Source organism: Buteo buteo, chromosome 1 (assembly GCF_964188355.1).
Source record: "Buteo buteo chromosome 1, bButBut1.hap1.1, whole genome shotgun sequence".
Classification (NCBI taxonomy): domain Eukaryota; kingdom Metazoa; phylum Chordata; class Aves; order Accipitriformes; family Accipitridae; genus Buteo; species Buteo buteo.
The window spans coordinates 29,743,334-30,031,691 of NC_134171.1; the positions used below are offsets into that span (position 1 = coordinate 29,743,334).

Here is a 288,358-nt window from a genome sequence, read left to right on the forward strand (position 1 = left end):
GAACCAGTAGGAACAAGAAAGCAGGAGAGGAGAAAAATAATGATACACTGGTAGCCGAGAATATTTTAGGTTACCTCTTTCCTGCAGATTTAAGAATTTTGTGAACGGAGTATTTTTTTATTGTATTTTAACAATTGTGCCACAGTCTAAATGTTGGGTAATAGAACACCTAACTAGAAAAACAGGATTCATTGCTGCTGCTATTGTGCATAATTTCAGGCAACTGGCTGAAGCAATGTCACAAGTTGCTTCTGATTTTGAAGGTATCCCAAGCTAGGAGCTCAGCCTGATCTTCCCAATAAATACATATACACCCCCCCCGTAATTGAAATGAGAGCAGCTGAACCTCACTGCCAATGAAAATCAGACCATTGGTATTTAACCCTGAGCACCTGAACTTACAGGATGCACAAGCATATCACTTTCAGAACCCAGATTCTCCTGTTACCTGCCTGCTTTACAAAATAGCCCTAAGGATTAGTTAACACGTAAAGTACTTTTCAAAGTACATTACAGTACCAGTTATTATTAATAGTAATTATTATCAATGTGGGTAAAATTGAGGCTTTGAGTATCAGCTCCACAGACACCCACTTTTGGTTCTTGCTGATGTGCCATAATGCTTCAGGCAAATAACTGATTCTTTGTTTGCCACCAGTTGTAGTGGTTACAACAATGCTCTTTTTTGGTATGAAGAGCTGTTATTTCCTCATTAGGGAGAGAGTGATTTTTCTAAATACAGTCCTGTTAACTCTTGGCAGCCACTGAAGAATCAGCAGCTCTCAGCTGTTGTGTTTTACTCTATTGTCTAGAGCACCAAGCAAAAAAGGAACAGCAACAAAAAAATAAAACAAAACAAAACAATCACCATTCCAGCTACATACTTGAGCACATGAACTTCCAGTACTTGTTTTGGCGACTTTCCTTACCGGATCAGCATATACTCCAACTCTTTCACACGTCTACTTGTTTCAGTTATGTCTTGTGCAGTATCATAAAAAGAAATTTGTTAAGCCACCTCTTTGTTTTGTAGTGAATCTGTATAAAGCCTGTCACTAACTGTTGAACAAGGAAATGGAAAAGAATTTATCAGAAAGATAAGCTTTTAAACCACTTGATAGTCTACATATAATTCACCCTATTAATTCTTGAGCTCCAGTTTCAAGAGTTCTGAATATTCACCAGTGACTTTGTTTTGCAAAGTACTGCAATTAGAAATGATCTGACTTTCACACCTTCCAACTTATTCTTACATAAGTAATCAGTTCATTTTAAAAGAATCTTATTGTTTGAAAGTTTTCCTTTTTCCTTCTTTGAGGCATCTCCTTCAAAAGAAATTTCAAATTTCCAAAGGTTAACCATCAAGTTTCAGTATTACAGTATTTTGAATCTCAGATATATTCATTACTCTGGGATGACACCAAGTCATAAAAGATAAAAAGTTTAGAGTCATAGATAAGTGAGTTGTAATACATCTAAAAAGAGCTTTTTGACTCCTGAGGCAGTGCAAAAACACATAACTTTACACTACTCCTCTTTACAAATAATCCATCAGTTTTGTAGATTGTTTAAAACCACACAAAACAGCAATTACAAAACAGTTGCTGAAACATCAAACCGTCATTGTGCATGTCATTAAAACAAACAGCTCAAAACTTCCCAAGAAATAATGTTAACCTTGTCATCTGTGAAGGACTACTCTAGTGCAGAGATTTTTTAAAACAAAAGTACCATATTGGATAGCAGCACCTGCCACAGGAGAAGGGAATAGTATTCAAGAGATTAGATTTATAGAAAGAGGTTAAAAAGCTAGCCTTAAGCCTTGCACAAGGACAAGATTTTATGTAATGCCCCAGGACTTGGCAATACCATCACCGATTTTAAACTGAAGTTCTCAGTAGTTGAATGAAAGATGGAATGAGGATAAAAGAAGTGGTAGAAGTAGACCAGATGTCAAAAAGGACATCCTTGTTAAGACTTCTTTCTATGGGTGAACGTCAAAAAGAGGCTTGAGAACAGAGAACGCAGTGCCAAGGACGTGGATATGCTCTACCATCTATGCTGAATATGGCCCTACAACTGCAGTTCTAAGCTAACAAATGGATGTGTGTAACCAGGTGAAACTTGTAAGTACCTTTAACTATCTCACAAGCACAGCGTACTAGGTAAGATTTTTTAAGAGATGGTAAACTCACCGTTTTGCTGCGTGATTTTAATACTTCCCCCCCGCCCTTGGAAGTCTAAGGGACTTGAGGTTAGTGAACTGAGAAAACTGAATGGATAACTATTAATTTTACAAGGGAGAGGCAAAACAACAGCTGAGAGTCATTGTTTTCTTCAATGAAGGAGACTGATAGCCATTTCCTCCCCATTGAAGCTCCATGTTTAGAGAAGGTGCAGTCCATAAACATGCCCTACCCTACAAAAAGGCAGGCTTTAAAAACCCAGTTGTACTCTTTGCCTAGAATGTACTGAAAGCTAAGTGGGAAGAAGCATGAAGTAAGTTGCCTTAATAAATGTGCTACAGTCCCATAAATAAAACTGTCGTGAGCTGATGAAGCCAAAATCTTTCGCCTCTCAAATAATAATGTGCATAACATGTTCATGTATTGGAGACTGCTTCATTAGGGTGGGCCCAGGTGACAGTCAGAAATGAAGATTGCCTGATAACACAGATTACTTCCAATCTCACACAAATTACAAATGTAGTTATTGTATGATGAGAGCTATGAATTAAGAACTCCATGATACATAGTTTCTGTTTCTATCCTCCCAGCTTATTTCAAGAATCCAATACTCAGAAACCCATCTGCTCTACAGCTTTCTTGGTGAGGCCAGCCACTCCAGGCAGCCAAACCTATTACTTCACACACATTCCTTAGTCCATTTGTCCTAGGTCCTTCACATACTCACAGTGTTCATCTTATAGTTGCGTTCTCTACTAATTTCAGACATTTCACATCCACATTCCCTACTAATTTCAGTCACCTCCAATCTCTAAAACCTTCCCTCTCCTATCTTCAGGCACGGGCTTTTTTTGTACAGCCATCAGGCAGTAGCAATTTAAGCCTCTTCACTTGAATTCCAGGGTGAAGAGACAATGGCTCGCTCCAGGAAAGGCTTAAAGGGAGTGGTGCATTCCAGGCAAGTAGAGGCAGATCAGGATATGGTGAATTCAAGCCGCAGTACTGAACGTTTACGAGAAAACGCCATAGCATTCATTGCACTATCAGAAACACCTTTTTTATATCTTCCTCAACTTCTCCTGATTTCTGATAAACTGCAAGCATCCACTAGTGCTGCCATTTCAACAGCATTAGCTAGAGGCAAGCACGCAGACTCCTCATCTCCCACTTCAATACAATCCTAACCACCAAACCTCTACCACTTTCCAGTTCAGACAGTTGCCCACCAGGTCCTTGCTTGGTCCTGATTCAAATAAACTCTTTTTTAGGTAACAGACATCCTTTCCCTTTAGCCAATTCTGGCCGTGCATCTCCAGCAACGAGTTAACATACCTATTGGTAACATACCTATCACTCAAGGTAGGCGTAGATGGATAAAAGCTTTTTCCCACCATTTATCAAAAACTGCAAGTCAGTTACAAAAGTACCGTTGCACGTACTAACGCCGTGCAAAACAAAACCGACCACGTCAGGATTACCTTTAAAGGGATTCACCACTTCTGAAGCAGTGCCCGCTCGCAAACTTATTAGCGGGTGGCATTCTTTAAGCAAGCAGGAAACAAGATAAAGCACAGGAAGGAAACATTTTCGATTGAAAGGAACGCTCTGAGCCTCAGCTGCTACCTCTAGGCCCTTCCACCGCCCTCACTCGGCTTTCCCAGCGAGGACGCACCGCTGCAGAAGGCGAACACACACGCGGCCCGCGGCCGCAGCCCCCCTTCACCGGCAGCGCCGCCGCCCTCACGGCCAACCGCGGGGCCCCTCCGCCGGGCCTCCACACCGGGGAAGGCGGCAGAGCCCCCACCGCCCCGGCAAGCCCCGAGCGGCAGCCCCGGGGCCTAATGACAGCCCACGGGAACGGACCCCCTCCCCAACCCGCCACCGCCTCCACGCATGCGCGCGGAGCCAGCGCGGCGAACACCGTCGCGTCGACTTCCGGGTCAGCGGTGGCTCGTACTGCCCTCCCCGCCCCGCCATGGAGGCCGGGCAGGGTCCCGGCGGCGGGGAGGTCGGCGACCCGGCCGAGGTACTGTCGCTCGCTCGGCGGCGCTGCCGGGGGGGGGGGGGGGGGGGGACACGGCGAGAGCTGTGCGGGAGCCCGGTGGGGCTAGGGGTTGTTTCTGCCGAGGGCGAGGCGGCAGGCGCGGGGCCTGCGCTCGCCCTGCGCGGGCCGGGGAGGGGGGATTCCTGTCAGCCTTTCGCCCGCCCCTGCCGTGAGCTCCCTGGCGGCCTGCGGAGGCGCGGGGTCGGTGCCCTTGAGGCCTTTCCGGCGGCCTTTCGCGTGGGGCGGGTCCCGGCTGGAGGTGTTCTTCCCGCTACCGGCGGCTTTCTCACGTCTGCCCTTCTCCCGGTCGGCGATCTGGCAGGGTGCCTGGTCGCACGCCTCTCAGGGCAGGAGGGGGTCACGCACCTCCGGTAGAAACTTCTCACCTGATGGCAAAACAGCTGGCCAGCTTTCCCTAAATACATGCATGCAAACGGCCAACACGCGTTGTGTGATTAAAACCCTGGCAAATATTTTAAAAGGGATTTACTGAGCTGTCAGATTCCATCTCTCTGGAAGGTTGGTTGCAAAGGACCAAAGCAGGCTTCTCTGAAGAAAAAGGAGTGGAGCGAGTTGGGAGCTGACTATGCACAAACTGTTTTCTGCTCTCTCATGTGATTTGCAGAAGCACTGGACTTTTTTAATGCTATATTTCATGTGACATTTATAGACAGAAGGCACCAGTTCCTTGAGTATAGCTGTCTGAAAGTACAGGCGTTACAAGGTGTGAAAGTTAGACAAAGTTTTTAATTGAAAAATCCCCCCAAACCTTTCTTTTGCTCTTTCTTTTCTAATTTATTTCCCTAATGAAAGAGGGAAATACCTAAGGCTTATGTGCCAACAGAGGAGGAAAGGAGACTCCTCAAGGAATGTGCTGAAGAGAGTGCCCGGTATAGAGGTAAGTTCAGTTTGCTGGTATATTTGGCTTGCTTTTCTTCCACCCTTAGTTTTTGTTGTTATCTGAGGCATTAAGGAAGGCAGGCCCAGGTCAATATATCACAACAGTTCACTAGCAAGCTTCACATAGTTTAAAATTGCATCCCAGTAAATGTTCGTACATGTAAGATTTGCATTTGTTAAGAGTTTGCAAGACAAGGAATTTTGTGAAAGGTGCACCATAATTTGTAAGGTTTATTCTTTATAACAAGATCCCTTCATATTTTAAATTAATATGCTTATTAAAAGTCTGAAAATAGATACAATTTATGGAGTCTCATTATGTTTCTGAATATTTTTTGTTGTTATTTCTACATTTTTACTTTCAGTTTTTGTTGTTATCCCTAGAATGCAAGAATAAAACAGTTTAACTTAGAACCATTGCTTTCTGTCTTTATGGAGACTTGTGAAAAGAACAGTGTATAAGTAGTCGCTTAGCTCAACTTTTGGAGAAAATTCCAGCGTCTTTGCATGGCCAGATGTTTGGGCATATTTCCCCTGTAAATAAAAGGCAAGATTCTCAAGCATGATTCTGCAGTCAGTAATGATTTCTGTACTACAGCTAGTACACAGGAATAATAAACTTGTATTGTTTTCACAGAATACTTTATGTCTCATCTTCATTTATTTGAAATACCAATGTTATGGGTTTTTTTCAGAAAACTGAGAATTGATTGCCTTACTTCTTAACATTGTTTCTGTAATCCAAAGGTTCAAGGCATACCTGGTTTTTATGCACCTGGTCAAGAGGTTTGAACAAGCCTCCTAATGTGATTTTTACCCACTGTTTTATTGCACGTTGGTAGATTACTTCTGATGCTGATAGGTGGCTTAGCAGAAACCAGGACGGATGAAAAATTTAGCAGCTGATTTGCTAAATTTAGCACACTGGGCCTCTGATTTCTCCTGGAAGCCAGTACTTTCAGGGGCAACTTCAAAGGCATTGTGATTTTCAGTTAATGATCCCAAGTTCTGCTTTATCTTTCTCCATTGCTTTGGCATTCTCCTCTTCCACTTTTATTCAAATACTTGGAAACCTTCAGCTTGTTTGCTAAAATCTAGCCATTTTCCTTATATTTTTGTAAGTGAAAAGAGTCAGGTTCATTAGTAGTAAGATGATGATTGGTTATGGCTTATTGATAATCTCTCACCTGAAAGACAAGATGGCAGGGCATTGTTTGTTCTTCTTGAGGTGTTCTGCTGTGAGTTCTTGATTGTCAACGTAACTTACTGCCCTGTGCATCTTTATACAGAGACTGAAGAAACAACATGAAGGTATTTTTGAGAAGCCCCAAATTAGTTTATTGAGTAATTTCACTGTAGGGTGCTACAAAAGTAATTGAGAGATTTTTTTCCAGTTGTGCACTGTGCTGTTATCTCACTGGGAGAGCCTAAAGCCCATCACTGTTTTCTAGGTCTCCTGTCTTTGTTTCATTGTTCTGCGTCACATGTACCTAGATTGTTGAATTTGCTGTATTAAATACATATTATTTGAATGTCCCTTTGCAAGAGGTATGGGCTGCCTGTGTGACTGCCCTGACATCCTCACTTCTTATTGTATCAGTTCTTGTTATTCACAGATATTACTATAAATTTGTGTATCTTCAGTTTGTTTATTCAAATTTCAAGCTGTAGCCAATTTTTACCCGTTCTTACAAACTCCCTCTGTTTTCCTGTAGTTTCTGTTGCCAGCTTCTATTTCAGAAATGCTTGCTAGTTATTTCATAATTCAGTTTAATGTATGCTTTACTGGTATTACTAGTTTTTAATCACATTATCATATAATATAAATTCTGATACTGTTAAAAATTCTCACTACAATCCAGAATTTTATCCTTTGCACTTCTAATCTCACTAACAAAATTAAACCAGATCAATATGACTTTTTCCTCATAAAACCATTTTGACTAGGGTACATTACATTCCCATCCTTAATTATGTGCTGTTGATGTATCAGGCGTCCATTATTTTTCCTGGAATTTATTTTGTTCTTGAAGCAGAAAAAGTACCTTTTGCCCTTAGCAGTGAAAAGCATTGATATTTTATGATTTATTAAGCTGCTTTTGTTTTTCCTACACTTGAATAATTATTCGTATTAGTTTTTATGTATGAACCCAATTTTCATTTACCTATTATTCTTCTAATTTCTAGTTACCATTTCAGGTCATTTATATGCTCACATACTAGCAGCTGTTTCCATTAAATTGCGTAACCTGTCTTTGATGTCCGGAATATTTGTGTTGGGCCTGTAAATCATTTCAAACCTCTAAGGGTCAGACCAAAGTTCTCTGTAATAAGTTCTTGCAGATTTTTTAATATTTTTTTTTAACACACACCCTCCCCCTTGTTTTTTTTCTCTTACAGTTTAGCTTCAAATCTGCACTGCCATTCTATATCTCAGAAAATCTAGAACTCTAAATTTTGGAAAATCCAGGTCCAGTATCTCTAAAAGCATCAGGGGTTTAATCTTTAATAGATTGGAAGAACTTATTCTCTATTTTGAAGTGTTACTGTAGTCTTGCTTTGAACCAAGGAGACAATACTTTTTCTTAAAAGTGACATTGAGTCGTATTTACCCTAAAATGCTGGTTGGACTCTTAACCTAGTTTAGACCTGTCAGAATTTGTGAAGGAATAAACTGTTAGTTTGCAAAGTATACTTTAATACTGTGCTGTCCAAATGCTAAAAAATATTGTTTATCTTCAAATATGAACCTAATTAGCAGATTGTGTGCATCAAAACACTATAAACATCTAGCGCTGTTGCAAAAATATCCCTCCTAGGTATGGTTAAAGTCATTGAGCCTTTTTGTAACATCCATATTTTCAGACTTGCATAAGATGTAATTTCATTATGACATATCTAAATCTTTAATGTAATTAACTTTAGTCTTTTGTCATGTTTGTTATTTCAGTGTCACTGTATCTTTTGTAGGGGTGGTGGTCTTTACGAATAGTTTCAAAGTTAATCTTCCCAATTCATGATTATCATTGCTTGAAATAAGTATTCCTTTTGTTTCTTGCCATCTTCAAATGCTTCCTGCCACCTGAAGTCTTTCATTATGATAAAAATCAACGTGAACTGTTAAGCTGATTGCGATAGGCAGTAATGCTTTTCCATGTTTGTCATCTTCTCTGCATTCCTGACCCTACCCCTGAGTTGTATAGTTTGATCCATAAGCTACAGAAAAAGTTGCCCTGTTCTTTAATTTGCTGATCAGTAAAACATGTTACCTAATTTTAATCAATTTGAGTTATATCTCTGTAAGAGTTAGACTTTTTCCAAAGTTCTTATGTTAAAATCAAGACTTTTGGTTATCAAAAATTTTTAGAGGCACTGGCCTCTGTGTAACTGCCTTCCATCCTGAAGAACTGTGTATGCTTCTCTGGTTTAAAGTTCTGCACCTTGCTGCTGTAGCAGTTGCAGCTAGACCTGGAGTCTTGTCCTTAGAGCTTTATCCCATCTACCATTGGCTTTTGTATTTTAGAAAGCATGAAGTCTAATGAAGACAGGATGACTTATTAACCAGTACTGCATAACTTGTAGTAGGTCTTAAAAAGTGGAATGGTGAATGTTTAATAAATTATATACAGTTTCTTAAATATATATATGTTTATATTCTTAGACAAGTGAGCTTAGTAAGGCCTAGCAACTCTCACTTTATTGCGTATTTTATTAAGTCTGGTTGAAAATACTAAAAACATAATTAAAGCAACTTTTCTTCTTCTTCTTCACAGCTTTTCCTTTGGCTGCAGCGAGCATGCTTGCTACTAGTTTCTTAATTAGGAGAGGTAAAGTGTAAACATACTTTGGGTTAATTTGGATTTGTTGAGATGAAATATATTTCTGCTGTTAATAAAGTTACTATAATAATACAATGTCTAATCTACTTGTAATTAAAAGAAGTTCAGCCTCTTCAGCTAGCTACGTGACTTGCAGTTCCTAAAACTAAAGAAGGAGGAAAACTTTAAATTAAAAGCAAATTCTTGCTCATTTTATGTTGTTTGACAAATGCAATATCTTGATGATTATGAAACAATATATTCTATAGTGTGTAGTAATACTGTGTGTGATATGATTAAAGAGTAATTCTTAGATTTTTATAATTTTATGGGAAATTCAGATCTTAGGTTTTCTTGAATTTTCTTCAACATTAAGTGTAAAAGAGTAACATGCTGCCTACAAACGTAACTACAGACTAGCCTACAAACATACCTACAGTTGATGTTTTTCAGCTTAATTCTTAATAACTTATTACTAATTACTTTGATCCTCATTTTCAGGTATTCTAAGAGATAGCTCAAGATTTGGCTCTTTTACAAAAGTTGCATGTAAGTAAAAGCTACATATAAATTCAGCTTGTATTCATGCCTTAGGTTCTGGAGTCTGTTATGCAGATGTAATTCCCATGAGACTTGCTGGCTGATTCACTGTGACTCCACTCTATAGAATCACAGAATATCTCAAGTTGGAAAGGATCCATAAGAATTGTTGAGTCCCACTCCATGCTCCTTGCAGGACTACATAAAACTAAACCATATAACTAAAAGCGTCATCCAGACGCTCCTTGAACTCTGACAGGCTTGGTGCCATGACCACTTTCCTGGGGAGTCTGTTCTAGTGACCGACCACCCTCTCAGTGAAGAACCTTTTCCTAATGTCCAGTCTGAACTTCCCCTGATGCAGCCTGCAGCTTCATTCCATCTCCTCGCGTCCTGTCGCTGGTCACCAGAGAGAGATCAGCACCTCCTCCTCCACTGCCCCCTTTGAGGAAGCTGTACATTGTGATGAGTTCACCCCTCAGAGCCTTCTCTTCTCCAAGCTGAACAAACCAAGTGACCTCAGCCACTCCTTGTAGGTGTGTCCTGGAGACCTTTCACCATCTCGGTCACCCTCCTCTGGACACACTCTAATAGTTTGATGTCCTTCTTATATTGAGGTGCCCAAAACTGCACACAGTACTCAAGGTGGGGCCACACCAGTGCAGTGTAGAGTGGGACAATCGCCTCCCTTGACCAGCTAGTGATGCTATGCTTGATGTACCCCAGGACACAGTTGACCCTTTTGGCTACTGGGGCACACTGACTCCTATTCAACTTGCCATCAACCCAAACCCCCAGTTCTTTTTCTGCAGGGCTGTTCTCCAGCCTCTCATCCCCGAGTTTGTATGTCTAACGAGCATTATCCTGGCCCAGGTGGAGAATCTGGCACTTATAGAATCAATGCTTACATTGGTACAACTGTGCCTGAAGATAGTAGTAAATGATCTGATATATCAAACGAATAAGTTTCACCTTCCTCCAGTTAATTCTATCAGTCAGCAACTTTTTAGCTATGTTTCTTAACTACAACATCTTATACTGCAAGAACCTATTCAATGTCAAGAGGTAGAACATTTCATTTATTCACCGTCTTTGAATTTGTGCAGCACGTTTTGGACAAGTTTTGTTTATAGGCTTTCCATAAAATTGCTTGACAAGTGTAATGTGATAATTAAGATAAATCCATTGTAAATAGATACTGTACAAGCTTACTTTAAATTACTTTGCCAGAGTACACGCACCCCTCCCTTCCTAATTTGAAGGTCTTTATTCATGCGTCTCACTTGTCCCATTCAAGCTATTTTAGTGCCTTTTTTTCCTGGACATTATGTATGTACAATTGTAGGAAAACAGCAATTTCATGTGAATGATTTTGATTTAAGTATAATCAAAACTAAATTATAAATTAACCTTTTCAATGGAATACATGACAGTAAAACAGGAAGTTGCCATCTTGCCAATCTGCCCAGATACAGCCAGTTACTCTTACAGTTTACTTCAGTGGGAAGAGGGTAAAACCCATGATTTGTGGTGAAGGAAGTGTTGTTTAAGCAGATAAATGAATGTGAGAGACTAGGGCTGCCATTTGTTTATGCTAAATTCTACTCGCTTTCTTTGAATGCCAAACAATGGTATAACACAAACGTTTCTAATAAATAATAGAATTACTATTTTCCTGATAGCTTCTACACATTTCTAGTTAAGGGCCACATTCCTCCTGTTTAATAGAACTAAGTTTGGAATCAAGGGAAAAAATAAGGAGCAGCTGGACTGGACCAACTATTCTTGATCTTAAGGTTAGAAGTCAAAATACTTCTGGCTTCTCCTTTTTTATGTACAGTGGAGGCATATGGACTTTCATTTCATACTAAAAGAATTTTCCATAAATTGTGTGGTTTGGTTGTTTTTCAGTAAGTAACTTGGTGTGATTTATGTGCACTTTAAATATGGGGATTTTTCTGGGACACAGTTGGAGTGTCAAAGGCCTGAGTTAAGCGATTTTCATTTCATCCTCATATTGCTTAGGTCAGATGTGCCTGCTGCCTGCAGGATCTTCCTGAAAATTATTGCCAGGGACATAGTTTACAGGTCCAAATTATGTCTCCTAATTTAACTGCACATTCCTCTTGCAGTGAAATCTGATTAAAGGAAGCAGTGCAGTTGTGTGTTGGTTTGGCTTTTTTCCCTCCACGAATTCTGAAAGAAGAGCATATGCAATTCCAGGCACTGCTGCTAGCTCATAGCTAGCTGATATTAAACAAGACAGTTCTTGCTTTTCTGGTGTCACTGATCTGAGCATATTGCTGCTGCATCTTGATTACAGTAGTCTGTCTTTGATAATGGTGTGTGTGTCACTTGTGGTTGTTAGATTCTTATTCTGAAGAGTATCTATGCCTCATTACAGTAATTGGTCTTTTATATCTAACACATACAGTTGAGTCTGGTTTTCTTTAGTCTCTGTCTTGCATCTTTCCCTGCTTTGTCCCTCTTGGTTTTATCTGGAAGTTGAGAGGTGTTTCATTTTCTAGATAGGAATTTTCAGATTCCAGGATGTTCTTCTGGCTATAGGAATTACTCATAACTTTTCTCAGTAGCCTTCTAGGCACTCTGACAATTTAATGGAGCTTCTGGTTAGTCATGACTGATACACTACATTGACAGCATCCCCTTCAACACAGCACAGAGATATTGGTCCTCTACCCCTCTTTGGCAAAGAAGGGTAAGATCTGTATATCCTACTTCATGTTAGCCTGCAGTGGGACCTGGCCTCTTTTATTGATCTCTGATCAGCTTCTCTAAGGGCTTGTCACAGTGAATACAGAAGAAGCAGAGAGCAGCAATATGTAATTTACTGTGCTAGCTTCAAAAATGTGGATTGTCTGTCTGTTAGTTCTGTAATAAGAGAAGCCAAATATTTTAGCCAATAATTACTTTGGGTGAAACATCTTCCAGAGAGATGCTTCCACTTTTCTTGACTGGAAGGCCTCAAGAAAAGCAGACGTCCTCTTTGTAGTTTATGCCAAAGAGTAATCATCTTTACTGCTTAGCTTTAATTTGCTAAACATTTATTTTGAATTCTTGTTGGGCCATTTTTCCTTTTAGGGGCTTGTAATTTTTGCCTTTGTGCATATTTACAGCATTTGAGGTGTCTTCCAATTTTTTTGACCTGCTAAACAGCTAAACGCTCACATTTCTCATTTGTAAACTTCACTCATAGTTGTGGCTGTTCACCCCTTTTCCCTTGGAAAAGGATTTTTAACCTCCTTTTGAAAATACAGACTTCAGAACAGTATCATGATTTAACCCCAGCTGGCAACCAAACACCACACAGCTGCTCACTTACCTCCCTCACAGTGGGATGGGGGAGAGAATCAGAAGGGTAAAAGTGAGAAAATTCATGGGCTGTGATAAAGACAGTTTAATAGGTAAAGCAAAAGCCATGCACGCAAGCAAAGCAAAGCAAGGAATTCATTTACTACTTCCCATCAGCAGACAGGTGTTCAGCCATCTCCAGGAAAGCAGGGCTCCATCACATGTAACGGTTACTTGGGAAGACAAAACGCCATTGCTCCGAATGTCCCCCCCTTCCTTCTTCTTCCTCCAGCTTTATATGCTGAGCATGATGTCCTATGGTCTGGAATATCCCTTTGGTCAGTTGGGGTCAGCTGTCCTAGCTGAGTCCCCCCCAGCTTCCCGTGCACCCCCAGCCCACCCACTGGCGGGGCAGTGTGAGAAGCAGAAAAGGCCCTGATGCTGTGTAAGCACTGTGCAGCAACAACGAAAACATCCCTGCATCATTGACACTGTTTCCAGCACAAATCCAAAACATAGCCCTGTACCAGCCACTCTGAAGAAAACCAACTCTATCCCAGCCAAAACCAGCACTAACAGGAATCACAATTCCAGTGTCAGTACAGCAGGGCAGGGTAAAATCCCCTTTTATATTGATTGCCAGGCAATGTAATCTACAGTGTGAGAACCTCAGAGGATTAATGTTACTGGTAATTACCTCTTTTCAAAGATGGTTGGGAATCTTTAGCCTTTGTATTTAGAAAATACTTGTGCATATGAAAGAAGGGTCTAGTCCTTTTCTCTTGCAAAGTCAACAACAAAACTTCTATTGATTGCCATTTAATCCTTCATACTCCGTTTGACCCACTCATAAAACTTGAAGGAGCCAGTTGATGGAAATCATCAGTTTTAAGCCCGGAAAGAGCTATCGTGATCATTCATTCCTGTGTCCTGTCTAGCAGATGAAGATAGCTCATGCACTAAATTGAAAGCATTTGCCTAGTGATTGCAAAGGTTCAGCTAATTCAGTTGTTTGCCCTCCAGCAACCGTATCATAGAATCCTCTTCAGAAGATACTGAGCCTAATGCTAAGTTTATTTAGACTTCTCTTCTTACTAGTGAAAGCCTTTTCAAAATCTGACTGTTCTGATGGATTAAATTAGCGGAATTTACTGCCTTTGATGATTCCTGACTGTTTTATCATCTTTGATAGTTAATTGTTATTTCTGGATCTTGGGGAAAAACTGATGGCAATTATTTTCCTTTTTTTGTCACCTTTCATTCATCAAGTACTAGCTGAAATCATCTGATGCTCATGCCGTGTCTAAATCATTGCTCTATTCTCTGTTCAGCTGTTGCATTTGGGTTTAGTACCCTTTGTCTGCAGAGGAAGTGGAGAGAGATGATTACTGCATGTTTTTGGTTTAGATCTAAACTGGTTTTTTTTCTTTTACTCAAGATAATGTATAATTTATTTGAAATTATTATTTTTAAACTATGTTGACTATTATGTTACAGCATATAAAACCATATTTTTTTCTTTTAAAAAAGTTGCTGGAATGTGTGGATACCTGGCTGGAAAGATATCCTACTTGCCAATCTGTAGCGAGAAATTTAAGAAACTGAAGGATTCCCCAATAGGAGATGTTCTACGACAAGCTCAGAGACATAGTTCACATAAGTAAGAATTTAATTCTCTTTTAAGTTTAAAACTTATTCTTGAATAGGACATTTTAAACACCAACAGATCAAGGCTACATTTGCAGCTTTCAAAGACCTTCAGAGCTGCACCTTCCCTCTTTCCCCTATTACCCCAACTCTACCACTTTCAGGAAGCTGTATCTGTTACCAGTTGGCCAGCTATTAAATATGCATTTTGAGCTCTTTACATACAACTGATCACTTTGAGGAGTAGAAAAACATTTTACTTAGCAAAATGTATTCCTTATAAATTAAGATGATGTTTTCCTGTGGAATTTACTTAAAGTAGTGTGACAGCAGAGGTTCCCTCCTTAGTTTAGAAGTAAACTAAGTTAACTGAAATAGTGTTACGTTCTGGAAGTTTTTCCCATAGTTTAGTTTGATTGAAGTAGGAAGAGGGTGGAAATGATTTCAGTGTTTATCAAAGGAAAGAGCTCAGTAAACAATATCAGTGCAGGAAGAAGCATGGTGGTCAAACTTACTGCTGTTTGTTTAAATCCTTTACATCTGTAACAGCATTATGCTGTACATACGAGAAACTCATCAGGTTCTTAAAACTATTTCCTGTTTTGTTCCAGAATGTTTTCTGCATCAAGTGGTTTTTAATTGCAAACTACTTTCGGAATAACTCACTTAAAGCCTTGATTCAAAACTGGGAGAATAGTGTTTGGATAGTGAGTAGTAGTCCTGCTATGTATGTGCTAAGATTTGTTAAATGTTTATAAAGGATTTGGTTAAATTCTTAATTACTTTATACGTTTAGATTTATGACAGTTTGGTCTGTAAGATTTATCTTTATTTTGAAATGTGTACATTTTTATGGCATCAAACATAATTTTAGGAATTACCACTTTATACATTTACTGTATAAACTCAGCTGAATTGGAGCTGGACTTGTCCCTTCACTCCCCACCAGTTTCTAATAAGAAATTGTCATGATCGTTAACTGTGTTTACTCTAGGTGAGAACTGTTTAAATACCATCATCTGCTGCACCAATAAGTCCCTTCAACCTTTAATGGCCCATTCTTTTGTATCTGTAAAATTTTATGACCTAAGTGATAAATGCCTTTTTTCCTTGGTTGAATGGTTAAATTCATTCAAATTGCATTATTGTCCACACATGCTACTTTTTTAAGCCAGCAACAGAAATCACTACATTTTCGTGGTCATTTTACATCTTCTAATTAATGTATTTTAGTAATTCTGATTTGCAGTTAAAAATAGGTAGGGAGCTAAAAGATTATATAGTTCTTTAAAGCTGTGTTTGCGTATACTTTAAAAATATAATTGAGGCAATAAAATGGCTTAGCTCTCTATGTTTATTGTGAGAATATACAAAGACTAACAGCAGATGTTTTTCATATGGAACAAAAAGTACAGTTAAGCAGAAATTTAAAGTTAAAAATTAATAAATACTCTAGAGACATTCTAGTGGCACCAAGTGGTGGCATTCTTGATAGAGAGACATGTTGTGTAGTGGATTGCAGGGCCATTCCGAGTATGTAGTGAATATTTTAGAATATCAGGCATCAGTTTCCAGAATATTCTTTATATGATCTTACCTTTCTCTCTTAAGAGAAAATTTGTTAATGTTCCTGCTGAATTCAGCAACTCAATAAACCTTCATAATTTAATTTCCCCAAGACAGCTCTTCATTCTCCTTTTCTTCTGCTATTTGGTACTGATCAATTACAGCAGCTTCTAATGATGAAGGGTTTTAAATTGCAAATTCTTCCTAAAAGGCCTTTAATAATAATTATAGTTTATGCTACCACTAGTTACATGGGCACACCCTGTATGCTACTTGTGTCTGATGCATTTTCTGTCTGAAGACTCCCTGGGGGAAGGTATTGTCATTTTTGTCTTGTAAAGTGCAAAATACTTTCTCTTTCGTCTTCTGTTCTGGAGATTTTCAGGCATGAGTTAAGTTTCTGGGAGGAAGGGAAGTGATGGGGAAGGGACTATATAAATCTTTGCAATGTAGAGGGGAAAAAAAAAAAACCCAAAACTTTTTTTTTAAGACAATAATTCATGTTGGAAACTAAACCATTTAGAGTAAAAGAATATTTTCTTAAACTGCACATATTGTTACTCTTATAGTTCCATTTTTAACATTAGTATTTCTGTATTTAATTGTATTATTTTCCAGTCGTTCCAGTCGGAAATCTGAATTTTCAGACATGCCTTCTCAGTCATTTACTGAATCTTCTTCTCCAAGATCTGGATTTCCACTTTCTTCTAGCTATTCAGATGATTATAGTTCAACAGATAGAGCCCTCTCAAGTTATGAACCCGTTCCATTCAGTGCTTCCCTGAATGAATCTTCACCTACAGGAATCACTGATTACACTGTTCAAGGTGTGTTTTGTCTTAATATTTAGCAGTTTGTAGTACAATGACTTGCCTTTCTTTTAGATACTTGCTCTTACTAAACTAGGTATTTTAATCCCATGCAAACATACATGGTACTATATAGTGGTTCTGAATGAAACGTCTTGAAGTTCCCAGAATTTTTACACAGAAGATAGATATATGTATTATTTTGTGTTCTAACTGTAAAGTAAATTCAGGGTTTTTTCATGCTTTGTAGCTCTAATTGCAAGTAAAGATTGTAAATGAACTTACGTGGTTTAATCTGTTGTGAAACTAAACCTGCAAAAAACTCAGCCTGACTTGAAGTTCTTTTTGACTGAAATTAAGGTGAACATGCCATCCTTTCACTGCACTAAATAAGCTATAGTTTCTACCATTTGTCTGCTATCCTTTCTGAGGTTATTTAATTTTCACTAGCAGTGGTGCTGTAACTGTATACTACTATAATTCAGTGACATTAAACTGTTTTTTATAAGGTGGCAAACATTTAAATCTTCTCAGAACTGAATGCATATTGTGTTCTGTCCGGCAACAGCTGATTTTCTCACAGAGAACTAAAATGGTTTTCAAGTACTGTTCTGTGCAGCTGTTCTCCTCCTTCCAGTATGAACTCTGTCCTCAGCTATTGCAGGGGAGACACACGATTCTGAATTCAGGTCTCTGGTACACAAAGGAGGAATTTACTGTCAAGTGCAGAGTTTTGTACTTTGAATTAGTTTGGATTTTTTAACTCCTTTATGGAAAAGGTTTTATTTCACAAAAAAGCCCTTTCATGAAACTCGGTTTTAGTTACTTAAAAGTATCAGATGTAAATGTGTCAAGGAAATGGTAATCACACTTCCTCACAAATATCAATAGTTGGTAGAACCTTAATTATAGAACCAAGATCCTGCATTATAAATGTAGATAAAAGGATAAAATGTTTATCAGGTGATGTATGATGGATATAGTCCTAATTCTTTGAAAGCAGAATTTAAAGCCTGAGTGCAAACCCTTGAACTTCACTTAGATTTCTCTTCAGAAATCCTAAATATATCAACTGTATGATTATCATAAATTTTACATAAAGTGACCACAACTATTCTATCCATCAGCTACCACATGGTTGTTAGGATTTCTGTTGCGTAAAATGAAGAAAAGGAGTTAACTGCCAGTCTTCCAAAGCAGTTTGACAAAATGAAAAGGCTAAAAGAAATGGATTAATTAAAGAACACATATATTGTCAGTTGCATTTAGAATTGCAGCTGTCATGCTCCTTTTCACTTGGGATTGAGCTGTAATTAACTGGCATTCTAGAACAGGTTGTAGCCAAGTTTTGGTGTGTGATGCCATTTCTAGTATTTTGATGTTTGTTATGTTTTCAGATCCTGCTCCAATTCCAGAAGAAAGTCGTAAAAAAAAAGGCATCACATATGAGGAATTAAGGAATAAACACAGAGAGACATATGAGGTAATGCTACCACCAAAGGCAGAAACTCCAAACAAGTTTTCACAGGAAAAACCAGCTAAGGAAGGTAATACACTGATTTACAGAAACACATAGTACGTTCAAATATTGGCAATAATGTTAAAAATGGTTACAAACCCAAGGCTTAATTCTGCTTATGCTTTAAGCAATTTATTTTTACTGTATCTGCAGGTATCTCATATGTGATGTGGTCTGTAGTTTTAGATTTCAGATTAATTCTTTTTTCAAAAATATTGATCTTCCAATAGCAAATTATAATTTCTTCTCTCTAGCCATATTGCTTGGTGCCAGACTGAGAATCTCATAACTTTTGATTTATTGAATATATCGAACAACCTCTTTCAACAAAGAATTCTCTGAGGTCAGAGCTATACTGAAGAGTTTTAGCTATGGAAGAGGGTGTATGTTTTAGATAGCATTGTTCTCTCAAAATAGAGCACATGGTTGATGGTTTTGGAGGGGGGTATTTATTTTTATGAATTGTTTCATGTGGAATTAGTGGATTTCTATAGAGGCATTGTTTGTAGAGGTTCATTTTCTACATTAAAACTCAAAGGAAGGAAACAGTATTTGGCAGGAATATTGAGATTTGTTTTCACAGTGAAAAACAAAACTTTACACAGCAAAATAAGAATGCAATGTCCTGAAGAATAAGATGCCATTCAGTCAACTCTCTGACTCAATTTTTTGAAAAGGAGACACAGAAGCAATTCATAATTGCTTGCTCTAGAACTTTTTAAATTTAGTGTGGCATCTGTGAAAATGATGTTAGTAAGAGGAATGTTTTACCATTTAACACACTGCTGGACTAGTCAGCTTGAATTGTTTGGGTTTGTATGCAGTTTGGGTTTGTATGCAGTGTCCAGTCTTGTCAATCATGTTGCAACAAGATTTGTAGGAATAGCTAGTGTCTCCTATTAGGCATAACAGGTGGTAATAAGTATAGAAAAGTATGTTAAAGCAAAAAGTTCTGAAGCAGTGATAGTAAGCTTTGGAACAGTGTTACTTAAGAGTGTCAGTCTATTTAATGCTGGTGAATTACTTTCTCCAGATCATCTGTCTTTGGACAGACCTACACAGTCTTGAAGTAAGAATTATAAACAGTTATTGGGTAATGCTTTAAATCTGTTATTTTAAGGATGAAAGCCTTTTTCTCTTATCATGTGACTATGCCAAATGAGACATGAAAAAATTATTGAAGCTGTAGTTTCAGATTGCTTCTAAATTCCATCAGCTGACGCTTCATTGATTTACACGATGTTTCTTTTCCAAGCTATTTCTCCACAAATAGAAAGCCTGGAAAAGTCACTTGAAAACCATACACGCAAATCTTAAGCAGTGTTCTGCAAACCTTGCCATATCCCACAGTAAATCTTGTGGCTGTGAAATGACAATATGCATTCATTATTTTATTTTTAGTTATTCGAGGTCTATAAAAGACCTCTATAAAATGTTGATCAAATACTGCATTCTGTCTATTATGTTTCTGTGTTCCCTTTGATGGTTATACTCAGGCTTTGAGAACAGAACTACACTGAGCAGTGCATGAGATTTGTAAATAAACTTTTAAGAGTATCTCTGTATTTTTAGGGAAAAAGAGTAAGGAGGAAATACAAAAATTCAGAAACGTTTCACAAGTGGAAGCACGTTTAAATCTACAGTTCAGGGATTCTGCTGACATTGCGGGCTAAGATCTGATTTAGATTCTTGTGTCACACTGGGCACGTTACTTGTTGTATGCCTATTCATTCATCCTGAGTCATTACACCTTTGTTCATCCTCTTACCTCTGTGTCGTAGGAACCAGACTAGCAAATAGGAGAGTGTTTCTGCCCCCTGTTGCAAGGACATAAGGGAAAACCACGTTTAAACCAGTTTTAAGCAGTTACTAACTTCCATCTGCTGGCGCCTTCTCCGTTCATTGTAGCTGTACAAATATGTGCATCTGCATAGTGATCTGAACTGGACCGTTTTCCAGGGAATGAGCGCAGCCTGCTCAGCTACCATGGTTAATAGAAAAGGAAATCAAATTGTACTTTGAGAGAGCTTCTCATTGTGCCTCAGTGCAGTATCAATCAGCTTAAAAGAGATTTGTCAGTGCATTATGCTAAGTTTACTGACATCTCCCTGAAACAAGAACCATGCATTCTGCTCTGTTCCACTCGTTCTACTGCAGATAGGTATTAATAGCCAGTGGGCTTAGTCATTAACCTGCAAGTAGATTTATAAAGGGGTGCCTGAGTAGTGTCAGTATTCCTACTGGATCGTATAGATCCATCCTTTACCCTGTCAGTGATGGCAGTCAGTTGCAGACTACTTTGCAGCTCACTTTCAAGAGACCATCTTTTCACTTTCTGGTCATTGTTCAGTTACATACGACATACTTCTGAATAAATCCGTTAAGACTAGTACCCTGGTTTTTTTAGTCTCTGACTAACTCCTATACTAAAGGAAGCTGCCAAATAATAATGGCTGAGTAGTTTCCTAGTAGGGATTACTGATTTCTGTTTGTTTGTCTTTGAACATGTTTTTAACTATCCTGAATCCATCCAATTGTGCACGTAACTAGATTATGTAGCCACATTATTTATCATAACATTCCTTGCCTGTTTCCTCCAATTGTCTTTGTTTCATCCACATGTTACATTTGTTTCAAAGTAATTACAAATTCTGTAGAGCAGGAATTAGCACAGTAGGCCTCTTGACTGAATATTAATTCATTAAAGAATAATGATTAACAAACTCTTCTCCCCATTTATTCAGAAGTATCTTTAATTAGGTGTTTGTTGTGCTGTGACTGACACTCTCCCCACTCACCACTTTAAATCAGAATGCATTTCATCATGCTTTTCAGCACTGTGTAAGATAAACTTTTAAAGTTAAATTCAATCATATGTGACTACTTTTTCTGCTTTTCTTTAGTTAAAGTAAATAAATATGGAGATACCTGGGATGAGTAAGAGCCGAATGAAGAACTGAAGAAAATTATCTCCTGTCAGCTACCTTGAACTTCATCTAGATTAGTCACGAGTATCAGCACCTTTGGTGTGTTCTGCCAGGCACAGCTATTAATAAATGAGAAGAAAATCCTGACTTGCTGGAAGATTAAAAAAAAATATTTAGGCTTAGTTTTTTTTAATTTTGCATAAATGGCAAGCAAGGCTATTGTGAGGTTCATGACTATAAACCATTTGTGCTATTGTTTAAGAATGAAAAGGGTAACTGGCAATAACTAATATAAATGTTTAGCAAAAGGTAAAAATATATGTAAATAAATGCAATCACATGTGTTGGGAAGGGAAAAATATCAGAATCTTGTCAAATTTTCAAGACTTGCATTAAAAGTTACCTGTAGAACTCATCTCTCACTTTGTTTTGTCTGAAAGGGATATGCTGGAAACCTCAAATTGTTGTCTTGCTTCGTTATTAATGTCTGGAATAATACTGAACTGTTCAGGGAAAAAGGGCTGAGGAACTGAGCCAAACACATAAGTAAGCATACTTCACTGTTTTTTGAAAACAGTTTCAGAGTGCCAGCTATATTTTTAGACCAATATTCTGACTTGCCCACACTGGGTCTCTTCAGACAGTCATTTTGGAAGAAAATGATTGAATGAAACTGCAGATATTTAAAATAGCTACATTTAAGTGCAGAAGGTTAAACCTGACAAACCTTGGTAAAAGTTTGAATGGTATCTTGACTGTTAATATTGGGTTTTGTGAATTTAGCCTTATTTCTGAATTTGTGCATGTCATGACAAAAAACCCATGTTTATGGAGAAAAGATCCTGATCAATGGAATATTGCAGCATTATTACCTGTAAGAAAAGAGCTACATTGTCAAAATTACTGAAGGTTATTTCCTAATGTTTGCATTGCCTGCTCTGTCTCAATCAAAATGTTGTCTTCCATTAGGGATTCTCATAGTCTCAGCTGTGCTGTTTCATCTTGCAGCATTGTGTTTATTTTGGGGTCTTGGCTGTAGGGGAGCAAAAGCTATGATGAAGTTGATAGCATAAAGGCATTCCTGACATCCTTGTTGGAGATGAAAAATAACTTACCTACCAAGATGAAAATTTTCAAAGACTTATTGATTTAGTGGACTAGCAGCAGAGCAGCGTGAATGAGATTATTTTGGGGGGGTACAGAGCAATCAGCTGAAATGAGGGGGAAGTTGAGGATGCTTAAAGAGCCAAATACTACTTAAAATAATCAAAACAGGAAGATTGCTTTCAGAAAAGCTGATCTAAAAAAAAGGAATGTGCTAATCAGATAATCTTGAAGCTGTATCAAAAATTTAACTTCTAGAGAATGCTTCTCGTGGCCGTGATGAGAGAACTCTGAAAATACACGAAGTCTGCCAGAATTACATTGCCATGTTTTTTAGTGCGCTGTTCCAAAGCTGGTTAGATTTACCATGAAAATACTCACAAAGTTTCTTAGTTGTGAGTTATGCAAGTGACAGGAGGCAGATTTAGATTATAAAAACTGGAGCAGATTCCTATAGTGGTGGGTTTCCATCTGTAAAAAGAAGAAATGTTTTTTCTTTTGAACAAATGAAAATTTTGGATGAATGAGAACTCTCCAAGTGAGAAAGCGCAGGAGCAGGCTTACAACATTGAGCAAATAACACCTAGAAGACACAAACTATTGAACAATAAGCTTGCCAATAAACTTTTTTTTTTTATTTGGGGGGTTTGGAGATGATACTGGATTTTCTCAAGTAAAAGAATATAAGGATATAGTAACTTTTGTTTCTCTCGGGAATCTTAATGCATGCTTATACTGCAAGTTGTTTATTTGTGTAAGGGAATGATCATCTCAGGAGTTGACTGTGTGAGTTAATGTAAATATCTCTGCAGTGTGGACACTCCACTGAAAAGTGAGACTCCCTCTGTTTCTCGACATTCACTCCGAAAGTTACTGTTATGCCAGTAAACTTACTTACGTGTAATCAAGTACTTCATAATTCACTGGAACCCTGGGTTGGGTTGAAGGCCTTATGCTCCTGTTTCTAGTCGTTCTCCGGTTCTCAATCTCAGGGCATTTGCTGCGCAGCACACTTTAATCCGTCCTGCCAGTACTGATTGTTGTGTATGTACTGCTGTACGTATTTTGTCTTACTCGGTACTTCTAGTTATTTCTGTGTTCATCTTCCTGGTGGAATACTGGCTGTGGACCAGCTAGTAGAGAACAGGCACAGAGGGCAGAGTATTTAACCCTGTGCCATTTAAATGCTGAATAGGTAATGCCTATTTCAGACCTAGCTCTCACAAACTATAGTGTTTGGAGAATGCTCATTTTGTATGCTGGTAACTGATAATTAGCAATTGATAAAATTATCAGAAGCCCGTGATCTGAAAATGAGACTTCCTTCAAAGCGTCTTGCCTCAAATTAATATTTTCAGTGGGCAAACACAGTGTTTTATATAAACTGTATTACAATTTTTTTTCCTTTCTTAAAGGAGAAAATAAAAGGCATATATAATTACTGTTGTTTTAAAGGTTTAATGTCTCTGCTTAAGGTAGCATTGTGTATACATAAGATTCCTAAATTGAATATAATGTTTTCATTCTGTTGCATCTAGTTAATATCTCTCAGAGGACATACTTTTTTTTGTACTTGGGAACAAGTTGGGTTTACCATCAAACAATTTAAAATTCTTTGGCTTTACATCACATCCTTAATAAGTATTAAATACAGGAGAGTTTGCAATCATAGCTGCTTAATTTAAAGGGTATTGGAAACTGATATTTTGTCAAAGTTGGGTCACGTTCAGTTTGCTGTGGCAACGTGTGTTGAACCCCTGATTTACTAAATAGCTGTGGGAATTCAATTTTCTTCCTTCCCTTTTCCTGCACATTTTCCATTAGTACCACCTTGGTTCAGAGTAGGTTTTTTTGAGTCTCCTGATTTCATAGCACCTACCCAGTTACTCATGAGCAGCTTGCTCATACTGCACTTACTTACATGATTTGGGGGGATTTTTTTAACTGAATTCAAGTGTCTTAGAGCTCACGGCAGGGATATTGTCTGTGAAACCAATGTGCCTAGATACAAAGAACTAGTAAGAATGGTGAATGTGTGAAGAAAGCGTGACAGACCCTCCTGTTTTATGCTTGCACGTGTTTCCAGCTAATACATACCACATTTTTCTTAATTCATTAACCAGGCCAACTGTTTTCCTGGAATATAGGTCCCTCACTACTCTTCAAAAATCACACTAAGAATTTCACTTTGCATTACCATTTGTATTTCCAATTGTGTGTGTTTACAATCTGACCTAACCACAAAAACGGTGGCATTAAAAAAGACTCGAAGTTGTCTTATGGGCCATCATACCTACATGTTCATTAATAAATGTGAATTAACTCAATATTTATTGTAAAGCTAAGTAAATTTTTTTTCATTCCTCAAAATAAATTTTAACTACATAAAAAAAATTAACTCTTACACCTTAAATCAAACACCAGGAAATGTGTCCAAGTGCTTCACTGTGAACATTTCTAGAAAAACCTTTAAAGTAACTGCTTTCACAGTTTCTTAAAAGTCTTAAAAATAAGCAGTTGCATGGCCAATTTAAAGGAGCTAGTAGCATTATCCTCAAGTCAGTTGTTACTGACATGCATGAACACAGAGAGAGGGTTGTGAAAAGCTCTTTAACAGCTGGTAAAGCTCCCCCAAAAATCCTGGTCTTGAATGGTTTTGTCTTTTCCCAGATTAGCAGGGATGTTCAGAGTCCCAAGCAAGTACAGAATCTGACCTTTCTGGGGGTTTGTTCCTACTGAAGTTGTTTGGAACAGATCTACTTGAAAGAGAAAAGTATAAATGAAAATTAATTTTATTAGCTTAATGAAAGTTAAGCAGATTTGCGGAAGCCTGGGGAAATCATATGTACTACTTCCAAATGAACCCACAAATTTCTTGCCTCCTTGAGATTCAAGAAGCAATCCTGACTTGTCTGCTGTTTGTTGGAAGCTAGAAGACTTGTTTGCTTTCCCCATGCTGGACTCTTCGTTTGGTGGCCCTTAGCGAGGACCTCGTTCAACCCATGCACACTGGAGGATGCACACCCAGCTCAGCTCCTCGGCTGTCATACACACATCAAACCTTTCATAGTAGGGCTCTGCTTGCAACCCAATCTGTCTGACTTGCAACCAGGATAAGTTGTCTCTCTAATACCTTAAGTGAGACAATAGCACTGTCAATATCCCTTTACTTTTTTACTGTTTGGTCACCTATTAAGTTGTTCGTAGAAATCAACAAATCATGTTTGGATATTAATCTCAAGGCAATAAATGGGACAATTTGCATTTCGTTACTATTTCAGGCTCTTGCCTTGGGTCTGTTCATATGGGTTTGCCCTAGTTCAGCTAAACCAATGCAGGTTTGGACACAGATATACCTTGAGTTTATACTTTAAGTATTTTCTTTGCTAATGTAAGAACTGGGCATAAACCACCATCACCAGACAGAAGTTTTAAGGTATCTCTGAGTAGCTGCATTAGAACCTGATCCGAGGAATACCAGGGGGTCTTATACATGAACAACCTTAGCCAGGGCACAGATTTCCAGTCCATAAGACCATCAAGTGAATTATTCTTTCCAAATAATGAGGAAAATAAAACAACTAGCATTTTTATTTAACTGAAGTAAAGCCATATAGCAAAACCAGAAATGCCTAACTGCTCATGTTACAAGATGTGACGAAAAGTAAATGAATTCTTGGATCTAACGGTTACTGAGAGAGCTGCTGGAGAGTAGATGATAAGCCCTTGGGGATAATTTGTGTGTATTTACCTCAGATAAATAAAAACATTATAATCCTTAAAAGAATCAAAACATTAACAGCCATGATTTAACGCATTTGTTTCTGTTTGTTCTCTTTAATGCTAATGAATACCAGTTACTATGCTACTTACATGTTACTGTTTTAATATTTACCATTGTTTACTGTTATTTTTTGATTGATTCAAAATTTCCTGAGATTTTAAGATACACGACAAGATGCGTAGTTTCAACATGCAGTTATAATGTCCTCTGTTTAGCAGAAGCATAGCTTTGCAAAACTAAAGCTCAAGAGTCTTCTATGAGTTACTTTCATAATGCGATACTGCAGTAAACAAAAAAGGATGTATGATAAAGACATTGCACAATCATCTGATAAGGATATTCAATCACATACAACTTTCACTTATCCTTGAAATGAGAAAAAATCTTAAGATGAAAGAGAAACTGAGAGTTTGATAGATTTCCTTTTCCAAAACTCAATTATTCAGGATTAAAAATCCATAGGATATAACCTTTGTGGCTTTTTTCCACTTGCTCAGTGATGATGTAGAACTCTATTTTCAGGATATGCAATCTTGGCATGAACTGCTTCTAAACCCCCAAATTTTCAGTTCGTTCCTTACATGGGATGCTATACGTTCTTTTCTACTCTGCCTAATCCGCAGTAGAAGCACATTTCTAGTGCATTAGATTTTATTTTTTCTTATTAAGCTAAAATTAGGTTCTGGATAAATCTAATGCCAAAATAAATAATTTTGTTTGGCTTAATTCCGTAGTTTAAATATAACTGCTAATCCTGACTACCTCCGGATAACTAGCATTTTAAAACAGTGTGATACAGGAAAGGCTGAATTTGGTTGCAGTAGCTGACGCCTAAACATCGGTGATGGATTATTAACACGTCTAAATTGTCTTCTAAATAAGCCCTGCTAAGTAGAAAACATTGCTGCTGGTACAGCGCCACGCAGTCAGCGTACACGCGCTTGCGTCGAAGAGCCACGGGTGTTTTTTAGGGTCCCCCCTACTTGCTAGTTAACGCGCGGCCGTCGGCCGACTTGGAAGGCTGCATTGCCGACCCCAGTCATGCACCACGCTGCGGGAGCAACGAGCCAACGCCAAGGAGCCCCTTCGGCCCGGTGGGGGCAGAACAGGGGAGAAGGGCGGGCGGGCAGGGCTGGCAACGGCCGGAGGCAGCTCCCACGACTGTTACGATCCGCTGGATCTGTGGAGCTCTTCAGGAGAATGGGCGTGATTAGATGGCAAGCATTTGCTGCTGGGTAAGGTTTCGGACCTGCGTTTTGAAGTATTATACGTGGGACGATGCGGCGGGACGTAAGCTTGGGCACGGCCAGTTCAGCCACCGCAGACCTCAGCCTACAGCTGGCATGAGCGAAGGCTGCATTTAAAATACTCCTCCGGGAGGAAGTATTAAAGCTCTTTCTTGCTCCAAAACACCCGAGCTTGCCGATGTGCCTAACCGACACAGCGTTGCTGCTGAACGCTCAAAATGTGTGTATGTGGGACAAAAGTTCAGGTAAGTGGGTTTTTTATGCAAGATTCTAGCATCAGCTTTGGAAGTTCCATTGCTCCTGAACAATCTGTATGTCAAAGACAACAGGAAGAACATCCATTCCCACTCCAGTATTTTTTTACCCTTCATCAGCAGAGAAAAATACTATATTGTAATTAAACTGACTTAAAGGTGTGATTTCTCAGGAATCTTGAATCTTGTGCTCTCTGCACATGAAGATATTTCAGTCTCCACTTCTAGGTATTAGCTACTTGGGTTTTAGTTCACTTGGCGAGGCTCTTAACTTGTTTTTTCAACAGCTGTAGGAATATAACAATCACTATAATGGTCACCCTGTCTCCCACGATGGCTAGTGATCCTTCTAGAAGGTGATTCTCCACCGGAATGCCCTCCTGTCCTTCTCTGATCAGAGGTGAGAAGCTTCCTGACACAAAGGTTGCATTTGGATCATGCAAATCCAAGTGTTTCACAGCAACAAAGCCTCTGTATAGACCGTGCCTTTTGGAGCCATTTTGTTTCTTTCCACCATATCCTGTGGCAAGAATTCCATGATGGAATTGTGCTGTGTAAAGAAGTGCTTCTTTTCTGTTCGCTTTAAATCTGATTTCACTGAGTGCCGACCAATTGTCATTTTACAAAAAACAGCAATTACTTGTTCCCTACTCATCTTTCACGCTGTTACAGATATCATGTTACTCAAGTTGTTTTCAACCTGGAAAGTGAGTTGCTTAATCTTTTGTGAAGAAACCATTTTGTACCTCTGCTCATTCTTTTTTTTTTTTCTTTTTCCTCCTTTTTCTGTCTCTCAGGTCTGTTGTACACTTTCTGAGGTGCATTGGAAGCACCACAATATTCAACATAAGGGCATGCCATGGAATTGCTCTGTAGTATAAGTCTATTTTTTCCCCAGTTTTTTCCTAGGAATTGTTAATGTTCTACTTGCCTTTTGGCTGCCATAGACCACTGATCTTCTGTCTTGCAACTATGCAAAACTATGCAAAATCACTCCCAGAACTCTGTACTGAGAATGTCAGAGTAATTTAAAACCAACTGTGTGATGCAGTTAGTATTTTTCCCCATGACAATGAAGCTTATTACTCAGACTCTCAGTATTGAGATTTTTTTCCTAGCTCTATCATTTTGTCATCAAGAAACTTAGTCATGTTTTCCTTTGTCAGATTGTCTGTTAATATGTTGACCAGATGCCCCCTGGCATGTCCCCAGAAGCCCTCTCAAGCCTTCTAGATTTTACACTGGCCTTGAGAAGAGTCTCATTTGTTTCTTGAGAGCCTCATTTTCTTGAGAGACTTATCAGAAAAAAAAAGGGCAAAAAAACCTCCAAACCCATACCAAAGCAAGTGCACAGTATGGAGTAGATCCCTTTGTTCCCATGTCCACTCTTTCAAAAAAAATTAATAGATTTGTAAGGCATAACATCCTGCTGTGAAAGCTGTAATGATTCTTCATAATAATGTCACAGGTATACTTACGGCACTATAGGACTAGGACGTTACAAATCTGTAGGGTTCGGCGTTCAGAAGATCTCGCGATGTCACGGAAAGTTAGAGGGTTAGTCGCAGCCTTGTGATGTACCTGTAACCCCACCTCCCCTTGTTAGTATAAAAGGAATTAACTGCGCAATAAAAGGCGGAAGTTGGCGCTCACACTGTGTGTGTTATCTGTCTCTTTCCCTGGTCCGGGCTGACCAGTGATCTAAGCGTGGCACCTTGATATGTAGCGAACGCTACACAAATCCACCTATTTCAGACATGATTCCTCAAATGAAGTACACACTTGGGAAAACAGTACACTTTATAAAAGCTAAGTCTGTAAGTACAAGTGGCTTGGTATTTCCAAGATGTGGAACTACTGCAATACTGATGTCAGAAGTTGGATCCCTTTCTTTGGCTCTCCCAAATAGAGTTCCTGTGTGTGATGCCAAAAATGAGTTGGGTGAGTAGGACAACTTACCAGCAGCTCTTTCACTGGTAGAAATAGTCATGAGGAAGAAGCTGCTGCTCCCAAATTAGCATCGCTGTCAGAGGTACCAGAGTGGTGTCTGAGCTAGCTGCCTTTTCATACTTCCCACTTGGCCTGGTCCAACATGTTCCTGTGGTAACTCCTGCCCCAGAGCTTGCTCTCTTCTTACCAGCCCGCCCCAGAGCCCTCCCCTCCCATTAACTGTCCTTGCACAGCATGCTCTATTCTCTCATTCTCCTCTCAAAATACGATTAAGCAAGCCCCAAATCTTATTTTTGATAGGTATTTATAAAAACTTGGATTGTGAGCTTTCATCTCCCCTTCATTCCCAGTTTTAAAAGAGAATTATAGACCAGCTGGCTTGCCTAAAGTCCAACTACTAAGTCAGGATTTAAACAGGAATGTGCTTTGTTTTCAACCCACAATTGCTTCCTCTTCTAAAACGCAACTCTTTTTTTTTTTTTTTTTAATTTGGATTGAATACAGCATCTGTAAAATGATTTCAAACAGCTAATACAAAAGTCCCCAAAGACAAGCAATCTATTGCAGTTGTTTGAGGTTAATGTTATTACAGCTTTCCTCTTTTACTCTGACCCTTTTTCTATTCATAATTTCATAAAGTGGATTGAGGCTTACATAAAGCTACTCACTTTGCATGCATTACAGCTGAAGGTTGCATTTTGTTTCTTGATTTTAGCAAGTACGTGGACTTCAACTAAGCTGTGATATGCCTAAGCACAGTTAAACTGCCTCGTCTCTGGGTGAAGAAAGTAAGCTCTACTTTCCAGATACAAATGATTAATAGGAAGCTATGTATGTTCATTGGATTTTTTTAGCCTTTTTGTAACATCTTCCTGCCAAAAGGGAATGTATATCCTATTATTAGTACAAGAAAATACTAAAAGAAGTTTTAACACTACATAAACAATGCTTGATCCTTTGTAAGGTCAACTATTTTTCCTCCTGGAGATCTCTTCCCCTCGTATTCCAGACTGAACTAAAGATAACAGAAACAACTGATTACCTCAAATCTTTCCCTGTTTTTTTTAATAGGTCACCCCTAAATTCAATGTATTCAACTTCTGCTTCAATTAAAACCAAATTCTTTAACCGACTTGTATGGAATGGATGATAGTAACAGTCAACATAGGTTAGCTCATTAAATTGTGCATAATTAGTACAAAATGGCTGTACTAACTTACAGTTCTTAGAGCACTCTTTGTTAATCATTAGGAGCTTGTCTTCCCAAGTAGAAGAATCCTGAGGCTCTGGCCATGAGAGCACATGAGGTTTTGTCCAGCTCTTCCTGTCTCCCTTTTGCATGAAGTAGTAACATAAAATAATCAGTATGCATTTAAGTGTTCCTTTCTATATCATACACAAACACCCCAACACCTGCTTTCTTACAGAAATTCTCCTGTGAACTACAAGGCACTTTTTCATATTTATTTGTCAAATCTTAAGAAGCTTAAAAGTTTAACTAGGTCCTGTAAGCCATCCAATGCTAACAAATCCAGCATCTGTCTGATTCCATCCCTACAACACACATACAGCTACCAGGAAAATTCCAACACACCTGTAAGTCACAGCACAATGAAAGCCAGGTGGCTCCAATTTTGTCAAATTAAATAACATGGTACAGAATGAGTTATGAATCTTCCCTATCCTTTTGTAGCTGGTGCTTTTGGGAGAGTCAGTTAACTTAAATTTTACATTATTTTAAAATTTTAAAGTTGTATTTAAGAAATATTGCAACATCATTACTACCTCATTATAAAGGCTGTAGCTCAGCTGCACACGTGACTAGATTGTTGGTTGAGAAACTGTATTTTAACAAAATTAAATAACAACCTTGCCAAAACATACCCCCTGTTATTTCTCAGATCAAGGAGTATCATATGGAGCCTGACACCTGACAGGCTTAAAAAATTGTTTGGACATAAATCCTCTGAAGTACAGAAAAATGCTTTAAAGACCTTCTAAAGAACAGTTGACCCATAAGCTGTGCTCATTTTTCCTTTGATATGCACAAATTTAGTGCTAAGACATCTTAGATTCACAAAAAGCCTTTTTTTCTTAACAGTGTCACAGTAACTCAAGAACTTACATCCACACAATTAGCTAATCAGAGTATTGCTTCTTGCAAAGTATGGAAATAAATTTAGAAAAGAAGGAGACAATAGTTTTTATATAACAGTACATTTATTACAGCGAAGTAATAGGAAGCCTGAACAAAATTACATTTAAAGCAAAGCTAAGCAGCTGAGTTGTAACGCCAGCAGGTAACAGTGACCACAAGAACAACCTCTGCGAGTCTGACATGAAAGGTCAGCCTGTCACATGCATCAGCCTCCTCAGCATCACAGGCACCTAACGGCTTGCCCCAGATAACCCAGGCGTCACTGACCTTGGTGCAGTTTGTTGCTGTTATCTTGACAGCAGATGTCAGATGAAGGGAAAGCAACTAAGACATGTCACCATACAAGTTTTGCTGGCTATCACACTACACTTGTGATAATGACATTATTTTCACAAAGGAGGGTGCCTTCTCTGTGGTTGTGTAACCCTCTCTCCCTGTAGCCCCAGTTGAAGGCTCCCCACGGCTTACCTGCCTGCACAGCAAGCATCAGCTCTGATACAGCACAGCTACCTACCCTTGACTCAGACTGCTGAGAAAGAGCTGTGGAAAAAGTCTGTAGAAAGATAGAAAGTGTAAAATTAAAGCCCCTGTTCAGACAGGGGTTCTTAGCAGTTCATGAACTCAAGAGGGCAAATACCGATTTGGAAAAGTATAAAATCTTAAAGGAAAAAAAAACACCAGGGAGGCTAGTTAGTGTAACCTTTCTCCTCCCAGCTGCTGGCTGCCTGGCTAGGAAAGACTCTCCAAGTGCCCTATCAGGGTGGTGAGCATTTAGCCTAACAGGTTGTGAAATCCAGAATCTCTCTTGTGTGTAGTAGCCAATTAATAGTTACTTTATACTTCTACATTCTATATAACCCTGCTTGCAGAATCCCTCTGTGCCCAGGTAAGATGCCCAAAGAAGCTGGTTCAAAAGAGGGTTACTAACCATAGGCATAGTATAAAACCAAACAAAAAAACCCACAGAAGATGGGCTTCACCAGCTAACAGCAAAGCACAAACTTTTCAGTAGCTGTACATTTGGTTTCTATGTGAACACCATCACTGTGTTTAGGGGAAATGTCTGCTCTTGACTTCCTGAGATACTTCATTAAAGTTTGTATGTCATGCTGTTTGTATACAGTGCATGCCATCTCACTTTTTCTCAACATCTACCAACCTTGGATTGTGCCCAGACCATAAACTGTTCCAAACTACTGTATCTTCTTGCTCATTATGAATGTGACACATGCTTTTGATATCCCCGGCAAAGTGGATTTTTATGTAAATCTGGCCTATTAAAAGTTGGTTCAGCACAGTAATTGCAGTGTGACCATACCGTAATGAACTTCTAGCTTAGTACTTTTAAAACGCTCCATAAACAAGGAGTCAGTTCAAAGACTGGACAGCTGCTTAACTGCAAAATCATTTAAACATCCTTGCACTCTTTCCTTTTGACGTAGAAGACAAACATTCCAGCATATGGCATTTTGCTTGCTACACAAAGTATTACCAGCATCTGAGTACAACAGACAAATTTATTTTTTCAGCACTAAGAACTAAATTGCACTCGAGGGAGGAAAAAAACCCAAACATGCTGAGAAGAGTAAGGAGAAGAAAAACTAAAAAGTGCATTACAAGAAATTGGTATTTACTATGAACAGAACTATCTAATATTATGCAAGCACTTCCAATAACCCTATTTACACCAAACCAAAGACATTATTTCTTCTCTACAGAATAAGGCCTTGAAAGAAGAAGCTGAGCCACAGGATTTTTATCATCTTCACCACATCTGTAAATGGGATGAAAGGAAACATTATTTAGCTGAGTGGCACCTTGGTTTTGATGTAAAATGTGCAGCTTCTTCGTAATTTCTCCAAGAACTCTGCAAAGTCCCTGAGGATAAAAGAAATTACCCTTAGATTCATCAGCATGAGTATAGTTTTATCCAGGCGGTCCTCCTAGGCAATGCCAGAGCTTGCGATGTACGCTTAGCATGGATAGTGGTGAGATGCGCTCAGTAGGGTCTCTGTACATTTTTAGAGCAAAGCGTGCTAAATATGAAGAATTTTGATTAAAACATAAAAGAGGTTATGAGGTTATTATTTTCACTGTTCAACAATACAGAAAACAACACAATGCTTAGAGTATTTATTTTCCTAAGTTTCTAAAACTTGTCCATGAAAACTGATTTCTGGCAAATTCAAAATACCACACTGGCACAAATACAATGGCTCGTTCCTCCCAGCAATTAAAATTTGAAAGAAATACACTTGTCTTGCATTTGTTTTCAGACTATGTTTCTGACTGAGCTTTCTAGCCCTTTTAAATAACAGACAAGACTTAAGTGGCTAGTAAAAAGCAATCAAGGTCTTTGATGAACATCTGAGCTGGAACAGGGAACAGGTCCCACAGCAGAAATTCCAGGACCCGTTTCAGGAGGAAAACAGAGGGGTCTGTAGCATCCTGCATTCTTCCCTTCATACAGCTACAAGACTCTTTTGTATTTGAGACAATTTGGAATTTATTTAAAAGCTAATTGGTACTTGTACACCAGAAAAAATACTGTCAGCTCATGGAGGAAGGCTGAAAAATGGAAAAAGCTGAAAAAGAAAATGTGTTTGGATTTAGGGTTCTGCAAGCTCCAGCTCTGACAAACAGTGGAGGTAAATCCCACCATCAACATTTGATTCCACTACACAGGTAATTGCTAGTAAGTGACCATCCTCAATTAAGTGTGCTTTGGGGTCCTTATTTGAAATAGGTAAGGACACTGGCCTACATAAGCGAACATTTATTTAAGAGAAAATTTTCAAAAGCACTTAATCAGCACAGTAGTGTAAGGGCTTAATTAAGCTCACAACTGCTAATGGATTTAGGGCGTCATTCATTCACAGTTATCTAAGCCTAGCTTGCTCCCTCCTTCATGCTGGCACTAGCAAGTTACCCCTCAGTTAGGTTTTCTGGCTTTGATTTTTTCCCCCTTTTCTTATGGACTTGCTACCCAGCTAGAGCAGCGAGCTGATCTGGAGGACCACATTGTTTCACGATCTCTACAGCTGGTACAAGAGAAGCGCTGCCCATTTTGGCAGCGACCCTATTAGGTGAGCCTAAGCCAAAGTGCATTTTCTGCTAGCAGCTGAGCGCTTGCAGCTCTTGATATAGTATCATCAAGCAGCAGCAAAGTTGATGAAAACCAGGAATTTATTCTAACAGCTTTCTTAAGGACAATCCTTACTGCTGTAACATACTGTTGCATAGTAAAAATCCAACAAAATCTCTCTTCTGGTAAGTAAACAGGTCCTGCTAGGATACTCCTCCTTATAGATTGCAGCCATGCACTTTAGAGCAAGAAAGGCACCATTGTCAATATCCTTGTCTAAATTCCTACATAATATATGCCGAAGAGACTCAGTCCAAAATTTCTCCATCAGACTTCTGTTCCAAGCTACAGTTAGAGCCATAACAAACTCACGTGGCAGGATTTCAAACAGGCCCTCTGCTCTCCTCTCTTGCAGGCAGCCAAGCTATTTGCAAACACTTTCACACATTCTCCTCCCTGTGAGAAATGTAGGCCAGCTTACCACAAGCAGAATGTGTGAAAAATGCTTTTTAAAAGCCCAGCTGCTGGCCTGTTTTTCATAGACAAAGAGTGAAAGTGCTTTTTAAACACTCCCTTGCCTTCCACCCTGTAAAGCCTCCTTCTTCACAAAGGGAACTTTCCCCTTTCCGGGGAAAAAACATTACATGGGCTGTCTCCCTTGCCCCACCATGTATATGTTCCAGCACCACTCTTATACTACCCTCTCCAAGGCTCTGGCCAAACCATAGTACTGGACGGAACCCACACACACCCCAAAAAAACAAACCAACCCACCCTTAACTGTGCCTGCTTTTAGATTCTCAATTTTTCAATGTATTTTTAAATATCAACATTACCCATAATTATTTGATTCTTAAGTAAAAAAGTTGGAAATTGAAGGGAGTTATATTTGTTTTCATACAAGTAGTCAATCCAAATTAATGCCAATTAGGTGAATCATCAATACTCTGCTACAGCTAAAGCAGAAATTCCTCAGAAATGGGGGATTTAAAATTAGCATGAAAGGTATGTAAGGTAAAAATGAAGAAACAAATTTAATTAGAAGCTATAGATAGAGCATATTTCCCTGAATAATGCTCAGATTTTAATCTGTGATTAAAATCCATGATTTTCACTATATTGTCCAAAGGTTTCAAACAAGAATACCATTCAACATGGAAAATAAAATATGAATTTATTTTAAATTTCAGGGTTGCCTACCTGGGACTAAGGTGCTGAAGGAATTGAACGTTCTTTCTCATTCAATCTCAATTTTGCTTCACATTCCTTACAAGTAAGATGACAATGCCTACAATATTGAAAGCAGATAAAATATTCAAGAATTTTGCTGGATTTCTTCTAATACAACCATATAGGATGCTGGCAAATGTTCTTGAAGAAGTAATCTCTTGCCTATATTCTCCAATTTTTGTAACTGCTTTATGGGACATAAACTGCAAAAGATGACATCTAAAAGTCTCAGCCAATAAAACCCCGTTAATTATTATTAACTACTGTTTCCAGCAATTGCCAAAATATAACAGGATTCTCTAAGCAGGAAAAGACAGTCCTTGCCATTGTACCTATCAATAATGAGCAAACAGAGTTAGGAGCAAGACATATAATACAAAAGGGTGACGAATAGCCACTTTGTGTAACACCAACTGAGCAAAGTAATAGCTTTGTGATGTGGGGGAAGAATGGAAGTAGAGAGATATATGAACAATGAAGAAGCTTCCCATTATCAGTCAGGCATTTTCATAGGCATAAAAGCTCACGTTGGTAGAGGGGAAAGATGTGGAAAGATAGAGGAGAATGATTTTGTGGTAGGATTTCTGGAAATGTATTTTGCGTGTGAAAGGTGCATATAAGAAGCCATATTGAGAATGAAAAGTAGTACTGGCAGTTGAAGGAGGAGCTTGGAAGGAAGTCACAGTGTGGTTTGACAGGAAAGAGTACTTTATGTGAAGTTTAGAAAACAATGACTAAAACATGGAGGTGACAGGTGACAGAAGGCAACCATTGAGATCTATCATATGGGTAGAGTTGCAAGGTGGAAAAAATCCCCTTGCAGTTTGTGCTCTTTATGGTTTGGCATGACAGTATGAGGTTGGACAAAGCCACAGAGGAGGAGGTTGGAATGTGGGCTGACATTGAAATTGTTAAAATATGAGACTAGTGTAAAAAAATCTGGAGTATATTTGGCCCGATGTATGGTACAAAGGAAGACTCAATGGGCCGAGTGATATCGCAGATGATCATAAGACACAGAGGCACAATACTACATGAAAAGAGAACTAGTAACTGCTGTTCCATCACACTTAGAAGTATGATAATTTCATTTAATCATGGATTTCCTAATAACATGTATTACACTGAGTTTAATTTGCGTTTTCTGAAGAATATTTAGTAGTTTCTAATATTGTCATATATAGCCTAAGAATATGAGTAGTATCTCATGACCCGATTGCAGAATTTAAATTCACAGCTTTGCTGCATATAATTTTTACTATGTTTTAGACTATTTTGATCTAGAATTAATAATTTAAATAAGCACAAACCCTTTTTGCTGTGGACCAAATGGTACAATACCAATTTTCTGGAACTTTTTTTAGCATTCTCCTATGCATGACATCTTTCCAATGGCAAAACTTAAGACTTCAGCAACTATAAAGACAGATGAGAAAACATTGTTAATACAGGAGCTTAAATCAAGAGTCTGCAATTGGCTCCATTTTAATCATATGACAAATTGCATGTATCATGTCTTCTCAAAACATGTCACAAACACATGTGAAGTTACACAGGGATTACAGGGATGATTTCAATAACTATTGAAAACCAGCTACCTATCATGAGACATAGCAACTGGTCCAATACAGTGCATACAGGAAAAGGACACCATATTCAGATGGAATTACAAGATTTCAGATTGAGAGGAATGGATTATAGGGAAAGCCCACAATGAAATTAATTCACAACGTCAGCACTAATTTCTCTCACCCCTGTATGCACACCATGGTATATTTCCAATGACCGCAATTTTAACACTATCTTCTCTGGGCTTCTAAAAAGCTAGAATGTCAGCCTGCCATACTCTGGCACTGGGGCTTTCACTCATTACAGAGTCAGAATAAAAATAAAAATATTCAACATCCTCAATTTTCTGTTGACCTTCTGCTGAAGAGGGAATCAACTTCATTTCTTGCCATTTAAAGGCAGTACTTTACTGTACTGTACAGTTTCTGTGCTTTTATTTTTCTTCACCAACATGGTCATGAATTAGTTAAGATGAGCCAAATGAACATATGAAAAGGAACATACTATTTTATATATTATACTAAGATGGCTCCTTGATACCATAAACTGTGTGATCTGCTAAGCATGGCTGATCAATGAGGCTGACATTATTTATAAAACAAAGGTGAGACTGGAGTTTTTACCAATTTGAGAGTATTAAGTAAATATGAGCTGCTACTGAAAATGTTTACATTAAAAGAACCTTATTCCATACCTTTCTTTTTAAACACAGCAGAATTCTGATTTCCTAAAGCACTGCGGTAACATCTCATAAATTCAAAAAAAGGAAGAGTTTGAAAAGAGATTCAGAGAGATGCATCCAAGGTCTGCATATCGCCTGTAAACAATCTTTCCTTTCCTTTTAGAATTGGGTACAAATTACTTGCCATCTTAGGTAATGCACCAAATCTTGGGCTTGCTGAGAAAATGCCTAAAATAAAAGGGAATAGTCAGAAAGCTTATTCACTTGAGGAATTCACCAGCATTCAAAACCAAGATGGTATTTTTCCTACAAGCTTTTGCATTTCTGAAGGTGAATGCTGTACAGAAATTTAAAAGTCCATTAACTCAAATGTAGGACATCCGGGCTCTTTCTATTCCACTAGTTCTTAGTGCATCTGTTTTGGGGCATTCCTAAGTCATAGGAGGAAAAAAATCTGGACTTTGCAGTATTCAGTTCAGGCAGGGGTTCGGAGTGTAAATCAACATGAAAGCAGCACGGCTGCCACTGGTGACACCTGCAGCACTGTCGGAGGAGGAGATGGTGGTTTATCTTTCAGCACAAACCAACCTTGCAAATATAATAGCGAACTGAAATCTCTTACTCAGGGTCCAGGTCCCTGTGCTGCGACAAGCAGGCACAAACTGTTCTTCAATAGTTTTCCGTGGCTATTGATTAAACTTGTGTTAAACTGTACCATGGGTATCTAGCCTCCTCCTCTGGAGAGGAGAGATCATACATTTTGGCCTTGTAACAGGAGAATACAGTGTGCTGAATAAGAAAACCGAAAGATTATCTTTAGCTTTTCCCACCAAAATCTACCTTCCCCCAGTAAACACCAGGAGGTGGAACCAGTATGCCTCTGAGCGCACGTGGGCCTGCCAGAGGAGTGCCATGCTGTGGAGGAGGGCTCCCCGCAGCAAGATTACCATGGCAAAGGGAAGGGGAGTGAACACTGTTTGCACTGTTACGTGCAGTCAGACAGTGTTAATGAGGCTCAGAGGCTCCAGCTTCTTCTAGAGCCACTGTACTGTGTGCAGCCATCGGAGAGGCGTGCGGGGACAGAGGAGCATTCAGTCTGTGCTAAGTGCAAGGGCCTTCCCCCACTGGCATCTATGCAATTTTAAATTGGGTCTCTCAGGGGAGGGAGGAACAAAACTGTTGTTTGTTTCTAAACAGGCCCTCCCCCAGCTGTTGACACACAGTAATGATTATTTAATATGGGCATTTGTTATTTCACAGCTGATCAGAAACATCCAAGCACAACGGAGAGAAACCGAGTACCCCGTACCAGAGGCTGACATGTTAGCTACTGAGACAGCCCCAGTGTCCTTCCTGCCACTACTCACCCTTTTTCAAATGCATAATCCTTCGCTTTCCTGCACACACTCTCCCTTGCTCCTTCCCTCCCTGTCTGCCTACAAAGCTCATAGGTCAAGGAAGCAGTAGGGAACCCACATCAGCCTCTTGTGGTACAGCACCGCTTTTAGGTTTTCTACTCTAGTCCTCCTGATCATCTTAGTAAAAAAGAAAATGAATGTGATGAGGAGGAAACATGGTAATAGTGGCTGGAACAAAACAAGGGACTTGCAGTCACACACAGTGACAAAAGGCTGAGCCATTTCCACCTCCTCCATTTGCTGTCTCCCACCAACCATGTCTTAGAGCCCCTGGATTCTTTTCTGACCAGTTACTGATGCAGGCTGAAGGATTGTCTTATTTGCTCCTGTGGGATACACCCAGCTTAGTGGTCTTCAGGGTAGATGCCCTTCACTCTTTACCCAAAATGGTAACCTCAACCTTATTATTAGTCAAGACCCCCAGAGGGAAACTCAAGGTGCAATGTGTAGAACCAGGCTCATCCACAACAGAAATGGAATACAATTCCCTTTTGTTTTAGCATGCAGATTGCAAGCAATCTCTATAACAAAACCCTCTGTCTCCTCACTTTGGCAGTATTCCTTGTCCCTTTGCACCACAGCTGTATTCATATTGATATATGGTCACTGTAAAAACATTGCCAGCATTTTTCAAATAAACCAACACTTACAGCTACAGTACCTAATTCTAATGCCCCTGCTCAGGTTGTACTATGCTCTGCCCTACAAGCAACCCCAGTGAAGACTCTATACATGTGATCATGGTGACAGAATCTAGCCACCGGTCTTTGAACTAGCGAATTCTCTTTTCAGTTCACAGTCTTACAAAAGAATGACTGTGGCAATGCATACATAATGATTGAATCACTATAACAATGATGGTGATGAGTGAGAGGAATATTCATCTTGAAAAACAGCAGGGTTTAGGGAAACTTGCATTTCAGTAGTAATTCCAGAGTCTCAACTTCATAACTGAGGACCATCACATATTTTTTATGTTTACCTTTTGAGGCTAGCCCCTGGGTTACAAGCATGCTCCCAAGAGACAAAGGAAGAGCTGTAAAAATAAAGAGGAGGAAAGAATCTGGTATGAGCCAAAATTTGTTACCTATTTGTTAAATACATTACTCTTTTATATGTTAAATGTTTTATACATTAAATGTTTTATATGTTTATAATGTTAAACACATTACTCATCTTCTAAACATTAACTTTGCATACTGTCTTAATCACCTATTACATCTGCTCATTCAGATTACTATCTCTTCAAAGCAAGGATGTGTTCACACAGTGCCAGACATCAAGCATGCTGTAGCACCTGGAGCTAATTCATAATATATATTTATTAAATAATAGCTTCCATAATCTAAGTATCTCCTCTCAGTACTGCAACACTAGTAATGACAGCAGCACTGATTAAATGCTGAAACCCTTTTCAATCTTCTACTTTCAGAAAATGTGTAATTTAGATACAAACTGACATGGTGGACTTAAAAGGCAGTAAAGCACTGAGTAACTGATGTTTTAGATGTCCTAACACCTAAAGAATTTCACAAACCCAAGACATATAGCCATGCCTGCCTTTCATTCAAAGGCAAGAATAACTATGTAATAAAGTAAAACATTCCTAAGGTTGTTTTAATAATGGACTTCAAGAATAGAACCAGCTCTATGGTTGCTAAAGTAAGTTCATATTAAACAAGAGCTTACTTCAACCACCTTTACCTGCAATGATTACACAAATAAATCAATTAACCCTATAATAACACATCACTCAAGACGACAAGAGTTAACCCACAATAATACTCCAACAAAACCCAATGTATTACAATAAATGGCATGGCATTTTGCAGCCAGTTTTGTGTAAGTACATCAAGAAGTCGTTCTCACCGTGATAAGAACAAGTTTGGATTACTCACATCTGTACCAGAAACTTTCCTTTTTGCATTCTTCATGGATCTTTGCAATTTCTTCAGCACTGTGAATGTGACAGATGGGACAATAGAACATTGGCTGAAAAGATAAACTTGGGTTAGCTTATTGAATTTAATCTCACAGGAAGAAAAAAATAAATCAATTAAAGAAGACAAATTATTTTAAAAACAAATAAAATACAATGCAAAAACCAATCAAACAAGCAAAATTCCTTGTTCTGTTGTTAGCAGTGTGATGAAATACTTGATATGCCAATACAGAAACAGAAAGAACTACATAGGTTTTAAGTTAAAACCACTCATCCTGTTGGTCTGTACTTTCCTAAAATAGCTCAGCTGTTGCTTACCCCAGAAATATATTGCTTTATTTCTGTTAGCCATTTCATTCTCATGAACTACATCATCGTTCTGGGAAAGAAATGACAGGAAATAAAGGCAGAGTGGTAGTTTCTAAAAGTGAAGTTCTGCCCTGTACAGAAGTCAATTTAAGTTCAGTAAGAGCAGATTTTGCAAGTATTCAGAAGAGGGTCAACATAAACTCTGTCAGATTCCCCTAACTAGCCTAACTTATTCTCTGAGCAGCTTAAGTACATTCATGGCATTAACTGAACTCAACCATACTGGCTTCACCCTCATAATAATCAGCTTGCCAACAGGCTTCTTTTAGGCTAATGGTAGCTCTTTTTTTTTTCCATTTTGATTGTGAGAAAAAAGTGACAGTATCTCTCTTGCATTCTACTATCCAGGGTATTGACATATAGATGTAAGTAGATTATTTTTCTTTCATTAAGATATGACTTGATTATCAGTGTTAGCACTTGTAGTATCATTATTGGACATGTGAAATATGTGGGTATACTGGTTTTGGCTGGGAAAGAGTTCATTTTCTCCATAGTAGCTGGTATGGTGCTACGTTTCCAATTTGTGACCAAACCAGTGTTGATAATTCAGGGATATTTTAGTTATTACTGAGCAGTGCTTACACAGAGCCAAGGCCTTTTCTGTTTCTCACCCCACCAACACGTAGGCTGGGGGGGCACAAGAAGCTGGGAGGGGACACAGCCAGGACAGCTGACCCCAACTGACCAAAGGGATGTTCCAGACCGTATGGCGTCATGCTCAGCATATAAAAGCTGGGGGAAAGAAGGAGTCATCATTAAGTTAAAATTAATTGAAATTTTAACATTTTTCTGTAAAAACACAACATCTACAAACATACTTATTCTTGCAAGCAAAACCAGACTTCACAGAACAAGCAGTGCCTTGGGAAAAAGAGCACATTAGTCTGTTACAGGATTCTACCTCATTTTATGCCCGACTGATCCATGATTTTGTAACCATAATAATGAAATGCATTTATTGGCCGCAGCCACACATTTCACATTTTAGCTAATTAATATCTCAGTCCTTCTTCAAGCACTGCTCCCACTACAGTTAATGGTGGTGGTGCTGCTTGGGTAAACAGTACAGAACTGACTCCACTTCAGACCCTAGAGGACCAGTCCAAACTGGTTTCACAGCAAGGTCACAGCAAATACAATAAAATCCAAACAGGCTGAGTAAAAGATAAGGAAATGAGTGTCAGGGCCCTAAGTGCGCCAACAGGCTTTGCAACCTTTCTGCCCCTGTACACACCCTGCCAGGGGTTTAATTGCTTGGGCGCAAAGTCAGCTCTCATAGGGCACAGTTGTGTAACACCGAATTAGACTGCTGTGAAAACACCGAATCTGGGAGAAAGAGCTGCAAGAAGCTTTGCCCAGGGCCTCTGCCTCTCGGCTCAGGAGCTGCCTTTAAGCTCAGGCCCTCACCTTAACTCTGTTGCAGGTACGCCTGTACCTGGCCTTTTACCATGGAGATCCCTACCTTGCCTTGCTAACTTGACCTCCTGGCTTGCCTTGTTCCTATGGACTTGCCTGGCAATCACTGACTGGCTGTTAGCTGACCCTGGTTAACGTCACCGGATCTGCTCTGCTCCTCTTTTTTCGGTACTGTGGGACTGTGCTCCTTGTCCCTGAGGTCACAACCCCTGCCCAGCTTGCTGTCACTCGTGGCTCCCAGGTCACCTTTACTTGCAGATCAGCCCACTTTGGCTGCTCTCTGGCAGTGACTGGTTAGCAACAAGGTCATACCCCATTTAAATTCCTTGATTTCCCCAGCAGAGGGGAACGCTCATCTTCTGTACAGCTGGAGGGCAGGTTTTTGTGCGGTACTGTTCCCTTCTCCCCTTCTGAATACATACACGCATGCACAACTTGATGGGGACAGGTTATACTGGACTAGTACTCAGACACTAGTTCATAACTAGTTTAACTAGCGTAGCATAAATCAGAGCCCACTATCTTAACACTCAAAAGCTACTAGCCCTCTGAGTCTAGTGAATCAGGAAGAATAACACATAGCCCTTTCTTCTCTTCATTTATACGCTTAAGCTAACAGACATCTGTTTCTCTCTTCAGTGAGCAACCAATGCAAAATCCCAGTTATTCACTAGCAATAGCATCAAAATAAAAGGGAGGAAGCCCAATTTACCCATCAGTGTGCTTTAGTGGAGATGTCCAACTTGCCTGTTGGGTTGTTTCGGAAGAACTTGTCTCTTTCCTTGTACCCTGCTGCTGATCTTGGTCAGCGGTAATTATGTGTTTTACACTTGGCTACCTCTCTTTCTGCTAGGTACAAAGGTAAAAACCCAAACTGTCATATTGTTACTGTAAGTTCAGTGTTCACCTAGAAATAGTAATGACCAAGTTGAAAGGAGTATGCTTTTTTACAGCAGAGAGCACCCACTGACCTGTTTATATACAGCTTACAGCACAGTGTATCACTTACTAGCAATAGAGTTGTGTGTAGCCTAATTCAAAGAGCGAAGTTGGTAAGTACAATCACATGCTGGATCATGACCCAGCACAGCACTCTCAATCGTAAAGAAATGCGAACAACCATGAGCAGCTCATCCAAAACCTTTCTAATTTTTATTGTATTGCAGGTCAAAAATTCAGCTTCTTTAGTGCGCTGTCCAGAATCACTGTACTGTCTCTATCCTCACTGGCGTCATCTGAAGTTTTGATTCCACAGGACCCACAATACAAGCCTATCACAAACCACATCTGGTTTCCAACAAACCAGATGTTTGTTTCCAACAAACACAATTCAGTTACAAACATGCTTTCAAAAAAAAAAAGTGGAAGAATAAATAGATACCAAAGAGTTTTAGAATTGCAGTCTTCCATGCCTAAGAACTGTGCTGCTAGGGAAAAGCAAGAAGGAATCCTGTTTATTTCTGGAGTAATTCAAACATCTAAACTGTGATTTTTACCTAGCTCTTTGCTGCATGGTCTGGCACTTTATTTATCAACATACAGGGCACCAGGACACCGCTGCTTTTCAAAAAGTACCTTCCAAGAATGATGGCACTGAGCAAGGCTAAGGTGACTGCGAAGGACAGAGTTAAACAGGAAACATATGCAAGAATTTAATAACCTGAATGTTTTTTGGCATTCATAATATCACTCTATAAACCACTTCCTGCACTTATTTTGGGGTCAGTTACACGGCTATAAAGTTCAAGCAACGTCTGCTTCACGCACACTGGATATTCAGACAGCAATGCTTTTATAAGTAATGGAGCAGAAGCAACACGACCTTCTCTCCCCTTGGTAAAAAGACTCAATTAAGCATTGCATTCACACCAATCTGCACTTTATTCTCAGCCACTCTCAAAAATGACAATGACCACTGTGTCTTTGAAAAAATTTAAGTTTGAAAATCCACATAATGTTGGCAAAGCCCACAGCTCTTCACTGTCTGCCTCACCCTGACTAAGAGCAATTTAATTTTCCCTCAGTCTCTCGTCACTTAATGCAAAAAAGGAGATAAAAATGAGAAAAATGCATAAAACTTTAAAGAGGTTTACGTCAATCGAAGACACAAAATTTTCTTATACTTATCTGCTTTCTTATTCTTATCTGCTCATGAAGCCTATCTGTGCAGATGGTTGCATGAAAAGCATCACTGGAAAGTACTACTGACTGATATGGTTTCTAACTGCTGCAACAGATTTTAAGTGCTCATCTTTTTCAGGAGGATAAAAAAGCTGAGTCACTAGAGAAAATAAATGAAATGAAAAAAATTTAAGGAGTACAAATTAGGTTATAAAAATTTGCAGCCTGCCATTAACATCCTGTATTGTCTTCAGCATACATTTCTCCAGAATTGTAAGTTACTCAGCTATACTTCTGTTTCAACATAACAAAGAATCCCTAAAATATGTAGCCCTTTAAGCAGCTTCCTGGTACCTCTCCCCCCTGGGATGAAAACTAAAAGCTATACTGGCAAGAACGAAGCAAAGGGAGTCAAGGTCATCAAAATATTATTTAATTGAATTATTAATATTAGTACTTAGCACACATGCTGCCTCCTATCTGAGGAATGTAAAAGTGTTCCCAGTATTCTGCGGCATTGTGCCTTGGAAAGACAACTGTCATCCCCCCAAAATAACTTTATTTGCATTGACCTATTGAAGAAATGTAACTTTCCTGCATATTTTTATTGTAACACTTATTGCTGTTTTCTCAACCTAATTATGTAATTGTTAAACTGTATATTATCTTAGCTGCCTTGGGACGAATTCCCCGATGATGTTTTTCTTCTGTTTAACTCAAATACATGATTAAATCAATGTGGTTTGCAAGGATCAAATATTCAAAAAACTTCTTCCTATTCTACAAGAAGTGTTGTGGATCATTTGCTTATTGACAGAAGAAAAGACTAATGTAAGACTCATGAAAGATCTCACGGTTTTGATTCTTCTAACTGGCTGATAAAGAAGCAGTATGCAAGAAGATAGCGAAGTTTTTTGGATGTGAGACTTGCCAACTTCATATGCTCTGTTTTCAATAAGAAGCCTCCTTCCAAATAGGAATGGCGATCAGGTAATTTCTAAGATTACTTGGGGGAGAAAGCAGGAGCCAAAATTGCCTGTGTTAACTGGTATATGCAGTTGACTGTGATCTATAGCGGAGATACTGCACACTTGCCCAGGGCAGGTGCCGCTGACATACAACGACGGGACTTCAGAGAAGCCCTTCGAGGACTGAGTGTCCATTGTGAGGAAGAGGGGAAGACTATGTTTCACGTGTACCTTCTGAACCGGCTCTTTATTTTAAATCCAGGCTCTTAATTCGAAGGAGAGTCAACAGCTGCACCAGGCCTTCGACGAAAAGCTCCCTACCAACAACTGGGCGGACACCCCGAAGCGGGTGAATGCCTCTCGCTTGCCCAGCCGTGCCCCCGCAGCACCTGCTCGGACGCCTGCTGACCGTCACTCACCCAGGGCACAGCGTGCCCAGCGAGAACAGGGTATCACTTTGTACTTGCTGCTTGGGCCGAGGATGTGGCCGGGGACGTGCGGAATGCCGGGAGGTCTGGGTTTACGTGCAGAATGCCGGGAGGTCTGGGTTTCGTGGAAGGGGAGAGTGGTTGCCACCAGGCCCTGGGCAGGCGTCCGCTCCAGCCGAGCGTGGCCTTCCCCTCCGACCAGGCCACCGGGCCTGTTACGCCCAGCCCAGCCCAGCCCGCCTCCGCGCCACGGCCCCGTGGCCGGGCGAAGGCCTGTGGGGACGGGGAGAGGGCCAGGTGTCGGCCGCTGCCGGGAGACTCCCCTTAGGAGCCGCCGCCTGCCCCCTGCCCCGGGCCGGCCGCCGAGAGCCAGGCCGGCCCCGGCCTTCCTCCCGCCGTGACGCCGGAGAAATCCGGAACGGCGGAGCTCACCCCCTCCGGGACGGAAAGCAGGGGACTGACGCTCGCCCGGGCCGCGGCGCGGAAGGTGGCTGGCGGCGGGCCGCGACCCCGGGCAGCGCTCAGCCCCCACCCCGGCGGAGGAAGCGGAGGGGGGCGGCCCGGCCCAGCGGCGGCGGGGCCCGCACCGCCTGGCCCCGGACGCCCGTGAGGAGCGGGGGCCCGGCGGCGGCAGAGCGGCCACGGCCGGGCGGGCACCGGCTCCGTCCCACGCCCGTCTCGGCCTTCGGGGGCTGAGCCGCCGCTGGGGCAGGGTGCCGGCCCGCCGACCGCTGCCGCCGGGCTCCACCGCCATCTCCTGGCCGCCGGCGGCAGGGACGGGCGGGGCGGCCAGCCCGGGTCCCCCGCGGCGCCCCGGCGAGCTCCCCTCAGCCCCCGGCTGCTGCCTCCCACCGGTATCTGTTACTCCACTAGCAGCGCAGGCCTCCCCAGGGGCTGCGCCGGGGGAACAGCAGTGAGCGGCAGGCTAGTAAGATTCCTTCCGAGTTCTCCTATTTCCCCACAGAAATTCGGAACGCTCTTCTAGCGACGGTGTTTGTTAACGAAGTTAACAGTCGCCTGCCAGTGTACGGCATAGGGTGCTGGGGGGGTGGGGTGGTGTCCTACGAACCGCAGATGCTTTGTGGAAACTTAATGAAAACTTGTTCTTTAAAAACGAAGCGACAAACTCCATTTTGACCATTTTGCAATGAAAAGCGCCGCTTATCTACTTTGATTTTAATACCATGATGCTTATGTAAGTAAATCAATGCATTTCAGTATCAATATTAACAAGAAGTAAATTAAACAAATACTTTCATCAATCAAAAATAACCGTTCAAGAAAAAGTTATGCTGAAAATGGCAGTTCGGGGCGGGGTGATGTTGTTCCCCTAGGAATATTGAAAAAAATTGTCCACTTTATCTGAAATGAGAAATGCAATGACTTTCTTTAACAATAAGCTTTCTAAAACAAAACACGTAAACCTGAGTTCTAGTTTGCATTTTATCTTTAATGAAAACTCTCAGTTTTCGTTTTGTTTTGGTTTTTTTTTACAGTGAGATGTAGTAGTTTTTAGAAGGGTATCCCAAATGGTGATGTGGCACTTCAGTGCTTATCATGTAACAAGTAACTTGTGAGATCACCATTATACTTCCTCCTCTTGCATGACCTTGGTGTCTATATTTCATAATAAACATAAGCCATAGTTAATTTTCTTAAGTCCAGAAAGGCTTTCAACTTCCAGAAGTCTTGGCTGCTTGAAGCCCCTTTGTGTTAAAGAATTTTCAGATGTGGGTTTCTCTAGGTTTGCTTTATTAACAACTCAGAGTTGGGCCACCACCGCAGCGAATGGCACACTTCCAAAAGTTTCCAAACCTTATATACCCTTTTGCCACCCATTGTCCCAATCCAAAGTCTCTGTCATTTTCCAGCTGATTTTCTGTTCTCATATCGTTATCATTCATCATCTTATCTCATCCATTCTCCATTCTCATGTCTTGGTTCTTCTGAGATTGGTGGTCATAGGCAGAAGGTGTCTGGTCACCATCATCACTTATCTTCTTACACTTCAAAGGTACCTATGAATTTCTAAAAAACCTACTCAGGTTAATACATTAATTTATCTTGTTCTAAAGTTAATCACTTACTCCCATGTCTTAGGTCTAAGATGTATGATCCTTCCTCTGTTGATTCAGCTTTACTGGATTTTAAGCCAGCCATGAAGAGGGAGTCTCATAGCACAATTAAGCAGCTCATAGATATTGTTTTATAAGCACCTGCATTCTACTAATCATATCTAAACCAATTCATTAGTTATATGTCTAATATGAATAGCCTTAAAACAATAAGGCTTAAGGCCTAGTTCCTTTTACAATTCCCTCCTTTTGTTTTTCATCGCACTCCTGCAATCCTATCGGTAACTCCACATTTTCTTTTCTATCTTCTGTATTATCTTAGAGCTACAACTTATACAGCATTGAAACAACACAATCACACATACTACTATGATTATAACAACGAGTACTATTAAATTAACTTTTTCACCCAAGTGGCCAAATTTGGAAACCAAGATGTTAACCAAGAAAAGGTGTCAGAAAATCCCCAGGATGTATCATCTCTTTGAATTTGTTGCATCGTGGCACTAACCTCCCAAATTTTTTGGACATCTGTCATTAATTCTCCTGATCGATCAGTATACATACAGCAGCTGGTATTTAAGACAGTACAAACTCCACCTTGTGAAGCCAGAATCATGTTTAAGGCCATTCGCTTTTGGATAGTCATTTTTGAAAGTTCAGTTACCTCTTTCTGGAGAGCAGAAAGTCCATGTGCAGTTGAATTTGCTATTTTTTTCAATTTCCCCAGAGACATTTAAGACTGCTTTCTCTAATTCACTCACTCCCAGAGCTGGAATCAGCCATCTAACAAATGAATTAAACCCTGTTGACCTTTCAATCAAGGGATTTAGTGTTCTTCAAATTCGAGTTAAAAAGGTTCTATGCCATGTTGCACTTGAGACAGTTTTCGGATGAATTTCTAAATCTGTAGACATAACTCCTAGGGTACAAATTCCTCCCCAAATTGGAGTCAGAGCTTTGTAAGTTTTGTTTCCACATAACCAAAAAATACCCGAGTCCTCAGGTGCTCACCAACTTAAATGTAACCCTGAGGTAATAGAAGTCACGTTTTGGTATTGGGTCCAATTTCCCACAAATGAGTGATTTTTGCATAAGCTTTGGTTATCAACACTTGGGGCATAACATCTCTGTACACAGTGGACTTGTGAACAGTCTCCTGAATTTGATACTTTAATTTCCCAAATTTGTTCTTCATAAGATTCAGGGAAAGTAGTGTTAAACCAGTACTTTTTCCAATCTGCACTTCTAGGAATCGGAATTCCTACTAATTGAAATCCTTGATTCACTGTTTTTGGTAGAGCAACACAAATCCAACATTTACTTATATTTAGATTATCAGTAAAAGATTTCATCAGTGACACATGTGTATTATTGGTCCAGGCATTTTCTACTTGGTGAACATCCCTAGGTTTCTGCACAAACTTTTTTGACACATTCAGAGATGACATGTTATGATATGAATGGGGATAACCCATATGATGGTACCAGAAATTCCCCCTAAAATCAAGTCTCCATTTGATTATTACAATCCTGAATTTAAAAGTAAATTGATTGCTTGATAAATAGAATCGATGACAGCACCAGTCTCTATTATCATAAATTTTCCACATTTGATGGTCAAAGCACCATGTCCCAATTCCCAATGTTGGTTCCTGAAGGTGAATATGATATACAGGATAAGTTCTTGGAATGCCATATCCCCACCACCTTTTAAGAAAGCCATAGTTGCTGGGTCAAGTATCCCACGAATTGCCAAATTTACTTCTAACATTGGCACAGAATTCAGGAGAATTGAACAGCGGATAAATAGGGCCTCTCTGTGCGGTCTTCGGATAACTACCTGAAAAAATGACCTGTCCAGGCTTTCCCTGTAAGCCTGTAATTTGGCCCAAAAGTTGAGAAGAACAATCACTATATATAATAAACAGTTCTATTGGTACGGGCATCTCGATAGCGCAATGCAAATTTTGTCCACAAGGTGTCACTCCAAGGTAAAATACAAACAAGTACAAAAAGGAGTAATACTTTACAATTGTTCATTACACTTCAGATTCTTTGCGGGCATGTGAGTGATGAATCCAATTTTCTTTCCCCGATACCTTAATGGCATAAAAAGAAGTTCATAAGACAGTATAAGGTCCTTCCCATTTTGGTTCAAATCTGTTCTTTCTTTTGAAATTCTTTATATAAACTTTGTCCCCTGGTTGTATATCATGAACTTGAATTTCAGGGCTTATTCCCTGATACCAATAAGCATGGTTACGCATTTGAAAGAAAGAATTTTGTAAATACAAAAGGTATTGTGTAACCTGTTCATCTCCATCCAGAAGGCTAGTTTTTGCTGGCACATATGTACCTGGAACAGCAAGTATTCTCCCAAAAAGGATCCCAGCTGGACAAACTCCAATTGGTTGCCTCGGAGTATTTCTAATATCCCACAAAACCAAATTTAGAGCCTCAGGCCATTTCAAACCAGTTTGTTTACATACTTTCACTAACTTTTCCTTTAATGTTCTATTCATTCGTTCTACCTGTCCAGATGATTCAGGGTGATGTGGAATATGATGTTTATTAAAAATTCCTAAAGAATTATAAATCTTTATCAGAATAGCAGCTGTAAAATGACTCCCTCGATCTGAATCAATTACTTCAGGAACCCCATACCTTGGAATGATCTCTTTCAATAAGACTTTTACTACTGACTTTGAGTCATTTTTCCTGGTTGGGAAAGCCTCCACCCATCCTGATAACTGGTCAACAATCACTAACATGTAAGAGTACCCCATTGTTTTTGGCATATCTGCATAATCAATTTGGAGTTTTTGAAAAGGAAAGGTGGCTGGTGGTCTTTTCACACCAGGAGGTTTAACTCGCACTGAAACATATTGTCTGCAAAGCTTACATCCTTCACAAATTCTTTTCGCTGCTGTGTAAATTCCCAGGGCTGCCCAAAGTCTCTGAATTTGGAGCACTAGGCTCTCTGGTCCCCCATGGGTCCTTTCATGATGCCACCGCGTTATCGGCAATAAATACCTTTTTGGAAGGAGAGGTTTGTTGTTCAGAATCCACTGCTCTTCTCATCGCTGGGCTCCCAACCGAGTCCATTGCTGTTCTTCTTCCTCTGGGAGGTCTTCATACAGCTTATTCATGTCTGGGAGCTCCAATGTTATTTCATGTTGTGACAGAGACATAACGGACACGACCTGTCGTGCTGCTGCTCTAGTGGCTTGGTCGGCTAGAAAATTCCCTTTTGCGATCATGTCTTGTCTCTGTGTGTCTGCCTTTATATAAATCACAAATATCTCAGAGGGCAATTGGATTGCTTCTAAAAGGTCTTTGATCTGTTGTCCATAAGCAACAGTCTTTCCCGCCGAAGTCAGAAAACCCCTTTCCTTCCATAAAGTCCCCGTAGCATGGCATACACCAAAGGCATATTTAGAGTCTGTATAAATGTTAACTCTGACTCCAATTGCATACTTTGCAGCTTCAGTAAGAGCAACTATTTCTGCCCCTTGTGTACCCAAAAGTGCAGGCAAAGATCCTGCCAGCAGTACCTGTGTTTCTGTGGTGACAGCGAAACCAGTACATCTTCGGCCTTCTTCATAGTAAGATGAGCCATCCGTGAAGAGGTTCAAATCGGGGTTATCTAAAGGTTGATCTCTCAGGTCATCTCGCAGCTTGCTGGTTTCTTTTACGAGATTAGCACAATTATGGTTTTCTTTTTCTTCATCAGAAGGTAAAGGCATTAAAGTTGCAGGGTTTAGAGTGTTGCACCTCTCCAATTTCAAATTATCAGCCAATAAAAGAATTATTTCATATCTATGTGCTTGTTGCGGAGACAAAGCTTTCTCCGCATATTGCTTGAACAAAATTTCTACCTCGTGAGGTACACAAACAGTTAGTGGATGACCTAAAACAATTGTTCTGGTTTTCTCAACCATTTCAGCTGCAGCTGCTATTGCTCTAATACAAAAGGGAGTTCCTTTAGTCACTGGATCTAATGTAGAAGAAAAATAAGCAACAGGTCTCTCATGTGGTCCTAAAGCTTGTACTAACACTCCCTTTGCAACCCCTTTTGCTTCATCACAATATAATCTAAAAGGTTTTGAATAATCAGGAAGCCCTAACACCGGGGCAGATAAGAGTGCAGCCTTTAAAGTACAAAAGGCTTTCTCCCTTTCAATGCCCCAAGCAATTGGTTCTATTTCCTTATTTCAAGTTGCTTCATGCAAAGGTTTAGCTATTTCACTGAATCCTGGGATCCAAGGACGGCAAAATCCTACCTGTCCCAAGAATCCTCTCAACTGTTTTTTTGTCACTGGTCTCGGTATTTCTTGAATTGCTTGGACTCTTTCAGGGTCCGCTTCTCGTACTCCGGGCTTTAATATAAATCCTAAATATTTTACTTGTTGTTTGCAAAACTGCAATTTAGATGGAGATGCATGGTGTCCTTTTTTAACAAGTTGAATACACAGATATTCAGTATCTCGAATACAATCATTCTCAGTTTTACTTGCCAATAACAAATCATCAACATATTGCACCAGGACAGATTTTCTTGGAAAAGCTAAGTCTTGTAAATCATTTTTCAGAATCTGGGAAAAAATTGTTGGTGAACTAGTAAAGCCTTGTGGTAACCTAGTCCAAGTAAGTTGCTTCCCTTGCCAAATGAAAGCAAAAATTGGTTGGCTTTCTTCAGCAATTGGAATACTAAAGAAAGCTCCAGTAAGATTAGGCACTGTAAAATACTGTGCCCATACTGGAATCTGGGTTAAAAGCAAACTAGGGTCTGGTGCCACAGAGTGTGGGGCAATTACATGCTCATTTACTACTCGTAAATCTTGAACAAATCTATATTCAGGATCTCCATCCTTACCTATCTTATGTTTACTTACTGGCAAAATTGGGGTATTATAGGGACTACGACACTCTCTCAAAATCCCCTTTTCCAAAAAATGCACAATTTGTTTTTCAATGCTGGGAATGGCTTCATTTATAATCGGATATTGCCAAATTGAAGGAGGAGTCCCTCCTTTTGTTTTTATCACAACTGGTTCAGCAGATTTCAATAATCCTACTTCATCTCCTGATGTACTCCAAAGTTCTCTGGGAACTCCAGCTAATTCAGGTGGTATTTTTGAATCACTATGTTTTTGTTCTTTAAATTCAATGACTTCAGAACCCATTATAATTAATTGGATTCCTGTAGGTGCCAAAGAGATAAATGTACCAAATTCCTGCAAAAGGTCTTGTCCCAGCAGGGAAACGGGAGAGTTTGGAGAAATTACAAATCTTCCCCAAACTAATTTTCCATTCAAAACTACTGGCAGAGGAGTAGACAAATATTTTATCTCTTCCCCTACCACCCCCTGTACCATCACAGTTTCATTTGACATCTGGGGGACTTCAAAATTTAACAAAGACAATGTCGCTCCCATATGTACTAGGAAAGTAACAAGATACCGTTTACCTTTGCAGAAATCTGACCGTGCTCATCTACCTTGATTCTGACAGCTCCCATTGTTCCTTTTTTAGTTCCCAGAGAAGAGGAATACCATTCTTTACTGCAAATGAGGTTGTGGTGGTCTGTCAGGTAGGAATCCTCCTCGGGTTGCCACAGGTCTCAGTGGGCACTCTCTTTGTATATGTCCTAAATTTCCACAATAAAAACACTCTAAAGAGTTAGCGTATTGAGAAACAGGAAGGGTTCTACCTTGTGCCCCTCTTCCCCTAAATCTTCCCCGAGTGAATCCCCGACCTCTCATTCGTGGGTTAAAATTCTGAGTAATTGCTGCAGCTAACAATCCAATTTCTCTCTCTTTCTCTTTCCATTCTCATTTTAATCTCTCCTCTTCCTGTTTTTGTTTCTCTTCAGCTCTTCCAAAGAGCTTTGATTGCCAGGCTACTAAATCACCTTGCTTCCAAGGTTCATGCCTCATTATTGCAGTTACTGGAGAAACTTCAGCAGGTGCACCCGGTCCTGCTCTCGGGTTTGGGATGTAATCCAAACGCATTGGATACATGCCAGCACCTTTTGAGAAAAGCTCAGTTTCCTCAGCCTCAGGGGCCGAGGGAAGTAAACTTTTCCTCATTTTCAACAAGGGAGTTTTTCTCCTTTGTTGTGCCCAATTATACCAAATATACCAATAATCAATATCTTGACTTCCAGAGTCTTCCAAATTCATTCTCCAAAATTTTGCTTATGGGATTTAAATGTTCCCTTAGGAGGCCACTCATCCATTGGCCCTCCCCCTCTATTTCTCATCAGGAATGGCCATTCCTCTTGGCACAGTATTATCAATTTTTTTTTTTGCAATGTCTGTGCCAAGGGTATCTTTTTCCAATTTTCCAAAACCTCAGCAAGGGGCATCCCCTTTCAACGCTGGGTGCTAACCCCATTTTTCTTAACTAATTTTTGCAAGTTTAAACACAAGAGTTTCCCAGGATAACTTTTGTCTGGAACTACCCGTGCCCAAGTCTCTTAGGTGAACTCACCTGATTAGCTGGCAATTGAGTATTGGTAATGGGTTTGTCCAGAGAAATATCCAGTTGCTCTCTTTCTCTCTTCTGTCCTAGAGTCCCATCTGGGTCGCCAATTCTGTTAAAGAATTTTCAGATGTGGGTTTCTCTAGGTTTGCTTTATTAACAACTCAGAGTTGGGCCACCACCGCAGCGAATGGCACACTTCCAAAAGTTTCCAAACCTTATATACCCTTTTGCCACCCATTGTCCCAATCCAAAGTCTCTGTCATTTTCCAGCTGATTTTCTGTTCTCATATCGTTATCATTCATCATCTTATCTCATCCATTCTCCATTCTCATGTCTTGGTTCTTCTGAGATTGGTGGTCATAGGCAGAAGGTCTCCGGTCACCATCATCACTTATCTTCTTACACTTCAAAGGTACCTATGAATTTCTAAAAAACCTACTCAGGTTAATACATTAATTTATCTTGTTCTAAAGTTAATCACTTACTCCCATGTCTTAGGTCTAAGATGTATGATCCTTCCTCTGTTGATTCGCTTGACTGGATTTTAAGCCAGCCATGAAGAGGGAGTCTCATAGCACAATTAAGCAGCTCATAGATATTGTTTTATAAGCACCTGCATTCTACTAATCATATCTAAACCAATTTCTATTCATTAGTTATATGTCTAATATGAATAGCCTTAAAACAATAAGGCTTAAGGCCTAGTTCCTTTTACACTTTGCCCAGAGTATTCTCTCACTCTTGCCAGCCAAACCAGACCATTGGGCTTTGCTGCTGCAAAATGTGCTCTTCACATGGAGGTTTGGCAAGAGTGATGTCCTAAAACAGCTCTTAAAAGTGTAACTAGTATCTCCTGTGATCTAAGGAGTAGTCTTGAAATCACACATAAAAACTATTTAACAGACACTGGCTACACACCATTCTGAAAAATAGAATACACAAGAAAATCCCATGTGGGGCAAGTCCCTAATAACCACTAATTTCCTAGCTGGTTCCCCTTAAACTGGTCATAAAATGAAAGAGCACTGGAATGACAATTTCCTCATAGGGCATATGTGTGCCCAAGGATAGTGGTTGCTTGGATTCTTGCACCTTCCTGTGCCAAAGTGCCTCTTAAAAATCAGGTTAGACTTCTTTTTAATTTTAGCTTTAAAGGTAAAGTTGGTTATCACAGCTGAGTACATTCCTCAAACACTCTTTAAGATTCACCTGAAAGTACTTCAGAGCTATAAAAGTGGAGAGAAGTTGATAGACAGAAACCAATAAATGTTAGCACTTCAGAATAATAAACACAAAGCAAAAGAAAGATCCTTACCCCTCCCAGAATGAAATCAACCTTACACATCAAAGAAAGAAACAAGAGATACCAAAAAGAAAACAACCAATATGGAGTCAAATGCTTGGCTGAGGAATTTTCTGTTGTCAGAGTAGAAGGAGGTCAAGGACCAGAGACTTCACAAACTCGGGGAAGGTTTACAGGCTCTGGCTGCTTGTCTGAAGAACCTTTTAGAAAACGCTGCAGGGTTGCCAGGATTCTGAGGTTCACCACGTTCACCAAAGGCAAAGCCTTCCCAGTGTGTGTATTTAACAGAAACACTCCATGTATGCATACAGCACATGAGAGAAGGAGGAACTATTACCAAGTATGATAAATATGGTTTGTTTGTCCATTGTAAAATCACAAAGACTGTTAAATGCTTAAAAATTCCCTGAGAAACAAAGACCTGGAGTAATGGAAGCATAGTGCGGTTACAAAAATGTATCAGTAATAAAAACATTTAGAGCATGGAAAACCACATAGAATTACACTGTAGGGCATTGTTGTCATGCTAGTGGGAGTAGGAGTTAAGGGTGAATGAAAACACATCAAAAATCACAGCAGGAAGTAGTCAACATACTTCTGAGTAAAACATTAAACTGTCCTCACTATGTACAACAAATCATATAATAGTTTTCTATGTCCTGGCTGATTCTTGAATGTACTTATTTCTATTTTACACTTGGTCTGGCCTATCTTTTAGTAGAAATGAATGGCTGACAATTATCAGATGTTCAAGGTTTAGGATTTCCACTTTCAGCGTGAAGAAGCCAGTAAAATGGCCACAGAGTCTTCTCTTCTCTTAGGCTGCACAGCTATACGCGTAATTTCTTTTCTATAGTAAAGACCTGCAACACTAGCTGACTTCACCAGGGTTATAGGTGCTTAGATCCTGTAATCAGACTTGATTCTACCTGCCATTTCTAATACATATTGAAATGAATCAAGACCTATTATACAGAGTACATTACTGGAATTACTCTGGGGCAACGTTCATGCCATGTCCCACAGAACATTTTATTGAAAAAGGTCTTTAGCGAGTCTCAATATTTATTAGTCCTGTCTTTTAGGGCTAATTTACAAGAAATGAGGTTACACTTCAGCCCAAGTGTAACAAAATGAACAGTATTTTGTAGCCAACATACTGTAACCTTGAGAAAATTGCAACCAAATTAATGTTGTGTATGAATATGCATGTAGAGTTTTGCATAACAGGTATAAAGGTAATGATTAAGAAGCTTTACACTGTTGTGCAAAGAGAATAGGCATCTAATGACCTGCAAGTCTTTGTATTTCCACTGCGACTGTGGGAGATGCCAAACTGTAAACTCACCCATCCCAGCTTTTTTCCAGAGTTGCTTTCTTAATCCTAATTTGTGTTTGTACTTTTACATTTTTTTTCCTCTACTTCTCTGGCACTTCCTTCTGCTTCTTAATCATGCCCATTCAGGCACATGTCTACTGGGCAATATGCAAGGACAACTTCTCCCAGATGTCTGACAGTTCTTTTAAATTCCATGAGTTTATTCTGGGTTTCAAAACATGCTTGTTTTATAGTTTGAACCCAAATAAAGCATTGTTTTTTACAATCACTAGCTTTAGAGAGGTTTACCCCTGTCAATACCAAACTAATTGTGGGGCTGCAATTTATTTTCTGTTAAATTCAGATAATTTTTTATGTCTGCCTTAGGTTAAGGGTATATTAAATACTATTCTAAAATGAAGACGCTCCTTCTTCTGTGAGTGGAAACTCCTATTGTAGTATGCTATCTTGGTTTTGCTGGTTTTCCATAATTGTATTCTTGTATAGATCAAATGCTATTGCTTTATTTTTTAACAGCTACACCTGTGGCACCCCCAAGAATAAAAAAATACAGTGAAAGGCATTCCTACACATATATGTGTAATGAAGCACCTTGTAAGCATTGACTTTTGTATTTAAGACATGTCTGTTTTCATTTCAAAACACATTACACCTGAAAACTCCCTCCTCTTTTGCTCTGATGCTTATCTGTGTGTCAACTCTATGGAGAGAACTGGGATGTAACTGTTATATTTGAAGCCAAACTTAGCAGTTACTAAGAATCTCAGAGAGAGTACCCAGAATACAATGGCTAAATTCATCAGGAATTGCATTATTTTCATTGCATTATGAGTTTAATGGAAGCCACACAAGCACATCAGATTCGTGATTCCAGTCTAGTTTTACTGGAACTCCACCTCTGAACTGTGAAGCTAGATACTGTAATTACAAAAAGTGTTGCAAAAATGTTTCAAATATTTATTGGCTGAATACATCCTGTGAGCCTCACGCTCCTGCTACGCAGCTACAAAAGCAGCCACGTTCTGGGTTTACCCTGGCCAAGGATCTCATCTTACAAGTTCCATTTGCGTCACGCCACAGCAAGATGAAGTGGTGTCATCACTTGCATAATCCTAAACCAGTGATAAGTGAACTTGGTGACTATTCTGGTATGACTTCTCTTAAATGAAGAAAAAGAAAGATGCCTTTAGTGACATGGAACTTGGAGAAGAGAAAAGAGAAAGAAGGTCATCAAACCTATGAGTCTCATTCTTCCTCCCCTAGAGAGGTCGACTTTTCCATCCATGTGCTTCAATTCTTTTGTGGACATTTGAAACATATGTAAGTTTTCAAATAACAGCCAAAATTCAACAAAGTTTTTGTAGCTAGCCAAACCTCATTATACTGCAGGGTAAATTAATTACTTGATTGTGAGACTACTGGGACAAACTTTAGTTTAGTAGTGTGCCCTCAAAAATGTTTTGACAGGAATTTATTGCTAGTAATAGGTCATATAGGTGTCAAGTGTTTACAGTTTACTCCTGTGGATTTGGAGTTTCACAGGCAAGGGAAAGAAAATGCACATCATAAGATTTATTTAGAATGGGACCGTAGCTTTAACAGAAATGAGAAGATAGAGCTGGCAGTTTCACAGGGTACCGTATGAAGGTTAATAAAACTTAAGATGACGTATTCCAACAGCAAAAGGACTTTTTAGTTCTTAGTTACAAATTTACCTTTCATGCCAAAAATGAAATTCTAAAACTCAGATTTTGCTTACATAATCCTTTTGCCAGAACGTGGTAGCTGTGATCGTGGCTGGGTTGCTTTAACTCAGGGTTTCTTCTAAAATTAACAAACATAGTGGCTTAAGCCTCAAGCCGTGAACCTCAGCAAACCAAACACTTCTTTTGGTGCTTTTTGCAGACAGGTTTGCTTATCAGAAGTCCTTACTCTGCTATAAAACAACACACGTTTCATTAAGATGAGCGCAGCACTAACCTGGACGCGTGCCTCCGAGTCCCATGTAATAACAGTTTATCAACCATTTATTTATATACAACCAGAAAGCGGGTCAGCTCCTCTTTTCCCCATCAGCTTGTGGGAGGACAACCTTTTGTGTCTCTTTTCCTTACTTGCTGGTGTGACTATCCAGTGGACAAACGCTCCTTTGGTAAGGCAGCAGTGAGGGGGCGAGACCCACTCACCATTCCTTGGTGCAGGGCCGTGAAGAATAAACCCTGGCCATACAGGCTGACCTCCGCGAAGAAACTCCTGCCTGGTTGAACCGAACATCTCTTCAGAGTCACCTCCCACGGCGCCATCCTCTCTCAGCCGCAGTGCCATCATGGTGTGGGCTGTGCCACCGCCAGCACCTCCGCCACCGCACAGCCACCGGGTCCGCGGGGCTTCGCTAGGGCTCAGCCTGCTCCGCAGCCACCCGGGCAGGGGGTCGCTCCCCTCCCTCGCCGCCCAAAGCGCGAAAACGAACGGGAAGCTCGGCCCGCGGCAGTCAGAAGCCTCAGGGAGCCGCCATTTCTGTCAGCGACGGCGCGCGGGCCAAGGCCGGTGGGTCGAACGGCGGCGGCCCGGAGCTGTCCCCCGCATGACCCCTCTCTGGCAGGTTTCCTCTCTGCCCCTCCTCGCGGCTGCGCGGCCCCAGGGCCCCGGGCCGCCCCGCCGCTGTCCCGGGGACGCGGCTCCCCGCTGCCGCCCCCTCACGGCCCGGCCCGGCCCGGGCGCTCGGCGCGGAGCCCAGCGCGCTCCGCCAGGCGGCGCTCTAGCGCCGGCCCGCCCGCGGCCGCGTGCCGGGCGGGCTCCGCGAAGCGGGAGGGGCGGCGGCGCCGCGCCCTGCCGGGCACTCGGGACTCGGCTCCGGGCGAGAGGGGAGAAGCCCCCGCCGAGCGAGGCGATGGTCCCTCTGTGGAGGGCCGTTCTCTCGGAGAGCCTCCTGGGTAGGTGGCGGCGGTGCCGGCCGGCGGGGCTGGGGGCGGGAGGCTGTGAGGGGCCGCGGGGCTGTGGGGGGCCGCGGGGCTGTGAGGGGCCGCGGGGCTGTGAGGGCCGGCGGCGGTCCGGTCCGGTCCGGTCCGGGAGGCGGTTCACGGCACCGGCCGGCCTTGTCTCTTGGCTCCGGCTAGGACTTACTGCGTGCTGTCAGCGGAGCCCTGGTGCAGGTGTGCGGAGCGGGCGCGGAGCTGTGCCGCGCTGCCCCGGGCACGGCGCGGCGCCGAGGGCGGTCACCACAGCCCGGTACCCGCGGGGCTGCGGGCCCGGGTGCCCGGTGCCTGTCCTGCAACGCACACGCGTGGAAAATCGTAGCGCAGTGCTAGTGTGCCTCGGTAAGGTGTCTTCGGGGGAGAGCGGCGCGCTGATGTCCTAGAATATTTCGTTTAGCCACCGGTCCGTCCTCGGGGAGCCCTGAGGCTGTGGGTGGACTACTTATTTTAGCCAGCGTTGTTACCCTCTGAACGCTGACCCTTTCCTAGACTGAGCGCTCCGTCACTGAAGATCAAAGTAGGAGCTGCTGTCTGAGTGGGGGAAGAGCTGTTTTCTTCTCATTGTTCTGTTTCCTGGGAAAATGTGTTTATTTAACTTGAAATAGCGAGTATTTCTTCACAGAAAGTGGCTATTGTTACTTGAGCTACTTTCAAATACATTTGATATTCTGCGTTTGGAAGTATAAAATGGTATATTTTTAAGTAATCTCCAGGAAACCGTGCTGTTGAAAATATGCAATGGGTTTTTTTTTTCTTTTTTTTAGGCTACATTTCTTGGTCTCTTTATCATGCACTGCCACCAATGATCTATTACTTCCCCCTTCAGACGCTGGCACTCACGGGTCTAGAAGTTTTTGCTGTTGCCTTCTTTTCTCCAATATTCTTGATAATTGGCCCTTTTTGGAGGTTGGCGAACAATAAGTATATCCTAGCCCTTCTGAGACTGACTATGGTTGGTAAGTATGCACTGTAGTGAGTTATGGATTTCATCTTGGTATCAAGGCATAAGAATAAACATTCTAAATTGCCTCAAAATTCAGATGATTCTGAAAAGAGACAGGAATAAGAAGTTCTTGTTCTCCCAAGCACATGCTTTTCTGTCCCTCAAGCATGTAGACTTTGTCAGAGGAATATTGTTTACATCCATTGTGTTGGTTTTTAGACCAGCACTGCATAATTAAAGACAAATCTCATTTCACTTTTATTTCTAGAAGCTTTTAAGTTAGTGCAAGTCATGCCCAGTAGGAAGAATGTTTTGAGTATTGCACAGAGATTGGCAGAGCAGGTGTTTTTTGTATGGCAGTTCTGTGTCTGTGACAATGGGTAGGGACGAGACATTACAGAACAGCTTGGGACTATTATAAAAGCAATCTGCTGTGAGAGAAATGTAGGCGTTTTTTTCTTTTAAGAATATTTTTTTTTTCATTAAATCTGTCTAGATGCCTGTAGCATATTGATGGGGTTATAGTCTCATCCTAAATGTGAGATGGCTCTCATTGTCAGTTGCAGAGGAAGAAAGTTTGATTTTAAATTCAAGATAAAGTTGCCTCACTACCCACCCCATATGCTCCTTCCTAAACCAAGATTTGCTGGGATTCCCTCTTTGGTCTTCAGCTAACTGGTGCAAGTCTTACCTCTTGTTGATTTTCTGAAAGTTTGTTGGGAGAAGGTTTGGCAGCTACAGCCACATTCAGAAGCAAGCTACTGCTAATGAGTTTGCAACACCTGGGTGAACTTGGAAGAGACCAGGGTCTCCATCCTGTGTAGAGGGAAAATGCTGCTGCTAAGTGATGTGTTTCAGAAGCAGCAGTTCTGGCTCCTCATTTATCAATACAAGATGATAATCAGAGAATCACTTTCCATACAGTTTTCCTCTTACTGTTAGAAGACAGAACAGGATCATCTTATTTACTTTGCCTGCACAATTTTTTTAAAAAAAGAATTCTTTATCTCTAGAAAGATGCTAGAACTGAACAGTTTGTTGGCATTGTCAGTTTAGATGAAGAATAGTTTTACCGTGTTCTTTTCTTTTTCTACTCTTTCCATCATATCCATCCTAATACTTTTTTGTTGTTTTTTTTTTAATAAGCTTTTCAGTGAACAGAATCTTCTGCTTCAGCTTCCTGCAGCGGTGCTCAGTGTATTGCTTTCTACAAGATCTGCTAATTTAGAAACTAATACTGAGTGTAAGCATTTCAGATTGCACCCTGCCTTCCTTCAGATATCACAGTAACACAAAATTTGCCATGTTTATTTTAGTCCTTTAGATCATCTTGCTGTGTTTACTAGTTCACTTTACCAAAAGAGATGGAAATCACTTAAATGTGTGTAATTTTTGTTCTGCTAAGTAAAGAGCAGTGACAGGCCTGTAATGGTGTGTGAAGTCCCTTAGTTTATGCCTGTTTGCTTCACCTGCATTGCAAGCTCCTGAAGATATTAACTACAAACAAAAAGCTAGCACCTTTAGTAGAAATCTGGGGAAAGGGTGTGTTAATGGAGGTGGTCATAGAAGGACTCAGAGCATGGGGAGGCTGAAGCTGTATGCAGCCTCAGCCTGGGCTAACCTGAGCATTGCTATATGCATATATTATCTCACCTTCGTTCCTGCCTGAACAGGAACAGTTCCCTCAGTGACCATATCCCCCTGCTGTTTCCCTCTCCCAAACACTCTTAATATAGTCCACCCCTTGGCAAGTCTACACCGTATTCTCTCCCAGCTCTACTGTACTTACTGTGTATTCTCCTTACCTGTTGCCCTACAGTAAGCATTAGCATTTGGGGATGATGTAAGAGCATGTTCCTCACCCTCTTTGTCTCTAGCACGGAATTTAGCAGCCAAAGGTACCTCTACTTGCCTCCCTACTGCATATTCTCAAGTTATCCAGATGACATTGCACAGGCAGCACTGGGTTTTAGGACTTTCCATATATATCTTTTCACTTGGTTCTCATCACTTCATTCTGTCTTTTAAATTATTTCTGCCCTGTCATACTGTGCTGCTGTTTCTCCTGTTCCTCAGTTTTTCCTGCTTTCTTTCCTTCTTTATACCTAGACGCTTCTTCCTTCTTTCTCTTTTTCATCTTTTTCTCTTCTCAGAAAGGCCATGGCCTTTCTCTGGGGCTTGTTGAACAAAATCAGGCAGGACAATCTATCCCATGCATGCTCCACCCCATTCCACTGGAAATACTCAGTCTTCAGTTTCACAATCAAAAAATCTGGAAATTCTTCATGCTTAGCTAAAACCAGAATATTTAGGAAGTTGGGTTTTTTTTGCTGTTGATGGAAAAGGCTCTTCCATTATTCATCATCATCTTTCTTTTTGCTTTTTCAGGAAGCTTTATTTTCTCCAAAACTTCTGTTTTAATTTCTGTATCCTTTCATACTACTTGATTTTGTGTTCTATTTAAAACAAAACAACAACAAACCAACAATGAAATACCCATGTGGTAGTGCTTATCTGAATCTACGTCTTCAGACAACACACAGTAAATTTGCCTGTTTGTTTAGATATATTTACGTTTTGGGTGTACTTGCTCAGCAACAAAAGGTGTGTCTACTGTAAGTAGGCAAACCCACGCTAGCTTTAATCTGCCTAGCACAAGTGATGAAAGATTTGAAGAGGCAAAATTGTGGATTTCAGCACAATTTAGTGACAGAAATCTGTGTGCTTTGTACATGCAACCTCTGCTAAAGTCCATACAAGTACATCTTCACTACACATTGATTTCATTTTACCGTCTTTGCTCTAAGCTTTACATCTTTTACTCTGAGCAGAATGAGCAAATAGACAGTTGGGGGACTCCTAGCATGCGTTGCCAGAATCAGCAGCTCCATTTCTGGCCTTCCTTGCTTAACATCTCTTCAAGTTTGACTCCTACTCACTTAGCAAATGGCTGGTAGCAAAATGATGTTGATTTTCCTACTGTTTGTCACTGGTCCTGAGCCAGAATTTGCCACGCTGACTTAAGTTATGAGGATGTGTGTGTGTGACCTGTAGTCACTTGAATTGCAAACCTGCTAGCAGAGTTCAAAACTGCTGATAAATGTGAGGTCACTGTGCCATGGGAAATGGCAGAGATGCACGTGCACCGTCTCTTTTGGTGACTGGGAGAGTGACAGTTTCCAGTAACAAGATGACACAGGCTGCTAATGACCACTCTGAGACCATACACTTGGCCAGAGAAAGCCTTGTTCACACCCGCTAAGGCAATTGCCTACTAATTCTTGTGCAAGATATGATGACTGCTCCTGTCCAAAAAGGGTATGGCTTTTGCCACAGTGCACTTACATAACACAAAAGCCATGAAAGTAAGTGCACTGTGGCAAAAGCCATATCCTTATTAGAAAGAAGCAATCACCATACATGAAGTTTTATGGCTTTTGATTTAAGTGCACTGTTCAGGAATATCTGTATGCTTAGATATTTTATCTGTATGTCCTATTTATGGAATCAATGGCTATAAATACTTAAATTAAGGCAATTGCTGCAGTCTTGGATAATTGGTTTATGTTATTTTTTTTCCTGAAAATGGCAACTGCTATAATATCATATATACCCAGTTTCTATCCATACCTACATTTCTATATGTTTTTAAACAAACCAAAATGTCGCGTGTTTTCAGATGAATGGTGTAGCCATCCAAATTACAGACAAGATTGAACTAATGCACAGGAAATCCTTGTTACCTGATCTCTACTGCCCATTAAAGCAATCTATGTATCTGTGTGTTTGTTTGTAGGAAGCTTAGCATCATACCAGGCACCAAATGCTTCAGTTAGACTATTCATCTTGGCTGCAGGTGTTTCCTCCTCATTGCTGGTTCAAACGGTAACATGGTGGTCAGGAAACAGTTTACAAAGGTATTTTCTTATACTAATGGGATTGTAGCTGACATTTCTTAATATTAAAAGGTGTTTTCTTCCCCCCCAGCCCCGAGAAGTTAAGATTTTTCTTTTTTTTTCTCAAATGCATCACAATTTCGAAAAATGATTCTTACAGGTTCATCAGGATATGGGGCTTCATGCTAGGCAAGATAATGCTCCTTGTTCTTCGCATCTGGTATACATCACTAAACCCAGTCTGGAGCTCGCAAGCTGCCAATACTGTCATACTGATAATTGGTTTTATAGCAGCAGCAGAGCGAATTTATTCAGGTAAGCATATTACAGCAAAAATGGCAGTTATGAAAGCATTCTAAAGTATACCTATCTGTGTGTCACTAGGTTTTGATTCTTTGTTTTTTTCCCCCAGTACAGTCTGTTTTTAGACCTGATGTGTGAGCATCGCAGACTTTAGAAACCATGGGGTACTTCCATCTGCCCATAACACAGTAGAATCAATGTCACAATTCATACAAGCTGTAGTAAGTCGGTGTTGGAGCTAACAACTAATTGCAGTATCAATAATGTGACAGTAACATAAACAAAGGCATAACCTAGACCAATAAAACCAGAATGGGTTGTCCTTATTCCAACATGAAACACATGTGGTATTCTGTTATTTTCTTAATTCAGTGTGCTCTTTGAGTTTCTCTGCCAGTGCATATCATTTGACAGAGAAGGGAAGACAGGACAAAGCTGGAGAACAGCTGATGTGGCAAAATAAACAGAAAGAATTGGAAGAGTGGACAAGTTGTCCTGATCAAAATTTGCCTGAGTTCTCAGAGCGTCTGGACAGAGTACACACAGCAGTGGGGGCTGGCATAGGCTAAGCAGACTTGAAAGCTGTGAAGGTAATGCCAAGGACGACAGTGAGGTTGAGTTGGTTAGTTAGGTTGGTTAGTTAAGGCAGCTCATGTTAAATCCTCAGAAGATCCTTCCTTCTCAGTATAACCTGAATGAATTAATTGAAAGATAAGACCTTATCTGTGTGTAAGTGGGTATAAATTGGCATTGTGTATTATATGTAGACTTGTGTTACATGACATAAATTAAGCCTGAGCTTTCATCATAATTTAGAAAGGGAATCTACTGCAGGAGATTAGGCTGGGAATCTGTCTTCTTCCGAGGTGACAAAGCAATATGTCCGTGCAATTAAAGGTGCTGCTTTCTCCTTAGATGAGAGAGGATCTAAAGTGCATGGAAAAAGGAGAAGAGAAAGAAGGGAGTTTATTTCTGGTGTCTTTGGAAGTGTCAGGTTTTGTTCTTATCAGAGTTTAGAGTTTCAGAGAACAGAATCCTCTGAAAACATTCTAATAAATTTTCTGCTGATTTTCAAAGCCAATTTAATTATTTAAATTCCAGTAGTATGAAGAATAATCATATGGGCAGGTTGCCATTTTTGTGCACTTAAGGTGAGTAGCTTTTCCTGACAGGCCTAGGGAATGTTATTAGGGATTTTTTTGTCTTATCAATTTCCATGAATGATAAGATAAGTTAGCTTTTGTGTCTGAGCAAGTAATTTATTCTGGTAATTTTGTGATCTTGGCTATTTCTTCTTCTCACTAACCCTTTCTAATAGGATTTGACAGTTTGCTCAACTATATTTCTATTCTTATTCTAGGTGGAGACAAGAGGAAACAAGAAGCAAACAAAACTGGTAATGCAATTAGAGAGACTGTTTCCCACCCTCACTGGCTTTTGTCAGGGATTGCTTTTGGCAGCCTCATGTTCCTCACCCTGTGGATATTTGGGGAGGTCTCATTAATTTCTAGATGGGCAGTAAGTGGACATCCACATACAGGTCCAGATCCTAATCCATATGGGTAAGTGTTTTTTATTATTATTATTTAAACAAAACAGTAACCAAATGCCAGTGCTGTAGTGGGTGACAAATTAAAACTCAACCAGACAATGGTATAAGAACTTACATAGAATAAAGTGGGTACAAGGTACGTCACAGAGAGGACTTGTGGATTCATTCTTGCTTTCAGATACCTCTGAGCATTGTGTCTGTACCAATAAATCTTAAATTTTTCTAATACAGAATGATTTTTATTTCACCAGTAGAAAACTTGATTTGCCACATTGCAAATCAATTTTTAAATTAGGGCTGAGGTTCAAGGACTTATGAATGAAGTGCATCTATAATATGCAGTAAATGAATCTAGCAGTTGACTTCGGAGAGGAGATGGTAGGAAATAGTGTACATCAGAGATGCATGCAGATAAAAAAAAAGTAAACTGTGTGCAATAGTAAAAGATATACTTCTGTAGGATTTTTGGTTAGTAAGAATTTAGTCTTAATGCTGTGTGTTGCTCAGCTGGGTTCCAAAATCTAGAAAGACACCAGATTAGTTATTCTGAGTCAACTATGTGTAGTGGCAGGTGAGGCAGTTAATAATTTGGAATTAGTATACACAAGAGCTACCCAAGACTGATAGCAACATTAGATGCTGTAGGATCCCCCATTTGATGTGAAGAAAATACTTCTGTTTGTGGTGGATTCCTCCCTCTCATTTTCTCTGAGTTCCTTTTGTCTTTTATACCCAGTATTTCAGTGGAGTTCTGCTGCTGCTGAACATAGCTCACTTATACATTATGATAAACTGCCATTATTTTCAGCTGGATGTTTTTTATGTCCAGGAAAGGGGAGAAAATGTAGCAGGGTGTGAGATAAAGATGTTTTGTGTTCCAATTGAGCTCTCTTTAAAATAAAAGGATTATAAAACATTACCAAGCATCCTTGTCTGTATGTCTAGGAGTTTCTTTTTCAGTGCCAGGTGTTTATAAAATTATATTAATGTATGATTTCTTTTTCCTTATTGTTGTATTAGAGGTACAGTTCTGTTGGGCCTGGCTCATGGACTGATGCTTTCATTTTGGAGCTGGTCTTCTGTCACCAGTTTTGCCTGGTTTCTTGTAGGTAGGTGCAAATCCTGAGCAGAATTTTTGTTTCTATTACCTTATTCCCTTTACTCAAGCCCTCTGACCCTATACCACATCTCAGAAAAGTCAACTGCTAATCAAAGCGTCTTTTTCTTTATCACTGGCTGTAGTATACACATCTGACTAGTTGACTAAGGATTACAGGCCAAATCTCCAGGCCATTGCAGAGCAGCATTGTTCTCTTCAGAAGCCTCTGTTGAGGTTCTGTACCCATGAGTAGTGTCTCGGTTCTCACCATCTGCGTTGTGTAAGGCTACATCTAGGATTATGGGGCTGAGAGGACACAGACCTCTTGATTCCACAGGAGACACAATAACTTGTAATTTAATGAGCAGTTCACCTAGAGGCAGGCTTGCCTCCTGTCTCCCTAGTTGCTAAGATCTCCAGGCGGTAAAATAGTATGAACAGCAAAGCATTTCTGCCAGACCAATATATTTGTAAAATCAGTCTGCATACAGTGGGTTTTGGGTGGTGGGAAGAGGAATTCAGGTGCTGGATCTGGACATCCATTTTCAAGAGGATGGTATAGCTATGCTGTGGAGCGAGCTATGCATGGTGCAAGTAGGAAGAGATGGAAATAATTCTGCTCTTGAACTGTGGAGAGATGTGTTTTCCATACCTTCTCAGCATGGATGGATGGATACAGCTTGGTTTAATTTGTAGGCCCATCTGAGTGAAATTTAGTGGTATAAATGCTGTTTAAAAAAAAAAGCAAATCTGCTTCTTTTTCGGCCTCAGCTAATTGTTTGTAAATGTTTGTATCAAGAAGACAAAGCAGTACTTCCTACAAATGTTTAATAATAAATTGGGACATATCAAAATACAGAGACCAAAGGAAATGATGAGTTATGTTTTGCATTTTTTCTTATTCACCTTCTCTTTTGGAGCACTTAAGAGCCAGCACTTTCAAGTCTTTTTCCACAACCTTGAAGACAAGAAATTTAATGCAAACAGTTTCTCCTAGTCAGGATCCAAAATAAAATACCAAATATCAGGAAAGTCACAATAAAGACATAAGAGTTAGCAATGCTTAAACCATCAATTGCTGTCGTAGTTTAACCCCAGACGGCAACCAAACACCATGCAGCTGCCTACTTACCTCCTTCACAGTGGCATAGGGGAGAGAATCAGAAGGGTAAAAGTGAGAAAACTTGTGGGCTGAGATAAGGACAGTTTAATCGGTAAAGCAAAAGCCGCGCACACAAGCAAAGCAAAACAAGGAATTCATTCATACTTCCCATGGGCAGGCAGGTGTTCAGCCATCTCCAGGAAAGCAGGGCTCCATAACGTGTAATGGTTACTTGGGAAGACAAAACGCCATCACTCCAAACATCCTCCCCTTCCTCCTTCTTCCCCCAGCTTTATATACTGAGCATGACATCACATGGTCTGGGATATCCCTTTGGTCAGTTGGGGTCAGCTGTCCTGGCTGTGTCCTCTCCCAACTTCTTGTGCCCCCCAGCCTCCTCGCTAGTGGGGTGGGGTGAGAAGCAGAAAAGGCCTCGGCTCTGTGTAAGCACTGCTCAGCTGTAGCGAAAGCATCCCCATGTTATCAACACTGTTTCCAGCACAAATCCAAAACATAGCCCCATACTAGCTACTATGAAGAGAATTAACTCTATCCCAGCCAAAACTAGCACAGTTGCCCAAATTTACCTTTTGGTGCAGGTGTTAGTTTTAAGAAATGTGTGTGCAAATTGTAATGTGAGTATAAGCGTTTGATTTTTGATGTACACACATCGCTAATTTAAAAAAATACAGAATGGTTCTTTAGCTGATTCAAGCATTGTATTCTAAAATGCTCAAAACTTTTATCTGTAAGAGTAAAATATTAAAAACATTATATACATTTGCTGTCATGATGTGGAAGTTAGTAAACATTTTCTTGCCTACAACAAAGTGTTAAAATGAAGTTGTCCTGTTATAGGGAGTTTCTGTGGTTGTTAATGTTCTGTTTGGGCTCAAATCCCATTACAGTCAAGGACAGTGTGGTAAATCAAGGATCTTGCAGTTAGTAAAAGATTAATAGTTGTTTTCTTGCCCATCATGTGGTTATCTAAAGGGAGAGAAGATCAGGAAAAGATATGTTTTCTCTTCACATAAACCTATTTGATTCTTTCTATATTATGTTAAAGGAGGTTCATAACAGGCAGATGTGTTAATCTCTCAAAAACTGCATCATCCCTCTGTTGTGCTGGGAGAACTCTGTGTAAGAAAAACTGTTCAGTTTTGGCTCTTGATGATGTTTCTCTGCTGTCTTTTTGCTGCACTGTTTTCTGCTGAATAGGCAATCTTGAGGAGAATGAGGTATTAGGAAAAGTAAGATGCTGTCTTTGGCTATTGGGAATAACTGTCCTTCTAGTGATGCAGTTTTCATGGCTGCAAAGCACAGTTAAATTTCCCAGACTCTCTTTTTTTTTCCTAGACAGAATGTGAAAAAGAAGGTGGCGGGTAATATACCTGACTGTGACTTACTCTATTCTTTTCTGTCCCTTCACAGGTTTAGCATCTTCAACTGGTCTCCTTTATTTACACACCTGGAGTGCTGCAGTTGCAGGCAACATTCTTGCTGTCTTTACTATGTGTGTGTGGCCTCAACTGGCTGGACGCTTTGTTAGCTGTCTGCATCCTGGGAAAGCCATGAGTACAGCCATGTTTGCCTATGTTCTTGAATTATTCTTCTGTGTGTGGTGTACAGCTTATAAATTTGTACCTGGAGGAATTTACACAAGAGAAAGCTCTCATCTTCTTTTAGGTACATTTATGACTATCAACAAATACAACTATGTTTGCTTTAGCCTGGCCCAGATGTTTAAAATGTATCTAGTGTATAAACAGTCTTTCCAAATGCTCAGCTGCTGTTTGATTTACTATGGTAAGAGTTTCTATGCGAAAATTAGTGAGACATGCAAAAAATAATCTACTTGTTTCTTTACTGTTAGAAATAGTTTAAAATGTGGACAGAAAATGGAATTCAGTTGAGGGAAAAATGACAAAGTGAAAAAAAAGTCTGATAGTACACAACTGAGGAAGAGATCTGTTAATCAGCCACCCTAAAAAAAATGGCTGCAATCCAGGATGTGAATGCACCTGTATGCTAGCTGCCTTAGATAGCAGTATGGTACCACAGGTAACAATGTTGTTTCTGGAAACTCAGGGGTTTATGAAGGCTGTGTTACTGGGACTGTAACATAATTCAGTGCATTATTTAGCCCCGCTCTGAGGAACAAAGTGCAGCATCTTGCTGATCTAGCTAGTCTGCATTTGAGACCTGAGCTTCATTTCCATGGGGCTCTACCTTATGCTTTGTGGACACTCCAAGCATGTTTGGAGGAATGTTGATAAGCCTGCAGTTTCAGAAACATGCAAACAGCAGAGGATGAAAAGAAATTGTCGGGTGTTTGCCAATGAGGAAGAATTGAGGTTTTAGCAAAATGATCCATTGATGAAGATGGGCAGGTGGAAATGAAAGAACCCTTTCTGGTTTTGTCTCCAGAATTATTTTCTTAATAGGTACTAATGTGTTTCAATAGCATATTTCACTAATTATATTTAAACAATGCTAAACATTGTCTTGGGCTAAGTGTGTGGCACATTTTAAAATGTGGCGCATTATCCTATATTTTGTTTGAAAAGGATTAATGAATGCTGTGCTTGACTTGTTGCTTGGATGGTTTTAGGTTTTGTACATGTCTTTGCAACCACTTTCTGTCACTCCAGTTTCTAACTCTCCGTATATGTTTCATATACTACAGCAATCACATGCAGGGTTTCAGTTTCTTATGTTTTGAGGAGAGTTCCATTACATTTATTGCAGTTTTCTTTGTTCTGAAAGCACTCTGGGGGGTCCGTAGAAAGAGTTATCTCAGTTAATTTAATTTTATTTTTTGAAGTTATGTGAAGAAAGCATGTGGTAGAGGAATGTCGAATATTTTCTTGAGTAAAGCTTTGACAAAAGAAAAGCTGTTATATAAAATTCCACTCTGTCACTTCCTTTGAAATACACACTAGTGATTAATTCACCTGGCGTGATCACTGGATAGTAATGCAGAGATGGCCCTAGCTTTCTCTTTGGTAAAATGAAAACTGTGAACTGAACCCATCTCAGCTGATGGCACTACATGAGTTTATATTCCATCTGAGAATCCAGTTTCTGTCTTGATGCCATCCCATTGCTTATCAAAGATTTTCAAATTATACCATGAGATTGTGTATTTGTTGCTGCACTTTTACCCTTACAGCTTGGCTTTCTGGAAAACTGCTTGTTTTCTTCTGGTTTCTTTCAGGTGCAAGTGCTATTTCTTGCTTTCTCCTCCTGTCCAATATCCTGCCTTTCTCTTGCTGCAGTTTGGGTAGGGAACTGCACCGGGAAAAGTGACAATGAAAGTAAGATCATTATATTAAAAAATTCTGTGCTGCTTCACTGTGATGTAACATAATACTGAGGGGTTGGATCCCTGGTCTTCCATCAACTTTAATGGCTTTGAATAAGTTTCCCTTTGAGAAAGGTTTTGTGTGTGCCGCCGCCTTCATTGCACTAGACCCAGCTTCCTGGTTTGCAAACTTTACTACAACCAATGTAACAAGTAAGGGTAATAAGAAAACACTGAGTAATTGTTATTTCATCTTCAGCTATAACTCTGAAATAAAACATGACTTCTATAGTTAATTAACTATGCCACAAAGATATTAAGGACATATACCTTCTCCAGCAGAGCTCTTATGCAGTTCATTATGCTCCCACATTTTCTTTTCAGTAATTGGATCCTTTAGCTCATAAGGGATGAGAAAAGAGCTTGTACTATTAGTCTGAACTACCTATTGAAAAGAAAAGATACCATCACAGTGCGTTGCAACAGTTAGTGCATTAGTGCACTGAAAATGCGTACTAGCTTTTAAAATGTATCTATAGGTGTGCTTAGTTGTCTATTCTTAAAATGCACAGCTGCTTCTGTTGGCTCTGGAGGACAAGAATACATGATGCTGCCATGTTAAACTGTCCTCCCAACGTGCTGCAGTCTGCTTACACTGTTTTGGAATGAACTGTTGAGCAATTGCTTTTGTAGTTCCTGTATAAATACGTGTTACTTGTATTTTGGTGACAGAGCAGTTTATTTGCAAAGATAATAGAGATCTACAATCAACAATGTATTTTTTAATCAAGCTGTTATTTTAAGGTTCTGTAATATATAGGTGTAACTTAATTGCTTTTGTCCAGGTTGATTCCAGTAAACTTTGAAAGCACTGGGCTGAGCTGAGAGTTGTACTAGTCAATAGGGTACTGAAGCATTTTAGCATAATTTATCTACCATGTGCTAGCATTTTTGATGTAATACCCTGAAACTGTACTGCAAATCAGTCTTTGCTTGAGAGTGCTGGCTAAGTGTGCTTGAGGTTCTTGAAGTTGGTGTTAGGGTACACAAAGGTGGGGAGATCTGCTGAAAGATTCGCTACTTTGCCCAAGATCAAAGGATTAAAATATTTTTTGTTTTATTGTTCTCCCAATTGGTACATGGATGGTGGAAGGGAAAACATGGCTTTAAACAAGTATTTAACTAACAGAAGAAACCTGATAAAATGTGCAGTACTGGGACCCAGTAGTACTAGCAGAGTTAAAATATCTCTATGTTTCCATAATGAGTAATGAGACAGGTTCAGAGGATTGCTTGGTTAGCACCCAATGCAGCCTGATGCTGGGGACCACAAAGTTATCTGGTAATATCATGATCCTTAGGCTGCTGGATTAGAAGGGAAGAGCAAGAACAGCTGTAAGTTGCGTTAGTGTCAGTAGCTGGCCTTGTGCTCAGCCTGAAAGACCCAAAGGTGGACTGTATTTTAGAGCTCACCAGAGTCCAGAGTAGAGTTCATAATGTGAAGGGGCCTTTGGCTAGATACTTTTACTGTTAGGTCCGCTCTTCACACAAAGCAGGCTTAATAAGGCTGCTTCAGGTGTACTAAATCTTAGCAGCAGCTTATAATTTTGATCTTCATTCTTTTTGTTTGAACCAGGTGTTCAGTGGCATTTAAAATAATCTTTTAGCTTTGAATTCTTACTGCAATACTACTGTTTTGAAATATTTTTTCTGAAATATTTATCATTGGTGGCATGTTTAATGTCACTAGCTCATTTTGTTGGAAGCAATGCTTATGTCAACAAGTACAACAATGTAAATTAAAAATTTTTGAAGTGCTGCAGGCATAGTTGAGGTGAATACTGTGACAATTATAAGTAGGATCTTCTCTATCAATAAATCTCATATTGCCTGCATTACTACATTTGGTATAGCATTTATCTGTGTTTGTGCTTTGAATTGTCTTTGTTGTTGGAGCCGTAAGGTTGAATGTAACACAACAGCTGGGTTTTTATAAATTGTGCATTTATGAGCAATGTGTAATATGTTAAAGCTCTACAGAAAAAACTAATGACTTATATTTTTACAGGGTTTATAATGTTATGTATTGGGGTAGACTTTCTAACAGAACCCAAAAAAGACCTTAGCTCTATCTTTGAAGTGAAAAGCAACCAAAAGCCACTATTCAAAAGAAGTAAAAACTACATTAAACTATGTAAGTATAATTTTACTTCCTTTCTTCCATGACTCTAGGAATACTGTCTGAGGGAAAAAGAGTAATGCAGTGGAGTGTTTTGCTTAGGTGTTTTAGAACTGTTTTTTTGGTGCTAGTTTTAGAGCTAGACTTGTAGTTGGTATTGCTCTAGTTCCAGTTTTAATGATGACATACTATCGGAGCAGCTGATTCACTATGATTACGGTTGAGAGAGAGGCTCTTCCTCATGGAATGTGTTAAATGGAGACCAAAAAAAATGAACTGGGGAAAAAAGAAAATGTGAAAATGGATTTGGCATCATTTGAGATTTCATTTTGGTCGTTGATGAGGAGGCCTCTCTGGATCTTGGAATTTATTACATGTGTATACAAAAGAGAGGAATGATTTCTCAGCCCATTCGGTGTGTTGATTTTGAAGCAGTTCAGTGTGCTGCCCTTTAAAGGGCTGTGTGAGCTGGCTAGCAGTGGGATGGGACACTGCTGTATAATGTGACAGCCCTCCTGTGTGAGGAGCAGTCCTGCAAAGCCTGTTGTGGCTGACATCACAACACAATTCTGATGCCTTGCTGCACGTTCAGACCAGGCCTATCCTCAGAAAACCTTTATCATCTCCTGCCTGTGAACTATGCCTAGGGATCCCAGCTTTCCAGATGATATGTATGAGGTCTGCTTTTTTCCTTAGGTTTCAAAGAGAAAATGAAATGTTTGAGGTTTTACCTCTTGGCTTTTAAACCTCTGGAATCCATCCAAATGATGTTTTCAAGTATTTCTCTACAATCATTTGAGCTTCAAATTTGTTTTCATCACTAGCTTACTTTTTATAAAGAAGAAGTCTGTCAATGTTGTGAAGTTTGTTAGAGGAAAAAATTGCTAGGCATTAGGGCATGCTAAGCCTACAGAGATCAGGATGCTGAAGTTTCAAATTCCTGCATCTTTTTTTCCTCTGTGACTTTGGATCAAATCACTTATCATTTGCGTACCTCATTTTGCCTCATTTGGAAAGCGGAGACAATAGTGCTTCACCACTTTTCAGGACTGTTTCTGAAAACTTTATGAAGGTCTTTACCCTATATACTCTAACCTATATACTCAGGGGCCAGAAGAATGTGGCCCCTGAGAGTTTGTGTGTTAGAGGCAACATGAGCACCAATGAATTTAAATATTACTACTCAAAAACATTTCACAAAAGTGAGTAAATACTTCAAAATACTGTCTGTAACAAAGCACAGCCCTTGCTCAGCTAATTTTGTGACATTACAACAGTAACTCTTGTATTTCCTCATCATGCCCAGACTTGCATTGTTTCTCAGCTTCCCCTTTAAGCACCTTTGCATCTTGCAGAGTGTGAAATTGCTTGACATTTGCTAATGTAAACAGCATGTCCTTTCTTCTGGCATCGTCCATGATAACATTTATTTAAAATTTACACAAAATTGTTCCAGAAAACGTGCATAAAAATAATTACATATCAGTTTAAAGATTTGATGAAAGAATAAACTGGAGTTACTGAAATCATTGTAAGTAGCGTATGCCACTATGTAAATGAAATAACTGCAGAGGGTTTTGATCATCAAGTTACCATATGCCAAACCCTGACACCTCTTAAGTGTCCACTGTGGTTATTTGGAAGGCTACAGGAGCAATGGGAAAGCTCAGAATTTGCATTCTGAGAAGCCACAGTGCCTTTCCAAGAATGTGTCAGACAAAGGACTGCTCTGGAGGTCTGGCAGAGATCACATCTTTCTGACATGTAAAGGCTTGTGAAGTAAACTAAATTTTCTTTGACACATTATATTAATACAAAATAAAAATTTTATACTACAAATGTATACCTGCAACACAGAGAGAAAAATACTGAAAAGTTTACATGATGCTCTTACTCATCCCCTATAATGAATTCTTCAGTAGGTATCACTTTTACATAAATATTCCAAGGAGTTTTGGTACATTGTATCTTCTCAGCCTCTTGTCTTTTGGAGAATGTAAGTGTATCTGCACACATATAGATGTTCTGCATGCATATAGATACTCTTAAGTATGGCCCTTTGGAATGGTGTTATCACTGGCATATGTGGAAATTTAAATGCATATATTTCCCATTCTATGTATAGCACAGCTTAGAATGACAGTGTACCCAGTTCTGTTTAACTGCAGTGATAACGTTATTTTCTCTTGCTTTAAAAACAACTTTTCTGTGTTTCTGTGTTTCAAGTATTGTGGCTGTTTGTTGGTGTTGGTTTGCTAGGATTGGGTCTACGTTATAAAACTTATCAGAAGAAGTTGGGCCAAGGGGTGAGTAGTGTGTTTGTGAACAATGGTAACTTTCAAATATACAGTAAAATGTGTGTGTGTTATCTTAGGTTTATTGGTTGGTGCTGAAGAAGTCTTTGTACCAGAATCCAAGTATTCAACAAAACTAATGCAGAAATGAAGATGCAAAAAGTCTAATTTGTAAATTCATGTTGAACATAGGAAATGTCTGGGTCTTAGGAGATTTATAGTGCTGCTATGAAGGAAAAAAATATTCTTAAAACCAGAGAAATGCTTGCCTCATATATTCAATTTGAATGTTACCTTTATAAATGAGTTTTTTGAATTGTATTCAAAACTTGACTGGACAATGCTGTTAGCAGCCTGATCTTCTATCAGTGAAGTTTGAACACATAACTTCCTGAGGTTCCTTCCAGCTGAAGTAATTCTATGCTTCTATATTTATATGGATAACTCTGAATTGAACCTCTGTGAAAAGTTGGTTGACTTAGATTAGATTTAGACTAGTTATGGAAATTGGATAAAAATCAGAAGATTCCAGTTTTCTATCTGGCAAAAAAATTAGGTATTGCAATGATAGTAACACTTAAGATGCTTAATGCTCTGGAATTTTAGCATTTAGATTACTTAGAAGTTGTCCAAGTGTGCTACTTGCCTATTTAATAATTTTAATTCAAAATTAGAGCTGTTCTGATCAGATATAAATTAACATGTTTCCATTCTATGATTTAGTTAATTAGTAATATAAAATTGAATTTTTGATGCAGTTAGTTACAATTGTGAATTAGACTTTTTTTCTTTTGGTGGCAGTTCAGAAATAGTTCTTTGAAACTTGCTCTTGACGTGTATTCCTGTTGGTAATTTTTCTGTTAGAGAAATCACTGATGACAAATGTAGAAAAAGATGCAGAAAATGTGATGAGAGCTAAGTAGAAATTGTGTGTGTGCACGTATGTATGCGCCCACACGCACGTGCGTATTCAAACATGCGCACAGACATATACAGTTGGCTTTCTTTTTAGAACTCATCCAGGTTTGTAGTACCTTATAATGTGGAAAAAAGCAGGTAGTTCATCTTAGAAAGATGAAAAAAATTGTAGTCTTTTTCATGTTCATTTGTTTGCTGTTACTTGTACAAATTCATTTTGACTATGATTTTTCTCCTCTTGTTAATAGCAGATTTTTCTAAAAAATACCTGAAGTCTTTGTAATCCTGACAGGTTTATTAGGAAAATATGTTGGTTAAAACATCTTTTCTTGCTTGTCTTTTACGGCACCATGTATCTGATGTTGTTGACTGCAAAGTTATAATATATAAAAGTCAAATTGTACTTTTGTTCCATTTATTATTTTGAGGTTCCAAAAAGAGACTTCTCTGCTATGATCTGGCCTTTTAGATTTGCATATGACAATGAAGGATGGTCTAATTTGGAAGGATCAGCTAATTTGCTTGATCAGACAGGTAACTTTTTTTTTCCCACTTCATTTATGTTTGAGAGGGTTCATCTGAAGAGACAGAAGCAAGAACACCTGCTGGGTGACCGAATCCATTCTTACATTAACACAAGAACCTGTGTCTAGTGGCTTTCTCCTGAATTTTTGAGCTGTTCCAGTACAATCACTTCTGTTAAAAATCCATTTGCAGAGGTGATAATTTTTTTTAATGTCTTTTAAAGAGGTTTCTGGTTGGAGGAAACACTTTGTTTATTATTTGGATTTCTTTCTCATATTGCTGATGAGTTATTTGTCTATAGTGAAATTTTTTGCATAAATGAAATAATAAGTATCCTTCTAGATCAAATTTAATGTTTTATAACCTCTCTATTTTTTTTTAGATGTGAAGCATTATATAATTCCTAAAGGGTCTGAAATTAAAATGCCCTAAACAAGGTGTACAAAGGAGAAACAGACAAGTCTGTTTCCATCACTGAGCCAGAGCAATGTATAAAAGAAAAATAGTAATTGTAGCTTGGTTGAGTTGTCATGATTTTACTGTAAAGAAGGCTGCGTAACCTGTTGCTCATGGACAGGATTTTGGTTGGAAAATTAGCTATAGGAAATGTAGAATTTGGACCAAAGATTAGTGCTGCTGCAGGGTGGATTGAAAGGAATTTACCAGTGGTGCTTATAGGTGTTACTTGTTTTCTGCAATACCCATAAGATAGGGAAGACTGGAAGCTGCTGCTTTAAGATTTAAAGCAGCTCGGGAGATTAGGAAGCATCCATGCTGCCATTCCAGCATTTGTTGTTCTTTCCTCCTATGGTGTGAATGTGCCACAGGGTTTTCCTGAGCAGCTCAGGCTTGACAAACCCAAGCAGTGGGAGGGCACTGACACAGGTGCTGCAGTGCAAGCTTTGATTTTGTGGCAGAGATGCCCAGGAGTTAGTGAAGAGGGAACAGGCTGATCGTGCATCATTCACTCCGTTGTCCCATGATCAAAGGTTCAGAGGGCTGAGCTATGTAAGCTGTCTAGTGATATGAGAAGACAGCTGGGACGTTTGATGAATTGAAATTTGGAGCTTTCTTGTATATGTGTGATTCCATAGCTCATGTCTGGGTATTTATTTAATCTTTGGATATTTATTTATGAACTGTAATGAATGCATTTATTTCTGGTACCTATAGTTTAAATTTATGAATATTAGAAAAAGTGATTACTTGGTTATGTCCACTGAGCATTTCTTTGTGGTAATGAAGTATCACTTCTAGAAGAAGCAATTGGTAAAGCAAAAAGGCAGCAAATTCCAAAATATAAATGAATAAAACTTAATCCCTGGTTGCTGGAAACAGTATTCTGGAGTTTTATGTTACATGTATATTGTTATATAAAATACCACATTAACATTTCCAGGAAATGCATTCATGCATTCAGAGTTAAGCTGCAGATTCTTAAAAGATTTATTTGCTAAAGAAGAGTAGCTGATTTTGGGAGCCACAGAGAAAAAAGTGGCTAACTTCTTCAGCGTAGAGGTTATCTTTAAAGGTGTGGTGGTGTGCATTCCTTGGGCTCATCTTCTCCCTGTTGGAATAGTGAAGATGCAACATGTAATGGCTTTTGTGACTGGAACTCTTGTCTACCATGAAGGGAACCAACATCAACCCCTCTCAATGGTTTCAGTCATTGTTTCTATGTCCAGCATGTATGCTAATGATGTAGAAGCAAAAATCTGGGAATCCACTTAAAAGTACTCTGAGCTACCATTTTCCCTGCTAACGTTGTTTTCATAGTGCTAAATAAGACATTTCAAAAGCAAAAAATCTTATGTGGCAAGAATGGTGCTGGATGGAGGGGTCTTAATTCCTTATAGAAGGGCTGCAGAAGAAGTGGTGACTCCGTCTGCCTTCTAGAGTAGGAGAGCACTCCAAGGCAGGCATAATCACAGCAAGAAGGGAGTGCTTGTTGCTGCTGCAGCCATACCAACCTGTTGCTCAGGCTGAGCCTGGATGGTTCAGCCAGGCTGTGGCCAGCTTGCAGACTCCCACTTTCCTTCAGGTATGGGCAGGCTGTTCTTAGCTGCCAGTTCCTTGAGGGACCACATAGCTCTTCCTGTATCCTGCAGCTAAAATGTTGGGGAGCCTGTCACGTTCCCCTGACAAAACCACACCTCGGCAAGTAAACAGTGAGGGACCACAGTGCCCTGAGAAAGTGAGGTGGCTGCAGATGGTCAACAATTCACTAGAGCTGGGAACCCTTCTGCTACCATACCTGGGGGCTGATGCTAGGTTGCTATGGGCTGATAAATTGTTTCAGCAACAGCAGCCTGCTCCCTCTTGCATAGGACCCTTTGGAGCAGAATAGGATTTGGTAGATGAAGGTAAGTGCAGATGTGCTGTGTAGCTCTCGTTCATCAAGTTGAAAGCAGTAGACCCTACTGTGTTATTAATCTGTGTATGCACATTGTGTCTAATCCTTTTGAAAGGGTCTGCACTAGGTATGTGTAGGCCAGGTGTACTGTGCAGTCTCATATGCGTCTGGTTATGCACCAGGGAGGAACTATGGCAACCAAATACTACATATCTCTTCATCAGAGGCTGTGTAGCCTACAGTGACCAAAAGTTTGGGCATGACTTTGCCAGTGTTAGGGTTTGCCCTGATTGACTCCTGAAGGGCTTGTGTCCATCCCTCTGTAATCAAAAGGGAAATGATGACATTGTGTAGTAATTTATAAATCACATTTATAGATCACAAATTTGGAAAGATTTTCTTTCTTCTTCCCATTTTAGATGCAGATTTTATCACTATTATAGAGAGTGATGCCTCTAAACCATTCATTGGGAACAACGATCCAACAATGTGGCTAGGAGAAAGACTAGGATTTTATACAGATTTTGGTCCAAGCACAAGAGATCACACTTGGGGGTGAGTCATCTTTACATGCACAGTGACAGTAAATAAATGTAAATGCATTACCCAATGCTAACTCCACTAGAACATGGGTAAAGAATAATTGGAATAACAATCACCGTAATCACTTGTTGGAGCTTGTCTTTAAGAACATGCTTTCATTCCTTAGCATTACAATGCAATGCAGATGAAGTTTTCTCATTAAAAAATGACCAGGTTTTTGTGCCTGCCCCTGTAAGGTACTTTGGCTTTGGTGATGCAGAGGATAGCATCCTGCCACTTAATGTACAGATTTGGAAGTTTGGCATTCTAAGTACTATATCTGATTCCCTTTTCTCATTATTTTGTTTTGGGCTATGAGAACTTTAGATTTCAGACTTCAAAATGTGATAGCAGTTGGAAAATGTAACTGTACCTGGAGTTACTAGCAATTTTGAATTCATTAAATCTGGTTTGGGCTGTATAGTGAGAAACAGGCATAGAAAGACACATGTCTATTTGACCAGATTTTTTTGTGTCTGATTTTACTCTAATGCTTGACCAGCTACCAGTTGCATATCTTTGAATATCTTTGGCCTCTGGAAAATAGTGGCTTATGATGTGGCTTTTTTTCAGGGGGATATGCAGATCTTTGTGGCAGACGCAGCTTCCTAGTGATGTTGCAATGGCTATCTAATTTTTGCCATATGTGAAGGGATTTTAGTAACTTTCCTCTTCCAGAGCCTGTGTGTTTAAGTGACGCAGAACGGGGCAGAAAACTCATTCTCTGAAATTTTCTTCATGAAATATTTTGAAAAACCTGATGCAAAATGGTTTTAAGGTTGATTCCAAACAGAAGCTGAAAGAGTGAGAAATCTCCTGCTTTAGAGATATATATCTACCTGCTTCTACTTCTAATAAAATACATTTTAATTACTGGTAGTATAAAATTCTGTTTTGTCTGAGGATGCAGATTTTGAAAGGCTCAGTGTGAGAATTCATATATATGGAATGGTATTTCTTAGTGTAGGAATGAATTTGATAATACATTTTTAGACATGTACTTAAGTAACATTTTAGAGGAAAACCTTCTAAATTCAGAAAAATCCGCTACATGGTTTGTGTTCTGGTCTGATGGTTTGAGTTCAGTGACCATTAGTCTTCTGCTCACATTTATCTGCTTAGTTCACGCTTGTGATGCTTGTGAGCTACAAAATGTAACTGTTTCCCTCTTCTCATGTAGGATTATGGCACTATCAAGGTATCCAATTGTAAAATCCACCCATCACCTCCTTCCATCTCCAGAGGGAGAGATTGCACCAGCCATCTCCATGACAGTCAACTTCACAGGGAAACTGGTTGATTTTGTTGTTGCCCACTTTGGAAATGAAGAGTGTGTATTTTATTTATTGTTACATATGTCGTGCAAAGTCATGTAAACTAACTGTAATTTGTGAACTGGGATTTCTTTTGTACCCTTTAAAACCTGCTGCTGGTTCTAACAGAACACTGTGAAGAAATACTGTGACATAGCTACTGGTTTAAAATTTTGAAGCATTTTTTAAAAAAGATAAATGTGTTACGCAAAACTCAGCTGAGCCTAATATCTGAGTTACTAATAAACTAATAAATACCTAATATCTGAGTTACTATAAAAATATAGTTCTGCAAAACTACAACAAGTAATAGGGCTACCGATACATGTCAGTGCAGGATAGCATCCTTCTGACTTCCTGTGTGTGGAATAGATCTATTATATTCCACAATGAGTGCAAATAGTTACAGATAGATAGCATTAATGGACAACTGATGTTTATTAAAATAAAAAGTAACAATTCTGAAACCTCCAAGAAAGGACAGTGTTGAAACAGCAACAAAAATATCCATTCAGTGTCCTTTTGACTATATGAAACTGGAAATATGAAACCTGATCTCTGGATTCTGAAAGGAAGAATTATACCAGTAACTCAAATATGTGATGGAAAAGATTAAGGTATATATTTCAGTTCTTTACTTTAAAACAATATCTTGATTACTTGTGTGTAATGAGTATTAATAAGGGATAGTTTTGTGATGCTCCATGTAGCTGTATTTTTCTGTTTTATTTGCTGCAATATCTAGTATGTTTGTGGTTATGTAGTAAGATTTGGAATTTTTTCTATATATTTGTTGTAATTCATGGAGAGGCAAATTTATGGATTGGGTGCAAAATACAATATACAAAGAACCTGCTCAGAAGGCAGCAGGAATTCTCATTATCCCACACTGAGCTTCCCCATTTCCTTCCCCTGTGTAGAAGCTGTGCTCCAAGCATGCAAATTGTTTATAAATTTCCCTTTTACTAAACACATATAGTTGTCAGAAACCACTCTCAATTTGAACTCTAGAAAGGAATTTCATTCCGTGCCTCGCACAGATGATTAGACTTGCCTCTCTGAGAAACTGTCAAAGTAGAAGAAAATAGCACTGTGTTCCCCCTCACAGAGAGATGAGATAAAGATGAAGGAGAAATAGGAAGACACACATGGGAAATGAGGGCAAATGAGATTGTGTTTTGAGGTGAATGAATTTGTAATTAAATCACACACCACTGCTTGTTTTTCATCTTTTTTCATCTGCTGCTTAGGATGACATAGACTGTAGAATATTGGATAACTAGGGATTTTTTTTAAAGACTGTTTTTAAAATACAGGAATGTCTGTGTCATTTAAAAAAATCCATCTTCTGGAGAGGTGTAATTCTGGAAAGAGCAGCTAGCTGAGCAGGCAACTTCACATATTCCTAGGTCAGGTTTCTGTTTAAAGGGTTGGGTTTTTTGTCTCCAGTCTGTGCTCTTTTTCTCTAATGCATTCGCTTCAGTCAGAAGCACTGCTATTTAGAAAGCATAGCAGCATTTAAATTCTTGTCTGCTTTTGGGATTACAGATTCTAAAATCAACTCCCTGTCTCAATGGTATTTTGCCCTGTCTACCAAAATATGGAAGAGAATGTGCTTTACGCAACTGTTTAAAGTTACTAACATGAAGAATCATAGAAAGAGACCTGCCTTTACATTATGTTATGACAAATCCAAGGACAGGGAATGGGATCCAATGCAGTATTTTACCAGGCTCTGCTTATGCTATCACTTTTGGTCATGTTGGAACTGTTGTGTAAATCTTGTTAAAGAAATGCAGAATACCTGCCAAATGTCATTAAGTAGTGTTAATGGGATGATGTAGCTCTTAAGTTATATTTCATAAATTTTGACCCAGACTTTAAGACTATATTTACCATGATCTATCCATCATAAAAGTTTTGTTAGTATGTGAGCTCTTTGTTACGCACCATGCTGTGCTAGCACAATTAAATTTCAAGTGCAGGCAGAGACAAAGCCTCAGATAACCAAAGCATGCACATTCACATTTCCTAGTGATGAGATCACTATTAAAAACAAAACAGTAATAGAAAAAGTTGTTCCTATAATGGTTAGAAGGAGAACCCTAATTACATCTACCATGACCATGTGGCTTTTATCGAACATAGTGATCATTTTGAATCAGTGAGCTTTCTGTAAACTTTCATACTCTGTAATACTGAGCAATAAAAAAGGTACCAGATTCATTTGTGGTTTACTATGTTATAGCACAAAGATTCTGAGCTAAAATGTATATATGGTAAAGTCTTTTCCATTTCTTTCAGAGAGGACTTGGACAGAAAACTCCAGGCTATAGCTGTTTCAAATCTATTGAAGACTAGCTCTAAGCAAGTTATATTTCTAGGGTACATCACTTCAGCTCCTGGATCCAGAGATTATACTGAATTAATAGAAAATGGAAATGTCAAGGTAACTTAAAAGTACTGCTTCTTTTAGCAGTTAGAGATAATATATATTTGAAACATTCAGCTTAATATTTCAAATCGGTAACTTAGAAACTCAAATACGATCTTCAGCTACCTCATGACATGTTATAGAGAAGGTGGAGTTACACAGTGAAAGAACAAGAGACAATGGACAGCAGTTGCCACAAGGGAAATGCCAGTTAGATAGTGGAAGAAAAAAAAAAAAAAATCACAGTTAGGGTTGTCAAGCATTAGAACAGGGGCCCAGAGAAGTTGTGAAATCCCCATCCTTGGAGATATTCAGAAGTTGGCTGCATAAGGCCCTGAGCAACCTGCTCAAAGTTACTTTGAGCATAGGGTTGGGAGTGGGTGACCTCCATCCTCTAATTCTGTGATTCTTTTGTTTTAAAACTGTGTTCCGCAGTTTGGTTTTCTGTCAGATGTCAAAAAGTTGTCTGATTTGTCCATGTCTAACAGTGTTTTTTTTTTCTTTCTACCTTATTACAGTGATTTAGGCAAAACGTTCTTCTGCAGCAGGTTTACACATTGGTTCTGTTACTGATTTAAAGCCTATGTGTAAGGAAAGCTTGCCTTATTTGTTTGACTTTTTTTTTCCCCTTTCACTCAGGATATTGACAGTACAGATCATGACAGATGGTGTAGCTATATTATGTATCGCGGAGTAATAAGGTATGTTAAAGTGGATCATTTATTCATTGGTTTTAAATATCTTTATGACAATCAGTTTTATGCCCTTCTGTAGGTAACTGTAGAAGAGTCTTATCTCCCCAAACAATTGTGTATGGACAGTTAGATATACCATGAAGTAATGTGAAACATTGATCTCGGGATGAATTGGTGTATTTCTGAATATAATTTACAAAGAGAGTATTACAGGTTTCATCCTTCTGTGTCAGAAGTCTTCAGATCTAATCTGCTTTGGTAACATAAAACTACTTTTTTCCAAAGCTCTGCAGCTTCATTCTAAAATGTGAGGGCTAAGCCTTAATTTGTATGTGACACAGAAGATACAAATTTTGAACTATGATTGTAGGCTTTGTTGAAGCAAAATGCTGATCTAATCTAGCTAGGCTTTATGCTGGATTCAGTGGAAATTTTAACTATGTAAGACCATACTGAAGTACTTTCCTCTGCTGGGACCTATGCAGTCCATATCTTTTAATACCAAGTTGCTTGTAAACCATTCTCTTGGTGATGTATGTACCAGAATGGAATTCAGCTTATATATAATATATATAATTTTATATATATATATAAAAAATAAAATGCAAATTCTGCAGTGTTCACAGGAGTAAAACCAGTAAACTAGGTAGCTGTTTTAAATAACAGTATTGAGTAAAAAAAAAAAGGGGGGGCAACAAAAAAACCTAACAAACCCCCCATTTGCAATCTAATTTTTCTCATTACTCATTCCATTGATGCTTGAGTTCCTTTCTTGAATTTCAAAATCTCTTCCATGAAAAAAGTTGGTGAGCTTATACCAGTGTGCATATTTTAAAACTGTAATTTTAAAAATAAGTTTCTAAATCTAGAACTTATTGTTGTTGTTAAACCTCTTATGCTCTCTCAGTTTTTCCGCTTGTGACATTGTTATGATGCTCATGTTTATAGAGCACTCAAGTTTTTTTGAAGGTGAGATTCACAGAAATGGAAAGTTATGTTGATAAGTTAATTAGGAACTCTTAGAAAAAAGAGACATGAATTAAGAATGTGGTGAAATTGCCTTGAGTTATTTCTTTAAACTAACTCTTCTTGTATCTGATAGATTGGGCTATGCCCGCATATCTCATGCTGGTTTAAGTGATTCAGAAGTCCAGATGGCCAAATTCAGGATCCCAGATCACTTGGATAGCTATGCTGACAATGACAGAATTGTCACTGATCCCAGCCAAGTTCCCGAGGACATCCATTTCAATCCCAGGTCAGTGTATCACATGAGAAATTAAGGCAATGGTGTATGTGACATCTTGTAAAAGAGAAGTCTAGGAACAAAATTGTTCTTAAAGTGGGAAGCACTGGTCAGTACCAAACTGAGCAGAAGATTAGGAGGCAAGAACTTCTGATTTGTAATTCCATTTTTTTCTAATGACTTGGCATGTGCTTTGGGAAAACCAGTCTGTGGTGTCGTAGCATATATTGAAGGTAATGCTTATTTCACCCAGGTGCTTACTTTCTGAGATTGTTTGATAGGGTTGTTTGCCAAGTGGTGTGGTGACTCATTTTATAGATGATGAGGGATCTCCCGTGTTTCTCAGCACTTTTGAGGATCAAGGTCTTAATATACTGTTACTTAGAACACAAAATACAATATATACATTAAATACATACTATATAACTGGAGCAAAAATTAAGGAAAATGCCTGAGGCAGTATGTTACATACGTCAAGAAGAAAAAAGGGCTAGGTTTTTACATTAAAAGCTATTTATTTCTAGAATGCTGTCATTTTTCCACTGGCATTGCATAAGGAAGAGAAATACTGAGAAAGGTATTTATTCTACACTGAGTATCAGTGGAAGACTCATGAAATTTGAGATAGATGTTGCCACAGAGAGGCAATTTCCAGCAATGCCATATTTACTATTTCCAACATACATAATACAGAATATATTAATTTCTTATATACACCTAACAGTTGAGCTTACTCACTTTTTATTTACCACTCAGTGACTGGCTTCCTGTCTAAGCAGGAGTTTGTTCGATCTTTTCTGAAACTTGCCTAAAGTTAGTATTCACGTTCAGATTTGTCTCAGTTGATTTCAGCACAGAATATTTTTCTTGTCCTGATTTCTTTCATGTCTGCCCGTAAGCAGAAAATTTATACCCTTTAGGAATAAGTTTAACTTTTCCCAATAAACTATAGTTCTTTTGAAATACAATGGCACTGCTCTTAAATGTTATTTAGCACTGATATTTTGAATAAGTACTACATTTTACTTTTGCAAATCTATCTGTCATAATAGTCAGCAGTCAGAACTTTCAGATTTAAATATGGCATGAAACATTACAATTTTCACCATAATTTTTAAAAGTAAGATGTGCAATATTAACAATAGGGTTGACTATTTGGATACTGTGGGGGGTTAAATTATATCTCCGCTGAAGCCAGTAGAAAAAACTCAGAGCACAGGATTTAGCTAGCTAAATGCACCTCTCACCTTTGTCAGCTGGAGTTCCGTTTATAAAGTGCCTATGGTATTAATCCAATCAGTGTAATTAAATGTCTCCATTATACTCAAAGACCTCTAGTTAGCGTACACAGGTTATGATTTATATATAAGTAGGATTGTGGCCTGTTTCTGAAATAAATAATCTAGAACATTCAGAAGAAGTGTTAATTATACTGTTGTAAGTGTGTGATTTAATTGCATGGGTTAAATCATGTTATAATGGTTTTGCTTTGTTGAATATTTTTCTTAGGTTTGGATCTTACAAAGATGGACATAATTATGAGCAGATTCATCAGTTTCATATGAGCACTCCTAAATATTTTAAACAGAAAAATTAGAATGAGAAAATAACCTATCATTGGGACCAACAGGAAAGGTTTGTTGCTTGAAACTGAATTGGCAGCCAAAAAGACTATGTTGTTTAAGGATGAGCAACTCCCATGCTGCATAACTCTGTGAATGTTTGTGTAATAGTTGGTGACTCTTTTCTTTAATGAGTTGTCATCACTGTGAGAGAGGGAAGATGTGTGCATTGTGGTAAACTGGTATCTACCTGGGCCAGATACCTGCTTTGTACACAGCAGAGCAAGGGTGAGAACTTGCTTTGGCCATAACTTCTTCAACTTTTTTGAAGGTATCCTATATTGTGCTGTTTCAGTTGAATGTATCTATCCACCTTTTCTTTAGCGTTCAGATATGATCCCTTTCCTCTCCTGGGAGCTCATTGGAACAAACATGAGCAAGGAATTTCAGCTGACTTCCACACTTTTTTGGTGACTGAGGCAAAGCAAAATAACGTGGTAGTGTAGGTAACCTGTTGATATATGCTGCACTTTGTAGTCCTGCTGCTATTGCAATAAAAAGCTTGGCCTTAGGTTTTTCAAAATAGGAATGGGACTAGTGTGTTTTTTTAATTGGGAGATATGCAGTTACTATGTGTTTGAAGTGTGTTCGTTTTTGACTTACTGAAACAGTATTTACATCTGCCGCTATTCCACATTTTATTCTTAAATGAGTTTTATTAGAACAATTTGCAGATGATTGATATTAATAATATTGGAGAAAAGGCTGTGACTTTTACAGACTTCCTTTTTTTAACAGGACATTAGACACTGCAATGCTTTTACAAAGGGAAGAGTAAAGTACTTCTGGATAGTTATTGTTATGAGGAGCTTACGTGAACACACTGCAGAAGAATTAAAAACAATCATGCTCAACATGACAAGGTTTCTGAGAGGGGAGAAATGTTGATTGTAATTTTTATTTAAAATGAACTGTAATATAAAAAAAAAAAGCATTGTTCCTTTACTAGCACTAGACTTTAGTAGGACTACGTGGAATTGTGGCTTTTTTTTTTTTACATAGGCTTTGAATTACCTACTATGTAACACACACGTAACCCAATGCAAAATGTGTTTTCTTGGGGTCTCTCTCCTGATCCTTCAGTATATGTGCAGAGCTTCCCTTAAACAATGAGGAGATCTTCAGTGTTGTCCAAAGAAGTTTTGTGTTTGTGAGAAACATGTTATATGGTTTATTTAAATGACCCTCTCAACTTGGAAACCACATTTGTGATGTTGATATTTAGTGCTGTGTGTCTTTCCAGTAATACCTAAACATGCTGTAACTGAAAGGAATAGGACATGTTGCAGGAAAGAGAGTGTTCTTTTTTTCTCCCTCTAATTCTGCACCATGTGCTTCTGAGAACAGCTTGAGCTTACTCAATTTTACTGTTTCCCTATGTAAGAAAATACAGGATGTGTTTTTACCCAGGGTTTCTTGTTCTATGGAGTCAGGTAACTGCTGCCATCACCAAGCTTGTCACTTTATCCTGGTCACCCATCATTTTGCTCCCTTGTTTTTAGGACTGTGTTTCTGAGAGTGAAACCCTTCACTGATCTTTGTGGACAGAGGATATTTGAAAGGCACTTGAGGAACACATAGCCACCACAACTTCATCTCAGATGGTATTAGAAAGCCTGACTTTGTTAGTGACTATTAACCAGCCATTGTTGAACTGATTTACTTCTCACCTAGAGCTGTTATGATTGTCTTTACAAGTCCAAGAAAGTGTAATTAAACATTCCAGTTTAGATATCCTTTAGGTAGGATTTGAAATCCTCTTGAACTTGTTCTCTGTGTGACTCTCTGGCAGGACAGGATAAACTAGGTTTCAGAGTGATGGGAGTGACTTTCTTGAACTTTCAGCAGTTTTCTTCTGCAAACACCAGTAGCCCCTGTCTCTCCCTTCTCCCAGCCTGCAACAGCAGCTGGCACTGGCACTGACATTGCACAGCGGCTCCGAGTATCCTCATTTCTTTGCAGTGTGCTCTCATGCTAGCTCTGACGCACATCCAGCCACAGGTTTGTCTTTCCATAGCCTGTACAAAACATAACATTATCTTGCCACATTACTTAACATTCTCCACAGGCTGACTCTGCAAATACCTTGTAATGTGAGCAGTTTATTCATGTAAGATGCAGGAAATGATACTCATAAACATAAAAAACTTGAAAACCCCTTATTTTTTTTAACAAAAAATAGAATCAGGATATTTTTCAAGAAGTCAGACACCAAAGCATGACTTGCATAGCAGATCAGACTATATGTCATCTCTGTGTGTAATCTTCAAAGTCCGTGAGCATATGTGGATGGATTTTCACAGGATTTAGAAATGTTCACCCCATTAGAAATGTTCATGTAGACATTGGCAAAATCTGAACTTTGAATATTCTCTTCTTCTGAGTAGCTTGTGTAATTTAATGTTGGTAGATCCATACCTCATAATGCCTAATATCGGAGAACACTGTATGCAAATGTAATGAGTAGCAAGTATTTGTTGACACTTGCATTATTTTATCAGAATTACTAAGAAAAACTATGACCACAGACTGTTTGTGTACTGCTTCTACTACTGTGGTTAGAATTGGGAAGCTAAAACTACACTTTATTTGTCCTTGAATCTGCACCCTGGTCTAATACCCTGTATCTGACTGGTTTAGAAAAATGCACAGTACATCTCTCAGTCGCAATCACTGTGTCTCAAACTATGAAAGAAATGTGCTAGAACAGGTCCTGCTGCAGGGGTGTGTGACTAATCTTGCTGTTTTCTAATCATACTCTCTTCATCTCAGCTTTCATAAGATAGTATGTTATGAAAGAAAAAGGTTGTGGATACCTTTAACTATGCATTCAGAGGTAGCAGGAAAAGATAACATATATAAGATAAAATGTATAAAATAAGGATTATTTTCTTAAAGGTTTGAACTTTTACTGGTGGTAAAAGGTCTAGAGTATATATATCTGATTTCTAAATATGTATTCTGTTTACTCCTAATTCCATCCTCTCTAATATTCTGTGCAGGTCACTTAAAGTTTCTAGGAATATACAGGAAGAGACAGCAGTACATCAGGAGCCTACTGGTGTGTATCTCAGAATAAGAAAGGAGGATTCTAGGTAACATGTAAGAGAGCAACTTTTGAGAGTAATTGTACTGGATTCTTCAGCGGGGTGGAGACTGAAGTCTCCCCTTACATATATTCCTGCTCTGGGGCCTTGACTTGGGCATTTCGATGTGTATTGTAAGCTTAGCTTCAGGAATAGTGGCTCCGGTGTCATCACAGAGCACTCTGAAACCTGCGAGCTGCAGTTCAAACCTCTTGGGCTACAAAGGACCTGAAATTGTTATTTCCCAGTTTCAAAAAGGGCATTGCAGCTACAAGCTTATTAAACAAAAGTTGGGCACACCCTTTGGTTTTGAACTGGAGTTGATGTTACTGAAACAAATTGGGTGCAGCTTAAGCGTGTAGATGACCAGCTCCCATGTATCTCTCTGAAACAGAACACAAAAAATGTTCAGGGTCCTCTACTGATAGTGAAGGAGCTTCATGGCCCCAGACAAAGGTGTTGGTTGTTTTGATGGACCTCCAGGGTTCACGCAGAAATTCTGAGGTGCTTTCTTAAACTTGGCTACTTAGAGCTTCCTAATTATGAATTAAGCAGATTTTTTTTTTTTTCATTTCAAACTGAAGCTGAAAAAACCCTATAAATCCAATTTAAGGATTTAAATGCGAGCTACCAACAGCCCCAAAACATGTGTTTTCTCATGTATGTAAAGTTACATTTGTTTGCAGGGTGTTACAAAAGGGCCCTTGGGATCAAAGTTGTATGTCTGTGGAGCAAGTGTAACAGAACAAACCTTTTTACTTCAACGAGGAGCATAGTATGTGTCCGTGGGACAGGCCAATTAAAATGAGCTGAATTGTTGAAGGAGGAGTGGTTTGAAAGCAGTTATATAATCTGCAGCTGCTACTTTCTGCCACCTGAGGTCCTCTCTTATCCCTGATCAGTACTTTTCTGCTGATACCACACAAGAATAACACACAGTTGAGGTGTTTCATCCTAACTCTGAGGGTGAAAAATCTTTTCAGAAGCGTTGGATAAAGCTGTTTGTATTGACTTGGTTATCAGTTACTTCTTCATATCTGCAAATGATTGCTGGGCTTCTGGTAGACAATTTGTTTCTTTTCTTACAATGCCCTGTACTGTGCTTTGTTGCTGCTTTATCTCCTTGGTTAATGTTCGGGAAATTCTGCTCTGCTAATGTTTTTATTTTCAATACTATTCTCTTCCCTCTCTGACTTGTAAAACTCATAATGGCTTGTGATTCTGGTGCCTAAAGTTAACTTACAAGCTTGTTTCTAAACAAAGCAAGATGAATGAAGGTATTTGAGAGATGCAGTGGCTTTAGCAATTTGGAGTCTGATACCCTTTGGAAACAGAGGGGATCCTCTTCCTCAAAGACTCTTCTACACTATTTTTCTGATGGTGAAGAAGATAAAACTAAGTAAATAGCTCCTCTTTCTCATGTTAGCCAGTATTTTTCACAGTCTATGGTGGTTTTTTATGTGGTTGCCATTTTAGCTATCAATTAAAAAAAGAAACAGAAACATAAAAAGTCAAACAATGACAGTCTTTCTTCTTAAAAAAAAAAAGTCTACAGTTTTAAGTTTGATCTAGCAGTGTGTAAACTGGCTGATGCATTTCCTGCCCCTCTCCAGTTCTTAGTTTATTATTCCTCTCCTGTGTGTCAATAGGAGCATTTGCACGTATGTGTAGTGAGCCAGATCAGGATATTTATCTGGCTGGGAAAAGAAAACAAACAAATGAACAAAACCAAAAGAAGTGTTGAGGGTTTTATTGTTTTGTTTTAGGGTTTTTTGCTTTTTGGGGGTAGTCTTGCTCTTTGATCTACCTTGCTATCTAGCTGTGCAAAATAAAGGCACAAAATAAAGGATGCCAGGAGGGGTAGGATTAAGAGGCTAATGCTGGAACTGCTTAACCTGTCAATGTCCTTGAGACAATGCTTGATCAACCATGACCTGATTGATTTGCTCTATGTAAAATGAAGTATTTCTGCATTTTGTAAACTCAGGCTTTGGAAGGAAAATACAGGCGTGATTTCGTAACATCTGCCAGACCAGTGACTTGCATAGTGGTTTACAACTAGTGGTAACAAAGGGGATATTTATACCTTCTTGAGGTTGGAATGAAGGTGCATGTTGTAATGGGCCTTGTTCTCGTGGGGCAGGCCTTTTCTGGCTGAAGCATACATTCCCTTGTTTAGCAGGCAGAGGCAGAAAACAAAGTCTCTTTTGTGTTTCCCTATGGATTTCTTTGCAGATCTAGTTTTTAAGGGTCAGGGATTATACTTGTGCATTCAACTATTAAAAAATTTTTTGAACTTTTGTTTGTCAAACCTACAGTATTATTTGCTTTACACTTATGGATAGCAGTAGTTACTGAAGCTATAGTCTAAGGAAAGATTTGTAAAGCCAAGTAGTATCTTTAATTTTAGACTAATATAAATGGGGGGAAAAAAGTACAAATCTTTCTGACTTCAGTTACAACCAGACAGGGTTTTTCTGTGTCACCTTTCTTTAGATCTCTTATCAGTTTACGGAAGAAGATTTCTTTTTGAATATGTTTTTATTCTGAACTAGCGGTCTATGTGCTTTTTATGGTCATTGTGAACAAACAGGCACCCCTAAAGGAATTGTTCCTCTCAATCCAGAATTAGAACAGATCAGATGAATTGCAACTCAGTGGTGCCCCTATTGGGTATAAGATCTTGGGATGACACACACAGATGTGAATGTCTGGCATGTGAGATGTTAGAAGTACCCAAGAAGTGCACCCTAGCTTGCACTGCTTTACTCTAGGATAGAATTATTTTTTTTTAAAGGTGGTAGTGTAAATATACAATTGCTAAGGTAAACAAAAGATGGTGCAAATAGGAAAATGTCAGAGATAGAGGCAGGAAGTTCTACAGAAATAATTTCAAGGAGTTAGTGAACAAGTAAGAATTTCAAATAATGGGGTCTTTCATTGCTCTGACATGGTCTTAGTACATGACTTTTGAAGAGAATTAATTTTCTTATGGACTCCATCTTCTTCTCTGTAAAAGAGGCAGTTGAAAACATAAGATGTTGCTCTGAAAAATAAATTGGCTGTGCTTGCACATTCTGATTGGTTCACTGAATAAGGCAAGGGTCACAAAAAAAACCCCAAACAAGTGTGTGATCAGTTAATTCAGGACTCTATGCTAATGCGTTGCTCCAAAGGGACAATTACCTTAAATCGGGCACTTCTTCAATTCTGAGTCCTTGATTTTCTTTTAACTTAACCTCTTAGAGGAAGTTTTTATTTTTCCATGGGTAATTTCTGTCTTAATAATCCTCCTTTGTGCACAGGCGGTGTTGTAGCAGTCTCTTCTCATCCGTGTTTCAACACCGAGTAGGGCAAGGGAAGGCTTTTACCCCTGAAAGGACGCAAGATGCTGAGCTGGGCTGCTAAGCAGCAATGACCTGCAAGGTGTCTTACTCCTCCGGCTCAGGAACGGGGAGCTCTTTCCCTCTGTACTGCAAGGGGGGAAAGGAGGCGAGGGGGTGGTGGTGGTGTCCATGCGCTAGGTTTCGAGGAGCAGGAACAGTAACGGGAGGAAGGAACCAGTCTCATCTACCTGCCAGGAGCAGCTGTTGCCCCCCGTGTCTCTGCTGCTGTAGCATTGACCTGACCCTTCGGTGCGTTCAGCTGGTGGGGGCAGGCTGCCATTTTTCCCCTCAGGAAAAGGGAGATGGCAGAAACAAAGAAACCTTCCCGAACTAGCTGGCCATTTGGCCACACCGAAGCTGGGTTCACAGAGCAAAGGGAGGATGGTGCGGTCCAGAAATCTTCCTCCCCGAGCGCCAGCTACCTGCTCCGGCCCTGACGACACGGCACCAGCGGCCCCGGGGCCCGCGTTACGTACGTGTGCAAGCGCTCCTTCATCCGAGGGGGGCAGGTACGCGGCGCGCCAGCCTTCGGGCGTACGGAGGCCGCGGCTCGTCCCGGCAGCGGGGGGCCAAGCAGGCGGCCCTGTGGCGCCGGGGCCGAGGCTGCCTACCGTCCCCTCGGGCTGCCGCCGGAGCGCCCTCGGGGCTGAGATGGGGGGAGCGCCCTGCCGCCGGTGCCCGCGCCGCGTAACGGTCGGGGGGAGGCGGGGAGCCGGGGCGGCCGCCGCCGAGGGACCCGCCCGGGGCAGCCCCCGGCGGCCCTCTGAGGGGCGGGTCGGCGCCGGCGGCCCCGCCCCCGGCCCCGCTCACCCAATCGTATCGGGGCGTGGGCGCGGCCCGTGGCCTCCGTAGCCAATCGGAGCCACGGGTGACACAAAGTGCTGTTCTTTGCACGCGCTTTTAAGGCCAGGAAAAACTGGCACGGGCAAAGCCCAGTCAGAATGAAGGGGGGCGGTGTCGGCTCAGCCTTGAGCCCAATAGGAGGTAGGGAGCGGGCGGGGAAGGCGGTGCGGGGCAGGCGGAGGGAGAATGGCAGGAGCCTCGCGCAGTAGGAGAGCAGGACGTGTGGTCTCTCGGGGCAGCCCGAGCCAATGGGTGCCGCCGGTGGGCGGGGCGAGAGGCGTCCGTGCTTGGGCTCTGTGATTGGGAGAGGGGCAGAGGGAGCCGGGCCGGGCAGGGCGGTGTGTGCGCTGCACGAAAATGCACTCGGATGCCGCCGCTGTCAGTGAGTAGCGGCGGGGCCGGGCCGGGCGCTCCCGCTCGCCCGCCCGCCCACCCACCCACTCACCGGTGGCACCGGCCTGGTCCTTCCGCCGGCGGGCGCTGCCGCCCGGCTGGGGGCGGCTTCTGCTGCCCCTCACCGAGGAGGCTCGGCCGAACGCGCCGCCGGGGCTCCCGATGACGGGGAGGGGCGTCAGGCCGGCGGGTGCGGAACCGGCGGGGAGAGAGGCGGCGGGCGTACCGGGGGGCGGGGGCCCGGTGGGGACGGCGGGCGGCCCTCGGCGGGCTCCCCCGGGGGGTGGGACGGGCCGGGGCTGGGCGGGGACGGCCCGGGCGGGGGCGGGCGGGGGGGGGCAGCAGCGGAGGGGGCTGGGGGCGCTCGGAGGGTGTGACGCAGTTTCCCCGACCCGGTTGGCGAGCGGGTGAGGCCGCGGCCGGCCCTCGTGGCTGGCTGCGAGGCAGCCGGGGCTGCCGAGGGGAGGGCGGGCGCGGGCCGCGGGGCCGCTCGGCGGCCTCGCTGCGTGGGAGCGGTGCGTGTGGGGCGGGAGGTGGGTGGCGGTGAACGTAGCGGATTCCGCCGGGCCGGTGCAGGAGAAGCGGGCTGTGAAGGGGAATGGGGAGCGCGGCGCATTGTGGGAGGTGGAGTCTCTCCTGCGGCCGCCCCGCGCGGCGGGCCTCTGGGCGCGGAGCGGGGCGGGGGACTACAGCTCCCAGCAGGCACCGCGGCGGCGCGACGTGCTGCCCCCGCCCCCGCGCGGGGGTGGGAGTTGCAGCCCGGTAGCCGGCGGGGGTACCCGCTGCGCCCTGCCCTCCCCGCGGGGCTGCAGGCCGCCTGGGGGCAAGGCCGGTGGCTTCGGGGCGGGGGGAGAGGGGGGTCCGGCCGCCTGTTCCGGGGGAGGGTAGGGAGGGCTTTGTCTGTGCCGACTAGTTCTGGCTGCGCTTTCGGAGCGGGCGGGACCGTATGCTGTAGGCAGGTTGCCTGGCGTGGGGGGATTGATTGCACACCTGCGTGGCTGTGGGATAGCTGTGGGGTTCAGGAATAGGCTCCGACCCCGTCCGCCGGAGAGATGAGGCTGTCATCCCGAGCACAGCAGAGCTGTCTCGGCAGAGCGATGTTCCCGATTCCTCTGAAATCTCCCAGGAACGTGTTGTCGATGTGCAAGGAGTTGCAGCTCTGAGGCGCTTTATTACTGCAGAACTTGTTTATGGGAAAGATAATGAAAATAGAAGCTTTGATCGTACGTTAATGAACGACGGTCTGACTTTTGGACAAAGTCCTGAAACCAATTATGGGAAGAAGTGCTGCATAAGGCCTGGATTTTCTTGAATCCTCCTGCGTTTCTCAAAATGAGAGACTGGACAGGGGCAGCCTGGTAGAGGCTCTAAATCATAAGGTTATATAATTTCTTTAGTGGTTCTGGTTTATTTTACCTTTATATTTAGGGATCATTATATGTTGACGGTTAAGGCAGCTGCCATTAAAGCACTAATAACTGCTTCGTGTTGGAAACGGAAGGATAATTATTCTAGAAAATGCCTTCTGTTCGGTGTCTTTTGTCATGTGCCCTGTCCAAAAAAGGGTGCAGGCCTTCATTGTATACATGTAAGCTACAGTTATAAATATGCCAGTGCTCCCTCATGTAGGGTGTTAAGACTATGTAGTGATTTTTATTTTTTTTTTTTTTTAAATTTCTCTGCAGAAAACAAGCACTGTTTATCAGCCTTCAGCTGTTACTGGCTTCTCTTTAAAAATGTCCTTTGGAATGATTGAATCATCCACCTCAATACTTTTTTTGGGGGGTGGGGGTGCAGTTCATGGCCTTGTATATGTGTTATTTTGAATGGGAGTGTTTTCCTAAACTAACTACATTATCTGTAGCTTCATAGTAGTTGGTTTTTTTCCTCATTGATTTAAATGCTTGAAATGAGAAGTGTTCATAGCATATCTTTACACATAAGTTGGCTTATGATTGTTTCTTGACTAAACATTTCTTTTGAGCCTTCTTCTTGACCCTGCTTACATTCTTATCTGTTCTTATGATATAAACTCCATTAATGCATTTTTGCTGTTTCAGTTTTACTTTCTGAGACTGAATGTACACGTTTCACATTATATGAGAACCATCAACTTTCCTTTTTTCTGTTGCAAATGTTTGCTTAAAAGTTTCTTGCAACTCCAGTAACTATAATTGGAAATGTCTTCTCTGTGCAAGGCCATGCAATAAGTTGAGTTAGGCAGGTTAAACAGTTCTTCTCACTGCTTCTCTTCATTCTATTGTATCAGGATGAGATTTCATTTGTCTAATTGCAGCACTTTATTTAAATTTATTTTTGTCTGTGTAGTTTTTGTGCTAACTTTAAGTGAATTACTAATCCTGTATTTTCTTTACTCCCCCCCCCCCCCCCCCTTTACTTTGGAGATACTGAAAATAAGGACTTCGGGCTTTTTCAAAGCATTATTTCCTAGTTTTGTTTGTGCCTTCAAGCAGAAGAGGGAAACTTGCTTAATTTGTCTGTCCTGTGCTTGCCAAAAAGCATTGCACCAGGAAGTATGGTACATCCCGTGAAAATGTACAACTCTTGTATCCAATTTAAATATTAGAACATTTAATAGTGTGGTTATTTCTTCTACAATAAGTAAGACTACTAACAAGGGCTTCAAGCAGAACCCTTATTTTAAATGTGCCAGCATTTTTCTTATACTGTCTAATTAAGTTTTTCTATTTAAAATCACAGGTCTGAGGTTAAACAGAATTTCTGCTTTTGGCTCATAAAGAGATAGAAATAACTACCAGTTTGTTCAGTGTTCTCTCTCTATATATATAGCTGTGTATGTATATATTGTTGTTAGAGCTACAAGGCTTTAGCTTGCCATTGGGAACCAGCTGGTATGACACATGCTTCTGTGTCTCTTGATGCAGATGTGTGGCTGCACAGACCGTGGGACTCCATCTAAGGCAGCCGCTCATTACTGCCCATTAGCTGTAGATTACTGCTTCCCTTGCTCTACTGGTAAAGTGGTTTGTAGGAGTACTGTCTGATCCACTCAGTCAAATGTATCTGGGTTAGCTCTTACCACTTAAATATCTAAACTGACATGGCTGATTTTTGCCTGAAGTGGATTAGGGAATGCGCCCATGACCTGTGCTGCTGGCAGAACTGTGGAGTCTGTAACTTTTGGCAGAGAGGAAGAAGCAAACAGCTGGGGGAGTAATGCTTTTGACTGGCATAGCTGTTCCTAGGCTGTTGCAGATCCATCATGTTGTATACCAGATCTGCATGGTGCTGGATACCCTAGTAGTGCACACTTGACAGGGTTGCATTTCTGCTGAATTAGCTAGAGCACGAGATACAAAGTTTTTATTAGCTTTATGCCCTTTGTAGGATGACAGATGACACCTAATCTGGCATGAAGTTAAGAGTAGTGCTGGCAAACAACTCTCAGGCCATAGCAGCCAATGATGGAAAACTAACTCACACTTTTTTTAATTAATTTGATGGTAGAGTAAGAGTTAGACTGGATGAACACTTTGCATCAAATGGGTGTAAAATTGGTTCATTGTATTAAATGCTTTGTAGCTCAATTTCCTGTATTTCTGAATTGTAAACTGAAAGAATGTCTGTTCACAGTCTTAGTAACATGGAATCACTGAAATGCTGTTTGATTTGGTAATACATGCTTTAGAAGCAGATTTAAATTAGCTGTAATTATCCACTGCTTTTACTCATTCTTTTCCAACTGCGGCTGGTCACTCCAGCTTTATTATATGCTGGCAATAATCTCCATTAGGAATGGTTATCAAATACATTTAGTAGGTACACAAGTGGTATTTGCAGCAACAGAAACAGATGTTTGCACTAGAAATACACTTAGTGTTAGGTCTTTCTATAAAAACCAAAATACCCAACCAGCCCCCCCCCCCCCCCCCAAACCCCCGTGAGCCAGCGTGCAGGGTTTTTTATCCTATGCGTTAGTATAGCATATGTTAGCATAGCTCTTACTAGTTCAGAATCAGTTTAAGGTAGATGGAAATGCATTCAAACTAAAGTAACAGTTACACAACTTCTGCAGTGCTTAAATTGCTCTAAAATTTTTAGTGAACTTTAAACTGCAGTAGGTCTCTCTGTAAACAAGCTTTCAGATCAGCGTACTTTTTAAATATCTAGGTAGAATAAGGATTTGTTCCCATGGGGGGAAAAAAAAAAGATTAATGCTTTTCCCTATCTATGTACCATGCAGTAATTTTAAAATATTTTGTTGCAGATAAAATGAGTGACTGATTACATGTGGTAATACCAAATGTTAGAGTTGAATGTGAATGTTTACATTAAAATGATAAGTGGTTTTTAGTGTCTTGTCGTTTCAGCCACATTTTGTTGTTTGGGGTTTTTGTAGTGTTTTCTTTTTAGTAGCTTAAGTCACTCTGTGTTTTGTTTCAGAACATTTTAGGCTGTTGTGCTTGGAAAATGTACACAAATTTGCAACTGTGGGTTTGGATACCGCTGCTGTCAGCAGTAGCTCTGAGCTTGATGTGTCTCTGTATGCATATATGCAGGAGAAACATCCTACAGCACCGTGTCTTTAGCTCTAATGGCTAGGTCCTGTTGCTCCTCAAGCTAGGATGGATCATCCCACTTCTCTTTCCATTTAGTTGCATGTCCTTACTGTCCAGGCTGGAATTCACTTGATTTTTTTGACTTTCTGAATCATGCCCTATGTTCAACCCCACGAAATCAAGGGAGACCCTACTTTTCAAGCCTGTTCTTCTCTGCCTCCCCTGCATGCTTGCTCTTGCATTACAGACTGGGAGAGAGGTCTCTTCTGGAGGCTGCCCCTGCTAAAGGGTGTCACTGCCTGTGCAGATTCAGCTACAGGCACAGTGGAAATGAATTCTTAATCCTATCTTCAACAGGAATGCAGACTCAGCTCCTAGCTGCTCTGTACTGCAGTTTGGGAATATCAGTTTTTAGGTGTGTTGTGATGTTTTTGTGTAAATGAAAATAAAACTGATTGCATGTTTTTCTCTTGTTTTCTGCATTTAGTAATGAATATAGAATTTCTGCTTCCTGAATAGAAGTACTGAAGGCTTTCGCCAAATGTAGGTTTCAGATCTGAACTTCTAAGTTCATTAATCAATGTAAATAGTCTTACTGTTAGGATAATTCTGTAAGTAGACTACAGAGCATGGTTCATAGAAGATTAAATGATTCTTTTTTGGATAAGTAAAGTTTATTTAAAACTAATTAAGAAGACACTACTTTGAACTATTATTTCCAGTACTACTACAAGTTTTCTCCAGTTGTAGTATTTGAAACCAAGGAAACCAATTAATAAAAATAAAAGCATAAACTTTCTATTTTAATTTTCAGGAATGAGTCTGCCTAGTATGTGTTTTCTATCTAATTTTTTTCTGAGAACATTACAGAAGATTACCCACAATATTTGTACTGAGTCAGATACATCTTATCAGTAATAAAAATTATTGCTATGACTACTTCCATACTTAATTTTTAATACAGAGTTGTATGTATAGTATTTATATGGCATCTCTATCTAGGATAAAGATTTTTAGACCTACTGTGACTGTGAGGTTTCGTATAGACTTTCTCTTTGCTTAGAAAAATAATATAGTACCTTTTAAAGGAAACTTGGAGTCAGCTGCTGATCTGGTTTAGTACTATTGTTAATTTTTTACTAGGTTTTTAGTAGATTGTAGCGTACCCTGTAGCTGTGTTTTGTCCAAGCTTTAAAGTGATAATTTTGACAGCAGGAACTAAGTTAAAGTTTTCATTCAGGCGGGTACATGTCTATGTGTGAGTCAGTGCATGGGCAGAAATACTCTTCTCTTTTTTCTTTTTTTAGGTGTTCACTTGTGGTTTCATTTGAATAGTTTGGCAACACATCATTCCCTCCAATAAATAATTGGACTTGACCTTTAAAGTTTTTTCATTTCAGATAGGAAAGTAGAGTATTGAAGTTCAGTTAACCTGTATCACTTGCTTATAATTGAGGCTTTTGTTTCTTCATTGTGTTTCATATGTTTGTCTTAATGAAGAGGTATAGAATGATTTTTGTCTAGTTTCTTATGGAAGCCCAGCTAGCTCTTGTTTCTTTTGCCTCTCCGTAACTGTCAGGTCCAAAGGGTAAACCTTAATCTATAATATTTTAAAAGTTATTTTTAAACTATTTGCTTTTTACTTTTATATTGTATATGATCATGACTAATTGACTAACCCAGACTTTAACAATTAAGTGTTAATGATAAACTGCAGACAAAGTTTAAATTCCATGGTATTAGGTTGGCTCTGGCATTTTTCTTTTCTTTCCAGATTCTGGATTTGCAATTATTTTACTCAGATTTTTTTTTTCTTTAGCCGTTACATTCTGAATTATAGCACAGTGTTTAATACCATTTGGAATTTCTGTTGCTTCAATCATTGCTACAGATAAGCTAACATCTGCATGAAAAATAATGTCATCAACAAAATAGATACACTTGTTTGACATGTACCTCTTAAAGTCTTAGCAAACATTCCAGCACATCTCTTTTCAATATTCACAAAGGCAAGCAGGTTCTCGTCTTCTGATCCCAGGGCAATAAACTGTGTGATACTTTGCTGTAAAATATTTTTTTCTGCAAGAAAAAAACAAAATATTTTCAGGCCAGTTCATGTGCTTTGAAACTTGTATTCATGTGAAAAATAACTTCACACTTGATGGCTTTTTTCATGTAAAGCTCTCGCAACCAGCTGTTGAGTGTGTAGCTTCATGTGATATATCACTCTTCTCATAGTGGGGCTTGGATGGACGGTTTATGTGACTTAACACCGCTGCTGCCACAAGAGACTATTTTGCTCCCACTTGGGAGGACCTTTCCTGTTTCTTGCTCTAACTCTGCTGATCTGGTGTTAAACCTCCTTGGTGATCTGATTCAGACCACTGAGCTGGCAGGGTTGGTTTGTTTATGTTTTTTGCGGATAAGATTCCTGGGGTAGTGGGCTGACCAAGGCGGGGGGTGGGCACAGTGGCTGCATAAGCAAGTGTGGAAGTTCGGGAGGTGGAGGGGAGAGAGTGTGTTCCTGAAGCACAGAATTGCAGCCAGCTGTTCAATCGCTTGCTTGTCTTGTTGACTATGCCATTGTCCCTTTGCTAATTTTCAAGATGGTGTTACTTGAGCATGGGAGGGTTTTTTTGGATTCTGTTTCTTCAAAAACATTTTTTTTTTTTTTCAAAATATGCCTTTTCAGTGGCATAGGATACTTTGTGTATCTTCCTTGCAATACATATACAGCAGACACTGTGACCAGTTGAGAAGGTGACTTGAGCTGTAGTGCAACTTCCCTAATTCATTGCCTGCTGCTCCTATTTGCTTTTGTAACAGTTACTGTACAAGAAGCCTGTTTTCGCTTTTGGATAATATCCCTACTTTGCAAGCTTTCCCTGTGGAAGAGAGAGAACTTTGGACTTTGGTCTTCTGTATTCATATGGATAAACCAGTTTTTGAGGAACTAAGGTGTGACTCTTATAGTACAAGACCTGTAAAAAATATATTTGTGTAACCCCTCTAAGTCCATTGTAATTATGTAACCTATTTTTGAAGTCACAGCTTAAAATTGTGAGGATATTTCCAGTGGATGTGTGAAACATATTGGTATGAATTCTGTGTTTTGAAGTGCCTAGGAATGTTTATTTCAAAGGAGATACCTAATATACATAATCCTAATTTTAAAATATTTTTTCTATTGTTTTTAAAAAGTACCACCTAAAATTATTGTTTAATGTTAGTTTATGATAAAGTATTTGCTCAGTGTTCTCAGCTCGTTACCTCTAGGTATAACTGGTTTCTCTAAAGACTCGTGTTCTTTGTAGAATTTAGGCTGAGCAACAAGGGAAATTTTAAAATTAATATTCCAGAAATCTTAGTCTGGTCTGGCAGTTAACAAAATAAATCTTACCTTTTAATCTTGCCCTTCTTAGAATTGGTTTTATGTTCCCCCTCTTCCCCCCCACTCCCCCCCCCTTTTTTTAAATTCCTTTGTGTTGAATTGAAGGTTGGCTAAGAAACTCAGGGTTGTTTTTTTGCAGAATGGTTCTGCTTAGTATTGTTTGACTAACAAAAATGGAACTTTATTGAGCACTTAACGCAGGAAAAAATCTAGCATACTGTTCAAGATGCGACATCTTCCTATCATACCTTGCTAAGAAGATCTGGACTGTCTTTGACTTCATATAGATAAGTATATTTAAAGTTGGAAACTCCATCTTTGGCACTTCTGACTTACAGAAATTGTATTGCTGTGGTGGTGGTTTGGGAACAACACATTAAGAAATAGGTAGCAATTAGTGAAATGATACTCTTTAGCTAACATAATAAATGAAATGTATGATTCCTAAAGGAATTTTACTTTATTCACCGTGACAAGAGAATTCCATAATGATGTGTGTAACAAATACACTTACAGCAGGCAGTTCCTTCAGATCCACTTTTTAACTTCATAGCAGTGTGGTTCACTGACTTGGGGATCTGACTTGGGGATCTGATATTTAATGGCTTTTGTTTATCCTTAGATTCTGGGTCATCTTAACTATATTTTGAGAGCGTTCGTTTGAAATGGTAGGGATGGAAATGTGGGAACGATGGTTTTGACCTTACCTGCATCTTGTATCAGTTACTGGGCAAAGCCAAATTAAATGTCTCACAGTAGAAATTCTTTAATGCATTAACTGGTTGGTGACTCTACACACATACAGCTTTTCATGTATGGAAGAATTTTGCTTGAAATACATTGCTTGTCATATAGTACATGTGTCTGTCTAATTAGAGTGGTTTTGTGCACAAGTTCTAGGGGGGTAGCTAGTTTACTTTTAGTTTAAATGGAAATATTGTATAGTAGTTGGTTCTCTTTGATCCCTGTCAGCTGGTCTGTGTCCAGCTTCTGAGATTCTTGTTGGTTTGCATGCTGTCTGGCTCAATCACAGTTGATCTTTTTTGTAAATTACTTATTTTCTAGTTTTGTCCTTCACACATTTCTAGCAACAATAGGGAATTTAAGAGAATAAAGAAAAATTAGTCTCTCACTTTTTTGCAACTGAAGCAAACTCAAGTGTTTTATTTTTGGAGCATGGAAGGAAACTTAACATGATGCTATGGCTTCTTTCATGAAGTGTCAGAATATTTTATTTTCAGTGTTACTGGCTGTGGTCTTAACAGCTGCTGTATTGTGACCTTTGGTTCGTTATACAAAACTCATGTGCCACCTTTGTAAGTGTATTCCAGTCATTTACTTTTGCAAGGAAGTTAGTATAAGGGCCAGTATGTGTGTATTAATAAAATTATCTTTTTAAAAAACTAGCATTTTTAGTAATGATTTTAGAATGTTACATGGTACTTAAATTGGTTTTGGAATAGATGGACTGAAAGGACTGCGTAGCTTGGAAATCGTAATGATCCCCAATTTAAAGCAAAAAAGTTGTAAATACTTATTTTTTTATTTTTTTAATATAATTTTGTGTTTAGCTACAGTTAGCTGTAGTTCTATTTTGCTGAGAGTCATCCATGCCTTAAGAAAAATGCACGTGTAGGGTATCTCTTGCACATTTCACTTACTGATTCCCCTTGGTGTTGAAAATGTTGATGCTGAAAAAGTGTTGAGATGGCTTTTATTTTGTAGTTGTGTGATGATTTTATTAAATGACCAGAACATACGAAGATCTTGGTTGCTACAGCTGGAAACCAGAGAGTTTAAAACTTTTTTTTTTCCCCCCCTCTAGATTTTCAACTGAATTCTCACCTATCAACACTGGCAAATATTCACAAGATTTACCACACCCTCAATAGGCTGGTAATGACTTGCCATTTTCTCTCAGCAGAATAGCTAGGGCTTTAGTCCAGCATGTTTCATGATTGAAATCATTAAGTGATTACACTTTTAAAAACTATGTCTGCCTTTTTGTATGAGACACTCTTAGTGTTGAATCCGTTAAGAGATAAGCAGTGTTAGTAAAAGGTGAAAGATTATACTCTGGGGGTCAGAGTGGAGTTTGAGTGCTGTTCACCACAACATTGGATTTAGATGTTGTCTCCATAGAAGAAGCTTTCCTAGATATATCAAATAATGGTAATCATAATCATTATCCAATTTCTTACAGTTCTTGTGGAAAACACATTGAACAAGCAAGCTGTCCTCTTAAAACCATGCAAAGACTGAAACAAGATTTTTTTTGAAGACTGTCCCTGCTTGTTTGCTGTGCATTTACATTTGTTTTATTGCAACCATAGCTGGAAATGCCGATATGGCTTCTGTTTGTAAACTGCAAACTTTGTGGAAAAGACACTGCCTAAAAAAGGGGGTAACTTGTTTCCAAGATTTCAGTTGGTTTTTAATCAGTTTTCTTTAGAACACGTATGTATGTTCATCCCTAAGCAAAGCCATTTCTGTGGTAAATGGTCAATTCAATCTTTCTAATGCTGCATTTATTAATGGATTTGTTCAATACAACAATGCAAAATTCCCCATCCAATGGATGGTTATTTCCACTCTTGAAACAGTTTGATATGTTTTTGATAAAAAAATTTCAAAAATATTTTTCAAATTATTTAAAGATTATCCTTGAACTTTTTAGATAAATGTGAACTGAAAATGCAAAGGCTCTGCAGTCTTAGCTAGATGCTCCTTAAATAATTAATATTAATATAAAATAAAGGTTAAGAACATTACTGAACAATGAAGATCACCATCTTGTTTAACTGTATCATTCCTACTCTCTTGCAGAATCTGACAGAGGACGTTGGTCAAGACGATCACCAGACAGGTATTTAATAGGAATGTAGCGGAAATACGTTGAAACAATTTAAACATACTTCATCAAAGAAGTCTCTCTAGCATCACTGAAAATTGAATTTTAGAAAACTAAAGGAGTTTTAGAAAACAAGTGCCAGGATTTTTTAAAGTTTTCTTCAAAATAGATGTTCATGCTTTTAATTTATCCAGTTGTGAAGGACTCGCACAGGTTTCAGCAGTATTTGTCATTTTACTATTTCTTGGTGTAAGTACTTTAGAAGACTTCATGAAAAAATTCTCTCACTCCTTGGACTCAACCCATTAGACTAGCAGAATATCCATGTTCTTACAGTGTTTTGACTCTTGAAAGAGCACTTGTGAGAACAGAGCAGAAGCAAGACCTCTTGTGGCTATTGTGACGCCTGTGACCGAGTTTAAATGCTGTGCTCCAAACAACCCAGTTTTTTTCTTGAGTGGTTTTGCTGCAGGTTGTTCCTGTTTCTTGTGCAGATTTTCAGTCAATGTCTAAGGGCTATTTGTTAGTCCAGATCTGTTTTCTGTTCAATAAAATGTCATCGTTTTTCAAGGCCTTCATCTCAGGTGCCTAGTACTAGCGTGCTGCCATTCTTGATTCATCAGCATTTGTGCTTTGTGACTTGATATCTTGCAACATTTGTTACCTCCTTTTGTGCTTGTTACTTATGAGCTGGCGTCTTCCTTGATTTCTTTTTCTTCCTTCCTTTCTGTGTTTCAGGCATGATACCTAAGGAGGAAGGAAAATAACTTACTGGCTTCAAGCCCTGATCACTCAGCAGAACTGTTCTTTAAAACTGACCATATCTGTCCTACCATCTGTCTCAAAGTTTTTCTCTATCCTGAGGTGCTGGCTATGTTTGCTGATGTTACCTTGAGCGCTTAAGAAAGTGGAGAGAGCTGTCAGCTCCTCCTGGAGATTTCTGGGACACATAAATCTAGCACGCTCTTAGCCTAGAGCAATGAGAAGAGAGGCATAGGACTGCATTGTTTGGGATCGGACAGAGCTCACTTAGGGCTTATGTACCCTCCTCCGTACTGTGACAGGTGACGTTGTTTCATAGTTGAAGTATCTTACCCTAGCCACAAAAGGCTTATATCTAATATTTACCTTCAGTGTGGTTAGTGATTTGATACTTGAAGTCAGCTGATCATGTAAATGAAAAACCTGTGCAAAAGAGGTTGAGGCAGGTAGTTCAAGACAAGAGGTTTTATTGTCCGTATGTTAGAACTGATGTCCTCTCCCATCTCCTGATGGAGACTTGAAATTTTCCCCTTTGTGATCCAGGTGCTCAAACTAAACAGAGATACATACTGATTTAATGTATGAAAATACCTTCCATAATCTTTGTTTACTTTTGATCACAAAAAGCTGTTGTGAAGCACTGAGGTAGTCCCCTTCTGTCACTAATCAATCAATAAGACTCGGTATGCCAAAGGTATTTTGAATCTGTCTTATCTTTTGCCTTGGACTTCTATCGTATAGGTCAGTGTAAGAAATCAGCCTCGGAGCTCTCATTATCTCTATTGGAAGGTGTTTGAGCATGTTACTGGTTTTGATGAACTGCTTTATACTGACACTCATGGTTATCCTATTGCCTGCATTGTGTTGTTTGAATTAAGCTGTTTCAAAAGCTTAAATATGCCCCTTGATGAGTTTGGGCACAGAATCCCAGTAAAGAGTGTAAATTTTTTACAATAGTTGTAGAAGAACCTTTCAAACCAGGAACAGGTATGAAATGAGAACTGAAAGTAGAGGTTGATACCGGCAGGCTCCTCATCTTCAGATTTTCTTCCAGTATTTCTTATGCTTCTGCCCTTTATGTCTCCTTGTAGAAGAAGGTGAAGCCCTGATGTTTGCATAACTTCCAGGTGAATTCAGTCAAAATGTGTGCTTGGTTTTCCTCATACGAGGACAAATACACATGCATGGAGCTATTTTGGCCATTGTGAATATAGTAGAGTGAAGTCTCCAGTGTCCATTTTGTTTGGGACTTGACACTTCTGAAACATCTTACTGGAGAGCCTTATGTGAATCTAAAAAGAATTGCTTTGCAACTGTTGATTTCCATGTGCCTAAATTTTTGGAACTTCTATTTTCCAGTATTACTGACTGCATAGTAAGACGTGTCAAGACCTATTAATTTTGTTACACAATTTATAGAACTGCATAGATGCTGTGAATTTGAGATTTATATCCAGAATTCATTTGAAAGTCATGTTAATAACTCCGTTGCAAAAGATTCTTTGAGTGTTGCCAAACTCATTTAAGGTGATTTTTTTTTTGTTTTTTTTTTTTTAGTTTTGAGATTTTTTTTTTTTCTTTACACTGAATCTTCTGAAGCAAGCTTTATCCTTATAGATTACTATTCATTTTCTGATACAACTATCCTGGTTAATGTTATTATATTGTGGGCCGTGCTTTTGGCATGACTTAATAAAGGCATATCTAAATTTGGTTGAGAATTCTAAAAGCTATTTAAAAAACCTGAGTATTTCAATTTTAGGTTAATATTTATAATGAGCTTTTAATGCATATTACATTTATTTCAAAACATTTGTTTCTGAGCTAACAATAAATGTACTGGACATCTAAATTATTTTAAGTAAATTTATATCTTTTCTAAGTATTAGCCAGATTTCTTTTCTGGAACCAGATCTTAAATATCTAGGAGCTAGAGGGTGGCAGTTTCAAAATTCCTTCAGTGATTTGGGAGCTAAGATGGACCTCGCTTCAAAATTCCAGTCACCTATAATGATTACAGTCTCATAAAATGTGTTAGCATTCAGTGTGCATATATATCTGAAAAATAAGGTAGGCTGTATATGTGTCATGGGCCTTTGGCTTACCAGCTGTCTGTAGGGGTAAGAAAAGCAGGCATTGAGATTCTGTAAACAATTTCTTTTTCTTCTAGTATGTATATGCATTAACTTGGAAAACTCTTTCTCTAGAATTTGAAATAATAGTTGTTTTTATGTCATAACTACAAATCTAGCAACTTGTTAATAGCTTAAAGTCATGATTTGGTTGTTAAATTGTGACTTATTTACCTATCCAGACTAAAATATCTTCAAAAATAAAAGTACACTTCCTGTTGTCACCTGGCTTGTTTAAAAGAACGAGGTAATGTCTTCAACAAAAACAAGGCTTCATTGCTGTTTTTGAAGCTTGTAGGGGGAAAAAATTGCTTTTGCCTCCTTCATTTTTTTTGTTGTTTTAGAGAAGAAAACCCTCTTGAGTCCAAAGCACTTCTGTAGTGTGGAATTCAAGATAGAGAAGATGATTTTTCCTTTTACAACAAGATCGCAAACTATTTGATGTTTTGATGAGTATCTTAGTTTTCTCATCTTGTATCTGAAAAATTATGATTGTTAACTGTGCTTGTGGTGGTCTTGTTGCATCATTAAGCAAGCAGCTGTATCTTTCCAATTGCTTCAGCTTTCACAGTTTCTAATTATTTTTCCTTTGAAACATCCCTCTACCTAAGCATCGGAAGAGCAGGATTATTCACAGGCATTATCTAGAGAGAAGGTGAAAATTACATGTCTGTAAATCACTTCTGTAGGGACACAGCTTGTAGAATTCTTATTTATTGACCTCTGTTTTTTCTTTTTTGTTTGTTCCGGTTTTGTTCCTATTCTAGGAGTGTCCCTCTCTTGCAGTGATTATCTTGCATATTGTTTTAAATTTAGGGTGAATTTTAGCTCTTGAGTTGATATTTCCCTTTGGTAGCTTTGTCTCCTGCAAATTTGGAAGTACTGAATAGAACGTTTGGCAAACAACATTTATACTCGGCAGGCTTTTGGCTGATGGTGGCCTATTCAGCAGCCATTTGGAGGCTCTACCTTGCAAATGCTAGCTTCAAGTGTCAAAAAAACAGTGAGAACTAGGAAGGTTCTGCCAATCTTGAGTTGAGACCCAGGAGTAAGAAACTTTGAAGATAATCACATCAGAGAAGCTGCACTCGGTAAGTAAAGTTCCTGTTAAACTTTGCATGAAGTCAGAGGGAGCTGCATGTTTGTTTGCAGATGATCAGACCTTTGAGAAGTGAAATTAGTTGTGAAAGGCTAGACCTAGAAATTACATTTAGAATTAGAAAGCTCTGTGTAGGAAAGGTTAATATTGATGCTACTTGGTGAGCTATACTGTAAAATAAGAAATTGCAAGAATTTAAGCAAAAAACCCCAAACTCTGATAGGTTTTATCTTTAGATGGAAATAAAAGATAGAAATATTCTGTTGGTTTAACTTTCAGAATTTGTTACAGAGAAATTATAACTGCCCTTCAAATTCAGTATACCGAGTCCATTAACAAAAGGAAATACTTTTAAAGTAATGTTCCTATACTGTGTTTAGAGTTTAGAGATCATTCAACAGTAAAAACATAGTGAAGACTTGGTCCAGGCCTCAGTTATTAAGATGTTAAATCTCTGAAAGCATGTACAATATATTTGTCCAGCTGGTGTCTCTGTGTGTGTGTTTGTGCGTGAAGGCGGTATATGTGTGCATTTAATAGCCACTTAACAATTTCTGAGCTATCTCTTTTCTTCCCTTTTCTGTCAGTTTGAGAGCTGCAACTAGATACATTCAAACCAAGAAAGGGTACAAGTTTTGCGTATAAGTTATTGGAGAAATTGGGTTATGGTGAATTCTATTATAACTTTAAGCCTTTAAAACAAGTTCAGCGATCTTCCTAAAAATGGCCTATCATTTAATGAGGAGAAGACTTAAAGCAGGAATTCTTGGGTTAAATTCTTTGGTTTGTATGGGGTTGCAGATCTGACAAAATGATTTTCCTGTTCTATAACTGTTTTATTTTTACTTTTATTTATTTTATTTTCATCTTTTGCTATGCTTCTGTTTTCACAGAGGCCTTGCATATTTATTTTCCCAATCAAATAACCAGTAAACTGGACAAACCCTGGTGGGGGGAGGGTGGGTTGGTGGGTTTTCTTTCATTTTACCAGCATCCAATGCCTGTGGCCATCATAAATAGATTTTTTTTTTTTAATAGAAAGGCATTTAAAAATAATCAAATTGCTCTCAAAGGAATGAGATAGCTACAGGTTGTACTCAAGTACATACATATTTTCCAAAACAAGGTGTTCATTAGGACACGTTTTCATTTGTTAAGTTTAGCGTGTGTCTGAGTCTGCTGGCTGTCTCTAGCCATCTGTGAAGTTCTGCTGTCATCTTAAGTGTTTTTAGTTTGTGTAGGCTTTCAAAAAATACTGGCAGTCTTTAGAAATTTGATCTAAAAAGCCATAAATCATCAAACTTCCAGTAACTTACCGGAATACAATTTTGCGGTATCATTAATTTGCAGGATGGAACAAATAACACTGAGCAGGTCAGGTTCCTTAGTTTCTTTAATCTGGTTAGTTAAGTGGATCGGGCATACTGTGAGTTTTTGATGGTCTCTGGCTTACCTGTTTCAAATATATCTGATATTGGTGAGAAGGTAAATAATACTATTGTTAATTTCCTTTTGTAACATATTCTGGACAGTGCTTCTAGAAGTATATTCTTCTGACACAACCATTATGATTCTTTCATGTGATAGTAGTTTATGGAGTATAATGCTTGAAGTTTTTTGATAACTAGTTAAATTATAATTTGAATTTACAATACTCTTAAAACTTTCTTTCTAAAAGATAGTGTGGGTATGGCCATACTTTCCTGGGAGGATACTGGCGTGGGGGAGCTTCAGGGTAAAAAACCAAAACAAAACAAAACCAAAAAAACCACAGAATATATAGGAAGAATTTTTGAACTGTAAAGAGTATTTCTGGAACTAGGGAGATAATTTTCTTCTTAATAGAAAAGAATATAAAGGTAAGACCAAAGAAGGCATACTAAGCGCAAAAGCTTTTTTAGTTGAAACCAAATTAGTTCACCTTGATGTAAAAACTGGTTTGAACATCTTCCCTAATACTAGAATAATCCATAGTTTCATATGCATAATAGTTTCAGTGCATGTTTAAAATAAAGTACATGTAGCAAAGCCTGTGAGGCTGTAAGGTTCCTTACATGTGTTTCTCCTATAACAGGAGAGAGACTTTCAAAGATACGAAGAATAGGTAAGCAAAAGATTGCTGTTAGTATTTGTTGGGAATTGGGCCTCTATGATTTCAGTCTGCTCCCTTGGTGTCAAAAAGTAGAAGTTTCATTGCTTGCTTCTGTGCTGTGATTTAAAATAAAAGATTTTGTGGGCATCTTAATAAAGCATAGCTAAACTTGGATGCTGTTGAAGCTAAGAGAAGGTAGCTTAGGCATGCTGGAGTTCTTCATATTTTCTTGCAAGTTTCCTTGGCATTGCTTTGCGGCTGGATTTTTGTACCTCGCCTCTCTCTTCCTTTCCTTTTAAATTTCTCTGCATAACACTTAGAGCTTTGATAGCTCTTTGAGCTGCTCTTACACACACCTTTCTCAGGTGTCAATGTGGTCTCCAGTATATGAAAGTAGGACAAAATTTTGCCTGGAGTGTTAGCCTACTGTTTTCATGAGACAGCAAAGGCAATTTAACGACTTGCTGTGGTCAAAAGGGATGGTCCTGTGCTCTTTCTTGTGCTAATATACAGAAAGTTGTTATTCTTTTTTGCTTGGGTTAATTACCTACAGGTTTGGTGAGCTGGACTGGCACACTGAAGAGTCACCAGAGACATAGGAGTATGTAGTTGAGAGAAGGGAAGGGAAAGACTGCCACTTGATTTGCATCAGTGTCTTGAATTGGCTGTTTCCTACTTGGGGACCTTCATTCTTTGAGAACTGTCCAGTTCAAATGATCCAGCCAGCCACTTATTTTTTCCCCTAGTGGTTGCTGAATGTCTCTTCCCCACCCAACTGCCCTCCTTCCCCCCACCCCCCCCAAAAAAAAGAAAGAAAAGAAACAAAAAAAACCCCAAACCAAAGAACAAACAAAAAAATCTTTCCTACCCCTTGCTCTCTGTATCACAAAAAACTTGGGGCTTAAAAATAAAAAGGTTCTGTTTTCTAGAGGTAGGTGCTCTAGTTTTTGAGTCACGTCTGTATTTCCTACAGTAACGAATTACTCTTAGAAGTTCTGATTTGAATAAATGACTAAAAATAAGGATGGCTTTTTGAGGACTTAAAATACTTAGGGTAGTCACAGTTCTTGCCTTTTGTTAGACCGAAGTAGCACTAGCACTGCTGTACATGTTGGTATAGTACTTTTGGCCTTAACTGAAATCTGGTCATAGAACACCATGTAGAAGTGAGATGGATTTTGCTATTGAAAGGAGACATTTCTTTTGTAATCTTTAAATCCACTAACCTCCTCCCTTCCCTTCCCTTTGTAATATGCCTATTAGTGGACACAGTTTAACTGGTCTGCAACAGTTTCATTTCTTGTACTGGTGTTTTTAATTCCCTCTGTAGGAAGTCTTCGGTCTTGCAGTTCATCAGACTGCTTTAGTAAAGTGATGCCTCCAAGGAAAAAGAGGAGACCTGCAGCAGGAGATGATTTATCTGCTAAGAAAAGTAGACATGATGGGTATGTCATCTTACCATGAGCTAAGACTGATGGAATATCTGAAGTTCAACAGCTGATATGATCATGTTTTTAAATACTAATGGAAATGGTATTCAAATTTGCTTGGTTTCTTGATGTGGAACCATAGCCTGTGATTGAACGGTGGGATATTAATAAGCACATCTAGGTTCAGTTTCCATCTCGCCTTTTTCGAGTTGTACAAGAAGCTTGTAGGGAACTTCTCCTTGCTCTATTTTGCTAGCTGTCAAAATAGACACACTTGTTTGTTCAAAAACAACTTCTAAGAGATGCAATAATATCTTCCTGTATACATGCATGAGATCTGTATTGGGCATTCTCAATCTACAGCCTGTCAGAAAAGCGGCTGTAGTTGTAGCCCACTCGGCTCTTACCTGAAGTCCTGCTAGTCTCTCCCTGTCATGTAGTGATTTGATGCTGATTGTGTAAGGGAAAGGTGAAGATTGCCCAGGCAAGGTGATACCCGGTGGTGGAGTGGTGATTGAGGTGGTGCTGCTCAGCTTCCCTCTGGGCAACAGAAGCACAAGTGGGTTATAACTGTGTGCACGAGCAGTGTATTCTTTTGGCATAGGTGTTGCATAGCTGAGACTTCTGCAAGTGTTGGATTTTCAGTATGTGTGTGTTCAGTCAGCCTCAGTCATTCAGAAACCATTGAATGTGCTTCTTTTGTGCAAGATAGTCACTATTTATGTGCAGTGAATTCAGAACTTGTTGGAGTACAGGACTGTACACTCCTGCGTGATAGGTGCAGGACTGTCCTGACGTTGAAAAGTGACGTATACAGCCAGAAAGTTTGGTTGCCACTGCGTCAGTCAGTAGAATTTGAGCTCTGTTACATTCATGTATTACCGGTGACTCAGAAAACACATGCTACCATAACAAGTATCTTTAGGAAGGTAAAAAGATGCATTTCTCTCCTGACTGTCAGTGTGAAATCAGGCTGGGTGCTTTCCTTTTTATTCTCTAGCATGAGTCAGAAAAATGCTGGTAGCCAAATTAAGCCTCTGGTTATGCCTCTCTAACTCCATTGTGTTTAATAGGGTTGCACAACTGTAGCTGCACTGGAATTTATTAAATGATCTGTTGATGCAGAAGAAAAAAGATTTCAACTCTCCCTTTCATTGCTTTGCATACATAACACTATAAAGAACAAAAAAGCAGTACATGTTATTAATATATTTTTTACTGCTTTTCAGAAATAATAAAATATAAAAGCTAAATAGTTGATAGAGGACATTACAGCTTATTCAGAGATATGCATACAATATGGAAGTGAAACGAGGACAGAAAGTTTCTAGAATCAAAGTAGAGCGGTTCACGAAATTTAACTCCACCTTCCTTTGCCAAGACACTGATGGTAAAACAAAACAACCCAAACCCCCTAGAAAGTAAGGTTGTCTGCAAGTAAGAGATACTGATTTATGTAATTCAAGAAATTTATGAGAAACTGATTTCTTACTCTATCAGTAGTGTGTATATATATAATAACAACAACATAATAATCATTAGGAGCTTTTTGAAAGCATACTTTGAAGGATTTTTTTTTAATTTATTTATATCTGCCTTTCAGTTTATAACTAATGGATCTAGTTTTCATTCTACTGCTATGTAAGGCTTTATTAAAAGGAAGACCTCAGCCTGCTTTTAGAAGTGGAGGTGAAACCAGATCTGCCAGTCATGGGCCACAGGGGAATATCCTTCTCTGATGTCGTTCCAATTTTTATCTGTCTTCCTTCTAAAGGTTTTTGGGCTTTCTCTGCTTCCCAGTGTATAAGTTTCTTTTGTTTTGTGCTTCAAGAAAACAGTTTTTATTTCAGCATGGCTGGCAATATGAAATCATTTGCTGAACATGCAGCGCAGTCTTGGAACTTTATTTTCTTTCAAAGAAGGATTTCTTCAGATTTGGCTTATGCCCCTGTAACCTTCTGTGAACAAGTTATACAAAGAGCAAGCTGTCTGCTACTTCCATGGTTGTTTGTCAGGCAGAGCTCATGCCTGTCATGTTTGGTCTTTGGAGGTCAGACATTTCAGTTTGTCAAGCAGAAATCAATCTGAAATCAGGAACCTTTACAACGGTGTGCTGTAGCAGACCTAGTTATTTGCAAAGCTGCTTTCTCTTACATAGTATGCCCAGAATGCTGTGTATAATAAAAACAGTATGGATAGTGCAATGCCAGTTTATGGAATAAGGGGCTTCTAAGCCCAGTTCTTCATCATTGTTTCTGTTTTAGAGGCAGACTTCCTAGAAGCTGCATACTAGTAACTCAGGATAAGCCTTCAAGGGACATTAGCCTGTATGGATTCTGTATTAAGCAAAAATGGTAGTCTGTGTCTGTTCTTGAATGTCTGCTTGCAATGAAAAAATACAATGTGTGCTCTGCAGAAGAGACTGCATTTCCTAACAGAGATGATTTGTCACTTCAAATGCTTATGGAATGATGTAAGTTTTTTTATGTTTCTCAGTTACAGTGGCAAACTTATAGGGGCAACATTAGCAAATAAATCCAGTAATTGTGAGTCTCCTGTTTGCTTTCAGTGCAAAGATGATAGGTAGTAGTCTGAAGATTATCAAAGGAGTGTCATCATTAGTGGTGTTATCACACCTGAGACCAAATATTGATGATTCCTCCTGGTTTGTCCCTACAAAGGAGATTTATTTTTTTAATCCTTACATGGATAGTTTTGTTGAGTGATATTTTCAGTCTTCACTATTTGTGGTGTGTTCCAATAATCTCTTCAACTATGATAGTAATATTTTTGAGATATGTATTCTTTCCAGAAAGTTTATTTCAGCAGGGCTCTGTGCTAAAATAGAAGATGATTTCTAAGGCTCTTAAACTCATAAACTTAAATACATCTGATACCAGGGAGCTTGTAATAGCCTTCAGCCTCAGTTCCAGCCTGTTAGGGATATAGCCTCATCTTGGAAGGATTAGTGGAATAATGACACTGGCTATTGAGGAAAAAAAAATGTAGGAACAAATCTAGTTGTTAGTGAAGTTATTTGGAAATGCTGTTCTCATACATAGACTGATTATGGAAAACAAAGATTCCAAATATGTTCTTTAGCATCCCACCCTTATATAATAAGAGCTTGAATTCTGTTAATTAATGTTCATAACGTCACCTTGAACCATGAGTGCAGTGTTTCAGTGGGAGGGAATTTTTATACCGGATGATGTGTAATGAAAAGAACTTGGTGTATTCATTTCTGGACCACAGTAAGATTTATCTTGTCTTAAAGAATAGCTATTGGAAGTAAACAGTTTAGCATACACTTGCCAGAACATGATGACTTGAAGAGTTGGTTTGTATTTTCCTCTCGCTATCACAGTCTTGACTGTATTGTACTTAAAACTCGTATGGTATAAGGTATTCTCAAACTGGAGTTAAAAATATGTTTTCTGTACATTGCTCTTCTGTCACTGTCTTAAGGCTCTTATGAAAGGTAAAGCAAGTTTCATGTAAAGACACTTGCTAGGTAAGAATATAGTCTGCACTGTGCAATATCTGATGCTGTGTATCTGTTATACAGTCTCTAGACAAATACTGGCTTTTTCCGTAGGGGAAAATGAGCTGTATAACCTAATGTCTTCTCTTCTTTCTGATAGTCTCATTTAAAAAAATAATTATACTCCTTATTCCAGAATCAGGCTGAGAACAAAAATCTTACAGTAATGGATATTTGGACCTTAAAAGGATGAAAACTAGGAATATTTATCTGCTTCCCTGAAAATTATGTTTTCAAGCAATTAGATCTAGAGTCTAATTTATTCTGGATGTGTGTATGGACCACATAAGGGCTTGTTAACATGAAAAATAGGGTTTCTTTATTGAGTAATAAGTTCCGTCCTCTGTGGTAGAAAAACATAAGTTTTGAAAACACAGTCAACACACTATTACTAACATGGGAAAGTAAAATGGGATTCTACTAACCTTGAAAGTTTTCAAAACCTTTAGTGTTGAGAGGTGTTTTTTTGTTTTGTTGTCGTTTACCAACTGGTTTGGTCCTGCCCCATGCAAACAGCCTGTGTTACCAACTGTCAGAGATGTCTAGACCTTATTCCTTGAAGAAGAGGTTTTCAAGTATGCACAGGTATAATTCTCCCTTTTTATACACCTTTTCAGTGAACTTCACTTAATAGTTCTGAAGAGACTTAAACTGGACATGTGACTATCAGCATGTATGCTGTTATACATACTGCTCCTTAAGTAAGCCTGATGAAGTTCAAAACATTAATTTAAAAGTTTAAAGATGATTGTAAGCCTTTAAATAGGGAAAGATAAGACACATTCATTCATAAAACGTACCAGTCAAGTAAGTTTGTCCTGAGGGTTGCTTTAGGCAGTCTTTGTCATGCTTTGCAAATTGTAAAACATCTCTCCCTTCCCCCGCCCCTTGTTTCTACAGTATTTATGAAACTATTGCTAAAATCATACTTGTGAATGAATAGGTAAGGCTTTATAAAAATACTTTCATTGTGCTCTACTGATGAAAATTCTCAGCCAAAATTTTAAATTCATAAATTAGAATTAATCAAAGTAGTAGGGGGCATCTTCTTCAGTCAAAAGTTTGCATCTTTCAAAATATAAATAATCTGAAAGCAATTAGTTACTCATTTTGAAGCTCGAAGAAAATGGGGTAAAGGTTTTGAATAAGTTCTGGTTGCATAGAAACAAAGCTACTGTTGGTAAATTTCTTGATGTTTTCATCAGTACACACTGACCATCTGAAATCAGCAGGCTGTAGATCTTCATGAGGGGTTAACTTTTGACTTACCGTAATAATAAACTGTACCTTTTTTTTCTTTCTCCCCACTGTCTCCCCCCCCCCCCCCCTTTTCTCCCTTGCTGCTGTGGTAGGTGGAGCTCTAACAAATTCCAGTACATTTGAAGCATGCTCAGAGCAGGAGTAGATACCCAGCTTTGAAGAGTGCAGTAAATTGAAGGGAATTACCCTGATCTTGTTCTTTTTGCTGGCAGCAACCGCATACTCTTAGGATGACTTGCCTAGCCACCCCATAATAGCTGGATGGAATTTTCCTGCTTTTGCTTTCCCACCAAATCAGTTATGAATGGAGAAAAATAATCTGAAAAAGATATGGATGACAGTGTATTTAAAGAAATGTGAAAGGCCTAGACACTCAGGTTTTTTTAATTAGTTTGTTTACATCTATCTGTAGCACTTCCATTTATAAACTACATCGTCTCATCTTTATTGCAGGGATATTACAATTCCCTAGGTCATAAGAAAAAGATAAGTTAAAAAATGGATGTTATGAGTCAGCTATTAGGTCATGATAGAGATGTGAGCATTTCTGAGAAAATAACTTCATTTACATGTGGTTAAGTAGTTGATAATCACTTTTATAAAATTTAGGCAGGTTAATCTCATGTTGCTTTTTCCCTGCCCTGTCCCACATTCTTTCCTCTCTCTAGTTAAAATGGCTGTTAGAGAGATAATAAAAAAGAAAAAGCTAAATGCTCCTTAAGGGGATATTGGTTATAATATAAAGAAACATTTTTTGAAGGCTGCTGTCACTCTCCTGACACTGACAGTGTCATGTTACACTAATAAAAACTACTATTTTTTAATTGAAGATTTTTCTGAGTCATTGTACTTGCAGGCGGTCTCATGTCAGAGACAAGTATAGACTCTTTGCCCATAGGTAATTTTTTTTTTCCTTGCTGTTCCTGATGGGCAGCATCTCAGGGTTCAGAAATGAAAGGGTAATTCTAAATGCAAAGGCTCAGAGTTTGCTGTTGTCCAGTAGTGATAGGTATAGCAGACACTCTGGGGAAAAAGTTCTGCGTGCACCTTTCTAGCACTGGCGATGAAGAAAACATCCTTTAGCAATCCTGTTCCAGTGTGATCATTCTCTGATAGTAGTACAAATTCTGGTACAAAAAGTACCAGGTATACTCATTGGCTGTTCCTTTATGGAATGTGTCTGTGAGGTTTTTACTTTTTGGGTTTTTTTTCCCTTTCAGTGTTTGTTTTTTTTTTTTCTCCTCTAGGCTCTGAGCAGTATGTTCTTTCACTTCTGGTGTGTGATTGAAACTCTGCAGGTTCCTCTTATGGACCATCAATGCGTAAGCAAATTGCCAAACTATAACATGGTTGGCTTCATGGTTGTGTGTCTATTTGAAGGTACTGGTGCTGGTCATCTTGAGGAAGCTGTGAGCCATTGAGGACTTGCTGTTTCAAACTCGGATCTGTTCAGTAGATGCTTGGTCCTCCCAAAGTATTCAGATATCTAACCTGTGCACTCTGGCAGTTTGTATTTGTGTAGCAAGAGACACTGTCCTTAGCACAAAGACAAAGCACATCACCTTGCAGTATATACAGAGAAATTCCAAAGATATGAGAATTATTCTAAGATACAAAATGGATGCTAGATGTCTCTGGCAGTTTTTGTTTTTCTCCTCTGCACCTATGGTTCTTGAGATAATAAAATCTGTATTAATGATGATTCAGATGATGCAGTCTTTGGAATCACCTTTACCCTGTGCTGCCAGGTTGGGCTTGCTGTGATAATTGAACCAAGTTGTTCTAGGCTGTAATATCAGATACTTGTCTACTCGCTTGCTTGTATCTCCCTCTCATCTCGCTTCACCAAGCACTTCAGGGATTAGGAGTTTCTTGCTGATAGAACTAGCTGGTTTGGCTAGACTATGGGGAGAAACTCATTTGGTGTGTGGAGTAAGGAGGGGAAGAACAGGCTTCATCTTTATGCATGAGAAATCACTAATACTGGGTCTGCATTGGTGTTACTTATTTCTGTTATACTCCTTTTCAAGTGATCTTTGTCTTGCAGAATATGTGATCTGCTATTAGTTCCTTTAGGTTGAGAGAAAGGCATCTGAGATTCATCCAGACATTTTTGTTGCATGGTTTTATGCTCCTGGCCGTGCATGGTCTGTTTTCATTACAAATGTGATACGATGTCACCTGCAGTTTTAATGAACGTCTGGCTAATTAGCTTGTAGCAGCGACTGGGATAGCTCAAGACTATATCCTTTCTGATTTTATTTTCTGAATTTGTGAAGTAATTTCTCTTACTGGCAGAGGTTGGAAGATCTGTTATCAGTTCTGGTTTCTCAAAAATCAAACTCCAGTGGTCAGATACTGAGCTTTCTGAACAATTATAAGTTTGAGGCCAGAGTGTTTTGCTTGGAGTTACTTGGCCTTATGTTGGGCACATGGACTTACTAATGAATATCGTTGTTCCCTTCAGGTCCTAAACAATGACCTTAACCATAAGCACAAAAAGTGACTTTCAGTCCCTTATCAGTCCTATGAAAACTGAAAACTTGCTATGTGTAGATGTAGTGAATGTATAAAAAGGGCAGGTTTTTTTCTGTTCTCGTTCACCATTCCTCTTTCACATACTGCTGTCATTGGTGTCTTGGTTCAGGCTACAGTATTTAGCTCTGCCGCTTGTAGATGCAGGAATCATTTTTCTGAAATACCTGGATGACCTAGAGTGCTGTCAATAAATTTGTTTTGTGAGGGTTCCTTACCAAATCCACTGCTCACATACTGACAGATCATGTGTTGTTGAGTTACACGAACAAGCAGGGCAAGGCATTTGGTTATCATCCCTTCTTAAGAAAAGACATTGATTCTTGTGATGAAATGTCCGTCTTTGGGAACCACATTAGCTTTGCGTGTCCTAGGTCCCAGCAGTGCTCTTCCAGACTTCTTGAATAAATAGAATAGAATAAAAGATGTTGGCTAGCTCCTGCTACAATCAGTTTTCCACTTGGTAGTCCAGTTAGTGTTTGTCACGTTTGTTTGCTACAAAAAAGGGGATACTGAATAATTAGACCTTTACCAAAGTGGCAGAACGCCACCTTTCTTTGACTCAAGACATTTTTTTTATTCCTCTGAATTCAGAATAGCCTAGAAAATACTGGATAGGTCTTTCATAATCACAGTTCATTCTGCAAGTATGAGAATGTTAAGTTAACAGACCTGTTTTTTAAAAAAAAATAAAATTGTTCCAACTCCGACTTATACCTTCTAGCTTGGTTGTTTACTCAGTGGGCAGTGCTGTCAGCCTGTTCCTTTGCAACTGCAGTAAAGCTTATATAAAGTAGGTAATTCAAATTGAAAAAAGTGTTTTCAAAATGAAAATTAAAAAAAAGACCCCTACAAATTGTAGGTATGTGAATATAAGTGTTTGAGACATGTATGGCTGGCATTTTTCTGCAGTGTTTCACTTTGCTGCAGGTCAGTGTGTTTCAGTAGAGTGTTAATTTTTCTTTCCACTTTGAAATTTCTTAAGAGACTCATTTGTATTTGTTGTCCAATTAGCAATTTATCATTTTGCTCTGACTACTTCTAATGGTTAATTGCTTTAAAGGAACTATGACAATAAACGTGAAGTAGTTCTTTGAATTACTGACAGAATGATCTGTGTGCTGGTAACTTCTAGCTAGTTTCTCATGGCTGATAGCTGAGCTAGATGGAGAATAGTAGGATCAGTGTACTCTAAGCTCGTAAGTATAGACATCTTTTACATGTCTTTCTAGAAATGGTGATGAAATTGACTCAAAATTAATTTCATCAAGTTGTTTCAGAATTCTCCTTGAACCAATTAGCCACTTTGTTGTCCTCCCCCAGCAGGGTTTGACACTGTAAGAAGAAGGGCTGCATGCTTGGAACATGTACAGAGCCGTTCTTGGCTACATCCTCTAGTCTAAGCCATTTGTTGCTCGGCTCTTTTCAGCCTTTATGAGTCCAAGGTACTGCAGAGTGGTGGAAATGGATCAGAGAATGCATATGCAGCAGTGAACAACTACTTGGACTGCTGAGTCTTTCCTCTAACAGGCACAAATGGTATTGTCTCTGTTTCAAAAAAGTGTAAACAGGGTGAAATAACTCATCAACTTCTGCTATGCCTTCCATGCTTTAGGTGTTTCAGATGTTAAATGGAGGAGCCTGGTACTTCAGTATTGTTTCCTGAATGTAGTTAAAATTCCTTGTGCTTCTTGTTGAAGGAGACCATTACCTTGCTGGTCATCTCTGGGGATAAGGGCCACTATGGATCTAGCTTTTCAGATAACTGTTTACCCTGTGATGAATGAGGTTCCTTGAGTTATTGTCAGTGAGGACCTGTAACCTGTTCTCTGTGGTTCTTTTGTGTTACCAACTGGCTTCAGAATAATGCAAGCGTGAGTCGTGTCTATTTTGGCCTTTATGCCTTTTATAGGATTTTTTGAGGAGGCAAAAGGAGTATGTGCAGTTCTCCTTAGTTAATAATTCGAAGTGCACGATGTATGTGTGCGCCTACAGGTAGGACCTGTGTTGACTGTGACATGGAATTACTCTAGGTTTAGACCCACAGCCAAGTTGCAACCCATCAGTTGATTGTGGTAACTGATAGTGTGCACAAGTCTTACTTGAATTTACACAAAGCAGAATTTACAACCTCCTTGAGGTTGAATTTGAACTAGTCTGTATTTGTTGTAAGGAAATTTTATGTACATGGATAACAATTATGAATCAGTTGAAGTATGACAGACTGAACAAACACAGTGTTTAGGTTCAGTGATTCTTACTCTGTTAAACAGTGTCCCAAATGACTGGATATGAGGACAGTATGTTGGGTAAACTGGTTCATGAAAGGAAAAATGTTGCTGTTTACGGTGGCTGTTGACTAAAAGATTGCTTTTAAAAAACTGATGAATTAATTACTTGTTTCTCTCTCTTTTTTTAAAGTATGTATAGAAAATATGATTCAACTAGAATAAAAGCAGAGGAAGAAGTCTTTTCAAGTAAGAGATGCTTAGAATGGTTCTATGAATATGCAGGTAAGGGTGAAATGCAAATTTCCTCCTAATTTAATTTACACTGGAATATAAAAATTTCATTAACTGAGCTTTTCCAAAACTGAATATAGAGGCTTTTTTTTTTTTAAAAAAAGTCTTAAAGAAGCGTTTCTTATGTTCTGTGTAGCGTGAAGTTGAAGAGTTCAAGGGGCAATTTTGTCTTTGTCTCTGTTCTATAAAAAGAATACAGAAGATGTGGAACTTAAAATATTTTGGAACATGTATACTCGCTATTCAAATCTATAGTTAAAGCTGTACTTCTGTCCAAAATTTTTTACCTCTCTGGCTTTAGAAGTTTTGTCATCTGCCGTGTTATTGCTGAATAGTACAGAATTATGCTTCAGGAGAAGTGTGTCTTTAATTAAAAAAAAAAAAAAAAAAAAGGTGGGGGAGGTGGTAACATTAGTTTTGTTCCTAGTGAATCTGGTGCTTATGGTTATGGTTTCAAGGAAAGAAGTGAATAAATTCAAGTATCCCATACTAGTCTTGTCTTCATACAGTTTTCCATCACAAGGTATAGGGAAGGTAGACTGAATTATTTACTCTTGCCCTTGTGTATGAGAACTTTCTTCAGGCTTTACTTCTAGGACTGTTAATTATGATCTGTGGTCACAAAAGATGATCCTTTAATAATGAAGTTGGTGGTTGTATTCATTTTTTTACACGTGGTTTTCTGAATGAGAACTTGAAGCATGGAGAAAAATGATCTCATGACTATAAAGACCAAAAGGAAATGAAAGAGGTGATTGACAAAGAAAATAAGGTCATCTTCCAGTTTTCTGATGCTGTCTTGGATAATGTTGCTCACAGCTTGTTCTGTTTTCTCTACTTCTTACGCATAATGAAGAGTGACTTAATTGGATGTAATAAAATATTTTTTTTCTTTAATAAAATCACATAAACTAAATTAAATACTTTGAGATCTCACTTGTCTGTGGCAGTCTGTGAGAGAAGATTCAGACAAATTCAAGCCAAATCTAACCTGTTAGATTCTCTGCCTTTCTGACCAGCTTGATTTATTTTTTTACTCTAGCAACAGGGATAACTAATTTTTGTCAAGACTTTCATGGAAAGAAGGGATGAAAGGAAGGCTGTATATGAAAGAACTTTTGGGTTTTCATTGGATGCATACACCAAGATAAAACAGAAAAGCAGAGAGTATAATTCTGTTTACAGTGTTGAGTAACATTCTAAAAAATGAATTTTCAAAGAATACTCTTTTGTGTTTTTGCTTCATAAGTCTTCTCCTTTATATATGCACAGTTGACGCTGCATTTTTTTTTCCTAGTGTGTCTTTACATTACAGAATGAGTCTTTTTAAAGACTGTGTACACTCAGAGAACTGTGAGAGGATGTCATGAGAAGATGGGAAAAGATATAATTAAACCTTGTTATTTCTAGAATAGTAGGTCACCTAATAATAAAACATAGATTGATCTTCCCTTTATAAAACCTCTTTTTTTGCACATGTGATCTTTATATTGGATGAAAGTAGGCATTTCAGCTTCTAATTTTTTTTTCCCAAATGAGCCCTTTTAAACATGAGTAAAATAATTCTAACAAAATAGTCCGAAGACTTAAAATTTACTTAAAAAAATAGAATTGCTCAGTACAATTCTTAATGCCTGTATAATTTTTCAATAGAGTATTGTAGAAGTAGCATATATAATGTAACATCAAATATCTTGATTTAACAGCATGTTTTAGTAGTAGTGCATTTTAATGTCATCTATTTTTTGCACCTTTTTTTTCCTTTTAAGTTGGCAAAGAAATAGCTGTAATTTATGTCTTCCTTTCCCCCTGAAGTTACTAAAATTCAGATAATATGTGGCCGTGGTATAGCAACATGAATAAACAGGAGCACGAGATTTTTATTTTAGGGTCTTTTTTTCTAGGTAACTTTACATAAAGATAGTATTTGACACAATAAAGAATGACATTCTGGGAATGATAATGTATTGTATACTGTATAGTGATGCATCACATTATTATGTGATATGATCTTATGATAACAGTAGAGATTCAAACCAAGAAATGAGTTTCACCAACCATCATCCACTCATTTAACTGTGGTAAATTTCATGGATGTTCTGCTTGTCTTAAGTGCATTCTTAAAGGTCTTATTAATTTACTCTTCCAAGATTATCGCAATAAGTGGGTAGAATAAAGGATATTGTCAGGAATGGAAGTTGTTTCACAGTTTTTCTGTCTCTGTTTCCAAAGGTGAGATAAAGATTTAAGTGTATCCAAGTCTGATAGTAAGTGTGGAAATATTTATTGCATGTTAAAATAAACAAACAAAAAACCTATATGGAAGTTCAGATTGTACTGCGTGATTGCACTTCTCTTGTGCTGTAAAGGTCAGACTGTTTTAATTTTCAGTGATTAAGTAAAATGCATTTTTTTTTGCAGGCGCTGATGACATTGTAGGGCCAGAAGGTATGGAGAAATTTTGTGAAGACATTGGAGTTGAACCAGAAAATGTAAGTTCAGAGTCTATCCAAAAGATGCCTAATCTGCTATGATGTATATGAGCCAGTCTTGTATCTCTTTATTTTTCCATCAAGAATTACTTGGTGGAGTAAGGAAAAACTTGGAAGTTTTAAAAAAAATTAAAGAAATAGGAACGAGGGGGGTTTATATACACATTTGGAAACAACTTGCCTTTATTTTAAAACCCAGACTGTTAACCTGTAAAAACTCCATTTTGTCTTTGCTGCCACCCCTTCTTTTTCACTTTCTTAACCCCTCAAAAAAGAAAGATATTTAAAACAAAAGAAAAAAAAAAAAAGAAGAAAAAAGCTGATGGTTGTCTTTTCTGAAACAATGAGACAAGACTGGCGATTTAATGTAGCAACTACAAAACTACAAAGTAACGATTTCTTTGGGTTTTCTAGGAAAGAAATTTCAAATATTGTGAGCAATATTAGCACTCCCATTATGCCATTTCAAAACACAACTAAGGAAAAAATAAAATTAAATATATATATTTTATATGTATGTATATGTAGAAGTAAATAAAATTTAAAAAGGAATAGTTGTGCCTTTTACAAGCTTTTTCCTAGTGTCTAATTTTTGCACTTTAAATGTATATGCAAGTCTCATCTTTTGTGGATTCATAAAGCATCATCTCTGACTGAGTAAAATGAGAATTGTGGTTTTGAAAGATTTACTGGAAATATAAGATATAATTTGCTAATTTTGGCATTTATAGTATAATAAACCCTTGAAATTTATGCAGACATCTGGGTATATAAGTAGGTAATGCGATTCGCATTAAAAACCATGTAGAGCTTCACTAACATTAGCTGGTTAATGGCTGATTTGCAAGTTTAAATAACTTGATTATGTTTTTCTTCTAGTCTGCAGGGTCAGTTGTCCTGCAGGTTTTTCCATCTATATATCAGAAATGGTTTCTTAAGTTCCTGAATAAGATAGTAATCTTACGGTATCGCTTTATCTAAATTCTTCATTGCTTCAGTCTTCTGTGTGAGATGTGGAGAGGACTCTATGTTTCCTTTTGGGCAATACTGAAGTATTTATGTATCAGCCTCTGTTCTGATGTGTGTTAATGTTAGCTCACCTAGCTTTACTTAACATCTACTTGAATTATACTGTATGTTCAGACCTGCAAAATCAAGTAGGCTGACTGTACCCTGGGGTAGCTGGATTCAGCTGGGACCATTATTAGCTTTAGAATAATTGGATTTCACAGAGCTCATGTATTGTAACTGTTGCTCAGCTAGATGAGAGTTTAACAAATGTCAAATGTAACTTGTTGTCAAATTGGTACTTAAATTTTGGAGTTGTTTTGGGAAACCTCTTCTGCAGCTTTTGCACCAACTCATCTTCCTCGTTGCACTGCTCACCGGATGACTCTGCGTGCTCCCTTGAAGTAAGGTGGCTACTGGTAACTTGGGTGGATGTTCACTCTGTATCTTTGCATTGTTATCTTCTCTTTGGATAGTGTACAGGTTTGTCACTTTCAGGGTTTTTAACTTTTAAAATAGTGTAGCAAAGATCTGAACATCCCATTTATACGAGTAAAGCGTTTGTAGCCTACTAAACAGCAGTTGTTTGAAAAACTGTGTGGATCTTTTTGTTAATTCTTTTCAGTCTTTTTTTTTTTTTTTTCCTCTTTAAAACAGGTAGTTATGCTTGTGCTAGCATGGAAGTTGGATGCACAAAACATGGGCTACTTTACATTACAAGAATGGTTAAAAGGAATGACATCGCTACAGTAAGTGCTTTGAAAAACCTCTTAAGTTTGTTATAGTAAACCCAGTTTTTTAGAAAAAATACATTTGATGTTTTGACTTAAAATACCTAAAGCAGAGAGCTCTACTGTGAAGTAGAAGCCATACATTTTTGGTCCTATTTATGGTGGTATGACCACTTAGAGACAACTTGAAAACGGACAGCTGCACATTTAAATACAGTTGGATTAAAATGTCTGCAGTCTCAAGAAAACAGAAATGTTGTGAAGTTCAACATTGTTTCTGTCCCCAAGGACATCTATCTTTGTCACTGGATTGGACCTATCTATTAGATATTGGTATGTTGTTAGAGCATGTGTAGTTTAAAATGCTAAATAATACAAACCCTTTCTGTGGCTGCATTGCCATGTTCTTTCTAAAAGTTGCTTTCTTCAGTTGAGAGCTTGCCTTCATGGTATAATTAACATAAATGTAGTTGACTAATCACATGTTTCAGGGAGAGTTGGAGAAAGACCTGTGTTTTCACTTATCTTCCAGAACAGAATCACTAAAACTGTGTAGGAAGTTACATAGTTTCAGCAAAACTATAGAAGTATTGTTTCACTCCTGTGGTTTGCTGGTTGTTTGCCATGTGTAGACAAGCTCTTGGTTTAATCTGTCGGAGAGTACATTTTCTACAAAGCCAAACAAATTTTTGTCAGAGTACCAGTGTAAGACTTTACTACTTTAGCTAAATCCGTTACACACTGTGGGTTTAATCAAGGCATTTTATGCAGACAAACTTATAAACACGCCTTTGTAGAGAGTGATGTATTTTGAACATATTGATGGGGATATGTGTTAAAGATACTTTTCTAAAACATCGGACATCTGTATAAGAATGCAGACTCTAAACTGACTTTGTGCTTTTCTTGTAGATGTGATACTACAGAAAAATTGAGAAATTCTCTGGATTACTTGAGATCTTTATTAAATGAGCCCACCAATTTTAAACTTATTTATAGATATGCATTTGACTTTGCACGGGTAAGTACTGTGGAAGACGAGCATCTGAAATTAAAACTTTACTTTCATAAGTAATAATTGAAAGACTGTCTACTTCTAAGTATGTTTCCCTTAAGATACCGCCCAAGATTGCTTCAAACAAATGGAACTGTTTGTGTTCTAAAAAAGTATATGCAAAATGGCAGAACTGGAAAAGGAGAGTAATAGGATGCTTGATGTTCAGTGGTTTAGTGTTTTGATGTGTTTTGTTACCTCTCTGCTTCAAGCTATTTTGTGACTTCAAGGAAATAATTTAGGCCCTATTCTGTTGCATATTGGAGCTTTGCCACTTACTGCCACTGGCTTTATAATTACGCTGGTTTTTCTTCTTACCATTTGAATTTTGTGAGCATAAACATACTTAAAACAGGAGGGCACTTCAGGCATTTCTGCAGGTGGTAAAAATAACTAACATGATAAAAGCTGGACATGATATAATATAAATACTGGTTCAGAAGACTGTTGGAAAGTCATTAATGATGTTCTCAGTATTTATTAAACAATATCCTCCTACCAGTCTTCCTACTATAAAATATGTATTGATAAAATTGTACCTGGTATTGGAACCCAAAATATGCATAAGACTATTCCTACTTAAAGGGCACAATAAAAGAATTTTAATTTTCTGAATTAACATTTTGACATGGAATTTGGACACCCATCTTCCTAATGTGATGGAATGTACAGAAGATTTAATGTAAAAATGATCACAGGCAAAACTGAAGCTCAGATTTCAGTGCAGGAGAACCAAAAGCACCAAGAAAATTTGCAGCAAAAAATGTAACGTGAGAAAAATAATAAGAAGAAATTTAACTGATAGCAATTCTGATAGTTAAGTCTGTTATAAGTAACTCAGATTTGTGGTATATCAGTGCTTTCTCCATGTGAGCATGCAGAGATTCATGGTAGCTCACTTTTAACCAAGGAAACCTACAGCTGAATATGACAGAATGGATGGTATTAGTTAGTATGAGGAAAAAAAGCCATATCCACATCTTAATTCCTCCTTTGCTATGTGAAGATTTATTCTGCTGGTTTTGCTCAGCATAAAATGCAAAGGCTAGAAATAACTAACATTGCCAAAGAAGTTCAAGATGCTGATGAAATATTTGGAATAGATTAAAAAATGTTTTAGTAGTAGCAAATCTGCACCAGCCGATGGCCTGTCAAAAGTAAGTGCAGAAACGTAAAAGAGGATAGTGGGTGGAGTTTTTTCAAAAGGTACCAAATTGATGTGACAAACAGTGGCCTTGAAAAAGAACTTAAATATTGAGACGCAGATGGTGTGACATCATTTGTGACAAAAAAAACCCCGATTGATATGCCTTTGACTTGCAGTTTACAACAAGGGAATTGTCAAAACAATATTGGATTAATAGAATTATTGAACTTTTAATACTATAGAGCCAGGGGAAGTCTGTAGGAGAATGGCAACTAGTAAGACTAGCAATGAATGCTGACAAGGGCTGATAAGTTTATCTAGATGTGGCAGATGAATCTGTACATAATTTTTATCACAATAATTGAAGTGATGGATATAAAAAAGCTGATGGGAGCAGTTTTGGGTTTTCATTCAGAAGATTGTGTAATTTCCATCCTAAGGGTAATCATTTCAGGGAAATGCTCCATGGCAAAAAACCCACTTTTCTAAACTTCTGAAGTTTTAAGAGAGAATTTTTGAAAGCATCTGTTGTAATTTGGTATTTAGAGTTAGTTTGTCAATAAAAATAAGCATCATCGAGGTTTTATGTGGCATGCACGATTTAAGTCAGCATGGATTTGAGGAAGTAATTTAAAACACCATATGTTGGTATTAAGCACAAATACATTCCTTGGTCCCTGTTCCCCATTGTCATTGCCAAGTTTGAGAACATACAGATGCATGTATTTCATGGCTTAAATAGGTCTTTTATCTGAAATATTGGGAAAGAAAAAAATCTCAGAAAGACTGTCTATGATCAATGTAAAACAAATACTGAAATTTATCAGAGTTTGTTAATATATTCTTTCCACTGTATCCAAGAAAGAGAATATAAGTATCTGGAATGCATGTTAAGAATGAAATTGGAGCATCTGTCATGGCAGAGGTGCCATTAGGCAGTTGGAGGTGGGTATAAAGGGCTTAACTGAACAATTTGTTCTGAACAGTAGTCTGAGAGGGAGAGTGTAGAAACTTCACAATGTAAGGCATGTAAAACCAGCATGGCCAAAGTAAAGGCAACAGAGCCTGATTTCATTAACACTTGAATGTGTGTGAAGAATTCAGAGTATAAACAGTATGGAAAATAAAATGTATTCTCACAGCAGTATGATATCTGCTTAAAGGTGTTTGTGACAGAAGTGTAAATGGGCTTTGGAAAGAGGCTTAGTTTTTGGAACTATTTGATGTTGCAAGACAATGAAAGAATTGTATCATATTAATAAAAAAATACCTTTGCAGGTTTGTTTTTCAGCTTTATTACTAATTGAAAAGCTTTCTTCGTCCTGGAATTTACTTTTTTTCCTCTAGATCGGACTGAGTGAAGTTCCTCTTGTATTTAGTGACCAGAATGTAAAACAGCTTCTGATGTTTTCAGAGTTGCTGGCCTCCCCACTTTCCTTCCAAAACGAATCTGCATTAAATCCTGTCTACACAGTTTTAGAATTGAGGTGTATTTTGTGTGAAATGGGTTTCAAGAAGAGAGGATGACCTCGTGGCTAAGGCATTCAGTTGTTGTCTGAGAACGGGGATTTCGCTCTACCACATCCTTCCTACATGATAGAAGACAATTCAGTTATGTTTTGAGCTTGTTTTTTTTAATAAAGATGCGTATTCTGGAATACATAAAACTGCACTTGTACAGGTGAGACATAGGGCTCAGTTCCCTTTGTCTTGGGTAGCTGTCTTGCACTGTTCTATTAGGCACTCCCTGTATCCTGGATATCCCGATATCCCTGTTTTTTCTTAATTTAGACTTTGCAGTCTGCAATCATGAGTACATATAGAGAGATCAAGGTCTACAGTAGCTAATGTGGAACTTTATTTTATTGTGATTTCATTAATTTCTGAATTTGTAGCTTAATGCTATAACCAAGGCATAAAATAAAGGGTGGGGTTTTACATGCCATCTCTCACCAAAATTTGTTTAATTTCAAGGCAACAAATGTAGATGGATAAACTACTTAAGATAACAAAATGGAATCTTACATGCACAGGCGTTACTTTTGAGATGTGCAGAAGTTGTGTTATCAAATATATTAACTTTCCCACTGATCAGATGCAGTGAGTCTGCTGGGTACAGATGATGCTTCTTTCTCTTGACAGAAACAAAAAAATAATGCCCTAAGCCTTAATATACTACTGCTACATTGAACTAAAACTGGGACAGTTAACTGAGAGGAGTCTCCATGTACTAGTATATTATGTTCTCTCTGCTCATTTGATAATTAATTTAATCTGAATTTCATGTAATCAGTAGAATAAGAGAACAAAGAACCTCCTTGGCTCACCCTTGCATAGTCAGTGTTACTTGATAGCTACTTAACTATCTCATGACAGTTCATACAGTTGTAATAGTGCAGGAAATATGTGCAGCGATACTATTTTAAGAGACATACGGCTATGCAGAGGCGTATGTGCAAACATGGGTATGGGTCTAATGGCAGTTGCTTTCTAGAAAGGTCTGAAGTCACAAACAGGAGCATATGCCTCATCTGCAATAGCGGTGACAGTTTTTTGCGAAAGTCGATAGAAAGCAACATCTCTGTATAGAAGGACATTAGCTATGAGGAAGGAAATTTTACTAGGAAGTTGTGTTTTCTTACACTGTTAGATACTGCTATTTATTATTTATTTGTTAGTTTATTTTATGTATGGGTGAGCTGTAGTACAGGCGGTCGGGGAGGTGAAAAATCCTGAAATCATGCTCTTTTTTCATTTTTGACCATTTCCTTTTTATGCAGGAGAAGGACCAGCGCAGCCTAGATATCAATACTGCCAAGTGTATGTTGGGCCTTCTTTTAGGAAAAACATGGTCCCTTTTTCCAGTGTTTCACCAGTTTCTAGAGGTACGAAGTTTGAAACAGAATTACATTTTTTTTGATCTGTCTTTTCTGATACTTTAACTAGAGGTAGAATGAACAGTAAGATTTTTTTGTTTTGGTTCAGAATATACTAACCCCCAAAGTAGCACTTGTAACTGGTTATCTTACCTTTCTTCCTTTTCCCCAAATCCCCATTCTGTTAAGGTTTGTTTAGTGCAGGACACAGTATAGAATGTCTTTGATTTGCTTTTGGACTTTCATTTTATTGCTATATGTTTGTCCACTAAAATATGTCTTAAATCGGAAACAGGAATTATTCAACACAAGTTTGACTATGTAGCGGTTTCTTTATTCCTGTTTAGTTTTAGATGGCATGCAGATTTAAATAATAGTTGATCACAAGGTTTAAATTTTCAGTAAGAAAATCTGCATTTCAGGGAGTTGAAAATATATTTTAGTAACTTCTGCTTCTTGCCTTAAGCAGCAATCAAAATACAAAGTTATCAATAAGGACCAATGGTGTAACGTTCTTGAATTCAGCAGAACAATTAACCTTGACCTCAGTAACTATGATGAAGATGGAGCCTGTAAGTACTACCATATGTTGGTGTTCTAAAAAAATTTATTTCTCTGAGCTTAATCATTCAGTGTCCTTTTACAAAATTTTGTAAAATACAGTTATTTGATCTCTCTACAGGGCCAGTGTTGTTGGATGAGTTTGTGGAATGGTATAAAGGAAAACAGATGACATAGAAGTTTAACTATGCACAGCCACTCAAGAGTCACTGTTACCACAGTTATGTCAACCATTAGCCATAAACTGCTATTTGTATCAAAGTGCATGCTGCTTTTCTTGCACTGCATCCCTTTTGCAGGGAACTTTTGATGTTTGCTATTTAACAAGCTAGCTATGCTTGCTGTGTAGCATTGTTCTCTTTGAAGGCTGCTTTGCATTTTGTATTTACACTACGAATTGGTGAACTTGCCAGCGTCTTCACTGTGATTATGTGTATATTGCTGTCTAAATTTTGTATATGTGTATAAAAAAAAAAAGCTTCACCTAGGGATTATTTCTGCAGAAATGTATTGTAAAAATAATTTTGTGGCATATTTCTAGTCATCACTTACATGTTTGAAACTTTAGTTATTTTGTTTTTCTTTTGGACGCAAACGTAACATTTGAGAAAATGAAATGAACAGACTGCTTAGACATAGTCATGTGAAGAACTATTGTCAATTTTAATGTTAGTATTTGAGATGCCAATTTCTGAGGGGAGAAGACATGCTGTGACTTTCTTCACCGGAGTTCGCCAAACCTGACCTATTGCTTAACAAGAATGAAACATTGGTGTCTTTAAAAAAATAATATATATATATACCTATAAATATTAAAACACTGTAATAGTTGTACATGCCACAGATGATTTCCATTTGAAGAAAAAAGTACTGACTTTTTAATGTTAAAACTGCAGTAGTCATTATAGGTACAAATGAACAAATTAAAGTACCTTTTAAAAATGGGTTTTAGACTTTCGTAAATTGCCTTTGGCATACTCTTAATTTTTGGTGTACCAAGAGTGTCTGGTCTATGTTGTAATCTAGTGAAATTGAAAGTTCTAGTTAAAATTAGTTGTTTGGGGAACAAAGTCTGCTCACCCCTGGCACATAGATAATACAGGTTTGGGGTTTTTTGTTTGCAACATTAGTCTTTCCCAGGGTCTCTAACTTTGTGTTTCTAAGTAATTAAAAATATGATAGTGAATAGTCAAAACATTACTTTTATTTTCATGCTGGGGATTGGAATTTCCTAGCAGAATGTCCGTTGCAGGCAATGGGCATGTTAAACACCAGCATTAAATGACACTACTTTTTAGTAAGGACCACTGCCTATTTCACTCATTTCTTTATATGTGTAGGACAGTTCTAGTGATTATTTTGGTGAAAATGAGTGAATGGAATGATGTTTAAGTTCTGTAATTTTGTCACCTTGTCTTTGCCTTACCCTTCTTTATTAAGTAGTGTTAGTGTTGAGTCTTATAAATAGGTCCTTGAAGTATCCGGTGCTATTAAACTTTGATCCCTAAGGTTTTATTAAAATGTTCCATATTGATTCACAGAGCATTTAACAAAAAAGGGCCAGTGGATGTTTTGGAACGATGAATAACATTACTTTTCTGTAGAAATATTTTACAAGGTATTGGCAGTTTTGATATTTCTCTAGAACGCAATCCAGGGAAAGGGGGGCAAAGTGTTTTAGGTTGAATGTGAAATTTTCAGCTGTATTGAGGGTCCTATTCTACCATCACTGAAGTCAGGAACAACTGTCATTAACTTGACTGCTTTCAGGATTAAGCCTGGTTTAGCAAAAGCACATTAATTTGCTGTCCTGGACCAGGAGGTTGTAATTGTGGTGCTACAGGTGGTCAGTTGTGTTCAGATCTGTTTGTTGTTGTTGTTGGTTTTTGTTTGTCAAACTCAGCTGCCAAAGACAAAAATCGTTTATGTGTGTTTGTGTATATTTGTATATACATAAATATACGATAGGTATGCATATACAAAACCTAGAATTTCATGATGCTAAGAAGAAAATACTACTTTTCCCCTTGAAATAGTCATGTTCGGATTTCCATGACACTAAATAGCGCTCTTTAAAGTTAATAATGGTAAAACATACGTAGTCATTGCTTTCTCATGTACTAATACGCATAAACTTAATTCCATGTTTGATGCCAGTTTGCACAAGAATTAATTCAGTGGAGTGTGGTATTTAATGTTTACAATAAGCCTCTTACTAAAACACATATGTTTTATTAAGACTTCTGATGTAAATGTGTATATTACCATAGTATAACCGTAAGGAAATATCAGTGGAGCTGCTGGTTTAGTTCTTAAAAGAATGAATTTAGAAGCAATATAACTTGTAACATTAGGCTAAATTGTGGTTGCTAAGATATAAGTGAAATACTGTAATTTTTCTTAAACGTTAAGCTAGTTACTGACTCTAGAAAAATGTTTAGCACAAATTGGCATGAATCCTGCAACAAATACAAGGCTTGCATAAAAGGTTTTTGTATGTCACAAATAATTTGGCTTCCAAGAATGGAAGCAAGAGCCAAAGAGACTTTTAATCTATTACTGTTATACCTATAACTTTCATATAACAGGGTCAACAGAAATCTGTTCAGCTGAACCAGGTGCTCTTTTTCCAAGTTTTGCTAACAGTTAGCAGAACACAAAATTTAATTAAAAGCAAAGAAAATGGAGGAAAAGAAACCTCAGAAAGTACTTGTGCTGTATAAGTAAACAAACTTCATTTTTTTTTCTTTGGGTAAAAGTAATGGGGAGTGATGGAAAGGAAGAATGTGTTTGGAAATGAATCAGATGCTGCAGATTTTTTTTCTTCCACTTGCAAGCAGGATGAATCTGTAGTCTTTAGCTGGTTTATAAACATGCATCTTCATAAAATAAACCACAAATTCAATTAGAGCTAGTAGACAGCTTTACTCACATTTATAGAGAACAAATGGACTGAAATGGACCCGTATGGCTTGATAAGCTTTCCTGTGCTATCCATCCATCTGTTTTTGCTATGTATGCTGATAAGCAGAAGATCGTAACGTTGCCAGCTCTTGTATTTTGGAGAAATTCCCTCTCATTTTTAAATAATTGTGGAAACATAACTAAGCTACTCGGTTTACCTTATATTTAGTACAAGTTTGGTGCTTGCTTTTTTTGTTTGTTATGCAATCATATAGTTGATGTAGGCTCTTTTTTTTTTTTTTCCTTTTGAAAAGTAATACACAGAATATGCTGACTTCTTGGGCAAGACACTGAGAGGTCATTCTGGCAGAAGTGTCACAGGTCTTATGCTAATGTTTTTGGTGTACTATTACTGTCCTTATAGCAGAAACTTCATGATCTAGATGCAATTCATGCTTGCTATTTGGGAGGTGTAAAGTGGAAAGCCAGTTAGTGAAAGGAAGAGAGCATCCAGAGACTACAGCAGTGGACACTGTAAGTTGATAGATGCCAAACATTTGGAGCTCTTTGGACTCGATGATCTTAAAGGTCTTTTCCAACCTAAATGATTCTATGAATATTAGTAACCAAAACATCCCACAAATTAAATGTCATTCTACAGCAAAATAATATTATTTCAAATATTAATGTAATTCTGTGTAACTGATGTTTTGTCACTTTTTATCGTTTTCAAGGAAAGCAAGCTTAAGAGGATGGAATTTATTGGAATCCTTTATGTAGTTGAGTTTTCAGTTAAAACCTCTTTAAGGTTGTCTTTAAGCTACAATAAATATTTGAGCTACCTTTGTGTAGCCTTTTCTACCATTGTAGAGGACTGGAGGCTTCTCCCATTTTACCACAAATACATGCATTTTATTTCATCACAAATATGCTCACACAATCAGAATTAGTTACAGCTCATTGCTACTTGGTTAATGTTCCCAGGTTACTTTTTTGAAGGACAAGAAGTGGACGTCAGTTGTGTTAAGGTTTTCCCAGATTTCTGTTGACCCTCGGTCACAAGTCTAACAAATTGTTTAATACTCTTGGAATTCATATAGACAGCTTTAAAGGTTAGCTTGTGCCCTGGTTTTAATTATGACTGCTAAAATACCTCTTTCTAGGCCTTATATTTTGTCCTTTCATATTGCTGTAAAAGTGTATAGAATCCATCCACCAACTAAATAGTTTGTTGTCTGTAATTGAGACCAAAACTCAGCTTGATACTTCCCGCCCTCCCCCACCCTGCCGTGTGTGTGTGTGTGTGTGTGTGTGTGTACATGTGGTGTCACAAAATAGTACCTATTGATGCTGCTGTTGCAGGAACAGCAGTTAACCTGTAACTGTGAATGCTTTACGTCTTAGGTATTTGGATATTACATAAATACGGTGTGCTAAACTCCTGTGACTCACGACCTGACAAAAATACTGTTATGCCACCTAACATGAGTTCATCCGGTTGATTTTTAGGTCTTTTGCTGGTGTTGATGTAAAATGGCATCCCACAAATAAACAGTATTTGTGTTGGTTTCAGCAGTTGACTTCAGATTTTTCTGTGGTTCATACTTTAGAAATTCTCATATCTGAACATGTATCATGTCAGCTGGCAACATTTATCATTTAGTAGCAGAGAACTTGTATGTACAATCTTGCCATCCTTATTTCTAATAGTAAGGCAAATCAGTATTTAAAACTTTGTTGGAAAAATATATGTTTGAAATGGAGTGTGTGGGTGTAAAACAGTATCATAATAGAAGAGCATTCAACAAAAAGAGTCAATTTGAGCAGGAATGTCTCTTAAGACAGAATTTTACAAGAAGCATGATCATTACCCACTCATCTTGACACAGGCTTTTGGCCCATGAGGTCCTCATAGAAAAGCTGTTGATGTATGGGCTGGATGAGCAGACAGTGAGGTAGACTGAAAACTGGCTGAATGGCAGGGCCCAGAAGGTGGTGGTCAGTAGTGCAAAGTCTAGTTGGAGGGCAGTGACTAGTGCTGTACCCCAGGGGTCAATGCTGGGTCCGATCCTGTTCAACATCTTTATTAATGACCTGGATGATGGGACAGAGTGTACTGTCAGCAAGTTTGCTGACAACACCAAACTGGGAGGAGTGGCTGGTCATGCTGCCATCCAGAGGGACCTCGTCAGGCTGAAAGGGAGAAAGGGGCTGACAAGAACCTCGTGAACTTCAACCAGGAGAAGTGCAAAGTCCTGCACCTGGGAAGGAACAACACCATGCACCAGTTATGTGCTGGGGGCCACCCAGCTGGAAAGCAGCTTGGCAGAAAAGGAGCTGGGGTTCCTGGTGGACACTAAGTTGAAGTTGACCCAGCAGTGTGCCCTTGCCACAAAGAAGGCAAATGGTATCCCAGTCTGTGTTAGAAAAAGTATTGCCAGCAGGTTGAGGGCGATGATCCTTCCCCTCTGCTCAGCACTGGTGAGGTCACACCTGGAGTACTGCATCCTCTTCTGGGCTCCCCTGTACCAGAGACACCCTGACATACTGGAGAGAGTCCAGCAAAGGGCTACAAAGGTGATGAAGGGACTGGAGCTTCTCTTCTATGAGGAAAGGCTGAGAGAGCTGGGACTGTTTAGCCTGGAGAAGAGAAGGTGCTGGGGGGATCTTACTAATGTATATAAATAACTGAAGGGAGGGTGTAAAGAAGATAGAGCCAGACTTCTCAGCAGTGCCCAGTGACAGGGCCAGAGGCAGTGGGCACAAACTGAAACACAGGAGGTTCCTTCTGAACATCAGGAAACACTTCTTTGCTGTGAGGGAGACCAAGCACTGGCACAGGTTGCCCGGCGAGGTTGTGGAGTCTCCATCCTTGGAGATATTCAAAAGCCATCTGGAGACAGTCCTGGGAAATGGCTCTAGGTGGCCCTGCTTGAGCAGGGGGATTGGACTAGACGACCTCCAGAGGTCACTTCCAACCTCAGCCAGTCTGTGATTCTGTGATTTTTAAAAGCATGTGCTAAAGAAAATTCTCTTAAGTTACTCAAATGTAATGCTGGAAGAGAAGACCAGTCTAGTACTATTTAAATGGGGTGGTATTTTGATCTGAGGATCTGTTCATGACCTTAAACACTTGTGTTTTTCTTTTCTTTTAGAAGAACTTTTCAATCATTGGACCTGTAATCAGCTGTCTCGTTCATCCTTTTAAAGAAAAAGTGATAGTATTTAAGCAGAGCAGTAGAAAAGCTGCTAGCAATAAGACATGAAAATTACAGCCTAAATGTCCATAATACATTCATAAATTTAGTTTTTAAAGGGACCATTAGTTAATCTTACTACTTTGTATTGCTTGCAAAGTTACAAATCTCTTTTTGAATAGGAAACAGACTTAAAAGCTGGCAAAGAGAATAAAGAACACATGTAGGAGATTTCACAAGTAATTTTTTTTAGTATTTTGCACTATTTGAGCTACCAGTCCTAAGGCTCTTGACTTAAAATAATATTTTAAGTTGTATGTATTTGCATTACAATTAGAATATTGTAATGTAGACCCCATTCTAAAGAAGTGGTTCTTCATTATGTTCATGTTGAGGCTGGGATTGCTTTCACTAGTTCTCAGAATGTAGCCTGCTGCTTGTATTTATCAGAGGGAGTGAGTCACAGTCTTCTGTACCGTGAAAACTTTAATATTACTATCCAAATAGTTTCTGATGTTAATTATATGTAGGTTAAATGTGAATGTCTTTTCTTTATATTTAAGGGTTATTTTCCAGCCCAGTTATCAGTGTACTCTGGAAAGATTGAAATGCTTTGTACTTTTATCAAATTATCATAAATATGTGTTTGAAAATGAGAGCTTTGTTTCATTCTGATTACTGTATCTAAAGTTCTCAATCTACTCTTAAGACTTCAGTATTTTTTCCTATACTGATTCACTGTATGAGGGATACTATGTCCTGTCAATCCTGGAGCTCAGCACACCGTTGCTCTATGAGAAGGGTGTGCCCAGACTATCACCAACATTCTCTTGGCTGCCTCACGATGCTTCATTTACAAATTCATACAGCATACACTCAGCCACCTTTTTTTTATCAAGCCTATTCTGTGTCTTGGTGTGTTTACCCACTATCAACTGTGATAGTAACGTAAGTCTTACCTGAACACGAGTTTTGCTACCTGAAGTTACTGATGAAGCTAAAGAAGTTTCAACATCCGTAGAGCGGTTGCAGTTATGCCTCTCTGCAACTGTAACTTCTATGCGGGGGGGGGGAAGGTGGTGTTTTGTACTAGTATAGGTATTCTGGAAAATTCTCAGTGACCACACCAGCTAAACTAGTGAGGTTTTCGGTGTGAACAAGATACAGTGGATTGCTATCAGCTGAAATGTAAAGAAAAGTGAGTGGATAAAAAATTGGAGGCGGTGAGTGGGGGACTGTGTAGCCATTGTATACAGAAGGGCATGGAGAAATAGGATGGATGGAGAGGAGCAGAGTATGAAGAGTACTGCTTGGAAGCCACAGAAAATATAAAAGGGTTTGTATTAACTTTAAGAGCAATTGCTAATGAAGTGAGGGACTAATATGAAGGAGAAGCAGCTGAGTGGTTGGTTTGAATGAACAAGTGGTAATAAGAGTGTCTGGAGTGATCAGTAGCAAAAGAAAGGTGCAAGATTAGGCAGAAATCTGAAGGTAAGTTTGAGGCAGAACATCAGTATTCTGACAGTAGAATGAAATACTTTTTCACATGTTAAAAATCCCTTGATCAAGGAGCAAATTTATTTTCTCTGAAGAGAGCAGCAGATAATCTTTTTCTGTAACTTCATGGCATAAAGGGAGGCTTAGGAAACTTGCAGCTTCTCACAAGTAGTGTATACTCTCTCTGTCGCCACTGCAGCATTCCCATGGTCAGAAAAAAGATGAGAAAATTATTTTCCAATATATATTTTGAGAGTCTGCTGAACTGTAGCAGAACCAAATGACAAAACATTGCTGTGTATGAGATCTCAATAGAGCCACTCAAATATTTTGTTTTTCCCCATGTTCCACAAAATTGGCTTGCTTATGTAGTTAAATTTCTTAACTTGTTAGCAGCTGGTACAGCCAAAAGGTAACAGACCTTGGAGAGTCTGTCAACGTGGCAAAGACTCATGCATACCATAAAGAGCAAGTCTGAACTTTGTGTTCCATTTTTAAAGTTGCTTTGGCCACAGGTGACTTCAGTGTATAATGAGCTTTACTGAAAGCTGGTTATGGGTGCAAAGAAAAGCACTGGTGGTGAGGAAATACTGTTGTTTTCTGCTCCTAGTGGCTATGTAGCTGTTCCTGTGAGGAATCGTGCTCAAATTACCCAGTTCTTTACTTCTAGACAGCCTCTAAAAACACAGTTGTTTTTTTGTCACACGGTGTTCTCTGAGAATAGCAGCCTTAAATTCACAAGAAGCCAAGGCATTACATGAGTATTGAGGCTATGTGGGGATTAGGAGAGAAAAATTGCAGTAGAACAGGGTATAACGTTTACAGACGTTTATATAATCAAGGAATGAGTTGTATTGGGAAACATACTTAATTTTAGAGTTACTGTTTTTTTAACTTTTCTGGGAATCCTGTGATTTTTGCCAAATGGAGTGTTTTGTCATTCAGTTCTTGTATACTTGGACAGTATGAACAATTCTGGACAGCTGAATATGTAAAACTTTTTCCTCTGTTTAAAAAACAGAAAACAAAATCAGACCCTTTAAGTCATGAACAATTCAATGACAAATTATCAGTTTCTTCAGAAGATTATTTCATCCTTGGTTCCTGAGTGAACTCCTACTGAAGGAATGAACACAGTACCTGCTCTTAAAAAACACTTCTTAGTTATCAGTTTAGATACCACTGAGTACTGGAGCAAAAAGAACAGAAACCTTCCAAGAACTAATTGGAAAGCAAGAAGATCTGTGTGAATAACAGCAGATTCATTGCTTGTAATTGAATTGCAGATGTTACTGAGTGCAGTTATTTGCAAATACTGTGGTGACCTAAATCAAATCCGTGCAATACGCACTTGAAACTGTCATATAATCTATTCTGAGTTATGTTAAGGATTTTGAGAAAATCAGCCAGAAAAAAACCCAAACAAACCAATAAGAGAGCTAAGCATAGGTGGCGTGGCTCAGTAAATATGTAACTGATAATTGTGATGCTAGATGTGTAAAAACAATGACTTAAAGGAACTTGAGGCACTAAAGAAAATATTTTTCAAAAGATCAAATAATACCAGTACTGGTCTCCTTCAGTTGCTTTTACTTGCCTCTAAAGTTTTTTGCAATGCTTTTTTTCAGTTCCAAGTACGTGAAACTAACAGAAGTTATTAGCTTCTTTCAGCATCTCTTTGTTCTTTCCTAGCTTTCTCTTTAAAGATAGTTTCAAAGATGTACTGTGCCACTGGAATTGCTCCTCATCTGATGAAATTGAAATATGTTCCTTCTGTTCAGAGTTTTTAGTGAATTAATTGTGTCTTCATAACAGAGTTTTCCCAGAGCTGCTGGCCAGGCTCCTGTATTTTGTGGGAACCCAGGCCTGTTCCCTTTTGTGATGACATTCCCCTTCAAGGACTACATCAATGGTACTGTGTGTGTTAAAAGGGCCTTGGGCCATATTCAGAGAAAATTTCATCTTACATTTGTTATTTTTTGGCTTAGAAAAATCAAACTGTTGATATTTTAATACAGCAGTTTTGAGCTGCTCTTGATTTGCCCCTCTCAGTAAAACTCTGAAGTGGGTGTAGGATTCTTTTTTATAGGGAATTATAGCTTAGTAATAATAGGTTGTCTTTTTTTAATTACCTTGCCCATGACATCACATCTGCAAACTACAGGTGGTGTCCCATCCGCAGCTAGATCTCCATCACTTTTCTGCGAGGTTTGAATTCTATTGTGTTTCTTTGAGAAAGAAGGGTTTCATTACTCTCTCTGTCTTGCCAAGTTAAAAAGTAATTTTTTTAAATGTAATTGAATACTGCTTAGACTTTACCTATCTTTGCAAAACCGTGGGAATTCAGAGACACTTAGTCCACAAATTTCGTTCAAAAAGACAGTAATATGTACTATTGTACTGTATAGGGTGAGTCCCACAGGAAAACACAGTAATAATGTAATGATAATTTCGGTGTTACATTTATTTTTGACAAAGAGAAAACAGTGTGTACTGGAGGCAAATACTAGGGGAAACTAGTATCTTATTACCAACAATAATGAGAGAGTAAATATATATATTATTACTATTACTGAGCAAGAGCTATATTATCAGTTTATAACTACTGAGTAGTTTACTCATTTGAGTATCCCAGAGTTGTTTTTCATAAAATCTATTCTTGTTTTTTTTACAAGTACCCTTCTAAACAAAAGTCCATGGCTTCTAGCTTGAATTACCCTTTGGAATTACGGTGGTTTTAAACTGGATGGATCCAGGCTTTATACATCTCATTGTTAAGTCTAGTTCCATAACTTGGATTTCTGAAGTTAAAGGCAGATAGATAGTTGTACTGGGGGCGGGGGGACGGGGATGGGGGACGGCCAAAACAAAAACAACCCATGGTATTTAACGGTTAGTAAAAGCTACACGCTTCATTTTAAGACACAATCATTTTTCACCTCCTCTATGACATAAACACTGTGGGAGCTTAGTATTACACTTTTGTGTCTCAACTATTGGAATTTTGTTCTCGTGCTTTGCAAAACATTAGCAAATCCATCAAATGCTCTTTTCTTCTTAACAAAAAACTGGCCCTGTCCTAAATTGGTCTGATGTTTTTGACTGAGTTTTTCACTTGAATTTTGGAGGTTGACAGCTGTTGCAGAATTGTTCTCCAGTCCTGTCAAAGCAGTGTCATCCTCTGTCTTGCTGGAATCAGTGCTTTCGGAGATTGTATTTCCTGTAGTCTTTTGTGGGAGTGAACACGAGCTGTATCTTGTGCTTTCATTGAAGAAGTATTGTGGGACTGAGAAGGAATATGCATCCTCGTCACTCTGATCCAGTTGGAAATGGTCTTCTGTATTGAAGACTGATTGTGTTTTCCCAGAAGAATGAAGATGCAGCAAATATGCTGTAAGATCGCAAGACTGCGTTTCTTCGGGCAGACTACAGTTGCTGGTATCCTGTAATTCTGTGTATCCATCACAGTTTTTCTCATTAAAACCTCTTTGCATTTTATCTGCACAAGCCTTAGTTGTGTTCACCTGCTTCCCCTGTGGTAGCAAGTCTTCTTTCTCTGTAATAACTGTAAAATGTTTTTCAGCTGTGTGTTCAGGCAGAGATTGAAGAGATGATTCGTTGCTGGAATGCAGTAGTGATGTTTTTTTTACGATTTCATTCAAACCAATATCAATGGGAAGAGCAAAAATAAAATCGTTGTCTTCAGATGTACTTGTGTTTCTTCTTGTAATGTCCCCTTCACTGTGATTCTTTTCAGAGGATTTCCTATCTATGTGCTCGTCTCTACTTCCCTCTGGTGCATTTTCTTTTTGTTCAGTGGGACTGAAGCTGAGAGAATGCTGTGGTTCAGTGGGAAGCTGATACAGCTGCAGTTCAGCCTCTTCAGGAGTGTCCTCTGTATCTGTGTCACACGTGGGAGAATTTTTTAACGGAAGTAACGTATTACTAAAATCTCTACTTTGATTGTGGAGAGAATCAGAAATAGGATTTTGTACTGTTGACTCTGCATTAGTAAAATCATCAAACGTATCAGGAACTTCTTGACTTGAAGAACTAATTGTGTCTGAATCTGACATGCTTACATGGTCACTACGTTTATCAGCGTAAGGTGATGCTGTTTCAGGTGTGGTGGTATCTGATCCATAATTAATAGTGGTTTCAAAATACACATTGTTCTTGTCTTCATTTTTTGTAATATGTTGAAGTTCAGCAGCAATGTTTGGAGACTCTGGCAGTGTTGAGAACTTCTCAGTTCCACTGTTCGTATTGGCTTCCTCTAGTGACGACTGACAGACTGGCAGGTTGTCACCAACACCAGGTTGTTCCAGTTCAAATTCTGCTAAAGAGCTACAGTCACTCATTGTGAATGGAGTCCCTTCATCCGAAGAACTATCGCCAAATATATCTGCTGAAGAATCTTTTTCATTTGTACGTTCCATTTTACAGTCATACTCTGTAAGAGGAGAGTTTTCTATTGTTTGATAGACACTTAAATTCTCAATATTTGTATCTTTCTTGCAGCTGCTGGGTAAAATAAAATCTTGCACATCTCTGGTTATATTTGTGTTGCTGCTTAGACCAAGTTGTTCATCACAGCTTTGCCTTTCAGGCATGAATTTTGTAGTGCTTATGGGTTCATTATGGGAAACGATGCCTTTTCTTCCCGGAGAATGTGGCGTAGCCTTTGTGATTTCAGACTGCAGCAGACCAGAGTTGTTGCTCACGTTGCTGTTCCTAGAACCTTGTGCAACTGTATGTGTTTGTATTGTGGAAAATGGAAAGCCAGCTTCACCCATGAAGGATAAATCTGAATCTGAAGAGTCGGTGTGATTTGAGTAAGAGTCAGCATTCAGTCTCCTGGGTACGGGAGGGAACCTGCTCTTCTCTGAGTCTTTATTATTTGCATATTTTGAATCTTTCCATGAAATGTCATTACTCATTAATTTTCTTGGTGTTACTTCATTGCTGTTCTTGTAATCTATCCTTACAGAAAATAGTCCATTATCATCAACTTCTGTATTTTCATCATTGCTGATACTAGTTTTGATGTCTGAAAACACTGTTTCTTTCTTCACACTGATCTCATTATTGCTTTGTTTCTGGTACTCTTCTTCAGTATTTGGTGCATGTACACTGCTACCAATGATATTTTTATGCAAAGTAGAAGTTTCTGTAGGAAAAATGCATGTGTTTCTTGAAGAATTCTCATCACAAATGAACAAATTATGCTGTGTATTTGTTGATTTGCTTGCAGAGCGCTCTCTGCTCAAGGTTTCATCTGAAAAAGCTTGATTACAATATGTATGTTCTGAACCTGAATTTTTGTTCCCACGCATGAGTCTCCACAGGCTCAGAAGGTAGGGTCTAGCAAAAGCACCCAGACAAAAAGCACAAATAAACGTAATGAGCACCGAGAGGCAGACAGCCAATGCAAGGTCTTGCTCTGTTATTCCTTGTCTAAAAACAGTGTTAGTGTCCCGGGCTTTTCTAACCAAAAACATTGGAACCCTTTCTTTCACCTGTATATTGTAGATGAGATGCTTCTTGTTTGTTGCATTAAAAATACACAAATATAACCCTTCAGCAGTTTTCTCAGCATTATATATCACTAAATTATTCATTTTATCCAGTGTCATATGAGGAAGACTATTATCTTCTGAAATTCTGCCTTTAGGTGTCCACCAAGAGACTCCATTACCTGAAATAAAAGAAAATACAAGCTAAATCTTTCTTAGAAGTATAAGATACTTGGTTTGCAAGGTCAAGTTATTTCTATAAGAAGATACTCTCACCTAGCTTTGATAATTTTGACTATTTATTATAAAATCCATTTTCTCTTTATCTATTCATAGTCATTTTACATGGTACCAAGTATCTGTTAAACCATCATATATTTCCCTCCCACATTTGAAACACAGTATGTATGGGGTCTTAATAGCAGACTTCACAAGAAAAATGGCGTGGGTGAGGGATGAGGTCACTGAAATTACCTAAGTATGTTCTGGGTCATACTAAAAGCACCTGCTGATCTCCCTCATGGAAGATCCGTACTCATAGCCAGCCCTTCTCCAGCATGGCCATGGTCACTGCGTGCAGCTGTGAGATAAAACTTCAGTAGTTCACTGTCAGTGTTTCAACCACTGTGATTTTCCTGTAGTTACTGCTTTGACTGCAGCAAAAAGATTTGAAAACCAAGGGTATTTGTATCTACTGAGCAATTGTTCCAAACTTCAGCTCATGTAGGCCATGGCTGGTTGTTGGCTTCTGGAATATGTTTCGAGGCTGTATGTACACCTTTGCCTTTGGATCTGCTTGCGTTCCCTGTTGAGTTTTGGTGCAATCCAGTGTATTGATTTTAATTCCATGATCAGAGTTTCTGTGACTTCCCTTGTTAATAGACAAAGCAGGTGGCATTTCTGATAGACCCTACATATTTTGATTTGGGGATAAAGTGTTGCAAGGAGAAAGCCTTACCACCTCAAAGTGATATTAGTCCATTAGAGTTAAACCATTTTGCCTAATGGCACATGACAAATACACCTTCTACTCTTAAGTTTGGTCTTAGTTTTCCTTCTGCATGGGAAGTCTTAGCTCTGTAGAGTTTGTCACTTTTACCTCAAGTGCTCTATATTAACTGTAAATGCTGAATTCATTTCCTAAGTGAACTGTGTGCTACAGTAGCTGTACTTCTTTGGAAGAAATACAAATCCTTTTCCTTGCAAATAAACTTTCATTTAATTTTGCTATAATTGAATACTAGAAAAACTTTGTATCCTTCTCCATTTTCTACATGCCCCAGACGTGCCACCCCGCTATTCGGTCCTTTGTTTGCATTCCAAAATTAACTGGTAAATTTGCAACGTACTACTTACTGAAATTTATTCGTGTATAATTTGGCATCGCTTACTAGTTTAATGTAAGGAAGGAGATAAAGACTTTTTTGGGGAAATGTGACTTTTCAAATATTCTAACCAGTATACTTTCTAATGAAATAATTTGCATGTTAAATTGTTGTTCAGTTATTTTTAAAAAGCATCTTTAGAAATCCACTTTTTTAAACCAGATTTCTGTGATCATTCTGTATGCATTTGGATTTTAGCGGCATATGGATGGAGTCCCTGTTTTACATACCCCTTGTGTTGTCCAAGTTGCAGTTTAGCACCAATGTCTTCCCTGTTGGGATTACAGCCCTCTTGAGCAAAACACTGTAGCTGCAGTTAAAATGGAAACTTGAAAGATGGAGCAGAGGTTTCTCTGAGTTGTTGGCAGGTTTATTGTATGAAATACTCAATCTTTTCCTCGTGGAGTCAAAAAGAAAATGAAATAAATGTTTGAAAGCATTTAGTCTGCAGTTAAATATCCAGGCATTATTTGACAAATCCACTTCAAGTTGAAAGAAGTTCAGACTGAGTAATATCTGTGGTAGAGGGGTTGTCAGAGCATTTTCACGGAGATCCACAACCTATTTGGAAAGAATTCAGGATTAATTTGATAAGCCTTACAACAGAATCTTAATTGCAATATCAACAATAACATTTTAGTATACAAGCACTTTTGCAGTTATGGGAACAATACATCTGGTTAGGATTTCAAGAATATTGTTCTAAACCTTTTAATTTAAATGAAAAGTTTAAATTGTGGTATATTTAGAATTTTCCTGTTGTGGTCTACCTCTGTGTGAACGGGAAGCCGCAGGGTTCTCACCATGGAAGGGATGGGGTTAGAAAAGGATGTGTGCGTGTATAAGCCAGTTATGGATTGGTTTCTGGCATAGATAAATGGTGATTTTATGGTTATATTTTGTATATCTACAAGTGTGTGTGTTTTCCTATATATGAAAAGCAAATACGTATTTTATAAAAATAATGATTATTTTCACCATTTGCTTTAGTTTTTATAACTGTATACTAATATAAAAAAGACCAATATAATCATGCTGAATAGTTGATAATTAATATCTTTAATGGTGATTAACACAAAACATTGAAACAGTTGTAATATTGCTTTACAACCTGTAATTTGTTGAGATCCCTGAAGGCGTCTGGATGAATTTTAGTTATCTTGTTGTTTTGCAAGTCGATGTCCTTCAGCTGTGAACAGTTTTGAAAATCATTCAGATCAATCTGTTGTATGCCATTGGATGACATACGGACAGTTTGTAAAGACTGCAGCAGGCCTAGTCCTAGGAAGAACAAAAGTATTTTACATTTCATGTTCTCGTTTTCCCAATTGCATCAAGTGGCTTTTTAAAATTCTTTGCAACAAAATTCCTTCCATTCCCATCTATTGCAACGAGCGGCTGCAAGCTTTGAGTTATTATGCCCTTCCTGTTCAGTGGTTGTCCCATTCTAAAAGTTGTGTAGCATCAACAGCAGGCATGTTAATACATTCACAATCAATGCATGTTTTAAAAATTCACATCTCCATAAAAGCAGTAACATTCCTTCGTGCTATCAAATTTATTCCGACTGTGATCTCTGTACTTTGAGCACGCTTCTCTGGAGAACTGGAGGTAGGAAAGGAGGAATGTGAAAAGGGTAGAATATACTCAGTTTGTAAAATCGAAATATGTTAATTGTAAATAAAAGATGGAGATGCAAAAGATGATACAGTATCTCCTATTCATTGCCATCTGCAAGTTCACGGGAGTTTTTCGTATGTGGAATTATTTGAACCATATTCATAGGATGTAAACCTGACTGAAAACAAAAACATGTTGTTGCTAATGCTTGTCTGCCTGTGAATTATCAAGCATGACTGTATATTTTTCAGCATATCCTAGTCACGACAGCATCTGTCTTGCATAAGTAGCCCTTCTGAATGCTGGAGATACCTCATTTTTCTTAGGGGCTGTGCAGGCAGCCCCCAAAGCTCCAGCCTGCAAGTTGCAGGGGGAAGGCAGGCACTTGAACACTCAGCATCACCACAGTTTGTAACACCTCAGTCTAACTCAAAAGTGATTTTTGATCATGCAGCATTATTGAGAAGCTACTCGTTCTCCTTGGAAATTTTCCCCTTGGTGTCATCTGGTTTACCAGAAATCTCTTATTCCAGTTTGCTGTTCTGTTTGCTGAGTAATTGATCTTTGGGTTTATTGTGAAAAGCAGAGGAATGATTCATCCCTGCTGTAAAACTAGAGGTAGCTGACAGGAAAGGCATTCAGAAGTTCCAGCGGCTCAGAAATTCTTCCTTGCACCTGCATGAAGAATTGTAGTTTGAATGCTTCCCTGAAGCTAAATTTGTGCCAAAAATACACACTGGTATGGCAGCAGTGGGGAGCGGCCTGACACCTGGGGTGCAGTTGTGAGAAGGGCTTCTCTGTGGCTGAACCCCTCCGCTTTGGAAATTCCATTTGTGTTTTCTTACCAGAGCTTAATAACTAGAATATTAGTGAAGTATTTTGGAGGAGGAAAATAAAGTTCTGAACATGTATTTATATGAACATAGGATTTAAGTATAGCTTGAAGCATGGTGGTACGATGCATAGCAGTTTGACTTTTAACATCTAAAAATTGAGTCTCTGATAGGAAAGGGTTGATTTGTCTGACCCACTGAGGCGTCCTATAATGTGCAGTTGTATTTATCTATCAAAACAAATCAAATCTGCATCTCTGTGTGTGTGTGTGTATATACACACACTCTCTACATGGGAACCTTACAGATCCTACAAAATAATTAAGTGAAATGGTTTCCTGCATGCCAGAGAATTATTAGTATCAAAAAATGAGAAAAATAAAACTTCAAAGGAACCTGTGTAGATGCAAAATTATTCCCTTTGTCTGACTTTGTAAGTTAAGTGAGGTTTTGGTTTGCCCCCACGCCCCGTATTTTCAAAATCTAGACCTGATGAATCTGATGATGTTATCAGAGATTAATTAAATTCAGCAAACAATATATAGGATAGCGTTGCTCATACTGCAGCTTCTGCTTCATTTAAACAGTTTGGACAATGTGAATCATCTGTTTATGAGGACAGAGGCCGTCATAAAAGGCTGCGATGCCTAGCATAGTTCAGTGACTAGCAAACACTTTCTAAAAGTCTATCGAAACCTTACAGCCCTCTCTTCTTACTGGAAGGTGTCACTTCGGTTGGCTCTCGGATGGCACAGAGCAAAATTGTTTTGACTGAACAAAATATATTTTCCTGTCTTTGTGAAATACTGAAATTGGAGCAAGTTTTATTTAAAAGAGTATTGACTTTCTTCTGAAGAGTAGTATGAAATTTATTATCCATAATTTTCTTGATGTTAAGGTTAATGACTGGGTTGTGGAGGCTGGCGTTTTTTCAAAGATCCTTACTTCCCTTTCTATACAAGGAAAAATGCTGCTTGTGCTCTCAGAGGATAAATTTGCTTATATTTGACTGATATTAAGGCATTACAATTGCAAAGACTGTATAAAAAACCCCAACCTAATCCGAAACAACCCATTTGCTTCAGGCTCTGTATTTTCACACAGGTGGAACTTTCCCTCACCTTAAGTATTACTGAGATAGTTGCATTCTGAATTCAGTAAGATGTACCGAATCATACCCAAAACCAACTTACCCCTTGGGAGTGAGGTCCTTAAAGATTTTGAAAGCTTACCTCTTGGAACTGTATCAAGATTATTTCTTTCAACTGACAATACTTTCAAAGCAGGCAGGAGGCGACTGACTTTTCCATACTTTTTAGACCCATGTGCAGGCGTAGGTATGTCCAGTGTGAGGGTGTGGATGGCATTACCATTGAGGTTTAGAGTTTCTAATACCAGTAAATTTCTACAAGTAGTTAAGGAGAGTTCAGAAATCAGGTTGTTACTAAGATTCAGGTGTTTTAGCATCCATTTTTCACTTCTTCCATCAGTGCACAGAAGAGTTTTAATATTATTGTAACTGAAATCAGCCGTTATTGCTGTTTGTGATATATCTTCTGGAATAGTAGATATTCCGGTAAAAGAACAATTCAGTAGGAACTCCCCATCCCACTGGCAGTCTGAATGGTGATGTGTATGAAGAACCTGCTGTGACTTGGTTTCCACTGATCCAGGAAGATTAAAGAAAAGGACCACAGCTATGACACTCAAATGAAGGTTATCCATAGTATCTATATGTAAAATGTAAACTTACGGTAAGTTCAGCATAACAAGAGTTACATAGAAGGCGGAAATACTTTGACATTAAAAAAAGATCAACACTAAACAAATGCCCAAAGCATTACCAATGTTCTGCTTTAAACATTCAGTTTTGGAGTCTTAGGTATTTTTCAAAAAGAACATTCATAAACTGTTAACCTTCGCCCTCCCTCCACCTCTCCCCAAAACCACTCCAAACCTTTTCTTTCTTTTCCAGCACTTCGGTCAAGAAATACAGCTTCTCAGGAACTTGTGAACTAACAACAGTGGAGACTTTTGAACTCTGCTTCAGGTATCATAGGCAATTACCACTGAGCAAAGTCCACCAGATACAATCCATGACGAACAGATGTGGAATGATTTTCATATTTACAGTTAATAGAATACCAGTTTCCCTGTCAATAACACAACAATATGTTTTTAATGAAAAACTATGTTCTTAGAAATAACACTTCTGAACCACAGCTGCATCTTAGAATTTATTGTTTCATTTCAAAACAAAGATTAGAAATTCAATTGTCTTTCACCTATTGAAACAACCACCACCTTTACATACACTGAGAACTCCTCACATGTAAGTTGTTTCAACGTACCCAGTATGGTATTTTACACAGAGGCATGTAGAATGTACCTTAAACACACAGAATCTTAAATGCATCTGTGGGATTGAAATAAATAATGTGCCACACAATGTTTTAAATAGGCATAGAAAAACGTACCTTAGGCAGTTAGAAGATAAACAACAAAAAAATGCACAACACAAGGCATGTGTGGTGCCAACATTTCTCAAACTGTGTAGTGAAGGCAACAAAATATATTAACAATACATAAATAGTGGCTAACAAATTGATCATTTATTTCATTTGGTATTTGTATGATTGGTTTTGCTATGTTTTGACAAAAAATTGAGACTTCAAAACCAATTTTCCAGACCATGATTTAAGAGTACCTTTGTGACAAATCTTTCAGCTATGTTGCATACAGTATTTTAAAAAGAATTCTTGATAATTACAAGAATCCAATACTAACATATAGGCATGTCAGTATTAACCAGAGATGAGCTTTAACATGCTCTTTGTGTGTAATCTACTTGACCGAGGCAGTATCTATCATTTTCAAGATCTATTTCAGCTTTGAAGACACTGCTGCTTATATGTTTATACATGCATATATATATATGTTTATATATATAAAAATAAAGTGACAAACTTCCATTAGCATGAGAGTGAAAATTCTAAAAATGTTATAGTTTATTTCCTCCTCCTCTTACCAGTAAGAGATACTAATTGAGGCAGTACTTAGCAGCAAAGATGTGTGCACATTTTCAGCAAAATGTGTGTTGAAGTGGTTAATAAATATTAACTCTAGTAAACCTATGAAGTTCATGAAGGCAGTATGCAAAATGTCAGTACTTTCCCATAATCTTTAATGTGAGCAATTCAATGGCCTTTGCTATGTTTTATTCTGTTTATTCTGTTGTTGTTAGACCAGCTCTGCTGCTGTCTGCCCCTCATCAACTACTGAGCATCAAAATCTGGCTTTGCCTTTGAGCGATGATGGAAATGTGACCCCTCTGACCTCCTCCGTGGCATAATGCCTGACCTAAGCATCCCCCTCTAGAAATCACTTCCACCCATACACATCCTGCATGAGGACTTACTGACTTCTAGTAAATACAGGAATTGGGACCTTGGACACAAAAGTTCTTGTTGCAGCAGGTGCTGATTTGTATTTTGTGGAATTCTATGTACTTTGAGAGCTATAAAAACAAGGATAGATAGTTTATCTTCCCATCACAAATGACCAATTCTGAAGTTAATGTGTAACATTTGCATAACATTTAGAAAGAGAAGTGTGTGCCTATCTAGAAAAATGTGTCAAAAAGCTACTTGCAAAGTCACCTTCGTGGCCTCCATTATTAAGGTTACTTGATGCTACTGCAAAACAAAACTATTTTAAACTGATGAAATACATGGGGTGGGGAAAGGAGGAATCTTATAATGAGCTGGTCTATTTTTAGTACAGGACACCTTACCTCTGCAAAAGCAGTTACAAGGCTAGAATAGTTTCTATAAGGCCCCAGTTCACCATAGACATAGTTTCACTGTTTTCAAATTCAGATATTCACATGTATTTACTCTGCTGTCATAGGATCCAATACCATCACATTTAGAATTACAGACCTGCAGTTTAATTTCAGGATTTAAATCTGAGGTTCAGTGCATCAGTACTGATATTTATGGAGAAAAAGATATCTGATCTCAGATGCTGCTGCAAGTCATGCTTTAGATTATTACCTGTTGAATAATGGATTCATACACTGTTCACATAAAAGCACCGAGGAAAACATTTTTTTTTGGGTAGTGAGCAAGTTATAAGTACATCTTTAAAAATGTACTTCTAATATAAACACGTTTTATAAATACTTCACATAAATTAAACAACCATAGAATGCCTAAACCGCACAGATAGAATGGGACCTCAAGCAACACTTCAATAATTGCAAGACTATTTCAAAATTGAAGTTACATTTCCACACTTGATATTACTTTGCAAATATTATTTATGCTAGCATCATTTTTTTTTTAACTACATGAGAATGTACGGCAGAAATAATGCAGTATTTTAAAGTGAATCTGCAATTACCCCTCTCGTAGTACAAATATGGTAAACCACATAATTTTGGGGGAAATCATTATATCAACCTTTGGCAAGAAATGAAGAGAAGACAAAAATCTGCCACTTCAGCCATCCTAGGCAAATCCACTTCCAAGAACAAATCGACATTCCTGTTGAAGTACTTCAGATGACAGTTGTGTTCTCAGCCACCCTCATGGTGTTGGGATGTAGGACAAAAACCTCCTCTAAAAGCAACTGAAGGCAGTCAAGATTGTTGCTAAGATCACGTTCTTTAAATATATTCTACTGATCCCAATTCAGGAACGTACTTCAGTATGCATGTAGACTGAAAGTTTACTAAATCAGTGCCACTATTACAGCTAACAGGATGATGATATAATACTGCTGAACGTAACAGCCTTCACTTAAAAATATTATGTAATAAATGTTAGTATAAACTGCTGTAAAAACAGAAATCCTTGAAGGCATGCAATTACTTCATACAAATATATGTAAACACAAAAGAGAACTCTCCTGCTAGTGGTTTGTGTTTTAGTGCGTGGCTCCGCATGGATTGACAGAAGTCTGACAACCCATATTATAACCTGTCACCTGAACCTTGAACAGTGTCCCATCCGCACACATACAGAGCTTGAAGCGCAGCCAGTTGCCGTTATTGAACTGCTCCCCATAAGAAGAACTTGGCAGTCGCGATGGGCTGACCATCACAGTTCCATTCAGGATAATGCTGTTTTCCTATGAAGAGGGAGAAAAAAAAGTACAACTTCTGATTTAAACAAGGCAGGTTGTTTTTGAAAAGGACAAGCTGGTTTAACGAATTAACGACATCTTTAGGATGGCTGTAGAAATCAACAGAATTAAAAAAAGTACATATAACAAGGTTTCATTTTTTAATTAAATTTGTGAATAATGCCCATGACTTTCTCAATTATAGTCAGCAACATACTTTGCTGTTCCAGTGGTAGATCAATTTTGAGAGAGACAGCAGTAGTGTGGCTTTTCACTTTACAGGCCTATTAGCAAATGCACTAAATCTAAAAATATAGACATGAAATAATCTCTAAAAATCTTAAATGGATGCTGGCAAGTCTTACTGTGGCAGCACGAAAGGTAGCGCTCCTAACTGTATGCTCTGCTCCTTTGTCAAAGGTTGCTGACCCCAGTAAAGCCTCCAGAAGAGAAGATGAATTCTCTTTGGTATTTGTTTCAGTGCAGGGGCCAATAGCTTAGCTTTAATTGCATCGTGGGTTTTTAGCATCTAAAAAGTAGTAAATCGTTGTTACCTGAAAACTACTGAACCACTAATTAACAGCAAAGTAATATGCCACCTTTTAAAATCCTACTAAATACACTGACTGCAACTAAACTGTTATGCATGGCTACTTTATATAAAATTTGAAACCATATAAAGCTACATCAGTTTATTATCAGCCTGAATTTGAAACTAAGCTGTTCAAAAAATGCTGATTTGAAATACTTACTGCTTTAAGTTCCATGTTACCCCCCATTCGAAACTCAATGGTCTTGCCTGTGATGAAAACACCTTCGTTTCCACGGACAATAGCACGGCCATCGACCTTTATGTTTAGATCACTGGTCGCATTGCTGGTAATCTAAGAACATAAACAAAAAGAGTGCATTACAGATCAATGAAGATGTGTCACTTGGGTTTGTCTAAGTAACTTTAATTACCTTAAAAATATGGCTACACAATTTAGTAAAAAACTTCAATGTAGTTTTTGCCCTTCTGCCATTATGCCTATGAAGCTTCTGCCCATTTGTTATTTTCCAAATTCACATTTAAAAACAAGGATTACTTAATTTTGGAAGGTATATAAAATAGCTTATTTTTGCAGTAAAAATAACAATTCATATAACAGTTTTATGGGATACACAGTGAATGCTCATAGCAAATATAGGCTTCCTGTTAGGACTGTTTATGTAAACGTACTCCTCTGTTTTCATTTAATCTGTTCCTCCTATATATTTATAGGTTTGGATTTTTTTTTCCTGGAACATACTATTTAATTGTTAGCCTTGCAGAGGAAGCACAAAGAAGAGCAAAACAAATTCTCTTTGTCCTTTACAGGATTGATCAATGCTTCCTAAAGCACACTCAACCCTCTATAAAACTACTGATACTACTCTACTAATGTTATACAAAAGAACTATGCACTGTACCTGTAAAGCCTTTGTTATGAGTGATGATATCCAAGAAAGAAATTTTAGTCTGACATTAAGATCAACATTTTAAATGTACAAACACCAACATTTAGGTTTTTTAGTTTTCTGATAAATAAAGCATATTTAATGTAGAAACCAAATTAAAAACTTGTTTAACCTAGAAGCGTGAACTGACACAACTCTTACAGTGTTGTGATTGTTCTCTACACTTTTACTTAGACTTCTGAAATTCTGACTGTATTAACATTTATCTCCAATAGAGGCAAAATGATACATGAAGTTCTGGTAATTATTTTTTTAAGATCTTACTAGAAACAGAGAAACTTTTCATAGAAATTTTATTTCTGAAACAGCTATCCCTGCACAAATGGATAAATGCTTAGCTGTCATGGTTTAACCCCAGGCAGCAACTAAGCACCACGCAGCCACTCACTCACTACCCCCCCCGCCCCCAGTGGGATGGGGGAGAAAATAGGGAAAAGAAGTAAAACTCATGGGTTGAGATAAGAACGGTTTAATAGAACAGAAAAGAAGAAACTAATAATGATAACGATAACAATAATAAAATGACAACAGCAATAATAATAAAAGGATTGAAATATACAAATGATGCACAGTGCAATTGCTCACCACCCGCTGACTGATGCCCAGCTAGTCCCCAAGCGGCGATCCCCCCGCCCCCACTCCCGCAGTTCCTATACTAAATGTGATGTCCCATGGTATGGAATACCCCGCTGGACACTTTCGGTCAGGTGCCCTGGCTCTGTCCTGTGCCAACTTCTTGTGCCTCTCCAGCTTTCTCGCTGGCTGGGCATGAGAAGCTGAAAAATCCTTGACTTTAGTCTAAACACTACTTAGCAACAACTGCAAACATCAGTGTTATCAACATTCTTCTCATACCTAACTCAAAAACATAGCACTGTACCAGCTAGGAAGGCAATTAACTCTATCCTAGCTGAAACCAGGACATTAGTAAAAAGACACACAGGCCTACTTGGCATGGTATTCCAGATATTACACTCATTTAATGATGTCAGTTTTCATTTCTGTTCCAATTTTTAGGATGATTTACATTTTCGGAGCTGCATTTTTAGCTACGTGTAGTCAAATTTCTAAATATGCTTGAAAGATCAGATTAGTAAACTTTTTTCCTTATTCTACAACTAAGGCAGTTCTGTAATAAGCTTTTAAAAAAGTAAGTGGTAGTTAAAAGAGACATACCCTCTCTGTAGAGGCCTTTTGTACATTCAAGATTTTAACTCCATTTGGCAGATGAAACTCATGAGTTTCATAGTCTGTGCTGAACAAGGTATTTTGTGTCCGTGGGTCAACAAATTCCATGCCAATATCGCTGGTAATAGAAGTTTTGTCTTTTTCCACACTAAGCTTGGTTGTTCCTTGCTGAAACACAATCTTCAGAAACAAAGTCATGAAGTTAATGATGTTTCAAATATGATGTTTATTAATACTGTGAGTGTAATTCCATAGTGTTGCTCACAAACTTTCAATTCATGATATAACTTACAGGCTGATTATTTCCAGTGATCACCAAATCTTCATTACGTCTGCCTCCTACGGTGCTTTTATATAATGGATGTATCACGCCCATGTCAGAAACTTGCTTAAACCGCAACAAGCCACTCTCATGGAACTCCATACTGTCACAACCATTGGGACCAATTCGAATCACTGCCCAGATAACTAGCGTAATCTGAAAGAGAAACACACATTTTCAAAGATTACTTTGATTGTTTGGATCTTCTCACAACAAGTATTGCATTAACTAGATGTTTTGAAAGAATTATTAATGCTAGTGTTTAAGTGAGCTTCAGGTGTGCATTTACTTTAGTCTGTTTAATTCCTACTGGAAACATCAGAACACATTTAATTATGAAAAGCATTTTGCATGATTTTTAGACTCATCTGAAATATTAACTAAAATAATTAGTATATACATAAAAATATATATACATTTGAAATTAAATGACATCCATAATTTAATCATTTTCCTGTTTAAGGGTAACCATGGTATCATTAGCTAAATAAACTTCCTGAACAAAGTAGCTCAGCTCAGGATATACTTACTCTTGAACTACAAGAAAGCACCTTCACAGGTGGATGTCCAATTATGAAAAATAATTCACTACTTCTCATTGATCAAGCAATAAAAATGTGGTAGTTACAACAATGAAGGTTTAAAATGCAGTGGCTGATTAATTCTGAATGCTCACGTGCAGCTCTGTTATTACATGTAAAATATTTCTGGCATAACAGTTATCGCGGGTGTATTTGTACTGTGCTAATAACACTTTGCACATTTGCTGTTACTGGGTTTTGGGAATGGAGAGACACTTTCAAGGTTCCTAATTCTGTGTTGCATAAATGGTAGGTTCCTTGCTGGAACCATGATAACCGAAATAATCGTGACTGAACTTACAAGATTATTCCATCTAATCTTGCTCAGACTACAAAAGAACAAAAAAGAAAGGAGAAAAAAAGAGAAATCTCCTTCAGTACATTTTAAGTCCTTCTCAGCCATACTGGAATAAGTTTTATTTCTCCAATAAACCATCAAAATGAAATATGTCCTAATGTTGCTTACAGCCTAAGTATTATACTCACAATCAGATTGATGACAGCCAAAATAAAAAGAAGAACAATCACACAAATGGCCAAGTTGCCTTTCCTGCCACGTAACCCTGTCTTATGGAGACGGTCTTCATCAATTGGAATGTATCCCGCTTTGAAGTTACTGTTGTGCTCCTTATTAACGTTCCTGCGTTCCACAGCCTTCTCTCGCATAGACTTCTTCACCGGGCCATTAGAACTTTGCTATAATACAAAGCATGGATTACCTGTTAAAAGCCATGTAAATCCCCTGAAATGACACACATATATGTGTGCAAAAAATAGAAATCTGAACGACTAGTGGAATATATTAGATATTATGCTCAATATTATATTTTGGCTTGCTACTCTGTACTTAGAATACACATTTACAACCACTGCAATCTCTGCTAATGCAATGAGTAAAATTAAAATCCAGATATTTTCAGACAATATGCTTTTATATCAAGTTTTTACCTCTTGGGGATGATCCAGGACAAAATCCTGCAGGTCATTTACCAGTACACAGGATTTTAGTTCCCTCCATGCTAACGGGGGCTAGACTCTCAATGAGTCTATCCAAAAGGAGCGTGGTGGATATGTTTTTTTAAGTTAGTTTGATAGCACAGAGTTTGCATTCAACTTCTATTGCTTTCATGCAGCATTAAGAAAAATACTGTAAGGCTTTAAACCTGGCATGGGGAACTTGGCCAGCCTAGCTTTATTTAATCATTTGAAGTTACTAGATTGCAAGGGATATCCGGACAATGTAACAAATTAACATGTAGAGGAAACTCTTGTTGATATTCATAGGGAAAATAAATCTTTGATGTATTTTTGTAACTTTGTCCAAAATTTTGTTCCACCTCCCTGGAATGGACACAGGTTGCTATTTAAGTGTTCAATTCTTCAAAGACAGGGCTTGATCTTTTTGATGGGATTATTTGTTCGTCTGAAATGAATCCCGCGAAGCTGCACCTTAAGCTTACTGCACTTGCATGCGTCTACACTGATGCAATGGGTAAAAAAGGCTTGTTTCTTCTGTTGCTGAAGAACAAGGAAATGGTGTTGAGAAAGGTGCTTGACCTGAACGGGTTTATGGAGGGCTTCCTCGATGATGTTCTGAAAGCCACTGTAACCCTGCACAAACTCAGAACTGGCCGGGCAGGGAAACCGAGGGATGAGGTCTGTGCTCTGGAGAAAACAGAAATCTTGTACAGCAGGACACTAAGTATCTTGTCCCGATGATAGCGTGTTCTTGAAAGGATGTGACGGTGAGATAAAACTCCAAGGTAGTTTTTTCACCTGGTAAGGCAGCACAACAGAAGACAGCACCAGGACTGGGAGAGCGTGGCTAAACCGGTGACTGCTGGAGCATCCCCGCAGAACTAGACAGTGCTTCCTATGGCACCCGAGGTAAGGCTTGTGCAGCACCCCGCAGGCATCGGGGGCTTCCTACCCACCGCAGACCCACAGACACAGGCCCACGCTGATTAAAAGGCCCATGGAGGTGCAGGAGCTCCGAAAGACGAGCCCTTCCTTGAACAGCTTGGTTCTTCCTCCGGCTTGCGTGGCGCTGACCGAGTCCCCGTCCCACCCCTCCGACGGGGTGACAGCGACACCCCTTTCGACAAATTTAGCTTTTGTTCCCGTGTGGGACCTGGGATGCCGAGCCCGGATCTGAGCTTCAGCTTTATTTATACGCTGCCGCTGGGCTACCGTACTGGTGCCAGCATGACGGGACGACTGAGGGCGCAGTCCCATAAATACCGACCAGCTGCCTTCCGCGTCACCAGCTAGCGGCAGGGGCCTGTTGACGCGAGACGGTTACATTCCCGTGCAGAAATGCCAGAACACTTTATTTCGAAAGCAGAAAGTGTTCTTCTTTGTCAGGGGTTCTGCGTCGGCGGGCGGGACGGCGCATCGCCGGGCTTTAGTAACGCGTCCCGCCCCGACAGCGGGCTCAGGCTGCCTCTCCCCCGCACGGCAAAGGCCGTCCTTCCCGGACAGCGCCGGGCGCGGCTCGGAAACGCCGTCCAAGCGCCGTCTCTGCCCTCCCCGGTTGGCGCAGGCGGCGGGGAGCCAGGGCGACTGGGGCGGCCCGCCGCCGCCCCGCACACCCGCCGCGCCGCGCCGCAGGGCTCCGGCACCAAACCAGCCTCGGCAACCGACGCGAAAATGGCGCCCCCGCCCGAGCGCCCCGTCCACGAGCGGCGCCCCTCGGCCGGAGCAGCTGCTCGGGCGGCTGGCCGCGGCCCCGCGGGCGCCGGGACGGGCATCGCCCCACCCTCGCCCCGGCGGGGACGGCCCCGCCGCCTCCCCGTGCCTGCGTCTCGGCGAGGACAGACCTGCTCGGAGGCGGCCGCCGCCATCTTCCTCCGCCGCCGCCGCTGCTGCCGCCGCCGCCGCGGAGGGGCCGGCGGGCGCCCCCTTGCGGCGCGGGGAGGGAGGCGGCCGTGGGCGAGCTCGGTGCCGCTCCGCTCCGCCAGGCGGGTCCGTACCGCCGGCCGGGAAACGCGTTACCTGGCGGCGCCACCTGGCGGCCGAGGGGGTGTCCCGTGTCCCCCGTCCCGTCCCGTCCCGTCCCCGCCCCGCTCCCCGCCGGGCCGGGCCGTGGGACGGCGGGCAGCCCCGGGGGCGGCCGCCGCGTTACCACAACCGAGGCGCGCCCTGCCTGCGTCGCCAAGGCACCCGCCGCCGCGCCGGGCCCGGCCCACGTTAACAATCGCGATTATAAAAGCGGCGCGAACGCGGAGCCGCTCAGAGCAGCGGGCCCGGGCCGGCGGTACCAGCGGTACTAGCTTTCGCCCCCCGGCCCGCGGAGGGCTCCCGGAGGGACGGGACGGGGGAACCATCCCATTCCATCCCATCCCAACCCATCCCAACCCCGGGAGCGAGCTGACATCCGGCCATGGCCGACGGCTTGAGAAGGCTGGTCGGGGCCGAGAGCGGCCGGGTGCTGCAGGAGAAGCTGGAGAGCTGGTACCGGGACTACGAGGTGGGCCGCGGCCGCCCGCGGGGTTGTCTGTGGGGGTGTGTGTGTGGGGATCCGCGTCTGCCGGGGGCCCGTACGGAGGGCGGCCCGCCTCACCCCGCGGGCCCCGAGGGGGCGGGAAGGCCGCCGGCAGCGGCGCCGTTGCTGCGGTGCCCGGGCCCTGCGGCGGTTTCCGCGGCGACGGCGGGACGCGGAGCGGCGGCGGCCCCCACCCCCGTCCGGGGGGAGCGCGGGTGCCCTTAGCCCGGTGCAACAGAGACGGGCAGCCGGCCCTGGGGAGCAGGTAGCGGCCGCCGCTTGGGGTTCGGTTGGGGACGTTGACCCGCACAGGCGCCCGGTTATCACAGTTTTAACACCCGGTGCCTGTAGCACTCGCAGCTCCAGCCGGTTTCTTTTCTGCCTGTGACGGGGTTCGCTGAAAGCGAGGACTGGAGGTTAAACGTGGTTATTTGAGCTGTAAGGACTGAGTCTGGATCAGAAAAGAGTTTTGCAGTAAAAGACGGGCAGATGGAAGGACCATGGGCGAGGGTGCGCTCAGAAGGAATCGCCTGTGGCCTGGGAACGGTCAGGAAAACCGAGGAAAAAGGACAATGAAAGTGAGAACGGAGTTATCCAGCTTCCCAGCTCTTCTGGGTGGGAAACCTGGTAGAGCTGAGAGGCTGCTGCAAGACAGCACAGCTGCAGAAGGGCTTTGGAAGGGGGGAAGCAGGTGTGAGGAAGGAGTTTCGGGTATGGGTGAGGAGAAGGCTGCAGATGGATGTAATGGGATGCATGGAGGAGTAAGAGGTAACGGGAGGTTGAGGAGGCAAAACACTGGAAGAAGTAGAGAAAGTGTAAAATTAGGGACAGGTGAGATGAAGGGACTTGAGATTTGACAATTACAAATTTCGTCAGCGGAAAATCTTGACAGAATTCTCACTCCCTTGTCCCCAGGTTGCATTAGCTTCAGGACACTGATAGTTGATGTGGTCAGGAGCCTATAACTACCTACCATGTGCTATGGTTGGTGAGAAGAGGTGCTGAGCAGAGATGCAGCCTTTTCAAGGGAAGTCAGTTCTTTTTTTTTCTTCATGGTATGTAGGAGTTTCAGCATATTAATAGCCAGCGTAACTTTCGGCAGGATTCATGGCAAAGGACAGTTTTGAGGAGGAGTTTGAAGGTAGCTGGTAAAGCTACCACAGAGTGCAGGACACCAGAGGAGGAAGAACAGGGGCATGCATTTTAAAATCTTGCAGATGGATGGTGGAGGTAGACCTCAGGAGGGCTGAGCAATAGTGGGAGCTGAACTCCCCATAATAGTGAGGTGGGGGTAGTCTCTGAGGTCTTGGGAAGTGAAGAGGAGCAGTTTCAGGCTGCCATTGCAGAAAAGGAGGAGCGGGCAGATGGAAGCACCATGGGTGTCATGTCAGTGTAATGAGCTGGAAAAATGCACTTTGCAGTGGTATTCTGGTGGAGGCTAGCACGGTGAGACTGTGCTCCTTGAGGCCAGAGGAAAGCATGTTGCAGCAATCAAAGTGCAAGCTGACAGGGGCATGGGTTGGGAGTTTTAGCTGCTTTGGAAGCTTGTAAAAACTGTATGGAGCCGTTAAAGCCTGAAGATCTAGAGGGTGATCTCTGTTAAAGATGATACACAGGTTACAGATAAAGATTAAGGAAGCAGGTACAAAGTATGTGTTCTCCTGGCAGGTGCAGTAGGATCCTGGACAGATTAACCCCATCAGCTCCTTTTCAGAATTGCATTTGCTGAAAGTGGTGTAGGTTTGCTGTTCTGTTGTTTCCTAGGCATAATGCTGGATTTTGCCCATTCTTCAGTAGTATTTGTTTCAGTTGGTAACTCTTAAAAATCAGATGAAATTGCATGGAGGACTCGTGGCTGTTGACAAAGCAAGATAATAGCCTTATGTGTATTATTTCAGCTAATATGGAAAATCATATTTTAGACTAATACATTTTTTCATCCAACAATCTCTTATTATTTTAAAAACTCTGTGCTGAAAGATTTTTAACAGTTTAAATTATTATTATTTAATTATTATTATTCAATTATTATTATTTAACACTTTCAATTATTATGGTTCTTCTTTTGGAGATATTTGTGGATGCATCTTCTTTATAAATGGGGAAAGGAGTAAGTTTTCTCAAGTAGTGAATTAACTGGGTGATAGAAGTCCTGATGTCTTGTTTGTTTGCCTATTAATGTGAACCTTTAAAGGTGAGTATTCTAGCGGATGCAGTAAGAAAAGGTTGTGAAGATGTAATTATAGCAGGGGGGAAAACGTGATCATAACAGGAATAATTTTAAGTAAGAAAGCCCAGGCAGATGTATTAATACACAATAATTTACAGATTAATTCCTGTGATCAGAATCTGAACCGATGCTGTGAAATAATAGAATTGAACTCTGAGATTCAAGGGCAGCTCTTCACAATCCTCAATGAAACATCTCAAGAAGGTAAATCAGTGCCTTGCCTTATTACTAACACATTTCACACGTGTCATCTTTTCAAGCTCTGGCTCTTTCTGTAACCGTTCTCAATTTCTTAATGTATGTATTTTCTTAGGTGGGCATTATGCAGGTGTGGAAACAATCAAAACTCGTCTCCTGCCATGGCTAGGGACTTGTTTTTCATGTGCTACTTCAGGAAAGCTCTTCGAAACCAACCTCTCTCTCACTCAGGTACGTAGGAAACTTATTTTAAGGGAATAAAATGGTGTGAATTTATAGCTGCAGGAGAGCTTTAATGACTTTCTGTTAATAATAGCTTCCCTCCCTAATTTTGGTTAATGAAATATGTCCGTAGTTGCTCATGGAGACAACTATGCTATTTCTCTGTCTCATCTCGTGTTTCCTTTGAAAGGGAAATCAAAGAGGTTGTTAAAGTTACTTTTGGCCTTCTAGGGCTTATGCTGTTTCACAACAATGATTGACAATATGGAGGAATTTGCTTTTAAGAGAAGCTATGTTCTTGTACAGGTTTCCTTTTCTAGGTAAAGAATTATGCTGCATTTGCAGAGACATCATAGAAGTATTTATGCCATATCTCTATCAGTAAAACCTAACGCTATGTGAAAATACATGTGTAAGCTGAAGGTGTGTATAAACTCCATGTGTTTGTCTGTGAGCTCCTTTTATTTTTTTGAAGAAAAAGATCGTTGTTTAGTATCTCAGCATTGTAATATCCCCAGAAGGGCGGGGGGGAAGTGCTCATGTCCATCACGATACCACCACACACCTGACATGATGTTTGGAGTTAGTATGTATTTGGTATTTACTGAAGGGGTTGTAGTACTTACAGTTTGGCAGAAAAGACAGATCTGCTATGGCTTTGTGCTTTGAAACAAAATAAGAGTGTTGGTTGATGCAAACTAGGGGAAAATATTGAAGATCTTGAGATTTGACAGTGATGCCTCCATGTTCTCTGACTTCTTATTTTTACACCTCTTCTGTCAAAATCTTTGACAATTAAAATAAGGACAAATGAAAAGTGATATCCCTTAAAAGTCAGATTCTAGTGTATTGCAGGAGTAGAGTTCTGCCAGAAAAACCCAAAATGTAAAATAATGATGTTATTAAATGACACTACACCCGGTGCACCAGTTATGGGTTTGTCATTGCATGTGACATTCAAAATTTAATGTAACTGCTGCACAATTACTTATTTAATTCCGGTAGTATCAGGCAAATCTATAGGTTGTTAAAAACAGCGCTGCATGTGTAGTAGCGTGCTTTCTGGAATGACAACAGTTGCCTCCTCTGTTCTAATAACTTTTTCTGTCATTTTGTGTATGTGAATTCCCCAAAACTTCACTTGAGTTGGTGATATAGTCAGTCAGAAGATGACTGACTGGAAAAAAATCCATGCAACACATCTTCAAGAACACTTTCTTCAGATGTTGTATATACGGGTAGTAAATCTGCATATGCAGACCTTCCATATTCTCTATCATGAGGTATAAATGAAGTGAGTATTTTTCTTAATATAATTGAGTCTTTGTTTCGTGTGCCTGGAAGGTATTGCTTATGTCTCTAGAAGGTATGCAATTGCTTTTGTTTTCCGTTACTTTAGAAATTAGCTTTACTGAAATGTTTAGAAATACATCTGCTAATAATGCTATACTACATTGATGAAGGATTCTGTAAGGTAGAACATTCAAGCAGTGTGATTTTGTGTTTCACTATAGGATTCAATTGAGAAAGAGAGGCAGCTGAGAGAGCTGGCCAGCAATCAGACTTTTCAACTGCAAGAGCTGCAGGAAGAACTGACTTCAACTCGTCTACAGCTCAGCCATGTGCAACAAGAGTAGGGGAATTAACTGTGATTCTTTTTGTTTGGTTTTTGTTTTTCAACAAGCCATATTTTTCTCTTGCCATCTAAATACTGATGGAGATTTGTAAAATGTTTCATTTCGGGCTTAAACTCAGAGCTTCAAAATACATCTAGGCTCTGGATTGTCCATGTGTGTCCAAAGTGGGGTACAAATGATACAGTTGTACCCACAATCATAAATGGTCTTGGTAGGTTTTGATTCTGACAGAGGAGTTGGAAAACATGCCAGTATTCTAGATAAAAGGGGTTTGTATAATGCATGACCATCGCTGTGGAATTATAGTCAATGAACTGTTGCACGCTGAGGAAACCTTGATAAAAATCAATTGAGTAGCTATAGTGCAACACTTATTGAAGGACCTACAACATGTCATAATTAGTTATGGCATGTAATCGGTATTTGAACATCTAAGAAGATCAAAACCCCCTGTGGTAAGATGGAGGAAGAAGGAGAGACAGATTTTCAAATAAGTGACTAGGACTGAACAATTTTTGTACAGTTGCATAAAACTTATTTTATGGAGCATTGTAGTCTCAAAATTATTTAATTGCTTCAGAAACAAATTTGTGCAGTTAGTGCCAGTTCCAGGGCCATTTCAGAGGTAGCTCCAAGTGACAGAGGCTTTCTCATTCATCCTATTAGCATGAGAACAATGAATGCTTACAGTCCTTTGGTCAGTACAATAAGTGATATAATTTAATGCTCTTACTAAGTGATTCCAAGAATATCAAGTTCTCAGAACTACAAACTCTATTAGCTAGATTAGAGGAAAGAGGTTCAATAGAATATTTCATCCTGTATCCTAATTTTGCAGATATCTCCTGCTTTCATAGAATTGTAGAATCACAGAATGTTTTGGGTTGGAAGGGATAGTCAAAGTTCATCTAGTACAATGCCTCTGCTGTTGGAAGGGACATCTTCCACTAGATTAGGTTGCTCAGAAACCGTTCAACCTGACCTCGAACACTTCTGGGGATGGTGCACCCACAACTTCTCAGGGCAACCTGTTCCAGCATCCCACCACCCTCATCATAAATAATTTCTTCCTTATATCCAATCTAAATCCTCTCTCTTTTAGTTTAAAACCATTACCCCTTGTCCTGTCAGTAGGGGGAAGAAAAAAAAAATTAGTCTTTCCTCTCATGGTTTAAGCCCAGCTGGTAACTGAACACTACGCAGCTGCTCACTCACTCCTTCCCCTCCCCCCCCCAGTGCAATGGGGGAGAGAATTGGGGAGGAAAAAAAAAAAAGTAAAACTCGGGGGTTGAGATAAGTTTAATAGAACAGAAAGGAAGAAACTAATAATGATAACAACAATAATAAAATGACAATAATAATAATAAAAGGACTGGAATATACAAAACAATGATGCACAATGTGATTGCTCACCACTTGCCAACCAATGCCCAGTTAGTTCCCAAGCAGTGATCCGCCCAGGCCAACTCCCCCCAGTTTATGTACTAGGCATGACGTCGCAGGGTATGGAATATTCCTTTGGCCAGTTTGGGTCAGCTGCCCTGGCTGTGTCCCCTCCCAACTTCTTGTGCCCCTCCAGCCTTCTTGCTGGCTGGGCATCAGAAGCTGAAAAATCCTTGACTTAGTCTAAACACTACTTAGCAAAAACTGAAAAATCAGTGTGTTATCAACATTCTTCTCATACTGAATCCAAAGCATAACACTGTACCAGCTACTAGAAAGAAAATTAACTCTATCCCAGCTGAAGCCAGGACATCTCCCCATCTTTCTTATAAGCCCCTTTTAAGTATTGAAAGGCTGGAATAAGGTCTCCCTGAAACCTCTTCTCCAACCTAAACAATCCCAACTCTCTCAACCTTTCTTCATAGGAGAGGTGTTCCAACCCTCTGATCATTTTTGTGGCCCTCCTCTGGACCTGTTCTAATAGGTCTATGTCTTTCTTGTACTGGAGACCCCGGGGCTGGACGCAGTACTCCAGGTGGGGTCTCATGAAAGGGGAGTAGAGGGGGAGAATCACCTCTGTTGGCCTGCTGGCCATGCTTCTTTTGATGTAGCCCAGGATACGGCTGGCTTTTTGGCCTGTAAATGCACACTGCCAGCTCATTTCTAGTTTTTCATCTACCACTGTCTCCAAGTCCTTCTCCACAGGCTGCTTTAATCCATTTTTTCCCCCAGTCTGTACTGATGCTGGTGGTTGCCCCAACCCAGGTGTATCACCTTGCACTCGGCCTTGTTGAACTTCAAGAGATTCACGTGGGCCCCCTCCTCAAGCCTGCCAAGGTCCCTCTGGGTGGCATCTGCTCCGTCAATAATATCAACTGCACCACTCAGCTTGGAGTCATCCACAAACTTGCCAAGAGTGCACTCAATCCCGCTGTCAATGTCGTTAATAAAGATATTGAACAGTACTAGCCACAATACAGACCCCTGAGGGACACTGCTTGTCACTGATCTCTGTTTGGATGTTGAGCTGTTGACTGCAACCCTGGGCACAGCCATCCAGCCAATTCCTTATCCATCAAATCCACATCTCTCCAATTTAGAATCAAGGATGTTGTGTGGGACCGTGTCAAAGGCCTTACAGAAGGCAAGGGAAATGACATCGGTTGCTCTTCCCTTATTCACCAATGCATATTAGTATCTCTCATGTCTCATTTTGGATGAGTGCAAGCATTCTAATTGTTCATTATCAAAAAAGTCTCTCAGTCAACTCTGAGTGAGTTAAAGATCAGTGCATCCCCCTGAAGAGAAGAGGACAAAAAAATCTTGTGATCTCGCAGTATACATTAAATATCAAAAGTGACAATGTGGGACAGAGAAGGACCCCACAAAGTTTGGAAGAAGGGAGAAGTTTTTTGTTCTTGGTATTTCAAATGGTTTGCCAGAATTAGGTAATCTTGCAAAATAATTCCAGCCTGAAATGTTTAATAAGCAAAGAAGTTGTTCTCTGTTGTTATTTCTAACTATAGAGAAGGGTTGTGGGAGATTGATGGATCTTATCAACATATATACCTGAAGGGAGCATGTAAAGAAGACAGAGCCAGGGTTTTTCCAGTGGTGCCCAGTGACAGCACCAGAGTCAGTGGGCACAGACTGAAACACAGGAGGTTCCTTCTGAATATCAGGAAACCCTTTTTTACTGTGAGGGTGACTGAGCAGTGGCACAGGTTGCCCAGGGAGGTTGTGAAGTTTCCATCCTTGGAAATATTAAAAAGCTGTTTGGACACGGTCCTGGGCAAACGGCTCTAAATGGCTCACGTGAGCAGGGGGAGTTGGACCAGAAGACCTCCAGAGGTCCCTCCCAAACTCAACCACTCAGGTATATATAAAGATTGTTTTAGGGGTGAGGCATTTTATCCTGTGCTCCTGTGTGGATAGAAAGAGATTATTTGATGAGCTGGAGAAAAGTGTTGGATGGTCAAGGCAAGGACAAGGAAAGTTATGCGCTGGTACAGATTGGAGTGAGCATGTGGCAGTTTGCAGTACAAGAAAAAGTCATTTTGGGCTAGCTCCTGTAAGAAGTGGGAAATTAGTGGTAAAGCTTTTGTACAGTTTTGCGAGTTGCATTTCTCTGTGCAGTCAGGTCAGAGAGGTGTTTGCTGTGGTTTGCAAAGGTAGAAGTCTGGAAGATGGAGGGTTGGGAGGAGGTAATTCAAGCAGTGATGAAGTCATGCATGAAAGTTTCAGAACTGATCCTTTCAAGGTGGTGCAGTATGGAGTCATGATTGTGTAGTTATTGGCAGATGGGACAGGTGCAGGAGAAAGAGAATTCATGTGCCAAGATAGCCCATCTATGGACAGTGAAGTCACTCTGAATGCTGTAAGTTGTTGAAATAGATGGAGAAACTGGAACTGAGTCTTAATGAAAAATAATGGATCATAGCAAAATAATTCTGTTATTGCATAGTCAGATATGACTTTTTATAAGCTATTTGTGTGCTGATAGTCTGCACAAAAGCCCACTGTGATTGTTTTCATATGTTAAATTGGTATGGACTTGGTCTGCTTAAACAGTCAGTTTGTCATATTAAATTCTCTGGTAGAATCTCTGCCTTTACCATGAAGGTTATTTTATTAATTTTTCTTGCAGTCTGGCAAAAACCCAGTTGGCTCTTGAAGACACAAAGACCAAATCAGCCACTACTCTTTTGGCAGCAGAAGACGAAATTGTTCAGCTAAAAGCAGCGTAAGAAAAATTGAATCTTGGGGTATTTGTGGCAGAAGTCAGCATGCAGAGACACAGTCTGTCATTTACCTGACTGGGTTCTGTTTATTTTGTACTGTCCTATGCTATAGGAAAAAATAGGTCTAGCTCCGTAACATCCCGTAGCTTTGTTTCTTGGTGTTATATAGAGAGAATTAACATAAGTAGATCCATGTGAGAACTCTTATGGCTGAACTTCTATCCTTTTTTCTTTAGGATAGAAGAAGGATTACTTTGAAACTAGCAGCTTGATAGTATTTGAATCTTGTAGATGAAGTTAAATAGGAGAGAACCATATTCTGAATATAGCTGGAAACCATGGTTTGCAATTTGCTATGATGCTCTTGGAAGTAGTGTGTGTGTTAAATAAGAGATATTTCAGTCTCTCTATCTTAAGATAAGGTTCTTTATATGGCTTTTTCTTTTAGACCATTTTTGCCAAATCCTTTTGCCTGTCTGCACAGGAGTAATGGCTATTGGTAACGCTGACGTCTCTGGTTTAAAAATGTTTTTTGAGTTTCTAAGTGTGTTGGTCACACCTGGGAAGTTAATCTGGATCAGTAAGGGTGCAGCTGGGGGACCTACCCTTCCATTTCAATATAGGGGTCCTTAAAACTAATTTCCTTTTATGGCTTGACCTACAAGCAGTTCTAGAAGCAGTAATAATTCTTCACTCTTATGAAATGTAGCCCACGTCTTATTTGGGTGGTGGGTTTTTGGTGTGTTTTTTTTTGTTGTTGTTTTTGTTGAGTTTTGGTTTTTTTGTGTGTGTACGTGTGTTATATTGGAGATGAACACAAAGGTAGTTGAAATTAATTCCAACAGGATGTGAATTCCTGTGATAACTGACATTTCAACAACAGAAATATAGTCATACTTGTTAAATAAATGCTTGCAGTCTTTCAGTTAAATAACGTTGCTGCTCTTAAAAATGGAGGAAACTTGACTTTGCTGCTTACACTGTAGGAAAGGATATAACTGTCCATGAGTTTATCTTTTTTTTTAGGGCAACTGAGAGGATGAGTTACTCCTGATGAAGTTAAGCAAACAAAAAAACCTTAGGCCACTAGAGTTTCTACTTCCAATATCAAGTTGAATATTACTTGTTCATATCTGGATATTTATCATTGCTTCTAAAATAATGTTAATTGTTAGATTTTATCCATGGACTTTCCTAGCAAGTGTTGATCACTTTGGATATTAATTTTTTTGGATGGCTACGTGGAGTATAAAATCATATTCCCAAAAGATGGGCTCTTTTGATTTGTTGGGTGAAAAGTAGCTCATATAACTCCTTGATTCTTAGATATAACCTGACTGCTGTCTTCCTGATTAAAACTATTAGTAGGGAATAAAGGATCTCACAGTTCCCATGTGTAGGTCTTAATGCAGACTGGACAGAAATTCATGTTGTATTGGTGTAAGTGATAACTGTGTAACGATGACTTGGTGTAGGGTTTAGGGTTATTCCATCTGGGGTCCGGATGATGGAACACCAATATGATGATCAAAGTAGTAGTAGTTTATTGAGCTTAGCCGATCATTTTTATACAATTCTATAAGTTGTTTAGAAATTCTAATTGGTTGCTGCATGCAAGCATTTGGTGTCCACGCGCACAAGCATAAACGGTGATTGGTTACATCGGTACTGTCCACACGCACAGACGTAAGAAAAGGTTAGTTATACACGCGCATAAACATAGGACATAATTGGCCGTATTAATTAGAGCATGCAAGACTTGTCTTAGTCCAATTGGTCGAGATAAGTCCCTGAATTGAGGTTGTTTGTGCCAAGTTCCCTTTATCGTGGAATGTGCACCTGTGTTTTTCTAATTGGGATCTTTCTTCTTCTATCTTCTTGTTTAGTCTGTTCAAAGCCTTCTAAAGGCTTCTGGAACACTCTTGTGACCATGAGCTACTTTAAGGCCCAATAACTAAGTTCCATATAATTGAACCCTACAGCTTGGGAAGACACACACCATCACTCCAAATGTCCACCCCTTCCTTCTTCTGCCCCCAGCTTTATATGCTGAGCGTGACATCAAATGGTCTGGGATATCCCTTTGGTCAGTTGGGGTCAGCTGTCCTGGCTGTGTCCCCTCCCAGCTTCTTGTGCCCCCCCAGCCTACGTGTTGGTGGGGTGGGGTGAGAAGCAGAAAAGGCCTTGACTCTGTGTAAGCACTGCTCAGCAGTAACGAAAACATCTTGGCATTATCAACACTTGTTTTCAGCACAAATCCAAAACGTAGCTCCATACAAACTACTATGAAGAGAATTAACTCTATTCCAGCCAAAATCAGCAGATTCTCCACCCTTTATTCCATACCACTTACATCATGCTCAGGTCCCACACTATCTAATACAACCTCATTCACCACCACCACCACCCCCCCCTTCCCATCCTTTGGTATAATACACAGACATCATTCCCTTACTCTGTGAACCACCCCTATAAAATGTCTTCAAAATGTCCACAAACATCCACAAAATGTCCTTTGAGTTCATTTAGTCCATGACTTTGGGCTCCATCTGTTATGGTGGTCACTCAGGACAGGAGAGGTGGTGTGTTGTGTGGAGTTACTGGGCACCAAAGCCAGCTCAGGTCAGGTCACTGCTGCACTTGCACTGCTTCTTGTAAGGCTTGTCCTCCATTGGTTCAGGTTGTTCCTGCTATAGTAATTCCTATAACATGCAACTCAAATCCCGGGTTACAACAATTCAAAGGTTTTGCCATTACAATCTCCACCCCTGGTCCCTTTGGACCGGATCATAGGGTTTAATGTTGCAATGAACTCCTCTCCTTGCCCCTGCTCTGGCTTGGACTTATCCACAGACTGCAGTCCCTTAGGAGTGTGTATGCTCTAAGTGGAGCCTTCTCTCTGAGCCACAGTCTCTTCAGGGGTATATCTGCTGCAGCATAGACTTATCCACAGCCACAGGCACTTTGAGGTGCACCTGTTCCAGCCTTATCCATGGGCCACAATGCCTTCAGAGATAGACCTGCTCCAGCATGGCCTTAGCCACAGTCACTTCAGAAGTAGACCTGCTCCAGCATGGCCTTGCCCATGGCTGCAGGCCCTCCAGGGGTGTACCTCCTCTGTTGTGGGCTTATCCATGGCCATGCGCTTTCAGCTGCTCCAGCATGACCTCATGTACAGCCACTGGTGCTTCAGGGTGTACCTGCTGCAGCATGGACTCATCCACAGCCACAGATGCTTCGAGGTGTACCTTCTCCAGAGTGGACTTATCCTTGCGCCACAGTCCCTTCAGAAGTATACCTGCGGTGGCACAGACATAACCATAGCCACAGACACTTCAAGAGGTACCTGCTCTGGCATGGACTTATTCATGGCCACGGATGCTTTGGAGTGTCTTGCTCCCACGTGGACTCATCCACAGGTCACAGTCACTTTGACTCGAGTTCACGCTGAAGTTCAAGCCTGTCCAGTACAGCAGCACAGAAACAGCAGCGATGCCCCGGCCATCTGCCAGCCCAGGTGCATCGCCATTGCTGTTATCAAAATGTTCCCAGGCAGAGCAGAGTAAGATGATCAACAGTACGGCACTACAGCAAGCAGCAAGAGCAAAAAGCAGCCACTAATGAGCACTAGACTCTAATTTACAGTAAGGCAAGCATGCCCCGTGGCAAGCACAGGAGCCTGTCAATTAAAAGCTAAACAGCAATAACAGCTATAAATTCAATCTAGCACATTCCAATCAAATCTGTCGTCATCTAGAACGCTTTGAGCCCCACGCTGAGTGCCAAAAAGGACTGTCATGGTTTAACCCCAGCTGGCAGCTAAGCACCACCCAGCCTCTCGCTCACTCCCCCCCTGCAGTGGGATGGGGGAGAGAATCGGAAGGGTAAAAGTGAGAAAACTTGTGGGTTGAGATAAAGACAGTTTAATAGGTAAAGCAAAATCCGCACATGCAAGCAAAGCAAAACAAGGAATTCATTCACCACTTCCCATGGGCAGGCAGGTGTTCAGCCATCTCCAGGAAAGCAGGGCTCCATTACACCTAATGGTGACTTGGGAAGACAAAACGCCATCACTCTGAACGTCCCCCTTTCCTTCTCCTTCCTCCAGCTTTATATGCTGGGCATGACGTCATATGGTCTGGGATATCCCTTTGGTCAGTTGGGGTCAGCTGTCCCAGCTGTATCATCTCCCAACTTCTTGTGCCCCCCCAGCCTGCTCCCTGGTGGGGTGGTGGAGGAAGCCCAAAAGGCCTTGGCTCTGTGTGAGCCCTGCTCAGCACTAACAAAAACATCCCTGTGTTATCAACACTGTTTCCAGCACAAATCCAAAACGTAGCTCCATACAAACTACTATGAAGAGAATTAACTCTATCCCAGCCGAAACCAGCACGTGTTGCCATTTGTACTACTGACAGAAGAATAAACCATTCCTGTTTTCCTATGAATTCAAGAATTCCGTAATCTCGACATACTTATGGTTCCTGTTATCTCTCAGTTTAGTTGGCACTCTACATTTGCATCTTCTGCCTGGGTGTTCAATTTTTTGTTGAACAAAGGTGATATTTTTCATGTTGTGTGAGTCATCTTTTCAAAATTTGAACCCTTTTAGTTGGGTGAAATCAGAATTGCCTAGTCTTCACCTGCCTGTCAAAACCAGAATCCTTCTAAAAGCAGAGAAAGTGAGGTCAGGACCAATCTGTGACACTTAGGGCAGGATTTTTTTTACACAAGGAGCAGTTAGTCAGGAGTGTTCTTTGCCCCTTTGTCTGTAAACTTTGTTTTTTGAGACTTCTAGAACAGCTGATCTCCTTCCTTTTGTCTATAGTCTGTCTGTCTCACATACTTAAATCAAAGAATGTTTTGCAAGACATCTTGGTCTCCTCGGCTGTTAGAACAAATGTGGTCTAGACTCAATATAATTAAATTCTATAGCCAGTATAAGCTTTTGTTATATCAAGATATTAATTATACCAGGATTTAGCTATTTGCTGCAGAATTCTGAAGGAAAATAAAAATTTTTTTAATTAATAACTATCAACATTTAAAAGCAATTGAAAGTTCTTCAGGGGAAGACAAAAAATAAAGTGTACTGAAACCTATTTTTATATACAGACTGAACAAAATCTTGTTAGTACTGTTATAAATGGAAGCTTACTACTAGCGTGCTTAGACTTGTGCCAAGGTCTAATCAAACTTAACATAGCCAGACGACTCACTTGGAAGTAAATGAGGTCAAGAGGACTTTTCTTTCTTGATCTGCTGTAGGGAGGACCTGTTATATAGATTGCCAGGAAGAAATTTTGACAAACATAGTTGTAATTAATAACAGCCAATATGGTAGCTTGAATCAGTTACCTCAAGACCTTGTAGTGTCACTGTTGCAGAGGGCTCTTAAAAACAGGTTAAACAGGCATCTGGCCAAAAATTACATAGGTGCAGTTGTTCTTGCCTTGAATTTCAAGGCAATCTGACTGAATGAGTCGGGCTTAGACCAAGGGCTGGGGGAACTGTGGGGAAGTTTATCGTTAATGAATTGTTTGAAACTGGAGAGTAGCAGTGGGCTTATTTATCCAAACAGCATTAAGTAGATACTTGACACAAATTCTCAAGGCTATTGTATTTTCTCCTGAGAAACTGGTTGAAGATGCCTATTTTATTTTTAAATGGTTAGATGGTGGAGTGTAAAACACTAGTTATAGCCTTAAAATAAAAATGGGTTATAAAAACTGTTCTGATTTTTCTAAGAACTATATTTTGCCTTGTTGGTTCCCATTATATTTTTTGCAGCATCTACATCTCTTCAACCTTAACAGAAAGATGATAATAGTCTCTTCATTTCAGATTAATATTTAGCAGTATGAGTGAATGAATTGCTAAATGAGTGAATTCACTCATTAGAGTGAATGAACAATAAAACAGGGGAAACTGAATACTGCATAGATTTAATTAGCATGGAAAGGATTAGTGTTAAGGCTTACAAAAGTCAGCTTTGGTAATTCATAAATATGTCTGTCTTAAAGTTGTTTTTTTCCTTTTTTGTATTTAGTTTTTCTTACAAAGAAAGAAACATTCATTTTCAGTGGTGGCTTCTCTTATGTTTGTGACTTGCTCTATGACTTGTGATGAACAATGAAAGGTGCAGGTATTTCTGCTGATTTCAGTCTGTCATGTGCTGTCCTGTTTTGGTTTTTTGGGTTTTTTTTTGTGTGTGGTTTTTTTTTTCCCCTCTCCTGATAAAGGCAGGCCTATAATTAAGCATCTGTTTGTATTTGTAATCATTATCTGCTGTCATGATGAAAAGATGGAAGCTTTGTGGATCTCACAGCAGTGAGATAAAGACCATCAAAAATTGCTTTAAAACCTTCTGAAAAATGCCCATGTGAATAGGGTTAAATAACAAAAAGAAAATAATATAGAAATGAAATGATTACTTTTTATTTATCCTTACTGTTGGATAGTTATTAACACTGCATTGTCTGTCTGCATTGTCTATTGTGGCAATTTAAGGAAAGCCTGACTAGTGTTTTGTATACTATACAGGGTTTTTTTTCACCTTTTATTTTCTTGGTATATAATGATTTTCCCTCATTTCTACCTCTAGAACTCGTCTTTCCAAATCTACTTTCCTTTCCCAGTTGTTCTTTATATTAGAATTCTTTAACCCTCTTTTACTGCTACTCTTCTAGAAGTCCTTGCTGGAGGAGCTGACTAAAGACTTCCATGGGATTGTAGTAGTATCTGCAGCTTTTCCTACCTAGGTTAGAAGGACAGGCTTTCCTCTTAGCAGATGTGCTGGCTTTATTACCTGTGGTCCTCTCAGTCAGCCTGCTCCTTAAAAAGTCAGAACGGGGAGTTTGTCAATTGATAGGTGTTACAGCTTTCATTGATTCAAATCCTCAAAAATCTCACCAGGGTCCTTCAGTAAAGAAAAGGAAGAACAGACTGAATGCCTCCAAAATAAATAGAAAGCATCCTTTTTTTTCATTTTTTCTTTTCTTTCTTTTTTTTTTTTTTTCTTTCGGAAAGAGGAATACAGTAAGACCTGGGTTAGGTAGGAAAGCAGAAAAGTTGGGATACTTGCTACCGTTAAGTAAGAGTAAAGGACAGAAGATAAACTTGCTTAACTGGTTGTCTGCCAATGTTTAAGAAACACTGCTTCTCTTGGGGAGAGCAGGAGAGGAATCATTAGCTTTTGATATGACTTGAATAACATAATTGGTGATATCCTTTGACTGACTAATATATTCCAGCAAAGAAGAAAACCCAAGGACCTGGTGTAAGAAAATACCTAGAGTCTTGAAGTGTAGGAAAGAAAACTGAGCTGGTTTAGTTAACATCTTAAATATGAGAAGGAAACCAGTTTCTTTCTTAGACCTTATCATCTGAGCTAGTGCAAGGACACTAAATGTTAACCAGTGATCTCTCCTGTAACATAAAGTGTAGTGTATCCAGTCTCCTGCCACAGTACACTTTTACATTTCAAAGCATAGTTAAGAGTATGCTTTGGAGTATGCTTTTTTTAAACTCTTGATTTCCCTGTATTTCAGCATAAGGAGCTTGCTCAATATTTCTCTTCTTTTTCTGTTCTTTTTGTTTGATGATGAGGATTAATTGATAGATGGTTTGTATTGGTAGAAGGACGTCTTGTGACTGACTTTATTCTCTGTGGTTAAGTCTGAAGACTTCCTGTGCCCAAGAGAAGGATGCCCTGAGGAAGTTAGATCGTCTGAATGACTATGAGCAGCAGATTCAAATACTGCGGGATGAGATTTCTATCCTGGATGCCCAGAAGTCTGTTCTCCAAAGCAGGTAGAGGCATTATTCAGGGGGGTCACTGAATCAGAGAAATTGTTCATGTTTGGTAGCATGAATTCCCTCCTCATTTGAAATTGAAGTATAAAGAAAAACTAAGTTTTTGTACTTTGTTATGAAGGAATATAAACTCTTTAACTGATTTCTCTTACTGCCCAAATGTTTTAATTTCAGGCAGCTGTGTTAAGTTTCTGGCAAAACAGCAAAGGCAGCAGCTTTACAAAATACATTGAGAGCAACTGTACAGGGTAAAAAGAGGCGGTTAGGTTTTTTGTTTATAAGTCCTCTTTGAATACTGCATCATTACAGGGCAGAACTTGTTGTTATATTCTCACTTGTTTGACTTTACAAGTCTTCAGCGGCACTGAAAGAGGAACAAATCTCCAAAGTATTACTAGTTAACATATTGTTAACAGACCAAAGTGCTTGGCTGTACACATTTTAGGAATTACTTTAATTTTATTGTTCAGGTTCTAGCCCATAAAATGTATTGACACAAATGCCTTCATATTAGACTAACCAGCTGCAGGTTTACTTCTTTAATTATGTTGGCTCAAAATCTCACCTTACCCCGATAATAATTAAATTGACACAAAACTCTGTGCACTAGGCAAAAGCATCTGACAATGGTGAAGCGACCTCATGCTTCTTCACATGTCTGTCATAGGTTTGTACGGAGCCGCTCTCCTTCCCCAAGCAAGTCACCTAGTCCACTTCCCCTGAGGAGCTGCTCACCTGGCCGAGCCAGACGTACAAATGCTTCACGTCGTGCCTGCCTGGTAGCTCGCTTTGGTGACATTTATGCTCAAGAACGCTTGGATGCAGAGACCGATTTGAGGTCATACATCAATGACACGGAGAGGGTACAGAGGATAATATACATTGCAGCTGTGGTAAGAAAAAAATGGTATTTCTTTTTTTACAGAAAGGCCAGAAGTGTTTTATAAAATATTATGGCTGGATTGGATTAAATTGTGTGTAAATCAGCATTTCTGTGAAGTATGGAGAAGAAAACTTCTCTACTTTTTTCCCTTTTGATTTTCCTTTCTTTCCCTCACATTTTTACATTGAACTCTCAGTTTAGTGTCCTTTTCTGACTGTCCTGTCCCAACATTAGAACAGAGTCAGTGATCTACAGTACAGATGCTAAAAGGGGTGCATAAGAAGACTGAATAGCTCTGAAAGGTAGATGATTCCTGCACTAAACAACACCACCTCATTTAGGTTAATTCTTTTGGGAATACTATATTTTAGAAAGCTAAAAATATCTCCAAATCATGCTTCCCTCTTGCCTGTAGCTATGTGCTTCTCTAGTTTTATTGGAAGCCTTGAAATTACCTAGATACCTCATATTTACTATAAGCTCAGTCAGAAGAAATTTTTTTTTGTTCTTCTGTCCTTAATCTTCTTTTCTAGAAAATTGATGTAGTACATACCTGCATCAGAGAGGCAGTGTGCCTCTTAATGTGTGTGATCCCAAGCACACTTAACTTACTGAAGTTTTTTTCCCACAACTGTCATTCAGTTTACACTCTCCAAGTCAGCCTATCTTCCCAACAGACAAGAGGTGTTCCTGTCTGACATGTTAGACTGTGGCATATAAAATCTCTTATTGAATTCTGCTCTTGATATCTTTGAATGTGATTCCATTGATCGTGGGTGTGTGGTAGAATCCTACATAAAAATAGAAAGTTAGGTGGGAAGCTTTTCATTCCCATCTTCTGCAAATAAATCACACTTGATTTAATCAGAGAAGTCTTCCCAGTTGAGTACTATTTTTAACTTTCACTTTTACAGCAGTGTTTTATATTCCTCCTTACAATGATGATACTGGGTGAAGTTCATCCTCTTAGATAATTGATAAAAAATGAATCTCATTCTCCTGGATTTAACTAGATGTTCTTTGCGTTTGCAGGAGTCTTTTCGTGCAGCAAAGACGGCCTACAGGCAGTTCAAAATACGTGTAAGAGACACTCTGTCTCTAGGTCACTCGGGTCCTGAGTCACTTGAAGACGCTGTCCTGGATTATATAGTTCGCCATGAGGATCTGTATGACGTTCAAGCCAGTGTCAATGTAAGCCAAGGGCAGTGAGGAAGTGATGTGTTGATCTATTTCAGTAGCTAATAAATTCGGAATGTGTAAACTAGAACTGCACTGTTACCTGAAGAAGGAAAAGAGTTTATTGCTTGGATGTTATGTCTTGCAGCAATTTATTTTCCAAAATAATATTTTGGTATGGCCCAGTAATCACTTGTTTTATTTGTCTGTGACTAGAATGTCTCTGTCTGCCTGAATAATATTTTTGGCAAGATACAGTGTAACTCTCTTAATCAAATAAATGTAAGCTAAATTTCATATTTTTCTTAAATTCTGTGCTCTACTGAAAAACTACACCTCCTTCCTAAGAATGATGTCAACGATGTAGGTCATACTTTATTTCTAAAATAACAGTGCATTCTTTCTGAAGTTAATATTTTCTGGAATAGCCTAAGACAATATTGCTGGGAGCTTCTTATAATGATTTTTAAATGTAGAAAGCTGAGAGGCATATTTAGGAGGGATTTCCATACTTGCCCCTACATAAAAGTGTTAATGAGCTCAAATTACTCAATTGCTTTTTTTTCAGGAAGTAATTAGCTCCATGAACATCAACCCAAAGATTTCATTTCCACCAGAAATTGATTTCATTGTGATCAGCACTTTGATTCGAGAGTTATGCCGTGTGGCTTTTTCAATGCAGACACTCGTTCCTCCTCTTGATGTTGCCTTTGGTATTGATGGAGAACTTTTCAGTGAGACCAAGTAAGAACTCTTACAGATTCTTACCACTAAAAAAATCCATCAGGTTGTATAGTCTACTTCTTTTCTAATTAATATAAAGGCTTAAGAGTGATGCTAAACATTAATATGGGGCAAATATTCCTGGTCTGTAGTGAATTGGGTATGTCTTTAAGGTTTATGATGGTGTATAAATGCCAGGATGTAGACCAGTGTTAACAGCTTTTTTTAATGAACAGAACAATTTTCTGGATAAACCTCAGTCTCTAGAGCATATTTAATTTATCCATTAAGAGGAAAATTATCACCAGCTTTCCTTTCCCTGTTTAGTCTCTGTCTGCCTCCAGTGTTTATAAAATGTGTGCACCTTTATTCCTCCTTTCTGGCCCATTTTGTAAAAGTCATGTTTACTGAGATCTGGCAGTTGGTGTCTGATACCAGCATCATCAGTACGTGTGCTGTGACCTCCAGGCTGTGGCTGCTGTATGACTTATAGATCTTGATACACTCCCATCTCTTCTGGTTTAGAGCTAAGCAAAAAGAAAAATGCCTTTTAAAAATGGGAATTTTGTTTAAAAATGCACACCATAACATAGTTTTTCTTTTTTCCATAGGGTCAGGGCTGGCTGCTTTGTTAGCTGGCAGAGAACTGTAGGGTACTTCCATGCCTTCAAGAAAACTAATGGATTGATAGCTCCTAAAAAATTGATCTCAAAAGCAAGAAAAGCCACACCAATAAGGAGATTTCTAATAATAATTTAAAATAGAATGGAACCCAGATGGGGAAGAGCTTGAGAAGCCAAGGAGATAAATAGAGAAGATAAAAGTAGCTCTTCAGCAGGAGAGTGCAAAGTCATACATGAGTACTTAATGATCCTGGCCAAATACTGGGCAGTTAGCTATTTGACACCCAAAGCTATTGGCTGTATTAAGAAGGCAGCAATGCTATGCTATAGTCTTGGACGCTTTCTCCACCTACTTCATGTGTGTGGCCTTCAAAAACCAGGTGTAATGTGTTTATACATGCTGCTGGAGAAGACATATATATACACACATTTATCCATCTATCTAGATAAATATGTGGCATATATATGTTTACATTTATAGCATATGTATGTGGTACACAGAGATGGAGCAAAATTTGTAGAAAGGGCTGGCCAAACCTCATTGTACCCTATACCTTTCTCCATGCAGAGCTTCATGCCTCTATTTACAGCATTGTTTTATATAAATTGCTATTGTATATACATTACTAATGTATAGATGAATTATTGTTTTTTTTATTTCAGTTATTTGGTATTTGTTTTGAGTTTGAATCCACAAAACCAGACATGTATTATTCAGCTAATATTGCAGACTTAGGGAGGTAATATATATTTGGTATGTTAATACAGGCCTTCAAAATATGTTTTCTTAGCTAAAAAGTCACTGTTTCATTATCAGTATCTGAGGATCTTGCTAATAAAATTGCTTCTTATGTCTTATAAGATACTAGGATGTAACTTTATAGTTGAGATAGAGTATTTCTGTAATATCCTTTACAGGGGTCTTGTCTTAGCAAGATATTTCAGGAAGATGGGATAGCTATGCCTGCCAAAATGCTGCTCAGGAGATTTAATCTGTCAGTGGACTCAAGGACCCTGGCTTGTGTGGGGCTTATGCAAGAATATGGTCTTAGTGGCCTTCTGAAGTGTGAGATGGCTTTACTGGAGTGTCTCTCAGTATAAGTAGACAGTGTATTCTGCTAAGTCTGTCTTACAGATGTATTTCTTTTACAGGTTCACTTAAAGAATACTTACTTTTGTGATACAGAAATGTTGTCAAGAAAGATGTTTATGAGCTATAGCTAGTATTCTGCTTTTTATCAGTATTGATGACTTGAAGGATCATATTTATCTTTTGGCACTTATAGACAGACATTTCTTGTACTCTGTATTTCAACAGATACCATCGTAGTTTCGAGTCTGATTTCACAGCTGCCTTGGTGGCCTATCATGTATGGCCTGCTCTGATGGAAAATGATGTTGTAATTGTGAAGGGAGAGGCAGTCACAAAAAGAGGAGCTCTGGTATGTACTTTTGTTAAGAAATATGTTAAGGGAAGTAATTAGATTTGAACACTGTTTTAAAATTTGAAAAAGGTAAATTCTTGATTGTTCCCTATAAGGCTGGAGTTGTGTATATCAAATATCAGTTAGGTTTTAGTGCCTCATCCTGTTTTTAGGATTAATAGTTCCATTTGCCTTAATGTATTCATTATGCAGATGTATGATTGTTGGCAGAGTCTGTTCTAAGGAGAAAGTTTACTGTGTTTACTCTCTGTCCTCAAGTCATGTCTCCAGCATGGCAAGTCTGCTTGCTGAGTCTGTCTTTATTAAATGCTCTCTCCCAAAAGAGGTTTGTCAAACTCTTCTCTTGTAGTGGTCTCACAGAAGTAGAAGTAGAAGCAGAAGCCGCAGCCGTAGCACCAGTCCTCTTCTAGCTCATCATGTAAGCCCCAGCTGAATGCTTGTAGTATAAACAGCATTGAGTATTTTAAACTCAGAATGTAAGCAACCTTTTAAAATGCTGATGTGGGAATAAATGCCTTTGCTGGGTCTGGAATGAGGTGAAGCTGAACTGACAGATAGTTATTGCCTGGTATAATTATCAGTGGAGATACTGTATGAGAAGTGGATCATAGTTAAATTCTCAGAAGTTTCAACTGTGGATCTCAGAATGCTTTCCCCTTACTCCCCCTTGCTTCAGTACCCTTCTGAATAACTAATTGCATCATCTGGAAGTGTTATAGTCATCTTGCAGTACATACACAGCACATGGTCCCTGCCTCCTGGAATTAGTAATCTAAATTTACCCTCTAATGCCTCAAAGGAGCAGAAAATCAGTGTAGGGTATGCAGGAGGTGGTACTAATGAGATATGTGAAACCTTAGCAGAGTCCTGCATATGGTATAGTTACACATTTTAAATTATTTCTGTAAAATCATGTATATTTTTCTAATTGTTAGCCCATCTTATTAAATTGACATAGGTGCCCTCAACTTAAAATATGAATATTGAAAATGTGAGAGGCTTTGGGTAAGACTCACTTTTTTGTGTGTGTGCAGGGTGTGAAGGAAAAATTAGAAAGTTGTTGAATTTGACTTTGTAGCAGTGGAGCTGCACTGATAGGCATGTGCAAATTTTCTGGATGTTGATAGGTCCCCAGGTGCCTTTCTTGGGTACAGTTCTTTAGCACACCTGAGTTTCCTTTTCTGTTTGTCTTGCAGTTGTCTCGAAGCCGCAGTCCTTCACCACTGAGGAGCGGAAGCCCAAGTAAGTGGGCATATTAGTCCATAATAACTCATGTTTTTCATATTAAGCCCTTGAACAACTGAGCAAAGAGGCAAAATAACATGCTGAAGGTCTTTGACTCTAAAATACTTGTCCAAGTCTTATTTTTATAATGGGTAGCCCCTTTCTTTTCTGTGTGTGGAAAAAGGCTGAAGTTTCTGGCTTGGAGGAGAGCTTGTTTTTCGCTCTACTCAGAACACTGTTATGAGTTCTGCCTGCTAGTTGCCTTTGTTGTGGCCAGTTCTGTAGTAAGTAAAACTTCTCTTCCCTATTCAAGAAACAGTTGGCTGCAAGCCTGCTGGCTCCATGCCTTTCAAAATCCAAAGAGATAGCTAAGTGGAGATGGTGAAGTGAGGGATTTCAAACAGTATGAATGTGTGCCCATCTTGAAGACAAGCAAATTTAGAGGCTTAGAAGAAAATAGTTGTACTGAAATGTGTCTTTTTCTTCAACAGGGCGTTAACTGGACATGTTCCTGTGACTCACTACATCTGGATCCAACAACTTCGCTGGTGCCTTTTCTCTTAAGAATACCTCAAATCTTGCAATAATGTGAATGGCAATTGTCACTCCAAATGGAGTTCGTGTTCAGTGGGGTTTTTAGAATTATAGAAGGCTAATTTATAATTTTAGAAACTACTTCAACCCTTCTGATTTAAAAAAAAAAAAAAAAGTGCATGCAATATAGAATCATACTCATTTGGCAAAATTTGCAGGACACTGAGGAACCCATGCTGTAATCCTGCAGAGGGAGATAGAATTATTGCATCTAGAATGTTTTCGAGAGATACTAAATGATGCAGTTTATCGTGATAGGATATTTAATATAACCTAAATGGTGAATGTTGCAGAATGTTGAGGTTAGCTGTTACTTGAAAACTATTTCATTAATTGGTGCTTATTTACAATTTTAGAAAATAGAGATAATCTTAGGATGTGCCAGTCTCACACAGCATCCTTTTAAATACATCGTTGCGGTAAACTGAATTTTCTAACTACAATGCAAAAGTTGCAAGATCATAAACTACTAGTATTCCAGCAATCCCCAGGACTTTATTGACAGCTACTTATGAAAGCATGGGTGTGTGCTTTAGCAAGGCAGTAATAGTCCTTGTTAAAGTCATTGTCACTTAGAAAATATCATAAAAAAGTGTAGTTTGGAACTTAAGGTATTTTGAAAGTGTGCTACTGACTATTTGTAGGCTTGAAATATTTGCTTGAGGTGGCCTATGTGGTATCACTTTTAATGGGCTTTCATACCAGACTGATAGATTAGTAATTCTTGTGAACACTGTGAAAAAAACCTGTCCACCTGTCCAGTTATCTCTTACTGTGGGTGTTCATTACATTTTACGTGTAAAAATCAGAGACCTGAAGAGATTTTATTCTGGCACTTTAAATAGTTTGTTCCCCTTGTAAATGTTTATTTTAATAGCAGCATTTTTGGTTTTGAAAGAACTGATACTGTCATTCTCTCAGAACCTCATCTGCAGGGCCAGCCTTGAATACAAACCACACAAGTGACTGCTTGGGGCCTTGTGCTTTTACATAGAAACATAGGATTTGTCATAATGGAGCTGATGTGTAATTCACCATCTCCACTGTCTCATTCTGGTCAATACCTGATGCTTCAAAGGTATGTGGAGCTTTCCCCAAATTCATCTCCACGATTTTGGAATATAAACAATCAGGAGGAAAAATTCTTTTCTGCTTCCTCTTTTAATCAGCCTATGCCCTGGAACATGACATTTCATTAATACTACTCTAATAACATGAGCAAAAGTATTTTTATTACTTCTGAAACTATTTAGTCCTTAAAATTAAGTTACAGGACCAGATTTTGTGATCCCTTTCCAGGGATCTTATGCAGATTTACACATCCATGCGCTTTCTCTCTACTTCTTGTGTGGCTTAAGACTTTGGCACAGGATCAGATTTCAGCAGACTTTAGTGCTAGTCCACATGAGCCATGGATCAGCTGTGACTCTAGTTCTACAGATGTATTTTCATTGGAATTTGGCCAATTAGTAACCGATGAGAACAAAATGAGGTCCTGTACACAGAGAAACATTCACAGAGCCATTCTGAATGAACTGAGGGGACACAAAGGCGCATGCACGTATGTGGTGTACTTTCATGTATCTAAGAAAGTCACAAGAGAAAATACAAAGCAATATATTTCCTCTTCTAAGAGCCTGATTGTTGGTCACAGCTATGGATCTGAGCTTGAAGTAAACCTGCATATTTCTGCACTGATCTCATGACTAAAACCACCCCAGTTCTGGAAAAACTGAGCACCTGTGACTTGTGTGGCAACAGAAGACAATTAGATATCCCGAGTATGGTTTTGAGCAGAAAAATGAAGGATTTCTCAAAATCTTGTAATTACCTAAGGGTGAAGGAGATGTAGGTTTTTTAGAAACTGGGTGTTGCATTTTTGTCTTCTGCATGTAATTACCAAGCCATGTCTATGTTATGATTTTGAGTTGAAGTAAGTTTCCATGCTGACTGTGAGAAAACTAAGGCTACGTCAAAGAAGTATGTTTTTCTTGACAAGCATGAGAGGCAGGGTAGTTCCAGACTTTCACACACCTGTGATGCCACTAGGAACTAGTATTCCCAAAGAGCTAAAATTGCCATAAAAGACAAATTCACAGTGCTTGGTAGACCATCTCATCTTACTCCCCCAGCAGGTACCTAGAGAACTAGTTAGTCTCAAAGTGAAAGAGAAAACTAATGAAATGACAGCCAATGACTTGTTTTGGTGGTGAGAAAGCACCTCTAGGATATTTTTTTTTTGCATAATGTTTCAGAGCAGAGCAAACCATTTTCAGCAAAATAGGAAGTCAGTCCACAGCATAGTAACACTTAATTAGTTAAACAAACCTTACTCTACTCAGTTGTACTCTGCAGCCCATAGTTTTTTTATAGGAATACACTGTTTTGTACTGGTTGCCTGTGCAGCTTATTTGTAGCCAATTAAATCTATAGATAGGTTAGAAGATTGCTTTTGGTGTCAAGGTAGACACTAACAGCTGCTGTGCTTCTTTTGATCTACATGACAACAGTGCAGAGAATGCATACCAATAAAGATTATATGGAATTAACCAGCAAATGCAAAATAACTTATAAAAAGAGACTTCTGTAATTGCTTGTAAGAGTCTATGAAAGAACGGATCATGAATGTGAAATTGATGATATTTTAATAAGAGTTTTTAAAATCTTAAGTAAGATTTTTAAAATTTTCTTGGTTTTTTTTTTCACTAAATCACAAGCCTGGATAATGCCATGCTTGTAAATACAGCAAAATAGAAACAGTAAGGGTGAATTCTAATAGATGACGAATAAAAAAAAGCCAGTAAGGCTTCTATTGCAAGGTAGTTTTAGAACAGTATGATCATGATAAAAGTGTTAATACCAGGAAAAGAAGGCTAGATTTTGAGCTAATTTAAACTCTTTGCATATGGACTGATGGAAGTGAGGCTGCACAGAATGTAAAAAAGCACCACCTTTAGGCCAAGGTGTTCATGTAGAACAGCACACGTTTATGAGGGATTTAGAGATTGCTGGAGAATTTCTCCTGCATATCAGCTCTTTGAAAGCTGATTATGTCTGTCTCAATTCAGAGGCTGTCCCACAGTCAGTCTGAACATGTAGATGTTTTATCATCTATTTCTGGGAAAATACAATGTCATCAAAGTATCTTCAGTCTTCCTTCTTCAATGTTTGCAGCTCAATAACATAGAGACCCATGCAGAGCTAGCAGATACTAAGGGTAAATGGCTCAGCTAAATTTGCTACTACACAATGAAGATTTAAATTCAGAACTTATCTTAGATAGATTCTCCCAGCATCCTGATAGGAGAAAGAAAGTTGGTAGCAGGAGGTTGGTGGAGTCCTCCTATCTAATATCGCTGGCAGTGAGCTGTGGTGCTGATTCAGCCTTGTAGGAGGCTCAAGGTGAGTGGTAAGTTAAAGCAAAAATACTCTACTGCCTGAAGAAAGTAAACGTGAAGGCCAAAAATTATCAAAATGCTCCCTGGAAAACATACGGCTGTACATCCTCCAGGATTTGAGTCTTTTAACTTTACTTTTATATTGCATATATGTACTGCAAAAGTTTGTCATCCTGTAAAAGTGCCATCAGAATTAAATACTGTCTTTCAGCTTTATGTAACCTTTGTCAGCCGTTTTTGATTGGTGTTAATTACACAGTGATTTTCTTCCTGTAGCGTTAAATAGTCTAGCTATGTATTAAATAAATGAAAATCTGTTCATTATGGTTTGCAGCTACATTAGCATGTGTTCAGACTGAATGTTTTAAGTTTCAAGACTACTGTATTTCTTTTAGTCATGCAGCATACTAAGCAAGTATACTTAAGAAATGTACTTTCACTTTATGCCAGTTTTGGATAGTTTAAAACAACACATGTAAGCAAATCTGTCACAGGCTCTTGCTGATATACAGTTGTGTTGTTTATGCGGAAGCTGTACCTTTCACTCTGTGGACAGAGTACAAACCAAGCACTTGGTGTCATTTTACTGTTAGCAGACAAAGGCATGAACACAAATGAAGTGGGCGGTGTATTTATACTTTCTTATGGCTTTGAGAAGGGAACACTTCTGCCTTGCAAAAACACAGTTCTCAAAGTAATGTTACCTGCTTGAAAATAAAATGTCAGCATGAAGATGCTGTCTGCCACTGTTAGTACTGCTTCCTGTGAAACTGTCTTTTCAAGGGCTTTGGCCTGCAATCAAAGGTGTTTGTTTTAAAAGAAAAAAAAATTATAAAGAGAGATCGTTTTAGGCTAATTCCTTCTCCTCACAGTAGCTGGCATTTAGCCTTTTACATTAGAGGAATATAATCTATCATAAGCAGATATGACACTTACCTTTGTAAACTGCATTCAGGACGTTCAGTGAAAACCTGTCTCTGTGTTGATGATACATGTACCCCTAAAACAGCATGGACAAGACAAACATTAATTATTTGGAAGCATCATCCTCTATTCACAGAAACCATTTTGCCCTATGAACTTTATATAGTTTGCACTTTTTATGGGTCATTTTAGTTAATAAAATGCAGATTATTTTTTTTAAAGAAGTGACAAGTATTTTTCAAGTTTTGTCTATTTTCTGGTGAAGTGATTCTCGGGCACTTCATTAATGGAATAAATAAGGCAAAATGTTGCAGTTTAGAAAAATCACACAAAGTTTATTGTATAAAATGACTACACTATTTTTTTTAAAATACTAGAATATGCAGTTATCATGTTAAATAGCTTACAACAAAGATTTATCAGAATCTCTTGTGACCCATGTAAAATTCAGAAAATCTGAAGGGCTATTATATCAATTTTTTTTCTCTGTTTCTTAGGGCTAAGCTTTATGACTGCTTTCAGGGTAACTTGTTCATATTGTAATACTGCATTTAGTGCATGTTGTATAGACAGATTTCCTTTTCCCAAGCCTTTATGCATGCTTTATGGTTTTATGTGTCAATCAGAAATTCATTATTTTATTCTTTAAAAGCACTTTACATGCTGCAAGTAAGTGAATGATTTCTATTCAGTCTGAGGTGAGTTGCTTACATGATGGCATGTCAAGTATTAGCTGGTTCAGTGCAAAGTCCTCTCCAAGGCACAGTGTTGCTGCCTTCAACCTTATTGTGAACATCACACTTTTGCTCAGAAAAGGAAACTCGATTATTTCTACATACTTCTGTAATTTGGGCAGGAATCTACCCAAGTAAAACCAGACACAGGTAAAGTTGTGCCGGTCCTTTAATATAGAAATACAATCAGTATTTTCATTTCCAGTCAGTGTATGGTGTATTGGTCAACCTGAAGAGCTTGTGTTTTAACTGAAGTACTGTCTTCAAATGCTTCGGCTATTAAATCAATGAAATGCATATGAAATTTTGAATTTAACCATTTTCAGTTGATTAATACCTGTTAGTACCATATGTTTTTCTAACCCAGACTGGAATTTCAGGAATGACTAACTGCAATCTAAATAACATGTCCATTTCAATTAGTTTGAATAAACAGCGTGGTTTAAACTAGTACCTCAAAACTGTATTGTAAATTGGTTATTTAGTTAGAGAATTAATAAAATACCAAGCCTAAGCTCTTTGTATCTTACACTAACAGTACCTGACCTGCTCTGAATTTAGCTTAAACCAAATTAAACCAGATCTCAATTGCTGCTATTGCAAATGGACATCGGATGCCAAATGTCAAGGTGACATCTGTTCTCTGTAAGCTTGTAGTCTTTTTTGTTGATCCTGCTGTAACTATACTGGCATAATTTATCAAGAGTTGTGATAGATTGTCCATCACAGGAATTTTAAACTTGTGAGTGTGTGTTTGTTGTACACTACATGTATAACAGTCCAGGGAAAGAGTCCAGAGCCTCATACAGGAAGACAAAATAGATAGGTGTGACAGTTTCTTCTCATTTTATAATACTGGTATTATAAAAATAAATAGTAATTTTATAATACTGGCAAGAGCATACATATGATAAATGAAAGTAATATTTTACAGTTTTTCCTGATGCTTGCCTTCATTGGTGATGCTGAACCAACAGCATCACGGAAGATCAGCCTGAGATTCATTCTTGAGCATGTCTTGAACCACTGAGTGCAGGCTGCAGAAGGAAACTTGCTGCGAATACAGGATCCTATTTAATTCCTGTTTCTGGCAAATACCTATCTGATGGCTCCAGAACTCACCACCTTTATCAGGGATCTAGAAAAAAAACTGTGCTGGGATTTACTTTCATTTGCTTACAGAGAAGTAGGTTGACCGGGGAGCCCAGATGGGTTTACAGCTTGCTGTAATTTTGGTGGGAGAGCCCTTAAAGCCTCTGAGGAGTCACAGCAGGCAGATCTAGGATCTAGCATGGCAGTAGGAGGAGAAGCCTTGCAGAAAAGGCTGGAGTCTGAAGCAAGTAGCCGGTTTCTGTTTAACACCTGCTTTGTGTAAAAGGAAGCGGATCTTCACCAAGGAGCCCTGCACATGGAGCTCCCTGGATGAAAGGGCCTTGCTCTCACGCACTTCTTCCACTGCTCGTGGAAGAAACAGATGAAACCTTGTTGGTTTTCCTCTGTAAGATGGATGACATTTTAAGTGTAAAAAGGTTTCCACTGCTCTCTGGTGTATGAAGTGCTGTTTGTGTTTTGGCTCTGCAGAGACTGAAGGAAAAAGCCATTAAAAAGGTAAAGAGGCACAAAACCAGATAAATGGACCGAAAATGCCGATAGGAGAAGCAGGGTTGAGATGCGACTGACGACCGTGTGTGTGTAGCGCACGTGCAGCAGTCCCAAGGACTCCTGGCACGTGCTTGCCCAGCCAGGGTGGTCTTGCAGCGTGAGGCAGAGCAGCAGGGCTCTGCCTGCAGGCAGCGGGAGCTGGGCTGGCCCCTCTCCCTCCTGCCCACAGCACCCTCCTGGCAGGACGCAGGACAGGACCTGGGATCTCCTGGGGCAAACCCAACCAGGGCCCTGGAGCCACAGTTTGTAGGAAGAGCTCCTCGGAGCAGGGCAAAAACCTTACGAAACCTTATCACAGTGCCCGGAAGAGGCTAGTGGGCATTTTAGATGAACGTTTACGTGTTAACCCGAGGGAGCCAACTGAAAAAAAGAAAAATCTACATCTATTTTTCGTGAGGAGACGTTTGTGTGAAGAAAGGCTCCAAGCTCCTTTGCCTGCTATAAGACATGAAGCAGAGTATTTCCCAGGAGATGGCACTATTGCCTTATGCACAGAAAAAAGCAGTTTTGGTTTTTTTTTTTTTTTTTTTTCCCCCCATCAACTGCAGTTTTAAAAGCTGATTGCCAAAGTGAGGTTTGCAAATAAAAGTATAGATGTTACAGATCCAGCAGTATCAACAGCTGTCAACTGGAGAATTAGCTTGCTGATTGATCTGTTAAAGGTTGCTGCCTGATAAGGATGTGAAAAATCCTGACATACAGGTGATGAGATGGATGACTATCAATCCATTATTGGAGAAACTGGTTTGGATTTAGTTTTTTGGGGGGTGAATTTTTCAAAATTAATGTGGCTCTCTAAAGCGAATGGTATTTACCTGGTTGTATTCTGACTGATCTCCTCAAAGAACTTTTAAAAAAAAACCCAAACTGAAAATCACATTGAAAATTAACTACTTTTAACATTTGTCCATTTTTTATTATTTCTAGGTCTTACCTAGTTCAAGAAAATGTCAGCTTGCAAAATTGTTATACTTTGAGTGATTGTTCCGTTGTGATGGATGGCTGGCAAGTTGCTCCACTATTCCCTTTGTCTATGACTGAAAGAGGTGTTTTCCTAATAAATTCTGCAAAGTCTCTGAATCAGAAACATACTCCCTGCCTTTAGCTGCACCTTCTGTTGATTTTCTAATCAAAGACAGGGTCAGTTGCATCTCCTGAACCATCAGGGTAGAGCTGGAAGGAGCCCTGCTGTCACAGCAACTGCTTTGGATAATCATGTTCTTAATCTTATCAATTGCTGTTTTAAAAACAAGTTTGTTTTGCACCATGCTCTGTCTCTTATTATAAAGTTGCTCCAGATTTCACTTCTCCAATGCTTGGAAATTTTCTTGTGATTCCCAGCCCAAATTTATTCACTTCTAGGCTATATCTCTTTGTTCTTCTGCCAGTATCATTCTTTATCTTCAGAAGTCCTTGTTCCCTCCTTTGGTATTTGCCCTGCTGATGAGAGTAATCATCTCTTTTCTTAGATTTTGTTTCTCTAGGCTAAAAAAGCCAAATCTTTCCATCTCCTCTGAAGAGAGAGGCTCTTAATTCCCTTGATTATCCTGTTTGGGTGGCCCTGGATGTATTTCTGTTTCAATCCATCTTTCTTGAGCACAAGCGGCCAGAAATGGTGTGCAGTGTTCAGGATAAGGCCTTACAAGAGCTTAGTATCATACATTTATCAATTTCATTGTACCATTGTAGCATCTCAGTGGGAAGTGGCTCAATATCTGTCATCAATTAATAAGCTTTATTATCCTCAGTTGTTTTAAACTGATGATTCTTTTTCCCCTAGAACATCAATTCATCCACACACTTTTTTATGGGCTCTTGATTTTTCATCTGTAAATGCCTTTCATATGGGTTGCACATTTATTTTAGAAATTCTGAACTTTGGACATCCATTTGCACGCATACCATGACAGTAGTGTCTGTGGATGCCATAATGCATCAGGGTGTGTTCCTGTCTTACTAAAAACTACCGCAGGGTGATGCCTTGCGTTAAGTTGCCTGAGCAGAGTTTAACAACCAACCTTACAGAGTTTTAGTGGCAATAAAAGAAATTGCCTGGAGCTTGATGTTACAAAGGAAAATATCTTATTTAGCTCTATTTATACCCACTTTGCCAAGGGAAGGAATAAATGCTAAGCGTCACTATAAAACTTGTTGAAATATAGGGTACAATTCAATGAACAGAAGTTCTCTGTCAGTATTAACAGAATAAAATACTAGGAATTCCTCATGAAAAGAATGTAATTTGTGTACCTGATGGTTTGCAGCAAGAGCTTAAAATAAAATTGAAATATTTTGTAAGTCATCTAACTCCTTACCTTTTGATTGATCAATAACATGGCTCTTATCTCTTGAGAAATGCTTTTTTTTCTCAGTCATATTTGTCCATGTCTTAAATTTACCGAGGGCCATCATAGCCATCTCCACAATCCGTGTATGTCACTTGTCACAGGCAAAAGACCCCTGTGAATGTATTTTCTGTGAGGCTTCTGGATTTGTGCTGTTTCTCTGTAAGTCCTGCGCCATCCAGAGCTTTGAAGCCTGTTCCTTTGGTTGGATGGGACTTCCCCCAGGCTAGGGATGATTTGGTGTCATCACTTCATGTCTGAACTATGCAACCAGTAATAGCCAAGCAGGCAACATGCATGGGGTTCTGTCACTGAAATATCCTGTTAATGTATCTAAGTCTCTGTGCACCCACAGGGTGTGATCATTGTCCCCATGGTTCTTCCTCCACATTTCATCTATCATACAGCTCCTTGCCTCTAAAATCTTTGGGGCAGGGACAGTTTTTTACCTCTGCTTGTGCAGCAGGGCCGGGTTTTGCAGGCGATGTGTCTGCACAGCAGATGCAGCCTTACCGTTATCGCTGCTCGGTGCAATATGCTCCCCTGGTCCTGTGAGACGGCTGTGGACCCATCCACCTTCCCATTGCATGGCATCAATCGCTATCCGTGCCTGAGTATTGTGCAGTTCGAACAGCTCTGTCATCTAGTATAAATAAAAACAACCCAGGCAGCTGGATGAGTGCTTACATGCACAAATTCCTATGAGCAATAAAGGCAGGGAGGGAGGATTAGAGGCAATATGATCAAAAGGCAGATTGCCTCTACAAAGAGAGCCTCCCTAAGTCACCCCTGAAACTTAAGTGGGCCTTGAAGTGTTCCTGCAGGTAATCTTACACTTTTCTTGTATTTTTGAACAGGCTTAACGGTAGCCTTCGCGTATCTCCCTGAAGCAAGGAGTGCACGCAGGGAACAAAGCTGCTTGGGAGATTCAGCTGAGCCAAGGACAGGAGGTTTTTCACAAGGCAAGCTCTTCCCCCCAGCTGCTACCTAGGAGACTTCTCAGAACCCGAATAGATGGGGTGCTCTTATAATTATTTTTTCTTTTTGACCCGGCCTTGTAATAATATCAGATAAATGAAGACTTCAACGAATGGTGAAAGTTGCCTAAGAGAAATTGCTTTTGGCAACTGTTCCTTCTAATTAAAACGAAAGTCTGAAAAGCCTCAGTCTTTGGGAACAATTAATAAAATGCAGCACTAGATAAGACACAGATAATTCTTTGTGCCTATTAACTGTTTCCTACAATTAGCACATGTGTGTTCAGCCAAATGCAGCCTGACCCTGGTGTGGTAGGAAGGAGAGGTTCTGATGAAAATGAGGGCAGCACCTGTTGCTTGCCCTACTGAACAGGTCAGTGCTTTCCCACCTTCCTGCTAGCAATGATAAGAATAATTAATAGAAAGTTTCAGTACTGAAAGACTCCCAAACTGTCCCCAGGACCCTGCAGTGGGCGTCAAGGGACTTTGTTCTGGTTGCTTAGATGTGGCAGCTACAACATCTCTGTAAGCATTTGGGTGGATGGCCAGACAGAAATAAAGAGAAAGGAAAGAGAAATTCTCTCCCCCTGGGGTCCAAGGTACCAATTTCCCCACTGGGGGCTTAAATGCTGATCCGGAGCGGTCAAAGACACAGGTGTGCAGGGCCTCTAGATCTGCTTATTTCTCAGCCTGTCAGATAATTAGCAATCATGATGCCAAAGTCCTGAGGAAGTCTGTCCTTTCTGTCCCCTGAAGTGGCAGGCTCAAGCCCAGGATGCTCCTGTGCCAGCAGTGTGGGGACGGGGCACACTTAACCCCCGGAGAGCTGGCAGCTGGTGGAGGTCCTGGGGGTGGCTCTGCACCCTGGGGTTTGGCCCAGGTGCCTCAGAGGCTGTGCCTGTCCTCTGTCCCAGCTTGGGAGGCCAAAACCTTGTTGAGAAAGCGCTGAGCAGGAGCAGCAGACGAGACCCATGTGTGCACATGCGTGCAGGCAGCAGGTGAAACCCCCAGGAAAAAACACGCAGACAGAGGCTTCAGGAGGCACTGCTGGATTTACGGCAGCCTGGCAGTAGGGGATGTGCCCCCAAAACCTGAGAGGCACGGCTGCGGGGGGCAGGCGTGCAGGCAGGCGCCTCGAGGAAGGCTCTGGAGGACAGCCGTGCATCCGCACACAGGGACGGGACGCGCCGGAGCCTGCGGGACCCAGATGAGGCAGAGGCAGGCAAAGAAGGGAAGTTTTGAGCCTATTATCTTCATATGGAGAATGTGTGAGCCAGGGGAGCGGGAGAGCTGAGGATGCTCATGTGCATGCATGAAAGGGAGAGAGGCAGGGAGCAGCCAGCCTGCTCGTCTCAGAAAGAGCAGAGGCAGGGGGTTCAGGCAATGCCTTCTAAGTAAAACCAACCATAAGTAACATTTCAGACAGCATGGAGTGAGAGATGAAGATGACAGATCGATGTCATCATCCAGGCTGGGGGTGCAGACCTCACGCCCTATCACTGAAGCATGGATATATAAGCCAGTGAGTACTTAAGAAAATAAAAGCACAGTACAAGCTAAAGGGGATGGTTGGCATATCCATTCCAAACAGGGCAAAATGCTACTGCACATAGGGGCATCTCTGTGTAGGACAGGGACCACGTTCTGGGGATTGCAGCCCCATGAGAAGACCTGAGCTAGACCTGAAGGAGCTCAGGTGCCAGGAGACATCTTGCCTTGCCATCTGGGTTGCAGCCCAGGCAGATTTCCTCAACCGAGGCTCAGAGATATGTAGAAAAACTGCAATCAAGCAAGCCATGTATAGCAAAGTATTCCCAGAACTTGCTTTAGCCACTGCCACAACCTAATGGTTTCAGAAGTGACTGCGGAGTAGCTATGCTGCTCGTCCACTGCTGGGCTTTGGTTCAAGGGAGGGATTTATTCCAGCTGTACTATAGCTCAAGGTGCCTGCAGAAACCTGTTTTTCCTCTGCTTTTTGTGCAGGAATGAGGGTCTGGGCCCAAGGCTGCTCTCTGACTAGGCTCATTCCCAGAATAACTCCTCTCCCAGCCTCCTCTGCCCCCCAAGAAAAAAAATTCTTAATCAAATATATAAACACTGGCAGCTTTCAGGTTTGTGTTTCTTTCTAAGCCTAATTTAAATGAAGGGCAGACATTTTATGGGCTTTTCCAAGTGAACCTACAGGGGCTTATTTGCTCGAGTCTGACTTTCTGACAGCTTTCTACAAGCCTAATCAAAACCAGACTTACTCTCATACGCAGCAGAATAATATATATTCACGCAGCTACAAAGAACCAGGCTAAATGTAGTAAGTAATAAACCACTACTATGGCAGCAATCATTCAATCATGCGCATTTACCATGCTTAGATTTTGGAACAAGGGATGCATTTGTTTTGTTCCCATTGTACAAGGAAAGTTGTGGTGGTGAGGAGCCGAGTAAACATCTAGAAAATGCCCCACATGTGTGACTTGGAGATTGTAGCTACAACACAGAGGATGCCTCTTTGCTCCTTTACCCACAGGTGGAAATGCTGAGTTGATGTCTCTTGAGGTGAGGTACACCCAGGTCCCTTAGGGGAAGCTGCCCGGGGGGAGGGAACTCCCTTTGAGCTGGACAGTACAAACTCTAGGACCAAGCTGGATTTAAGGGAGATTTGTCTTTATCATCTTTGCAGTTTGCCATTCTTCAATACATAGACCATATTTCTGAAATGTTCCCAAGACTTCCTTTATTTAGACAAATTCTGGATGGCATAGTTAGGGTAGGAAATGCTGCGGAGACATGAAATACTTAAAATGTCTTGACAGAGAGTTCAACACTGACCTCTAAAAGAAGACTTTTTTCTATTTCTAATTATCCCACAGTGTTCCCATCACATAAAATTACCTCTCTCTGTACAAGGATGTGCTCATGTTCAGTTCCCGACATCTGGAAGAAATTTCTCCTTATCTGGCATGTGCATTTTCAAGTGAAATGTGGAAAGAGGTGCTGAACTGATAAAGCAGGGATGTACCTTTGGGCTGGACCAGGTGGTGAGGTGCTGTGAAGGAGAAGGCATTCTGCCCAAAACAAGGAGGAAGGGCAAGGAAATCTGTAGGACTGGGCCAGTCTGGAGGAATGGTAAAATCCTGTGCCCATCTGGGAGTCATCGGGCTGTTGAACCTTCCTTCGCCTTCTAACAAAGACACTAAGTTTGTCTGAAGCTGGAGAGACTTCAAGCAGCTTTGAATTGTGAGTTTTGCTGCCTAATTGAGATTCCAGTGTTTCCAGTTTCTCTGTTAAACTGTTGCATGGCTGAAAATCTTACCTGTTGGAAGACAGCCAGCACTGGCCACAGCATGTACAGTATGGTCCACCTGGTTTCCTTAAACCATTTGCCTTTCAATAAAGACCAGCTATGCCATGCTGAAGCCACAATTTAGCACTTGCTGTATTGCCTTAGTGATTTTAGGGTTGATGTTGATTGCTTTTGCCTAAAACCCCCACATTATTTGCAACTACCTGTTGCAATTTGTCTAGAGGAGAGATTTCAGCTCATGGGCTGAGATTCCTTCAACCATTGTGCTTGTCTAAAGGGTCACTTTCGACACAGGGCTTTGAGATCCCCTCTCTGCTTTCTCCTAGTGATTTGGAAGGACATGTCTGATCCTAGAGAAAAGTTGTCTTGTCTGATTCTTTCAAAACCAGCCTGGGCTCCAGCAGACCAATCCGTTCTTATTTCTTGTCCAATAAACATGCGCCTGTTCATTACTGTTGTGCAGAACACATCAAATTGGGCTGTTGGGATTTGGTGGTATTTGAGGTCCATCTGGCACAGCATGCAGCAGAACATCTCCCATGGAGACCAGTAACAGGACCAAGACGTGGAGTTGCACCATCTCCTGCATGGTCATGTTTGATCACCATAGAGTGTTTTGGGTGGGTATAAAACTGATAAATTCATTTTGGTTTATTGGTTTCCTAGTGACTTGCAGTCAGTGAAGGGTGAAGATGAACTTCATCTGTATGGATTAGACTGGGATTTTTTTTCCTGGACACTCTTTCAGACACTTTTTTCAGATCTGCAATTTTGATTCAGGGTCTGTTTACTTGGGATTTTTTTTTTATTTTTGGGGGGTGTGTGTTTATTCTTTTTGTTTGTGCTTTTTACTTTGTACAAAGCCAGCACACAGACAAATGCCATTAACTGCATGGGCCAGATACTTTGTTTGAAGTCATTATTTTTCACTGCTCTCTGCAGAGCATTATCACTGAATTTCTTTTAATATGTTGTAGTGATTTGATATGTTTTACAGGTTTGGTGTCTCTCAGCACAATGTATTATAGTATAACTTGCTTTTAGAAGGATGGAGGACTACAGACAAAACTTTATCTTGCTTTAAAAGTATGGAAGTGTCTTTTATTTTTGTTTTTATGAGTGATATCCAGTTTTGGCATAAGAACACCCACGCAGTATAAATCAAATTCTTTTAGATACTTAGACTTTTCATCATTTTTTAAAAATGTGGATGTGTTGACATTTTATGAAACCACCTTTAAAGTCTTTTTGGATGGACCACTTATGCTGTATCTTTTTTACATATTCATTTTAATCTTTCAGCCTGTCCAGTTTTATAGGTGTCACGGTGACTCTTGGAAACAGGAATTTCTGTTTCTTTTTGTTGCTGTTATAAACAGACAAAGTGATAGTAGTAGCTGACTGAAAAACATCAGAACTTGGTAGGGTTTTTTTTTAACCTCTCTGTGGAAGATGAAATAATTGGAACCCTCTGGATGGCTTTTTAGCAAGACTAGTTTTCACTCTGGACAGTAAAAAAGACTCAGACAAAAGCAATAATATTACTCTGTTATTGCATAAACTTTTAGGGGGTTTAACGGCGGCTGTGGCACTGGATTGGAATAAAATGCAAACTCCTTCCTAAGAAATAATTATTAAAACTGTAGTGTTCAGTTATGCATGAATTCAATCAACATTTGAAGGGTGTCACCAGGGTCTGATTTGCAGCCTGGCTTCTGGTGCCTTCCCATTACTTGAGAGGCTGGGGCAGTACAGACAGCAGAAGACATTTTTACACTGAATTTTGTATCAAGCAGGTTCATGGAGTGCAAAAAGCCTTGTTTAACAAAAGGAAAGCCATTTTCCAGGAATGTTGAAAGAGTGGCATTCAATATATCAAGGGTTTCAGTTGCAAAAAGTTAGCTGGGTAGGATATCCATAAAAATGGGCGCACAGGAGAATGTTCCCCTTGTATGTGCACCTACCTGGCTACACAGAGGACCCCACTGACTCGTGCCCTTCCTTTCTATGAGAGGAAAGAAAAAGGTGCATAAGAGGTATTTTCGTACAGAAAATCAACAAGACAACTTTTAAATAGCTGTTTTTCAATGAAAACCAGATAATTTTGCCTGTGCACTTGTATCAATGATGAGTATTCAGGCTCTGTGTACACTTGAGGAAGTGGCTTTTTTGGAAATGGAATGCCTTGTCTAATGGCGGCATAGCAGAACATACAGTGGTAAGATTAAATTAGATCATATTAAAAAAGCAGATCTGCATCTTTTGGAGAGAGCAGGTTCATTAGTGAAGGAGGGAGGCATAATAATTCACAAGATCAAGCTGATAAAACCAGCAACCTCCTGGACTGGATTTAACCATTCCCTTATCCAGTTACTTCTCACGGGAAACCCTGATGCTGCAGAAGAGAGTGCAGCCACACGAATGAAGTGTGAGTGAGTTTGCCCCTTGCCAGCAATAGCAATCATTTCTTTGTCTCATTTGAAAGCGATTTTGAGATCCTGTCTGGGTAGTTTTTTCCTTCTTGTGTAAATAATGTCCTTTCCCATGGTACCAAACCTGAGTCAGAATATCAAAATCCAAGCTCTGTTTTCTTGCAGATGATGCTGGCAGCCTTTACCAGCACCTCTGATTATTTGTGGTGAGGTAAATACTGCTTGGGTGCTATGTGTCACCCACAAATCACAGCCTGGTGATGACCTAATAGGTGAACTGTCTAACCGTGCCTTTCATAAAGGGTTGGTTAGTGAACAGTAACAGTAAGAAGGTTTTCTTCCGGACACAGAGCATCAAGGTATGTGTTTTTTGGACTTTTTATTTAGACATACCCCAGACATGCTCTTTGCTGCTTGGCAGTCACTGCATTCCTCAGATAACTCTGTGATAATGATAATATTAGCAAAATTGTAGTTACTGGTGGGGCACAGCAGCTTCCAAGTCTATGACAATTTCCTGCTTGAAAAGAAAGAGATTCAGGCTTGTTTTTTCTTTATTGTCTTACTAGGAGGATTGTCTTACATGTCTTTAAAAGAAGGAAAACAGAAGGTGATACACACACAGACTATTTTTGCTACCTCTCTCTGATTGCCAGCAGATAACAGCAAGATGTAGGTTTCACTACTGCTATGCTATTTTTTATTAAACCTGGATACTATGCCAAAGTTTTCTTTTTCTTTCTTTCTTTTTTTGTAAAGTAAGGTATACATAGGGGAAAACTGAAGTTTTCTGCCGAGTTATTTCTTGCCAAGCTTTTTCAGCTGCAGGATATAATGAAGGCCAAACTCCTTGGAACTTATTAGGACTGTCAGTATAATCAAGGGGAATTGCATGGTGATAAAGTTACAAATCTATGCCATAGCGCCCATATGTAATGGGTGCCTGTAGACATATATATGTTTATTATGCCAGGGCGCTATGGCATAGCTCCATATTTTTCTTCAAATGCAATTTTTCTTGATTGCCATATACTTATGTACATATGTAAACACACAGGAGAGAGAGGACAAGAAATATCTCCTCCCCTACGTTGTCTAATTCTTTGAAGACAGCATGTGCTCATAACGACATGGTCATTGACAAACAGATGTTCCAAAGCTGGGTTTAACTGTAGCATAAATCAAGATTTCAACAATTCCTTTATATTTTGATATGGCACTTTCAAAACACCATGTATTTTGAACTTAGGAAAGACAGAAATATAAATGCTTTCATTTTACCTCATACTTTAGCCCCAGTAGTGTTTTGTTTTTTTTTTAATGAGCTCTCTCTGCCTTGGCTGGTATGTGCAATGCACCAGTGTCCTTACAGTAGTTCCCATCAGGATTTGTAAGAAGGTTTTTGTTTACCAGAAGTTCTTAGGAGGAAGACATGGCTTTTACTCAAATAAAAAATGTAACAACACTCACAGCCAAACCAGCTTTTATGAAAATAGTTTTAAAGGTCCTGCTTACAGCAAAACATGTCAGGAAATGTGTGTTTGAGTCGGAAAGTCCAGCCTATGTTGTTTTGTCTGACACCACGGGAGGGGAGAGAGGGGGACAAGGCTAAATGTAAAGCGGTTGCAGGAGGATGTTGCCTGCATTACATCATCTTCCCTTTCCCACTGGGAATCTTTTTGTGGGGATGGTGCAAGCAGCAGGTTTCAGGCTGTGAAAGGGGACAGGCCCCTGATTGTGGCTTTTTGCCACCGAGCTGGGCTCTGAGCCTTGCCCGGCATCAGCCAGCTAAGTCTTGGCTCCCTGTCTTCCTTGGCTTGCCTCCTGCCCACCGCTTGCCTGGTGCTGGGGTGACACGCGGGACGCGCACATGGACAGGCAGAGGACAGCTAAGGGACAAGCATGTCCGGTGCTCCCACGAACCTGTGTTTCAGCCCAGGAGCTCTCTGGGCTGCTCCACAGAGCTGAGATTAGCTCGGAAGTGCATTATCCTGCATAATTCCCAACAGGCTTCAACAGGATCCAGATGGGGAGCAGCTCCTACTGCGGGACAGTCTGCCAGCCAAGGATCTGCTCTGGCCCAAGGAGACCATGCATTGTACGAGGTCTTGGACTCCACTGAGAAATGAATTAGGGCCAAAAGACTCCCCCTTTTTTTAACATGAGGTGTGGAGTGCTCTTGGGTTTTGAGCTTTGACTCAGAAAGTAACCCCTGGCAAGACAGGCGGTTTAATTATAAAGCTGTTAGAGTTTTCCAGAGTTACAAAGCTATATAGGACACTGCAGTTCTGTACTGTTGTTTTGGGTTTGTGTGGCAGGGTTTCAGTATCGGGGGGGGGGCCGCAGAGGTGGCTCCTGTGAGAAGCTGCTGGAAGCTTCCCCGGCTCCAAGTCGGACCCGCCGCTGGCCCAGGCTGAGCCCATCAGCGATGGTGGTAGCGCCTCTGGGAGAACAGAGTTAAGAAGGGGAACCAGCAGTGAGTAGGGGGAGTGGGATGTGAGAGGAACCCCTCTGCAGACACCGAGGTCAGTGAGGAAGGAGAGGAGGAGGAGCGGGGGAGGAGGGGATGCCCCTGCAGCCCTGGTGAGACGGCAGGCTGTGTCCCCCAGCCCGTGGAGGGGAGTGGGGGAGCGGAGGCCCCCCAAGATGGCCGTGACTCCATGGGAAAGCCCACGCTGGAGCAGGCTGTGACTGAAGGACTGCAGCCCATGGGAGGGACCCACGCTGGAGCAGTTCGTGAAGGACTGTCTCCCGTGGGAGGGACCCCCCGGTGGAGCAGGGGACGGGTGAGGAGTCCTCCTGCCCCTGAGGAGGAAGGAGCAGCAGAGACAAGGTGTGGGGAGCTGACCCCAACCCCCACCCCCTGTTCCCCAGGGGGAGGAGGGAGAGAGAACTGGGAGTGGGGCTGAGCTGGGAAGAAGGGAGGGGTGGGGGGAAGGTGTTCTAAGGTTTGGGTTTACTTCTCATTATCCTTGTTTTAATTTTATTTGTAGTAAATTGAGTTGATTTTGGTTTTTCCCCAAGCTGAGCCCGTCTTTTGCCCGTGACCATAAGTGGTGAGTGATCCCTTCCAGTCCTTGTCTCGACCCACGAACTTTTCTTTATATTTCCTCCTCCTCATCTCACTGGGGCCAGCAGGGGAGGAGTGAGTGAGCGGCTGCGTGGTGCTTTGTTAGCGGCTGGGCTTAAACCAGGACAACTGTATAGCTACAGAGTACACATGGTAGGATTCAGCTGGGTGAGCTCCAAAGCAACATTTTGTCTCTTATTGATAATTATTTGTCATAGACAGATGAAGGAACAGCCCCCGCCCCCCCCCCCCCCAACAAACCCTGGTTAGCTTTTCAAGCTGGGAGATAATTTGTCCATAGTTAAACAGAAGATATTTATAGAGGCATTAGCTGGTTGTACAAAATACTTCAGAAGTTTGTTTAGAAGTGATTGAAATCAGCTGTTACTGAACTGAAAAACCAGTCACACAAGCTAATTCTACAACCCTTGGTCTGTCTGTTGTCTGTTAATGTAGCGCTTTCTTCTTCCAACAGCATTACCAATTCAGGGCAGTAACATCAATCTCCTGCCTTTCATTGGTGGGTATTAATAATTCAAGGATTAAAGTCATCATTGAAGAGGGGCAATTTCAGTGGGTTTTAATGAGAAACTGCTCCAGCTCTTATATTAAAATGTATTTAAAATATTGCCATGTTTGAGAAGCCAAGCACGCAACCACCAGGAAAACCAGTGTAGCCCCCAGCCAAAGCCCCCTTTTCCAGCAGTTGTAAACCTAGCCAAAAGTGAGTGATATGGGAGTTAACGGAGGGCCCTTCTCTGGCAGAGTCCCGCAGGTCAAAATCTACTACTGCAGTAAGCTGCAATTAAGAAAATGATTGGGTCAGATTGAACCAGGCTGTTCTGCCCCCATCCAGCCCTGCTGGCTGCTCCATACAAGCTCTGATTGCTTTTGTTTTGACAGCCCTTCTTCTACCCCTTAGCAAGTTGTGGGTCCAAGTACAATGGAGTGTTTTGTACAAGCTGAATGAGTAGAGCAAAAAACTGTCATTAGGGTAATGAACTGAACCTGTCTCATGTGAAAAGGAGCTTTCCAGATGATGCATTTCCCACTGAAGGCAGCTATGCTCCACTGGTGCCCTTCCTCTAGGCCATTTCTGGAGTATATTGCTAAACAGAAGCACTGCTTTGACTCCTATAAAATACAAAAACAGATCACTGATTTCAGGGAATTAATCACTAGGTTGATAAGCATCAACTTGGTGATATTTTGGGTTTTTTTGTTTGTTTGTTTGTTTGTTTTTCTTCTTACATATAAGTAATTACCATTAGTTAAATAGCATGATTAACTTGCCAATATTTAAATACCCTGGGATAACCCCTCTTACAACATCCTCATTTATACGATACCAGTGACACCTCCACAGCTCAATCAGGCCTCTGCAACCCTGTTTAATACCTGAGCAGCTCAGAGCTGTGCTCTTCCTTGGCATATTCCCTGGTGGGAACATCACAGCCTTGACCTCTAATGGGGGTGTCCTATGCTTTGATGTCTCCCGGTGGTGGCTGTACTCCTGGGCACTTACTTCCTTGATGAATAGTGTGCAAAATGCTTTCATAATAAAAAATGCCAAAGATGCCTTTAAAATATTTTGATGCAAGGCGCCTGAACATGGGGTAAAAGGAAAACCTCTCCATATTTAATCTCAAAGTCAGAAGTTTATTGCTGATGTTTACACAGATGCCATAGAGCTGGAGCCACTGCACATCTGGGGAGTAGGCGGCTAAATCTCCCTTTCAGTTTTTTACTGGAAACACAGTCAGAGGAGGTTGCCTGACAGCATGAATAAATCAACATGTTGTCCACAGGAAACAAGGAGATAGCTGGAATGAAGCATAAATAATGTAATACTAACATGGGGAGATTATTTCATACCTTTTTTCAGAGGACTGTAGTGAATGGTTTGCTGGAAAATTTCTTAGAGAGCTGCTCTAAGTGCACAGTTATGAATGATCTTTTCACCTCCATGCAGAAGGCTGGATTACCAGGATTCCACACGGCCGCAGACAGAGAAGCAGGGGAAGATGCATGATACAGAAGACAACATGGAAAGATCTTTTGATATGTTTTGTCCTATCTTTGGTTAGGGGAGTGAAGGAACAAAGACTTTTTGGTTTCAGCAACATGAAAAAAATTATTTTGTCTTTTCCATAAAACTTTCCAGATTATAAGAATGAAGAGGTATGCCATTTTTCAGTCATCTGCTTTTCCCCATAAAAAAAGTTCCCATGTTTTATCTTTGACAAGACCAGAGTTGCTAAAACTTGCTTAGTCAGAACACTTAAAAACCTATTCCTTCTCAGTATTTTTCTTCTCTGAGCAAAAGCTCTCTCCCCCCTCTACTTGCTTGCACTTGGACATTGAAGGAGAGATACCAGCCCAAGGGCAGTGTTTTCAGGAAGGCTGTGCTGATAGTGGAAAACTCAGCTATTAACAGAACAGGCGGTCTGATGTAGACAGAAGTGCTACTGAGGGGGTGTCTCAGCAGTCACAGTCATGGCTGGGTGCAGTTTTGCCTTGTGCTCACACTGGTACCTCCTTCATGGTGGAGTTACACTGCTCACAACCTTGAAGTCTGCAGAACATCTTCTGGAAGCACTGACTTGCCAGGTACATCAGGAAGGCTCATAGAAGCCCAGGAAGATGGCAACTGGAGAGCACAAGCTCCTGTTGTTTCCTAAGAAGCTCCAGCAGGTCCTGGGAAATCAAACCATTTAAGTGATCAGATCTTGGTCCTTGCTGAGCCAGAAGAGATCCTAGTGTTACCACTTTGCAAATCCATTGCAAGCCAGCTGCACAGAGACGCTAGTCGGAGAGTTAAATCACTGAGAAATGCTATTGCAGGAAGTTACAACTCAGATTTGGATTCCAATTACTTCCCTTTGGATTATGGGCGTATTGTTAGGCTTCTGAGGCAAAATAATTAGGGCAAAAAGAAATTGTGAATTTTATGAATCACTAAGTTGTAGAAGCCTATTAAAATGCAAAACGTAAGCACAGACCAAGAGAGAATGCATGAAAGACCCTGGGACAGGTACAGCATCAATTCGTGAGAACTTCATCAGCTGTCAGAGTCTCTATTTCCCAATTTCCCAAGCAATTTCTGTGTTTCAGGCTTTTTTTCTGAAGTAACCCATGCTTGCAAGAAAACACCAGAGGAACAATTGCCAGGAGCAATTTCTAGTTCTACAAATAGTGTCAAGAGAAGGAGGCACCATTTCTTCTCAAGCCCACCTACTCCTTTGAGAAACCTATTGGTTCCTTTCCTCTTACAAAAGCACCTTCAACTCTTACCCATGCTGTCTGGCTGCTTCTGCTCATGCCAAAGCCTTTATGTGACTCTAAAATCAGAGTGCTCCAGCGTTTCCAAACAGGTTGCAATTTGTCCCTTAGTACTCCTGAAGACAAAGAACCCTAGCAGGGGAAGAGACTCTGCACTGAATGTAAGACTGCCCCAGAAAAGCTGTGCCAAGGGTAATTTGTGCTCAGATGTTTCTCGTGGGTGGCACAATTATTTATCTGCGGGGTCTTAGGTTTTATTGTACCAGTCCACCATTCCTTCATGGTTTTTTTTGCATTCTTGTGTCATAATACTGCCCCCAAACCTGTGTCCATTATTAGAAGTTTTGAGATACAAGAAAACCAAGACAGGAGGGGTCATGAGGGATTTTTAAAATTCCAGAAAAGTTTCATTGCATTCAGGTGACCAGAGAAATGCTCTCCCATTTTCACTAAGTGTGTGCAGTTTGTCCAGGATCCTGTAAAAGCCCCAAATGAACTTTTTGTCATGGCAGAGCAATACAAAGCTCTGCACATCTGTAAAGCTGGAAATTTGGCTGGTTCTGCACACTCTTATTTTGCTTTTGTTGGTAGAAATACCCTCCTTGGTGATTATGCTTCTCTGAATGTTTTTTTTTTTCAAGCAAGCAACAAGTTAGAATTCAGATGCAACAAAGATGGTTAGAGAGGTCTGTCAGCTATTCCAAAGTGATCCCTGTGTGTCCTACAAGCTGTTGCAACCACAGCCTTTTCTGTTGACTCAGACCGTGTGCTATACGCTTTCCCCTATATTCTGGGTCTATTTGTCATGACTTGCTTTTAAAATCCAGCATGGAAAGACAAGTGAGTCCACTACAGCACCTAGAGTAGCATCTGTATGTGGTACACGACACAATTCCTTCACAGTGATTTTGCTTACTTCTTTGTGGCCAGCCCTCAATGATCTCTGACGTCTTTGTTCTTTGCCAACTGATGGCCAAAGGCTCTTAGAACAATTTTTAATGGCTTGTAAGATGACTTCGTCCTTTGCAATTACCAAATGATGAGATGGTTGTTTACTGATCCTCTACCCTCTGCATCAGTCTTTGCTGGACTGGTGCTCTATGGTTGATAATAACTGAGATAAGGACAATTCCTAAACAAAAAGTATCTTCAAGTTATGTTGAAGGCATTCATTTAAGATCCACCCCATGCTATACTGAGCCAAACTGAATCTAAACTCAGGGATCTTCTACCCTGGAATATTCTTTTTTCTTTAGTGTTTTTTAGAGTTGACATCTTCAAGATGGAAACGTGGTTCTGTTCATCTTCCCAGCAATTTATGTGGGCTGGATAATAAACTGAGAGAAATAAACCTCTTAGCAAACGGTCTCCTTAAACTAGCAGATGTTTTCCTTATTTGAGCTGACAAAATCTGATCTCTACTTCCTGGATCTCTGTAAGTTACAAAAAGGTTGTGAAATTCCTGCCATAGCAAAGTTCTCTGGTGGATCCATTTCATTACCGAAGTGGTGACTTTTGACAGGGGTCATTAACTTTATTTTTTTAGTGGATCTAATGCCTCTTAGCTCCATAATCTCATCAGCAGTTCACCTCTGGCATATGTGCGGAGAAGCCCAGCAGACAGGCAGGCTGGGGTAGAATTTGTAATGAAGACAGAAGCAGGGAGGCCAGGAGAGAGACATGAACTCAGGGGTAGAGCAAGGAGGTGGTGAGCATTGAGCCTGAAGGCCAGGGTGTTAGACTAAGGCTAAACAAAGCCTCAGTCAGCAGGGTCAGGAAAGTCTGATGCACAAAGGCATTTGGGCTGAAGCACAAAGAGGGAATATCAGAGCAAAGAGACAGGGTCTCGGCAGACAGAAAGCTCTCAAGAAGGTTCATTTGGCCATTGCTGACTGTGAGATGTTTTGCAGAGGATTTCTCCTTGTATTGAAGGTAGAGGGTTGGCTGCTTGAGGAATCAGTCACTCCAGCAAGACTTATGTTAGCAACTTCCATATAGACATAAAAGCTCCTGGCCTCTTCTGTTTCTTGGAAGGTCTGTTCCTCAATAGTTAGGTTTTTGGTCATGCCACCGATTTGCCTTGCTCCTTGAGTATGGAAAGCTACAATGTGTACCTGCCTTATTGCTTTCTCTGGTGAAATCCCCTTATTTTTAAAGAGCTTACAAAGCTCATGGGCTTGAACACAAGAGCATTCCCACAACAGATGACTATTTCTTTTCTTACAGTCCCAATCATGTTTTCTAGCACCTATCCCAGAAAACTCTCTGGTGGCTTTACCCCAGGGTGACACAACAGTGACTCTGTGACTGTGCCTGCATTATGGCTGCTCCCTTTCTCTCTCTGCTTCTTTTGCTGATGTGATATCCCAGTAATGCCAAGCCCCTACATTCATGTTTCAAATTTTGGTGTAGCCTCTCCTGTGTCCTTACATGGGCAGAAGGACACTTGCTGAGGCCTCAGGTGACCTCTATTAACTACTTGGTTCCAGAAAGTGAAACAGTGCTTTCTGTCTTAATGACAAGAGGCTATAACTGCCTTCAACTTCATGATAAGACACTGTCATGTTATGAAGATACACGAACATGGAGCTGCTCAACAGCATCTATCCATCTGCATCATTCAGGTTTTTTATGATTATGTGAGCATCCTCAGTTATGTGTTTGGGGAAAAGCTGAAGAACACAATAGCCACACCTGATGAAACCAAGGCCAGTCTGGTCTCCCTCTGTGACTGTGCTCCAAGCAGTTGCCTAAGGAAAGAGAGCATGGAACAGGAATGAATCTTCTCCTGTACACTCTCACAGCTTCTGGGATCTGCTGTCCCAGGTGAGACAAGGCTTTGGGGAATCAGACCCTTCAGGCCCAAGGAAGGCAAAATTCAGGGAATCTCCTGCCAGCCCTGGTATTTCAATATTACTGATTTCTCAACCATGGTATAAGCCGGCATCCTACAGGCTGTTCAGTGACCCTGAATTCATGTCATTACTGAGTTAAAGTCAGACTCTGAATTGTGTTCTGGGCTAACAACAGTATTTGTGGTTTGGTATGGTTCATATGAGTTAGTGACCATAATCCTGATGATGAATTGTTTTTTGGTGGTTTCTACACTTGTGTTGACAGTACCGCTCTTTCCCAAGAAATGAACAATAACTATACTTTATATTAATTTGCTTTGAGGTATTAGGCCACAGCTAATAATTCTGCCCTCCCTAGGCTTTTGTTTTCTTTAGAAAACAGTTTAAAGATTTCTTGGTACTCTTGTTCTGGTTTTGGCCAGACTCCAGCAAAACAAAGTCTAGAAGTCACACTCTAATTAAAACAGTCCTTACTGAGAGCTATCAAGCTATAAAGCATATCTGTGTTTTCAACTCTGAACTTCCTTCCTGAGGACATATATGTTTTAATGAAAAAGAACATGATTTCTTCAGCGTTTTTTTTTCTCTTCATGAACCACAAAGATAAGGTCTGTTGCATATGTTGTGTATCAGAGAAGCACTCAAACGGTTAAAAGAAAACCAGAACATTTCAGTCAGCCTGCTTCATTTTGACGATTTCTTTATTTCTTTAGCAAAGGGGGGAAAATAACTGACATTAGCTGCAGGCCCTGCCAAAACAGACATTTGTTTTCCATTAGCTGCACATATCCCTTCTTAAGGGCTTACTATGAATTGAGGCACAGCTCTGGGCATAGATCTGGTTTATGTAAGGCATTTTTGACAAGGATAAGTAAACTTCACACTCAGAAGTTTACCATCTCTTCCTCTAACTCTATATGGATTATCTCTCTGCTTAATACCCAAGGGCTCTGAGTCTGTCCCACCTGGGAAGAGGTGTCCCAGAATAGGAGGGAGTGATGGAGTTAGGTGGCACTGGGTCTTCAGAGGTCCTACAACAATCGAATTTAAGAATAATATGCTATTTTAAAATTTGATTTCATTCTCTAAGCTTAAAAGATGCTCTGTCTGGGCTCAGGTGGGTGCTGTAGAGAAAGGCATAATTCCTCAGCTGATCTGCTTAGCAACCTACAGCAAGCGGAAGAAAAAAAATGTTCCAGACATTTTTTATTTTTAGCTGAAGTGTGAACTGGAAGCAATCCTTTGGTCAGTCTCTTACCAGCAACCTAATGCGTGCGTAAGTAGTAGCTTCTTTTGAAATCAGGTTTTCACATGTTCCAGGTGCAAGTAGCTGCTCATGGCCACAGGGATGCCAGAGGGCTTCAGAAGTAGTTATTATTTATACTTTTAGATTGAAAAAAACCTTTGTAAGTAAAAGTCACCACAGACTTTGGTGGCTACATTTTCTATGGTGCTGAGCAACACAAGTGCCGTGAGAGGTCACTGCCTCTGAAAAATCAGGTCATTGATTCTTTGGATAGCACAAACCCCAGTATAGACAGCAAGAAGAGAAAGTGAAATACAGTGTTCATCACTACCACAACACCTGAATGAAAGTTAAATGCTGGAAAACTGAAGCTCAGAAATACCTCATCAGCTCCCAGGCTGTATCCTGTTCCCCATCATGAAGAGCTGGAGGAAACAGATAGGGTTTCTAGCCTTTTCTGAGGACAGTGGGCTTGGATGCCCTTCGACCAAAGAAGGAGGGAGACTTGCATAGCTGAGAAATCCATGCAAGCTGTGCCCTGCCAGCAGATGCCTCCTGAGAAAGCCCATGGGAGACTCCTGCTGCTGGCTGGAAGGAGGGCAGAGGAAAGCGGACAGGCAGTGAGGTAGAGCAGTTCAAGGTAGACAATGTGCTTGGCAGGGCATCTGGCTTTAATCACATCCCCCAGCTGGTGGTTAGTAGCTGAGGTCAGCTCTACCAGCCATGCCTGGCAGGGTGAGTGGAGGAAAATGTGCTGTTTCTGTCTGTGGGGTCTCTACAGAGGTTTTGGTCTTGGGTTGGGAGGGTGAACATCTGAAAATAAGGGGTGAGACTGTGGCTGAAGGGAGACAGGGCATCGTTACAGAAGTATACTATGCAGAAAAAGTTGGAGGAGATGTGCATAGCCAGAAATGCCCTGCGCACTTCAGGAGAGGCTCTGCTGTGAGAAGACACATTGGATTGTGGGCAGCCCTCGAGAATCCCTATTCACAGAGTATGAAGAAAATGCATTGATTGAAACAGGTGTTAATTATTTTCCAGTCTTGCAGAAGAGACACCAGGAAGACATAAATGAGCTCTGTGATGAAACAAGAGATGAAATGGGAAAATCTTTACCCAGAAAAGATAAAACTTCAGCAAGCTGTAGGTCAGGTTTCATTTTGGCTGGTATAGTATGATATGGGCAATGCTGCCCAGATGGGGTTCTTTGCTGTTTAAAATTTTGATGAGGCTGATATTTGACATGCTCATGCTGCATGTGGTATAGAGAATGGGATAAGGTAATGAAATCACTGGGACATAACAGTGGCTCCCAAAGCAAGGGAGATTCCACCTCAGATGGTATTTTGATGACTCCTCATTGTTTGTTGGACTGTTTTTAATTGATTATTTTAAATGATCATCACTGTGCAAACAAATAAGAAAATCCTTCCCTCACCAATCTTAGAACCTGGAATTAAATGGGACTATAGTATTTTCCTAACTGGAATTCTATCTTTTTTTTTTTCTTTCTCTATCATAATGTCCATTATACTCATCAGAAAAGATTCAGGCTGTGAGATCAGTCATGAGTCATATCTGAAGCATGTAACTAAAATAGAACAACTAAAATATGATAATCATTTTTCTTCTGTAGGATGGGTGAGATTGAGAGGAGGACATACTCCTGTTTATATATATTTTTGGTTAAATGACTGGAAAAAATAGGATATTGATCCCATCTCATGAGTGGCCTTAACCATTTACATAGGCCCCACTTACTCTGACACACATCAAGGGCCTGTCTGCTGTGACCCGTGCTGTTTCTCTGATTTGGCTGCTCTGGCAAGGGACTTCTCAATCTCCTGTTCCTAGAATTAGAGTTCACAACTAGAGTTGCCCTGGATGTGCTGGAGTGATCTCTAGTGTCTCAGTACAGGGAATAGATTCTGGAAGCACACAACAAAACTAACCTTTGCAGGGAATCTAGTCCCATGAAAAATTGTGGAGGACATGTAAGCAAATTGCAGTTCTCATGACTATGGAGAAAGAAGATATTTCAGAGGCAAACTTGGACAAGTATAATTTGACATAAATGCCTTGGATATGCCTAGCTGTTCAAAGGCAGTTGAAAAGATGTTTGCTAAACAATGGCAAATGCTTCTTTGGGGATCCAAATAGGAACAAATCCCCTTTCTTTTAAGGAAAGGGAGTATTTAAGGGAATATTCTGTTTTCTGTAGTGTTTGGTTAAGCTGTAGTCAGCTATATAATTATTGCCAAAATAGGCAATAGATACAAATTCTCTAGCATCTGAGTACTTTTAACTTAAGGAATTTTATTTCATCTTTCAGTGGGATTTTTTGGCAAATTACATTTTCCTCCTATATTCAGTAGCAAAGACTTTCTGCTTTCCAGGGCAGTAACTCACATAAGATGGTCCAAATGAGATCATGAAGTTTTTAATCTGTGCCTTTTATTTTTTATTTTTCTAGGCACATATGTTCCCTTTCCTAAAACATGTTCCTTCTGAATAAGTTATGCCAGCTCATCTTCTGGCCAAAATGAAGGGAGCGAAGCTTATTTCAAGACTTTCACTAGGGTTTTTTTAAGCTTAAACCTTGCATTGAGGCTGCAGAAAAATGTGTATTGTATCATTTAAATGTATGTGGAGACTTCATTTGTACAAACTTGGGCTTAAATCAAGTGTTATTTTAACTCAGCTGGTGCTCAGTTGCATCTGTTTGCTCTTGAGATGCAGTTTCACCAGTGCCCTAGCACTTCATCCTGAGAGCACCAGAGCAGGTATCTTAGAGGCCATGTCTGGTGTTTGCTCTTTAAGCCACCTTCATGGGCATGTCCTAGGCTGTCACTGCTGTGTGGGGTGATGGTGCCATGGCCAGCTCATCAGCCCTGTCCTGTCCCCTCCCACCATGGCTGACATGACATACAGCAAGGATTTTGTGGGTGGTGTGCTCCTAGAGACTGATGCTGCCAGAGGGAGACATGGCACGATCATTGGTTTGTCCGAGTCTGTGCTGGGGTCTCCTAAACCTGAAGAAGAGGTGCAAGATTTTTAGAGGGTCCCACTGCAGCACAGTCCTGCCCTTTGGCCACCCAAGCAGGATGGAGGCAAACTCAGGGCACACTGCTAGGGTCAGGTCTTGTTCCCAAGCTCATACTAACCTCTTTTCCCAACATGAACCCTTTTGCTTAAAGACACAGCACTTGTAATCTGTGCATGGGACTCAGGCTGCATACAGAAACTACCTGTGCCTGCCTGTAAGCCCACCTTGATGCTATCAAGTCAGAGTGGTTGGTCTCTGTTAGACAACAAAGCTAGCTCTCTTCTCTGCTTTCCCCACGGAGGAGGGCAGTAAGCTGCCTGTTCCCTGCTGCACATGCCTGGGGAATGGGGCAGAGGAGCAGATACCCAGGACCTCCCTTCTGCAGCAGAACAGAGTGAGGATGGCTGCTGCCCAGAAGGCAAATGGAAATGGGGACCGGTGGGGTGTCTGCGAAGCAGTGTGCCTGGCACGGGGTCAGCGTACCCAGCAGCTTGTGGGTGCAGTGGAGTTGCTAGCTACCGAGCACTATGCAGCCTCCTGATGGTCCCTCTTTATCCCCACAGCTCTGCCAAGCAGCCATCTGGGCACAATGAGCATCTTGCTGCCTGATTTCACCAGCTCCTAGGGGTCCCTGACAGATGGATTTACCTTTAGCAGATGAGTGAGGGAATATCTGTTATGTTATCAGCCTCTGTTGAGGGCTATCACCACCCCAAGGAAATCCCATGGCAATAGTGGATCTGGGTAGTGAGGAAGCTGCTGGATGTGGAGGCTGAGAGGGCATCCTGACAGTGATTTATTTTTCCTTTGCTTTTGCTTTTGTAGGGTAGGCTGTTGCAGGCACAATTATACACGTTGTGGTGACAGAGACTTTCAAGGAGGTGTGTGGTGAGCCCTGGGGGACTGGTGCTCATTTCTGTGAGCTGTAAATTCTGCAGAGTACCTTTGGGCTGAGGCACTGTGGAGTCACTTTTTGGTCCTCATTGCCTTTAAAGGCCAGATCACCACACAGCCTGCCCTCTGGGTTATCTGCCTCAGACTTGTCTCATATGGATGTCCTCGAAGCCTGACAGACTCAGAGGGATTCCAGGTGGCCCCACCAGTGTCGGAGAGGTCTGTCTAAATGAGCGTACCCCTGGCATGGGATGGGGCTTACCCCATTTCTCTTCTCCAGCAGAGAAAGTGCAGCTTGCTGTGAGCTTGCCCAGCTGTATAGACATCACTGCAGTGTTTAAATTTGCATCTAATCTGGGCTAGCTCCAGCATTGCTCTAACTAAGGAGTCTGTGCCTTGCATCCCGGCTCCAGCACGTGGTCCCAGCTCCAGCACGTGGTCCCAACTGTTCACCAGGAGCCCTGGCCCCAGCGAGGGCTGGCCCATGTCCTATGCTCATTTGCTTCCCGGTCTCTGAGGCAGGCAGTCTCCGCAGCGCCGGGGAGAGTGGGCTGACTGTCTGGGCTTGCGTCTTGTCTTGCCAGCAGCCGTTATGTGAGGCCCCCATGGCTGCTTTAATTTGGCAACGTAAAAAGGGGTTTGCAGCTGTCACCAGTTAGGTATTTCTGTATTTTAAAACACGTATCTGTTCTCTAGGGCGAGTGCCCTGTGCTTAGACGTGTTATACCCTTACCGCCTCCAGACCACAGGTCTTCGACTCATCCGCATTCAGCCGCTGCGTGGGCAGCAGATCCACACAGCCGAGGGCCACCAGGTAGGTTGTGTAGGAAGCAGGCAGCCTCTGAGAGGCTGGGGAATGACCTGGGAGGAGACAATGGGATACGGTTTGGGATTCAGAAGAGCTGGGATCTGGCCCCTAACCCTTTGGCTGCAGAGCCCCTTCTCTTTTCTTTCAGTTGGTCTCACCTGCAAGGATGTTGGGCAGGCTGTGCAGGCATGTGCATGTCCTTCCCGGCACAGCACTCTTCATGGGAAGCCTGACTCCAAGAGCTGTCTTTGTGTCCCTGGAAAGGGTATATGAGCCACAACCTTTCCGAGCAGGGTGTTGAAAGGATAGACAGGTCCCAGCGCAGTGGGACTTCTCCTGTCTTTGTCACCAAGAAGTGGGAAGCACAGGAGGGAGTGATTGCTGTGTCTGAAGACAGTTTTGGTAAGCAGCCGCCCAGAACATCTGCCCAATGGGACAATGACAAAGGGAATAGGGAGAAAGAGGCAGCTAAGGGAAATTGATGGAGAAAGAGGAGACATTTGGCAAGAAATGAAAAGAGAATTCAAGAATCTTAAAGCCAGAGGCAGATGGACTGGTGCAAAACGTCCTGGAGGCCAGGGAACTCTGCTAATCTATATGCAGATGGTGTTGTGCATGGTCCATTCCTCAGAGAAGCAGCATCTCTTGGGACTGTGGCCGCGGGCAGTATGAGGTGTGGTGGAGGCTAACCAAACTGTCTTTTTGTAGCTGTTTGGGTGGGCAGAGCTCCCTGCTTGCCTCGCACAGTGAAGCGTGGAGTGATTCTTTTGTCATCCTCCATGTAAGCCTTGAGCCAACCTCTGTGGCAGTGCCACCTGGCACTAAGGGGCTGAAGGTGCATGTGATGGACACCCTGCAGAAACCTAGGCTGCTGCCTTCTCAAAGCCTGGGACTGTTGGAAAGGAATGACTGAGAAACCATCATCAGAAAGTGAGCACTGTTCCCAGTTGCATGGGTGGGGTCCCTTCTCCCATGGATATCTCTGTCACTGAACAGAGAGAAGGAGACGCCTGCATGTCCGAGTCACCTGTCACCCATGCATATGGTCTGCGTGTGTGAAATGCTGTGTGTTAATGATCTGCAGGGGCAGATGAAGGTACAGAGTACAGGGAATTGTTATTCTTGAAACAAGTATGGGTCTGCACTGGGAACTGTGCTAGGAATTTGTGTTACAGCCAAACAAGATGCCGTCTGCAAGGAAATAAACTGGGAAATTCCTGGCTTATTCCTGTTGAGATGAGGTGGGACAAAAAACGGACGTGCTTGCAGGAATCAAGGAAGATCCAAAGGAAGGAAATGGCATGTGAAACATTTGAAGCTTTGCAAAAGTAGTTAAGGCTAGTACTGAAGCTGAGGCCCTCACAGGATTGAAGAAGCTTTGGGTTTTGGAGGTTCCCCAGAAAGAACAGATAAAATACTTCCAGGCAAAATAAAACTTTTTTTGTGAAGAAACAGTTGGATAGATGGGAAGTGCAGTTGCCACACATCTGGCCTAGAATAGCAAGATGAACTGATGAGGTGATCAGCAGCCTGACTGCCATGGACAGGAAGGTTTTTTGCAAAATATGATCAAGTTGGCTCTGGCCAACTTGGAGCTTGTCAGCCAATGTGAGCAAAGACTGAAAGAGCTAAAATGTCAGCTCCACACCTAAAGAGTCAAAGACCAAAGCAGAAATCCTCTGTGTGGACATGGAATTCAGCCAGTTAAAGGACTTGGGTAAGACACGAAACTTTTATAAGTTTCCTACTCTATTTATAGCCTTCCATGCTGCAGAGGAAAGAATTCAGATGGTTGCAGCTCATAACTCCTTAACAGGTTTATTTAACTTCAGTGCTAGAGCTGAAATAAACGTGTAGGAGGATGGAGATTTTCTGAGCAATGAATGTGGCTCGTAGAAGGAGCCTACAGGAGATCATGGCTCTGCAGAGGTCACCTCAACTCTCCAGAGACAGAAATTTCCAGAACCAAAACAGGCTTTTGAGCTCACCACTCCAGGAGAGGCTGCCTGGGGGAATCTCCCAGGGTTGAAAGGCACAGAAAAGTCTTGGGGACTCAAGGTGACTCCTTGTTCAGTTTGATTTCATAAAAGTCAGCATGAACTTTTTTGTGCTTTCTGAAACAACATCTCCTTTATGCAGGAAATTACCGAATTCTGAGTCTTCATTCCAGTTACGAAGGAAAACTGAAAAGATTTTTTTTAATTTCTGGCAAACTGGAAATCTCATTCCTCATGCCACAAGGCTGCCCTTAAAGTACAAACCAAACTCTTGTTTTGTCCTTTAAAATTAATGGCTGCAACAGAACTGGGATTTTTCCTGTTTGGTATTCCAGACATGGATGATTTTGCTTGGTGTGCCATAGTTACTATAGCAGGCCTTTGCTTACAGCAATGAGCATCACAGTTGTCCATTATTTACCTGTCACTGCTGAGGTAATCTTGTGAACTGCCATTCCTCCACGGGTGTATTAATACTTGCATCTTATGGCATTGTTTTATCATTGATGATTTTTAAAAACATTTTTTCTGAAATGATGGAAAAGGAATATAATAACAAGTGACAACTGCTGTAGTTCTGGGACTAAGTCCCTACACCCAGTTTTCAACACCTGAGAGAACTGATGACTGAAGGTGACACCTCACCTCCAAATGCTGCCTGTTATCAACTAGCCCCTTTCACTTGAATTTTTTCTAGCAGTGAGCAACATTGCAAGGATGGGGATTTTGATCCAGCAAGCAGCTGAGCACCTTGGGAACTCACTCAGCCCACAGCCAGGCACCACAAAGATCTAATTAACAAAGCCATGAGGCTATAAAAGGCAGCTGCCAGCTAGGGTACAAAGGAAGAAGGTAGTTTGGGGGAGGTTATGTGTGTTGGTGTGGTTCTTACATCTTCTGGAGGAAAAGGGTGTTCTGGATTGAGAAGCTATGAGATAAGGTATGCAAGGGAGCATGGATAACATGAGGGTTGCCTTGTTAGGAGTAAGTATGGTGCTTAAACCCGTTTCTAAGAGAGAAAAGGAGTGATTAGTCTGAGGTAGAGAGTAGCTGAGTGCCCTGGGAGGTGAGGACTTGATAGCACTCTGTTGTGGGACAGGAGGCTAACCCCAGATCTGGTCATGGATGTAAGTATCTCTGGAGTTCTGAGAGCTCCAGATATTATTGTCCTGTGCTGTGGGAAACACGTGGAGAAAAACTAAAGAGAGGAATTACTAAGGGTGTTGCTGGTGAGTAGAGTGTGAAGAAGCGTTAGGGATATCGTGCTGTGAAGCTCTTGCCTGTTCATCTCTCCAGTGCTTACAGTGGTAGCAGCAATCAGGAGGCAAAAAGGTATTGTCATCCTGTCCTGTTCAGCCCAGTGATAATAAAGAATTGATAGTGGCTTTCTCCATTGTGCTGCAACTGAAATAGCACTTTGGAGGAAAAAAAATGAGTGAACAATCTATTAGTCTTTAGGAATCACTGCAGTTGTTACTTAAGGTGGGGGAAAGTGGAAGAGAATTGGTTTTGCCTCATAGACTCAGCATAGGGCTAAAACAGAGTACCAAGACAATCCATGTGTTGTACTTGCCTTGGCATCCAGTAGGTCCTTACACTGGCAGCTGAGCTTGCTGTTAAAATTTGAGATCAAAAGGCAAACAGCTACACTTGGGGGTGAATATGAAGAGAAACTCGGAAGCATTATGTAATACGGAGGATCGCCTACATCCAGGAACTGTAATTGATTGCAAAGCCAAGAACAGCAATACAAAATAAGAACATCTGCTGAATGATATGAATACAGCAGGCTTATGATCTTCTGATAACACCTGTGCAGCAACTGGTCAGGAGTTGCTGATTTGCAACTGCAGGACTGTGTATATTTTTACCATGTCTAATTAACAATGGCAGTGAGACCTCTTGCTAAGCTGTGGCACCATTCCCAGGGCAATAGTCTAGATGGGGACTCGTGTTTGTTTTGTTTTGTGTTTGTTTCTTGAAACCTCCTGAGCTTTTTGCTGTCTAGTCAGGTTCTGGGACTTCTTCCTTGCTTCCTGTTGCATCCTTGGACTACTACCATCTCCATTTCCTGCATCCTTTCATTATTTCTTTCTTCATTCTGTGCTCCTACGGCAATCCTGCTAATATTTGCATAAGTGACCTTAAAAGAATACAATAATTTCTCTTATTTTCAGTCTTGGATGACAGAACTGAGTACTGAGAAATAGCTTTTGAAGTGTGTTTAAGTTCTTGTTATATGGTGCTAGTGGTTGCAGACGCAGGGTTGCAACAGGGTTTTTCAATAGTCTTTAGCTGCCTGGTAAAGGTTACCCACACCTGGGGAATCACTGCCCTGGATGTTCTTGTTAGGCTTTTCTTGTTTGATACTTTCCTATTTTGGGGGTTCTGTGCAGCTGCTATCCATTTTATACAGAGTAGAAGAGACATAGGGAAGAAGGTATGCTCCCTGCTCTACCAAACTTCCTAATACGTTGGGTAAAGACAGGCTGAAAGGGTATGTGTGCAAGTTAAGAAGTGTTGGAAACTTCAGGAAGTGTTGTCACTGTCTACACAATCCTTGCTTGGAGGAACCCTCTGGCACCAGACAGAGATCTGTTGGTAGAGAGCAACACCTCCCCTTTGCTGGCAGTAGCTTCTGTGGTTGGAGGATGAGGAAATGAGGGAGATGATGAACTAACAGTGCTGGGGTACAGGATCCTATGCAAGCAAGCTCTTCTGAAGCAACCCAAGCATCTCCTTCCCAATTAACCAGAAGTGAACTGGAGCATGCAAGTTTGGATTGGATTTAGGTGGCATCCAAATTATACTTAATATGAATTAAGTGTGCTTGTATACTAAAAGCCATTTGGAATTGCTTAAGGACAGTTGACAAAATACCTGTCTTGGTGAGATGTCTTTCTTGGCACATTTCAGTCTAAATGCCATTAAGCTCCTATGCCTCATCAATGAGAAACTTTCTTCAGGATGGCAGTGCATTATATCTCTATGGCTGTTTGTACTGTGAATTTCTGCAGGCAGGGGGAATACATAATCATTTAATGACCAGCAGTTTCTCTTAGCCCTGAGAGCAGGTAGCCCAACCAGATGTTTCATCTGTACAATTGCAAGCTGCTTAGCTTGTCCTTACTGTTTTGTTGGGTGTGTGGTTGTTGGTTTTTGTTTTTTTTTTCAATAAACTATATCAAGGGCAGGAAAGGAACTGTTTTAGGACCAACCTCATCAGGTCCTTATAGGCCTCTAAGTGATGTAATAAATGATCTATGCAGACATGCTGGGACAGATTTGGCCTCTTGCTATGGCAGAATCAGTACTGGAGTATTGTGTAGTTTTCTTCCTTTGGTGGGATGAGGCTTCTCTGACTCTTCATGCTCTCAAACAAGGCAAAGCGTGCTGATAGTGCCCAGTTCGCTTAGGGTCTGCGAGCCCTGAGATCATGAACAGGATGGTCTGACTTGCTTATGGGACCTGGGGGTACTTCTGCACTATATGCAGTGTCTGTTACAAGTCAAAATGGAAATATGGAGCCAGCTGACAAAATCTGACACAGGACCTTTGATCCTCAGGAGGCTGTCCTGGAAGCCTGTGCGTAGCTGTCTGGCTCTGTGCTTGGTTGTATGAAAAGGGACATACAGGCCCTTGGCAAAAACTTAGCCCTTAAAGAAAAATTAAAATCAGTGAAAAGTAACTAGTTATTTTTATGATACTGAGTGTGCATACCTAATTTTTTTTGAAATCACAAAAAAGCAGAAAACTCCAGGATCCCATTGAAGCTTCTGTTGTAATAATAATTATTCTTCTGTTTTCCTTTCCTATTTTTGGCACAGATCATATGGATTTCCATAGCATCTGGCATGCAGTTTTCAGTGAAATAAGAACTATAAAGGGCCTTATTTCCCTTAGGAACTCACATGCTAATTAAACCTGTACTACTACAGCTGATCTGAGCCAGATGAAATCAAAGCTTTGAGTCCATACACCTTAACTTTGAATGGCTTCAATTCTCAGGGACTGGATGAATTTGAAGGCTTCAGAAACCAGCTGTATCTCCTTGGAAGCTATAAAAGGTGAAGAAAAAAATATGATTTACACCTGCTGAACAAGCCATAAACTGAATTGTAGTTTGCCAGCTGTCAACCATTTTTGAAGCTGGCTTCAAAGCACTGTATTGTACATTCACTCCCCTCCGTGCTCCTTTTTAAGAGCTGTGCGTTACAAGTTTATCCTCCTTACTATTGTCAATAGCAATACTACGTTCTGATCATCATGCTCTTTAGGATGCATTGTGCCTTTAAGTTCTCATTCTTCTTAGTTACATACAACTGGCAGCAGAAATATTTCTGGATGCTGCTAGGCAAGGCATTATGTTTTATCTAGTAGTACTTAGCATCCTTCTTTAAGTGGGTTCATAATTTCTCACAAGCCTGGGGCTTTGAGTTTTGAACTGTAACTCTAGCGGGTAGTCTGTATAACTCTTTGGAGAAATAAAGCCTCTATAAGTGAGGCTTGATTAGCAACTGTTCCACAGTCACCACTAGCCACACCTGGACACCATTTGATCCTGAATAGCAGATGTGCTCATTGCATTGTGCCACAGCTGTAATCCAGTACTGGTGCAGAATGACCAGCTGAATTGTGATCCAGATTCTTTTCATCAGGATGACAAGAATCAAATACTTTGGATGAGTTGCTTAGGGCAGCATTGCCCAAGCAAACTGTGGTGTTTTGTTGAGCTGAAAAAGCCTAAACACTTCTTTGTTGGGATACCATAAGTCTTGCTGCTGCTCTTCCAATGTGTAGGTAGGAAAGGTTCATGTGATCTTCTCTGCGCTTGCAAGTGACTTTGGAAAGCCTTAAGAGGAATGATGTTTGGAACACATGCACGGTGTATTTTCTGAATATTGTCCCTTTTGGAAGGACAAGATAGGCAGAAATGTTAAGCTGTCATAGTGTGGAATAATGGAGCTGTATTTTAATTTGATATTAAAAGGTAACAGGAAGAAAAAGTAAACAGAGACCTTATTCCTTAGGAAGGATAGTTTACACTGTGTGTAACAAAATGCACTGAAATGTGGTCCTGTTTAGGGACATCTGCAGAAGTCTGACTTCAGCACAAGCTGCACATAAACCAGGCTGGAAATAGACCCTCAGTCATCTCAATCATTTTCTGTATGGAAGTGCACCACAGCTCTGTGCTTTTGAATTGCTTTTAAGAAATGGCTAGAGGTTTGAAAATTAACTCCTCCATCCTCTGTCCTGCTCCTTATTTGCATGAAGCTGAGAAGTTCTTTCACTTCCGTGCATTTATTTTCCTATCTGTAAAATTGTAATCATGAATACCTGTACCTTCTACGTTGTACGTATGTTCTGATGTGTAGAAAATCATTGTATTCCCGAGGCCTGAGCTAATGTTACTGAAAGTCTATATTGGTCAATGTCTCATCCCTGGATCTAGCCAGTACAAATGATCTACAGGAAAGTGTATGAAATGCTGATGTGCATTATTAAATCCCATTTTGGTCTTTAGATGTAGCTTAAATCTTGAAATGGAGAATGTAATAGTTACAGCCATTAAATATTTTACACTAAATATGTAACTAAAGGAAGTTCTGGCTATTCATATAAATACCCAGCTTCTTGAATCTTGCTGATTGCTTGGCCACAAGTTTGGCAGCTGACTTATGCAATGTATGAACAAAGAACTCTTTTTTTTTTTTTAAACACCTTCCATCCTTAAACTTGACTGAAATGCCATCTTGTGCTTTTATTCACATATGTTCTTTTGCAACCCTCAGTTAAGTGATCTAAAAGTGTACAAGAAGACTTTTGATGCTATATCCAAGGCAATATGCTAGACTCCACATTGCAAACCTGCAAAGATATTGTGCTTGGGATTGTTCTTTTCTGGGAATATAGGGGAAAGAGGATAGGAGGGTTTGAGGCATACCTAGTGCCAAAACTTGTCTTGGAGGTATACAGCTGGACTATATACTGGACCTGCTTTAATACTGATCTGTAACTGTTTTGCTGCTTCTGCTTCCTAAGGGTCAATCACACTTAGAAATGACAGGAAATATCTCATGGGGCTTTGCTGGCAAGCAAAGCTTAATCCTGTGTTTTGTCTCTTTAATCTTAGCAGACGCTGGCAGAGAGAAGGGGTGGCCATAATCTGTCAAAGTCTTTGACAAGGCTGTCTCCCTGTCTGTACAGCCAATGACATTCAGATGGGATGTCAAACTGCATGCAGGTCCCATGGAGATTTTGTGACTAATGATGTTAATAAGCATGCCATGCAAATTTAATCTGAAACAGCTTTCTCAACTACTCATTACTGCTTAATAGTGCTGAAGTCATCATATTCTATGAAATAATTGATCTTCTGACAGTATGGCTTTTGTTGCATCTTCCCATGTTAGATTCTGGGATTATTCCTGGCTTTGCAAAAGACAAGGTAATATTTCTTAAGCTGCAAGCATCTGTAAGTGAGCTCTGGTTCCCTGGGGAGCAGTTCTCTTCAAGCTGTCTGCCTGGGTTTCCCCCTCTTGGAAACTGGAGATGTCTGCTTAGTCCCTTTCCATTCCCACCTTCCCTGCGGCTTCTGGCTAGGGCATGGCTCTGATATCTGTGAAGAGCTGCTGGATCTCATCATAGGACATGGCCTTTGTAAGCAAATGAGGAACACTTTGATTTTGAGTATTTGGAAAGGTAAATTGTAACGTGACTAACTTAATGGAAAAGTTACTTCTGACATAGAGTTCTCTTAGACTCCTGCAAACATCTTGTACAAATCTCATCAAAAGCTGGAATTATGGATCTCAGTTCACTTTCCTGGGTCAAAGCAGAATCATAGTATTCTTTTGCTTAGTCACAAGAGTCAAAACAAAGCAGTCCAAACAGGGTATGGTAAGAAGAAAACAAAGTTATTAACTTGTCAATGTCTTGGTTGATCAATTGCTGCAAAGAGGAGAAACTAAACTGATGAACCACACAGATAAATTACACAATGTTATGAAACAGACGTTGAGGGACTGATTAAATGCACATATCCTTTGTACTTAGAAATTATTTCTGGAAGTTCCCAACCCTAGTCATGGCATATGGCAGCTTAAGCATCATGTGTCTGAGATCTAAATATAGTGAGCCAGAATCTCTGCTGCTGGATCAGTATCCAGAGACAAAAAATGACAAAGGACCTGCTGTGCATTAGGATACTCCCTTCTGCCTGCTCCTTCTATCCAGTGCTTTGTGGATTACTTATTTAATGACATTTAATCATTAATTACTTGATTGTTTGAAAGCCTGTTTATATTGATGATTACAGCTGCCTGTTTATTTAGCCAACCCATAAACTTATCTGGGTTTCAGATGTAGCTTGTTAAGTTTTAACATGTGGTTGCCCTGCATGAGGAGTCACTAACACTCTTGTCTGTGAAATTGCACCATCGGTCAAGGACTGTGCAATTTTGTTCTGCAGGAGGAAAAGTTCCCTGGAGTGAGCTGACTGTTTTCCAACAGACTCCCCACTCCCAGTAAGAAGCAGAGACACAGCTCCTGCTGGGAATCCCACTGGTTCAGATGTACTTTCATGATAGACCCCAGATTCCCTAATATGAGGCACTCCAGGAGCAGCAGGTTAAGTCAGACTAAAACTGATTTTTAGCTGTCTAGGGTCTTCTAAGACATAACTTTTGCCCCTAAGTAAGGACAGGGTAGGGAGAAGCCATTCAGCTGTGAGTTCAATGGCCTTGCAGTAACAGCACTGAGGGGTCATTCCTGAATCAGGTCATAGGCTTCTTCCCACTAGAAAGGTGACAAATAGGGGACCTTAGTACCCCCATTTAATACAAACTATAGAGAAGGAATTTTATGTAACATTTTCTCTGGAGTAAGATATTTGTGACTAAACAAAAAGTGGTTTTGCATGGTATCTCTGGGTAAGGGATTGATCATCTAGGCTCCCCCATGGCTTAGAGGGTTATGGACAAACTCCCCACACAGCTGAAGCGCTACAGGCCAGCTGGTAGCTCTCTAAGACAAGATGTTGAGAGGTACTTATGACTGTATACAATATGCTATGGTTAATATGGAATGAAGGAAAAAAAAAAATCCCTTGCCACTCTGAATGTGTGGTCTCTTGTGGTATAAAACTAAAGAGACACTGCACTCTTGCTTCTCACTTCTGAAGGCAATGAATATTTGAACAGCTTTGGTTTCCACTTTGGCTGAAGGGGTGGAATCACTTCCTACTGAAGTAGCTCTAGGTGCAGCTGGATGTCTGCCTGAAGCAGGAGAATTTCCACTAAAGTGCATCCTCTGTTTTGAATCTACAGCCACTGGAATTCTTGCATAAATGGTTATTTTTCAGGAGAAAGGCTACATAAAAAACCTTATTCTTATACAAGCGATACTACCGAGTACTCTAACTGGATAATTAATAGGTGGTTTTCATGTTTTTTTGGTTGGTTTGTTGGGGTTTTTTTTAGGTCTTCTAGTTAGGCAAAGGCTGAGCCATAATAAATTCAAGGACAAAAGCAAGAAATAACCTTGGGAAGGAATAAACCCTTGCAATGATACAAGCTAGGTATTGATCGGTTGTGGAGCAAGTTGAGCATGAGCAGTAGTGAGCCCTGGCAGCAGAAAAGGGCAACAGCATCCTGGGCTGCATTAATAGGAGCATAGCCTGATCCAGGGAAGTGATTATCCCCCCTGTTCAGCACTTGTTTGATCAAACCTGGCTACTGCATCTAGGTTTGTTTTTTTCCTCCACCTCCCCCAGCCAACACAGAAAAGATGTTAATAAGCTGGAACAAGTCCAGGGGAGAGCCACCAAGCTGGTCATGCAGGAGCCCCTGCCCTGTGAGAAGTGGCTGATGGACTAGGGCTTGTTTAGCCAGGAGGAGAGAGAGAGTTTCAGAGGGAGCCAGCTGCAGCCCCACAGTACCTGTGAGGAGGTTATCTGAATGGATATAAGGAACTCCATGAGGACAGTTAAAGGACTGGAGTGAGCAGGCTCCATCCTTGGGGGTTTTGAAGACCTGACAGGATCAAGCCCTGAGCAGTGTGGTCTGATCTCACAGCTGGCTCTGCTTGAGGAGGAAGCTGGACTAGAGACCTCCTGTGGTCCCTTCCAACTAGGGCTATGCCATGATCATATGGTCAACCTGTCTTTTATGCTGACATCAGTAACACCTCAATTGCATCTGGCTACTTTGCCAGATCTTTGAATGATGGACCTAAGTCCTTAAGATGTGGTATATGCCCATGCTTGGGTTGATGGCAGTACTGTATCAGGTGACAAATATGAAGCCCAGCTAGACAGCCCCTAAGAAGAAATCAGTACTCTTGCAGTTAAACAGTTCTGAGAATTTTCTTACAGACTATAGATATATTAAAAAAAAAAAAAAAAAAAAAATCCCCCTAAATTGGAGGCAAGTAAACTGCAGTGAACGAGGAGCAGCTAGGGTATACCCCTGACAGAAAGGATAACGTTTTTTCCCTTTGATGTGAAAAGCTCTATGTGATCAAAGTCATACCACTTAAATGGTTTAAATGTGCAAGAAAAAATCAAATAAAACCTTAACTTAGAGAAGAAAAAGCTTCAGTTTTCTGAAAGGCAAAAGCTGCTGTTAAATTAGCTGCAATGACAGCAATCCTGTTGTTTGTCATGAGTTATGTTGTAATACAGTCAAGAAAGAAGATAACCTCAGTGTAGTGTTGAGTTTATTTTATTAATATGGCTTAGCATGGCTTTCATATCTGACATATGACTGGTTTATTCAACTACCCTGTGGCAAGGTTTTCTGGAAAGAGAAAGGGCCAGGAGTTAAGACTGGTTGTTTAGGCTGTAATGTTTACAGTCCCAGAAGATGCTGATGCCTTCATGGAACTAGTATTTAATATTGTGGACTCCATAGGTGCATCATACACATAGTTACCCTTACTTCAAAAAAAAAAAAAAAGAAACTATCATAAAGCAGTGATGATTCTGGCTCTGGGCGTTTCATGAATTTGATGAAGGTACTTAGAGATTGCATGCAATCTCTCTTCCCAAATGGTCATGTAGCAAAATGTTTGGAAACAAGATATATAAAAGCAGCTGATGTCCTGGTGGCAACTCAGCTTCTGAATTTACCTGGCTTTTTTCTCTTAGAAAGTAACATAGCATAGTAAACCTTCAGCAGCATTTAAGTGTGCCTATTTTTTTCACATCTCTGGTGGGGCTTGTTTTGACCTCAGTTCAATGTAATTAACTTGAATTCCTGTGCTTCACCTGAAAGTATTAGTTTCTGTGCTGTCTATGCTGACTTAAATTTTAGTCTTTATAGTTTTCTTGTTCTTGCTTGTAATTTAAACCAAAGGCGTCTTTGTAACCTAGTACATCTGCGAGGGCTCTGTTGCTTGCTTGACATTCATATGGGCTTTTAGGCTGTCATCAAATATACTGTGGATGCTTTCCCAAGTTTTATAAATGCTTTTTTTTGCTTGATTGTACTAACATCAGTACTATGGACATATAAAATCTCATTCTCATTCACTGTATTTCCTTGCCAGGGGCAAGAAAAAGTTGTTTGCAGAACAATTGCCTGTCTCATGTATGACGTATCCTTCTCTGGTTTTCTTCTGTGTATCCCAAGTTTGTCTTTGCAAGTTGTTTTTCCTTCATTTGAAGGGTTTGTTTTAAAACAAAATACACACATGATCCCAACCTTCAGCCAATTCATGTACATATTTCACCTGCTTTCCTTAAGTTACCTGACACCTTGTCTGTGTTTGGGATATGGCTGTGAACAAGTTCCTGGCTTTTACCAATCTAATGCTCTTGTTCCAGGCAGGGCAAGTTGCCCTAAATTTCATTCAATCTCCTGCATATTTTCTATCAAATGCTGCTCTACCACTAACTAGTTTGTCTTCAGGAATAGCAATTGCATGTGTAGTGACCTTGCATGTTTTGGACAAGTAACAGGATCTGTCAACATGTCCTTGTTTACAGTTCCTGATGCTGTCAGTGGGCTGAGATCACTTTTGGAACATTCCTGAGTGTTTCCAGCCCAGTGCTTACAGACTGGCTGCTGTGGTGGTCATTGTCTGTGGCAGTTGATACTGTGTTCTTTTCACCTGATGCTGTTGCGACTTAGTAATTTTCACATCACCATCGGAAACACAGCTAGCTGTTGAATATATCTTTTTCCCTCTCCATCTGTCTGGGGTCAGGAATCTGATTTTACTACTCTTTCTTCATCTTTGATTTATTTCTTCTCCGCTACACTGACTTTCAAACTTCGCTTACCTGCAGGAAGCTGTTCTCCTCTGCCATCGTGCTCAAGATTCAAGGGTTAAAAGTAGAGAGGCAACACGAGGCATTCAGATTGTATTTCTTCCTCTCCATGTACTTTAAGGCCTTCCTTCACATGCTTATATGTAGTCCAGATCACTAGCTAGTCAGACACTTAGAAAAGTGGTAGGGGAATCCAAGAGATTCCAAGGCTTTGGCAGGCACAGGTGAGTCTGCCCTGGGATTGCTCATTCAAATTTCAGGCATTGCCTGCTTCTGCTTAACAGTGCTGCTAGCGGGCACGTGAAGTTGTCTAAGGGGCTGAGTGAAGGCCATGCAGTACCTGACAGAGGGAAATACCTGTGTACAGCTGTCTTGCTATTCCTCCCTCAAAAGCCCTTAAACACACAGGGAGCTGCTGCCCTGCAGAGCAGCTAGTGCAGGGATCAGAAAGGGTCAGTCGCCCCTCCTGTCTCTTGTGTGGGTAGAAGGGCAGACCCTTAGGTATCCTTCAGGTCAAGGACAGGAGACAATAGCTTTTTCGTTTAAATATATTCTATCCCCAAGGAATAACAAATGGCCCTTGGCCTTAATGAATTTGCAGTTCCTACTGTAAAGGAGTTATTCAAAACAGTGCTGGAAAACTCTGGGAGCCTGGGGCAAACTATGGGCCAATAAACAGGACTGAGTAATATGGTAACACTGAAAGGAAAGGACCAGTGGGTTACAACTATGGACTTTGTTTCACCCTTCTCTGCGCTCTTCCCCCCTGCCTGCAGACTACTGGGTGCCAGTGAGGTTGCAATAACAATAAAAAGGATACTGTTTATTTCAAACCTAGCTTAGACCAATAAACAAGGAAATGGGTGGAATCTGATCTGCCTGGCTTTGGTCCTTAGCATTTGCACTACTTCATTGGCTTTAGTTGTTAGGACTGAAGGGGGGGACAGGAACCAGGCAGCCCCCTCCTCTTAGCTGGTGGGGAAGCCCTTGCACAGACGCATCGTGTCTCCCAGCATGGATCTACAGAGGTACCCGTGTCCTGCTCCCCTGGCAGCATGCGGGCTTGAGACGCCTCCTGAGGGTGCCTTGGCTCTCCTGATGAAGAGATCTGGCTCTCGGTTCACAATTTGGGGAACTGTAAAATATTGCACATATCTTCCCTGACAGGAGCCAGTCCACGTGATGGTGAGGCTATTGCTTGTCTCTGGTGTATTGGTCCACTGGTCAGAGCACAGGTTTCCTGCTTTGGCTGACCCCGAAGTGAATCAAGTCTATCTGTCTCCCATCCTAGCTGGGTGCCCTGATCACCAAGACATGGTGAAGTGCAGCTCAGGTGTCTGTCTGCAAGGAGTTTTAGGCAGAAGATAAATGTCTCTTTCTTCAAGTCAAACAGCTAATGGATTTAGTCGCCTCCACAATTGTGCAGTGATTTTTAGACAGATCAGACTGTCATTTAGGATGTCAACAGAGGTAACTAAAATCTATCCTGTCATAATTGTTATTCAGGTATCCTGAATCCTTCACCATAAGCTTAAAATGGTGGGTGCTACTGTTACTTTTGGCAGCAATTCATCTAGCATTTAATTTTGTCAGCTATACTTTGAGTTTGATGTAGTTGTTAAGTTGCTACTGCTTCCTCTGGATTGGTGAATTTAAATTATAGGCAGCCTCAAAGCTTTACTGCAAAGACAAGGAATGAATCCTGTGCTTAAACAAAGAGCAAATAGTAACTAGTAACAGACTGCATTCAGTGTTGAAGTCCTGACCAAATGTCATGCATAAGAACTGAGATGTATCCTGTATAATTAACCTTAATTTGAAACTTTACCAGCTTCATCATTAGCAAGGAAAGTTCAATACATATTCTTAAGCTCTAAAGCTATTCTCACCAGTGAAAAATGTGGTTATCCTACCAGAGAGAAGTATCATAAAGAAGTAGTATGATAAACTACGTAACTCCCCCACCTCCCATGTCCCTGCTGTGACCAGACCATTAATGATAACTACCTAATTCTATGAAAGGGGATTTACTTGTCAGCAAACAATCCTGTGTATATGGTCAAGGCCAGAAATTTAAAATACAAATGTAGGGCTACTTTATCTAGTTCTCTTTCTATCTGTCCCACAAACCCCTAATTCCTGCTGCTAAAGGCAGCAAAAGTTTGCATGAATAGAAACCAAATAAGAACCTTGGCATTTGTCCTACTGCAATAAAAATGTAGAGACTACCCCTTTGACACTTGTTCTAGTCCACCACGATTGTTTTTCCTATGAGTTCTTTTGTGGCAAGAGAGAACTACACATGTTTAGAACTGAAGCCTGTTTTAATAAATCTTCAGGTAATAGTGTATCATTCCTTTAAGTCCTCAAGTAGAGAATTGGCTGGCTTGCAACTACCTGGTCCTCTTCCATCTCCCTGCTCAGCACAGCTGAGTGTCTGGCCCTGTTTATTCTGCTTCTCCTTTTTTCAGTGCTATTCTGAGTATGTGGAGGAGCTCTTCACTATGTGGTTGTTTTTCCATTTACAGCTGAATCTACCTGCATTTGTATTGTGTCAGAGCTGCAAGCATGGTTTAGTCCTGTAATGTATTCAGAGCACTTGCATCACCCTGGATCCTTCAGTGACAGCCACTAACTCTTGCCCTATTACTTATCACTTGCTGAGTTCCTTCAGTAAACATAATAAATGGCATCAGTCAGTCCCACAGCTTGCTACGGTCCTACACACTGGAGCTTTAACAGTGGCCTAAAGGGCAGCAAGCTACTCATTTCCAAAATGGCCTGCTGGCTGGTCCCCCAAGTAGTGTGTACCAGGGACAGTGACAGCCTGAGAGAGAGATTTAAGAGAGGCTGAGCCTCTTTCTGGGTCTGAACTCAGACAGGACCAGGAGCTTCTGGTAGCAAGCTGTTGCTGATGAGACCATACATGTAAGACTCCATATATATTTCTGTCCAAGTTAGGGACGTAAAAGTGTCTTTGTCAGGCTCACACATTGTTCTTTTGTGCTGTGGCATGGGTCATTGTACAGCCTTAGGGTTTCTCTCAACAACAGGTATTCAGATACATATTTGATCATAAACTTCTCTGCTGAGATCTTTAACTGAGACTTACTGATTTCCTTCTGACAAATAATTCTTTGAAATTAGAAACCAGAAATATTTCCAACAATAACGTCTCCCCACCATTAGAAAACCTAAATGGCTGAGCTGTTTTTTCATGGTTAAAAACATTTATATGAGTTCACCCAGCCACACTGATTAAATTGCTAAGACAGATGCCTGCTCAGCAGTTTGCCAAGTAAGATACAACCTGCAGGTAGCGTGCAAATTTTTCATTTTGTTAGATTTCTAATCACTTCCACATCTTCCTCTGAACTTTCTGCACAGATTCACTCTGTGCCTAGTAGAAACTCTTGGCTGGGTTGCTTCAGGAGCCTGTGACAGTCTGCAGAACTGAAATATTAAGGCATAGCTTCCAATATACGTTGTAATTTGTGGTAACTTATTTCTGGCTTAACTAGCAGGATCTGTGGTGCCGAGCTTCCTTTTTAATGATGTGAACAATACAGACTTCTAGGTAATTTCAAGCAAATTAATTGATTATTAAAATAAACCTCTTCAAATGGAAGAAGCCTGTGGGACAAAAACCAGCTTAGAGTCTGTTTGTACTCTCTTCAAATTGCCACCAGATGACAGTGTTCCATCAGATTTTAAAATTGTGACTTCATTTTTTGTTGCCACTGAGAGACTGTGCTGCTGCATTTTATTCCTCGCTATGTTGTCAATCATTTGGTAACAGAAATTTCAGTTAAGATTTTTTCAAATTTCCACTACAACCCCCTTCTATCACACCTCGGTTTATTTTAAAAGAATGATCAACCTAAGAATGTTTTAAAAGCAAACTTGAACAAAACTGATTGCCTTGAAGCTCCACAGACATGAAAAAGGAATACTCTTTCTGCTCAGCCAAAACTCAGGCTAGGACTCCAGGGTAATCTGAATGTGTTTCTGTATAAAATGTTTGTCAAGTCTAGAGTCTTAATGCTGCATTTCTAAGCCTGAGATCTATAATCTAGATTAGTTCATTGAAAATGCATGATTTTATGGTGCTGTTTCAGCCAGAAATTCAACATAATAACTGTCCAAATTATTACAGCACTATAGATACTATTGGTATCAATCTTGACAGCAGGCTGTCTTGAAGATGACTGTCATAGGAAGAAAGAATGATGCCTCTAGACGCTTCTTGAAGTTATTGAGAAATCCAGCAGGAGATGCCCATATGACTTGCAGATGCAAGTGCTGGTCCTGCCCTATAGAAGGAGACATCTGAGCCTTCTGAATGGTATAAACACAAATATTTATACACACACTAGTGTTACTTGAAATTATCAGTCAACAAACAGAATATTTGTACCAAGTTGGGAAGCAGCGTAGATACTGCTGGTTTTGTCTTGGGGCAGGAGCATGGATTAGACCAGAATTACTGTCTGTCACCTGTGGGCTTGTGGTCAATGAAGTATCAGAGGTCGTCCATGTAAACACTGCCATGAATTGAATGCTTCAGTCATAGTCAGCCATTACAGAGATGCAGATTTAAGAGCTGTGTTAAAATATTTATATTAACTGCATTTGTAACCTTATTTATAGGAATGCAAATGTGACTCTAAAATAGCTCTTAAGTGTTAATTACACAATTATCTCTCCTGATAGATATTAAGTAATAACACATTCCAATCAGTTTATCAATTGATTAAATCAATTAATCAATTTATGTTCCCCCAATCCAAAAGGTCAGTCAATTCCCTTAAAAAATTGAGCAATGTCTTAGATGACCTCTAGAATTTTCTTCTATTTTTACTTTTATTTGTCATTATGACAATTGACTGAGCAGCAAACAAGTATGAAGTAAAACATTAGCAGCAAGAATTACTGGAAAGGCAAGATGCTAGGAACTCGTTAACCATACACATGAGTATTTGTACTAATGTGAAGATGAAACATCATTGCTATGATTTTTACTCTCTATAGAGCACACATGCTCTTATTTTTCTGACCACGAGTCTAAAATAACATACTGAAAACGTACAGTAAGCCCACTATGAAATGGCTAAAAATTGAGTCATAAATTGTAGCGTAAACCCTTGGCACTCTAAGTGTTGCTTACCTTTCCAAAGGGGTGGATTACTGGCTTTAATTTTTTATGTCCCTTCCATACTGACCTATCAGCTGATGTCTACTGAAATTTACAGAGACAGGCTTGATATATCTGGGTAACTATGGAATGAAATACTCAATTGCCTTGGCATCTTCCTTTCTTTTTAGAGACCTAATTTATAGAAGGTTCCTGTTTCAGCTGAAAAGGCAATGAATATTTTTGAATGTTTTTCAGAGAATCAAATAGCTTAAAGTCAATCATAAATGAGCCAAAAAAGGCTAACATGAAGGCTGTGTATAAAGCATATTTTTATTAACAGAGCTCTCTACCCCTTAGAGTACAAACCATCTAATGATGCCTGCAATATCAATTCACAGTGTCAAGGAAAAGGGGTTGGAATAGCATTAGGGCATACATTTACTTCTTATAATCCCATCTTTAACAACCACCTAAACTAAAAATAATTCAGTCCAGTAAATGAGTCATGAACACTAGAGGAAATGGATGACTTTTCCACAGTGAAAGTAAGCTCTCCAGTGAGGGCATTTCTACTTTTCTCCAAGCATCTTTTCCCCTTTATTTTACCTACAGCAAATTCTCCAATGACAAACTTACTTACAGATGGTTGAAGCTCTCCAGGGGCAAACCAGCCTGAAGCACTAAAGACAAACTCTCTGAGAATAGATGGCTAAGATATATCAGGAGGTCTGGGAGGAACACTTTGTCTCAGCTGGCTGGAGCTGTCTACCTAGAGTTCAGCTCTCAGGGGTGTGCACATGGTAGCAGTGGACATGGTCTCTTGTTACCTTTTGCATTGGTTTTAATGCAAGGTAAACTGTTTTAAACCACTGCAAAAAAAGATTTAGCAGCCATCTCAGCAGCCCTCTGCACCCTTATCTTCCAGCCTTTCTCCCTCATAGGCTTTCATATTCTGTTGTAAGAAGCTATCACTATGCAATGGTAAAAATTCATTCTTTGGCTGTTTTAGTTCCCTATACCTGTCGTGGCTGCTGCTTGTGTGTCCTACATTTTTATCTAACCTAATCCTGCCATCCTTTTTACCCTCTTTAAGCCCTTTTTGCTCTCCAAAATGCGACATCAAGTTGGTCCTCACTGTTACAAACAGCTTTAATTTGGTACAAGAAAAGACTGATCAGACAGCATCAGTATCCACCTCCAGAAACTTCAGTAACAAAATTTGGGGAGCAGTTTTAGACCGAAACCAACTAATTCTGAACCATAAAAGTGAAAAAATCCTTATCCTTGGGTGAAGAAAGCAAACAAAACACAGATTTCTGTTGTTACAGCAAATCAGTTGTTCCTACCTGCCTTCCTGCCTCTCTCTGCTTTGAGCTGCCACCACCATTTGCTGAGTTGGAAAGGATGGGCAGCTTTCTCTGGCTCTCCCAGAGAGACTTACTAGCTTGATGAGACCTGACCTCAGGCAGCAGGAGATCTTACAGTTAAAGGGCTACAATAATTTATATTGGGATTTCCAAAATGAACTCTCCGGGCAGACAAAAGACAGTTGAAGGCACTAATTCATGTGTGATTTGGTATAATTAAAACATCTTCCTTGCTTTCCACTCTGTCTTTCTTCACGGCCAGTGTTTATGCCATGCCTCAGCTGAAGGATCTTAAATATCCTTTGCCATGCTTGAATTAATTTTGGTAGGTGTGTGTCCCTCTAGGCACTAAACCTCTTCAGTTTCCTGTTTATCTATAGTTCTCACCATTTAGAAATCAGGATTGAAATTAAAACCTTTATAGGATGACTGGTGACTGTTATCCTGCTGCTGCATGAAGTCAGTTCCCTGGAATATAGCCAGCCAATATTTTTGGCAGTTTTCCTGGAGCAGCAAGAAGACTTGCTGACCCTGACATCTGGTGCACCTTATGAAATCCAAGCAATTAATCGTGATCCAAGGTAGAATCTCTCTAGACTGGCTAAGAACGTCTGTTTAGCAGAAACCTTGTGGTATTCATTAAGACCCTTCCAGATAATTTCCAGCAGGTAATTCTCCTAGCCTTGAACAGCATTAGGTAATATGTTATCCAGAGCCCATTCTAACATTCATCTGTGTTTTTTGGAAGGTAACCCAGGGATTATTTACCAGGGGATATGACTGACTGAAAACAAGACTCAGGATAGAAAACAATCTTTGTGCTATTGTCCGAGATGCCCTTAAGGTTAAAAGTCTCGAGGAACGGGGTGGATCTTAGTAGGGTTGCCCTGCTGAAAAATGGCTCTTGCCCCTCATTGTTAGCCAGTCACACTGGGTATATGGTCAACAGTCTGCTGGGAATGGGCCACAGACATCTTTTTAGCAAAGTTATTTCTTAAACTCTGGTGGTAGCAGGTTTTGTTCTTGCTACAGATGAGCAAAGAAAAGCAAGTGCAAATTTTATGTCCCTGAGTGTGAATCTACTTCTCTGCTCTAATGCAGAAAGGGGAACAAGCTGTTCAGGTAGATGTACCATGCTCCAACAAACCACTTATTTTGAATGGACATGGCATGTTTTGGGTCACTCTCTGCTTTTTGTTTGCACTGACAGAGTTGCACAGAAGGGGCAGAGACAAAAGTTTGAAATGCCTAGAGTCCTGTTTCCATACAGTGAGAATCATGATCTGGTTTCACTGGCAGGAACTTGCTAATACCCACCGTGATGCTTCCTTCGACGTGCCGCAAGGCAGGTATCTTTCCCTCCCACACATCATGGTATTTAGTAATGTATGATTCTCCGTATCCTGATAAATATGTTGTTAGTTCTAATGTAACTGCAACATTGAGATACGTGTCTTTGTCATCCTGGTCTACCACATTGCCTTTAAATAAACAGGAACCCACAGGGGAAATTTAGCCCCAGCATAAGCAGATACAACCCAGGTAAAGTTAAAGTTTATCTTATTTACACCACAACTGAATTATAGTACACCAGGGGCAGACCCACTGCAAATGGTATCATGTTGCAAGATGAGGTTGAAATTTATAAATGTGTAATATCATTTTAGTCACCTTACACTGGGTTTGGGGTTAATTTTTTGTTGTTTGGCCAGTTTTTACAGGAATTTACTAAAAGGCATAACTTGTTGACTTTTTATCTGACCGTGAGACATTTGAGTCCTAAATCCCAGACGGCAGCTCCCTAATGCCCAGATGATGTAAATACAAACTTTTAAATAGTACCTGGGTACTTAAAAAGTGGAATCAGGACTAAGTGGAATTGATTATTCCACAGTTTGTGCTTCAACTAACTGTCAATACCCAACAAATAAGCATAACTTGCTCTGGTCAGGTTTGGAGATCTTGCAGTGCAGGTGCTTGCTTAACGCAATTGCTACGCTGGGAATCATGACATCTGAGTTAATGTGTGCAAAAGCAACTCATCATGCAAAGAAAATTCCCAGTTTGTAATAAAGCATGGATTTTCCAGCATCTGAGGTTAAATTGTTCTCAGTAGGATACTAAAGGAAAAAAAAGTGCTTGGAAAAAGTGTTTAAATTTCCTGTCCATTTCAAATAGGTGTCATTTCACAGTCCCAAAGTTAATGGAAGGCATATTTCTTGGCACTGTGGTTTTAGCAGTCAGGTGGGCTTTTAACCTTCATTCTCTTGCAGAGAGTGAGCTGATGCTTTAGGGAAGGGCCATGCATAAAAGCCTGAACACATTCACATCCCATTCAGCTGAACAAGAGCTAAAGGTACCCAAAACTTGGAAGAACCTTGCCCTGTACTCTTGGTTACATAGTTTAGAACAAAACAGTGTCCTTTTTCATCCACACCCTCTTTGTATGGATGAAAATGCTTAACATTTCTCTCCTATTATCAATTCCAGGCTGTAGTGGTCATTTGCTGATTTGTTTACAAGTGATTTGGTTGGATGTAATACTAGTACAGTCATAGAAGACCACAGAAGTAGTCAATACTGTTTTGAAAATGGGAAGAAGACAGTTCTCATCTTCCTGTTTGTATGTAAGGTACTTCAGTCACAACTTGGTGTGTAAATTAATTGCTTGCTGTCAAGAATTAGGATAGCCACACTGACTAGAGAAGAGTTTTATAATTGTCAATGAAGATGTTCAAGCCCAAGTTGATAACTGTGATTCTCACTGAAAGGAAGTTGAACTAGAGGGGCTGCAGGTTTGGCAGCTAATGCTTTTTTTCTTTTGAAGAAAAGCTCTGATTTTGAAAATGTCTCTTTAACACCAGGGACTTCAGGGGAGTGACTCCTGCTTTGCACTGGTACAAAGCAGAGCAGAATCAGGCCCTGTATGAAAAACAAAACAGGATGTTCCGTCCAGTGTAACTGCAGGACTCATTATGTGTTCTGTAGTTAAGTGGTGTTGCAGACATTCATGTGATACAGATAATACATCTTTGTCAGGGTGACAGGTCTCTTTTGGAAGGAAGATTTCTTCTCCTGCACACTATAAAGTACTGTATGTTCTGCATTTAATGTGCACAACACTGCCTGAATTCTTAAGTTTTCTAATTCCCTCTGCACCATCTGTACATCTTGTTGGAGGATAGGATGCTAATGAGAACTCTCCTGTGCCTTACATGTGCCAAATTGGTGCCTTTAAATCATCACCTCTTTATAAAGAAGGTGATTCTTGGTGCTCTGTCCTATTACAAGCCTCACATCAGCATTGCTCCTCTGAAAAACCTTTCTAAATACTGTTGGGAGTCTGTCAGGCACTCCAGAGTTGCGTATGGGTGGAAAGTTTTCTCAGATTATAAAAGAATTATGATGCAAACAGAATATTGTCTTAGGGAAAAAAACCCTAATATGCATTTGTCATGTATTTGTGTGTTAAGACAAAGAAAAATAAAACCAATGTTAGTTATGTGCAAAACTGTGTGCCAGCACCAGAAATGGGAGAAACTAAGGAGATTGTTTAAAGGATAACCTTTATTTATACCTCTGTGTCTTGTAAATATTTTGCCTTAACAATTCTGTTGACTATGGGGGGCTGCTTATGAGTAAGAAAACCAGAATCTATCTTTAATTCTGTCTAAAAATACTTAGTTGTGAGTAGTAACTGCTGAGTAATAAAAGAGCGAATTACTTCTCTGTTTTGTTTTGTGAAGGAAGCTCAACAGTGTGAAGCTGGTAGAAAAGGGCAGGGAGAGACGAGTGGGAGACAGAAAGACAGAGGTCCATCCCCGTCAAGGTCATCAAGGGGTATGGGACAGAGGCACATGGAGACACGAGTGTATGTAAAGCTGGGCTATAGTTTCTTATGGTTAGCTCAGGGAATTCAAAGTCACCATTCATCTTACTACTTGGCAGTCGTGTACATAATGAAGGCCATCTTTCTGGGAGTGTTCAGTCTCACAGTCACTTTTGTCTTTCAATCTTTCTTTATCCATAGTGCTTTTTTTCTGACAGAAGGGATAACTTTTGGCTATATCTGTTTCTGTAGAACTACAGCTTCAGTCTGACTTTTTGAAAATCCATAGAATATAAAGCATTTTACAGAGCAGGTCAATACTGAGGCAGAAGCACAAGCATGTGGATGAGATGGCTGTGCAGCTGCTAGTACCTTGTGTGACCAGAGGCAGGCAGGCAATGCGCAGGAACACAGCTGGCTGAGCCTCCTGGCATGTTACAAGCAGATGAGTGATATTCAGGGAAGAAAAGGGCTCATGCATAAAGAAGCTAGACTAAAATACATCTACATTACCATTTTAGCCTCAGAGTATGCAAACTTCATCTCTTTAGGGAGTAGGAACGGGAAGGCGTGCACTGTGGGAGCACTTCTTGTGCTGCAGCCACTGGCGGCTGTCCTGCTAGACATGCAGGTGGACTGCTAGAGCTTCTCTGAGGTGGTCCCCTGCCTTGAACTGCAGGTTGTATGGGTGTCATATCCTCAGCACCAGCTATTTTTCTTTACAGACCTGCTCCTGTAGTGCAACGTTACTTACTCATGTATGCATAGTCCCAGTGAAGTCACTGGGTCCAAACGATGAGAGACGTGTGGAATACAGGATGTTAAGTCTTAAAGATGAAGAATTTCTTTGTGGTCATTTCCACATTCCCCGTGCAACTTTTGTTGATAGAGTAAATTAATCCAAGAACTTCAAGTGGGCTGCATTTCAATAGTTCATTTTTTAAAATGTCTGGGCATTTACTAAGCTTTAAGAACCCAAGGAATAATTAACTATGCTATTTTAAAGTGACCAGATGCTGCCTTAAGATATGCTTCCAGGAGAAAGGAAAATCCCCTCAACTTCTTTGCAACACTCGCACTTTATTTGGAAGGCCTAGAACTCACACAGAGCCAGTTCTGGGAAGGATTTGTGTCTTCTTCTTAACCATCCAGCAGCAGCTGAGGAAAAGTTCTCCAGAGCAATAGCACAGCTTTTTAAGTGAGATGCTTGCAGTGACTTACTGCAGCTGCTCTTAAAGGTGAGGGGGGAAGCCTGCAAGCCATGTTAGAGCTTGCATGTGGAAAGAAAACATTCATAAAGCCTGTAGAATGACCCCTTGCATCTTCTGGATTTGGTACTGTGCCCTGTGGGTCTTCAGTACCTGTTGCAGCAGATGCATTCTTCATGGGGGAGCCTGGGGGCTGGCAAGGGTTGTCCTATACAATTTGCTTTTTTGAAGGCCTCATCCTGCCAAAAATTCCTAAGAGGAAGTAACTTGATTCTAAACATGCTGTTAGTTATGAAGTAAAAAACCCCACAGTCGCATGCCACTAGATGTCAGACAAACTACATGGTTCAGCTGGAGAGGAAGATCTAGCTGAGGGGTTTTGTTCACTGTTTATGCACTTGCATAACACTTTGGACAGGGCCCAAGGAAAACAATTAGACATTTGAGTTTATTTTTGTTTGCATGAAATAGTAAATATGCTGTTGGGTCAGACTCTCCTCTCATTTCCTCCAGGGGAAAACGGAAATAAACTTTTGTCAAGAGTTATGCCACCCTGGAAAACAGCAATTGCTTTTAGTCTCATCAGCAGATCCTTCTCATCTAGAGTGCTGTGGTTTTGTATTCTTTGGATAAAGCTGGTCTCTGAGTTTTAGGCAACTAGTGGAATTCTTGTGGAAGGTGAGTGGGTTGGTTCTGCTTCAGCAGAAATGAAAGCTATGCAGTAAACATCAGATACAATGTTTTTCTGTATAGGAACATCCTCAATTCTTAGTTCACTAGGTTAAAATTGGTGCAGATTGGAAGTCTTTATTATGAAGAATAATGCCTAAAACCTCCTACAGAATAACAATGAAATATATGCAGATTCACCTAAAATTGTTTCCCAATCTCCACAACACAGTTCAGCCTTAAGAGGAGAATTTGTCCTTTGTGGCTACTGTTCTGCTGCTTCACTGGTGCAGCTGCAGAGTTTGGTTTGTATAACTGGCTGCAATTCAACACATAAATGAGTTGTCAAAATTATGTTTATGTGTTGTATATAACATGAATAGGCAGGTCACTGTTTTGCACATAAATGCGTATGTATCTGAATACTTTACAGGCTAAAATCCCCTCTGGAAACAGCACAAAAGTTCACGCTCAATGTATTGATTTTTATATGCTAATGCGTGCACCTCCCTCTGGGACAAAAGCACATTCCAAAGGAAAAAAGTGTATGGCTTGTCAAACATGAAGATTTCTGAAGCAGTTCCATATTTCTAAACTCTTGATTCTTACTAGGGACATGTGCAGTATTCAGTATTTAAGGATCAGACTGTGACCTTTGACAGGAACGTTGCCAGGAAAACTAGAGGGATATTAGGCCAGAAAGAAAGAGTCTGAGGCATAAGAGTATAGAGACACTCAATTTACTCAGTGTCTTGAATTTCTATCTAAATGATTGTGCTTCCTTGTTATTTATGAATCGCTGCATATATGTCCCAGTAGCAATATTAAAAGGTGGAACATGAGTGGAAAACAGGCTGTTTTTAAAAAGCAAGTATATATTTCCACTCCTAATTGATAATTGCTAATAAAAATAACATTAACACATGAAAGTCAAATGTAAATATTCTTAAAATAATTTTAAGATCCTAAGTAGTTTCAGATATTATATCATGGGCATCAGATATTCAGAGATCGATTGATGCAAAATTATTTTTGAAAGGTTTTCATAATTTGCTTTCTATTTCTGAACTTTTGAAAAGAGTACTCTTCACCATGAGGTTTAGAGATTTAAATCTTGTTACAAAACCTGAGATTCTTAGATGCTGCATAACTCCAGAGTCAGGAAAATCTTTAAGTCGTGTAGACTTGTGACATAATTATGAGGCAGCAACAGTACGTATTAGGGGCCCTTATCCTTCAGTTGGAGGGTGCAATTTTGAGGTAGCCCTATAAAACAGCTGATGTAGCATCATAAATTGCCTTTCCATTCAGAAATAGAATAGCTGGTGCTGGGGAGAATTGTGAAGGCAGAGGAGGCTGTCTCGCACCTTCCCCGCCATGGCCCCTGATGTGCATCTCTGACACCTCTGCAGGGACCCTTCTCTCCCCCAGGAGCCTGGAGACAGCTATTGACTGGCTGTAATTTAGCACAGGAGAATAAATAGCACCTCAAAAGCATGGCCTGGGACTGGTGATTCTCACTAAGTCTGAATTTCAGGTAATCACAGGCTAAATCTGAACTGCATTGAAACCTTCTTGGAGTTAATTCCCCAGTGACTCCTCCTTGGGATTTCTTTTCATCAGTGAAGAGCTGAGGTCAGGGCACAGCCAACCTCAGGGTAGTCTCAGGTTTAATCCCTCCCTGAAAACTCTGTGTGTGCGGCACTGTGTGGTATTTGCACTGAAATACTGACTCATACAGTGACATTTGTAGTTGCTTTTTAGGGCAGAAGAGTTGTCTTTAAGCTTCTGTCCCTCATTTTGAAGTTTTTTTCTCATGTACTCTGCTACCCTGTGACTCATGCACAAAAAGAGCTGGGATACACAATCTTTTCCTATTCCACAATGCACAGCTTTTGAATAGCTAGAAGTGGCTGCCAAATAGTTACCTCTTCTACTGCACAGAGGTGAAAGACATTATTAACCTGTGCATCACACCCAATGAAACTGGAGTCACCTGATGTAAGTGTCACTCCAAGTTACATCTTAAAAATAAAACCTGGTTCTGGTCAGTTAAATAAAAGGAATTTATTCAGCTGTAGATGGATACATTGCTAAGCCTAGGGACTCTTAGAGAAAACCCTCAAGTTGCGAGCAACTTTTGGGTGGAATGAAATTTTCAGTACAGAATGCTGTCTGATTAGCAACGGTAAGTAATAATAATACAATACAGAAACTGCAGTCTTCTGACTCCTGTGATCTCCAGATAGGCTCAGTCTTTTCTGCCTGAAGTTGCTGTATGAAAAGAAACCTCGCTGATGATTTAGAGTGACTACATGATTCATTCATTGCTTCTTTTTTATGTCTTGCCTACATTATTACTTTCTTAATATCATTTTAATAAAAATGTCATTGTAGCCCCTCTGTTACAACATTTTTCTGGAAGATTTCTTCCCACTGTTGTTTAGATTTTTTAATGAGAAACCTGCACTAGCCTTGAAGCAATATATTTAGAAATCCAGTTTTACACGGGGCATTTGGGGAGGGAATTTGCAATCAAATTTTATGCATCTAATTGGGGTGCTCAGAAATGCATACTGGAGATGCATCTCACTTTCCATTTGCCCATTCACACCTTATGCATTTTGAGTTTTGCCCAGTTTAGATACCTAAAACCTGCAATGTGAATGTCTCCTTTTCAGAACCACTAAGTTAGTATATGGCAAAGATACAGGGAGGTGTTCTATGTGGTTTAAATATGAAAGCTTCAAAACCTAGAGGTTTTTTGCTTTATACATGAAAAAAAAAAAATCAATTCAAGCTTAACCTGTGTAACTGTAGCTTCCGTGACAGGGTGGAGTTGCTTCTATTCCTACGAGCCCTGATTTGCCTCTGAAGATTTTTGCTATTTAATGATGGTGTGGGAAACAAAGATTTTCTTCTTTTGTGCCACAATACCCATTAAATCCTAACCAGCAGCAGTGTTCTGGGTAGGGTATAAACTGTTGCATTTGGACTTCCTTTGCAGTAAAACAGATGTTTCTTCTTGGGAGTTTTTAATCTGTGAGGACAGTGCTCTGAACCTTTTATTAAGATCTAGATCCAGTTGGCAGATGATTATGTGAGGTCTCATTGTGAAAACCATCTTGTAGAAGTTAAATGGCACATTTCTAGTGTGCGGGTGTGTGCATACTTGTATAAAGACACACATATATGTGCATATTTTTTTTATTTGTACATAAAATCTCTTGTTTCTCTTAGCTCTTAATTGTGCAAAACTGACCTGACTAAACCAGAAATGAATTTTTTCATGTATTACTCTCCATAAGAAAATTTTGGAAGCTAGAGGAAGCTTTTGGGTGACATTTTTACTTGTTAAGAAGGTCTATTGAGGATATCTAGGAAGAACATATTCCAGCTCTTGAGTTGCAAATTGGATTCTTGCCGTGATTTGTCATCTTAAGGACAGCAGGGATGAAGAACAGTAGAAATGTATTTTGAGTCCTTAAGTCGCCTGAATGGAATTTGAATGTATTGAGTAAGCACAACTAGTTAAAAGATGTCAATAAGAGGGTGATCTCTTTCAAGATGAGGACACATTTTACATTTTGTGCATCTTTTTCCAAACCAACTTTAAGACCTCAAAGTCCCATAGACAGAAGGTAACCACAATATTTTGTAATTTTCAGGAAAATGTTGCTGGAATAACAAGCACGCCTAAATCTAAAACTAGAAATGGTTGTCAATCTCCTCCATCATGTTTAGTAAGAGTCTAAGACTCAATAGTTGCAAGACTACCCCTGAATCCTATGAAGTTACTTTTATGAGAGCCAGCTTCTGGAGGACTGTTCCCTAAATCTTTCTGCACCATAATATGTGCTCATGGTAGAGGTGCTTCTGTGGGAACAAATAAATTCTTAACTATACTCATATGTCATACTACATGATGTACTGCCCGGAGACCATGTACATGTCTCGTTTAGCACTAAACTTACTCTTCTGCATCCTCAGATGTAGTAGATGTACAATAGCCAGCGACTGAATACAGACTCCTTATTGCTGTTAGTCTTGCTAAGTGTAAATATGAAAAATGGAGAAATAGTGCAAAGCCCTGAGATCCATGCCCCAGCTTCCTGTGAAGATGCTAATTAAAGGGATGTCAGATTTAAAAAAAGCATGCAAAATCAGTCCAGGAAAATAACGCTGCCAGTAGCTGTTCCTGTGTTGAAATTCTAGACAGTCCCTGGAGATAGTGGTGAAAAAAAATTCTGCTGTGATTGCAAAAAGAACAGTAACTGACTAAAACCAAAAGTCTGCCTTGAATGTGAATGTCACTTTCTTTCTCCAGCTTATTTTGTACCTGAGCCAAAATTCTAAATTTCACCTTTATGTCTCTGCCTATAGAAGAGCACCTCTCATTAATCTATTTTGGCAGATATATAAAATTTATCCACATGATATTGTTCAACATATAAAATTTAATTATATTTTGTAATATTTGTACTTGTTGTAAATTCCATTATGCAGAACATGCACTGAACAATGTACCTACAGGATTTAATTATGTCAGCTATTATTAAATTGTGGAATGGGAAAGGCATACATAAAGATTTCCTGCATGCGGTCAAGGAGACCAGTGACAACAAAGCTGCAAATTTTGCCCCTGCAATGTCTTTGCATTATGTTGGGATCTAATGGGGTTAATAATTCCTGACAATGTTCAAAATATGCTTTCCTCAGACCTTCCAATGCTACAGCTGCAGGGAGGAGCAGGAAAACCTTTTGTGAATGAAGGAAACCTAAGAGAAGTGAAGGCATTGCATACACTCATGCATTCTGCATGTGCTAAGGGGACTTTGTGTAAATATCCTAGTTGTGACCTGAATCCCTATCTAGACAGTAAATCAGCCACTACTTTTAAGAAGAGGTAAGAAATAAATATATCTCCTTGTGGCTGAAGATGAAACAGAGAAGACAAAGATGTAGGCTGGGGAATAGGAACACATCAAAGAACTGACCGTGTCTATCACATTCCCTGAAGCGGCTGCACTACATGTTTTCTTGGATTACCCCTATGTGAATGTGACTTCATGGGTGCTCTCTGGCATCATGGCTGGAACTAGCTCTCTTAGGCAACTCTTCTAGCCTGCCAGGAGAATGAATGAAAAGTTTCCTGCCATCATAGGTATACAAGGTTTGCTGCCTTCCTGCCATACTTTTACAGATGCCATGCATGTTTATTTGTAAACCTTGATGTATGTTTCTTCTTTGCAGCTGCTTCTGTTGATTGTCAGATGCATTCGGGTTTAGTTTATCTGGCTATTGCAATGCACTGAGATTAGGAATGAAACTGCCTGTCTAAACAGAAAGGTAAATGCAATTCCTCCAGCTGGTTTGGAAGACGCCTCTTGCTAACAGGCTGGAACACCTCTTCAGCACTTGCTAGAGTTGAGTGTCCAACAGCATTCATTCCTTATGCTCAGCATGAAATGAACTGCACGCTGAAGTTCATTCCAGGTTGAAATTTACTTTATGCTAAAAAACTGCAACAAAAACCAGTGGGGAGATCTACCAAAAAAAAAAAAAAAAAAAAGAAAGAAAGAAAAACTTGGGGAAAAAGAGAGATTTATAAAGTATGTACATGAACCCGAAAAAGAAACACAGATGAAAATGAAGGTACAAAGCAAGGTAGATGCGAGTAGGAATTCAGCAGATTGCTAACTTGTAAAAAGCACGATAATCATCTGGGATGCAAAGCAAAACACCATAATAAAGAACAAATGATTATAAATACTGTGTTTCTTCCCTTCTTTGCCAGGATAAGTAAACATGAACAAATGTGCCAACTTGTTCCCTCCATATGTTTTCACAAGTGCATTTTTGTTTGATATGAAAGAGATGCTTTTCCATGATGTGATCTGATTTTTATATTACTGTATGTTACTTTAATCTAAAATCTGATTATTTCTGGGAAAAGGAAAATTAATCTACCCAGCTGTGTCCTTTGTGGAAACAGGGAGGACAGTGTTGTTGAGTTCTTCTATTACTCCTGTAAAGGGTTTTGCTAACTCTTTGAGGTCCACACCTTCCCTCTGCCACCCCTTGGAACTGTTCTGATCTTTGTTCATCCTTTTAAATGGTGGAAGTGGTCTTTTGGCTCACATGAAAGCTTGTTCTATGTAGATCACATGTTTCTGCCAGGCCTGTTTAGCTCATTGTAATAATAAACCACAAACGAGTTCCAAAAAAAAGTGCCTCTGCATTTCAATTTGTTTTCTTTTAGCATAACTTCAGAGATCAGAATGTAAGATGAAACACGAATCTGCTTTTGTTGGCCTGTATCCTTGGTGTATTATGACAAGTGAATTATTGCAGGCTTTGCGGGAATACATTATGGGGTATATTATGGCCCTGAGAGTCTGTAGAGTTCTGGAGGAAGAAAGAGATTTAGCTATTTAGTCTATGAGTCGTGTCGGGACGCGCCGCTTGTGGCAGAGTGTCTTCTATGGGGAAGTGCAGGGACCTCAGTGACATACGAGCTCCTTCCTGGCCTCATGCTGCTGACTTGAAATATGAGGATCATGGTAATGAAACCTGTCAGCCAAGTCCTGGTGTCACTGGCGTCTGCTGCTCTGCTGTGGGTGACAGTCGCCTCCCAAACCAGCGTCTGCTGAACGCACACATCCTGGTTGATGTGGCTGATGGTGGCCTGGGAGAGGGAACCTGCCTGCACGAGTCCCTGCTCCCATGTGCAGGGGACCCTGCGATTTTGGGTGCAGGTATAGCAAGAGAGGTACAGTTACCCACCACTGTAACACCAATTATTTTGTTGCAATTTTAGGTAGGCTGGCAGCCCTGTTACCCAGGCTGCTCATTATTTCCCTCAGTAAAACTCTGGTTTTCGTTTTCCACAACTTTTCCAAAACTTCATTTAGGCGAATTTTCCATGCCTTGGGCAGGTTTTTATTTCTGAAAGTATCAGTCAAAGTAGTTCTGCTGTTTATGAGAACAAGGCGAAGGGTAAACAATGCATTGGTTTCCAAGGCTAAAAAAGGTTAGGTGACCTTTTCTTTGGGAAGTTCAAGTGCCTTGGAGCTTTGGAGTAGGGGCTTTTGGTTTGGCACAAGAGCTGCCTTTATGTCAGGGATGTGCTTTTTGGTCCTTTAGGGAAAATCCACTCATGCTTTGCCAAGTTATAAACAGTTGAAAAATTGCAATTTATTCATACTCAGAAGAAACTTGTTAGAATTTAGCAATGAAAATCTCTGTGGTGTGTTGGAGCCTCCACAGCTTCCTGTGCTTGGCATCGCATGCTCCAGGCTCAGGCTACAGGGACAGTGCCAGAAGGACTTTGTGATGGCCATTTCCCACTTCTTGGTCTGTAGCATGGTCAGAGCTGATGCACACCTATCTTTCTTGTGACTTCTCTGTCCTTTGCACCCAGACAGGCTGGAAGAGGAACAACAGTGTAGACAGAGAGACTGTGAAATCAGGTGGGGAGGCTGACCTGCCAGGGTGTAGGGTGAGAAAGGGACTAGCTGGACATGGAGATTAGGATGAAATGCTGGGGAATTGAGGATACTGAGGGCGTACTGGGTTTGAAGTCAAGTGCTAGGATGTGTATCTGTGGGAAATGTCTATTTTTACTATCACGCAGATATATTTCTTCAGCAGAGCAAATTGTACTTATTTCTACTCCTTCCAGAAGTACCTTCATGTTGCTGTTTGATGTCAGGTTGAGAAGCAATATCTAGGTATTATTATTATTGTTGTTGTTCATTAGTTTTATTCAAATACTACTGGTGTTCTGTAAGTATTCACAAAGGTACTGTAGCGAAGTTATTTTTATTGCTGCTTCTGTCCTTGACATACATATGACTTATATGACAGACATAACAGTCTCCTTGTTTTGGTCCCTTCCACGCAGTAGGAGATTACATTCATACATGGCTTACTTGGCTTATAATTAACCACTGATAGTTATCATATTCATGGTTGCAAGAGCATCACCAAAGAGCAAGGTTAATAAGCAGAGCGTGCAGGATCTGTATGTATATGGTTTTCACAGGCACACATTGCAGGCGTGGGAGAATGGACAAGACATTGCACATACTTTTGCAAATTCTTTTGTGAATTTATAGCAACACGGGCTCTCCTCCTGCCCCCACGTTTACTCAGGACACCTGCACACTGGTGTGTTTATTTTGTGTAGGTGTTGCAAACTCAGACCCTCTGCTCAGTGTTGTGTTTCACAGGGCTGTGCTAGCAACCTGCCGGACCTTGGTCTTTGGAAGGACAACTCCCCTCCAGTCTCTTCTCTTCTCCTTTCCCATCGTGCGCATTTTCTAGCTCTTAATGCCTGTTTCTCAGCCTCTTCTTGGCTACCAGCAGCCCACAGTTGCGGGTCCGAGCAATGTTCTGCTGGTTTGGCAAGGCTCCCCCCAGGGCTAATGGGGGCCCTGTGGGGAGAAGCATTGCCTGGCTGCTGGGGAGCAGGACCAGATCCGAGTGTGAAGTGCTGACGTCGGCCGCACTGAGGGAAGCTGTCTGTGGGCAAACAGAGCCGGCACGTTGCTTAAAAGTCTATGGGGTCTTGTTCGGTCAAAACAGAGCCGCTGCCAAACTGCTAATTGTAGCTCTATTTTTTCCCTCCTGCCTTCACAGGTTAAGAATGGAAATTCATCCCTTTGCAGAGCGCTCTGCTTCCCCGTAGCTCTGGGGGGACTCTAATCCGCTACCACCTCCTGCGGTGCATGGCTAGCTGTCTGACAGTTTTCAGCATCACTTTTTAAGACATTTTTCTTTTTTTCAAATGCTTCCCTTACCTTGGCCTGACATATGGTTTTGCTTTAAGAGCAAAATGGTTTTCCACAGGCAGCTGGTGAGGTCCCTGAACACATGTTCCTCCAAAACACAGAACCCTAGAAGACATCAATTCCCGGTAGAATGGTTACTTACGTACAGCTGCAGAGCACTGCTTTAAAGTTTTGGAAAATAATACTGTAGTCATCTGACATCATTTAGTCACTTTGATTAGTTTCTTGTGCATGATTGCCGAATGTCCTGAATAATGACGAATGAGGCTCCTTCGAAGATCACGTCTATATGCTTAAGTAACAACCAGAAAATAAATCATCATTTGTTTCAGAGCTAAAACCAGGGAAAATGGCCCCAGGATATAACCAGATTAGCTGGACAGCATTTAAAACAAAGGTAGTTACAAAATACATGTATTGTGGCCAAAAGTATTGTTTGAAAAGAGGGTTCTCCTTGCTTTCCAGTCTTAAATAAGGTGGGGAAAATGTTCTTTCTGAAAAGGAAACAAGGGAATTAAAGAGACAAAGGCCAGCTTAAGAAACAAAACCACATCCATTCACCCACAAGTTTTCTCATCTTTGAATGCCTGTGGAAGAATGGGCAGGTTGTAAAGTCAGAAGAAAAGAATGTATTTCTTCCTGAGAATAGGCACTGCATTTGGGCAAGTTGATCCAATTCCTGCGTCTATAGACAGAAACTTGCTCTTTCCTCCAGGAGCTCTGTCGCTGCCACTTGCCCCCTACCCTGCTGTAGAGCCCATCAGCCCCAGCAGCACGTGCTGCCCTTTGCCAGACACTGAGCTGAGCTTGAGCAGTAAAGGCGAGAGAGGCAGCGCGGGCTCCACACTGGCGTTTGGCACGGGGCATCTCAGGAGCATGCTGTGGGATCTTTTCTGTAAGGGAATGTCTGACCTGGCTATTTTAGAAATCTCTATTTTTGGTTCTTCCCCCGCATTAAATAGAGCCATTCATGACAGTCTGCTCACATGCTGTGTCTTTCCTGTCCCAATTGTATTTTTAAGTGGCTGCTTGGGCCAGCCAGCACTGTTGCCTTTCAAGTGTAGGACTCTTGGTTTTCCTGTACAGTTTCTTGTGGTCTTTAATGTTTGCACTCACAGTATATGGCTGAGTCCCTAACTAAAGGCATTAAAAAAAAAAGAAAGAAAAAAAGAGAAGTGGTCCATGGATGGCAGTCCTATCTGACGGAGCACCCCAAAGGGCAAGAGGTCATTCTAGGGGTGCCCACTCTTCCTGCCTGCAAGTTGGAGGTACCTTGTAATAACTTAAATTTCCACACTAGTGAAGCAGCTCAGGTGAATGGATGACAGCCACAGTGCCTGTGAGAAGGCTTCTTGACAGCATGATTTGCTCCTTTCCTTTCTCCTGCACTCTCGGGTGCAGGAGAGCACGGGAGGTACGTGGCTGTGCTTTTGCGGTGGGTCACGGTTGGTACTGCTGCAGCTGTGCTGGGCCATCAGGGAATCTCAGAATAGCCATGCATGGTTTCCTCACTTCTTTTCCTCTTTTCTGGGCTACCCTGGATGGAGAGCAGAAGTCATTCATAATTTAATGTGTTTGAATTTCTGTCCCACTCTTTCCAGGTTCTTCTCAGCTTGGCAAGTTACTATCTAAGCAACAACCAAGCTATGCTTATTTTTTTTTGTCATGGCTTTTTCCATCTACTTTTTCATCAGATTGCTGCTGGTGAGAAGGCTGAGAGCAGCACTAGCTCAGATCAGAACTGTAGTGGGAAGATACTTTCAGTCTGTGACTAAATTGTAACCTGGAGGCCAATGCACCCAACAGTGAGAGCTTATAAATGCTGTCTGGTACCATTGGGATAGTACCTTACGCTTGGAGCTAGAGGCTTTGCTCAAGAGACTGTGCCCATTGATAGAAACAAGTGGTTAGGAGTCTCTATAAAAGTGTCATGTTGATTTGAATTTAAAAACAACCTATGAGAAAGCAGATTAGTATTTTTCTTAGCCTTTCACTACTGAGCTTCATTTCCTTTAAAGCACTCCTTTGAGATAAACTGAATGTTGTTTGGTTTTAGCTGAAGACAAGTAAAGGCTTACTTGGTATTTTGGTATTAGCAATTTGGTATTAAACTGTACAGGGCCATTTTCCTTTTAATGCCGAAAGTTCATGTATTCATCTTTATCCTGTCTACATGTTGGATAATGGTTTTTGCCATGATAAAAACTGCAGGATGATTTTTAGACAGGAAGCTGAAACTGCTTGAATCTGAAGTGCTAAAATGTGACAACCATTGCATGTATTTTTAAAATGGGCGTGAAAAATCACAGCTATCTGCTTTCAATAAAGAAAGAGCAGGAAATTCACAATAAAACAATAAAACCATAAACCTTAAAATATGCACATGCAACAGGTGCTGATATGTACAACAACATTAGAATGCAATAAAATGTCTCACTGTTGTCCAAAAAGAACTACAGCCAGGATACAGCATTTGGCTACGTTCTGCCCTTGACGTGAATTAGTTCAGATATCCAAAGCTAACATGTGTTAGATAAAGAGACGGAATTTCTTCGGGAAATACAATGGAAAGCATGTTCTGGTTCAAATCACTTTCTTTAGTCTGTTGAGAGGTCTCTATTGTTTTGGAGGTTGTTAGCTCTTTTTTCCTGATGGATGATTCACCTGGAATGTGGATTTATCACCCTTTCATTCCCCAAATTTCTGTGACTATGATTAGCTCCCAGAGATGCTAGTGAGGTGAGGACTATATGAATTTTGCCCACTGTACAAAATGGAAGCAAACAGGCTTTGATTTCCTTGTCTGTGTGAGCTCTGTCCTTCTGCCCTGCTCCTGTTAGAGCTGGTCTGCCTTCCTAGCATCAGCTGAAACTGAGAGCAAAGCTCAGCACATTTTGTGGCCTCCTTTTTTTGGGACAGAACACGAGTGGTGTGAGAGCTGAAAGGAGGTCTGCTCAGTGAGTATCCAGGTCAGTGAGCGTACAGCTGCCGAGAGCTGGGCTTGGAGGGGTGATGTTCTGAATCCATGCTTGGCGCACTCTCTGAATTTAGTTTAGTATCTAGCTGAAAAGGATATATTAGATACAGACACCGAGTAACAGCTAAAGGTAGACTGGAAAAGGAAAACAGTACTGCAGTCTCTTCCCATCCAGGCTGGTTAAATACTGCAGAAGCACTGTTAAAAGTGTGACTGCAATCTTCAAACTGTCCTTGACACTTTATCTTCATGGCATCACTCACTGAAAGAACAAGTTCTCTGCCCAAACTCTCATTTTCTAGGCTGACTCTGAAAATCTATGGCAATATCTTTGGTTTTAGAAATAACACTGGTGTCACCAGATATTCTCTTGCAGATCTCCGATCTAGACTGCTCCACTTTTCAAATTTATCAGCTGGTTTCAAGGCTATGGTTTAGGTGAATAGCAACCTAGGATCAGATACATTTTTGGTGCAATGTGCAGCTCCGCATAAAGGGTGGTGGGAGCAGTTGGAAAGCTTTTGTTTGTAGATTTATGTGTATTTACTGCATATTTACTTTTAGAAAACCTCAGTTATGTTTTAGGCTGTGGGATCACCTAGATCCCCTAGACACAGAGTGGAAGCTATGGGTCCAATCCCTTTCTCTAGAACTTACTCTGCTTTTGTAGGCTTGACTTCTGGGCTATACCAGCAGGAGATACCCTCACCTTAAGTATAACAAAATACCATATAATAGTCAGCCTTTTATAACCCCTTGGTCTTGGGTGAAGCAATAGCCACTTTTGTGAACATTGTGTTTTCTCTTGATCGTGGCCAAGACATTACAAATTCCCTTTGTAATGAAGGGAAATTAATCGAACATACTTAAGTAGATCCAATATTGTAGTAAATGGAAACCAAGAAAAGGAAACTGCTTCTAAAATCATGTATACAAATCTTTACATTTACAATGTATACCTGTTTCCATAATTTTTAAAAAAACGTTTTAGTGAAGTGATTAGAATCAAATGCAGTAGGAATTGAGTAGCTGGGTCCAATTCCTTGAGGGATGTCCACAGTTTCAGGTACACCCATGAGAACTAGGCTTTGTGTTAGAGATATTTTTTATCATAGCTGAAATAGTCATAATTACAACTTAGATATTTTTTCAGTTTTAAATTGAAGTCTGTTGAGTTTGAAAGTATTTATAAAATCTAGTGTGCGTGCTCACCTGAAATGAGGAGTAGGGGTATGCAAAGAGGTTAATGATGACAGAGGTGCTAATAGGCTGTTTCCTGCACACAACTTCATATTCACGTAGTGGCCAAGCCACTGTTCACTAAGGTCTATTGAAGAGCTCCCATGTCAGTGGGCCTTAACTCCTTAGTTATGAGGTCTGAAGGGGTTACAGAGGAAAAAAAGACTTTGTCTTAATACAGAACATTTGGAAGGAAAAAAAAGTGAGTTCAGAAGATGAGGGATGAGAGATTTTGCCTTTTCAAGATCCTTTTTTTAACTGAAGGAGACTTCAGTCTTTGAATCACTGTCAGAAACTACTGAAAAAAAGGCTGGTTAAAAATACCAGGTTTAAAATTTAAGTGTTTTTCCTTTCTTTTTCTGAACTACCTACTCATGATCACCTGTATAATTTCAATATGGAGGTAGTGCAAAAGTGTGCACACAAGTACTTCATTATGCATCCCACATGCACATGAAACTCCTCCACCAAATTTGTCTCCCTGTACCTGCATCCTTGGTTTCTCTTGACCCTGAGTGAAACAAGGCTTTCAGACCACTTTACACAGTATTGTTTCAGTGGCATGTGGCTAAAGCAGCTTATACAGATGCAGCTATAAAAGCTTTTATGCCTTCTCAGAGGTTTTGGTGGGATGCCATGCTCGTCTGAGCACCAGTCTGTGATAAAACAGCATCTACAATGGAAACTTTGCCAGCGTAATTATGCAAGGCAACAAGACCTCTCTGGTGCACACTGTAAATAAGACGTAGCAAGTATTCTATATTATAAACAGATTGAGGACCACCACAGACTTTCCCTCCCCAAGGATTTGTTCATTGTTTCTCTGCTACAATTGCCAAACCACTGGCTGTAAAACTTCCTTCAGTCCCTGCTTTATTTTCATGGTGGGTGCCACAGCCTTATCAACATACGTCATGCACAATGGCAGTCACTACTGCTTTTTTGCCTTTCTCTACTCTTCTGCTACTGAAATCCAGCAGTGTTACCCTCTGTACAGGAGCAGATCAGTGGTTTTTTTCTGATCAGAAAAAACCAAGGATTTTTCATGAGAAAATCTGTGTGAGAAGAAAAGAAAGGGATGTGACACCTTATTAAGGAAAGAGCTGAGGAAAAGAGTCTCAAATTTCTATTATTCCTTAAATACATCCAAAACTGTCTGTGTCAGCCTTTGTTGGCAGTGAAACATAACATCACTCATTGCATTGGACTCTACTCCGAAGGCTGCAACAAATTTGTTTGCCTTTTCCTTTAAAATGTTAACGCAACTGATACTTTATTTTACAAGAGTTAGAATGGCATTGCAGAGGTTCTCTCTTTTGGAGCTACAAGCTGGGAAGTGCACCAGTGTGAAACAGCAGTCAATGCCTCCGCCGTGGGGTGGGTTTTGGCAAGAGGGTGTGATGCACATCTGGTCTGCAGCTCCATTCTCTGGGAACGGCTCTAGTCACACTTTTTATACTTGGCCTGTGTTGATTTAGAAGCTCATTTAACATGCACATTTGAAGGGCAACACTGACAAAAAGGGCAGAGCATACTTTAAATTTGAAAGAAAATGAAGGAAGGTTTTTCTCCTGGTTTTTTTTCAATATGTTGAGAAAGAATATGTACATTGGCTGACCAATTTGAAGTTTGTGCATCAGGAAAGATGATGCAGTACAAATCAATGAAGGTAATGACAGAGGATCATACTCCTGGCTTTCCAAAATTGGCAAGGAATGGTGATACATTATCAGAAAACAGATATATGATGTTCACATCTCATATTCCATATTTTCTTCCTTTGTCTTCCTATCATTCCTGGGATGCTAGTTTTGACACCTGTTTGATTTCTTCCCACAAACATCTCCTGATTTCTTTGCTATTTTTGTTGCAAATTTCCTGCACATATAGCTTTCACAAAATGAAGGTTGACTCCTTGGCATAGGGGAGCAGCTTTCCCTTGGTTACAAATAAGAACGTCCTCACTTAAGTGGGTACTGCCAAAATGTTTAAAGCTCCTGGTCTGTAATGTTAGAGCTCTGGAAAAGTATGTTCAGCTAAATAACACCAGTGAGGCTGCAAAACTCTAATTTTACATATAAGCTTTATTTTATTCTCTATAATTTTTTTTTGGCTGGGGAAGGGGGATTTTTTTTTTTAAATTAAATTGCAGATTGGGTGAGTCAGTTTGGGAAACCTGGATTGCACCAATCAATGCTCTATTCCTCTCTGAAAGAAGAGGAAAACATGAAGAATCTTATCCAGAAACATCACAATATTTTTTGATCTGGAGACTCAAACAGACAAAAATCTAAATGTTCCATATACATAGTTCTTGAGAAGCTGAATTTAAAAGAAAATACTGGATTTTCACAGCTTGTCAGCCTTCATTCACTGCAGCAAGTCCTAAATCCTATTCACCAAGTAATCTTTCTGACCTTGCTGAATGCTCACTCTGAGCAGAAGGTATTTGCTATAGCGCCACTGAATTACTAGCATTTGTTTTACAAATTATATAAGAACTGCTGAGTCACATGTGGTGTTATTTTAGATGACACCATCATTTCATCCAGTTAATTTTGCCTGTCAGTGTCGTGTGGCATTGCAAGAATGACTGCATAGTGGAAATACGAGGACAGTTTCTGAGAGAATCTGACACTTTAAAGCTTCTTGATTTCTCTGAGAAATAATTTACCATGATGGCCTGTCTTAGATAAAAAGGAGGAAGGAATCTGCTAGACAAGTGCAGCTTTTTTTGCTCCCTGTACTATTCTTGGGTCTTGCATTTCCAGTGGTCTCTATGACATGTTTCCTCACGAACACTTATGCTGAATACTGACAGGATGAAAACTAACCCTGAGTTTTGTCTGCTGGTTGCATTTCTGACAAAATTCCTCCCTCCACCCCATTTGCCTTGTTCAGCTTCCCATGTCACATCCAGTCCTTTCTCCTCTCCTACACATGGAGCCTATTGTTGAAGCTTGCTTATTCTTCATCTGGGGGGTGTGTGTGGGTGAGTGTGTGTGTGTGTGTGGTATGTTTCCTTCTAAGTCCATCTCCACGATGGGATCTGTCTCACCTAAGTCTTTAAAAGTTAGATATTCAGTCTCCTCCCTCTAATCAGCAGTCATCCTTCCAAAACTTCATTCTTCCCATCCTAGTACAGGAATGATGAACCAGGCTCTGCAGATAGCCACATGAATCCCATTTCATGTGGTGGCAACCAAAGCCCTTTGCTTGGTGTGGTACTCCCCTTGCCACCACTTTCTCCCTTGTGTCTCTGCTCCTCTTAGGTCCAGCTCTGGCTCCTGCTCATGTTGTCCATCAGGTTCAGTCTCGTTCTCCCATGGACTCTGGGACACCTCTTCCCCACCTCCATTTTGGATCCTGTCTCTTCCTCTTTACCCAGCACTACCTTTGCTCTCACCCATGTGTGATCCTAGTCTCTGCCCAAACTCAGGTTCATCCCATCTTCCGCATAGTCCCAAATCCTCACAAAGTGGCTTCTGTGCTGGGATGCCCATCCCTCTGTTGCTGCATGTTATTCCCAACATGTACTTCTTCCTGGCAGGTGTGGTATCATTAATTACCATAAATGAGTAGTTTGGGCATATGCTGAATCTAAGTGAGTCTGATTTCTAATGGATTTGACCTTCCTCATTGATCATGATTTCAGTGGGATTATGCTAAAACTGTAGCAGGGATATGCATCAGTGTGCTCCTATGGATCAAGACTTGATGAATACTGCAACACATTGGAAAAGCTTCAGTCTGGTTTTTTGGACACCAGAAAATCCATAAGGGTGAGAAACTTGAAGAACTGGTTTCTCTGGTAATTTGTAAGAGTGGTTCTCTAGCAATTTATAAAATGTAAATCCTGACTGAAGATGTTACTGAAGTTAGGCTGGTCATAGCCATCTTTTTGTTGACATGCTCTGGGTTATGCTGAGGGTTATCCTCACAGCATTTTTCTGTCTGCAGGAGGTCAGAGAGGGACTCCATCCCCTGGGTGGCTTCCACCTCTCACCAGCTACCAACAGCTTCATTCTTGTATTGGCTAATGGGGTCACATCTATTGGGATGAGATGAGGTGAAAGGGTCATCTATTATAAACAAACACACAAACAAACAGAACAGGATTCCTTAGGAAACCAGGCTGAAAAAATAAGAATGACCTAGAATGGCAACGAAGTGACCCAGCTCCAGCACTTTGGTCTGTGTACACTATTTTCTGTGTTGCTTTCTTACTGTAAACTTCTTGAACAGAAACGTCCACTTATAATTCCACAGAGCATAGCAGAGTCTTTGCATTCATGAAACAAACAAAAATATAGAAAAGTTAATTACTGGTCATTTTCAAGTATGAGGATTTCTAGCTTAAATGTGAGGGACAAGAAACATTTTAAGGTCAAAGCCAATATGAAATACTTTTTCTTGTAACACTTAAAACTGACTTCTTAAAGTCATTATTGATAGTTTAGAATTACATTTGAGTTGGATGCCAGCTTCTAATTTGTTGGAAGTTTTCTGTGCTCCAGATCTTGGACTTTTGGGCAACTCACTTTGGTTAATCACAAATGTTATTTTGAAACATACTTTGTCCACTTTTGTCTTCTGCCAGTTTTATCAAATCTTTACAACTGATAAATGCTGGGCTTGGTATGTTGAAACTGAAAATATTTAAAATGCCTGGTATAGTAGCAAAAATGTACAGTCACTTACCAGATATGGTGCAATACTGAAACTCAGAAAGTGTAACTTTCAAAGTCTTTAATAATCTAAAAATATCTGCTTGATTGAAATGATTGATGGTGCTTGTCTTAGAAAGTGTATCATGTCTCACTCCCACTGAGTTCAAAACTTTACAGCCAGCTACCTCCCAGCTGGAGAAGGCCTTGAACAATAGTGGAATAAATCATGAGAAAAGCACAGCTTTTCTGGAGGATTTTTGTGTTTTCTTTGGTTTAGGTACTTTTTGCTTGTGGTTCAGAACTAAAAAACTTTGAATATCATGTGGTGGCAACCAAAGCCCAGGGACCAGGACATACTCAACTGGGTGGCAGGATGGCACCCTGCAGACCAATTGGATTTCTCATTGAAAAGGTTGATTCTCCTTGTTTGAACTTGTTTCTTTGTGGGTGTCAAATGCATGATACAGCTGGTGGCAGGGTTTCCCCCTGTAAAATATTTCTTACTGAGGTACATTGGGAAAGAGGAGAAACAGTTTCCTAATGACTGGTTTAAGCCAAATGAAACTTGTGAACAGCATGGCTCCTGCTGGAATGAAATTGCAAATTAATCATCAAATGGACTTTTTAGAAATCTACTGAAAATAAAAGCCCTAAAAATTTTAAGTCATAATAACCATAATGTATACAAACATTCCAGAGGTTATTTCATACGATGGATGGAAAACCAGTCAAATCCTGCTTGCTTTGCAAACCATTTATATCACTGGGATAGAATCTAATAGCAGAACAGGGAGAAACTGCCATGTACCATAATTCATGTCTTAAAATTATATGTGGGGGATTTCGCCTTTGAGGAAAAAGGACAAAATTGTTTTCTTTCACTTACGAAGAGTTCTTTACTTCCAGTAAATCAGAAGGATATTTTGTGCAGAATTGTGGTATGTTTCTGTCTCCTAATTCTGATAAAAACAGGGAGTAGCTGCACTTATCTCAGGCTTGCATCAAAGTGAAAGAGAACAGCATAATATCGCTCTTCTGTTTGGTCATTACTGGACATACAGCCATCTTTTTGTATTGATTTTGTAATACATCTTCATACGCAACTCTAGTGCTTGCCTAAATCTAAGGGTTTGAATCCTTCTTTCAGGCTTAAAGTATTGTCATGCTAATCTTAATTTACTACATCTATTCACCTGGGATTTAAGCCTTAGGTTACTTCAACTTTGTTACCATCCTTTTAGTTTTGAGAAAATCCATTGATAAAACAATCATTGTTGATTACACAATTGCAAATGAAAATGATGTCATGAAAAGTAATAATTTCAGATCAAATCCTGTAGCATTTAGACATGCACATGGTCCCCTTTTTTGCATGCTTTAATTTACCAAAACTACTGATGTAAAGGTATGAATCTTGAATTAGGAAACTGCAAACCTTCTACAACTGAATCTATTTGGTATTACCACAATGCATGAAACTACTTAACTAAAACTACCAATAAAAAACTGTTCCGCATATGAACTATAACTCTGTAAACTACCACTACAGAGATGTGCAAGTCTGTTCATAACAATCCAAGGGAAAAGGTATATGGCAGGTCAGAGAGGTACGTGAATGAAATTGTTGCTGAATTAGGTGATTAGTACTTTTATCACTCCCTTTGCCTGCCCATTGTATCTCTGCCTGTCAAATCTTGTCTTTGAATTCTGATCTGCAGGCATGAAATGGATACTTCCTCTCCCAGTAAATCCTTTTGTATTCTAACAAAACAGAGCCTGAATGGGGAGACACAATCAGGGCTCTTTCAAGAATAAAACCGTTTGCCCTGCCATATTTCTGCTGGCTCAACAAACAGCTGAGTGGGATTTATTTGCTGGCAGATGGAGGTGACTAATGATGTAAGCAGAACTTTTTTGCATGGGCGACCTCCAAATGTTTAGCTAAATGATGCCTAGCAGGAAAGGCAACAAGCATCAGATCCATTTTTAAAAAGGAATGTTCTTTCATATTTAGTACTTTGCTCAGTATTTTTTTGTTTTGCTTTATTTTAGTCTTTCTTTTTTTTGGTGATTTTTTTTTTTTTAATTATTTTTTAGACTGGGACCTAGACATCTCCCTTTAGGCAAAGTGTCTGCTTAATACAAATTCAGTGGCACATATCCATCTCCCGTTATAGCTGCATGCAGTTACTCCATTTTGAGAACAAAAGGGAGAGTGTTCTGGTGAAATAGCTCTGGCTCGGTTTGGCTGAAAAATCCAGAATACATTACAGAGACCACCTGGTTTTACTGATTGTACTAATCCTCCTTAATTAACCCCCTTGCATAAGACTGGTGTCTCCAAATTTGTGAATGTGTCAATCAGAACAAAATTAGGTTTCCCATGGTGATCAGACATCTCCACCCAGGACCTGAACCCACTACAATGAGCTGAGCTCCATGATTTGTGCTGTTTGAACCCGTTTTGAAGCACTTGCAGCCTTCTTATCCTGTATCTGATTCTAAGGTTTGAGCTGGCTCTGCTTTATAATTATTTTTGGAGTCTCTGGAAGCTTTTAGTCTCTTATCCAGAAACTTTAACCTTTCTGTCAGCAGAAGCTGAGCACTTTCCTCAGGAGTGTCTTATTTTCTCCCATGATGAAACCACCTTTTGGAGGTTCTCCTGGAGAAATCCATTCTCCTGAGACTCTGCCCAGGTCCTCTGGAAGAGCACCTGCTGTTCTTCAAAGGTGCTGTTGACTCGTTGCTGTTCAAAGACCACCACACTGAAATCAGTCCCGGGGCATGCAGGACACCCTTCAGGGCTGGGGAGGTCACCCCCGCCCCCGCCGCGGTGAATCTGCAGCACTGGGACAGCAGGAATGAGAGCACCCAAACTCCATCCCCATGGCAGGGTTGTGGCTCATCATTTTCCGGTTGTGAGCAGCCACCCTGCTCTGTACCTAGACCAGTGTAATAACCCAGAAATGGTTAAGGATTTTTGGAATCGGAAAAATGAAGCGTTTCCAACCTGAGATGTGATTGTGTATTGTGGACTTGCTTTCCATGGTGATTATCAGAACTGCAGTTAATTTCAGCAGGACTGAGGTCAATGGTGCACAGGTACTTTATTTCTGCCCTGACTTCTTGAATGTGAGCACAATGTCTTTTATTGAAGCTCCATAGACAGTTCAAAACCATTGCTTTCCTTGGTTCTGACTTTCTCTTTCATTAGTTTCCTGATTTTTGATCTTTCCTTTTATGTGGCTTAAGACAACCCTAATCAGTTTGATGAACATACTGAAAGCATTTATGCTGCAGTGAATTTTGCTTTGTAGCTCAACTCTTGTGTGCCCTGAACTCACTTTTGTGCATTGCTAATGAGTAACTCAGCTCTGTGTGGCTATCCCAGTATTTGCAGCACCTATGCTTGGAGCTGAAGTCAGGTATATATATGCTTTGATATTCTTGAATATTGTGCACTCAGTATTTTCTTGATTAGGAGACTAGGGAACATAAATCTACAGGTATATTTGTATTTTTATCCCATCTTTATGGGGAAATAAATCCTCCCTGCACAGACTGGTGATAGATTTTAAAATATCCCTCTGTTCTTCATCCTCACACCATTTATCAGGATGCCTGTCATCTCAAAGTCTCTGTCATCATTAGATATTTTATTCTCTGAATGTTAATTTATGATTTGGATGTTTTTTGAGGGATAATTTGGCAAATTATTTTTAACTGTTTCTCTTTATATTTCATTTTGAGCTGGCATTCAAATTGTCTAATTTTCTGTGACCAAATCCCACTGAAGTTTACCCAAGTACTTCCTTCCCTCAAGTGTCCTTGGCAAATCACTTGTGGTGACCCTTAATCAATGGCTAAATAGGCTTAGTCAAGTTAAAACAGCATTAGTTTTTCCATATACTTTTCTTTCATCAAGCTGTCTCTCAAGTTCTGCAGTAAGTTCTGTCCTGAAATTATGGAAGAACTTTGTTCAGTTATACAAATTTGCATCTGTATCTAGAAAAAATATACAGACCTGTATAAAAGCCTATTGAATTTGATGAGTATCTTTCCATTTCCATTGCATTTTTGATCTGGCTGTGACACACAGACAGGAATCTTTCAATTCATTTCCCCAAGTATTTGCATTTTCTCTTTAGGCTTATAAGCCTATACCCTTCCTTAGGGAAATAAGGTCCTATCTGATGTATTCTTTGTTTGTAAAAAATAATTGAAAATCTTTGACTTGTTTATAGCTCTCCCTCATGGACTGACCCTGTTGAGTGTCAGTTGAAAGTGAACTTCCCCCAAAACAAATCCCTGAAGTGATGACTTTGGAGAAATAAACATACGGCAACACAATGAGATTTCTGCGAATTTTACTTACCCAAGAATGCAAGTTCCTAATGAGTCAGAAACCTCCTTCCCAATTTATTTCTTTAGATATTTGTGGTATTCCTAGAATGGCACTGGGTGATAAACTGTTTAACTTTCTTGCTCAAAGCCAGATGAATGGACTTAAATTAGAGCAAAATCCAGCCTATTTGTAAGTGAATATAGTCCAGTGAGCAGACGTGTCACACACTGGCCTTTTAGTGAGGCCCCAGGCTGCTACCTCATTAGCTCTGGCTGTGATTAGAGGAGAGCCCATCAGTCCCATAATAATGCTGTCTCAGGAAAGACTTCTTATTGACAATGTGGAGGGCAACACTGGTGCACTTTCTGGGAAATGTTGCATATGGTGCCGTGCTCAGTGTGACTGATTAAACAGTCAGGGAAACAACATTTCTGAGCTACACCAGGAGATAAAATACCCTGTGCTGTTGGAATCAACATTTTGCTGCGGTACTAAAAGCAGTGGCTGCCTTCTCTACCTGATATGAGTGTGGCATTTTCTTCTTTTGTTTCAAGGAGAGTGGAAAAGCACCATTGGGCAAGTGTGCCTAATGTGCATGGTACTCTAATAATACTCTAATTTAATTTTTATATGAAATCTTCAGCTGGCTCCAATGATACTATTGGCCCCAGTCCAAATTTTTGCATAAAATTAAATGCAAAGAGAACAATTCAAGCTGCTACTCTACCATTGCACAGCTTCAAGTATCCTGAAGGCTCTGAGAGCAGCAGGAATAATTCAGTGATGCACAGTAAGGCTGAGAGCACCCTGGCAGCCCTGATGTGGCTGGGGAAGAGCTGCATGGCTGCAGCCGCATAATGAAATGTAAGTGGGCATTTTGCTCTGGCTAGTGTTTTGGGGTAGAGGCATGGACCTAAACCTCTGCTGCGCCCCATGCTCTGGTTAATCCATGTTGGCTCATGCCTGTGTGAAATAAGTAAGTCTGAAGGTACAGAAATACATTAAGGTGTTTGTAATCTGTGTCTGCTCCTTGTTTGCAAATGCACATAAGGCGAGTGCAACAGGGTTGACCATTAGTGATGGCCTCTTGTCTGGTGGCAGGTCCCCGACCAGAGCAGGAGGGGCAGGGGTCTTTTGCAGCCCAGAAACCCCAAATTGTAAATGAAACCACTTGCTTTTTCCTTAGAGGGAAGAGTGACTCAGAGCCAAGTCCTCAGCTGGAGAAAGATGGTGAGATCCATGTGCTTGCAGGGAAGTAGAGGGATCATTGATGCCAACAAGGCTTCCTGACCCAAACGGCACGTGTCCAGGTCTGCTGGTGCCTCCAGCCACAGGGAGCAGCTTTGGTGAGTGCCATGGGCCCCAAAATAACTGGCTTTGGTCCCATATTGCCATGAGTCAGAGATATCTCATGCGCACTTGATCTTACAGAAAGGAGATGGCAAAGAGCAGCTCCTGTCATCTGCTATAGGTACAAAAGAGGATTTAAATGCATGAAGGTGAGAGACACTGCTTTGGCATTTCCTTCACTCCTCTCAGTACATATCACAATAAACAACATGAGTGAGAGGTTTATTCTTAAAATACTCTTTCTTGTGAAAAATGGAATTCGTACACAATCAATGATGTCTGGCAGCTGACAAACAAAAAAGCCCAGTCATTTCCAGAGCTGAGACCAGCTGAGCTCTGGACACAAGGGGAAAAAATAGTGAGCCAGAATATATGGCTCAATGAAATAAGGATAAAATTTGTCTGGCTTTGGGCCTCAAGTAAAACATTTTAGGACCCGAGGGCCCAGATAACAAGCATAGATTTTCAGCTATAAGTATGCATGAGGATTTAGATCTTCAGAGTTAAACTAGAAGACATCCCTGACAACAAAAAAGAAAATCAATGCTTATTCAGTGGATACTGGCAAAACACAAGGAATGGGTCCTCAGCTTGTACTGTTTTTACCTTTTTCTGATTACAGATTGGGGCTACAGGTCTACATGCCTTTGCTCTATCACATATGCTCAATGTTCAGATGTGCTTGGTTCTTGTGGTTGCTACCCCAGTCACTGTATTGCCAGGAATTTATAAATTTCTTTTGCATGTTTTGCAGCTTGAGCAGCTTATACACATGTGGGTTTTAAGAAAGCTTTGTTTAAAATTTTAGGTGTAATTTAAACTAATATCTTGTACACTAAAAAGTCAGCGTATTTTTTGAGCTCCAGGTGTTTCCTGGGGGAGGTAGTGAAGAGAAGAACCTCACAATGTGAGATTGCACACAACTACTGTGAAGTCTTGTATCTGGACACAATCTCTACGTGATGGTAAGTGTATTCTAATTCTATTTTAGAATTAATCTTTCATAGCTGCTCCTTACTCTGAACACATGCCTGGCCTTACAAATAAAATGTAATGCTGGGGTGATGCATAATAAACACGCTAATTGCCAAAGTGAGGATTCAGTAACAGGGTTACAGAAATAGGGATAGAGCTGATGTAGATATCCTGAGAAAAAAACCAGCAAAAATCTTCTCATCATAGAATAACTTAGAAGTCCTGAACCATCTTCATTTGGAGCATTCACAGTATAATTGGAAATTAATTTAAAAAACGCATCAAAAATTAAATTACTAAATTCAGTGATTAAGCCATATAAACCATAATAATACAGTAGGTCTGCCTTATAAAATGGTTACAGCTTCCTGCAGTAGAAGCTGAATATTTGAGATCTTTGAACTGAGAGAAGGGGCTCTCATTGTTTTCCTGCTGACTCTAGGCCTCTGCTCCATGTTTGTGACAAAACTGAAGCTTTAGGGCAGGAATCTCAAAATGTCTTACTGAAGGGTCAGTATTTCCCCTTCAGGGCTGCAGGAAGTATGGTTGTGGAGGAGTTGAGTCACTTGGCCAGGATCTCAGAGGTCAACAGCATTGCTAGGAATAGAAATGAGATCTTCTGGTTCTACTCATTTTTATGGATTTCTATGTTGCCATTTTAGAAGGGGTTTAGTGATGTTCTCACTGGTCTTATAGCAGTGGAACGTGCTGAAAAAGCAGCCAAGACAATTTTATTCCATAGCACCTCTTAGCTGTGGTGCACCGGTGTTTAAGCCAATATAAAACCAAAAGTAATAAAACCTAAATTTTGGGTGCTTGATCTAAGACATTTCAATACTTTTTAATCTTTATAAGCCTTGAAGTGTCTCAGCTTGTGCACCCAAAGGGATAACTGAAAACAGGCGGGGAAACGATGCAGAATGAAGTTCTATTACCTGCAGTAAGAGATTTCACTAGCGGAATTTCATGACTGCATTTTCACATTCAATGAATTGTGGCACCGGTGAGTAGTATAACAGGAGCTAATTGCATGATACTGAGCTAACAAAGCTCTGCTGAGGCAGGGAGTTGAAAACAATGGTATGTATCAGCCGTAAAGATTAAGGTTTACTAACATCAGTTTTTTGTGCTAATCAGAGTTAAGTAGTGGAATCTGCCACGTTTATTTACGTGCGACAAGCTGTAGCTGAGCTGAAGACCCTAGAGCGCTGTACAAAAGAATAGTTGATATTTTTGCTTCAAAAATAAATAGTCCAAACCTGAACTCTTTGGGAATCCAACATCTGTTTTGAAAAGGGGTTGAAGAGGTTACCCCCCATCCCTGTCCCCTACAAGTTGGGGTAGGAGAGGAAAACAAGAAGTTTTATTCATCTTACTTTCTTGATTTTTCAAGTTATAGTCTCCATCTGTTTCCATCAACTTTGTTTTCTAAAAAAAAAAAAAACAACAAACCCTCTATAGAGCTCTTTAGCTTTCTTTAAAGCCGCTCTTTGTTGAAACCTGCATTGCATTTTTTTAACAATTCCAGAGTAGTCGTCTTTCTTCTTTTCCCAAAACAAACATCTCTTAGATAGCTTCTCGTCAGCCTGAAAGAAAAGAAACAAAAGCAAAATGAAAACAGTGGGTTGGGGGCGAGGGGAAAGGAATGGTGTCTACATCAAGAAATGTGGCCGTGCAATGTCAGACCTTGCGTGTCTACCACAGGTGACAAATGAAAGCCTACCAGCAGGCAAACAGCAAGGGTGCCTTCCACTTTGCCTAAAATCAACAGCATTTTACAGAACGTCACCAGATAAAGACTGACCGCAGCACTCAGCATTTAGGGACTGCTGAGCTGGTATTTTAAGTGGCATTCATCATGTCCCCTGTATCCCACTTGCAGGGCAAGTTCTCCCAAGTATCTCCCTTCTCAGAAGTGCATTAACCCACAGGGACTGTAACATGTAGAAACTGGCTGCTTTCCTTCCTTGCCTTCTTTTGTATAGGAGCAGGGCCAGAAACCCCTGCAAATGCTGGGGATTGATTAGCCGTCTTTGATGAGGCAGTTGAAATAGCTGTCAGTGCTGTTCCTTCCTCTCTTTCTTTGCAGCTCAGGGAAGTGAGATTATTGGGTGTTTTTCCATAAGGTGTCTGGAAGCAACTGTCTGAAGTAGAGAGGGCTACTCTGTAGAGGTGTCTTTTTGTTTTGCAAGTCCAGCTCATGTTTCGGGGCTGTGTGGCAGGAGGTAAAGCAGAAGGTGATATTTGTAGGCAACTAATACCCCAGTTTTAAGGCTAAATTATTAATACCCTTGGGTGAGAATTTTAATACAGTGTTTAATGCTTTATCTTGTGGTTTGGTGGGTTTTTTTTAATGCCTCATCTTAACATAACTATTATTAGTGCAGGGCATTTAAACCGTTGGAGATAAAATGCAAGTTTTTATACAATCAACTTTTATTCATATTTGAGATAGACCTATTCTTGTCTCCTAAAACATTTCCTGGTTTTCAGTCACTTATAATTTTGTGAAACATTTACCATTCCAATGTTAAGGGTCTGCTTTGGACTGATTTCTCCTGGAAATTTTCTGGAACATTTAGATGTTGCTAAGAATGAAGCAATGGAACAAAAGATTCTTTTGTTGTCTAAGGATTTTCTAAAGGAAAAGTGAGGAGTTTCAAATCAAACCCCACAAGGAACTTGAGGGGAGAAACTATGACTGGCTGAGTGGCTGTAGATCTCCCAAGGGTACTATATCAATACAAGGAGAAATGGGAGTGGCTGAGGGAAAAGATGAGGATAAGGACCCAACAATGCTGAGAGAATTAAGAACAGGCTGGTGGAGGAATGAGCCAGGCAGTCAAGGTGTGTGTCCCAGCTCCCTGGTAGTGGTCTCTGACACCTATCACCATTTTCTGTCATGCCATTAGCCAAACAACAGAGATCTGTGCAGCACATTTAAAGCCCCCGTTTACCTCCTGGTTGCCCTTGTGAATGGCAACACAATGTCACACAAAGGAATTTGTTCCTCTTTTTGAAAAACAAGCAAAATACATACCAACTGAAGAAAATATTATCAAGGCTGAAAACTTTGGTACTTCTTGTATATATGCAGGTTGTCTTTCATGACAAGCTACAGTATGGAAAGTTTCTGGAACTTATCATGGTTATACAGTTAAAGACACTATAATACACCTTCCCACTTCACTGGCCCCAGGAATAGGAAGTACAGAACAAGACAGAATTTGAGAAGAGAGCATATGGCAAGGGAGTGATGTTCTACCCTGGAGAATTGGATACTGTCCCATTTTCTGTCACACAGCTCCCATGTGATGATAGCTGAGTCACTCGAGCCAATCTTTTCAGAAGCTGTCAATAATTTCACATTGCTTTTATTCTTGGTGCAGGACTTGTAGGAGTGCTGAACTTTCACAGCTGCAGCTGAAGTCAGTGGGAGCTATGTTCCAAACACAAAGTAGTATTCCAAAAATCTGATTTGGGAAATTTAAAATTGTGGCCACCATGGTTATGTTTGGCCTTAATCTTCCTGGGACCCACCAGCTTTCAGCGTGAAGGGATACTGCCAAGCCTCCTCGTTTCGAAGTGATACTGTGCAGGAAGTTTGCTGTGAAGCTCTCCGTTACGAGGGAGATGTGTGCTCAAAGGAAACCCCATATGGAAATGAGGGATACTGTTTTCAGAGCAGATTTTGAACAGCATGCAGGAAATAAGGCAAGCATAGGAAGTGCTGAACTGCAAGAGGAAAACAAAAGGTGTAATAACCTGCTTATCTTGTTAGCATGCCATCCTTTCTGTGCAGTGTGTGTACACTAACGACATGTATGTATATGTATATGTCTTGCCATCTACAAATTCCTTCAAATTCTCATCTCATTAGCTGTATTCCATGGACGTTTAGTAGAGTAGAAGGTGTATAAATGAGGAAATAGAAAATTTCCCCAGTTTAGTTAACTTCCAAATAGGAAGAGAGCACCATTTTCACTTTCATTGCAAAAAGTCAGACTGTCAGTATTATGGCAAGGGGGCTCAGCCATTTTTCAGGTCTGACAGTGCCAGCATTTCCTCAGGACACACTGACAAAACCAGGACAAGCACAAGATGAAAAAGAAGCCACTCAAAAATGTACCCACCAGTCCTCTGCCCTGCATTGTTGATTCCTGCCCCATTACCTGACCATTTCATTAGCTTGTCTGAAACCTTCCTGAACAGGCTCTTCCAGTTTTACAGCAATAGGCATGTTAGAAACATAACTGACTGACTGCTGGGCTGGGTGCACTGTTTTAGGGGTAAATAGAGCAATACTATCACTTTCCTAGGTGACTGGGTATAAACTTATGTGAGCTGGGTAAATATCTAAATTAAAACCCTGCATCATAAGAATTGTTCCAGCTAGGAAGAGAAATTAATGTTTTCTGAAATGAGGTTTCTCTGTTGCAATCCCATTTAATTGCAAAGAAAGTACAAAGCCCTCTTTTTCTTCACACAGCAAGAATTGCAGAAAAGGCATGGCCTCTGTTTACAGCTCAAGTCTATTTTCCATTAAACACTTAGTATAAAAGCTCTTTTTCCCTTTTCCCTTAGCTTTTCTTGGAGGCACATTCCTGGCCCTTGTTATGTCTGTGTTGTTGGCTTTTTCCTTGCCACCATCTGTCCCCTCCTTTGATCTTTTTGTCTCTCTCTCATAGACACCCAACTGATCACAAAACAATAGCCAGTAAAACCCTTCCACCCATGTGTCTTGCAGGTGCCCTTGTTTTGGACAGTGACGTGTGCTGGTGGTTGGAAGGAAAGCTATGGTAGTTTCAGCTATCTGGTCCCATTATGAATTTAACCGTTTCTTACAGCTGAGGGTTATAAGAGCAGTGTTCACCCTGATTCAGAGAGATTTCACCCCAAGTGCTAATGAAACTGTTGATGAGAAATCAGTGTTTCTTAGCAGCATTGAGAAACATTAGAAGCATAGCACTTGAGGCTGTACCAGAGAACAAAGATCCTTTCATCTTCTTCTGGTTACAGTCTCTGTGCTTCATCTAGTTATAAACTTGATGCTCTTCCTCAAAGCTGTTGAAGCTTAGAAGTTTGAAGAAATGTACTTCGTGCATTTAAGCATTACCATACTTCTTTTTCATTCATTGCAAAGTTGTATAAATTGCCTGAGTACGAGTAGTTTGAGGAAATGATATCTAGGTCTAACATATCGCTTCTCATGAGCACTGCTTCTCATAGGTGGCTCCTGAAGTTTATCCAATGAATTATGGAATCATGGAAGTGCTGGTTAGAACTTCTTCTGGAGGTCTCCAGTCCAACCTCCTACTTGCAGCAGGACAATTGCTGAAGTCAAAGCGGGTCAGCCACAGGTTTGTCTACTGAGCCTTGAAAACTGTCAAGGGTAGAGAATCCTCAGCCTCCCTGGGCAGTCTTTTCCAGTGCTGCACTGCCCTCCTCCTGGTGAACCTTCTCCTAAGTTCCTGCCTGGCGCAGCAGGCACGTCTCCTCTGTGATTACCCACCTTCCCAGCTGCCCTTGCGTAATAGGTATGAGGCTCTGCAAGTGGAACCGAACAATGACAAGGATGATGGTTCATCTAGCTTGGAGGTGTTACTGAGGTTAAGTAGGTCTACACCCTGTGTCAAAAATGATTCCATAAAGAAGAAACAGATGGGTCATTGTCATAGGAGACTCTCTCTTGAGGGGAACAGAAGGCCCAATACGCAGACCAGACCCACTTCTTAGGGAAGTCTGTTGCCTCCCTGGTGCCCATGTTAAAGATGTGAAGAGAAATCTTCCTACCCTGGTATGGCCCTCAGATTACTATCCATTATTGATTTTTCAGGTAGGCAGCGATGAAGTTGCAACAAGAAGTGTGAGGGCAATCAAGAGAGACTTCGGGATCTTGGGACAACTAGTTAAGGGATCAAGTGCACAAGTAGTGTTCTCCTCTATCCTTCCAGTTGCAGGTAGTTATGAGGGAAGAAATAGGAAGAGTCAGCAGTTCAATACCTGGCTCTGAGCCTGGTGTCGCTGGCAGAGTTTTGGATTTTTTGATCATAGGTAGGTTTACATGACACCAGGCCTGCTGGCAACAGATAGGGTACACCTGTCTCAAAGGGGGAAAAGGAACTTTGCACAGGAGTTAATAGGGCTCACCGAAAGAGCTTTAAACTAGATTTGAAGGGGAAAGGGATAAAACCAGGCTTGCTAGGGATAAGCCTGGGGGTGGCATGCCAACTTTTGAGAGAAGGTGTGTTAGCAAGGTCCTTTGGTCTGCCATCTCAGTGGAGGTAGGGGATGGAGACCCATGCGACAGCGAAGACACAGGGTTATTGATGTGTTAGAAACCATAGAAGTGTCTGAGAATGGTCATGTAGGAATTAGAGCTTCTCCCCCCCAAAAGGTAGCGGGATCAATAGTCCAACTGAAGTGCATCTACACCAAAGCATGCAGCATGGGCAACAAGCAGGAGGAACCCAGAGCCATTGTGCAGCAGGAAAACTGTGATATAGTTGCAGTCATGGAAACATGGTGGGATGACTGGCACAACTGGAGTGCTGCAATGGATGCCTATAAACTCTTCAGAAGGGATAGGCAAGGAAGGAGAGGTGGTGGCGTAGCCCTGTGTGTCAGGGAGTGTTTTGACTGTCTAGAGCTTGATGATGGTGATGACAGGGTTGGGTGTTTATGGGTAAGAATCAGGGGGAAGGCCAACAAGGCAAATATTATGGTGGGAGTCTGTTATAGACCACCCAACCAGGATGAAGAGGCAGATGAAATATTCTATAAGCAGCTGGGAGAAGTCTCACAATCGCTAGATCTTGTTCTCATGGGGGACTTCAACTTATGAGACATCTGCTGGAAATACAATACAGTGGAGAGGAAACAGTCCAGGAGGTTCCTAGAGTGTGTGGAAGATAACTTCTTGACACAGCTGGTGAGGGAGCCAACCAGGGAAGGCACACCTGCTGTTTGTGAACAGAGAGGGACTTATGGGTGATGTGACGGTTGGAGGCCATCTTGGGCATAATGATCACAAAATGATAAGAGGTTTCGATTCTTGGAGAAGTAAGGAGGAGGGTCAGCAGAATGGCTACCTTAGACTTCTGGAGGGAAGACTTTGGCCTGTTTAGGAGCCTGGTTGACAGAGTCCCTTGGGAGGCATTTCTGAAAGGCAAAGGAATCCAGGAAGGTTGGAGATTCTTCAAGAAAGAAATCTTAAAGGTGCAGGAGCAGGGCATCCCCATGTGCCAAAAGACAAGCCAGCAGAGAAGAAGACCAGCCTGGCTGAACAGAGAGCTTTAGCTGGAATGCAGGAAAAAAAAATGAGAATTTATGACCTTTGGAATAAGGGGCAGACAACTCAGGAGGACTACAAGAATGTCATGAGGTTGTGCTGGGAGAAAATTAGAAGGGCCAAAGCCCAGCTAGCACTTAATCTGCCTACTGCCATAAAAGACAATAAAAAATGTTTCTATAAATACATTAGCAACAAAAGGAGGGCTAAGGAGAATCTCCATCCTTTATTGGATGTGGGGGGAAACATAGTGACAAAGGATGAGGAAAAGGCTGAGGTACTTCATGCCTTCTTAGCTTCAGTCTTTAATAGTAAGACCAGTTGTTCTCTGGGTACCAAGCCCCTTGAGCTGGAAAACAGGGAAGGGCAGCAGAATGAAGCCCTCATAATCCAAAGCGAAATGGTTAGCAACCTGCTACACCACTTAGACACAAACAAGTCTATGGGGGCAGATGGGGTCCACCCAAGGGTACTGAGGGAGCTGGCGAAAGTGCTAACTAAGCCACTTTCCATCATTTATCAGCCATCCTGGCTAACCAGGTAGGTCCCAGTTGACTGCAGATTAGTGAATATGACACCCATCTACAAGAAGGGCCAAAAGGAGGATCCAGGAAACTACAGGGCTGTCAGCCTGACCTTGGTGCCAGGGAAGGTTATGGAGCAGATCATCTTGAGTGCCATCACACAGCACGTACAGGACAACCAGGGGATCAGGCCCAGTGAGCATGGGTTTATGAACGGTAGGTCCTGCGTAACTAACCTGATCTCCTTCTATGACAAGGTGACCCGCTTAGTGAATGAGGGAAAAGCTGTGGATGTTGTCTACCTAGACTTTAGTAAAGCCTTTGACACCATTTGCCACAGCATTCTCCTGGAGAAACTGGCTGCTCGTGGCTTGGATGGGTGTACACTTCACGGGGTAAAAAACTGACTGGATGGCTGAGCCCCATGCAACAACCTCATGCAATGCTACAGGCTTGGGGAAGAGTGGCTGGAAAACTGCCTGGTGGAAAAGGACCTGGGGGTGCTGGTTGACAGCCGGCTGAATATGAGCTGGCAGTGTGCGCAGGTGGCCGAGAAGGCCAATAGCACCCTGGCTTGTATCAGAAATAGTGTGGCCAGTGGGAGCAGGGAGGTGATTGTCCCCCTGTACTGGGCACTGGTGAGGCTGCACCTCAAGTCCTGTGTTCATTTTTGGGCCCCTCACTACAGGAAAGACATTGAGGTGCTGGAGTGTGTCCAGAGAAGGGCAACGGAGCTGGTGAAGGGTCTAGAGAACAAGTCTTATGAGGAGCGGCTGAGGGAGCTGGGGCTGTTTAGCCTGGAGAAAAGGAGGCTGAGGGGAGACCTTATCGCTCTCTACAACTACCTGAAAGGAGGTTGTAACAAGATGGGTGTCAGTCTCTTCTCCCAAGTAACAAGCCATAGGACAAGAGGAAACAGCCTCAAGTTGCGGCAGGGGAGGTTTAGATTGGATATTAGGAAAAATTTCTTCACTGAAAGGGTTATCAAGCATTGGAACAGGCTTCCCAGGGAAGTTGTTGAGTCACCATCCCTGGAGGTATTTAAAAGACGTGTAGATGTGGTGCTTAGGGACACGGTTTAGTGGTGGACTTGGCAGTGTTAGGTTTACGGCTGGACTCGATGATCTTAAGGGTCTTTTCCAACCTAAATGATTCTATGATTCTGTGATTCTAAAAAAACCTCTAAGGTCCAGCCCGAACCTCCCAAGGTGCAGTATGTCACTCTTCTTACACCATCTGCCACTATGAAGAAGAATTTGACTCTCTCATCTTTATAACTCCCCTTCAAGTAGTAGTATGGTACTGTTAGATTCCCTTTTAGTCTTCCAGGCTCAACAAGCCAGATTCCCTGACCTGTCCCTGTAAAACCTGCAGTCTTGGCCCGTGACCATCCTGGTTAGCCTTCTGCTGTTTTCTCCCTCAGTTTTGCAGTATCCCTTTTGAACCGGGAGTCCCCAGACTGGCCACAGTATACCAAGTGCAGCCTGACCAGTGCCAAGTAGGGAGAGGAATAATAATTTACCTCCATCTGTTTGCCATAGTCTCCTTCATTTAGCCCAGTATGAGGTTTGCTTTACACTGTTGGTGCATATTCAACATGGCATTCACCGCAGTGCCCAGGTTGTTTTCAGCTGGGCTGCTCCACAGCCACTTTGTTCACAGCCTGTGTTGATGTGAAGGACTATCTTGATCCAGGTGCAGAACTTTTTGTTGAACTTGGTAGCGTTTCCTAATACCCACATTTCTCAATGTCCTTCTGGATTGAAATGCTATTGTTCATAATGTTAAGTTTAATATTGTCTGGAAATTTGCTGGGGGTGGATTCGGTCTCATTATCAAAGTTGTTGAAGAAGCCACTGAACAATATCAACCCCAGTGTTGACCTGAGGGGGACTCTGCTTATTCCCAGCTGCCAATCAGCCACCATGCCATTGATCACTACCTCTTAAGCCTGGAAGTTCAGCCAATTTCCAGCCCAACTGACAGTCTATTTGCCCACATGAAAAGCATATTCAGTAGTTGATAACTCTTTTCCTTGTTTATTTGGATAACACTTTAGTCACTGCACTATCTGTATTCATTCCAGTTGTGAATTAAATAATGTGACTGTTGTGTATAGGTAATTTTTGCAAAGTTCATTGCTGGGGTAAGCAGGGAGTAACCTGCACATGGCACTGTCCTGTTAACTTTTAAAATATGGATACAAAATAGTCAGCTCACTCTAGGAATAGTCATGAGTGAAGACAAGTAAGGAATGAAGGGAAGTCTTGTCTAAAGCTCACTGCAGTCTTTTGTTGAAACATTCTCAAGTTTTAAAAGTTTTCTATAGTAAAAAATTAGCAAAATGTGAGATCCTTTCAAAGAAAAGATATACAAAAAGCATTCTGTTGCAGCACTAAGACAAATTAGTAATCTGAAAAGAAAGTCTGTATTCTATGTACAAAGAGCATAGAGCAATCACTAAAATTAAGACTTCTTCGCTTCCTCAAAATAGAAAAGTCAGTCTGTTAATAATCAGATTTTTCTTTGGACTAGCCTAGCATCCAAGACTTTCATCCGAGTAGATTTAGTTGATTCTTTCTTTGTTTCAGTTTGAAAGTTTCAGCAGGCTTAGGTTTCTTATTTGAGACCAAAGCAATCCTGGCATTCATTTGCTTATATAAGAATCACATCTTTGATTGGAAAGAGCAAAACAAAGAGATGATGAAAGATTCAAAACATCTCTTTCAAATGAGACCTTTAATCCCACCAAGAGCTGATTCCTTATGTACAAATAGAGTGACAGTCAGAGATAAGTCTGTACTCCAGTACCCTTCTACAAGCTTAGTACTTAGGCGTGTGCTGGGTATTGGGCTTTTAGGCCAAACTCAGGATATTTTAGGGCACAATTGGTTCTACTATTTTTCTGTTTTAGCAAATTTGAGTTCTTCTGGAGTCCACACTTTTCAAAAAGAACATTGTCAAATTGGAGTTTTTTTTGAAGAAAATTGCAGGAATTATTCAATCTGGAAAATTTTCCATATAGTGAGAAACTGAAGAAAAAGTTAACAGATCTCTATCTGGGTCTCAAAATACTTATGTAAGGAAATTATTTTTTCTGAGAATAGATGACTCAAGATTTATAACAGCAGAAGGAGATTTCAGCTCTGGAATCCAAACCCAGACAAAATTATGCTGGAAATACAGTGCACGTTTTTAATAGCAACATTCATATGATGGATCCTTATTTCTGGGTGTCTAGAAGTCAGGAATTAATGTCTTTCCAACTGTTGCACATTACCAGCAGTGCGTAGGACCAGGTGCAGGGATGACTGGCAGACATGTTGGCCTGAACCATGCAGAAAATCAAACTAATGACATAGTTGCCGACAGCTTTTGCAGCCTGACTTTCCTTGCTGCTGCCTTCTCTTGTCTTTCCCCTTGCTTCCCACTGCCTATGTTCTCTCCTGCCAGCTCCAGCTGCTGCCTGTTGTCGTCCTTGCATTGCTTCCTTGCCAACACCATCCTTCACTTCTGCTCTGGATTTGCCTCCTCAACTCCCACACTCTCAGTAACCCCACAACTGACTTGGGCAATGCTATTGGCTTTTATTAGTTGGGGTGCTACTCAGTAATGCTCCTCAAGCTACGGTGCAAGATGTCCCACGAGACAGGCACACACCTTGCTGGCAGGAACAGGCAGCCCAGAGGATCACAAACAAGATCTTCCCTGTCCTCCTGAAGGCACGGAACAGTCCAAATGGCAGGATTTAATCTACATCAGCACTTCCTGTAATTCCTTTCTACCATCAGTTTCAGACCGCGTCTGAACTCCATGCAGAAAATATTCTTCTTTGGTTCCCAGTTAGATACAAACAGAAAGATTATGAGCATGTGTGGATTTGATAGATAGATAGCAATGGTATCTGTGGCTGAAGATCAAGAGAGGTGGTTTAGGGTTATTGCTATTTTTTCCAGCTGTCCATGGCTGTTTAGAAAACTCCACGAAATTACCTTTCATAAATCTGTTTGTGGAAAAGAGGAGGAGTATCCAGGCACAGAAATACAACATGTTCTGACATATCTAGTGCAAAGTAAGGGGTTTTCCTCTTTTATTTTAAACAATGACATTGAAAACAAATGGATACATGAAAAGAAACAGTACCCTCTGTGAGGTTTCAGCTTTGATAAACCACGATACAGAATCCAGGTCTTTCACCATATGGTGAGACCTGACACATCTTCAACGTTTCCACTGTCTTTTTGGACGCAATTCAAGAGTTAAGGACCTGGCAAAACAAATACATGACTGAAAATGTGTGTGTTATTAGCGCGAGAGTGCTTTTGGCAGGCATGATTTTAGTATGCCGGCTCTAGCATTTTACTGTCTCTCTGCTGCTGTAAACAAATCTGAAAGGAGAAGAAGATTTAGAAGCTAACTAATGAGCATGAATGCTACAGAAAGGAAATGAAGACGAATAGCTATTGACCTTGCTCTCTCTTATTAGGCGGCAATTAATTTTTCATATATTTGATAAAATATATGAAAATATATGATAAAATAGCTTCATCCTATCAGATCCCCGTGGTGGAATTAGACAGTCAATTCTTGGGCGCCTGCATTTCCCAATAACACCCAAAGGGCAAGGCTTTTCCAGCCGTCCATGAGTCTCATCTGGCTTTCTCCATCCTGGACTCCTCCACGGTGGCCTTAGGATCAGCCTTCCCCTTAATTGCCCATCTGGGTGACATCGAAGGATGTTGGCACTTTTGTTGGCTCTGCTTGATTTTGAAATAGAGAAAGTGGAAGGCTGGGTCTCAGAGCCAAGACTCTATGAAAAGTGGGTTTTCACCTCCAGAACAGCATTACAACTGATTTCCACTATATAATGGAGGGCTATTATAACATCATGTATGCTTTGTCTGGAGTTGATTCTCCAGCTGTTGAAACAGTATCTTTTTACGTTAAATTAAACCAAACTGCAGCCAGCATCAGCATCAAGCTCCAAAAATGTAACAGCTTAAATCTTTTAGGCCAGATGCTGATCTCTGAGTCACTGGTGTGAATCTAGAGAAATTCCAGTTTTACACTTATGTATGTGAGCTTGAGGAGCTGATTTGGGACCAGTGATCTGCTTTCACAGGTGTGCCTTATTTTAAGGTGCCATCAAACTAGCGTCTTCCCATCACTCTAAAGCTGTTGAACATTAAAGGCGAACATTGTCGGTAAACAAAGGAACAAAAGGAAGGTGGGGGAAAAAAAGGTACACACTTCATTTCTTTCTCAGTTAAATTCTAGTTAAGGAAAAAACATTTCTGGGACATTTCCTTTTTATCAGTCACAGCAAAACTCAAACTAAGCCAGCAGAGAACAATTAAAAAATGGTGTTTCTTAAACAGAAGAAGATTCACACAGACTTTATAGTGGAAACTTAAAGAACTGTGTTTTGTTTGCTTTCTTTTTTTGCTATCATGTGTAAATCTTCAGTTTTTATTAAAGACAACCGATACAGAGATTGTTCCATTGCACTCCCTGTTATCTTAGCTTGGCTTTGCTATGAGAAATCCTTGGGGCACTTGGTGAGAGACTAATGTTTTGGTGTTTTTTTTCAATGGCAGACACCCACCAATTGAGGGGAGGGGAATGGAATTAAAATAAAATTCCTCAAACTGAAAAAAGTGTATATGTGGATGTGAAGAGCAGGGGGGCTCTGTTTCATGCTGCTATACCTCAAAAATAGCTGAAGGGAATTTTCCAACAATTTCCACATACCGTGCACAGTTCATCCCTGGACTGGGACCAAACATGGAAAGGATCATTCCCCAAAGGAGAATTTGGGAGGCTTTTAAATAATATGTGAAAACAGAGAGCAATAATGGAAATCTGCCTATAAACAGAACCCTTGCAGCCGATGTTGAATGAAATACTGCCTTAAGGAAGTATTTTTTTCAGTATGCGATAGCATTTAAAGTGAAGTACCCAGGTAATGTTGTACCTCCCTCCCGTCCTCTGTGTTTGTACTCAGCCTGGAGCCCCCGCAGCCATGGGCTTGGCACGTTTGCAGGCAGAGCTATGCCAACCCGGTTGTGAATCCCAGGTGTGTGCTGGCCGCTGGAGCCTTCCTGGGGAGACACATCTGAAGCATGTTACAGCACCATGAAAAAATAGCGTGTTACAGCCCTGGCTTGCATTCACCACTCAAACTGGTGTTCACTGGCCAAGAGTCTCGCTCCTTTCTTGCTGTCCAATATCACGCTTGGGCGTTGCATGTGGGGACGGCGATGCTCCTAGCGTTTGTCACCTTTTGCAAGAGACAATTAGAGCTTTGCTGCCGGTTTACCCAGGCATGGTGAAAGGAGTATAAATCCCATACACAAAACAGTACTGGGGCAAGAAAAGTAAAAGTACTTTCATCTGTCCCCCACCTTAAAATAAACTGATCCACCTCAGTTGTGGCAGTGAAAAAGGAAAAATACCTCCCATTTTCCTACTAGGATGAGGTTTTCATCAGTACAGTCTACATAATACGATTATGTATTTATGCATCAGCTTTTCAATTTTCTGTCATTTCAGTAAAAACAAGCAAACAATGGGATCACTTAAGCCTTCAGTATTTGTATTTTAGCAGCATTTCCAAACAAGCTTCAGCATGTTGCAAGACAGCTTCATATTTTGCCTCGATGATTTGCTTTACTTTTTAAATGGTGAGATTCTTATCTGTTTCGTAACATGAAAAAAGAGGAACTCATCCTCCCTCCTCATTCCTTTCTACCCTAAAATCTTTTCTTATCTTCAGTTTAGCAACATGATATGAAATACACGAGACTTGAATCCACAAGCATGGTCTCACTGGTTTCAGCATGAATTATGCTTTGCAGGTTTGTATGTATAAATAGCAACACTAAAACCAAAATGACTTCTGGGCCAAAACCCCTTAAGCAACAAAATGAATATGGTGGTCATAAAGCAGTCCAGGATAACATGGTATTAGAAATTCAAACTGAAGTGCTCTTCCATATGCATTAAAATATTTACATGTTAAAATAAATGAGCCGCTAACTCATCTATATTCTGTTTTATTACCCTTCTAGTAATGCCATACATAGATACCTTGGCTAACCTCATTCCTACTTTGTAGAGGTGCACATGCCAAGAAGAGCTGGCCAAGAGTAAATTCTGCAGAGCAACTTACCCTCATTCACAGGGAATACCCAGCCAGCTAGTGAGCCAAATGATTCATGTGCGAATGTGAATGACTCTGCTCAGGACTAGTGCTCTGTTTGCAATATTCTTTTGCAAATGCTCAGCTGTTGCATATTTTCATATAGGGTCCCTCTTGCCTGGGATAAACAAACACAACAGCAAGCTCCAGAAGAAAGAGAAGACCCAGACAGAAGAATTAAACCACACATAAAATGAACTCTAACAGTAAGTAACACGTCAAGGTAGTATTTATTCTTCAAATGTTTATTATTTATTTGTATTGTAGCAGTGCTTAAAGGCCAGGGCTACTTTGTGCTAACCATTATGCAGGCATAATAAAAAGCCTAAGCTCCAAGGGCAGATCTGTCCGCCTCTACATTTATATTTGCTGGTTTTATATCCGTCATTTGACTTTGGAATATCAAAGCTTTAGAGGAAATCCCATCTACCTCCCTTCCTTTCAGACCTGAAATCCCAAGAGCTCCAATTCAAATCTTCTCCTGTGTATTTATTGCTTACTGAATGAGATACAGGAAAGGATTATAATTCAGGCTGCAAAATTCTACCTTCAAAAGCTAGGAAATGCCAGATTAAATATGTAATAGCAATTCAGTCCTCTTAGGTATTATATACATTATGATACAAGACATAGTTTTTCCTTTCCCCTGGTAACCTTGCCTCATTCAGTGCCGGCAAATAAATCAATGAGCCATGGCTCAATATTGTCTTTTTTTCAGGTGGCTGAATGTATGTTATATGCCTCCTTTGCTGCATGCCAGTCAAAGTCCTGGATGAAAACTGAACATTTATTTTCTTGGTTTTCTGTGGTGCTCTTTGTTGGTGTATTTGAGGGCTTAATGAACATTTCTAAGTTTTTCTTCAGAAAATCCCTGGGGGCGATTCTGTTTTTACATTACAGGCAAAAAAAGGTATGGGGGCTGGAACACTTCTCTTGCCAGATGGTGTCATGGGTGGTTGCTTACTTCAGAGGAATAGAGGGATTGGGGAAACTGAGGTAGCTTTCCAAGGTCTGGAGGCAAGTGTCCTCTCAGAGCACAGTTTTCTTGCTGTTCCCTGAAGTTCCTTCACCAATCTTCTTGAATCCCAGCTCTTGACTATCCCATGTTCTTCTCTTTTCTTCCCCAGTCTTCCTTCCTCAGGCATTTCATCACAGTACAAGCACCTTTAGTTTTTAAATTTTCCTTTCTGAGCTCACAGCACAAGTGACAAATCATCCTCCTCATCAGGCAATCTCTCCCTCTCCCATTGTCATGGATGCACTTGACATCTGCAGGAAAAAAATATGACTAGGATTTTGGCAGGAAGGCTCCAGCACCTCAAGGGTGCACCAGATTTCCTGTTGTGCTTTTAAAACCAAGGTCCAGCACTGAAAGTGTATTTCATTGGCATCCAGCTAACACTCCAGGACAGGAACGGCCTTCTTGCAGATTTTCTTTCCTCCTTGTAAAATTCCCACCATTTCTGAAGGATGTCTGAGAACAAACTGCCAAGGAAACTTTTTTACACTTCACTGTTGTGAAAAAAAAACCAAAACAAAACCAAACCAAAAAACCCGGATTCCTTGCCCTAAACCGCTTTACACAATTTGCAGTGCCTGTTCCAAGTTCTGGGAAAAAACCCCAACAGCTTCCTAGATTATTGCATAAGAATTGGAGATTTGTCATCTGTGCTTGAGAGTGGTTTAGGTATTTGGTAATCTGTGAGTGCTGCTGTAGGATTCACTTAATTCCCAATGCCATTTCCACAGTAAGAAGTACAGACTGGAGGTAGGATATGTGATAGAGGAACAACAGTGGGAAGTCTGTCAGGGAGAGTCTTCAATGCCTCCTGGGCATGGTGTAGCTCTAGTTACAGTCCAGGTCTAACTGTTTTTTTATCTAAAAACACCCTGATGCAATCAAGTTGCAGACTAAAATAATGTTGCATTAGAGCTGCATTTGCACCAAGGCTTTCCATGCTATCTGTATCTTCTGCAGGACAGGCTGGCTCAACGGTGCTCTGTAATACATGTAACAGAGCATGCATCACAATGAGCATTTAAAGAAACCCAAATCTTGTTGTGGAGTACCCCAGCTCTTCGTGCAAGTCCTTCTTATAGGAGCATGAAGAACAAGCTGCGCCTGAAGCAAAAGTGAGGGGATGAACCAACAGCAGGCTCTGGCTGCGGTTGCCCCGAGGTGGCCTCCTCTGCATCTCAGTGCCTGCTGGGTGCTGCTGGGCACCTTGGTGACGTGACTCCAGGCAGCATCATGGGCTGGCCAGAGCAGCCAGAGAGCTCACACTGAGTCCATAGGTGTTCAACAGATAGTCTTTGAGTCCACTTATGCATTTGGGAAGCATTTGAGAAATACGCCTGAGGCCTCAGCTCTCCTGTGTTTTGTTGCTGTAGAAAGAGTGCATTTGTAAAAAGAGGGGGCTGACCCAAGAAATTCAGCACTCTGAGTTAATGCAATTGTCAGATTGCCTTTGATTACAATTGCTAAAGGTGAAAGTAATATGACTCAAGTCATAAACTTGTTGGATTCAGTTATATTTGCTGTGCTAAAAATCTTTGAAACCATGACAGTTGTGACTCAGGATTTCACATGAACAGCCAAGAGGCTATAGGTCCCTTGGCTCCTGTGTGCTCTTCCTGCCCAGATCACCGCACAAGACCAGGCCAACGCATTGTGCTGCTTGCGCATCACATCCAGCGTCCAATGTCCCACACGACCAAAGCATGAGTGAATTTCCGTGCAGGAGAAACCATAGTTGTTCCAGAGCGACTGGGTTTGCAAACCCTATGGCTGGCTTCTCCTGTCTGCGTGGTTGGACTTCAGCCGTCGGGTTTTTTCTCCAGGGCCAGATTTTTATGCCTCGGAGCGGTCAGCCTTGCTGTGGCTCCTGGCCTCATGCGGCTCCTCCAGCTCGGCAGCTCTGCTGCTCGCAGCCCTCTCCGAGCCTCCCCGGCTTGTGACAGCAGAGGGCAGCAAGAGACAAAGGAGATCGTTTCATAAATTGGGTCAAGTTCCATTTTCTGATATTTGCTCTTTGGATACAGTGGCTGCAAAACCCGCCCGCGGTTCCTCTGCCTGCTCCCAAGGTCGTGCTGCAGCTCGTATCGTCCCCGGCAGGACGATGCTCTTCGCAGGGCCATAGCGAGCGAGGATACGGCCTTGCACGGTGGTGCCTCACCAAGTGGGGTAGAAAGGGAATCATGCTATATTTCGGAGACTTTGCCTGGTTATAAGAGCGCCATATGGCATTTTATCATGCTCATGTTGAAAAGCTATAAAAATCTGAAATGAGCTATGGTTAGCTTTCACCACACAGCAAAATGTATCACTTACTTTAACTATGAATAAATAATTTCTTATATAATGATGAGAGCTGCCGGGTTGCATTCCTTTTCTCTACTCTGCAAATCTCTGAAGAGAGATGTATGTTTGGAAAATGTTTTGTAGTGAAGGACAAAGCAAAAGGGTCACTGCTACTATGTGATTTTTAACAAATGATGTTTTTTCTTCTACAGACTTATAGAGATGGGCCTTTTTTCTTGCTTAGCTAGTGGTTAGATAAACAAAATCCGAGGTAATGCAACTTACCCTTCACTCTCCTGCCAGTATGTACCCTAAACAAGTCGCGTCGGTGCAGGTTGGAAACCCAATGGCTGGTATCCTCTCAGGTGACAGCACTAACAAAACTGGCATCCACCTTTCCTGGAGGTAAGAGTAGCTGCCCACAAACGTAGGGACTGAAACTGCCGTCACAGTCTTCATGCCTATCTGTAAAACCCCATGTTGGTAACAGGTAAACAATAACGTATATGGCTTTAAGCATAAAGGCACATATTCAGCTCTGTGTTCTGGCATGAGCACGTGCAGGGGGGGTGGTTCCTCTGCTTGCTTGCCCTTACAGCGACAGCAGCCATGTCCAGCTTGTACATTGTCTTCAGAAATGGTCTCATTATCTGAAAGGTGAGTGGCCTTAAGCTCTTCACATCATTAAGCTTGTCTGGTCAGATGAATTATTTCTATGCTGACCAAACATTTTCAAAATTCAGCATAATCGTCATGTTAGAGAGACCTCTTACTCCAACAGAATAATTGTGGAGGTTTTTCTCCTATTTAAAAGAAAGAGCAGCTGGGCTTGTGGCCTTCTAAAAGTCTCTGTTTCTCCAGTGTAGGACAGAGATGCTTAAAGAAACACAGCAAGTGGTTGAGATGGATTTGAGAGCTGTGCATGGGGAGTGATAGAGGAGGAAATAGAATATGAAAAACAACCTGAAGGGACCTTCATTTTTAACAAAAATATGTTTCAGAAGAAGATGGCACTTTTGACCTGTTTGTGGTTTTAATTCCTTTTTAATATTATAAACTGAGAAGAGCACTGTCGTGTAAGCATGTAGCAGAGTGAAACTGGCTGGTCTAGTTTCACTGAAACTTGAGAAGTTCATCCTAGCTCAGATTCTCATTAATCAGTTACTACTAAACTTCTAAGTAATCACAAGTGTGCTATAGTACATGTTTTATTTTTTACAGTTGCTGTCAAGCAGCATGCCCCTCCACTGAGCATGGGGTCAAACCCTGGCATTTCCTCCTGCTATCACCAGCCGGCAAACTGATAAGATAGTACTCAGCATCACAGAGCCCATTTTGATGGCATGTGGCAGATGAGACAGACCTCCAGTTTCATCCAGTGAAACTATTCTTATGTTCTTATGTAATGTACTCCTAACGCTTATTTATTTTTTGTTTAAACACCTTCAGTTTGGACCATCTTCCACTTTAATTCCATATTTCAATGTTAAATGAAATTCTTTGATAAAATTAATTATATTCAGTGCTGCTATAACCCAAGAGCTGTCGAATGTAGAAGAGGGCCACTTTCAGTCTAAAAGGTCTTCTAATTTTTTTTTCCATTCAGTAGGAGCAGGATTTGGGCCTAAAATGCAGGGCAGGCTCTATGTTGAAGTCAAAGCAACCACAATCTTTTCATAAACAGGCTGCTATTGGAGACTGTGGTCACTTATAATCCACAGTAATGAGCACTGTACAAAAATCTCAGATGGACATATCTTAACTTCAAGAGACAAAGGTAATGAAATGCTGGGTGACAAACACCTCTATTTATTTTAGATCTACAGTCAGTACTGTTGAGTGTTGTGGACCA

The 288,358-nt window shown here is 40.3% G+C and overlaps 7 protein-coding genes across 24 annotated transcripts; 4 read left to right on the forward strand and 3 right to left on the reverse strand.

Moving 5' to 3' along the window:
* The first annotated feature begins 4,061 nt into the window (after window positions 1-4,061).
* OCIAD1 (OCIA domain containing 1) lies at window positions 4,062-21,679 on the forward strand. Of its 2 annotated transcripts, XM_075025580.1 has the most exons (8): window positions 4,062-4,212; window positions 5,044-5,128; window positions 8,904-8,957; window positions 9,450-9,497; window positions 14,331-14,460; window positions 16,632-16,840; window positions 18,220-18,369; window positions 21,245-21,679. In XM_075025580.1, the coding sequence occupies exons 1-8, from the start codon at window positions 4,162-4,164 to the stop codon at window positions 21,280-21,282; spliced, it is 765 nt and encodes a 254-aa protein (XP_074881681.1). In that variant the 5' UTR covers window positions 4,062-4,161; the 3' UTR covers window positions 21,283-21,679. The 2 variants fall into 2 exon arrangements, with proteins under 2 accessions (XP_074881681.1, XP_074881692.1); XM_075025591.1 differs by lacking the exon at window positions 5,044-5,128 and having other exon boundaries at window positions 4,065-4,212.
* An 11,850-nt stretch (window positions 21,680-33,529) lies between these two features.
* On the reverse strand, window positions 33,530-44,233 carry OCIAD2 (OCIA domain containing 2). The gene is given in 7 exon segments (XM_075041456.1): window positions 33,530-33,643; window positions 36,051-36,138; window positions 37,391-37,496; window positions 38,512-38,559; window positions 40,732-40,785; window positions 41,648-41,741; window positions 44,192-44,233. Coding segments are annotated over 5 exon segments (381 nt in total). The 5' UTR covers window positions 41,739-41,741; window positions 44,192-44,233; the 3' UTR covers window positions 33,530-33,643; window positions 36,051-36,056.
* A 16,814-nt stretch (window positions 44,234-61,047) lies between these two features.
* CWH43 (cell wall biogenesis 43 C-terminal homolog) lies at window positions 61,048-90,503 on the forward strand. Of its 2 annotated transcripts, XM_075041480.1 has the most exons (17): window positions 61,048-61,139; window positions 61,946-62,137; window positions 65,921-66,041; window positions 66,181-66,335; window positions 67,684-67,885; window positions 68,896-68,984; window positions 71,508-71,762; window positions 75,449-75,574; window positions 77,786-77,865; window positions 79,200-79,305; window positions 82,069-82,204; window positions 83,412-83,561; window positions 85,849-85,993; window positions 86,618-86,679; window positions 87,776-87,931; window positions 89,429-89,554; window positions 90,280-90,503. In XM_075041480.1, the coding sequence occupies exons 1-16, from the start codon at window positions 61,097-61,099 to the stop codon at window positions 89,514-89,516; spliced, it is 2,106 nt and encodes a 701-aa protein (XP_074897581.1). In that variant the 5' UTR covers window positions 61,048-61,096; the 3' UTR covers window positions 89,517-89,554; window positions 90,280-90,503. The 2 variants fall into 2 exon arrangements, with proteins under 2 accessions (XP_074897581.1, XP_074897571.1); XM_075041470.1 differs by lacking the exon at window positions 90,280-90,503 and having other exon boundaries at window positions 89,429-89,999.
* Window positions 90,504-96,978: 6,475 nt separating this feature from the next.
* On the forward strand, window positions 96,979-136,221 carry DCUN1D4 (defective in cullin neddylation 1 domain containing 4). Of its 14 annotated transcripts, XM_075025672.1 has the most exons (13): window positions 97,197-97,238; window positions 107,007-107,077; window positions 108,008-108,047; window positions 111,849-112,017; window positions 114,100-114,129; window positions 115,448-115,562; window positions 125,308-125,399; window positions 127,830-127,900; window positions 129,566-129,657; window positions 130,552-130,660; window positions 134,621-134,725; window positions 135,186-135,288; window positions 135,399-136,221. In XM_075025672.1, the coding sequence occupies exons 6-13, from the start codon at window positions 115,492-115,494 to the stop codon at window positions 135,452-135,454; spliced, it is 699 nt and encodes a 232-aa protein (XP_074881773.1). In that variant the 5' UTR covers window positions 97,197-97,238; window positions 107,007-107,077; window positions 108,008-108,047; window positions 111,849-112,017; window positions 114,100-114,129; window positions 115,448-115,491; the 3' UTR covers window positions 135,455-136,221. The 14 variants fall into 14 exon arrangements, with proteins under 14 accessions (XP_074881733.1, XP_074881705.1, XP_074881752.1 ...); XM_075025604.1 differs by lacking the exons at window positions 97,197-97,238; window positions 111,849-112,017 and adding an exon at window positions 96,982-96,997; XM_075025622.1 differs by lacking the exon at window positions 111,849-112,017 and having other exon boundaries at window positions 97,143-97,238.
* Window positions 136,222-145,760: 9,539 nt separating this feature from the next.
* On the reverse strand, window positions 145,761-154,237 carry LRRC66 (leucine rich repeat containing 66). The gene is made up of 4 exons (XM_075025739.1): window positions 153,462-154,237; window positions 150,888-151,057; window positions 150,007-150,337; window positions 145,761-148,573 (listed from the first exon to the last, which is right to left on the reverse strand). Exons 1-4 carry the CDS (start codon window positions 153,952-153,954, stop codon window positions 145,869-145,871), a joined length of 3,699 nt encoding a protein of 1,232 aa, XP_074881840.1. The 5' UTR covers window positions 153,955-154,237; the 3' UTR covers window positions 145,761-145,868.
* A 216-nt stretch (window positions 154,238-154,453) lies between these two features.
* Window positions 154,454-163,886, reverse strand: SGCB (sarcoglycan beta). The gene is made up of 6 exons (XM_075025785.1): window positions 163,767-163,886; window positions 161,434-161,643; window positions 160,337-160,522; window positions 160,033-160,224; window positions 158,109-158,240; window positions 154,454-157,362 (listed from the first exon to the last, which is right to left on the reverse strand). The coding sequence occupies exons 1-6, from the start codon at window positions 163,788-163,790 to the stop codon at window positions 157,159-157,161; spliced, it is 948 nt and encodes a 315-aa protein (XP_074881886.1). The 5' UTR covers window positions 163,791-163,886; the 3' UTR covers window positions 154,454-157,158.
* Window positions 163,887-163,909: 23 nt separating this feature from the next.
* On the forward strand, window positions 163,910-191,557 carry SPATA18 (spermatogenesis associated 18). 3 transcript variants are annotated; one of them, XM_075025754.1, is made up of 13 exons: window positions 163,911-164,416; window positions 166,760-166,865; window positions 166,975-167,090; window positions 168,596-168,714; window positions 172,809-172,904; window positions 180,577-180,711; window positions 181,382-181,607; window positions 182,630-182,788; window positions 183,342-183,517; window positions 185,438-185,561; window positions 185,914-185,982; window positions 186,761-186,806; window positions 187,280-191,557. In XM_075025754.1, the coding sequence occupies exons 1-13, from the start codon at window positions 164,330-164,332 to the stop codon at window positions 187,285-187,287; spliced, it is 1,467 nt and encodes a 488-aa protein (XP_074881855.1). In that variant the 5' UTR covers window positions 163,911-164,329; the 3' UTR covers window positions 187,288-191,557. The 3 variants fall into 3 exon arrangements, with proteins under 3 accessions (XP_074881875.1, XP_074881855.1, XP_074881866.1); XM_075025765.1 differs by lacking the exon at window positions 185,914-185,982; XM_075025774.1 differs by lacking the exons at window positions 172,809-172,904; window positions 187,280-191,557 and having other exon boundaries at window positions 163,910-164,416; window positions 186,761-186,823.
* The last annotated feature ends 96,801 nt before the right edge of the window (window positions 191,558-288,358 follow it).

Bases quoted from the DNA above. Each gene is read 5' to 3' on its own strand.
- OCIAD1 (XM_075025580.1), top strand. From the start codon at position 4,162: ATGGAGGCCGGGCAGGGTCCCGGCGGCGGGGAGGTCGGCGACCCGGCC. The intron at 9,498-14,330 runs GTAAGTAAAAGC...CTTTTAAAAAAG, and splicing joins CTCTTTTACAAAAGTTGCAT to TTGCTGGAATGTGTGGATAC. The intron at 14,461-16,631 runs GTAAGAATTTAA...ATTATTTTCCAG, and splicing joins CAGAGACATAGTTCACATAA to TCGTTCCAGTCGGAAATCTG.
- CWH43 (XM_075041480.1), top strand. From the start codon at position 61,097: ATGGTCCCTCTGTGGAGGGCCGTTCTCTCGGAGAGCCTCCTGG. The intron at 67,886-68,895 runs GTAAGTGTTTTT...TTGTTGTATTAG, and splicing joins CCAGATCCTAATCCATATGG to AGGTACAGTTCTGTTGGGCC. The intron at 77,866-79,199 runs GTGAGTAGTGTG...TATTATTTTGAG, and splicing joins AGAAGAAGTTGGGCCAAGGG to GTTCCAAAAAGAGACTTCTC.
- DCUN1D4 (XM_075025614.1), top strand. From the start codon at position 97,412: ATGACGGGGAGGGGCGTCAGGCCGGCGG. The intron at 108,048-114,099 runs GTATTTAATAGG...CTCCTATAACAG, and splicing joins TCAAGACGATCACCAGACAG to GAGAGAGACTTTCAAAGATA. The intron at 130,661-134,620 runs GTAAGTACTGTG...CTTTTTATGCAG, and splicing joins ATGCATTTGACTTTGCACGG to GAGAAGGACCAGCGCAGCCT.
- LRRC66 (XM_075025739.1), bottom strand. From the start codon at position 153,954: ATGGATAACCTTCATTTGAGTGTCATAGCTGTGGTCCTTTTCTTTAAT. The intron at 151,058-153,461 runs GTAAGCTTTCAA...TGTTCTTCCTAG, and splicing joins TCTTGATACAGTTCCAAGAG to GACTAGGCCTGCTGCAGTCT. The intron at 150,338-150,887 runs GTTGTAAAGCAA...CTTTCCAAATAG, and splicing joins GGGATCTCAACAAATTACAG to GTTGTGGATCTCCGTGAAAA.
- SGCB (XM_075025785.1), bottom strand. From the start codon at position 163,790: ATGGCGGCGGCCGCCTCCGAGCAG. The intron at 161,644-163,766 runs GTCTGTCCTCGC...TTTGTATTATAG, and splicing joins CGGCGGCCGCCTCCGAGCAG to CAAAGTTCTAATGGCCCGGT. The intron at 158,241-160,032 runs GTATGTCTCTTT...TTATGTTCTTAG, and splicing joins AAAAGGCCTCTACAGAGAGG to ATTACCAGCAATGCGACCAG.
- SPATA18 (XM_075025754.1), top strand. From the start codon at position 164,330: ATGGCCGACGGCTTGAGAAGGCTGGTCGGGGCCGAGAGCGGCCGGGTG. The intron at 166,866-166,974 runs GTAAATCAGTGC...GTATTTTCTTAG, and splicing joins CAATGAAACATCTCAAGAAG to GTGGGCATTATGCAGGTGTG. The intron at 180,712-181,381 runs GTAGAGGCATTA...TGTCTGTCATAG, and splicing joins AAGTCTGTTCTCCAAAGCAG to GTTTGTACGGAGCCGCTCTC.